General features: G+C 51.2%; 1 protein-coding gene across 1 annotated transcript; it reads left to right on the forward strand.

Annotated features, from left to right (window-relative positions):
* Positions 1–4,723: 4,723 nt before the first annotated feature.
* On the forward strand, positions 4,724–237,782 carry LMF1 (lipase maturation factor 1). Its single transcript, XM_038762772.1, has 11 exons — positions 4,724–4,910; positions 27,466–27,775; positions 45,146–45,156; positions 106,988–107,136; positions 128,310–128,375; positions 198,558–198,725; positions 223,991–224,168; positions 226,176–226,329; positions 229,572–229,755; positions 232,186–232,298; positions 237,037–237,782. Exons 1-11 carry the CDS (start codon positions 4,724–4,726, stop codon positions 237,209–237,211), a joined length of 1,695 nt encoding a protein of 564 aa, XP_038618700.1. The 3' UTR covers positions 237,212–237,782.
* The last annotated feature ends 31,049 nt before the right edge of the window (positions 237,783–268,831 follow it).

Below are 268,831 nucleotides of genomic sequence, written 5' to 3' on the forward strand. Positions count from 1 at the left end.
TCATTCATTCATTCCCTTCAAGGCCCTACTGAGAGCTCACCTCCTCCAGGAGGCCTTCCCAGACTGAGCCCCCTCCTTCCTCTCCCCCTCCCCCCATCCCTCCCACCTTACCTCCTTCCCTTCCCCACAGCACCTGTATATATGTATATATGTTTGTACGTATTTATTACTCTATTTATTTTACTTGTACATATCTATTCTATTTATTTTATTTTGTTAATATGTTTGGTTTTGTTCTCTGTCTTCCCCCTTCTAGACTGTGAGCCCACTGTTGGGTAGGGACGGTCTCTATATGTTGCCAACGTGTACTTCCCAAGCATTTAGTACTGTGCTCTCACACAGTAAGCACTCAATAAATACGATTGATTGATTGATTGATTGATTGATTGAAGCGTGGCTCAGTGGAAAGAGCACGGGCTTTGGAGTCAGAGGTCATGGGTTCGAATCCTGACTCCCTTCCTCCCTTCAAGGCCCTACTGAGAGCTCACCTCTTCCAGGAGGCCTTCCCAGACTGAGCCCCTTCCTTCCTCTCCCCCTCATCCCGCTCTCCATCCCCCCGTCTTACCTCCTTCCCTTCCCCACAGCACCTGTATATATGTATATATGTTTGCACATATTTATTACTCTATTTATTTATTTATTTATTTATTTATCTTGTACATATCTATTCTATTATTTTATTTTGTCAGTATGTTTGGTTTTGTTGTCTGTTTCCCCCTTCTAGACTGTGAGCCTGCTGTTGGGTAGGGACTGTCTCTATATGTTGCCGACTTGTACTTCCCAAGAGCTTAGTACAGTGCTCTGCACACAGTAATAGCTCAATAAATACGATTGATTGATCGATTGACTCCGCCACATGTCTGCTGTGTGATCTTGGGCAAGTCACTTAACTTCTCTGGGCCTCAGTTCCCTCATCTGTAAAATGGCCCTACTGAGAGCTCACCTCCTCCAGGAGGCCTTCCCAGACTGAGCCCCTCCCTTCCTCTCCCCCTCGTCCCCCTCTCCATCCCCCCATCTTACCTCCTTCCCTTCCCCACAGCACCTGTATATATGTATATATGCTTGTACATATTTATTACTCTATTTATTTATGTGAGACCACTGTTGGGTAGGGACCGTCTCTAGATGTTGCCAACTTGGACTTCCCAAGCGCTTAGTCCAGCGCTGTGCACGCGGTAAGCGCTCAATGAATATGATTGATGATGATGATGATATTAATGACGGGACCGTCATTTAGACTGTGAGCCCACTGTTGGGTAGGGACCGTCTCTAGATGTTGCCAACTTGGACTTCCCAAGCGCTTAGTCCAGTGCTCTGCACGTGGTAAGCGCTCAATAAATACGATCGATTGATTGATTGACCGTCTCTCTATGTTGCCAACTTGGACTTCCCAAGCGCTTAGTCCAGCGCTCTGCACGCGGTAAGCGCTCAATGAATACGATTGATGATGTTGATATTAATGACGGGACCGTCATTTAGACTGTGAGCCCACTGTTGGGTAGGGACCGTCTCTCTATGTTGCCAACTTGGACTTCCCAAGCGCTTAGTCCAGTGCTCTGCATGCGGTAAGCGCTCAATAAATACGATCGATTGATTGATTGATTGACCGTCTCTCTATGTTGCCAACTTGGACTTCCCCAGTGCTTAGCCCAGTGCTCTGCACACGGTAAGCGCTCAATGAATACGATTGATGATGATGATATTAATGACGGGACTGTCATTTAGACTGTGAGCCCACTGTTGGGTAGGGACCGTCTTTATATGTTGCCAACTTGGACTTCCCAAGCGCTTAGTCCAGTGCTCTGCACGCGGTAAGCGCTCAATAAATACGATTGATTGATTGATTGATTGACCATCTATGTTGCCAACTTGGACTTCCCAAGCGCTTAGTCCAGTGCTCTGCACGCGGTAAGCGCTCAATGAATATGGTTGATGATGTTGATATTAATGACAGGACCGTCATTTAGACTGTGAGCCCACTGTTGGGTAGGGACTGTCTCTATATGTTGCTAACTTGGACTTCCCAAGCGCTTAGTCCAGTGCTCTGCACGCAGTAAGCGCTCAATAAATACGATTGATTGATTGACCGTCTATGTTGCCAACTTGGACTTCCCAAGCGCTTAGTCCAGCGCTCTGCACACGGTAAGCGCTCAATGAATATGATTGATGATGTTGATATTAATGACGGGACCGTCATTTAGACTGTGAGCCCACTGTTGGGTAGGGACCGTCTTTATATGTTGCCAACTTGGACTTCCCAAGTGCTTAGTCCAGCGCTCTGCACGTGGTAAGCGCTCAATAAATACGATCGATTGATTGATTGACCGTCTATGTTACCAACTTGTACTTCCCAAGTGCTTAGTCCAGTGCTCTGCACGCGGTAAGCGCTCAATGAATACGACTGATGATGATGATATTAATGACGGGACCGTCATTTAGACTGTGAGCCCACTGTTGGGTAGGGACCGTCTCTCTATGTTGCCAACTTGGACTTCCCAAGTGCTTAGTCCAGTGCTCTGCACGTGGTAAGCGCTCAATAAATACGATTGATTGATTGATTGACCGTCTATGTTGCCAACTTGGACTTCCCAAGCGCTTAGTCCAGCGCTCTGCACGCGGTAAGCGCTCAATGAATACGATTGATGATGATGATATTAATGACGGGACCGTCACTTAGACTGTGAGCCCACTGTTGGGTAGGGACCGTCCCTAGATGTTGCCAACTTGGACTTCCCAAGCGCTTAGTCCAGTGCTCTGCACGCGGTAAGCGCTCAATAAATACGATTGATTGATTGATCGACCATCTATGTTGCCAACTTGGACTTCCCAAGCGCTTAGTCCAGCGCTCTGCACGCGGTAAGCGCTCAATGAATACGATTGATGATGATGATATTAATGACGGGACCGTCACTTAGACTGTGAGCCCACTGTTGGGTAGGGACCGTCCCTAGATGTTGCCAACTTGGACTTCCCAAGCGCTTAGTCCAGTGCTCTGCACGCGGTAAGCGCTCAATAAATACGATTGATTGATTGATCGACCATCTATGTTGCCAACTTGGACTTCCCAAGCGCTTAGTCCAGCGCTCTGCACGCGGTAAGCACTCAATGAATACGATTGATGATGATGATATTAATGACGGGACCGTCACTTAGACTGTGAGCCCACTGTTGGGTAGGGACCGTCTCTAGATGTTGCCAACTTGGACTTCCCAAGCGCTTAGTCCAGCGCTCTGCACGCGGTAAGCGCTCAATAAATACGATCGATTGATTGATCGTCTATGTTGCCAACTTATACTTCCCAAGCGCTTAGTCCAGTGCTCTGCACGCGGTGAGCTCTCAATAAATACAACCGATTGATTGATTGATCGTCTATGTTGCCAACTTATACTTCCCAAGCGCTTAGTCCAGTGCTCTGCACGCGGTGAGCTCTCAATAAATACGACCGATTGATTGATTGACCGTCTATGTTGCCAACTTGGACTTCCCAAGCGCTTAGTCCAGTGCTCTGCACGCGGTAAGCGCTCAATAAATATGACCGATTGATTGATTGATTGACCGTCTCTCTATGTTGCCAACTTGGACTTCCCCAGCGCTTAGCTGGGGAAGCGCTTGGTGTCATCCTCGACTCCGCTCTCTCATTCACCCCTCACATCCAAGCCGTCACCAAAACCTGCCGGTCTCAGCTCCGCAACATTGCCAAGATCCGCCCTTTCCTCTCCATCCCAACCGCTACCCTGCTAATTCAAGCTCTCATCCTATCCCGTCTGGACTACTGCACTAGCCTTCTCTCTGATCTCCCATCCTCGTGTCTCTCTCCACTTCAATCCATACTTCATGCTGCTGCCCGGATTATCTTTGTCCAGAAACGCTCTGGACATATTACTCCCCTCCTCAAAAACCTCCAATGGCTACCGATCAATCTGCGCATCAGGCAGAAACTCCTCACCCTGGGCTTCAAGGCTGTCCATCACCTGGCCCCCTCCTACCTCACCTCCCTTCTCTCCTTCTACTGCCCAGCCCGCACCCTCCGCTCCTCCACCACTAATCTCCTCACTGTACCTCGCTCTCGCCTGTCCCGCCATCGACCCCCGGCCCACGTCATCCCCCCGGGCCTGGAATGCCCCCAATCCCTCTGCCCATCCGCCAAGCTAGCTCTCTTCCTCCCTTCAAGGCCCTGCTGAGAGCTCACCTCCTCCAGGAGGCCTTCCCAGACTGAGCCCCTTCCTTCCTCTCCCCCTCGTCCCCCTCTCCATCCCCCCGTCTTACCTCCTTCCCTTCCCCACAGCACCTGTATATATGTATATATGGTTGTACATATTTATTACTCTATTTATTTATTCATTTATTTATTTTACTTGTACATTTCTATCCTACTTATTTTACTTTGTTGGTATGTTTGGTTCTGTTCTCTGTCTCCCCCTTTTAGACTGTGAGCCCACTGTTGGGTAGGGACTGTCTCTATGTGATGCCAATCTGTACTTCCCAAGCGCTTAGTACAGTGCTCTGCACATAGTAAGCGCTCAATAAATACGATTGATTGATTGATTAGTCCAATGCTCTGCACGCGGTACGTGCTCAATCCGTACTACTGATGACGACGACGGGGCCCGAAGGCCTCCCTGCGGGCGAGCGGGGGCGCAGGCGCAGTGCGGCGGGGGCGAGAGGGGGCCCCGCCCCGAGGCCAGGACCCGCGGCGCATGCGCGGTTCCGCTCGGGCCCGAGCATGGCGCTGGCGGAGCCGTTAAGGCAGCGGAGAGGGGGAGCGGCCGCGGCCTCGGCCTCCCAGCGGGTCGAGGCGCCTAAAGCGGCCGGCCGGGAGCGGCCCCGGCCCGGCCTCCCCCTCCGCCTCGGCCCGGCCACCTTCTGGCTCACCCGCATCCTGCTCCTCAGGGCCCTAGCTTTCGTCTACCGTGAGTTCCGGGGACGGGCACGGGACGGGACGGGACGGGAGGGACACCCCAACTGCCCCGGGGGAGGGACGGACCCCCCGCCCCGCCCCTCCCCTCCCCCGAGGCCCCGCCCCCCGACTTTTAGACTGTCTCCCCCCCCCCCCCCCTTTTAGACTGTGAGCCCACTGTTGGGTAGGGACCGTCTCTATGTGTTGCCAATTTGTACTTCCCAAGCGCTTAGTCCAGTGCTCTGCACATAGTAAGCGCTCAATAAATACGATTGATTGATTGATTGATTGGGAAGTCCAAGTTGGCAACATATAAAGGCAGTCCCCTACCCAACAGCGTGCTCACAGTCTAGAAGGGGGAGACAGAGAACAAAACCAAACATACTGACAAAATGAAATAAATAGAATAGATATGTACCAGTCAAATAAAGACATAAATAGAGTAATAATCGTATTTAGTGAGCGCTTACTGTGTGCAGAGCACTGGACTAAGCGCTTGGGAAGTCTAAGTTGGCAACATAGAGAGACGGTCCCCTACCCAGCAGCGGGGTCACAGTCTAGAAGGGGGAGACAGAAAACAAGACCAAACATACTAACAAAATAAAATAAATAGAATAGATGTGTACAAGTCAAATAAAGACATAAATAAGTAGAGAAATCAATCAATCAACCGTATATATTGAGCGCTTACTGTGTGCAGAGCACTGTAGTAAGCGCTTGGGAAGTACAAATTGGCATCACATAGAGACAGTCCCTACCCAACAGCGGGCTCACAGTCTAGAAGGGGGAGACAGAGAACAGAACCCAACGTACCAACAAAATAAAATAAATAGGATAGAAATGTACAAGTAAGATAAATAAATAAATAGAGTAATAAATATGTACAACCGTATATCCGTATATACAGGTGCTGTGGGGAAGGAAAGGAGGTAAGATGGGGGGATGGAGAGGGGGACGAGGGGGAGAGGAAGGAAGGGGCTCAGGCTGGGAAGGCCTCCTGGAGGAGGTGAAATGCTGGAGGAGGATGTTGCCAGTTTGTACTTCCCAAGCGCTTAGTCCAGCGCTCTGCACACAGTAAGCGCTCAATAAATACGATTGATGGTGATGATGATCGCTCGTCCTTGTAATGATGATGATGATGGCATTTGTTAAGCGCTCACTATCAATCAATCAGTCGTATTGATTGAGCGCTTCCTGTGTGCACAGCGCCGGACTAAGCGCTTGGGAAGTCCAAGTTGGCAACATCGAGAGACGGTCCCTACCCGACATCATCATCATCATCATCATCAATCGTATTTATTGAGCGCTTACTATGTGCAGAGCACTGTACTGAGCGCTTGGGAAGTACAAATTGGCAACATAGAGAGACAGTCCCTACCCAACAGCGGGCTCACAGTCTAGAAGGGGGAGACGGAGGACAAAACCAAACATACTAACTAAATAAAATAAATAGAAGAGATCTGTACAAGTAAAATGAATAAATAAATAGAGTAATGAATATGTACAAACATATATACATATATACAGGTGCTGTGGGGAAGGGAAGGAGGTGAGATGGGGGGATGGAGGGGGGGATGAGGGGGAGAGGAGGGAAGGGGCTCAGTCTGGGAAGGCCTCCTGGAGGAGGGGAGCTCTCAGTAGGGCCTTGAAGGGAGGAAGAGAGCCTGCTTGGCGGATGGGCAAAGCGAGGGCATTCCAGGCCCGGGGTCGATGGCGGGACAGGCGAGAACGAGGCACGGTGAGGAGATTAGCGGCGGAGGAGCGGAGGGTGTGAGCGCTCAATAAATACGATTGATGATGATGATGATGACCGCTTGTCCTTGTAATGATGATGATGGCATTTATTAAGTGCTTACTATCAATCAATCAATCGTATTGATTGAGCTCTTCCTGTGTGCACAGCACCAGACTAAGCGCTTGGGAAGGCCAAGTTGGAAACATAGAGAGACGGACCCTACCCAACAGCGGGCTCACAGTCTAGAAGGGGGAGACAGAGAACGAAACCAAACATATTAACAAAATAAATAGAATAGATATGTACAAGTAAAATAAATAAATAGTGTAATAAATATGTACAAACATATATATTTACAGGTGCTGTGGGGAAGGGAAGGAGGTAAGACGTGGGGGTGGAGGGGGGACGAGGGGGAATAATAATAATAATAATGGCATTTATTAAGCGCTTACCATGTGCAAAGCAGTGTTCTAAGCGCCGGGGAGGTTACAAGGTGATCAGGTTGTCCCCCAGGGGACCCCCAGTCTTCATCCCCATTTTCCAGATGAGGGAACTGAGACCCAGAGAAGTGAAGTGACTTACCCAAAGTCACCCAGCTGACAAGTGGCGGAACCGGAATTTGAACCCTTGACCTCTGACTCCAAAGCCTGGGCTCTGTACTTCCCAAGCGCTTAGTACAGTGCTCTGCACACAGTAATAATAATAATAATAATGATGATGGCATTTGTTAAGCGCTTACTATGTGCAGAGCACTGTGCAAAGCACTGTTCTAAGCGCTGGGGGGGGGATACAAGCTGATCAGGTTGTCCCACGGGGGGCTCCCAGTCTTCATCCCCATTTTACAGATGAGGGAACTGAGGCCCAGAGAAGTGAAGTGACTTGCCCAAAGTCACACAGGATAAGTGGCGGAGCCGGGATTCGAACCCATGACCTCTGACTCCCAAGCCCGTGCTCTTTCCACTGAGCCGTGCTGCTTCTCCACTTGTGCTTGTACATATAATAACAATAATAATAATAATGATGGCATTTATTAAGTGCTTACTATGTGCAAAGCACTGTTCTAAGCCACTGCACCAGCCTCCTCTCTGATCCCCCATCCTCGTGTCTGGGTTTGGTTTTGGAGGGAGGGACGGACCCCCCGCCCCGCCCCTCCCCCGAGGCTCCGCCCCCGACCGCTTGTCCTTGTCCTTGTACATATAATAATAATAATAATAATGGCATTTATTTAGCGCTTACTATGTGCAAAGCAGTGTTCTGAGCCACTGCACCAGCCTCCTCTCTGATCTCCCATCCTCATGTCTGGTTTTGGTTTTGTTCTCTGTCTCCCCCTTTTAGACTGTGAGCCCGCTGTTGGGTAGGGGCCGTCTCTCAATGTTGCCAACTTGGACTCCCAAGCGCTTAGTCCAGTGCTCTGCACACAGTAAGCGCTCAGTAAATACGATTGATTGATTGATCGATCTCCCCACTTCAGTCCATATTTCATGCTCCTGCCCGGATTGTCTTTGTCCAGAAACGCTCTGGGCATGTTACTCCCCTCCTCAAAAATCTCCAATCAATCAATCAATCGTATTTATTGAGGGCTTACTGTGTGCAGAGCACTGGACTAAGCGCTTGGGAAGTACAAGTCGGCAACACATAGAGACAGTCAATCAAGCAAGCATATTTACTGAGCGCTTACTGTGTGCAGAGCACTGTACTAAGCGCTTGGGAAGTACAAGTTGGCAACATATAGAGACAGTCCCTACCCAACAGTGGGCTCACAGTCTAGAAGGGGGAGACAGAGAACAAAACCAAACATACTAACAAAATAAAATAATTAGAATAGATGGGTACAAGTAAGATAAATAGAGTAATAAATATGCACAAACATATATACATATATACAGGTGCTGTGGGGAAGGGAAGGAGGTAAGATGGGGGGATGGAGAGGGGGATGGAGAGGGGGACGAGGGGGAGAGGAAGGAAGGGGCTCAGTCTGGGAAGGCCTCCTGGAGGAGGTGAGCTCTCAGTAGGGCCTTGAAGGGAGGAAGAGAGCTAGCTTGGCGGATGGGCAGAGGGAGGGCATTCCAGGCCTGGGGGACGACGTGGGCCGGGGGTCGATGGCGGGACAGGCAAGAACAATGATGGCATTTGAATGATGAGAATAAATGATGGCATTTATTAAGCGCTTACTATGTGCAAAGCACTGTTCTAAGCGCTGGGGAGGATACAGGGTGATCAGGTTGTCCCACGGGGGGCTCATAGTCTTAATCACAGTCCTGTCTTCGCAGCGGCGGAAAGGGGATGGCTGCACCTGTATTTATGCATGTATGTTTGTACATATTTGTTACTCTGTTTATTTTACTTGTACGTATCTATTCTATTTATTTTATTTTGTTAATATGTTTTGTCGTCTGTCTCCCCCTTCTAGACTGTGAGCCCACTGTTGGGTAGGGACTGTCTCCAGATGTTGCTGACTTGTACTTCCCAAGCACCTAGTCCAGTGCTCTGCACACAGTAAGCGCTCAATAAATACGACTGAATGAATGAATAATCCCCATTTTATAGATGAGGGAACTGAGGCACGGAGAAGTGAAGTGACTTACCCAAAGTCACACAGCTGACAATTAGCGGAGCTGGGATTTGAACCCGTGACCTCTGACTCCAAAGCCCAGGCTCTTTCCATTGAGGCACACTCTATTCTATTTATTTTATTTTGTTAATATGTTTGGTTTTGTTCTCTGTCTCCCCGTTCTAGACTGTGAGCCCACTGTTGGGTAGGGACCGTCTCTGTATGTTGCCAACTTGTACTTCCCAAGCGCTTAGTGCAGTGCTCTGCACACAGTAAGCGCTCAATAAATACGATTGATTGATTGATTGATTGCAGAGCACTGGACTAAGCGCTTGGGAAGTCCAAGTAGGCAACATAGAGAGACGGTCCCTACCCAACAGCGGGCTCACAGTCTAGAAGGGGGAGGCAGACAACAAAACAAAACATATTAACAAAAAAAATAAATAGAATAAATATGTACAGTAAAATAAATAGAGTAAAAAATATGTACAAACATATATGCAGGTGCTGTAAGGAGGGGGAGAGAAAAGAGGGGGCTCAGTCTGGGAAGGCCTCCACCCAGCCCTGCCCTCAACTCCCAGCCTGGACCCCCGACCCCCAGTCCGGCCCCCAGCGTGACTTAGGGGATAGAGTCTGGCCCTGGCAATTCATTCATTCAATCGTATTTATGGAGCATTTACTGTGTGCAGAGCACTGGACTAAGCGCTTGGGAAGTCCAAGTTGGCTACATAGATGGTCCCTACCCAACATTCATTCATTCATTCAATCGTATTTATTGAGCACTTACTGTGTGCAGAGCACTGGACTAAGTGCTTGGGAAGTCCAAGTTGGCAACATAGAGAGATGGTCCCTACCCAATATTCATTCACTCATTCATTCATTCATTCAATCAATCATTTAATCATATTTATTGAGCGCTTACTGTGTGCAGAGCACTGGACTAAGCCCTTGGGAAGTCCAAGTTGGGAACATATAGAGACGGTCCCTACCCAACATTCATTCATTCATTCATTCAATCGTATTTATTGAGCGCTTACTGTGTGCAGAGCATTGGACTAAGTGCTTGGGAAGTCCAGGTTGGCAACATAGAGAGATGGTCCCTACCCAACCTTCATTCATTCATTCATTCAATCGTATTTATTGAGCACTTACTGTGTGCAGAGCACTGGACTAGGCGCTTGGGAAGTCCAAGTTGGCAACACAGAGAGACAGTCCCTACCCTACATTCATTCATTCATTCATTCAATCATATTTATTGAGCGCTTACTGTGTGCAGAGCACTGGACTAAGCACTTGGGAAGTACAAGTTGGGAACATATAGAGACAGTCCCTACCCAACATTCATTCATTCATTCATTCATTCATTCAATCAATCGTATTTATTGAGCGCTTACTGTGTACAGAGCACTGGACTAAGTGCTTGGGAAGTCCAAGTTGGCAACATATAGAGAACGGTCCCTACCCAACAGTGGGCTCACAGTCTAGAAGGGGGAGACAGACAACAAAACAAAACATATTAACAAAATAAAATAAATAGGATAAATATGTACAAATAAAAGAAATAAATAGAGTAAAAAATACGTACAAACATATATACATATATACAGGTGCTGTGGGGAGGGGAAGGAGGTAAGGCGGGGGGATAGGGAGGGGGAGAGGGAGGAGGGGGCTCAGCTTCTCTGTGCCTTAGTTACCTCGTCTGTAAAGTGGGGATTAATAATAATAAAGATGGTAGTAATAATAATACTAATAATGATTCTAGTCTTCGAGACTGTGAGCCCACTGTTGGGTAGGGACCATCTCTATATGTTGCCAACTTGTACTTCCCAAGCACTTAGTACAGTGCTCTGCACACGGTCAGCGCTCAATAAATATGATAGAGTGAATGAATGAAATATGGTATTTGTTAAGCGCTTACTATGTGCAAAGCACTGTTCTAAGTGCTGGGAAGGTTACAAAGTGATCAGTTTGTCCCATGTGGGGCTCACAGTCTTCGTCCCCATTTTACAGATGAGGTAACTGGGGCACAGAGAAGTTAAGGGACTTTCCCAAAGTCACACAGCTGACAATTGGCGGAGCCGGGATTTGAACCCATGACCTCTGACTCCAAAGCCCGTGCTCCTTCTGCCGAGCCACGCTGCTTCTCCAAAAAAGTCCTTCAAGTCGGAAACGAACCAGCGACCTAAGGATGACCGCGAAACCACCACTACAGTCCTCTGCTCTACCAGCTGAGGTATCGGAGGCTTATTTGATATCTATCTGTCTTCGCTATCGAAGGCGATGGTATTTGTCTGCTAGACTGTGAGCCCGTTGTTGGGTAGGGACCATCTCTGTGGGTTGCTGACTTGTACTGCCCAAGAGCTTAGCACAGTGCCCTGCATACAGTAAGCGCTCAATAAATGCGATTGAATGAATGTTAAGCGTTTACTATGTACAGAGCACTGTTCTGAGCGCTGGGGTAGATACAAGGTGATCAGGTTGTCCCACGTGGGGCTCACAGTTTTAATCTTCATTTTACAGATGGGTAACTGGGGCCTAGAGAAGCGAAGTGACTTGCCCAAAGTCACACAGCTAAGTGGTGGAGTCAGGATTAGAACCCGTGACCTCTGACTCCCAAGCCCAGGCTCTTTCCTCTGAGCCACGCCGCTTCTCTAAGATCATGAGCCCCATGGTGGGGGGCAACCTCATTACCTTGTATCTACCCCAGTGCTTAGAACAGTGCTTGGCACATAGTAAGCGCTTAACAAATATCATTATTATTATTATTATTATTATAAGGACCTGGGTTCAAATGCAGGCTCTGCCACATGCATGCTGTGTGCCCTTGGACAAGTCACTTCACTTCTCTGGGTCTCAGTTACCTCACCTGTAAAATGGGGATGAAGAATGTGAGCCCTATGTGTTACAGGGACTGTGTCCAACCTGTTAACTCGTATCTACGAGTTGGGGAAGCAGCGTGGCTCAGCGGAAAGAGCCCGGGCTTTGGAGTCAGCGGTCATGGGTTCAAATTCCGCCTCTGCCACTTGTCAGCTGTGTGACTTCGGGCAAGTCACTTCACTTCTCTGGGCCCCAGTTACCTCATCTGTAAAATGGGGATGAAGACTGTGAGCCTCTCGTGGGACACCCTGATCACCTTGTAACCTCCCCAGTGCTTAGAACAGTGCTTTGCACATAGTAAGCGATTAATAAATGCAATTATTATTATTATTATTACCCCGGTGCTTAGAATACTGCCTGGCACATAAGTGCTTAACAAGTACCATTATTTATTTATTTATTTATTTATTTTTTAACCCTCAGCCCGGGTCCAGCCCCTAGTGCGTGAGACCTGCTCCTTATCCCGGCTTCCCGCACCGCTGTGCCCCCAGCCTGGGTCTCCCATCATCATCATCATCATCATCAATCATATTTATTGAGCGCTTACTATGTGCAGAGCACTGTACTAAGCACTTGGGAAGTACAAATTGGCAACATATAGAGACAGTCCCTACCCAACAGTGGGCTCACAGTCTAAACCCATAGTTAGGCCATATCCCTGAGGGCGGGAGACCTGCCCACCTCATCTCGGCCCCCCAAACCTCCCTGCCCTACCCTCAGCCTCCTCAGTGGTTTTTATTGAGTGTTTATTGTGTGCAGAGCACTGTACTAAGCACTCAGGAGAGGTCACTACACCAGAGTTAGTAGACACGTTCTCTGCCCACAGGGAGCTTGCGGTGTACGTGGAGAGAATTACAGATCTGGACTTGAGAGCTGTGGGGATGAAAAAAGTGTATAAATGCAAGTGTAATTCATTCAATCGCATTTATTGAGCGCTGCTGTGTGCAGAGCACTGTACTAAACGCCTGGGAAGTACAAATCGGCAACATATAGAGACGGTCCCTACCCAACAAAAGGCCCACGGTCTAGAAATGGTGACACTGGTGACACTGAAGGGAGAGCTCAGTCAGGGAAGGCCTCTTGGAGGAGATGTGCTCTTAATAGGCTTTGAAGATGAGGAGAGTGATGGGGTGTCACATATAAGAGGGGAGGGAGCTCCATGAGCGAGGGGTTGGTGACTAGACTGATCAGATGCAGGAACAGTGAGTGGGTTGGTGGTTGAATAATAATTACGGTATATGTTAAACACTTACTATTTGCCAAGCACTGTTCTTAGCCCTGGGGTAGTTCCAAGGTAATCAGGTTGAACACAGTCGCTGTCATTCATTCAATCGTATTTATTGAGCACTTACTGTATGCAAAGCACTGTACTAAGCGCTTGGGAGAATACAGTATAACAACAGACACATTCCTGCTCACAGAAAGCTCACAGTCTAAAGAGGGAGACAGACATTAATATAAATGCATAACTAGATTAAATATATAAATTACAGATTCATTCGTTCAATCGTATTCATTGAGCGCTTACTGTGTGCAGGGCACTGTACTAAGCGCTTGGGAAGTACAAGTGGGCAGCATATAGAGACGGTCCCTATCCAACAGTGAGCTCACAGTCTAGAAGTCGAATCCCGGCTCTGCCAATTGTCAGCTGTGTGACTTTGGGCAAGTCACTTAACTTCTCTGGGCCTCAGTTCCCTCATCTGTAAAATGGGGATTAAGACTGTGAGCCCCCTGTGGGACAACTTTATCACCTTGTAACCTCCCCAGTGCTTAGAACAGTGCTTGGCACATAGTAAGCGCTTAATAAATGCCATTATTAATTTAATTTAATTAATTTAGAAGGGGGAGATAGACAACAAAAAACATGTGGACAGGTGTCAGAATCATCAGAACAAATGGAATTATGTATGTGCTGTGGGGATGGGAGGGAGGATGATTGAAGGAGCAAGTAAAGAGCGGCCCAGAAAGGAGTAGGAGAAGAGGAGGGCTTAGTTAGGAAGGCTTCTTGGAGGAGATGTCCCACATCATCATCATCATCATCAATTGTATTTATTGAGCGCTTACTATGTGCAGAGCACTGTACTAAGCGCTTGGGAAGTACAAATTGGCAACATATAGAGACAGTCCCTACCCAACAGTGGGCTCACAGTCTAAAAGGGGGAGACAGAGAACAAAACCAAACATACTAACAAAATAAAATAAATAGAATAGATATGTACAAGTAAAATAAATAAATAAATAAATGGAGTAATAAATATGTACAAACATATATACATATATACAGGTGCTGTGGGGAAGGGAAGGAGGTAAGATGGGAGGGATGGAGAGGGGGACGGGGGGGGGGAGAGGAAGGAAGGGGCTCAGTCTGGGAAGGCCTCCTGTGAACCCACATGGGGTTCACAGTCTTAATCCCCATTTTACAGATGAGGTAACTGAGGTATAGAGAAGGGAAGTGATTTGTCCATGGTCATGTGGCAGACCAGTGGTGGAGCCAGGATTAGAACCTAGGTCTTTCTATCCACTAAGCCACTCTGCTTTTCAAGAGCAGCATTTCCCAGAGCCTCTCCTTCCTCATCCCCACCTCCCAGGAGTAGGGGCGAACCAACTCCGCTTTCTCTGGGCCAAATTCCCGGCTGGAGTTTGTAGATATCTTGGCATCATTCATTCATTCATTCAATCGTATTTATTGAGCGCTTACTGTGTGCAGAGCACTGTACTAAGCGCTTGGAAAGTACAGGTTGGCATTGAGATCATTCCTCTTAGAAGTTAGTGGGTGGACTCTTGACAACTGTTGTATATAGTTGGGTTGTACCAATGGAGATTCTTGAATTGGTAATTCCTCAATATTGTTTAATAATAAAAAGAAGAATTGTGATATTTGTTAAGGGCTTACTATGTTCCAAACACTGTGCTAAATACTGGTAGAAAGAAGGTAATCAGTTCCCAAATGGGGTCACAGTTTAAGTAGGGAGGACAACAGGTATTAAATCCCCATTTTGCAGATGAGGGAGCTGAGGCACAGAGAAGTTAAGTGACTTGCCCAGGGTCACACAGCAGACAAGTGACAGAGCTGGGATTAGAAACCAGATAATAATAATAATAATAATGTTGGTATTTGTTAAGCGCTTACTATGTGCCAAGCACTGTTCTAAGCGCTGGGGTAGATACAAGATAATCAGGTTGTCCCACGTGGGGCTCACAGTCTTCATCCCCATTTTCCAGATGAGGGAACTGAGGCCCAGAGAAGTTAAGTGACTTGCCCAAGGTCACACAGCTGACAAGTGGCAGAGCCGGGATTTGAACCCACGACCTCTGACTCCACTTCCACTGAGCCACGCTGCTTCCCTTGTAGATATCCTTGTAGATCCTCTGACTCCCGAGCCTTTGCTCTTTGCGTTAGGCTATGTTACTTTTGGCAAGGTATTTTGGGAGATAGGTTCTGAACTCAGGTTGTTTTGCCCTTTGGGAAATTCTTCTCTGAAAATGGTAATAGAAACTTCTTGGAGTTATGTTGCCAATACCAATATCAATTAAATACGTACTGCACTAGGTATTTAGGCAGTCCCTGCCCTCAGGGAGCTTCCATTTCCAGTCAGGAAGATGATAGCAAGAGTGGCAGAACATTTTGCACCTGGGATTGGCAGCAGTTCTGCAGGATAACTAGGAAAATAAGCGCAGGTTTAGGAAAGTCGATATGTAATAATAATTATTATCGTATTTGTTAAGCGCTTACTATGTGCCATGCGCCGTTCTAAGCGCTGGAGTAGATACAGGGTAATCAGTTGTCCCCCATGGGGCTCACTTTCTCAATCTCCACTTTACAGATGAGGTAACTGAAGCACAGAGAAGTTAAGCAACTTGCCCAAGGTCACGCAGCAGACAAGTGGCAGGCCTCCTGGAGGAGGTGGGTTTCAGGAGGAGTTTGAAGATGGGGCAAGCTACACTCAGGCAGTTGTGAAGTGGGAGGGAGCTCTGGGCAGCAGAGTGGCCTAGTGGAAAGAGTATAGGCCTGGGACTCAGAAGGACCTGGGTTCTAATTCCGGCCCCGCCAATTGCTTTCATTCATTCAATCGTATTTATTCAGCGCTTGCTGTGTGCAGAGGACCGTACTAAGCGCTTGGTAAGTGCAAGTCGGGAACATATAGAGACGGTCCGTACCCAACAACGGGGTCACAGTCTAGAAGGGGGAGAGTATAGGCCTTGCTGGGTGACCTTGAGCAAGTCGCTTAACTTCTCTGTGCCTCAGTTCCGTCAACCGTAAAATGGGGGTTCAATACCTGTTCTCCCTCGTCCTTAGACTCTGAGTCCCATGTGGGACAGGGACTGTGTCTGACCTAATTAACTTGTACTTACCCCAGCTCCTAGGACGGTGTCCGACATCTAGTCAGCGCTTAATAAGTATCATAAACAAAAACAAAAAAAAAGAAGGTTGGCTTGAGAGGAGCCAAGTGTGCCATCTCGATTGTAGTGGAAGAACAGAATGGGTCTGGGTGAGGAGGGGGAAGGGATGAAGAGAGAGAAAGAGATCGGGGTTGTGGGGGAGAGAGAGGAGAGATGAGAATTGTGTGCCGGTCCGCTGGGTTGGGAGCTAATGCCTGCTGTGGCATTTCGGATGCCGAGCCATTCTGGCGGTTGTCCCCCAGCGGCTGCCCCCCACCCCCCGTGCAAGGTCCCAGAGACCCTTGCTCCCCAGAGAGAAGCACTGTGGCTCGGTGGAAAGAGCACGGACTTTGGAGTCAGAGGTCATGGGTTCAAATCCCGGCTCCGCCACTTGTCACCTGGGTGACTTTGGGCAAGTCATTTCACTTCTCTGGGCCTCGGTTACCTCATCTGTAAAATGGGGATGAAGACTGCGAACCCCACCTGGGACATCCTGTTTACCTTGTATACCCCCAGAGCTTAGAACAGTGCTTTGCACATAATAAGTGCTTAATAAATGCCATTATTATTATTATTATTATTAGAGGCCGCTCCGCCCGGCCACTTGCCCTTCTCCCCGTCTCCCGCCCGGCCCTTTGAGGCGGGAGAGGGAACAGCTTGTGTGATTTCATCAGCAGATGAAGTTTGACTTTTCACCTCAGGGATTTGGTTGGAATCCAGATTTGACCCACTGACTGAGAACCCTTCAGAGCCAACAGCTGCACGGGGTCCTGCCTGGCTACGGGCCGGGGGCATAGGCACGGTGCCCAGAGGGGCCGGTTCCCAGCACAAAAGCCGCACATCTGGCATGGCCCGGTGCAGCTGTGGCCCCCTCCCCACTCCCTTGAGACACTCGTACAACGGGGGCGGGGGTGGGCAAGGCAGGGGATGAGGAGGCCCTTTATTGACCTCGAAGGACTTAGAATAGGCGGGCGGTGAATTCACCTAGGCTGCAGATTAAACCTGAAACCCGATTTGCCCGATATTGTCCTCTTTAAGCCAACCTCTGAAAGCGATGAAGCGTTTGGTCAAAAGTGACAACGGAGAGATGAGATGCAAGTCTCTTTTGGGAGAAGCCAACGGTCATCAGAACAACAATCCGCTCCTCTCGTGGCTGTAGAGCAACGATGGTTTTTCGGGCAGATCCACGAGCCTGCTCACCAAACGTACTTTCGCTTTATTGTAGTTAGATGAAAATAGAGAATTGATATGCTAATTCAAATGGTTTTGCCGGTGTGAGCTTTCCATCCTCTGGGTCTTACTCGGTCTCCTTGAGAGTTTCGCCGCTTCCGCCGAGGGTTCCGCTTCTTCTGCAGAAAACTTGTCGCTTCTTTCCCAAACCCCCAAATCCTGGCAGAAGGTAGTTTTTGTGATTTTTTTTTTTTAGCTGCACGAGCTTCTCTTAGGACTCTGTCCACTCCCGAAGTCCCTGGGATCTTCTCTGCCCACAGGAAGCACAGCATCCTGGGAGCGATGGAGCTGTGTCTTGATTCTGGCGGACTTCCTGTCCCAGTTGGGAGCATCCGTAAAATTCAACGGGAAACAGTTTCCAGCCCCTGGGGTTGAGCACACGATTGGGCCTGGCTCTTGAACAGGGACCACTTGGCTTTGCCATCCTCTTTCTCTGACTTTCCACTGATGGACATGTTTGGAGGTGACAGGGTTTTATCTGAGGAAGTCGCATGCAGCCAGTCTGCTGGAATGATCCGGAATCAAGCGCTTAGTACAGTGCTCTGCACACAGTAAGTGCTCAATAAATACGATTGAATGAATCCCTAAGAAAAAGCAGAATGGAGCGAGATGATCGCCCGTTACGGTAAGCTGGCCCCAGGCCTCAGAGCCCGATGAGCCTCCTCCCTCCTTCTAGACAGTGCGGAGCCTCAGTGGGAGGAAATCGTGGCCTGAGATTAGGGGACATCGGATTGACCGCGGGCCTCCTGAAATCTCACACCCCCTCCTTGCCCCCAGCTCCTGCTGGCACCACTCCGGTGGTAGCTCCCCACCCCTAGGAATGGGACCAGATGGAAGCCAAGCAGACATTATACTCTTTGCTAGGACTCATTCATTCATTCAGTTGTATTTATTGAGCGCTTACTGTGTGCAAACACCTGTACTAAGCTCTCGAGAGAGTAGAATGTAACAATAAACATACACATTCCTTACCCACAGCGAGCTTACAGTCTAGAGGGGGAGATGGACATTAATAGAAATAAATAAATGACAGTTATGGAGGTAAGTGCTGTGGGGCTGGGAAGGGGAATGAATGAAGGGAACAAGTCAGGGTGACACAGAAGGGAATGGGGAGTGAGGACTCGGCGCCTTGACTGTAGCTATTTGAGTTTGTGTACATTCCTTTGCCTTTTCTCCCTCCTGGCTTTTGTTCCTAGGTGTTGATGTCTTTTCCCTTCTCGTTCCCGAACCCCTTGCCACACACACGTCGGTTGTCGCTCTCGGCCCTGTGTCTTCCCCAGTTCCGGCTGCCGTGAATGGGAACCTGGGAGTTTGATGTAGGATTGAGGGGGGCCTTTGAGGGCTCGCAGTATTTAGACAAACCATGGTGGTTGTTTTCTGAGCGGCGATGGTGCCTTTTGTGTCTGTGGGGCATCTTAAGGGTTTGGAATGGTCCAGTGCCTAGACGCTCCATAATTTTCAGGATCTGCCTGGGGTATCCGTGGCGTCTCACTTTACACGGTGTCACCCTACGCGGTGCTGCTGGTGGTGAGATTCCTGGATCAAGTGATCTGACGGTGTGTGCGTCTGTGGAGCGGGGCCATTGCCGGTGTGCTCCTTCACCAGTGACCGCCTCACGGTCCAGGCCAGGGGGCTTAAATCCTCCCCGATCCTCCTAGAACTCTCAGCTGCCATCGACTCCCTTCTAGACTGTGAGCCCACTGTTGGGTAGGGACCATCTCTATATGTTGCCAACTTGTACTTCCCAAGCGATTAGTACAGTGCTCTGCACACAGTAAGCGCTCAATAAATACGATTGATTGATTGATTGATTGACTCTGTGGACCACCCCCTCCTCCTACCAGCTCTCCCTCCAGAAACGCCACCCCCTGCCCCCTTCATTCATCCTCCCTCCCATCCCCACAGCACATATGTATATATCTGTAACTTATTAATTAATGTAAGTATGTATATTAAAATCTGTTTCCCCCCTGTAGACTGTGAGCTTAATAATAATAATAATAATAATGATGGCATTTGTTAAGCGCTTACTATGTGCAGAGCACTGTTCTAAGCGCTGGGGGGGGATACAGGGCGATCAAGTTGTCCCACGTGGGGCTCACAGTCTTAATCCCCATTTTACAGATGAGGTAACTGAGGCTTAGAGAAGTTAAGTGATGTGCCCAAAGTCACACAGCAGACATGTGGTGGAGTCAGGATTCGAACCCATGACCTCTGACTCCAAAGCCCTTGCTCTTTCCACTGAGCCACGCTGCTTCTCATAAGCCTGTTGTGGGCAGGGAATGTGTCTGTTGTTATATTGTACTTCCCCAAGTGCTTACTACAGAGCTTTGCACACAGTAAGTGCCCAGTAAATATGATAGAATGAATGAATGAACGAATGCTGGATGCCCAGTCCTCCCCAAATTTTGTTTCTTGAGGGCTGAGCGTCTGCTGCCCTGATGACTAGTGGGAACATGGTGAGTGTTTGCCCGCACATGTGGGTAGAAAGACCTGGCCCGGGCACTCAGGGGACCCCGAATAGGAACAGGAGGACCTCTTGAAAACTCACCTTGGAACCATAGAGAAGCAGCATGGCTTAGTGGAAAGATCCCGGGTTTGGGAGTCAGAGGTCATGGGTTCTAATCCCAGCTATGCCACTTGTCAGCTGTGTAACTTTGGGCAAGTCTTTTAACTACTCTGTGCCTCAGTTACCTCATCTGTAAAATGGGGATTAAGACTGTGAGCCCCATGTGTGACAACCTGATTACCTTGTATCCCCCCCAGCACTCAGAACAGTGCTTGGCATGTAGTAAGCACTTAACAAATACCATTATTATCATTATTATTTTAACAATGGAATTTGGACTTGGAAGGAAAGAGGGCCACTGGGTTTCCTTAGCTCCTTGTGCCTGGCAGGGGGTGAGCAGTGGCACTCTCGCTGGAGGGGGTCACCGTGGACGGCCCCGCCTCCGAGATTGCTTGAGAACAAGGTTTGTCCAGTTGGGTGGATTAGGTATGAAGGCTGACACCCAGTGCGTCCCGATCTCACGGCTTGAGGACTTCGGGAGAATTCCGACGGGAGTTGAAGGCCTGTTTGGATTTATCCATTTCTTCATCGAGCGCTTTCTATGGGCAGAGCACTCTGTTAAGTGTTTGGCTGTGGGGAAGGGTGGTCCTGAGCCCCAGAGCAAAGGGTCCTCAGCCCGGCTCCTGTCCCAGCCCCAGCTGCCGGAGGCCGATGGGGCAGATTGAGCAGCCTGGCCTGCTCTGGGTTGGGAGCGGGACCCGTGGCCTCTCGGATCGAGCATTTTGACGGTAGAGTTTTTGAGGAGCCGTCCTTCCATTTCGTAGTCCGACTCTCCACTGTATGTGTAGTTGGCCGGGGGCCGCCCATCCCCGCCGCCCGTCTACTCCTTGGCCTTGCTCTGAGTCTCAGAGGGAACCCTCTGGGCGGGGATCAGAGAGCATGAGTGGTGTCGTGCTGGCCCCGGAGCCAGCATTAATTTCTCAATGCGGGGGCTCGGGGCTGAGGTCCTTTTCGACTGGATACCTCGGCGCCTCTGCCTGGCCCTGAGCTGGGGTAGGCTGCTGTTGGCCCACGGCACGTAGGCCAGGAGGCCCCCAGGCTCTGTTTTGACTGGAGCCGAGGTCCTGGGCAGGCTGTGGTGTATATATGTATACACTATATATATGTATGTATGTACGTACATGTATACACACACACACACACACACACATATATACACACACATATACATATATACACACATGCATGTATATATGTACATATGTATGCATGTATGTATATGTATTTGTATGTATGTATATATGTATATATACATATACACCTGTATATATGTATATATGTTTGTACATATTTATTACTCTATTTATTTATTTATTTTACCTGTACATATCTATTCTATTTATTTTGTTTTGTTAGTATGTTTGGTTTTGTTCTCTGTCTCCCCCTTTTAGACTGTGAGCCCACTGTTGGGTAGGGACCGTCTCTATATGTTGCCAATTTGTACTTCCCAAGCGCTTAGTACAGTGCTCTGCACATAGTAAGCGCTCAATAAATACGATTGATGATGATGATGATGATGGTGTGCCAGCCCCCTGCGATTCCCGGAGGAGTGCGGCGGCCACCTGCCCCAGATGGAGCCCATTTCTGCCCGAGCCAGCTTTCTCACTTACCTGGTGCCACGATGGTGTTCTGAGAGTCCCGGGGGGCATCGGTGTTTGACCGGAAGCCCATCGCGGGGAGTGCCCGGTTCTGGCGCAGACCTGGGACCGGGATCCCCGGCTGGGCTGCCGGTGGTCACGTCCCATCCGCAGCGAGGCGCATCCTGCGCCTGTTACGTTCTCTGAGCGATGGCCTGACCCCTCGTCCACCCCTCCTCTTCGCCACTGCCTCTGGCTGAGGGGCCGGGCTTGGACTTTTCAACTGATGAGCAGCTTTTGGTCCGGAAGCCCCGGCAGGTGAATCTGGTCGGCTCTCTCTGAAGAGTGGGTTATGGACCGCAGTGTCGAATGTGGTCTGTCAATTCTGGGCTGGAGCTTTCAGCAGGGGCTTTTCCAAATAGTGAGGTGCTCAATCAGTCAGTGGTATTTATTGAGCACTTACTATGTGCAGAGCAGACAGTCAGTCGTGTTTATTTAGCACTTACTGTCTGCAGAGCACTGTACTAAGCACTTGGGAGGGCCCAATATAACAATAAACGGATGTATTTCCTGCCCACAAACAGGTTTTAAGTGCTTGGGAGAGTACAGTACAACAGAATTAGCAGACATGTTCCTTGCCCATAATGAGCGTAGAGTCTAGCTCATTGTTGTTGTTGTTAGGGTATTTGTTATACGATTAGGTCCTTTTCCATGCAAACTTCTTTTTTGCTCTTTGGAGAGCTGCAGGAGAAAAATGGGACCCAAAGGCCTTACATATTGCCCCACTTGTTCTCGAGTGTCCATCGGTTCTCAAACTTTATGGGCAATTTGTTCTTTCCCTCTCCGCTTTCAGTCCTCCCTAACTCTAATGAAACGGTCTGCTGGCTTTCATGAGCTTTTCTGTAAAAGGCGTTAGTTTATTAAAAAAAGAAAAAAAAGGATGTTCGTCTCGCACTCGAACACCGCTCCACTGGTTCCTGTTCTCTTGGGGCTTCCGTCGGTGGAGGTTTCAGTGGATTCTGGGGCAGTGAGTGGGCGGGAACACAAGACCCTTGAGAGCAGGCAGCGGCTCTGGGCGAGGAGTCCTGAGAGAGAAGGGATTCCCCAAAATCCCCCCCGCAGAATGAACACGGGTCGTTGGGCTGTGTCAACTTGGAGTCCCGTCCGGCCGGAGGGCTCTTTGCTCCAGGGATAGTCTCCTCACAAGGCAGACTCCTCCTAAAGAGAAACCTTTCGCTTGTGTGGGCCGGGCTTTCTGGGTTATTCATTCTCTATGACATGCTCTCTGCCCACTGAGCAGCCAGGCGAGGAGATGGCACTGGGTCTTGCCCACCCCGCCCCACACTTTCCTGGCATGGAAACCGGAGGGCAGCTGTGTCCAGAACCTCCTGCACATGTGTGAGAATACAAAGTAATAATAGTTGTGGTGTATGTTAAGCGCTTACTGTACTAAGCGCTGGGGGTTAGATACAAGGTAATCAGGCTTGACACAATCCCCGTCCCACTTGGGACTCACTTAATCCCCATTTGACTGATGAGGGGACTGAGGCACCGAGAAGTGAAGTGATTTGCCCAAGCAGACAAGTGGCAGAGCTGGGATTAGAACCCAGGACCTTCTGACTCCCGGGCTCTATCCACTAAGCCATGCTGCTTCTCTTATCTGACCTTGGTTAATAAGACTGGAATTCACCAACCTGGATTTCATTCATTCATTTGTATTTATTGAGCGCTTACTGTGTGCAGAGCACTGTACTAAGCGCTTGGGATGTACAAGTTGGCAACATATAGGGATGGTCCCTACCCAACAACGGGCTCACAGTCTAGAAGGGAGAGACAGACAGCACAACAAGTGGACAGGTGTCAAGTCATCAGAATACATAGAAATTGTTAGATGCACACCATTAATTAAATAAATAGAATAGTAAATATGTACAAGTAAAATAAGTAGAATAATAAATCTGTACAAACAGGTGCTGTGAGGAGGGGAAGGAGGTAGGGCGGGGGGGATGGAGGAGGAGAGGGAAAAGGGGGCTCAGACCAGGAAGGCCTCCTGGAGGAGGTGAAGTCTCAGTAGGGCTTTGAAGGGAGGAAGAGAGCTAGCTTGGTGGAGCCCGCTGTTGGGTAGGAACCATCTCTATATGTTGCCAACTTGTACTTCCCAAGCGCTTAGTACAGTGCTCTGCACAAAGTAAGCACTCAATAAATACGATTGAATGAATGAATGTGCGGAGGGAGGGCATTCCAGGCCAGGGGGAGGACGTGGGCCGGGGGTCGACGGTGGGACAGGCGAGAACGAGATGCAGTGAGGAGGTTAGCGGCAGAGGAGCGGAGGGTGCGGGCTGGGCTGGAGAAGGAGAGAAGGGAGGTGAAGTAGGAGGGGGCGAGGTGATGGACAGCCTTGAAGCCGAGAGTGAGGAGTTTTTGCTTGATGCGTAGGTTGACAGGCAGCCACTGGGTATTTTTGAGGAGGGGAGTAACACGCCCAGAGCATTTCTGCACAAAGATGATCCGGGCAGCAGGGTGAAGTATAGACTGAAGTGGGGAGAGACAGGAGGATGGGAGATCAGAGAGGAGGCTGATGCAGTAATCCAGTCAGGATAGGATGAGAGATTGAACCAGCAAGGTGGCGGTTTGGAGGGAGAGGAAAGGGCGGATCTTGGCGATGATGCGGAGGTGAGACCGGCAGGTTTTGGTGACAGATTGGATGTGAGGGGTGAACGAGAGAGCGGGGTCGAGGATGACACCAAGGTTGCGGGCTTGTGAGACGGGAAGGATGGTAGTGCCCTCTACAGTGATGGGAAAGTCAGGGAGAGGGCAGGGTCTGGGAGGAAAGATAAGGAGTTCAGTCTTGGACATACAGAGTTTTAGATGGTGGGCAGACATCCTGATGGAGATGTCCTGAAGTCAGGAGGAGATCCAAGCCTGAAGGGAGGGAGAGAGAGCAGGGGCAAAGGTGTAGATTTGGGTGTCATCAGCGTAGAGATGATAGTTTGCAGCCGTGGGAGCGAATGAGTTCACCAAGGGAGTGAGTGTAGATAGAGAACAGAAGGGGACCAAGAACTGACCCTTGAGGAAGCCCTACAGTAAGGGGATGGGAGGGGGAGGAGGAGCCTGCAAAGGAGACTGAGAATGAACGGCCGGAGAGATAAGAGAATAACTGGAAGAGGACGTAGTTTGTGAAGCCTCTATATGTTGCCAACTTGTACTTCCCAAGTGCTTAATACAGTGCTCTGCACACAGTAAGCGCTCAATAAATACGATTGAATGAATGAATGAATGAAAAGCCAAGGTTGGATAGCATGTTGAAGAGAAGGGGGTGGTCCACAGTGTCGAAGGCAGCTGAGAGGTCGAGGAGGATTAGGATAGAGTAGGAGCCGTTGGATTTGTATCTACCCCGGAGCTTAATAGGGTACCCGGCACATAGTAAGCACTTCATAAATACCCCAATTATTAGGAAGCTCTCGATAAATGCCATTGATTGATTGATTCTTGGCAAATGGAGAGTTAATGTTGAAATAACTGAGAGACGGGTATTGCGGTCTGGGAAGGAAACCCCTCAATTTAAGTTTCACTGAATCCCTTGGTGTTGAAACCAAAGTTCTGATCGCATGGGGGGCCGAGTTCCTCCCCAGCTGCTGGACTTGAGACTGTTTGGGAGATGAATTAATTCTGTCGGACTCCGAGGTGCCATTTAGAAAATTATGGCTTTAGCGCTTGGCTCTGAGAATTGGCCGAGGTGCTGGGAACCAGGCCGCCATGGTCTACCCGCACGGAGGGCCTCTCCTCCTCCTCCTCGCCTTCCCCTTTAATCCCTTCCCCCCCCAGCCAGACCCTTCCCACTCTCATTCCTGGGAAGTTTGCGCTGAGCCTCCAGCCATGGTTGGAGATGGGAATTGGTGGTTCTTGGAGGGCACCAGGCCCTCACCGTAGGAGCTTGGCTGAGGGGAAGAGTCCGGGCCTGGGAGTCAGAGGACTTGGATTCTAATCCTGGCTCTGCCACTTGCTCATTGTGAGACCTGGGGAAAGTCACTTAACTTTTCTGTGCGTCTCTGACTTGCCACCCACTCATCTCTCCATCCACCCGCCTGCTCACCTCTCCATGCACCTGCCTGCTCACCTCTCCATGCACCTGCCTGCTCACCTCTCCATCCACCCGCCTGCTCACTTCTCCATCCATCCATCCACTTGCCTGCCCACCTGTCCATCCACCTGCCTGCCCACCTGTCCATCCACCCGCCTGCCCACCTGTCCATCCACCCGCCTACCCATCTGTCCATCCACCCACCGGACCACCTGTCCATCCACCCGCCTGCCCACCTGTCCATCCACCCGCCTACCCATCTGTCCATCCACCCACCTGACCACCTGTCCATCCATCCACCTGACAACCTGTCCATCCACCCACCTGCCCACCACTCCATCCACCCGCCTGCCCACCTCTCCATCCACCCGCCTGCCCACCTCTCCATCCACCCGTCTGCCCACCTCTCCGTCCACCCGCCTGCCCACCTCTCCGTCCACCCGCCTGCCTACCTCTCCATCCACCCGCCTGCCCACCTCTCCGTCCACCCGCCTGCCCACCTCTCCGTCCACCCGCCTGCCCACCTCTCCGTCCACCCGCCTGCTCACCTCTCCGTCCACCCGCCTGCTCACCTCTCCATCCATCCATCCACCCGCCTGCCCACCTCTCCATCCACCCGCCTGCCCACCTCTCCATCTGCCCACCTGCCCACCTCTCCATCTACCCGCCTGCCCACCTCTCCATCCACCAGCCTGCCCATCTCTCCATCCATCCATCCATCCATCCATCCATCCATCCGCCCTCCCACCTCTCCATCCACCCACGTGCCCATCTCTCCATTCATCTATGAGAAGCAGCGTAGCCTAGTGGAAAGAGCAGGGCATGGGAGTCAGAGGACATGGATTCTAATCCCGGTTCTGGCATGTGTCTGCTTTGTGACCTTGAGCAAGTCACTCAACTTCTCTGTGCCTTAGTTACCTCATCTGGAAAATGGGGATGAAGACTGTGAGCCCCCCGTGGGACAACCAGATCACCTTGTAACTTCCCCAGTGCTTAGAACAGTGCTTTGCATTTAGTAAGCGCTTAATAAATGCTATTATTATTATTATTATTAGCAAGTACCATCATTCATTCATTCATTCATTTGTATTTATTGAGCAGTTACTGTGTACAGAGCACTGTACTAAGTGCTTGGGGAAGTACAATTCAGCAACAGATAGAGACAGTCCCTACCCAACAATGGGCTCACAGTCTAGAAGCAGGGAGACAGACAACAAAACAAAACAAGGAGATAGGCATCGATTACATCAAAATAGATAATAGAATTATAGATATATACACATCAGTAATAAAATAAATAGAGTTATAGAGAAGCAGAGTGGCTTAGTGGAAAGAGCCCATCACCATTGTTATTACTGTTATCATGATTATTATTATTATTCATTCATTCATTAAATCATATTTGTTTTTATCTATCTACCCACCCATCTTTCCATCTACCCACCTGCACGGCTCTCCACTCACCAATCAATGCAGACCTACCCATTTGGGGAGGGTGGGGGCTCCCGAGATCCAGCAGACCCTGTTTTCCTGGTTTTACATTCTCCCTTTGTGTCTTTCCCTGGCAGTCGTGGCATTCTTGGTGGCCTTCCAGCAAAATAAGCAGTTAATCGGAGACAAGGGACTGTTACCAAGCGCGGTGTACCTGGCGAGTGTCAAACGTTACTTCAGAGGGAAAATTGACTGGGATTCCTTGAGCTACGCACCAACCTTGGTCTGGTTCCTGGACTGGGGCAACATGGACTCCATCCTGGATTGCCTGTCTGCACTGGGCCTGGTGGTTTCAGCGTTCGTCCTGGTGACCGGCTGTGCCAACATGATCCTCATGACCATTCTTTGGATTCTCTACCACTCCCTGGTCAATATCGGGCAGATCTGGTGAGTGGAACACGCCTTCCTCGCTGCTCAGTGACTCGGGCTCTCGGGCCACTGTGGCAACTGAATGCACTTTGCGGAAACCACCCTGTTATTTTTTTTTGATGGCATTTATTAAGCGCTTACTATGTGCAAAGCACTTTTCTAAGTGCTGGGGAGGTTACAAGGTTACAAGGTGATCAGGTTGTCCCATGGCGGGCTCACAGTCTTAATCCCCATTTTACAGATGAGGTAACTGAGGCACAGAAAAGTGAAAGTGACTTGCCCAAAGTCACACAGCTGACAATTGGTGGATCCAGGATTTGAACCCATGATCTCTGACTCCAAAGCCCGTGCACTTTCCACTGAGCCATGCTACTTCTCCCTGTTGTTACGGGGAGCCCAGGGGATCGCTGTTCTATAGTTGCTGAGGTCTCTGCTTCATTCATTCATTCATTCATTCATTCATTCATTCATTCAGTCGTATTTATTGAGTGCTTACTGTGTGCAGAGCATTGTATTAAGCTCTTGGGAAGTACAAGTCGGCAACATATAGAGACATTCCCTACCCAACAACGGGCTCACAGTCTAGAAGGGGGAGACAGACAACAAAACAAAACATGTGGACCGGTGACATGGAAAAGAGTGGGGCAGTGGGCATCACTGGCTTTTCAGTTCAACACCCACCCATAAGGGAATATCCCTGTCAGTGATATCATCTTTGAATTGGGACAACTGGCAGGGAATGTGACTGTTACATCACTATATTCTATTCTCCCAATAATAATGATATTATTCTATTCTCCTAATAATAATAATAATAATAATAATGATATTGGTCAAGTGCTTACTATGTGCTCTCAGCACTGTTCTTAGCACTGCAATATACAACGTAATCTTTACGTGTGGGTGGGGTGGGGTGGATGTCTCCCTTCTTTGAGGCCCGGGGATCACTGTTCTATAATTCCTGGGGTCTCTGTTCCTTTGTGTGTGAGTCAGGGGGTGGGGGGAGGCGATGGTCTCTTTTCTGGTGGCCAAGGGATCGCTGTTCTACAGTTCCTGGGGTCTCTGCTGCTTTTGGGAGAATTGGCTCCCTGCTGGAGGCCAAGAGATCGCTGTTCTACAGTTTCTGGAGCCTCTGCTCCTATGTGTGTTGTTGGGGTTGGGAGGGAGAGATTGTCTCCTTTCTGGAGGCTAGAGGATCGCTGTTGTACAGTCCCTGGGGTCTTTGTTCCTGCCCGGGGACTAGTCTTATTTCTGGAGACATGGGCCTTTCCCATGGAGAAAGGAGAGAGAGGGAGAGGGAGAGAGAGAGAGAGAGAGAGAGAGAGAGACTGACTCTCTTAACAATGGCATAGCTGCTCTCCTTCACTTTGGAATTGAAGGAAAGAACAGACTTTTGACCGGAATCCCCACTGGGGTCAGCAGGAAGGATGGTGCCTCCTGGCTGGAGCATCCCTTTGCAGCCAGGGGAAGTTCGGGGTCCACGACTGCCTCCTTAGCCCAAAGCACTATTGTGAGCACTGGGGAGAGTCAAGTGGAAGCAAGTACATTCTCCCTGCCCGTAAGGAACTTAACCTATAACTGGGGAGACCCACGCAATGTAATTTACAGCTAGGCGACAGCGAGTGTGAAGAGTGTAGGGCCAGCATGGAAATGAGTGTGAAGAGTAGAGCCAGCATGGAATCTTCACAGTTCTTTGTGCAGTCTGACCTGAGGCTACCTCATCTTCTACGGTCTCTCCTCGCCCAACCCCACCACCTCTCTCGAAGTTCGCAGGTGCTAGAGTTGGCTGATAATATGGCTAATGGATAATATGGCTCAGGGTGCTGGGAAGTTCATTGGGAAAAGTCTGGAAGGAGGTGAAATTTTAGGTGGGATTTGAAGGTGGAGAGAGCTGGGGTCTGACGTGAGGAAGGAGGGAGTTGCAAACCAGGAGAACAGCTTGAGTGAGGGGACGGAGAGTCGAGACATGTATATATGTTTGTACATATTTATTACTCTATTTTATCAATCAATCAATCAATCGTATTTATTGAGCGCTTACTATGTGCAGAGCACTGTACTAAGCGCTTGGGAAGTACAAATTGGCAACACATAGAGACAGTCCCTACCCAACAGTGGGCTCACAGTCTAAAAGGGGGAGACAGAGAACAGAACCAAACATACCAACAAAATAAAATAAATAGGATAGAAATGTACAAGTAAAATAAATAAATAAATAAATAAATAGAGTAATAAATATGTACAACCATATATACATATATACAGGTGCTGTGGGGAAGGGAAGGAGGTAAGGTGGGAGGGATGGGGGGAGGGGGATGAGGGGGAGAGGAAAGAAGGGGCTCAGTCTGGGAAGGCCTCCTGGAGGAGGTGAGCTCTCAGCAGGGCCTTGAAGGGAGGAAGAGAGCTAGCTTGGCGGAGGGGCAGAGGGAGGGCATTCCAGGCCCGGGGGATGACGTGGGCTGGGGGTCGATGGCGGGACAGGCGAGAACGAGGTACGGTGAGGAGATTAGTGGTGGAGGAGCGGAGGGTGCGGGCTGGGCAGTAGAAGGAGAGAAGGGAGGTGAGGTAGGAGGGGGCGAGGTGATGGAGATATTTTACTTGTACATATCTATTCTATTTTATTTTGTTAGTATGTTTGGTGTTGTTTTCTGTCTCCCCCTTTTAGACTGTGAGCCCACTGTTGGGTAGGGACTGTCTCTATATGTTGCCAACTTGTACTTCCCAAGCGCTTAGTACAGTGCTGTGCACACAGTAAGCGCTCAATAAATACGATTGATCGATTGATTGATTGATTGGGGAAGAGCGTTACTGCCTCGGAACACTAGGGGGCGGTCCGGCGCCCGTTCCCCCCCCCCCGACCCCGCCCCCCCCGCCCTAGCGACCGTGAGCGCGCACAGCTGCCCCCAAGTGGCGGGCAGCCGGCATTGCGCCTCCCGGTGGCTGGCGCCTGACCAAGGCCCCACCTTTCGGCCCTGGGCTCCCACCGTCCACGGACCACAGCTCCAGTAGGAGTATTTACAATCAATCAATCAATCAATCAATCAGTCGTATTTAGTGAGCTCTTACCGTGTGCAGTAGACTGTGAGCCCACTTTTAGACTGTGAGCCCACTGTTGGGTAGGGACTGTCTCTCTATGTTGCCAACTTGTACTTCCCAATCAATCATATTTATTGAGCGCTTACTGTGTGCAGAGCACTGTACTAAGCGCTTGGGAAGTCCAAGTTGGCAACATAGAGACAGTCCCTACCCAACAGTGGGCTCAATCAGTCAATCAATCGTATTTATTGAGCGCCTACTGTGTGCAGAGCACTGTACTAAGCACTTGGGAAGTCCAAGTTGGCAACATATAGAGACGGTCCCTACCCAACAGTGGGCTCACAGTCTAAAAGTGGGCTCACAGTGCTCTGCACACAGTAAGTGCTCAATAAATACAATTGATTGATTGATTGATTGCAGAGCACTGTACTAAATGCTTGGGAAGTCCAAGTTGGCAATATATAGAGACAGTCCCTACCCAACCAGTGGGCTCACAGTCTAGAAGGGGGAGACAGAGAACAAAACCAAACATATTAACAAAATAAAATAAATACGATAGATATGTACAAGTAAAATAGAGTAATAAATATGTACAAACATATGTAAATGAATAAATAAATAGAGTAATTAATATGTACAAACATAACTACTCCAGTAAACATTTACTACTCCAGTAGGAGGCCTTCCCAGACTGATCCCCCTCCTTCCCCTCCCCATCCCCCCCGCCTTACCTCCTTCCCCTCCCCACGGCACCTGTATATATGTTTATACATATTTATTACTGTATTTATTTTATTTGTACATATTTATTCTATTTATTTTATTTTGTTAATATGCTTGGTTTTGTTCTCTGTCTCCCCCTTCTAGCCTGTGAGCCCACTGTTGGGTAGGGACCGTCTCTATATGTTCCCAACTTGTACTTCCCAAGCGCTTAGTACAGTGCTCTGCACACAGTAAGCGCTCAATAAATACGATTGAATGAATGAATTTACTGCCACCACCTGGTTGCCCTCCACCAAACTCAGCATTTGGGAAGTGCAACACACGTAATCAATCAATCAATCGTATTTATTGAGCGCTTACTATGTGCAGAGCACTGTACTAAGCGCTTGGGAAGTACAAGCTGGCAACATATAGAGACAGTTCCTACCCAACAGTGGGCTTACAGTCTAGAAGGGGGAGACAGAGAACAAAACCAAACATACTAACAAAATAAAATAAATAGAATAGATAGGTACAAGTAAAATAAATAATGTCGTGTAAGTGACACATTCACTGCCCACAGGGAGCTTCCACTCTAATGGCAGAGACAGGCGTAGAAATATTTGCAAATGGACTAGTTGAGATAAAAAGTATAAAAGTGCTGACCAAGAGTACAAATAGTTCATTCATTCATTCAATCATATTTATTGAGTGCTTACTGTGTGCAGAGCACTGTACTAAGCACTTGAGTTGGCTGCTGGCTTCATGTGGCTTAGGCTCCTGGGGACTAAAGCAGAAAAGGCTTATCAATCGTTCAATCAAAGAATGGTATAATCGTGTGTGGCGCACTGTATTAAGCACCAGGGAGGGTACAGTACATCAGAGTGATAGACGTGTTCCCTGCCCACGAAGAACTTACATTCCAGAGAGGGAGACAGACGCTAATATACAAAAAATAACAGGTTTGTACATAAGTGCGGTGGGGCTGAGGTTTGGGTGAAGATCAAAAGTTTATTCAAAAGTTTGTCGTACTTATTGAGCATTTACTGTGTGCAGAGCACTGTACTAAGCACTTGGGAAGTACAAGTTGGCAACATATAGAGACGGTCCCTACCCAACAGTGGGCTCACAGTCTAGAAGGGGGAGACAGAGAACAAAACAAAACATATTAGCAAAATGAAATAAGTAGAATAAATATGTACAAGTAAAATAGAGTAATAAATACGTACAAACATATATACATATATACAGGTGTACATATTTATTCTATTTGTTTTATTTTGTTAATATGTTTTGTTTTGTTGTCTGTGTCCCCCTTCTAGACTGTAAGCCCACTGTTGGGTAGGGACTGTCTCTATATGTTGCCAGCTTGTACTTCCCAAGCGCTTAGTACAGTGCTCTGCACACAGGAAGCGCTCAATAAATACGATTGATGATGATGATGAGCTGGGGAGGGGCCGCAGAGGGACTGGCGGCCGGGCTGCATGCCGCCTGCCACAGCCCCGCACCAGTAAAGGTCCCCATGCAGGTCCGTGCACACTCCCACTCAGGTGTGCATACACGTGCACCCCCAAGAATGCACAATGACTGCCACATACGTGCTTTATTACTATAGGTTTGTTCATTTATTGAGCACTTACTGTGTGTCAAGCACTGTACTAGGTGCTTGGGTGAGAACGGTACAATAGAGTTGGTAGACGTGTTCCCAGCTCGTAGTCTGAAAGGGGAGACAGATGTTAAAATAAATTGCTGATGAGGTGAAGAGCGTGGCTCAGTGGAAAGAGCATGGGCTTTGGAGGCAGGGGTCATAGGTTCGAATCCCAGATCTGCCAATTAATAATAATAATGTTGGCATTTGTTAAGTGCTTACTATGTGCAAAGCACTGTTCTAAGTGCTGGGGGGGATACAAAGTGATCAGGCTGTCCCATGTGGGGTTCACAGTCTTAATCCCCATTTTACAGATGAGGTAACTGAGGCTCAGAGAAGTTAAGTGCCTTGCCCAAGGTCACACAGCAGACATGTGGCAGAGTTGGGATTAGAACCCATGACCTCTGACTCCAAAGCCCGTGCTCTTTCCACTGAGCCACGCTGCTTCTATTGTCAGCTGTGTGACTTCGGGCAAGTCACTTAACTTCTCTGTGCCTCAGTTCCCTCATCTGTAAAATGGGGATTAAGACTGTGAGCCCCCTGAGGGACAACCTGATCTCTTGTAACCTCCCCTAGCGCTTAGAACAGTGCTTTGCACATAGTAAGCGCTTAATAAATGCCATTATTATTATTATTATTATTATGAGGGAATGTGAGAGTATAGGGAGACGTACTTAAGGGCTGTGGGATGAATATCAAGTTCTCCAGTGGTATAGATCCAAGTCCCTAGGGACTTAAAAGGGAGGGCGGATGGGAGGGGTTAAGCACTTACTATGTACCAAGTGCTGGGATAGATACATAGAAGAGTCAGGTCGGACACAGCCTGTGACCCACCAGGGACTCACAGACTGAGGAGGAGGGAAAATAGGTATCGGATTCTCATTTCACTGATGAGGAAACCGAGGCACAGAAAAGAGAAGTGATTTGCCCAAGGTCACGCAGCAGGCAGTGGCAGAGCTGGAAGTAGAAATCCCGGTCCACCGACTCCGAGATCTGTGTTCATTCCACTGGGCCATACTGCTCCCCTCAGTGCTCACATCCACGTGCCCATACACACACCCCCAACTGCATTCCACACCTGTGTGCCTACACAAGTGTTTGCACGCAAGACTACACACATGTGCCCATGTGTGCATGCGTGCACACACGCACATACACACACACATGCTCAGACATGCCCAGCAGACTGTTCATGGCAATTAAAATGGAAGACAGCTGTTCTCCCAAGCTGCCTTTTGTCAGCCTGGTGTGATGCTGCTGACGAAACTGGCTCCCACCTTTTGGTCTGGCCTCCGCCCCCACCCCCTGCTCCCCCCACCATCACCCTTCGCCCCTCCGTCCCGCCACCGGGCTCCCTGGCCTGGCTGGGAACCCTCCCATCGTGGGGAGGGCAGTGGCTGCGGGGGTCCGCCGAGGGAACAGGGCTGGGCATGAGGAGGAATTGCGCTTCCCTCTTCGGGACCCTGGGAGGCAACGGAAGGGCGAAGGCGGGCGTATTGCACTTCTGCTTTCATGTGAGAAAAGACCATCTTGGTTTTGGGCAAAGGACTTGAGGCAGCGGATGCTGGCGACCCAGTGATCCTTTCCAATGCTCCTCAGCTGGCTTGGGCCCGGAGGGTAGAGGAATCATCGGTGACTCATTCATTCATTCATTCATTCAATCGTATTTATTGAGCGTTTACTGTGTGCAGAGCACTGGACTAAGCGCTTGGGAAGTACAAGTTGGCAACATGTAGAGACGGTCCCTACCCAACAGCGGGCTCACAGTCTAGAAGGGGGAGACAGACAACAAAACAGAACATATGAACCAAATAAAATAGAATAAATATGTACAAGTAAAGTAAATAAATAGAATAATAAATACGTACAAACATATATACATATATACAGGTGCTGTGGGGAGGGGAAGGAGGTAAGGCAGGGGGGATGAGGAGGGGGAGAAGAAGGAGGAGGCTCAGTCTGGGAAGGCCTCCTCCAGGAGGTGGTGAGGAGGTGAACTCTCAGTAGGGCTTTGAAGGGAGGAAGAGACTCGGCCAGGAGCCTCGAAAGATTGGAAGGGGGTGATGGTCAGCAGCGTGCTTGTTGGCTTTCCATCCCCGGCTTAGCATTCCCGGGGCAGGGGGCAGGGCACTAATGGCTCCGGGCTGTCTCGGTGACGGGGGGATCTGATGGGACTGAACGCCCAGCCACGCGCAGGCCGGTCTTTGGTTCTGAGCCGTCGGGCGATTGACTTCGGACCACGGTCACCCTCCCTCCAGCTACCCGTCTCCCTCTGTCTCTGTCTCCCTCTGCCCCTCAAATAGTCCTTCAGTGATGTGGACCGAGTGAGGGTTCATCACGGAGCTAAGTGCCCGAGAGAGTGCCCCAGGAGCAGACCCTCATGGATTTTTCATGATGCAAATGATGTGGGTTTTTTAAAGAATGCAAATTGTTAAGCACCTACAATGGTCTCAACACTGGAGTAGATACAAGGTAATCTGGTCATATTCAGTCCATGGCCCACATGGTGCTCACGATCTCCGTGCTGTTCTTGGCCCAGGTGGGCTTCTGGGTGGTGACTGAGCTCACTGTGGCAGGGATTTTCACTGTTTATTGGACCAGGTTCTGTGAGCACTACCCTCCACAAGACTGGCGTGGGCTACCCTCAGCTCAGCACTGTGATCGAGTGCGCCGACTCCGCCCATGGCCTCAAGGGCCACATCATTTCGCCCAGCTCACACCTTCCGTTCCTCTGCCGCTAATCTCCTCACCGGGCCTCGTTCTCGCCTGTCCCGCCATCGACCCCCAGCCCACGTCCTCCCCCGGGCCTGGAATGCCCCCAATCCCTCTGCCCATCCGCCAAGCTAGCTCTCTTCCTCCCTTCAAGGCCCTACTGAGAGCTCACCTCCTCCAGGAGGCCTTCCCAGACTGAGCCCCTTCCTTCCTCTCCCCCTCGTTCCCCTCTCCATCCCCCCATCTTACCTCCTTCCCTTCCCCACAGCACCTGTATATATGTATATATGTTTGTACATAGTTATTACTCTATTTTACTAGTACATATCTATTCTATTTATTGTATTTTATTAGTATGTTTGGTTTTGTTCTCTGTCTCCCCCTTCTAGACTGTGAGCCCACTGTTGGGTAGGGACTGTCTCTGTATGTTGCCATCTTGTACTTTCCAAGCACTTAGTACAGTGCTCTGCACACAGTAAGCGCTCAGTAAATATGCTTGATTGATTGATTGATATTGTATGTTCCCAAGTGCTTAGTACAGTGCTCTGCACACGGTGCTTAATAAATACGATCGAATGAGTGTGTGGGCCCCTCCCCTCCCCACCCACCTTCTGAACCCGTCCCGCCCTGCTCGGCTGCTGTGGCTGTGGCTGGGGCAGAGCATCGCGTGGTCCGGTGGGTCCCTGGTGGCCCTCTGGATTCCTGGGTGCCCCTTGGCCCCACCTGCCCACTCACCTCATTACCAGACAGGGACTGAACGGCCGAGACCCGCCAGCTGACTGTCTGGCCATCATGCTGGTGGAGCGGGTGGCTGGCTGGGGTGGTTGGGGAGGGGAAACCAGGCCCAGACCGGCCCTAGATGGGTCACGAGGCGTTTCGGGCTCCCAGTGTCATCCCTGGGCTTCCCTTTTATGCCTAGGGCCAGTGCAGTCTAAATCGGGCGGCTTTGTCTGGGCCAGTAGAAGAAGTGTGGCTGAGCTGCCCACTGCTTACTGGCCCCGTGGAGCCGCCAGCTCTCCCAGATTGCGCGGAGCAGCTCGGCCCCACCGGAACGCACACACTCCTGGTGTCTCCGCCACGTGTGGACGTCCGGGCCCTTGGCTGGCCCTGGGCAGTGGGTGGCAGGAAGACTGTTATTGTCTGCTTAAAAGATTTTCGCTGGGAACCCTGTCAGCACTCCCTGTGGCAGCTGTCCTGTCCCTCTCCCAGACCCTGGAAAGGTGGGGCTGGGAGGGGTCCGGGCCCGAAACAGGTGGTATCAGCGTGAGGCTCTCTGAAAGGTCTGGCGGTGGGCCGCCGCCACCGGGATTGGCCATCCAGCAGGTCGATGGGGAGCCCTCTGGATGCCTCGGCCCGGCGGAGGGGTCGGGGCCTCAATCTCATGAGTCCCTTGGGATCATCCTCGGAGAAGAGCTGGAGTCAGAACAGGGACCCGGGCAGCTGTGGCCCCGGAAGGCGGTGACGGTCGAACCCGAGCAGTGCCTGGGACTCGTGGTGGAAAACGGCCCAACCCCACCGGGGGTCCTGGGTCTCGGCTCCACAGCCCCTCGGCAGAAAAGTGGATGTTTGGATTTCCCGTCGAGTCCTTGGTCTTTCCTCTGCTGGCCATCGTCCAAAGGAATCTCTTTGTTGTTATAAAGGATCCCTGCTCCACTGTCCCTCCCCCCCCCCCCGCCCCCCCACCAGCCCCAGGGCCCAGCAAAGGAAAAAAAGAGGAGGAAAGATTATCTCTGGAAACTTGAACCCCGCACAGAGGGCTCTCGGGGGGGTCATCCTTCCGCTCGGAGAGGCTGCTTCCGGCACTTCCTCCTTGGGCCGAGCAACGGAGGGGATCGGGTTCAAAGAGCCCCGCCGCCGCCGCCACTGCCGCTGGCACACGTGAGCACCACAGCTGACGTGCTAATGAAGCCAGGATTACTCCCATGTGACAGCGTGCCCTGCCTCCGTTGCCGCTGATGATGGTGATGGTGAGGATGATGATAATGGGAAACATGTTTCATTGGAAAGATCAAATGCAGCGTTGACATGACGCAAACCGGCTCATGCACCTGGGCTCCTCTGAGGTCGCCGGTCAGTCGCTCAAGTGGACGTCAAGTTGGTGCTCGGGGAGGCAGCCTAGGGACGGATTTGGCGGGCCCCCCACCCCCCGCCTGCCCTTTGTGGCGTGGGGCAGTAGTGTCTGTCCTTTTTTGGGTGGTGCTTGCCCTGGTGTGGCCAGCGAATGGCCCTTTGTGGTCGGTATTTGCCCGGTGTGTCCCCCTGGCGTGGCTGGTATGTGCCCAGTGTGTCTCCTGTTATAGCTGGTATGTTCCTGGTGTGAGTCCAGTTGTAGCTGGTGGCCAGTCAGCCAGCTTTTTATCGGAATGGGAAGGTGGACTGTGGAGAGGGAGAGGGAGGGAGGAAGGAAGGGAGCATATAGAATCCTGCTGTTGGAAGTCTTGTGGAGCTGCCCCTGCCTGGACAGAGGGGTCAGAGAGCCCGGGCCTGAGGCCCCTGGAGATATTTGAGGGTGGCTCCAGACCCCCGGGGTCCCGCAGGTACTGTCTTCAACAGTCTGGCCAGAGGCCTGGCAGTGGGTAAGAGAAGAGTGAGGCCAGGCAGGTGCGCACCCCAGGGATGTCGAGCTGCCCTGCTGCCAGACCAAAGGGTACCATTTGTGGTGCACTGCCAATGTGCCCTCCTCCTCTGGCCTGGAACGTGGGGTTTGGGACCCCCAGTGTTGCCTTCTCCTGGCCACTTGGATCATCCCAGTCGGAGTCGGTGGGCTCATGTGCCCCTGGGCCTGGGGACTTTCCACTTGCCCACATACTCGGCTAACCAGTGTTGGAGGGGGTGGGGGGGAGGGGGAGAAGGCCTGGGGGCAGGAACGTGGGAGGAACACAGGGAAAGCGGAGGAGGAAGGAGCTGGGGGAGGGGGAGACCGACGTGGGGTGGGGGGAGGGGCAGAAACAAAGGAGAGGAGGGGATATCGATCTCAAGAATAAATGAGTGATGTCTATCTGAAGGAAACACACAAAAAAGGATTTGACTGCAGAAAAAGATTTGACTGGGGGCAGGTTTGTCTGTCTCTGAGCCGGAGGGGAAATGGAAGCACTTGTCGATTAGTTCCGGTCATTGAGCCGGGCTCCTTGGAACCTCTGGCTAACACACTCCCCCCTGCCTCCCCCCCCCCCCCCCGCCCCCCTGCAGCCCCCAGGCGTGCCCCCGGGACCCTCCCCATTGTTGGGTAGGGACTGTCTATCTGTTGCCGAATTGTACTTTATAAGGCTTAGTACAGTGCTCTGCACACAGCGCTCAATAAGTAAGATTGAATAAATCTCCAGGTAGAGCAGAGCAGCACTGAGACCGCGATGGGAGTGTCCCTTCCATCGCCGCCCGGCCCCTTCTGCAGACACCCCGGACTCCCAATCCCCTGCCAGCCCCCCCGCCCCACCACCATCACCCATGGGGGCAAGAGCTGGAGGGCGGCCATTCTCTGAGGGCCAGGCGAGCACCCAGCACCTTTAGGAAACCTGGGATGCCCAATTCTGACCCGCTGGAATGCAGCAACAGCTGGGAAAGGGAAGTTGGGAACACACAGAGGATGAAGAGGTCTTCGTCTTCCTGCCATCATCAGTGACCACCCTGGATGTGGCTCCTCTATCTGGGGGGCCCTGAGGAAGGTGACACATTTTCACAACTCTGGAGCGGTTTTCCAGGTGTAACTCGGGGGGAGTACAGTACAACCCTCTCTTGACCCCACTGCCCCTTCTAGTTATCGCCCTATCTCCCTCCTACCCTTCCTTTCCAAACTCCTAGAACAAGTCATCTATACTCCCTGCTTTGAATTCCTCAATTCCAACTCTCTCCTAGACCCCCTCCAGTCTGGCTTCTGTCACCTACACTCCACCGAAACTGCCCTCGTAAAGGTCACCAATGACCTCCTTCTTGCCAAATCCAATGGCTCCTACTCTATTCTAATCCTCCTCGATCTCTCAGCTGCCTTTGACACTGTGGACCACCCCCTTCTCCTCAACACGGTATCCAATCTTGGCTTCACAGCCTCAGTCCTCTCCCGGTTCTCCTCATCTCTCCGGCCGTTCATTCTCAGTCTCCTTTGCGGGCTCCTCCTCCTCCTCCCCCTCCCATCCCCTTACTGTAGGGCTGCCTCAAGGGTCAGTTCTTGGTCCCCTTCTGTTCTCTGTCTACACTCACTCCCTTAGTGAACTCATTCGCTCCCACGGCTTCAACTATGATCTCTACGTTGATGACACCCAAACCTACATCTCCGCCCCTGCTCTCTTTCCCTCCCTCCAGGCTCGAATCTCCTCCTTCCTTCAGGACATCTCCATCTGGATGTCTGCCCACCACCTAAAACTCAGTATGCCCAAGACTGAGCTCCTTATCTTCTCTCCCAAACCCTGTCCTCTCCCTGAGTTTCCTGTCACTGTAGATGGCACTACCATCCTTCCTGCTTCACAGGCCCGCAACCTTGGTGTCACCCTCGACTCTGCTCTCTCATTCACCCCTTACATCCAAGCTGTCACCAAAACCTGCCGGTCTCACCTCCGCAGCATCACCAAGATCCACCCTTTCTTCTCCATCCAAACCGCTACCTTGCTGGTTCAATCTCTCATCCTATCCCAACTGGATTACTACATCTGCCTCCTCTCTGATCTCCCATTCTCCTGTCTTTCCCTGCTTCAGTCTATACTTCACTCTGCTGCCTGGATTATCTTTGTACAGAAACGCTCTGGGCAGGTCACTCCCCTCCTCAAAAATCTCCAGTGGTTGCCTGTCAGTGTACGAATTCTCACTCTTGGCTTCAAGGCTGTCCATCGCCTCGCCCCTCCAACCTCGCCTCCCTTCTTTCCTTGTACAGCCCAGCCCGCACCCTCCGCTTTTCTGCCACTAACCTCTTCACTGTGCCTCGTTCTCGCCTGTCCCGCCATTGACCCCTGGCCCACGTCCTACCTCTGGCCTGGAATGCCCTCCCTCCTCACATCTGGCAAACTAGCTCACTTCCCCCTTTCAAAGCCCTACTGAAAGCTCACCTCCTCCAGGAGGCCTTCCCAGATTGAGTCCCCCCTTTCCCGTGCTCCTCCTCCCCTCCCCATTGCCCCATTCCCTCCCTCTGCTCTTCCGCCCGCCCCACAGCACTTGTGTATATATGTACATATGATTCTATTAATTTTATTAATGATGTATATATAGCTATAATTCTATTTATTTATTTTGATGCTATTGATGCCTGTCTACTTGTTTTGTTTTGTTGTCTGTCTCCCCTAACAGCGTGGCTCAGTGGAAAGAGCATGGGCTTGGGTGCCAGAGGTGGGTTCTAATCCTGGCTCCACCACTTGTCAGCTGTGTGACTTTGGGCAAGTCACTTCACTTCTCTGTGCCTCAGTTACCTCATCTGTAAAGTGAGGATTAAGACTGTGAGCCCCACGTGGGACAACTTGATCACCTTGTATCCCCTCTAGCGCTTAGAACAGTGCTTCGCACATAGTAAGTGCTTAACAAATGCCATCATTCATTTTTTTTTATTCTCTTCTAGACTGTAAGCCCATTGTTGGGTAGGGATTCTCTCTATCTGTTGCTGAATTGCACTTTCTAAGCGCTTAGTATAGTGCTCTGCACACAGTAAGTGCTCAATAAATATGATTGAATGAATGAATGAATGAGGAGCCTGCAAAGGAGACTGAGAATGAACGGCCAGAGAGATGAAGAGAACCAGTAGAGGATAATGTCAATGAAGCCAAGGTTGGGTAATGTTTCCAGGAGAAGGGGGTGGTCGACAGTGATGAAGGGAACTGAGAGGTTGAGGAGGATTAGGAATAATATCAAACATTGTTCTGTGTGCTAGGGTAAGTGCAGGTTAATTAGGTTGGACACAGTCCCAGTCCAGCATGGGGCTCACAGTCTAACTAGGAGGGAGAGCAGGTATTTAATACCCATTTTACAGCTGAGGAAATTGAGGCCCTGAGAAGTGAAGTGACTAGCCCAAGATCATACAGCAAGCAGTTGGCAGAGGCAGAATTAGAACCCAGGTCCTCTGAATCCTAGGCCTGGATTCTTTCCACTAGGTGGGGTTGGGGCGGAGGGCGGCGGGGGTGGCCAGTGGGGCTGGGCCACACCCCAGCTGCACCGCAGTGAAGGGTTTTGAAGTCAATGTGGGCCAGGTGCCCCGATGACTTTCTGCTTTGGAAATGGACAGAGACAGAACACATGGCTCTCACTCCCGCGCAATTGGATAATTCAATTTTCAAATGATTTTTCAGTAGTTATAAGCCAACCTCATCCAGGTGCTCAAAAGGCTCCCATTGCCCCGCACCAGGAGCCCAGGAAAATGCAACTCAGATGGTTCAGTTTCATGGTCAGATCCACCTCCGGGACAGTGTCCGGATCGCCCTGGCCTTGGGGCTTTTTCCCCACAGACCCGACCCACACCACCCCCTGCCTGCTCCGGGCCTGCCTTCACCCCCCAACTCCTGCCCTGGCTGCCCCCCTCTTCTTTCTTCCCGATCATGCCCTCCAGTTCTCTCCCTCATCACGTCTTTACCTGCCCCCAAAACATCCTTGTCCCGGTCCCCACCCCACCCCTCAGCGAGGGTCTGTGTGTGATCCAGTGAGAGGCCTGCCTCGGTTTGTATGGGGATGCTGTAATTAACAAGCCGGGCATCCCAGTGCGTAGATTTCCGTGGCCCCGACAAAGCGAATCCAGAAACGAGACAAGTGATTCACCTTCCCCCGGCCACTGCTGCCGCCACCGCCCCCATTTAGGGGGCTTCTGCCAGCAGGGCCGATGGGCCTGTTGGCCACCGGTGGCCAGTCAGCTTGGTCCACGCAGCAGGTGGCCCTGATTAAGGGGAGCGGTCTCTTGGGGGAAGAGCCCCAGCTGGGGAGTCGGGAGCCCAGAGCCCTGGGCCCTGATCCCGGCTTGGCCCCCGGCCTGCTGGGGGAACTCGTACAAGTCAGTTAGCTTCTCTGTGCCTTAGCTTCCTCATCTGTAAAATGGGGATTCAAAACTTGCCTTCCCCTCCCCATTAGACCGTGAGCCCCAAGAAGGACAGGGACTGTGCCTGATACTATGATGTTGTAGGTACCCCAGCTCTTAGAATGGGACTGAGCACATAGACGGTGCTTCACGGTCACCACAGTGATTGTTATCATATCTGTCATTGAAGGGTAGTTGGCTTCCTGTAACACAGTTTGGGTAATACTGAAGAATCTCTGGGTGTCTGTAAGGTCGAGAGCGAAGAAACGCTCCCCTATATGTATCTTTCTCGCTCTTCTCCCACCAGGCCCCAGCGCCCTTGCTTTGTTCCTCTCAAGCCAACCTCCCTGCTTTGTCTCATTCTAGTCTCTCCTGCTGTTGACCCCATGCTCAATCAATCAACCAGTGGTATTCATTGAGCGCTTACAGGGTGCAGAGCACTTTACTGAGTGATTGGGAGAGGACAATCCAACAGTGTTGGTGGACATATTGCCTGCCCACGTCAAGTTTACAGTCTCAGGGATTAATTCTGTGACCCATCATCTGAAGGAAGGCACAGGATCTTGGTTATCAAAGTGGCGCAAATCATTGAGAAGCAGCGTGGCTCAGTGGAAAGAGCATGGGCTTTGGAGTCAGAGGTCATGGGTTCAAACCCCAGCTCCGCCAACTGTCACCCGTGTGACTTTGGGCAAGTCACTTAACTTCTCTGTGCCTCAGTTACCTCATCTGCAAAATGTGGATGAAGACTGTGAGCCCCACATGGGACAATCTTATCACGTTGTATCCTCCCCAGCGCTTAGAACAGTGCTTTGCAAATAGTAAGTGCTTAACAAATGCCATCATCATTATTATTATCATTATTCAATCAAGCAACAGTGTTTGTGGAACACCTACTGTATGCAGAACACTCTACTAAGCCCTTGGGAGCCTGTAATAGTGCTCTCTGCCCTCAAGAGGCTCACAGTCAACTAGCTAATAGTGCACTCATCCAGTTTGAACTGGGAAGATCCAGTTAATCAACAGAAATTATGGCTTACTGTGTGCAGAGCACTTTACTAAGGACCTGGCACAGAGTAAGCACTTAACAAATTTCATAAGAAAAAAAAGTGATAGTTTGTAGTCAGCAGCTGTGTGACTTTGGGCAAGTCACTTGACTTCTCTGGGCCTCAGTTACCTCATCTTTAAAATGGGGATGAAGACTATGAGCCCTACGTGGGACAACCTGATGACCTTGCATCTACCGCAATGCTGAGAACAGTGCTCAGCATATAGTAAGCGCTTAACAAATGCCATCATTATTATTATTATTAGAAATGAATCTGCCTTCGAGCAGGATGCAGTCGAGTAGATTGGAGCCCAGCCAGGGTGTAGGAGAAACAGTGAACCTACAGTTTTGGGGAAGTCAGTCAGTCAATGGTTTTTATTGAGCACTTACTCTGTGCAGAGCACTGTACTAAGCGCTTGGGAGAGCACAATATAACAATCTAACAGAGGTGGAAAGGAGGGGAGAAACAAGAGAAAGGGAAGAGGACACTTCCTTCTGGACTGGGCTGGGCTTAGTGGACAGAGGAGCAGCCTGGCCTAGTAGCAACAGCACGGGCTTGGGAGTCAGAGGATGAGGTTTCTAATCCTGGCTCCGCATTTGTCTGCTGTGTGACATTCGGCAAGTCCCTTAACTTCTCTGTGTTTCAGTTACCTCATCTGTAAAATGGGGATTGAGACTGTGAGCCCCACAGTAAACATTTAACAATTATTATATATTATTACAGTGTGTTGAAGTGAAGCCCCTTGATGTTGATGGACAAACTGCTGTTTTGCTCTCCAACAGTCTCTCTCTCTCTCTCTCTCTCTCTCTCTCTCTCTTTCTCTCTCTCTCTCTCTGTCTCTCACATGCACATACACACTCTCTCTTTCTCCTCACGTTCACCCTCCACGGGGACAGAGCCTGTTCCCTCGGTAAGTCATCCTGACCCTCCTCTTCCTAGTCGGCTCGTGCCCGCCGGTAGCACTGCCCAACAAGATAATCTATTGTTTCCTCCTCAAAAGTCGTGGGCGGGGTGGGGGTGGGGGGGTGTCAAGGGCCTCACAGGGCAATTTTGCTAGTAAAAACAGTGGTCGGGTACATGAGTCAACCTGTACAAAGTGCTCCAGGTGGCTGCATGGGCATGTCATCGGTTTCAGTCAAGTTTGCACATGTTAATTCTGCGACAGGTTGAACGTGTTAAGGCAAACTTTAGAAACAAAAGCAATTTGAGGGAAAACTCCAAGGATTGCTAAGCGAAGATTTTAACACTGTTTTCTGTTTCTTTTTCAGGTATTCTTTTGGTAAGTGAATCTATTTTGAAAAAAATCCTCCTCGTGCTGTATATTTTGGGGTAGGTGACATTTAAATATTTTATATCGCTTTGTGTGGAGAACTCTACTCTCCCCTCTGTCCTTCCAATCAACCAGTCAATTGATCCTTGATATTTGAGTGCTTACTGTGCACAGGAAGCCCTTGGGAGAGTAAGGTAGAATTTGTAGACATGATTCTTGCCCTCGAAGAGCTGATGTTCTACTCCTTGCTAAGTCCTGTACCGAGTGTTTGGGAGAGGACCGTAGATGTAGTAGACATGACCACTGTTCTCAAAGACTTAAAAATCTACTGTGTGCAGAGCAAGCAATCCATCAGTGGCATTTATTGCATGCTTACCTTGTGCAGAGCACTGGACTATGGGCTTGGGAGAGTCCTGTGCAGTAGAGTTGGTAGACATGATTCCTGCCCATAAAGAGCTTCCAGGTTAGCATGAAATAGGCATTAAATTAAATTAAATTACGGGTAGGGGAAATGGCAGTGTAAGGATATGGGTGTAAGCACTGTGGGGCTGAAAGTGGGGCGGACATGAAGTGCTTAAAGCGTATAGAGAAGCAGCGTGGCTCAGTGGTAGGAGCCTGGGCTTTGGAGTCAGAGGTCAGGGGTTCAAATCCCAGCTCCACCAATTGTCAGCTGTGTGACTTTGGGCAAGTCGCTTAACTTCTCTGTGCCTCAGTTCCCTCATCTGTAAAATGGGGATTAAGACTCTGCGCCCCACGTGGGACAACCAGATCACCTTGTATCCCCGCAGCGCTTAGAACAGTGCTTTGCACATAGTAAGCGCTTAACAAATACCATCGTTATTATTATTATAGTTCAAGGGCACAGGTGATGCGGAAGGGAGAGCAAGTGGGGGAATGAGGGCTTGGTCGGGGAAGGCCTCTAGGAGGAGATGTGATTTTAGGAGGGCTTTCTTCTCCTGGTTCTCCTCCCACCTCTCTCCCCGCTCCTTCTCGGTATCTTCTGTGGGCTTCTCCTCTGCCTCCCATCCCCTAACTGTGGGAGTCCCTCAAGGCTCAGTTCTGGATCCCCTTCTAGTTTCCATCTACACCCACCCTCATTTGCTCCCATGGCTTCAACTACCATCTCTATGTGAATGATTCCCAAATCTACATCTCCACCCCTGAACTTGCAGCTTCTCTGCAGTCTCATATTTCCTCCTACCTTCAGGGCATCTGTACTTGGATGTCCCACTGACCCCTTCAAGTTAACATGTCCATAACAGAACTCCTCATCTTCCCTCCCAAACCCTCTCCTCCCTGTGACTTACCCATCACTGTAGACAGCACCACCATCCTTCGTGTTTCACAGATACCTCAATCTTGTGTAACTAACCTCTGATCTCTCTCTTACCTTCCTTCCACTGTCCTGGAACTCCCTCCCCCTTTATGTCTGACAGAGCACCATTCTCCCCACCTCCAAAGCCCTCCTGAAATCCTGAAGTCATATCTCCTCCAAGATGCCTTCTGTGATTAAGCCCTCATCTCCTCTACTCCCTCGCTCTCCTGTGCCGCCCTTGCACTTGGGTCTATACCCTCTATTCACCCCATCCTCAGCCTCACAGCACTCTGTACATATTTGTAATTGGTTTTAATGTCTGCCTTCCCCTCTAGACTGTAAGCTCCTTGTGAGCAGGGTACACATCTACCAACTCTCCCAAGGGCCTAGCACAGTACGCTGCACAGGGTTAACACTCAGTAAATGCGATTGACTGATCGATTGCTTTGAAGATGGGAAAGGTGGTGGCAGGAAGGCTTTCCCGCTCCATCCAGCAGCGTGGCTCAGTGGAAAGAGCCCGGGCTTTGGAGTCAGAGGTCAGGGGTTCAAATCCCACCTCTGCCAATTGTCAGCTGTGTGACTTTGGGCAAGTCACTTGACTTCCCTGGGCCTCAGTTCCCTCATCTGTAAAATGGGGATTAAGATTGTGAGCCCCCTAGGGGACAACCTGATCACCTTGTAACCTCCCCAGCGCTTAGAACAGTGCTTTGCACATAGTAAGCGCTTAATAAATGCCATCATTACTATTATTATTAACATCCCTGGCCCTGTGTCATATCGTGTCACCCCAGCAGCTTCCACTTAGCCCCCGTGTCTGTTTCTGTGGAGAATAGAAGGGGGTGTAGTCCTGCCCGTGGCTTTAAAGTCGATTGCTCCCTCTGGTCACTACCAGTCATTTAGTTTATATTTAGCGACTGTCTCCCCCACTAGATTCTAAGCTCCTTGAGGGCAGAGATTGTGTCTACTAAAATACTTTTTTATGATATTGGTTAAGTGCTGTCTGTGTGCCAGGCACTATTCTAAATGCTGGGGTCGACACCAGCTAATCAAGTTGGACACGGTCCATGTTCCACATGAGGCTCACAGTCTTACCCCTCTTTTTACAATGAGGTAACTGAGGCACAGGGGAGTTAAGTAACTTGGCCAAGATCACCCAGCAGACACGTAGCAGAGCCAGGATGAGATTAGAACCTAGGTCCTTCTGAGTCCCGGGCCTGTGCTCTATCCACTAGGCCACGCCACTTCTATTGCATTGTCCTCTTCAAAGCACTCAGTACAGTGTTCTGCCCACAGTAAGCGCTCAGTAAGCAGCATCGGTGGATGGGTGTGAGTCCGTGTGCCAGGCACTATTCTAAATGCTGGGGTCGACACCAGCTAATCAAGTTGGACACGGTCCGTGTTCCACATGAGGCTTACAGTCTTACCCTGAGCCCACTGTTGGGTAGGGACTGTCTCTATATGTTGCCAACTTGTACTTCCCAAGCGCCTAGTACAGTGCTCTGCACACAGTAAGCGCTCAATAAATATGATTGATTGATTGATGGGTGGCCCAGAAGGTGGCTTTGTTTGAAAAGTTCCTGGGCTGAGCTGGAAGTGTGTAAGGTTGCGTTGTGCCCCCTGGCCAGGATGTCAAAGCACATGTCCCTTCAAGGACCTACTTCCCTTCAAGGCTCTACTGAGAGCTCACCTCGTCCAGGATGCCTTCCCAGACTGAGCCCCTTCCTTCCTCTTCCCCTCGTCCCCCTCTCCATCCCCCCCATCTTACCTCCTTCCCTTCCCCACAGCACCTGTATATATGTATATATGTTTGTACATATTTATTACTCTATTTATTTATTTATTTTACTTGTACATATCTATTCCTTTTATTTTATTTTGTTAGTATGTTTGGTTTTGTTCTCTGTCTCCCCCTTTTAGACTGTGAGCCCACTGTTGGGTAGGGACTGTCTCTATATGTTGCCAACTTGGACTTCCCAAGCGCTTAGTACAGTGCTCTGCACACAGTAAGCACTCAATAAATGCGATTGATTGATTGATTGATGTCCTGCGCCCAGCTGAGTCGGTAGAGGAGCCTTTGAAGTCCGGCTATCAAAAGGTCCCCACTTCCCAGGCTCGGCAAGTTTCCCCGTGGCCGCCTAGGAGGTGGAGCGGGCAAAGGCCCTGCTGCCTCGGTTCTGCCCTCCCCGAACAGCAGGCCTGTTGGCTTCCCGCCAGTTGAAAAGGAGGTGTCCCCTCCCCTCGGCATTTCATCTGTCCCACCCGGCGGCCGTATCCGATCCCAGCAGAACCTGGGGGCCGGGAGCCGGAGAGGGGGGTCGAGGCCGGGAGTTGAGGGCCGGGGTCGAGGGTGGGGGCCAGGCTCAGCTGGCTCTGGAGGCGGATGGGGAACGGGCCCCATCCTCCCCAGACAGTTGGGCCGGTTAGGAACTCCGGGCTCTGGCTGGGGAGGACAGAGTGGGTGGGCTTTGTGTAGGAAGCAGCATGGTGTACTGGATAGAGCATAACCCTGGGAATCAGAAGGTCATGTGTTCTAATCTCAGCTCTGCCACTTGCCTGCTGAGTGACCTTTGGCAAGTCACTTCACTTCTTCGGGCCTCAGTCATCTCCCCTGTAAAATGGGGGCTGAGACTGTGAGCTCTACAACAGGACAGGAACTGTGTCCAACTCGATTTGCTTGTATCCACTCCAGCACTTAGTATAGTGCCTGGCACAGAGTAAGCGCTTAGTATCATTATTATTGTTACTATAGGTCAACTTGTGAGTCCAGAATGTCCAGCGAAGGACTCAACTCCCATCCCCAGCTGCTGGAGGAAGCTGGAGAGAGTCAGTCTCGGGCCTTGGGTGCCTGGGTTGTAAAATGGGGACCTGGGCCGATCCCTCCCTGGGCACGAGTTGGTCAGTGAGAGTGAACTGGGTGCATGGTACAGTGCTCTGCAGGTCCCTGGCATGGAGCTCTGCAGACTGTGGGCTCCCGGTACGGTGCTCTGGAGACCACAGCCCCCCATTACTGTGCTCTGCAGACTGTGGGCCCCTGGTTAGGCGCTCTGCTGACTGTGGGCCCCCCTGTATGATGCTCTGCAGACCACAGGCCTCCAAGTACGGTGCTCTGTGGACCATGGGACCCTGGTACAGTGCCCTGCAGACTGTGGGTGCCCGGTATGATGATCCGTAGACCGCGGGCCCCCAACATGATGCTCTGCAGACTGTGGGTGCCCAGTATGATGCTCTACAGACCACATAGGCCCTGGGTACGATGCTTTACAGACTCTGGGCCCATGGTACGGTGCTCTCAGACCACGGGCCTCCGGTCCGATGTTCTGTAGACCGTGGGTGACCGGTGTGCTTTGCAGACCAAGGACCCCCGGTCTGGTGCTCTGAGGACTGTAGACAGGCCCTGGATAAGTGGTGGCATCTTTGGTGAGCTGCAGACATAAATGAACAAGTCCTCCCTGTAGACCAGGGAAACAACTGCTCCATCTCTGTTTTGGAGAGCAAATGTTCATGATTACGGTGGTGTACACATTTCTGTTGTGAAAATGCTGAATTCCGTTCTCTAGTCCAACCCAAAGGCACAGTTTGCACCTTTTGTGAACACTGCAGCCAATGAGACTGATAGGCTTTAGTTGGTTCTCATGTTGGTTTTTGGTTTCTGGGTGAAGGCCTCTGAAGGTGGAAGGATGTAGACCTCCCTCCCCTAACCTGGGAGGGGAGCTCGGTTGGATGGACGGGCTGGCCCCGTTTCAGGGGATTTGGCCCAGCATGGCAGTTATCACCAAAGTGGAAGGTCAGGCTGGAAAAGGGCCCTGCTCTTCCCTTCCTCCCTCTGGGCAAACTGCTTCACCAAGAGCTGTCCATCTCCAAGCTTCCTGCTGTGGGGAATTGCCTTCTTTCCCAGTCTAAAATCTGGGGCTCCAGTTTTTTGCATCCCCGGTTTCTTGGTGCACATGTTCATGCGCTCTCTCCTCCTCTCTCTCATTCAGGCGTATTTATTGAGCACTTACTGTGTGCAGAACACTGTACTAAGCACTTGGGAAGTACAAATGGGCAACATATAGAGATGGTCCCTACCCAACAACGGGCTCACAGTCTAGAAGGGGAAGACAGAGAACAAAACAAAACATGTATACAGTTGTCAATACCATTAGAATAAATAGAATTATAGCTATATACCCATCAATAATAAAAGAGTAATAAATATGTACAAATATATGCAAGTGCTTAGGGAGGGGAAGGGGTAGGACAGCGGTGGGGGGGGGCGATGGAGAGGGGAGGAGGAGAGGAAAAAAGCGGGGGGGGGGGGGCGCAGTCTGGGAAGGCCTCCTGGAGGAGATGAGCTCTCAGTAGGGCTTTGAAGGGAGGAAGAGCTAGTTTGGCAGATGTGTGGATGGAGGGCATTCCATTCATTCATTCATTCATTCAGTCGTATTTATTGAGCCCTTACTGTGTGCAGAGCACTGTACTAAGCACTTGGGAAGTACAAATGAGCAACATATAGAGACGGTCCCTACCAAACAACGGGCTCACAGTCTAGAAGGGGGAGACAGACAACAAAACAAAACAAGTAGACAGTTGTCAGTACCATCAGAATAAATAGAATTATAGCTGTATGCAAATCAATAATAAAATAAATAGAGTAATAAATATGTACAAATATATACAAGTACTGTGGGGAGGGAAAGGGGTAGGACAGAGGTGAGGGGGTGATGGAGAGGGGAGGAGGAGGAGGAGAGGAAAAAAGGGGGGGGGGGGCGCAGTCTGGGAAGGCCTCCTGGAGGAGATGAGCTCTCAGTAGGGCTTTGAAGGGAGGAAGAGAGCTAGTTTGGCAGATGTGTGGAGGGAGGGCATTCCATTCATTCATTCATTCAATCGTATTTATTGAGCGCTTACAGTGTGCAGAGCACTGTACTAAGTGCTTGGGAAGTACAAGTTGGCAACATAGAGATGGTCCCTACCAAACAGCGGGCTCACAGTCTAGAAGGGCGAGACAGACAACAGGACAAAACATGTGGACAGGTGTCAAGTCATCAGAAGAAATAGAAATAAAGCTAGATGCATATCATTAACACAATAAATAGAATAGTAAATATGTACAAGTAAAATAGAGTAATAAATCTGTACAAATATATATACAGGTGCTGTGGGTAGGGGAAGGAGGTAGAACGGGGGGATGGGGAGGAGGAGAGGAAAAAGGGGGCTCAGTCTGGGAAAGCCTCCTGGAGGAGGTGAGCTCTCACTAGGGCTTTGAAGGAAGGAAGAGAGCTAGCTTGGCAGATGTGCGGAGGGAGGGTGTTCCAGGCCAGGGGGAGGACGTGGGCCGGGGGTTGACGGCGGGACAGGTGAGAACGAGGCACGGTTAGGAGGTTAGCGGCAGAGGAGCGGAGGGTGTGGGCTGGGCTGGAGAAGGAGAGAAGGGAGGTGAGGTAGGAGGGGGTGAGGTGATGGACAGCCTTGAAGCCTAGAGTGAGGAGTTTTTGCTTGATGCCTAGGTTGACTGGTACCCACTGGAAATTCCAGGCCAGAGGTAGGACGTGGGCCTGGGGTTCACAGCGGGACAGGTGAGAACGAGGCACAGTGAGGAGGTTAGCGGCAGAGGAGCAGAGGTTGCGGGCTGGGCTATTGAAAGAGAGAAAGGAGTTGAGGTAGGAGGGGGCGAGGTGATAGAGAGCTTTGAAGCCGAGAGTGAGGAGTGTTTGCTTGATTCGAAGGTTGACAGGCAATCACTGGAGATTTTTGAGGAGGGGAGTGACATGCCCAGAGCGTTTCTGTACAAAGATAATCCAGGCAGCAGAGTGAAGTATAGACTGAAGCAGGGAGAGACAGGAGAATGGGAGATCAGAGAGGAGGCTGATGGAGTCATCCAGTCGGGATAGGATGAGAGATTGAACTAGCAAGGTAGTGGTTTGGATGGAGAGGAAAGGGCGGATCTTGGCGATGTTACGGAGGTGAGACCGGCAGGTTTTGGTGATGGATTGGATGTGTGGGGTGAATGAGAGAGCGGAGTCAAGGGTGACACCAAGGTTGCAGGCTTGTGAAACGAGAAGGATGGTAGTGCCGTCTACAGTGACGGGAAAGTCAGGGAGAGGGCAGGGTTTGAGAGGAAAGATAAGGAGCTCAAACTTGGACATGCTGAGTTTTAGATGGTGGGCAGACATCCAAATGGAGGTCTCCCGAAGGCAGGAGATACGTGCCTGGAGGGAGGAAGAGAGAACAGGGTTGGAGATTTAGATTTGGGTGTCATCAGCGTTGAGATGATAGTTGAAGCCTTGGAAGTGAGTGAGTTCACCAAGGGAGTGAGTAGACATAGAGAACAGAAGGGGACCAAAACTGGCCCTTGAGGAACCCCTGCAGTAAGGGGATGGGAGGGGGAGGAGGAACCCGCAAAGAAGACTGAGAATGAATGGCCGGAGAGATGAGGAGAACCAGGAGAGGATGGAGACTGTGAAGCCAAGGTTGGATAACATGTTGAGGAGAAGGGGGTGGTCCATAGTGTCGAAGGCAGCTGAGGGATCGAGGGGTATTAGGATAGAGTAGGAGCCATTGGATTTGGCAAGAAGGAGGTCACTGGTGACCTTTGAGAGGGCAGTTTCAGTGGCGTGTAGAGGACGGAAGCCAGATTGGAAGGGGTCTAGGAGAGAGTTGGAGTTGAGGAATTCAAGGCAACAAGTGTAGATGACTCATTCTAGGAGTTTGGAAAGGAAGGGTAGGAGGGAGATAGGGTGATAACTAGAAGGGGCAGTGGGATAAAGAGGGTTTTTTTCAGATGGGGGAAATGTGGGCGCATGTTTGAAGGCAGAGGGGAAGGAACCAGTGGAGGGTGAGCGGTTGGAGATGAAAGTTAAGGAGGGCAGGAGGGAAGGGGCGAGAGATTTCATGAGATGAGAGGGAATGGGGTCCGAAGCACAGGTGGATGGGGTGGCACTTGAGAGGAGGGAGGAGATCTCATCTGAAGATACTGCTGGGAAGGATGGGAAAGTAGCAGAGAGGGTTGATAGTGAGGGGGGCTGGAGAAGGGGGAGAGGTGACTTTGGGGAGCTCAGACCTGATGGAGTTAATTTTACTAATGAAGTAAGAGGCCAGACAGTTGGTGGTGAGGGATGGAGGAGGGGAAGGAACGGGGGCCTGAGGAGGGAGTTAAATGTCTGGAACAGCTGACGGAGGTGATGGGCATGGGTGTCAATAAGGGAAGAAAAATAGTTTTGCCTGGCAGAGGAGAGGGCAGAGTTAAGGCAGGAAAGGATAAATTTAAAGTGAACAAGGTTGGCTTGGTGTTTAGACTCCTCCTACACTCATCCTTTCTCTCTCTGTGTCCCTCTCTCCCCCCTTCTCTCTGTCTCCCTGTCTCTTTATGAGTGTGAGCCCTTTCCCTGGGCTGCAGGTGTGGAGGCCAGACCAGGCCAGAGGGGTCAGGTGGGTGGGAGGGCAGCGGGACCAGGCAGGTAGCCATAGGGAGGGAGAGAGGGAGGACAGCAGTGCTGGGTGGGCAGACAGATTGGAGGGAGGGAGGGCAGGCAGCGGGGCCAGACGGGTGGGAGGACCATGGGCCCCAGCCCAGGTCCCCAATCCCCACACTTTGAGCTTGCTGCCACCCCGGGGGGCCGTCGGGACCAGGAAGATCCCACCGACTGGGCTAAGTGAGAGGACTCCCCTGGTTTTGTGCCTCCTTGCCCCTCCGTCCCCCAACAAGAGGCTCTTGGCGGGTGTCCCCCCGGGCGCTGCTGGGCCAGGCTGGGGAGGGGGGCTCCTGGCCGGTGGGCTCTGAGGCCTCCGCGCCATCTGGTGTTTCTATTTCTCTGGGACAGTGGGAACTTTCCCTTTCACCTTATTAAAGCCATTTTTCAAGCTGTCACGGAGCGCGACCGGTGCCGGAGTCGGATGTGATGCGGCCCTGGACTCTTGCCCTCCGGGGTTTTCGATCCCATCGCCACCTCCCGCCAGCAGTTGTGAATTAAATGCTCCTGGCGACCTTTTACCCTCCCCGCTCTTAAATTCATGCTTTAAAAACAGCTTAATGAGGGGTTTACTGGCCCAATTGGAAGTTTTTATTAAAACCTATTAGTGCCCGAGTGTCTCCTGCCCGAAGGAAGTGGTTAGCCTCCGGCAGCTAAGCTCTGAGCTGGCCCCTTGCCGGGCTGGGCTGGGCCTGGCTGGGCTGGGCCTTACCTAACTGCTTCCAGATCCACTGCGGCCTGCCAGACCCCCTAAGCCCCTCTCCCTCCCTCCCTTGCTCTCCCTCCTCGCTCTCCTTCCCTCCCTTGCCTTCCCTCCCTCCCTCACTCTCCCTCCTTCCCTTCCTCTCCCTCCTCCTCCCTCCCCCCACTCTCCCTTTCCTTCCCTTCCTCCCTTTCCCTCTCTCTCTCCTCCCTCACTCACCTTTCTTCCCTCTCCCTCCCTCTTTCCCTCTCTCTCTCTCCCCCCTCCCTCATTCACCCCGTCTTCCTCTCATGCACTCTTCCCTTTTTCCCCTTCCTCTCTCCCCTTTTCCCTTGTTCCCCATCCCACTCTCCATCCAAAGTGCTACCACTCTGATCTAAGCATGTAGCTTATCCAGGCATGATTACTGTATCACCTGCCTTCTGTCTCTCCTCACTCCAGATCATACATCACTCTGCTGCCCAGATCATTTTTCTGAAAAACTTTTCAGTCCACACCTCCCCAGTCCTCATGAACCTCCAGTGGTGCCCATCTACCTCTGCTTCAAAAATGAAGAGAAGCAGCCTGGCTTAGTGGAAAGAGCACCAGCTGGGGAGTCAGAGGATGTGGGTTCTAATCCCAGCTCTGCCACTTATCAACTGTGTGACTTTGGACAAATCATTTAACTTCTTGGTGCCTCAGTTACCTTATCTGTAAAATGGAGATTGACTATGCCCCATGTGGGACAACCTGATTGCCTTGTATCTACCCCAGTGCTTAGAACAGTGCTTGGCACAGCACTTAACAAATGTTATTATTATTATTATTATTAATAGTAATGATAATAAAAATAAAAGAAACTCCTTCCCATCACCTGCAAATCGGTAAATCACCTTGCCACCTCCTACTACACTACTCTGATTTCCTTCTACAATTCAGGTTGCACACGTCCTCCTCTAATGCCAACCTACTCACTGTACCTCAGTCTTGTCTATCTCTCTGCCCACCCTTCACCTACATCCATGTCCTGCCTCTGGCCTGCAACTCCCTCCCCGTCATATATGATAAATGATCTCCTCACCTTCAAAACCTTATTAAAATCACATCTCCTCCAAGATGCTTTCCCTAAGTCCTCATCTCCCCTACTCCCTCTCCCTTCTATGTTGCCCTTGCATTTGACTCTTTATCCTTTACCCTTTATTCACTCCACCCCCTCAGCCCCAAAGCACTTATGTACGCAGTCCCAATTTATATTAATCTGTCTCCCCTTATAGATTGTAAGCTCTCTGTGGGCAGGGAACTTATCTACCAACTCTGTCTTATTGTATTCTCCCATGTGCTTTAGTAGAGTGCTCTGCACACAGTATTGTTATTATTATTATTACGTGCTGTTGAGTCGTTTGTGATTCATAGCGACTCCGTGGATATACTTTCTGCAGAATGTCTTGTCCTCTCCCATAATCCGCAACCTTTCTAATGGTTCTTCCGTCACCGTTATGGTCTCTGTTCATCTAGCTGCTGGTCTGCCTCTTCCTCGTTTTCCCTGGACTTTTTCTAGCACTAGTGTCTTCTCCAGAGAATTAGTCCTCCTGATTATGTGTGCAAAATATGCTAATCTAAATAGAGTTATTTGGCCTTCCAAAGACCACTTTGGCTTAATTTGCCCTAAAATCCGTTTGTTTGTTTTTCGGGCAGTCCATGATATCTGCAAAAGCCTTCTCCAACACCACATTTCAAAAGAATCGATGTTCTTTCTGTCCAGTTTTTTCACTGCCCAGCTTTCATATCCATACAGTGTCACTGGAAGCACCATATAATTGACAGTTTGAATTTTTGTGGCAATTTTTACATCAGCACATTTCATGACTTTTTCCAGGCACATAACAAATACCACAATTGTTATTATCATTAATAAATACTGTTGATTGATTTTCATCAAGTTCTCCCCACATTTGGAGACAATCACACTCCTCAAGATCAGATTTGTTCAAGAACTTCCATATGTGTCCCAGGTCCAGCAGCCCCCAACTTCAGGTCTCCAGTGCCCTGACCCCACTAGATTTCAGCCCCCTGCGCCTCCACTCCACAACATCCCTGCTCCAACACCTCCTGGCCTCGGGACTCTGGCATGGTCCAGCTCCACTGCATCCACTGTCTCGGTGCTCCTCAGCATCCTGTCTCCAAGGGTCCCAGCCTCAGTGCTCCACTGCATCTTAGCTCTGGGCATCCCAGCCTCAATGCCCAGCTGCATCTACGCTCCACTGCATCCTAGCTCTGGTGTCCCAGTCGCAGTGCTTCACTGCATTCCAGCTTAGGTGCTTCTAAACTCCAGTCCCTTACATTCCCTAGCCCCAGTCAGTCAATTAATGTTATTTATTGAGCACATACTGTGTGCAGAGCACCATACTAAGCACTTGGGAAAATACAGTGCAGGAGAGTTGGATGATGCAATCCCTACCCTTAAGGAGCGTCCAGTGTGAAGGTCGGTATTAGAGGAGTGAAGTGTGAAAGCTCCTAAAAGCTCCTGGAGAAGCAACCTGGGCCTGGCAATCGGAGGACTTGGGTTCAAACTCCAGCTCCTCCATTTGTCTGCTGTGTGACCGTGGCCAAATCACTTCTGTGCCTCAGTTTCTGTAAAATGGGGATTCAATACCTGTTCTCCCTCCTACTTAGACTGTGAGCCACATATGGGACAGGGACTATGTCCAACTTGCTTATCTTGAATCTAGCCCAGAACTTAGTACAGTGATTGCCACATAGCACTTAATAAATACGTTTTAAAAAAAGAACAAAGCTGAATTATAGAGGGAGAGGAGCGAGGATAGATAGGGGCAAATGCCAGTGGAGGTCCATAATGCTGATAATAATAATAATAATAATGATGACATTTATTAAGCACTTACTATGTGCAAAGCACTGTTCTAAGCGCTGGGGAGGTTACAAGGTGATCAGGTTGTCCCACAGGGGGCTCACAGTCTTAATCCCCATTTTACAGATGAGGTAACTGAGGCACAGAGAAGTTAGGTGACTTGCCCAGAGTCACACAGCTGACAATTGGCAGAGCCGGGATTTGAACCCCTGACCTCTGACTCCAAAGCCTGTGCTCTTTCCACTGAGCCACGCTGATGGTCGAGGGTTTTTGCTTGTTACAGGGAGGAATGGGAAACCATTGGTGGATTTGCCAAGTAGGGAGATGTGTACAAAATGATGACTTAGAAAAATGATTTGGGCATCAGAATGAAGTGTGAACCAGAGATGGGGGAGAGCCGAGGCAGGGAGGGCAGCGAGGGAGCTGATGGGGTGGTTGGGTTGGGACATGACAAGCGGTCAGGCCAGCGAGGTGGCAGTTTCGGTAGAGAGTAAAGGGTGGACTCTGGAGGCGGTTGAAAAGAAAGAACTTGCAGGGTTTTGTGACTGGCTGAATCAGAGTGAGAGAGGAGTCAAGGATAATGCTAGGTTGGGAACTTAATAATAATAATTGTATCCGTTAAACACTTACTGTGTGCCAAGTACCGTGCTAAGCACTGGGGTAGCTACAAGATAATCAGATCCCACCTGGGGATTGTAGTTTAAGTAGGAGGGAGAACAGGTATTGAATCCCCATTTTGCAGATGAGGGAACTGAGGGACAGGGAAGTTAAGTGACTCGCTCCAGGTCACACAGTAGACAGGTGACAGAGCAGGGATTAGGAACCCAGATTCTCTGAGCTCCAGAGCCTGGGCTCTTTCTGCCAAAGAGATGGGAAGGGTGGTGGTGGTGGTGTCTACAGTGATGGAAAAGTTAGAGGAGGAGAGGATTTCAGAGGGGAGATAATGAATTGAATTTGTCATGTCAAAGCTTGAGGGGAAAGTGGAACATCCATGTAGAAATGTCCTGGAGGCTGGAAGGACTACAAGATGGCAGAGGAGAGGTGTAGGAGCTAGGGAGCTGGCAGTGGGAACCAGCCAAACTCCCCAAGGGAGTGGGTGTAGATGAGGCTTAGTACAGCGCTCTGCACACAGTAAACGCTCAATAAATATGATTGAATGAATGAGGGGGATGGGGGCACCCTGAACTGAGACTTGAGAGACGCCCCCCCACAGTCAAGGGTGGGAGGCACAGGGAGAGGAGGAGGAGGAGGAGGAGGAGGAGGAGGAGAAGACAGTGGTAGGGAAATCAAGCTTTGCTAGTGTTTCCAAGAGAAGGGGGTGGCCCGTAGCATTAAAGGTGGCAGAGGTGTAAAGGAGGATTAGGATGGAGTAGAGACCAGTAGTTTTGGGGAGGAGGAGGTCACTGGTGACTTTGGAGAATGCGATCTTGGAGCGGAGGAGGAGGGAGTCAGATCGTAGAGGATCTGGGAGAGAGTTGGAGGAGGGGAAGTGGAGGAAGCAAGTATAAACAAAACGTTCAAGGAGTTGAGATGGATTCCTGCTAATTACAGGGAGAACTAGCTGGAGGGGTCAGTGGGGTGGAGGGAGGGTGTTTTAGGATAGAAGTCCCGTGGGTGTGTTTACATGTGGAGGGGAAAGGAGCCATTGGACAGTGAGCGGTTGAAGGTGGCAGTCGGGGAGAGAACAAGCATGGCTTTAAGTCTTTTGAGGAAAGGTGAAGGTACGGAATCAGGGGCAGGCATAGGGTATAGGTTTCAAAAGGAAGTAGGAGACCTTTTTCATTCATTCATTCATTCAATCGTATTTATTGAGCGCTTACTGTGTGCAGAGCACTGTACTAAGCGCTTGGGAAGTACAAGTTGGCAACATATAGAGACAGTCCCTACCCAACAGTGGGCTCACAGTCTAGAGGGGAGACTGGCAACAAAACAAAACATGTGGACAGGTGTCAAGTCATCAGAACAAATAGAATTAAAGCTAAATGCACATCACTAACAAAATAAATAGAATAGTAAATATGTACAAGTTAAATAAATAGAGTGATAAATCTTTACAAACACATATACAGGTGCTGTGGGGAGGGGAAGGAGGTAGGGCGGGCAGGATGGGGAGGAGGAGAGGAAAAGGGGGCTCAGTCTGGGAAGGCCTCTTGGAGGAGGTGAGCTCTCAGTAGGTCTTTGAAGGGAGGAAGAGAGCTAGCTTGGCAGATGTGTGGAGGGAGGGCGTTCCAGGCCGGGGGAGGACGTGGGCTGGAGGTCGACGGTGGGACAGGCGAGAATGAGGTACAGTGAGGAGGTGAGTGGCAGAGGAGCGGAGGGTGCGGGCTGGGCTGGAGAAGGAGAGAAGGGAGGTGAGGTAGGAGAGGGCGAGGTGATGGACAGCCTTGTAACCGAGAGTGAGGAGTTTTTGCTTGATGCGTAGGTTGACAGGCACCCACTGGAGATTTTTGAGGATGTCTTTTGAGAGACGGCGGGAAAGGGGAGAGTGGATTGGCAGGTGGGAGGGAGCTGAAACTGCGGAGGAGAGAGAGAGATTCTGGGGAGTTCCCAGCTGATGAGTTCAATTTTGTCAGTGAAGTAGAAGGCAAGGGCACTGGGGCCAGAGTGGGGACAGCGGAGACGCTGGACACTTCAGGAGGGTGTCGAAAGTCAATGACAGGTGGTGCGGGCAGTCCAGCCATCATTCAGTTGTACCGTTTGAGTGCTTACTATGTGCACAGCCCTCTAGTAAGCACTTGGGAGAGTTCAGTAAAACAGAATTGGTAGACACGTTCCCTGCCCACAAATGAGCCTACAGTCTAGAGGGGGAGACGGACATTCATATAAATCACTAAATTCCAGATAAGCACCTGGATGCTGTAAGGCTGCGGGAGGGGTGAATAAAGGGGACAAACCCAAGTGCAAGGGCAACCCAGAAGGGAGGGGGAGAAGAGGAAATGGCCTAGTTGGGGAAGGCCTTTTGGAGGAGCTGTGCCTTCAGTAAGGCTGTGAAGGCGGGGAGAGCATTTATCTGTCAGATTTGAAGCCAGAGGGGCTGTAGGCATGAGGCAGGACGTGGCTGAGAAATCGCTGGTGAGAGGGACGGGATCGAGGTACAGTGAATAGGTTGGCATTAGAGGAGCGAAGTGTGCCGGCTGGGTTGGAGTAGGAGAGTAGCGAGGCGAGGTAGGAGAGGGCAAGGTGATTGAGTCAATCAATCAATCAATCAATCGTATTTATTGAGCGCTTACTATGTGCAGAGCACTGTACTAAGCGCTTGGGAAGTACAAATTGGCAACACATAGAGACAGTCCCTACCCAACAGTGGGCTCACAGTCTAAAAGGGGGAGACAGAGAACAGAACCAAACATACCAACAAAATTAAATAAATAGGATAGAAATGTACAAGTAAAATAAATAAATAAATAAATAAATAGAGTAATAAATATGTACAACCATATATACATATATACAGGTGCTGTGGGGAAGGGAAGGAGGTAAGATCGGGGGATGGAGAGGGGGGCGAGGGGGAGAGGAAGGAAGGGGCTCAGTCTGGGAAGGCCTCCTGGAGGAGGTGAGCTCTCAGCAGGGCCTTGAAGGGAGGAAGAGAGCCAACTTGGCGGAGGGGCAGAGGGAGGGCATTCCAGGCCCGGGGGATGACGTGGGCCCGGTGTCGATGGCGGGACAGGCGAGAACGAGGTACGGTGAGGAGATTAGCGTCAGAGGAGCGGAGGGTGCGGGCTGGGCTGGAGAAGGAGAGAAGGGAGGTGAGGTAGGAGGGGGCGAGGTGATGGAGAGCCTTGAAGCCCAGGGTGAGGGGTTTCTGCCTGATGCGCAGATTGATTGGTAGCCACTGGAGATTTTTGAGGAGGGGAGTAACATGCCCAGAGCGTTCTGGACAAAGACAATCCGGGCAGCAGCATGAAGTATGGATTGAAGTGGGGAGAGACACGAGGATGGGAGATCAGAGAGAAGGCTGGTGCAGTAGTCCAGACGGGATAGGATGAGAGCTTGAATGAGCAGGGTAGCAGTTTGGATGGAGAGGAAAGGGCAGATCTTGGCAATGTTGCGGAGCTGAGACCGGCAGGTTTTGGTGACGGCTTGGATGTGAGGGGTGAATGAGAGAGCGGAGTCGAGGATGACACCAAGGTTGCGGGCTTGTGAGACGGGAAGGATGGTAGTGCCGTCAACAGAGATGGGAAAGTCAGGGAGAGGACAAGGTTTGGGAGGGAAGACAAGGAGCTCAGTCTTCGACATGTTGAGCTTTAGGTGGCGGGCGGACATCCAGATGGAGATGTCCTGAAGGCAGGAGGAGATGCGAGCCTGGAGGGAGGGGGAGAGAGCAGGGGCAGAGATGTAGATCTGGGTGTCATCAGCGTAGAGATGATAGTTGAAGCCGTGGGAGCGAATGAGGTCACCAAGGGAGTGAGTGTAGATTGAGAACAGAAGGGGACCAAGCACTGAACCTTGGGGAACCCCCACAGTAAGAGGATGGGAGGGGGAGGAGGAGCCTGCAAAAGAGACTGAGAAAGAACGACCGGAGAGATAAGAGGAGAACCAGGAGAGGACGGAGTCTGTGAAGCCAAGGTCAGATAGCGTGTTGAGGAGAAGGGGGTGGTCCACAGTGTCAAAGGCAGCTGAGAGGTCGAGTGGGATTAGGACAGAATATGAGCCGTTGGATTTGGCGAGCAGGAGGTCATTGGTGACCTTTGAGAGGGCAGTTTCCGTGGAATGAAGGGGACGGAAGCCAGACTGGAGGGGGTCGAGGAGAGAGTTGTTGTTGAGGAATTCTAGGCAGCGCGTGTAGACAACTCGTTCAAGGAGTTTGGAAAGGGATGGTAGGAGGGATATGGGACGATAACTAGAAGGTGAGGTGGGGTCAAGAGAGGGTTTTTTTAGGATGGGAGAGACATGGGCATGTTTGAAGGCAGAGGGGAAGGAACCAGTGGAGAGTGAGTGGTTGAAGATGGAAGTTAAGGAGGGGAGAAGGGATGGAGCGAGAGATTTCATAAGATGAGAGGGAATGGGGTCAGAAGCACAGAAAGCACAGATTGAGTGCTTGAAAGCCAGTGGTGAAGCAATGGTGAAGCATAAACTAGAGAAATAGCGTGGCTTAATGGAAAGAGCACGGGCTTGGGAGTCAGGAGACATGGGTTCTAATCCCAGCTCTGCCACTTCTCTGCTGTGTGACCATAAGCAAGCCACTTAACTTGTCTGTGCCTCAGTTGCCTCATCTGTAAAATGGGGATTAAGACTCTGAGCCCCACGTGGGACGACCTGGTTACCATGAATCTACCCCAGTGCTTAGAACAGTGCTTGGCACATAGTATATTGTTACCAAATACCATAATTATTATTGTTAACAGTGAGGAGTTTCTGTTTGATGTGGAGATGGATGGGCAACCCTTGGAGGCTCTTAAGGAGTGGAAAAAACATGGACTGTACGTTGTACAAAAAGATGTGGGTGGCAGAGTGAAGTATGTACTGGAGTGGGGCAGTGGGCATGGTTGTCAATGAGGGTTGAAAATTAGAGTTGTTGTGTAGAGGAGAGGGCTGAGCTGGGGGCAGGCGGGGATGACTCTGAGATGGAGGAGCTCAGCCCTCTGCCTGGATTTCTGCCAACGGCGAGAGCACACAAGGGGAGGAAACGGACTGTGGAGGTGGCCCAAGGATCTGGGGTGGGGTGGGGGGAGGGGGAGGCTGGGACAGGCTGGGACAGTGTGGCAGGGATGGCATGTGTGAGAGAGAATAATAATGAAAAAGAGGAGGTTGTAGTCTGAGAGGGGAATTTCAGAGTTGGTGAAGCTAAGGTTGTACAGCCACTAGAGATTATGAGATGGAATGGGTGGCCAAGCTGGGGACGGGGTGAGGTTGGGGGGAGCCAGGTTGTTAGTGGGTCATCAGGCACATCCACGTGGATGTTGCAGTCTTCGGTGATCAGTTGGGGGAGGGAGAAGGGGAGAAAAGCATCAGAATGGTTCAGAAAGTTGGAGGTTGGCTCTGGGGGGGCTTGTGCCCATTCAGGTGCTTAGCAAAGTGCTTGGCGTGCAGCGCATGCTCAGAAAACTCCAGCGTTGTGTAATGGTTCGAAGCTGCCCCCAGGACTCGCTCTTTTTTCTGTACAAATTGCTTCCTGACTAGTCTGTCCACCGCTAGTGACCCTCTGGCCCCTTGAGGCTACATCTTTGCACTAAGCACCTCAGAGTTCTAAGGACACAGCACTGCTGTCCTGGGCCGGGCCGTGCCAGGCTGTGCTGTGCTGCAGGGCTGAGGCGGAAGCTGGGAAACAGAGCGGCATCACATCCCGAGTGACGTAACTGGCTTCCAGGTTCTCTACCAACTCACCTTTCCTGACCAATCTGTTCCTCTCTCCTCGCTATGCCCCCCCTGAGCCCGCTGCCCCCCACCCCTAGCCTGTTGCCTTCATTCCTCCCAAGGCAGACTTCCAGGTGAACCTCACTTTCTCCTTCCCCCAACTTCCCCCTAACTCCACCCCACCTCAGCCCCCAAGCCCAAATCAAGGTGTCCCTGTGCCCTTGCTGCTGGGCTGGTACTGGGGAGCTTGGCTATAGGAATCAGTGGTAGGTGAGAGGCGCATGACTTTTACCTGGGTGTGGCGGGGGGGCGGGGGGGAGAGAGAGAGAGAGAGAGAGAGTGTGTGTGTGTGTGCGTGCGTGCGAGAACATGTGCAGTGAGAGGGTGAGGGACTGCACACTGCTTGTGCCTGTTTGGGCAGGGTGGAAGACTCAAAGGGTTGTACAGGTGTTTGTGGATGGGAACGTACCTACCCACAAACTGTAACTGGAAGCTAGACCATAAGCCCGTTGTGGACAGGGAATGTGTCTGTTTATTGTTGTATTGTACTCTCCCGAGAGCTTAGTGCAGTGCTCTGCCCACAGTAAGAGCTCAGTAAATACAATTGAATGAATGAATAAATTAATAAGTGCTGCTGCTACTACTACTACTATTTCTACTGTTGCTGCTGCTACTACTGCTGTTCCTACTGCTACTGCTCCTGCCTGCTGGTATTACTGCGGCTGCTACTGCAACTGCCTGCTGGTGTTACAGCTGCTGCTATTGCAGTGGTCTGCTGTTATTACTGTTGCTGCTCCTGCAACTGCCTGCTGGTATTCCTGCTGCCGCTACTTCAACTGCCTGCTGGTATTACTGCTACTGCTGCTGCTACCGCTACTGCTGCTGCTACTGCTGACTGTAAGGTCATCCTCTAGACTGTAAGGTCGCTGTGGGCAGGGAATGCTGCATCTGTTTATTGTTGTATTGTACTCTTCCAAGCGCTTAGTACAGTGCCCCGCACATAGTAAGCACTCAGTAAATATGATTGAATGAATGAAATACTGCTGCTACTACTGCTAGTGCTTCTGCTGCTGCTATTGCTGTTACTACTGCTACTGCTGCTGCCGCTATTACAGTTACTGGAACTGAAGGCATTGGTGCCCTGGGAAGGATGTTGCCCGATTGTCTGGTCGCATCATGTTCCGGAAGGCCACGTTTGAGCATCCCTTTCCTTATCGGCCTTCTGCCGGTCCAGGCGGCTGCTCTCGACTCCCTCCTGAGTGGCCCAAGCCCAGCGCCTCTCGTTCAAGCAGCCCAAGGGAATCGGCTGGCAGTAGCTGCAGCGGAGACAGACGCTCGGAAGTCGTGAGAGGTTGAGGGACGGGGCGGAGGATGACGGTGCCCACCACCGACCCTGCTGTAGGGTGAGAGAGCTGTGGCCATGCAGGAGGCTTCGTAATTGCCTGCTGGGCCACCCGAAATGTTCCAGGTCCTGGCGGCCTATGTCACATCCAGTTGGGCTCTGGAGCGACATGGTGCAGTCGGAGCACAGCCAACCAGGGGACTGCAGCCTCACACCAGGGAAGACAGGAAGAGGCAACGGGAGGCTGCCCTGCCCTCCTCCCTTCACCCCCCAGCCCTCCGCTCCGGGAAGGGCCTCGGTGCCAGCTTCCTTCCGCTGGGCTTTGATACTTCCACCAGAAACTTCAAGCGGGAAGCCGCCGTCTACCACCGGTTGGGATCCGGACAATGAGGCCTCTTATCTGGGGGCGGTGGGGGTGGTGAGGGGGAAGGGCGGTCCCGCAGAGAGCACTGTCTTTTCTTTCCGGCCAAAATCCTCCATGTGGCCGGCTCTTCCCCCGGAAGGGTTCTTCCTCCTTCTTGGCCGACGGCATGTATTGCACACATTCTCGCCGCTGCTTCGGTTCCCATTTAGCGCTTAGAACACTGCTTGGCACATAGTAAGCGCTTAACAAATACCATCATTATTATTATTAGTCCCTCGGCCACTCGCAGGGCCTCTTTTCATCCCGGCTTTCTAACTCTTGGGCACTGGGGGATTGTTTTAACCACTGTGTACTGGAAGGTGTATATATATGTGTGTGCACACGTGAGTATGTGCATGTACGATAATTCCTGAAGTCTCTCAACCAAGCATGTGTAGTGGAGAGATTGTCGTTCTCTTCGAGAGCTAGTCATCATCTAAGCATGGACAGGTTGGCAGGCAGGGTCTGTGATCTGCAGACCTGCTCCGCTTTTTCTCTCTGCTCCCATCCCCTTCCTTTTCTCTCTCTCTGTCCCCGTCTTCCGGCCTGCACCCTGTCCTGTCATGCTAACTTGTCATTTTGAGTACAGAGGTGTGAGGGTGGCCGGGACTTTGGGGGGGTGGGTGGTGAGGACTGGGAAAGGGCAGGCTTTGGAGGGCCAATAGGTCAAAAAGCCACCACTTTGGGTCTCTGCATCCCCGCCCATGTCTCACGTCTTGTCCGAGTTCCTGGATGAGGAAATCCCGGATCTTGCCTGCCTTGGCCGATTGGGAAGAAGCAGCTGGGGACAGAATGTCCAATTACTTCAGTCCCTCACAAGACCACCTTTCTGTCCAGTGTCTTCTGGGTCGGCTTGGGCCAGCGGGCTTGTGGACAACCTCCTCACCGGGGAGTGGGGAGAATAAAACACTGGTTTTTCATTGGTCCTATCGGTCACTGTTCGCTCCAGTTTGGAGGAATTGCAATCCTCTCGATGAGGTTTCTGGCTAATTTGAATGAAATGTAATGTTCAGCGCGTGACAGCCATGCTCGAGGGGCACCTTTTTGAGAACAGGGGCATCCTTGCCTGCAGCCACAGGGACTTTTCTAGAACAGATGAGAACTCGTTTGAGGGTTGGGAGACTTTTCTAGAAAGGGCATGAGCCCGTCTGTGGGCTGGGAGACTTTTCTAAAATGTGCTCTGTATAGTGCTCTGCACACAGTAAGTGCTCAATAAATATGACTGACTGAATCAATCAATCGTATTTATTGAGTGCTTACTGTGTGCAGAGCACTGTACTAAGTGCTTGGGAAGTACAAGTTGGCAACATATAGAGACAGTCCCTACCCAACAGTGGGCTCACAGTCTAAAAGGGGGAGACAGAGAACAAAACCAAACATACTAACAAAATATAATAAATAGAATAGACATGTACAATTAAAATAAATAAATAGAGTAATAAATATGTACATACATATATACATATATACTGAATGGATGAATAAAACAGAAGCGAGCTCATTTATGGGCTGGGAGTCTCTTGTAGAATGGGTGCAGACTCGTCTGCGATCCAGAAGGCTTTTCTAGAACTTTTCTGGGCTTTACTAGAGAAACAGCATGGCTTAGTGGAAGAGCACGGGCTTGGGAATCAGAGGACGTGCGTTCTAATCCCGACTCTGCCACTTGTCTGCCGTGTGACCTTGGGCAAGTCACTTAACTTCTCTGTGCCTCAGTTACCTCATCTGTAAAATGGGGATTAAAAGTGAGAGCCCCAAGTGGGACAACCAGATTACCCTGTATCTACCCCAGTACCCAGATGAGTGCTTGGCTCATAGTAAGTGCTTAACAAATAACATTTTTTTTTTAAGAGCAGGCATGAACTCATCTGCGGGGTCTTATTTTTGTGCATATCACTGTGCTATGCGCTTGAAAGAGTAAAGTAGAATCAGTTGACATGATCCCGGTCCTCAAGGAACTTAGAGACTAGCAGGGGAGACTGATGCTAACATCAATTCCTGACAAGAGGAGGAGGGAAAACAGGACACGTATATGTTTTGTTGTCTGTCTCCCGCTTCTGGACTGTGAGCCCATTGTTGGGTAGGGACCATCTCTGTTTGTTGCCAACTTGTACTTCCCAAGCGCTTAGTACGGTGCTCTGCACACAGTAAGAGCTCAATAAATATGATTGAATGAATGAATGAATGAATGTGTTAGCACTCAACCGATTGGGAATGTAAGGTGTGAGCAAATGTGCAGTTGCCAAGCAGCCCCTCCTGGTTGGACTCGGTTCCCACCCCATGAAAATGTGCCGTGCCCCTTCTGGAGATCCCGGAGACCACTTGTGCAGCCATGCCTACTTTGGCCTGTTCCCTCAGCATCTTTTTCCTTTCTTCCTCTCCCCTGGAGCCACCCTCCTACCACATCTCCTCTCCCCCAAGACCTGCCTCCTTCTGCCACCTCCCTTTCCCTCAGGGCCCGATTCCTGCCTCCTCCTCCTCCCCCTCCTCCCTCTGTCCCCTGGGGCCCAGCTTCCCCAGCCCCGGGACCCATGTGCCGCCATCCTGATCGCGGACGTTTGCTTCTGGCTACCGTCATGGCTGCTGCTGTTTGCCATTTGCTGTTTTAATTGAAGATTCTGACAGTAATTGCTGATGCGGGCCCGTGATAAAGTCTGTTTGGCAAGCACTCAAGGGCTAGGCAGTTTTTTCCCATTTTTTTAAGTGCCAACCCCCTGACAACACTCTCGGGCCCAGGGAGCGGGGAGAGAGAAGCAAGAATTCCTCCCCGCAACTTGAGTGAGAGCCTGAACTTAGCTCATTGTCATCTGTAAAACCGATTTATTTTGCCTGCTCCAGTTGCCCCCGGGGTGACACCAGGTCACATCCGGACCGAGGGAAAAGCCAAACCTTCAGCGTCCCCCCGGCCTGCGGGACCTCTCCTTCTGACACTGCTGAACCCACAGCTGGCATCCCAGGTGGTGCCCCACTTGTAGAAGGCATCCAACACAGTGCACCGCAAGCTGGCAGCGCTCAGTACGTACTACCGATTGGTCGTAGGGGAATGCCCCGGCCAGCTCTATGACCACCGTTGCCATAACCAACCAGTGGTTGTTGTGTAGGGATTGTCTCTATTTGTTGCCAAATTGTACTTTCCAAGCGCTTAGTACAGTGCTCTGCACATAGTAAGCTCTCAATACGATGGAATAAATAACCACTGAGCGCAGTAGGAGGAAGCTGGGATTGGCTGATGCGAAGGAGAAGTAGAAGAAGTCCAGCATTGGTCTTTGTTAAGTAATAATAATAATGATGGCATTTATTAAGTGCTTATTATGTGCAAAGCACTGTTCTAAGCACTGGGGAGGTTATAAGGTGATCAGGTTGTCCCATGGGGGCTCACACTTTTAATCCCCATTTTTACAGATGAGGGAACTGAGGCACAGAGAAGTGAAGTGACTTGCCCAAAGTCACACAGCTGACAATTGGCGGAGCCGGGATTTGAACCCACGACCTCTGACTCCAAAGCCCGGGCTCTTTCCACTGAGCCACGCTGCTTCTATGTGTCAAACAATATTCTAATCGCTGGGGTAGAGGCAAGATAATCGGTGGAATGTGTAGTGGAACAAACGGCAACATAGAAATAATAATAACTGTAGTATCTGTTAAGCACTTACTACGTGCTTGTTAGTGTGGAGGGGGGTGGGTGGCTATTACCTCTCTGGGCCCCTCCACATTGGACTAAGCACTGGGGTAGAGATACAAGATAATCAGGTCCCCCGTGGGGCTCACAGTAAATAGGAGGGAGAACAGGTATCGAATCCCCATTTTGCAGCTGAGGGAACTGAGGCAAAGTGAAGTGACTTGCCCAAGGTCACACGCAGGTCTGTGGTGGAGCTGAGATTAGAACCCAGGGCCTGTGACTCCCAGTCCTGAGCTCTTTCCACTAGGCTTCGCTGCTTCCCTAGAAACTATTACCGTTGATGACTCGATGACTCCAGATTTCATCCTCGACATCACCGTCGTCCATTCCCCATCCTCCAGCCTCTGCGTCGTCCTCTCCACCATCCTTTCCTTCCACCCTCCCCTCCTTTCATCCATCATCATCATCAGACCCTTATGCTGTTCAGAGCGGCTCAGAAGCACAATAGAAGATGTGGTCTCTGTCCTCAAGGAGCTGGCGATCGATTGATTATATTTACCGAGCTCTTACTATGTGCAGAGCACTGTTCTAAGCACTTGGGAGAGAACAGTACAACAGAATTAGCAGACATGTTCCCTGCCTATAGCGACCTTACAGGGTAGAGGGGGAAACAGACATTAATATAAATAAATAAGTAATTTACAATATGTAATTTAAAGATAGGTACATAAGTGCTGTGGGGTTGGAGTGAAAACCGAGTGTCCAAAAGTTACTGACGGAAGTGCATAAAAGACACAAAAGGGAGAGTGAGCCTGGGAAAAGAGGGCTTAATCTAGGAAGGTCTCTTGGGGGAGATATGACCTTAGTAATGCTTTGAAGGTGGAGAGACTGGGGGTCTGGCATTTATGGAAGATGAAGGTAGTTCCAGGTTAGGGAGAGGACAGGGGAAAGGGGTTGGTGGCGAGGTAGACATGATTGGGGCAAAATGAGTAAGCTGGCACTATTCATTCATTCAATCATATTTATTGAGCGCTTACTGTGTGCAGAGCACTGTACTAAGCGCTTGGGAAGTACAAGTTGACAACACATGGAGACAATCCCTACGCAACAGCAGGCTCACCACCTAGAAGGGGGAGACAGACAACAAAACAAAACATATTAAGAAAATAAAATAAATAGAATAAATATGTACAAATAAAATAAATAAATGGAGTAATAAATATGTACAAACATATATACGTATATACAGGTGCTGTGGGAAGGGGAAGGAGGTGAGGCAGGGGAGATGGTGAGGGGAGGAGGGGGAGAGGAAGGAGAGAAGTGCAAGAGAAGTGCTAGAGAAGTGGATCGCATAGGCTGGGCTGTAGTAGGACAATCTACTGGGAGAAATGGAAGCTCATACTTTTAAGACTTGTGCTAATTTTCTGGAATCCTCCAAGTCTTATAAATTCCCGGACAGAACTTCTGAAATGAGAAATGAGAATTTAAAGTCCCACGTTTTGGGGTGGCTCCTGGGCCCAGATAGGTGATAGCCTCCCACCCCACTCCACCCTCCTGGAGTGAAATCCGGCAACACAAGTTGATGCAGCTGCAAAGGACCGCTGGCCCCGGGGAGCCGTCCTGGGCCTCACCCTCGGCCAATCCCCGCAGATCGAGAGTTGTCCTCCCCACCCACTCCTGCCCTCACTTCGCTCCTTTCCTGCTTTCCTCTGTTCCCAGGGGATTTCCCGCCAACCCCTGCTGCCGCCACCGCTCAATGTTTCTTTTCTTCTTCGAGATGAGCCCTAGCATGGTGGCGGCGCTGGCTGTCGGCACTATAGGCTGCACCCGGACCCCTTCCCCTTTGTGCCTGTAGCCCCCACCTCCTGCTGAAGCCCCAGTCATGGAAACAGGGTTCGGGCCCAGAGTGAGGGACCGGGGCGGCAGCCGTGAGCACTGCTCCACACCCCTGCCTCTTCTCATCCCCTATCCCTCCCAACTTGTGACTGGTGGCCGGAGCCTGGCTGGGGTTGTGTCTGTTGTTGTGTTGTACTCTCCCAAGTGCTTAGTACAATGCTCTGCATACAGCGCTCAATAAATGTAATTGACTGACTGACGAATGGGAAGGAAAAAGGGAGGTGTGATGAGTGAACTAGGCTCACCGGAGAAAGGGTGGTGGGTTTGAGATGGTGGGGAAAGCAGGGGTCGAGTTGAGGGGGCTGGAGAACTGCTCGAGGTGAATTTTACTGAGCCGTGGCACTCAGCTGAAGTCGCCCAGTCTAGAGGAAAGAGCACAGGACTGGAAGGGTGGAGACCCGTGTCTAATCCCGTGTCTAATCCTGCCTCTGCCACTTGACTGTTGGGTGACCATGGGCAAGTCACTTAACTTGTTGGCGCCTCAGTTTTTTCACTGGTAAAATGGGGATCAATTGCCCATTCCCCCTTCCTCCCTCATAGATCGTGGGATCCGGGTGGGACAGGGGACCGTGTCTGGACTGATGATCTTGTATTGACCTTGGCCCTTATGTGCCTTAACCCAGGGCTTGGCACACAGTGAGCAGGTAATAAATGCCATTGGGATGATTTTTTTGTTGGGGCCGGCGGATTGCAGGCAAGTCTGCCCAAGACCGTGCCCCACAATGCAGGCCTTGCTGCTGCAGCCACATTCTTGGGGGGAAACAAACGGGCTGGATCGCGGGGGTCCCCTCCTGCACAGATTCCCAGTGGGCGTGGGTGCCCAGCCATGGGGGCTTGCCTGCTTGTAATCTGCCGTGGGCAGGGGGGCCCTGTTTGGGGGATCGATGGGTCCATTTTCCAGGCTGGATGCTACCCTGGGAGAGGTGGAAACCTCCCGGAGGACATAGAGTAGAAAACCACCTTGTGCTGATAGGGGACTGGGGGTTATGTGGACGTCTCCTCTTCTATCAATCAATCAACCAATTGTATTTATTGAGCGCTTACTGTGTGCAGAGCACTGTACTAAGCACTTGGGAAGTACAAGTTGGCAACATATAGAGATGGTCCCTACCCAACAGTGGGCTCACAGTCTAGACTGTAAGGTCATTGTGGGCAGGGAACATGTCTACCAACTCTGTTGTATTGTACTCTCCCAAATACTTTGTACAGTGCTCTGCACCCTGTAAATGCTCAGTGAATATCATTGATTGATTATCGGTGTGAGACTGGGCCAAGTGGGAAGAATTCTGGCACGGGAATGGGCTGGGCGGGAAGCAAACTGGAGGGGGCTGGGCGGGAGGAAAACTGGAGCAACGTGGGTGGGAAGAAAACCTGAGTGGGCTAGGCCAGGAGGATTCTGGTGCAGAAGGTCTTGGTGTGGGTGTGGCAATCAGAGCTGCTGGGACTGTTCACTGTTTCTTCCACAGAAACCATGAACACGGTAGCCTGGGGGCCCGGCTGGGCCGGCCTGGAGATGGGCGCCAGCCCCATTTGCATAAGGAGCCCTTCTCCACCCTGCAGACAGACCCCCTGCAGGGAAAAGGGTGCAGGGGGTCAGGGAAGCTGAGGAACAAGGCCATGGGGAACCATTAATGGCAAAGGAGATCAAGGCCGTAGGGAGAAGAACCTTCTGAAGGTTGGTAGGAAGTGCCGCGCCCCCGCCTCCTGCCCAGGAAATGAATGCAGCAGAGCAGATAACTAGTCCCTGGGGCCGGGCCCATCCGGGAGAGTCAGAGGACAAGGAGCAGACCTTCCGGGGCTCTGTGAGGTGGGCAGCGGAGCATGCTGGGAGGCGACACGAGCCACCGTGGAGCGGTCCCATTCGGAGGGTGGCCGGAGGGGTCTCGGAGTGCGTTAGAGCTCTGCGATACTTGGCAGAGCCCGATTCCCCTCCGTGGTCGAAAGGTGAAGAGGTCAGTCGGACCTCGGTCCTTCCTCGAAGCAGCCGGACTCTTCACATTCGGCTGATTGGTCTCTAACCGGCCCGCTGTCCATTTTTAGCTGCCACTCCGGCCAGGCATCCGAGCCGTCTCTGTTGCAGTGTGCCCGGCTGTTGACCCGAACTCCCGACGTGGCAGTTCCCGTGACCAGCCTGGAATCAGAAGAGGCGTGGAGTCGGCCACTGGGGACGTGGTGGGAGAGACCTGGGGTGGTGGTCCCCTCCTACCCCTGCATTCCTCTGTTGAGGCGGTGGCAACTGCTGTGAGCCCGGCTTGTCCCCCATGGCCACCGCTGGGTCCTTCTCTCTCAGGAGTCCTTCTCCCTTGGGGTTACCGCATGGAGCAGCCCAGAGCTCCTCTCTTCCCTCTGCATCCCCCTCCCAACTCGAGCTCTGGAGGGCCGCTCAGAGCCAGCCGCGGCCCACGTGGTTCCGGGCCCTCTGGGTTTCCATGGTGCCTCCCGAGGGCCTTGGCTGGTGCCAGCAGTGGGCAGAGCTTGTCTTCACCCAAGCCTGGGCCCGGCAGGCTCCTCGCAGCTCCAGGTCCACAGTGACCAGTCTGGATATTTCCCCCTATGCCCTCCCACCGCCTCCCCGCATGGCCCAGGCTGGGTTCCCACAGTTGGTTCTGTGGCTCCGTGGCCCCTGTGGCCTTCTGCCCTTCCCCTTCAGTCTTTCCCCATCACCTTCCCGGACAGCCTTTCCCAGTCCCTGCCCTGATCCCGCAGGGCCCCACCGAAGCCCCGGAGGGAGAATGGTGGCCAGGGAATCTGGGCAGTAGAGGGGTGGGGCTGGGCCAGAGTGTGCCCACCCGAGCCACTTTAAGCTGCTGCTGCTGCTGTTGATGCTTTATCCGGGGCGGGGAGCGGGGGCAGAGCTTGCCCACCTCAGCTCCTCTGCTGCTGCTGCTGTGGAAAAGCAGCATGGCTTAGTGGATAGAATATGAGTCTAGGAGTCAGAAGGACCTGGGTTCTAATCCCAGCTCCACCATATGTCTGCTGGGTGATCTTGGGCACGTCACTTAACTTCTCTTTTGCCTCAGTTACCTCATTTGTAAAAAGCAGGGATTAAGAGTGTGAACTCAGTGTGGGACAGGGACTGTGTCCAACCTAACTTGAATCTACCGTAGTGTTTAGAACGGTGCTTGGCACATAATAAGTGCTTAACAAGTATTATAATTCATTAATTATTATTGCTGCTGTTACTGCTGCTGGTTTATCTGGTTGGCGGGGGGTGGTTCTGGGGCAAAGCATGCCCAGAAGAGCTGGTCTCTGCCGCTGTTGCTTTATCTGGGCAGCAGAGCGGTGGGTCCAGGGCAGAGAATGCCCACCAGAGCAACTCTCTGCTGCTGCTGGTTTGTCTAGGCAGCAGACGAGTGGTCCAGCCGGTCTCTGGAGCTGGTCTCTACTGCTGCTGCTGCTGCTGCTGCTGCTTTATTTCACTGGGGCACCTGAGGCCCCGCAGATGCCAGCAGCACAAGTGGCATTCAGGTAGGGAGGCAGGGCACCGCCCCGCAGCTCCAACCTGTGGACCAGTTCATGGCTGGGTGCACCTGGCTGGTGTGGCTGTGTGGTTTGTTCATTCATTCGTTCATTTATTCATTCAGTCGTATTTATTGAGTGCTTACTGCATGCAAAGCACCGTCCCAAGTGCTTGGGAGAGTACAGTACAACAAACAGAGACAGTCCCTGCCCACGATGAGCCAGTCCATCTCCAGTTGCGCCTGGTTGCTTTATGCACAAGGAGAAGTGCCAAGGCTGGCCACCCAGGCTGGGGGTGGGCCGGGCGGGGGGATGAACTGGGGAAGGCTTCCTGGAGGAGGGGGGATTTCGGGAAGGCTTTCTCATCAACCTGGAAGGCACAAGTCTTGGACCTCAATATTGGGCCCGACCTCCCCCTTCTTCCCTACTTCCATCCTCTCGTTTTTCCTCTCCCTCTTCCCTTTCTCTTTCTCCTTTCCCTTCCTTCCTCTTCCCCCTTCTCCTCCCCACTACATTCTCTTCCCCCCACCCAATCTTCTCCATCTTCCCATTTTTCCCCCTCCCCCTCTTCTCCCTCCGACTCCTGAGTTGTACGGAAGGTAATGAATGGATTTGAAAAAGTTTATTTTCCTTTCCCGGATCACCCCTCGAGGCACCCCTCGGTTCCCCGTTACAGTTCAGGAGTTGCATTTTTGCATATGTCTCTCTCTTCCTTTCTGCTCCACCTTGGCAGATAATGACTTTAGCGTGGGCACCCTTTGTTGGCCAGTTATTAGGCTTCCAGTTAGTAAAACATTAGAACTTTTATTGCCTTTCAAAGACCTGGGGCCAACTGTCCAAGTGAGTTTTCAGGCAGACAAAATACAGGCGAGGAACTTGCTTTTGCTGGGGGCTGAAGGGGTGATTTTCTCATATTTCTGTGTTCTGGGCATGGAATGCATTTTAAAACAGTAGGCCTTTTATAGAGCAATTATTTTTACAAATAACAAGTGTGCTTCCGGATGGCTTTTGGATCCTCGGCTTTCTTTCGAATGATTTCGTAGTGAAGTTTTTGTCCCTTCAGGGACTATTAGGGTAAGCGTTCTGAGACCTCAGGTGAAGGATCGGGCTCGGAGCCCACGGCTGGTGCGTTCCAACCGCCTCCACGTGTTTTCAGCTCCAGGTGTTGCCTTCACAGGCATCACGAATGACTTCTCTGTTTGAACCAGATGGAGATCCGGTGGAGAAGGCTTGGAGCCAGTTGAGGGGCTAGAGTGCGGAGATTGCGGTTGGCCGGTCCATGGGGCCCAAGGCGTGGAGTTGAGGGAACACCCTCCTGTCCTGGAGCGGTCAGCCTGAGGGGCCCGGGGCCTGGAGACCCTGGGCGGCCGGTCTATGGGACCCGAGGCGTGGAGTTGAGGGAGCACCTTCCTGTCCCCTTCCCTTCCCCACAGCACATGTATATATGTTTGTACATATTTATTACTCTATTTATTTATTTATTTATTTTACTTGTACATATCTATTCTATTTATTTTATTGTGTTAGTATGTTTGGTTTTGTTCTCTGTCTTCCCCTTTTAGACTGTGAGCCCACTGTTGGGTAGGGACTGTCTCTATATGTTGCCAATTTGTACTTCCCAAGCGCTTAGTACAGTGCTCTGCACATAGTAAGCGCTCAATAAATACGATTGATGATGATGATGATGATGTCATGAAGCGGCTGTTCTGTGGGGCCTGGGTTGAGGAGATCCAGGTCGGCCGGGCCACGGGGCCCGGGCCTCGTTTAGCCAGGATGGAGCATTAATAATAATAATAATAATAATAATAATAATAATGATAATAGTACTTGTTAAGTGCTTACTATATCCAAAGCACTTTTCTAAGCACTGGGGTGGATACAAGTTAATCAGTTTGGACATAGTCCCTGTCCACGTGGGGCTCACACTCTTAATCCCCATTTTACAGATGAGGTAACTGAGGCCCAGAGAAGTGAAGTGACTTGCCCAAGGTCACACTGCAGACATGTGGCAGGCCAAGGATTAGAACCCAGGTCCTTCTGACTCCCAGGTCCTTGCTTTATCCATTAATAATAATGATAATGGCATAGTGTGGCTCAGTGGAAAGAGCCCGGGCTTTGGAGTCAGAGGTCATGGGTTCAAATGCCGCCTCCTCCAATTGTCAGCTGTGTGACCTTGGGCAAGTCATTTCACTTCTCTGGGCCTGTTACCTCAACTGTAAAATAGGGATGAATACTGTGAGCCCCCTGTGGGACAACCTGATCACCTTGTAACCTCCCCAGCACTTAGAACAGTGCTTTGCACATAGTAAGCGCTTAATAAATGCCATCATTATTATTATTATTATTTATTAAACATTTACTACCTGCAAAGCACTGTTCTAAGCCCTGGGGAAGATTACAAGGTGATCAGGTTGTCCCACGGGGGGCTCACAGTCTTCATCCCCATTTTACAGATGAGGTAACTGAGGCTCAGAGAAGTTAAATGACTTGCCCAAGGTCACACAGCAGACATGTGCTTTATCCATTAGGCTACACCACTGTTTAGCATTTGAAGCTCAAGGGCACTGGGGAATTCGCTGGCTTAGAAGTGCTCACTGACAGACTGTCAAGTCTTGCTGAGTTTAAAACTGGCTCAAAACACACACCCACCATGCACTTTGTTCCAGAAGACCTCCCTGCTCTGGTGACATCCCTGTCCTTTCAGCTGACTGGCGAATACCTGAACTGATGCACAGCGTGTGATGTGTATTCATTCATTCATTCATTCAATCGTATTTATTGAACGCTTACTGTGTGCAGAGCACTGTACTAAGCGCTTGGGAAGTACAAGTTGGCAACATATAGAGACAGTCCCTACTCAACAGCAGGCTCACAGTCTAGAAGGAGGAGACAGACAACAAAACAAAACATATTAACAAAATAAAATAAATAGAATAGTAAATATGTACAAGTAAAGCGTGTGTGTGTGCATGCACTTACGTACTTTGCAGAAGTGGGTGGCACGGTGGGGTTGGGCTTCCCCTGACTTCAGAAAAACAATGGTTGTTTGTCATTTGGAAGCTGCGAGATTTCCAGGAACCAGTAACTGCTAATTAGTTGTGGTGTTTATTCACTGTTTTCTCTGTGCCCAGCATTGTGCTAAATACTGGGATTGAAGCAGGAGAATCAGATGGGACACTTCCCTGTTCCCCACTAGGCCTCCCAGTTCTTAGAAGGCCATGGCCTAGTGGAAAGGGCACATCTCTGGGAGTCCTCTGCACACAGTGAGTGCTCAATATATACGATTGAATGAATTCATTCATTCAATCAGTAGTATTTACTGAGCATTTACTGTGTACAAAGGGAAGGTAGCGGGTGAAGACCCAGGCTAACAGCTTTAATTTGATCTGCATGGACCCCCACAATCCTACAACACCCTCCCCCTCCAACACACACCCCTAAATCCCTGCCACTTCTTCCGGCCACAACCCCGCTACCCTTTCCCAAGGACCTGATCTCTCCTCTACGTGCCCCTAAATGGGCCACGAAGCGCTGTGGCTATAAGGCCCCAGAGGCTTCTGGGCTCCTCCTTGCCCCATATAGGGGTTCCGGGCCATTGAAGCCCCCCACCCAGCCTGGGTGGCGAGAGCCGGGGTGCCCACTTTCTTCCTGGCGCTTGGTGAGCAATGCCGGAGCTATGCTAGCTGGCTCCCCCGGGTTCTTTCTCTTCTGGGGGGTTGGCACAGCTGTTGGGGGTTTGGGGATGATGGTAATGACTGATAATGAGGAAAATAATTGATGGGTTTTGGATGCAGAGGTTGTTATTGAAGGGTCGGTTGTGAGACTCTGCTGCCGCTGGAGGATTCTGATGTTTATTGAGGCTGGTTTTCCGATGGGGTCGCGGGTTGTGGTCCCGGGGTGGGGGTGTTTATGTGGGGAGCGGGTCAGTGACCACGGGGATATCGATGTTGGTTTTATTGCTTCTGATTTGGTTGTTATATAAGGTTGTGGGGGAAGCCTAGTACCAAGGCGTGGCATAGAGGATAGAGCATGAGGCTTGGGAAGGTCATGGGTTCTAATTCTGGCTCTGCCTTTTGTTTGCTGTGTTAATAATAATGATGGTATTTGTTAATACCTTGTCTTCCCTCCCAAACCCTTCCCTCTCCCTGACTTTCCCATCACTGTTGACGGCACTACCATCCTTCCTGTTTCACAAGCCCTCAACTTTGGTGTCATCCTCGACTCCGCTCTCTCGATCACCCCTCATATCCAAGCCGTCACCAAAACCTGCCGGTCTCAGCTCCACAGCATTGCCAAGATCCGCCCTTTCCTCTCCATCCAAACCGCTACCCTGCTCGTTCAAGCTGTCATCCTATCCCATCTGGACTACTGTATCAGCCTCCTCTCCAATCTCCCATCCTCGTCTCTCCCCACTTGAATCCATACTTCACGGCGCTGCCCGGATTGTCTTTGTCCAGAAACGCTATGGGCATGTTACTCCCCCTCCTCAAAAATCTCCAGTGGCTACCAGTCAGCCTACGCATCAGGCAGAAACTGCTCACCCTTGGCTTCAAGGCTGTCCATCACCTCGCCCCCTCCTACCTCACCTCCCTTCTCTCCTTCTACAGCTCAGCCTGTACCCTCCGCTCCTCTGCTGCTAATCTCCTCACCGTGCCACGTTCTCGCCTGTCCCACTGTTGACCCCCAGCCCACGTCATCCCCGTGGCCTGGAATGCCCTCCCTCTGCCCATTGGCCAAGCTAGCTCTCTTCCTCCCTTCAAGGCCCTACTGAGAGCTCACCTCCTCCAGGAGGCCTTCCCAGACTGAGCCCCCTCCTTCCTCTCCCCCTCCTTCCCCTCTCCATCCCCTCCGCCTTACTTCCTTCTCTCCCCCACAGCACCTGTATATATGTATATATGTTTGTATGTATTTATTACTCTATTTATTTTACTTGTACATATCTATTCTATTTATTTTATTAGTTTTGTCTTGTTCTCTCCCCCTTCTAGACTGTAAGCCCACCGTTGGGTAGGGACCGCCTCTATATGTTGCCAACTTTTACTTCCCAAGCGCTTAGTACAGTGCTTTGCACACAGTAAGCACTCAATAAATACGATTGATTGATTGATTGATTGTTAAGTGCTTACTATGTGCCAAGCACCGTTCTAAGCACTGGGGTAAATACAAGGTAATCAGGTTGTCCCGCGTGGGGCTCACAGTGTCAGTCCCCATTTTACAGATGAGGTAACTGAGGCACAGAGAAGTGAAGTGGCTTACCTAAGGTCACACAGCAGACAAGTGGCAGAGCCAGGATTAGAATCCATGACCTCTGACTCCCAAGCCCGAGCTCTTGCCACTAGGCCATGCTGCTCCTCTATTACCTTAGGCAAGTCACTTCACTTCTCTGTGCTTCAGTTACCTCAGCTGTAAAGCAGGGACTGCATCCGACCAGTTGGATCCAACCAATCCAACCAAACTCCTCACTCGCGGCTTCAAGGCTGTCCATCCATCCCCTCGCCCCCTCCTACCTCACCTCCCTTCTCTCCTTCTCCAGCCCTGCCCGCCCCCTCCACTCCTCTGCCGCTAACCTCCTCACCGGGCCCCGCCGTCGATCCCCGGCCCACGTCCTCCCCCTGGCCTGGAATGCCCTCCCTCCCAACATCCGCCAAGCTAGCTCTCTTCTTCCTTCAAAGCCCTACTGACAGCTCACCTCCTCCAGGAGGCCTTCCCAGACTAAACCCCCTTTTTCTTCTCCACCTCTGCCCCCCCGCCCTACCTCCTTCCCCTCCCCACAGCAATTGTATATATTTGTACAGATTTATTACTCTATTTTATTTGTACATATTTGCTATTCTATTTATTTTGTTAGTGATGTGCATTTAGCTTTAGTTCTATTTGTTCTGACAATTTTGACACTTGTCTACATGTTTTGTTGTCTGTCTCCCCCTTCTAGACTGTGAGTCCGTTGTTGGATAGGGACCATCTCTATATGTTGCCGACTTGTACTTCCCAAGCGCTTAGTACAGTGCTCTGCACACAGTAAGCACTCAAAAAATACGATTGAATGAATGAATGAATGAATTTACTTGTATTCCCCCCGCCACCCGCCCAGCGCTTAGTACAGTGCCTGGCACCCAGTAAACACTTAACAAATACCACAATGATTATTTTCTCAATTGTCTTGTATTCTCGCAAATGCCTAGTATGGTGCTGTGCACACAGTAAGAGCTCAATAAATACAACTGACTGACTGACAGTGATTGAAGCTTAGGGAGGACCATGCTGGCCATCACAACTAGATAGTCTAGGAATCTGGCCTTCCTTCCCTCCCTCCCACCCTCCCTCCATGTTTGGGCCCATGTCCTCTCTCCTCCTCTTCCTCCTCCAGGTGTGCCTTGTCTCTGGGGGCGGGGGGAAGCGGGGCTGGCAGAGATCCCGCCCCCCACTACCTCCCATTCCCTTCAGCGTCACCCCAATGCACTCCCTCTGCCTCCCCACAGCACTTATGTATATAAGCATATATAATTCTATTTATTTCTATTGATGCCTGTTTACTTCTATTGATGTCTGTCTTCTCCCCCCAACCACTGACTGTGACCCGGATGTGGGCAGGGATTGTTTTTCATTATTTGCTGAATTGTACTTTCCAAGCACTTAGTACAGTGCTCTGCACACAGTAAGTGCTCAGTGGATATGATTGAATGAGCAAATGAATGAATGCTTGGGAGAGTCAGAGGACCTGGGTTCTAATCCCAGTGCTGTCACCCGTCTGCTGTGTGAGACTCTGGGCAAGCCACTTCACTTCTGTGGTTTCAGTTTCCTCAACTGCATAATGGGGACTAAAGAACTGGTCTCCCTCCTACTTAAATTATGAACCCCATGTGGTAGAGAGACTGTGTCCAACTTGATTAACTTGTATCTCTCCCAGTGCTTTGAACAGTGCCTGACACATAGTAAGCGCCTAACAAATACCAGGGTGACGAAGAAAGCAGCATGGCATAGTGGATAGAGCACAGGCTTGGGAGTCAGAAGGTCATGAGTTCTAATCCTGGCTCTGCCACTTGTCTGCCGTTTGACCTTGGGCAAGTCACTCCACTACTCTGGGCCTCAGTTACCTCATCTGTAAAATGGGGATTGAGACCGTGAGCCCCATGTGGGACAGGTACTGTGTCCAACCCGATTTGCTTGTATCCATCCCAGTGCTTAGTACAGTGCCTGGCACATAGTAAGCACTTAACAAAATCTTCTAGACTGTGAGACCATTGTTGGGTAGGGACCGTCTCTATATGGTGCTTACTTGTACTTCCCAAGCGCTTAGTACAGTGCTCTGCACACAGTAAGCACTCAATAAATATGATTGAATGAATGAAATAACATTCCAGTACTTAGAACAGTGCTTGGCACATAGTAAGCACTTAATAAATGCCATCATTATTATAAAAGACCAGACTGAGCCCCTTCCCTCCTCTCCCCCTCGTCCCCCTCTCCATCCCCCCATCTTACCTCCTTCCCTTCCCCACAGCACCTGTATATATGTATATATGGTTGTACATATTTATTACTCTATTTATTTATTTATTTATTTTACTTGTACATTTCTATCCTATTTATTTTATTTTGTTGGTATGTTTGGTTCTGTTCTCTGTCTCCCCCTTTTAGACTGTGAGCCCACTGTTGGGTAGGGACTGTCTCTATGTGTTGCCAATTTGTACTTCCCAAGCGCTTAGTACAGTGCTCTGCACATAGTAAGCGCTCAATAAATACAATTGATTGATTGATTGATTGATTGATTAAAAGGGAGGGAGAGGAGGGATCTTGTCTCACTTTGTCGGAAGAAGACACAGAGGTAGTGAGTGTTGAAGAGACCGGCCCAGGGTCACCCAACTGGGACTAAGACCCAGGTCTCTGGACTCCCAGCCCTAAGCTCCATTCCCCTCTGCTGTGCTGCCTCCAGTTGACATTGTTCCCCGGAAGCTTTAACCAGCGTGGACCAGCGAGGGAAGACTGACTGACTCGCCGTCCCGACCAAGTCCCAATGAGGGCCAGTTAAGCCCTACCCTGCTCTGTCGTGGCATTTGTTGCCCAGAGGATCCTTGTGGTCCCTCTGGCAGCAGTGTCTTCCCACCGAGCTTGCTGTGTGCCAGGCTGGATCCTTTCTCCTGCTGCTGTATCCCATTGGTCTGCGACTGGGCCTAGTCAAAGTCTGCCCAGTGGGTTTTTCAGTATCAGGCAGAAACTCCTCACCCTGGGCTTCAGGGCTGTCCATCACCTCGCCCCCTCCTACCTCACCTCCCTTCTCTCCTTCTCCAGCCCACCCCGCACCCTCCGCTCCTCTGCCGCTAATCTCCTCACCATACCTCGCTCTCGCCTGTCCTGCCATCGACCCCCGGTCCACGTCCTCCCCCTGGCCTGGAATGCCCTCCCTCTGCCCATCCGCCAAGCTAGCTCTCTTCCTCCCTTCAAGGCCCTACTGAGAGCTCACTTCCTCCAGGAGGCCTTCCCAGACTGAGCCCCTTCCTTCCTCTCCCCCTCGTCCCCCTCTCCATCCCCCCATCTTACCTCCTTCCCTTCCCCACAGCACCTGTACATATGCATATATGTTTGTACATATTTATTACTCTATTTATTTATTTATTTATTTATTTATTTATTCTACCTGCACATATCTATTCTATTTATTTAATTTTGTTAGTATGTTTGGTTTTGTTCTCTGTCTCCCCCTTTTAGACTGTGAGCCCATTGTTGGGTAGGGACTGTCTCTATATGTTGCCAACTTGTACTTCCCAAGCGCTTAGTACAGTGCTTTGCACACAGTAAGCGCTCAATAAATACGATTGATTGATTGATTGATTGATTCCAAGATTCCTTTTTCTTGTGGCTGTCCTTCCTTCATTCATTCAGTTGTATTTATTGAGCACTTCCCATGTGCAGAGAACTGTACCAAGCCCTTCAGAGAGTACAGTATAATAATAGATTTCCTGCCCACAATGAGCTTACAATCTAGAGGGGGAGACAGACATTAATATAAAGAAATAAGTGAATTACAGATATAGGCTTAAGTGCTGTGGGGCTGGGAGTGGGGTTGAACAAAAGGAGCAAGTCAGGGCAATGTGGAAGGGAGTGGGAGAAGAGGAAAGGAGGTCTTAGTCATGGAAGGCCTTTGGAGGAGAGGTGCCTTCAATAAGGCTTTGGAGCGGGGAGAGTCATTGTCTGTTGGAATTGAGGAGGGAGGACGTTCCAGGCCAGAGGCAGGAAGTGGGCGAGGTTTCGGTGCCAAGACAGACAAGATCGAGGTACAGTGAGTAGGTTGGCATTAGAGGAGTGAAGTGTGCGGGCTGGGTTGGAGTAGGAGAGTAGCGAGGTGAGGTAGGAGGGGGCAAGGGGATTGAGTGCTTCGAAGCCAGTGGTGAGGAATTTTTGTTTTATGTGGTGGTGGATGGGCAACCACTGGAGTTTTTCGAGAAGTGGGGAATCATGTCCTGAACGTTTTTGTCGAAAAATGATCCGGTCAGCAGAGTGAAATATGAACTGGAGAGGGGAGAGACAGGAGGCTGGGAGGTCGGCAAGGAGGCTGATACAGTAATCAGAGAAGCAGCATGGCTCAGTGGAAAGAGCCTGGGCTTTGGAGTCAGAGGTCAGGGATTCAAATCCCGGCTCCGCCAACTGTCAGCTGTGTGACTTTGGACAAGTCACTTAACTTATCTGTGCCTCAGTTACCTCATCTGTAAAACAGGGATTAAAACTGTGAGCCCCCAGTGGGACAACCTGATCACCTTGTAACCTCCCCAGCGCTTAGAACAGTGCTTTGCACATAGTAAGTACTTAACAAAATACCATTATTATTATTAATCAAGGCAGGACGAGATAAGTGATTGCATTTCAGACAGAGAGGCTAGGGCAGATTTTAGTGATGTTTCTGTTCCCTGAAAGAGCAGCCGATGGGGTGAGGTCTGTTCAGTGGACCGGCCTCTCTTAGATTCCTTTGGTTCATGCTGCATATGGCCTCCCCGGGCTCGCCCCCCAAAAGCAGCTGATCGGGGGTCTTCCTATTGCTCGGCCTCCTCATCCGACTTGAGGCAAATGTTGGCTCATTTGCCTTTTGGGAGGTGCAGTCTCCTCAGAAGACTTTTCCTATTTCTTTCATTCATTCATTTATTTGTATTTATTGATCCCTTAATGTGTGCAAAACACTGTACTAAGTGCTTGGAAGAGTACAATAGAACAATTACCAGACACTTTCCCTGCCTACAGTGAGCTTACAGTCTAGAGGGGGAGACAGACATAAATATAAATAAATAAATAAACAACTGATACGGTGGTGACTCCAGTCTCCCCCGCAGCCCCACGCCATCTCACCATCACCTTCTATCGAATTTTTTTCCTGCCTCCAGGACATCTTTACAGCACAGAATGTCCCAAACTGCCCTCCTCATCTTCCTTACAAAGTCCTCTTCTCATCCGCTTTAACCATCCCAGCAGACACCATCACCTTTCCTGTTTCTCAAGCCCGTGAACTGTGTGTTAGCCTCGACTCCTCTCTCTCTTTCGGCCTCTGTCTTCAGTCAGTCACCAAATCCTGTCAGTTCTTCCTCCCTGACATCTCCAGGTTTGTCCCCTTCCACATCATCCCAATGGCCTCTGCCCTGGTCTGGTCTCTTAGCATCCCCTGACTTGACTGTTGCATCCCTGCCTCCAGCCTCACCCCCCTCCAGTACTTACTTCATCCTGCCATCTAGATCATTTTGCGAAGATAGCATTCTCCTTGAAAACCTCCCGTTGTGGCTTTAAGGTACTCACTCAGCTCGCCGTACTCACCTCTTGCTCACACCCTTCCTTCTGCTTGGAACTCTGTCTCCCTTAGTATCTGGTCGGCCACTGCTCTCCTCACCTTCAAAACTCCACTGAAATCGCATCTCCAGGAAGCCTTCCCTGACTGATCTCTCTTTCCCCCTCCCCTCCCCCCTTTCCAACTGCCACTTCATAACTGGTCACCTAAGCTCTTAGGTTTGCACTCTACTCCCTCCCCTCCCCCGCACCAATTCTTGCTCCCCTCTGTATTATATTATTATTATATTATTACATTATAATATTATAATATATTATTATAATAATATTATATTATATTAATAATATTGATATAAATATAATATAATATTGTATTATATTATTATTATTAATAATAATGGTATTTGTTAAGCACTTAGTGTCTGTCTACTCCTCTAGACTGTAGGAGGGCTGGGATCCTATCTACCAATTCCATTGTACTCTCTCAAGAGCTCAGTACAGTAATGATGACGATGATGGCATTTATTAAGCGCTTACTATGTGCAAAGCACTGTTCTAAGCATTGAGGAATTTACAAGGTGATCAGGTTGTCCCACAGGGGGCTCACAGTCTTGATCCCCATTTTACAGATGGGGTAACAGGCACAGAGAAGTGAAGTGACTTGCCCAAAGTCACACAGCTGACAAGTGGCAGAGCTGGGATTTGAACCCATGACCTCTGACTCCAAAGCCCGAGCTCTTTTCACTGAGCCATGCTGCTTCTCATGCAGTGCTCTGCCCAGAATAAGTGCTCAATAAGTACCTTTGATTGATAGCTTGATTGATTGATTTGGGGGATCCACACACATTGAGCTTCGAATTTGAAGTTGTTGGGGGCATTTGGGCCACCTGCTTCCTGCCAAAGGCCTCTGGAGGTTGGACAGACACCGAGTGCACAGATGGGGAACTACTATGCGGCGCTGAGAGAGGGTGAGGGTGGGGTGGGTACATAGACCCTGAGCCTGTCCCAGCTGTGGTTGGAGGAGGAGTCCTGTCCATCATGGAATTTGTCTTTCTCCCAAGGGTGACCTCAAGGCCCTGGGTCCAGCACGTGGAGCCTCAAGGGGACCCTCCAGCCCTGGGTCCAGAGAACCAGAAGCACTCTGTTGGCAGCCACCTGTTGGCAGTGCCTGGTGGGATTGTGGACATGTGCTCCCCTCCCTCCCCCCCACCAACGGTGAGGAGGGCAGAAATGCCGTGGGTGTTCCTTGGGCAGTTTTCTGGCAGAACCCTGTCGGTGTTGCCGGGGGTGGTCCGGGCACTGGCCGCTCCTCTGGGTGCACCATGGGGTGATGAGATGAACGCGGAGGTACTCTCAGGGTCGTTTTGCTGTCGGTCAGCCCACAACCTGTAACCTATTTTCAAGTCCAGGAAATAAAAGACCAAGGAATGGTAATTTATCGTGCCCTTCAGCCCTGTATCTGTTAGATATTTGGAATACATTAATGCTAAATAGCCCACATTGCTGGCTGTAATTTCCGTTGAAGGAAAACATGTTCGTATTCATTTAAAACCCATAACGCCGACCGAGGTCATTACCGTGGACCCTTTTCAGGCCGCGCCGGGGACACCTGTGTGGGCTTAAGCAGCACAAAGCGTTCTGGAGGAGGGAGGCCGGTCGTCACGGCAACTCTGCGCTAACAAGTGCTACAACCAAAGCCGGACCGACGTCGGGGTCAGGGCGGTGGGCATGTGGGTCGCGGTGGCACTTCCTGCTCCCATATGGGCTCCGCGAGACCTTAGCCACCAAGCGGTTTTCTCAGGGCGTCCAAACTCAGAGCCTGCTGTCGCGAGCCGATCGACCGAGCCGGAAGTCCATGGATCTGTTTGCCACGAGCCTCTGCTGGCGGTCGCTCTGTCTGACTCGGGACTCAGCTGTCCGGCTCCGCCTAGTCAGAGTAATCAGGGTATTGGCTAAGCGCTTGCTGTGTGTCAAGCAGTGTGCTGAATGTGGGGAGTGATGCAGTACGGTCAGATTGTACACATTTCTGGTCCCACCTGGGGCTCCCAGTCATCTGGTTTGAGCACCTGCTGCCCTGGGCATTACTTTCCAAACTTCTTGAGAGAGTTGTCTACACCCACCGTCTCCACTTCTCCCTGTGACCCCCTCCAATCTGATTTCCATCCCCTTCACTCCACGGAGACAGCCCTCTCTAACATCACCAGTGATCTTTCATTCAATCATTCATTCAGTCGTATTTATTGAGCAGTTAGTGTGTTCAGAGTACGGTACTAAGTGTTTAGGAGAGTAATAATAATAATAATAATGATAGTATTTGTTAAGCGCTCAATAAATACGATTGATGATGTTGATGACTGTGTGCCAAGCACTGCTGTAAGCACTGGAGTAGATACAGGGTAATCAGGTTGTTCCACATGGGGCTCACAGTCTTAATCCCCATTTTACAGATGAGGCAACTGAGGTCTGGTAAGAAGTTAAGCGACTTACCCAAAGTCACACAGCTGATAAGTGGCAGAGCCAGGATTAGAATTCACTACCTCTGACTCCCAAGCCCGTGCTCTTTCCACTAAGCCATGCTGCCTCTCAATACAATAATACAATAAGCAGACACGTTCCCTTCCCACGACAAGCTTACAGTCTTGGGGTGGGGAGACAGACATTAATACAAATAAATAAAATTACAGGTAGGTACATAAGTGCTGTGGGGCTGGGAGGTGGGAAGAGCAAAGGGAGCAGGTCAGAGTGATGAAGAAGGGAGTGGGAGATGAGGAAAGGTCGGGGCTTAGTCTGGGAAGGCCTCTTGGGGATGTGTCTTCAAAAAGGCTTTGAAGGCGGGGAGAGTAATTGTCTGTCGAAATTGTAGGAGGGAGGGCGTTCCAGGCGGCGAGACAGGCAAGATCGAGGAACAGTGAGAAGGTTAGCACTAGAGGAGCAAAATGGGTGGGCTGGGTTGTAGAAGGAGAGAAACGAGGTGAAGAAGTGGGGGCAAGGTGGTGGACTGCTTTAAAGCCACTGGTGAAGAGTTTCTGTTCGATGTGGAGGTGGATGGGCAACCACTGGATTCTTTTGAGGAGCACGGTGACATGTCCCGGTGTAGTGCCTAGCACCCGGGCCAGAGAGTCGGAAGGTCATAGGTTCTAATCCCAGCTCTGCCACTTGTCTGCTGTGTGACCTTGGGTAAGTTATTTCACTTCTCTGTGCCCCAGTTACCTCATCTGTAAAATGGGGATTAAGACTGTGAGCCCCACGTGGGACAGGCACTGTGTCCAACCTGATGAGCTTGTATCTACCCCTGCACTTAGTAAAGTGCCTGACACATAGTGAGCACTTAACAAATGTCACAATTATTATTATTATTGTTATGTCCTGAAAATTTTTGTAGAAAAATGATCTGGGCAGCAGAGTGAAGTATGGATTGGAGTGAGGAGCGACCAAAGGCTGGGAGGTCAGCAAGGAGGCTGATGCAGTAATCCAGGCAGGATAGGATAAATGATTGTAGTAACGTGGAAGTGGTTTGGATGGAGAGGAAAGCACAGATTTTAGCGGTCTTGTGAAGGTGAGGCTGATAGGATTTCGTGATGGATTGACAATGTGGGTTGAATGAGAGAGAGGAGTCAAAGATAGCGCCAAGGTTATGGGCTTGTGAGACAGGAAGGATGGTGGGAAAACTAGTGGGAGGACAGGGTTTGAGTGGGAAGATAAGGAGCTCTGTTTTGGACATGTTAAGTTTGAGGTGAAGGGAAGAAACCCAAGTAGAGATGTCTTGAAGGCAGGCGGAGATCTGAGACTGGAGAGAGGGAGAGAGAGATCAGGGCCTAAGATGTAGATTTGGGAATCATCGACATAGAGATGATATTTGAAGCTGTGGGAGCGACTAAGTTCTCAAAGGAAGTGGGTGTAGATGGAGAATAGACGGGGACCCGGAACTGAACGGTAAGAGGTGGGAGACAGACGAGGAGCCCTCAAAGGAGGCCGAGAATGAATGGCCAGAGAGATGAGGACAACCAGGAGAGCACAGAGTCGGTGAAGCCAAGGTTGGATAATGCTTCCAGGAGATGGGGGTTTTCCGCAGTGTCGAAGGCAGCTGAGAGGTTGAGGAGGTTTAGGATGGAGTAGAGGCTGTTGAACTTGGCAAGAAGAAGATCATTGGTGACCTTTGAGAGGGTGGTTGAAGGGGATGGAAGCCAGATTGGAGGGGGTCAACGAGAGAATTGGAGGAGAGGAATTTGAGGCAGCGGGTGTCGATAACTCGCTCAAGGAGTTTGGAGAGGAACGGTAGGAGGGAAATGGGGCGATAACTGGAGGGAGCCGTGGGGTCAGTTGAGGGTTTTTTTAGGATCGGGGAGACATGGGACTGTTTGAAAGCTGCAGGGAAGAAGCCTGTGGTTGGAGAAGGCTGTTAAGGAGGGAAGAAGGGAGGAGGTGAGAGTTTTGATAAGGTGCAAAGGAATGGGGTCGGATGCACAGGTGGAGGGGGAGGTTTTGAGAGGATGCTGGAAATCTCATGGGAGAGTGAAAGAGGGGTCCAGAAAGGGAGGGACTGAGGAGGGTCAGGGGTGATTTTAGGGAGCTCAGACCCGATGGTGTCACCCTGTACTTCATCCTAATTCTCCCCAGTCTCTCAGCTGCCTTGGACACTATAAATCTCCCTTCTCCTGGAAACATTATCCAACCGTTGCTTCACTGACATTGTTCTCTCCTGGTTCTCCTCCTATGTCTCTGACTGTTCCTTCTCAATCACTGTTGTAGACTCCTCCTCTGCCTCGCACCCTCTGATGGGGGGCTCCCTCAGGGCACAGTTCTGGATCCCCTTCTCTTCTCCATCTACACCTACTTCCTTGGAGAACTTTTTTGCTGCCATGACTTCAACTTCTGTCTCTAATCTACATCTTCAGCCCTGATCTCTCTCTTTCTCTGCAATCTCACATTGCCTCTTGCCTTTAGAACATCTCTAGAGAAAATAACCACCCAGGGCATTCCACAAGGTGGACAGACCCAGAAGGAATCCCAAAAATATCTGGCTGCCCTGGGCAACAAAGAGTGCGGCGGCTACTGAGGCCGCTGCCTGCTGGGTCACAGTGCAGTCACCTGGCGGTCACTGTGGCCATTGGTGGGTCCAGCATGGAAAGCGTCTTCATGGTCAGTTCCTAGTGTGCTGCCCCCCACCCTCTGCCCCTTCCTTGCTTGGCACACTTGGTGACCAGTGGAACCCACCAGGGGGATGGGAGAACGCGAGGGGCATAGCGCTGTAATCTATTGCTCCGCACAAGCCCTCCATCAGAGTCTGCCCAATTGGAATGAGGTAGCGTGGCTCAGTGGAAAGAGCCCGGGCTTTGGAGTCAGAGGTCATGGGTTCAAATCCTGGCACCACCAACTGTCAGCTGTGTGACTTTGGGCAAGTCACTTAACTTCTCTGTGCCTCAGTTCCCTCATCTGTAAAATGGGGATTAAGACTGTGAGCCCCCCATGGGACAACCTGATTACTTTGTAACCTCCCCAGTGCTGAGAACAGTGCTTTGCACATAGTAAGCATTTAATAAATGCTATTATTATTATTATTATTATTATTATTATTATTATTCCCATTGGGCGCACCCAGGTTCCGTCCCTCGGGCTTCACTGGTGCCTGCCTGGTGAGAGCAGGCGAAGACTCCTCAAAGTTTGGCATCTGGGGGCCAGGAGATACAAAGAATATGGGAAAAAGAGAACCAGTTTTAGAAGGTTAGGGTCTGTGAAAAAACAGGTTAGGGTTGTTTAGCATTAGGGTTAGGGTCATTCATTCATTCATTCATTCATTTCATTCAATCATCATCATCATCATCAATCGTATTTATTGAGCGCTTACTACGTGCAGAGCACTGTACTAAGCGCTTGGGAAGTACAAATTGGCAACATATAGAGACAGTCCCTACCCAATAGTGGGCTCACAGTCTAAAAGGGGGAGACAGAGAACAAAACCAAACATACTAACAAAATAAATTAAATAGAATAGATATGTACACGAAAAATAAATAAATAAATGAGTAGAGTAATAAATATGTACAAACATATATACATATATGCAGGTGCTGTGGGGAAGGGAAGGAGGTAAGATGGGGGGGATGGAGAGGGGGGCGAGGGGGAGAGGAAGGAAGGGGCTCAGTTTGGGAAGGCCTCCTGGAGGAGGTGAGCTCTCAGTAGGGCTTTGAAGGGAGGAAGAGAGCGAGCTTGGCGGATGGGCAGAGGGAGGGCATTCCAGGCCCGGGGGATGACGTGGGCTGGGGGTCGATGGTGGGATAGGCGAGAACGAGGTACGGTGAAGAGATTAGTGGCGGAGGAGTGGAGGGTGTGGGGTGGGCTGTTGAAGGAAAGAAGGGAGGTGAGGTAGGAGGGGGCGAGGGGATGGATGGACAGCCTTGTAGCCCAGGGTGAGGAGTTTCTGCCTGATGCGCAGATTGATTGGTAGCCACTGCAGATTTTTGAGGAGGGGAGTAATATGCCCAGAGCGTTTCTGGACAAAGATAATCCGGGCAGCAGCATGAAGTATGGATTGAAGTGGAGAGAGACACGAGGATGGGAGATCAGAGAGAAGGCTGATGCAGTAGTCCAGACGGGATAGGATGAGAGCTTGAATGAGCAGGGTAGCAGTATGGATGTAGAGGAAAGGGTGGATCTTGGCAATGTTGCGGAGCTGAGACTGGCAGGTTTTGTTGACGGCTTGGATGTGAGGGGTGAATGAGAGAGCGGAGTTGAGGATGACACCAAGGTTGCGGGCTTCAATCATTCATTCAATCATATTTATTGAGCGCTTACTGTGTGCAGAGCACTGTACTAAGCTCTTGGAAAGTACAAGTTGGCAACAAATAAAGACAATCACGGCCCACAGTGGGCTCACAGTTTAGAAGGGCAAAGACAGGCATCAAAAGAAGTAAACAGGCATCAATAGCATCAATATAAATAAATAGAATTATAGAAGTATACATATAAATATAAACAAATAGAATTATAAATATGTACAGAAATGGACATTGTGCAAAAGCAGGGAGCCTGGTTCAGTGCCCAGAAGAAGTACATCATCATCATCATCATCATCATCATCATCAATCGTATTTATTGAGCGCTTACTATGTGCAGAGCACTATACTAAGCGCTTGGGAAGTACAAATTGGCAACATATAGAGTTGATTAAGTTGATTAGGGATTTCCTTAGCCGAGTGCCCTGCACAGAACAGGCACTCAGTACGTATCACTGATTGTTCGATCAGAGGTGTCATTAGGTGAGGGTGGCAGCGCATTGGCGTTGGTCCCCGGGGATTGGCATCCCCCATGGGAGGGGCCGGTCAGCTCCCGGCAACTGTATGGGTAGCTGAAGGATACCGGGGGTAACCGGGCCCCAATCTCTCCCCCAGCCCGTGGGCCTGGGATGGTGTAGCTTCTGCCGGCCTCGACAAGTCTCCTGGCAGCTCGAGGTGCCACTGGGTGCCACTGGGATTGGGTTACCCCTCCGGCACCGGAGCCAGGGGACTCAGGGCACCCTGAGCCCTCCGAGTGACAGGAGCCCGATGGGTTGGAACCGGAAAAAGGCATTAAGTTGACTGTCAGTGAGGCGGCAGCCCACCCCTCCTCCCCACTCCCCACCCCCACTGCATGCTCCCCTGCCATCTGGAGCTCTGTGATCTCAGAGCTCATTTACCGCCACATTAGCTGGGGGGCTCCCACCCTCCTGTTACCTAAGTGCTCACTAATGCTCACCCTGGAGAGCACTTGGAAGCTTTTATAAGTTTTCTGGCTCGGTTTTTGGAGGGGTTAATATTGTAGGAGGAAAAGTTATTCTTCATATTCCAGAATCATTTCCAAAGCATGAAGAGACATGGCAGTTGGCCCCAGAGCCAAACTGTTACCGGTTCATTCTTCTGTTCAGAGCGAACGGGAACTCTGACCCATGACCCACCGTGACCCCAGAGGCAAAAACCCAGAGGCTGCTCGGAGAGGGAGTTTTCAAAGCTGGGTGACTGCAGCTTCAGCCGCTTTCCTTCCTGGCCTTACCTGTGCGCTGGATTTCAAACAAGACTTTCCCTGTTGTTCAACAAACTTGGTGGTTCTGGTTCAGTCCCGGAGTTGGGCCGGACAGTATGTCCTGTGGCACAGAGCCCCTCAGACACAGCGGTGGCATGCGGAAGAAGGGCAGGGCCCTCGGAAATGAGGTGACAAGCGGAGGAAGGGAAAGGTCCTCGGAAACAGTGGTGAGATGTGAAAGAAGGGCAAGGCCCTCGGAAACAGAGTGAACTGCGGAGGAAGGACAGAACCTAGGCTCCACGCAGGTTGGGCCATACAAAGGGAATTGTTTTAGGGGACTTGATCAGGTTGCGCATCAGCTGACGGATCCGTAGGACGGGTCGCTGTAACGGTGGACTCTACTTGCATGGCCCTCTCCCAAGCGTGCAGTGCAGCGTGCACAGTAAGTGCGCAGTAAACACCACTAATTTGTTGATCGACTCGACCAACTACCTCGGCCACCGAATGGAGAGATCAGCGGGCCTTGGGCAGTGAGGACTCCTGTGCCCTGGGCCGCCTCGAGTGATGCAGGGAGAAAGAGGGAAGCCGCAGCTTGAGTTACGGACTGTACCCCGGCCAACTCCATGGCTTCCCCTCCCGGCATCCCCGTTCCCCCGGGCTCCCCACTAGTTCCGCGTTGGGAAGGGGCTTGAAAGATTCCCAATGTGCGGCCACCTCATTCACTGTTGTTTTTTGCTGTTAATGATATTTGTTGAGCGCTTACTATGTGCCAGACACTGTACTAAGCGCTGGGGTAGCTACAAGATAATCAGGTTGGACACAGTCCATGCTCCACATGGGGCTTATGGTATTAATCCTCCATTTGACAGATGAGGGAACTGACGCAGAGACGTGAAGTGACTTGCCCAAGGTCACACAGAAGACACGTAGTCCGCCACCTTGAAGCCCTCCGGGGCCAACAGGAAGTCGTCGATATTCTTCTTGCTGTACGTGGTCTCCTCGTACAAGTCAGCCCGGCTGTCCGGGTGGCTCTGGCTCATGAGCCGATTCTATTTATTTATATTGTTACCACTGATGCCTGTTTACTTGTTGTGATGTCTGTTTCCCCCTTCTAGACTGTGAGCCCACTGTGGGCAGGGATTGTCTCTGTTACTGAATTGTACTTTCCAAACGCTTAGTACAGTGTTCTGCACACAGTAAGTGCTCAATAAATAAGATTGAATGAATGAATGAACCAGGATTAGAACCCAAGTCCTTCTGACTTCCAGGCCTGTGCTCTATCTACTAGGCCATGCTGCTTCTCTACGTGTTGCGGCATTAGGGCCAGTGCTATTTGTCCTCTCAACCGACGGGAAAGCGAGAAAAGCAAAGCAATTGGTTGTCCGTCCTGGCACGTGGCATGCCATGGGGGTGCCTTGAACAGGGGTCACTCGACTGGAGAGGAGGGTGCCCCATGGCACTCCCTGCCCACTCCCCAGCTGCAGTCAGAGTCAGTTTGGCATCAGTGGGTAACCCCCTGCAGAGACTCAGCCCATCCTCCATGGCGATGTCTACCCAGCGCCCGATTCCCAACTGGATGGGCCCTCATCTCCGTCAGGACCGGGACCAAGCGGTGGATTGGAGAGTAGCCACGGACTTAGTCGGAGGCATCTGTGTTGGCCCAAAGACGGCCAGGGCACTGGGGCGGAGTCACGGGGTCGGTGGGCGAAGCTCTCCCTCACCCCTCCGTCACCTGCACCTCTGATGGGACGACGTCGGGGTAAGCCTCAGATTCCAACACCAGCAGCCTCTTGACTGAGTTCCTGGGCTTTCTCTTCCTTCTACAGCTGCAGCTGAGGAGAATTCAGCCATCTACAGAACCATTTGGGGAATTTCTTTGTATGGCTGCTTCTTGGTTTGGAGACGATGCTGCTCATAATGAGATTGTATCCGTGGGTGTGGGGTTGCACCGTGATTCCCTGGCCCACTCTCACCTTGTGTCAGTGAAAAGGCAGACGAGTTCCTTCTCAGGCCCCAGCATTCAGGGAGTGCCACTCAGAGGCAGATGCTGGAGAAGGGAAAGGGGTGTCTCACCTGGCTGGAGTTGTGTCTGCCTCAGTGGTGATGGTTTGCATTGAGATCATCCACCCCGTCATCCAGTTCCCTTGTGCCCAGTACCATGTTGAGGTTTTCTTCTCTGTTGTTCAAATAGCGTGGCACAGTTCTGCTACCCAGGCAGCCCATCAACTAGTAGTTCAGTGATAGGGAAATAGAAAACAGATTAGCAGACAGAGAGTGGTGGCAGCTACAGAGCCTTCTGTACAGCTGCAGGACCTTGACCCTGCACAGGTGCCAGGTACGGGTCTTCGAGCCATCCCACCAGAGTGACTCATGGGCCAAACTCAACTAAAACTCAACCCAGCCCCATCCCCCCACCTTACCTCCTTCCCCTCCCCACAGCACCTGTATATATGTATATATGTTTGTACATATTTATTACTCTATTTTATTTGTACATATTTATTCTATTTATTTTATTTTGTTAATATGTTTTGTTTTGTTCTCTGTCTCCCCATTCTAGACTGAGCCCACTGTTGGGTAGGGACCGTCTCTATATGTTGCCAACTTGTACTTCCCAAGTGCTTAGTACAGTGCTCTGCACATAGTAAGCGCTCAATAAATACGATTGAATGAATGAATGAACAACAACAACAATAATGATAATAATGGTATTTGTTAAGCGCTTACTAGTTGCCAAGCACTGTTCTAAGCAGTGGGGTAGATACGAGGTAATCAGGTTGTCCCGTATGGGGCTCACAGCCTTAATCCGCATTTTACAGATGAAGTAACTGAGGTGCAGAGAAGTTAAGTGGTTTTTAATAATGACATTTATTAAGCCCTTACTATGTGCAAAGCACTGTTCTAAGCGCTGGGGAGGTTACAAGGTGATCAGGTTGTCCCACTGGGGGCTCACAGTCTTAATCCCCATTTTACAGATGAGGTAATTGAGGCTCAGAGAAGTGAAGTGACTTGCCCAAAGTCACACAGCTGATAATTGGTGGAGCTGGGATTTGAACCCCTGACATCTGACTCCAAAGCCCGTGCTCTCTCCACTGAGCCACGCTGCTTCTCAAGTGGTTTGCCGAAGGTCGCACAGCAGACAAGCAATTGGCAAGGCAAGAGCGCGGGACATTGAAATTCTGGAACCAAGTCAGTCTCCAATACTCACCTTAACACAGCTACGCTGAGCGCGACAATGTGATGAGAATGAGCATCAGCAGGACACCTGAAAGCTGAAACTGGGAAACCAAAAACCAGAAGTGCAGAGGCAGAGTTTTTAAGGGTTTGGGGTGTAATGTGGCGTCCCAGCTGGGAGTCCCCTGCCATAGACAGACTTATAGAGCGCACAGCCAGTAAGGGAGGAACAGCTCTCTTTCACCAAAATCTTCTTATAGAAACAGGGACCAGGAGGCGGAAGGGAAAACAGCACCAGGCGGGACAAAGATTAAGTAGAACACCGCAATAGGCGACAACTTTTCTGTGTGCCCCATGTGATCTGCAGTGGCCTTTTTCAGCCACACAGGCATTTTGAGGTGAACTTCACCGTCTGTGGTGTCTTCTTTGACGTTGAAGGGCAACTATATATAGTTCACGTATTCTGGTGGTCTTTGGGGAATAGGTTTTTGAAATCTCAGCATTCTGGAAGGTTTATTTAATAGCAGAGCTATTAAAAAGTACTTAATTGTGCGGGCTGGCAGCAAGGCGGGAGGGAGTTTGGATGAGGAGGGAGATGGCATGTACGCGCAGTTAGTGAAGAGAAATGAAGTCAGGTTTTGGCTCCGAGCTCAGCCGCGTGCATTTTCTTTTGGTTGGATTCCCCCGCTCCCGGTGACTGTATCTGGTTTCTCTCGGCCTTTCTTTCTCTCGGTTTCACAGTCCGAGAACATTCAGTCCGTAACTCTCGGACTCAGCCCCAGCGCGACTTTCCAGATTCGGAGTTTCCAACTGGAGCGTTACTTCTGCCCTCCCCTGTTCTTTTCAACACTGAAAGTTCAGAAGCAACCCCTTCCACGAGTCGGGGAGGAAGCGTGAAGACAGGACTGGTCCCCTCCAACCGTTCTGGAGAAGCAGCGTGGCTTAGCGGAAAGAGCTCGGGCTTGGGAATCAGAGGTCTTGGGTTCTAATCCCGGCTCTGCCACTCGTCAGCTGTGTGACTTTGGGCAAGTCACTTAACTTCTCTGTGCCTCAGTTACCTCATCTGTAAAATGGGGATTAAGACTGTGAGCCCCACGTGGGACAACCTGATCACCTTGTATATATCCCAGCGCTTAGAACAATGCTTGGCACATAGTAAGCGCTTAACAAATACCAACGTTCTTATTATTATTACTATTTGTGGAAATGGATCAAGGGATTGAGCAGAGGCTCTGTGGCTGCCTGGAGGGAGGAGGGGCTCAGGAGCAGTGGGAAGACTGGGGCCAGTGGCTCTCCGGTCGCTCTTGGGGCCTTCTGCAACCTGGGCTGGGTGAGGCCATCGACTTTGGGTTCCATGGTTCCTAGTGAGCCCTGCTTCCCCAAGCCCCACACTCCACAAAGGCCTCACAGGAGGTCAGATACTGGCTTCCCCAGAGGCCCGAGACCCATGGTGGGGGCCGTCAGGGGAATTGAGGCAAGTTGGAGGCCGTCGGTCCCACGAGCCTCCTCTGAACCCAGTCCTGATGAGACGGGGCAGCCAGTGGTGGGAGGAAAAAGAATGTCATCTTTTTTCCAGCCACTGGCCGATTTTCCAAGTTTTGCATGTAAAATGTGGGCAGCTGTCTCCTGGACACCGTTGATAGCTGAAACCGTCCCTGTGTCGGCTGATTGTGAAGGATGCTGGGAGTCCCGTGGGGGTTGGTGGAGGGGGAGCCTGACTGGGTTGAACTGGACCCATTGGCAGGGCTGGGCCCAGGGCCTGGAGAAGGGACCCCGGGGTTGGGAGTTCAGGGGCCCAGGCTCTAGTCCCAGCTCGGCCCCTGTTCTGCTGGGAGCCCTTGGGCAGGGTACTGTCCCTCTGTGGCATCAGTTTACTCATCTTTAAAATGGGGATAAGACCCTTGACCTTCCACTTCCCTCAGAGGGCAGTCTTGAGGACAAGGGTGAGCCAAGTACCGGGATGGCTCTCTGGAAATGGGCATCAGGGCACATTCCCGCTGTCCTAAGGGGGTGCAGCCGGACCGGGCGGGGGCTGCAAGAGAGGATTTTGGCGGTGGGCGTTAGACAGAGACACAGCTGGACGGTCCCAGGGGAGGCAGCGCCTCTCTCTCCAGCCAAGCCGTATCACCCTCCGGTGGCGAACAGACATCCCTTTGAGTATTTAAACGAGCCACTCTGAGAGCGGCCAGTGGCGGGGAGAGTTTCCCATCCCCAGTTCAGTCAGGGCCGTTAGGAGGGCGGCCCCGCATCCGGTCTCACCCCGAGGTGACTCTCCGGGGCCAGCCGGCCTGACCCTGCCCGGGGCACCCTTTATGGTCTGGTATCTCTCTTTCCGGCTTCAGCCTCTCTCAGATGAGGCACCCGGGTTCATGGGCCCAGGGAGGGGCCCCAACGGCTCGGAGCTGAGGGGAATCGGGAGTCCTTTGGACACACTTGAAAGTTCCTGTGTGACGTCACCATGCTAGGCTGGGTAACTGGTGGCGTGCCCACCGCATCCCAGATGCCTGTCCCCTGATGGGGTTGGGGAGGGAAGGGAGGCTGTGCATTCCATGACAGTCCCCAGCTCCGGATGGGGTGGGGGTGAAGGGAGGCTCTGTATCTCATGGTGAAGGGTTGCCTAATGGATAGAGCCGGAGCCTGGGATTCAGAAGGACCTGGGATCTAATTGCAGCTCTGCCACTTGTGTGCTGTGTGACCTTGGGCAAGTCACTTCACTTCTCTGAGCCTCAATTTCCTCAACTGTAAAATGGGGATTCAGTCCTCCCTCTAGATTGTGCTTGTTGTGGGCAGGAAACATGTCACCCAACTCTATTATAGTGTACTCTCCCAAGCACTTAGTACAGTGCTGTGCACCCAGTAAGCTCTCAATAAATACGATTGATTGATTGGAGGGAGGTTGTGTATCTCATGATGTCTCCACCTCTGAATGGGTTCAGGGTGAAGTGGGGAGGTGGGCTGGGTATCTCATGGGATTCCCATCCCCGAATGGGTTCAGGATGAAGCGGGGAGGAGGACTGTTTATCCCATGGCATTCCCCTCCCCAGATGGGGTTGGGGTGCCGGGAGGCTGTGTATCCCATCTTCTGCGATGCCATGCCCCACTGTTTTTCCACTCCAGCCCCCAAAGGGAAGATCCTGTCACTGTCGCGCGCATTCCCGCCCCGGCCGCGCCATTCCGGGCCGGAGGCGGTGAGTGCGACCAGCGGGAGCCCGGGGTTGGCAGGGCTGAGCCCTCCTTATTTATTCTTTTCCCGCTTGGCCGGTCCTTGGCCGCCCCCGCGAGGGGACAATGGGCCCATTGTGCGACCCGCGCAGCTGCCCACAGTAGACTGGCTGCTCCCGAAGCAAACAGGAGCAGGTGGGTCCGTGGCCCGGCCCGGCCCTGCGCTTCCCAGCCGTGCCAGCGTGCGCGGCCCACGGCCCCGGGCGGAGTGGTGGCCCCACCTCTCAGCTCCCCGCCCTCGGCCTCTCCCCTTCCCCCAGCCTCTTTTCCTCCCCCTCCCCACCACACCAGGCCTGGCCTCCAACAAGCCCTGGCCGAACCTCAGAGGGGTCTGTGGCCTGCGGTCCCAACAGCGAGCCACTCAGGCCTCTCCGGATTCTCGGGGCGGCCCTCTACCTCATCCGCCGGGCACGGGGGTAGGGCGCCGTCTCTGTCGTCCTGGCCAATGTGCCCCGGTGTTTTTCTGAGGTGGGTCTTTCCCAGGGTCCCAGTGCCATCGGTCCCCTGGATCCGGGTCCGGGGGTGCTGGCGGAACACTGACTCGGACTGCAGCCCTGGCACACCGGTGCTGTTGGTAGTAGTGATGTTTTCAGGCCCTCCTGCCCCGGGCTCCTGGGTCTGCTGCCATCCTTGGCGGGATAGGACCAGGGAAGCTGATTGGCCCCGGACTGACTCTCTTGGGCCAACTTTGGCAGGATCGATCAATCCGTCAATCAGTGGTATTTATTGAGTACTTATTGTGTACAGTGCAGAGCACTGTACTGAGCAATTGGGTGGTTGGAAAGGACCAGGGGAGGTGGGTGTGAGCAGGCCCTGGGGGTCGCCGCCTATGTCGCCCAGGGAGACTGGATCCCACTGGGCGTTTGGCACCACAGAGCAGCACAGAGGTGGCGCGTGCCGTTTGATGTCATGGATCACAGTGGGATTGGGCCAGTGTGGAAGCCCCCCTCGCCCCTCTCCTCTCAGCCCTCCCCCCGCTCCACTCTTGGCCACCCTGGGGCCCAGTTGCCAGCCGGGCCAATGACAGCAGCTTTTTGTCCAGTTCAGACCCAGTCGCCCTCTCCCGTTGATGATGATGATGGTATTTGTTAAGCGCTTACTATGTGCAAAGCACAGTTCTAAGCGCTGGGGAGGTTACAAGGTGATCAGGTTGTCCCATGGAGGGCTCACAGTTTTAATCTCCATTTTACAGATGAGGTAACTGAGGCACAGAGAAGTTAAGTGACTTGCCCAAAGTCATACAGCTGAGAATTGGCGGAGCCGGGATTTGAACCCATGACCTCTGACTCCAAAGCCCGTGCTCTTTCCACTGAGCCATGCTGCTTCTCTTCTCCCGTTGGCTCTGGTTTGGGCCTTGTGCTCCCCTGGCAGCTGCCCCGGTGCCACCGGGCTGTCCTTCACTCCGGAGACAGCCTCGTTTTGGGCCTAAAAGTTCAGAACCCCCCAGGATAAGTGGCGGAGGCCAAAACTGTTTGAATTGAGCCCGTCAGATCCACTGCTGAGAGGGGCTGTTGTTGATCAAAGAGATGAGAGAAGCAGCGTGGCCGAGTGGAAAGGGCCAAGGCTTGGGAGGTGGAGGACAGGGTACTATCTCAGCTCTGCCACTTGTCTGCTTTGTAACCTTGGGCCAGTTTCTTCACTTCTCTGGGCCTCAGTTTCCTCATCTCCAGAATGGGGATTCAGAACCGGTTTTCCCTCCTAATTAGACTTTGAGTCCCATGAGGGACAGAGACTGTGCCCAACCTGATTTCTTCTGTCTACCCCAGCTCTCAGTACAGTGCTTAGCACAACATAAGCACACAACAAATACCACAGTATTATTATCATTATTATTAATAGCAATAATAATAATAATCATAATGATCATAATAATGATTTTGATGAAGCAAGTGACTCCAAAGTCCAAACACAAGTTTCGGGCTCATGAGGGCCAAGCCATTTCCCTGTATGCCGAAGCCCCATGGAGACCAATGGCAGCCAGAGCATACGCTGTTTCTTCATCCTGCTATCTGTGAATTCACAGGCAAACAGAAAGTGCATTTCAGCAGAAAAGCCGCAAGCAGTCCATTTTACAGAAAAGAAGGAATCTAACCCCCTGATACCCTGCTCTGGGTACGTGCGCCCTCGTTCCCAAGCTGGCACCGCAGGTGGCTGCTACTGCTGCTGATGCCACCGCCAGCAAGGTCGTCTTTGGGGTGTGAGGCCCATTGGAAGAGGTGGGCCCTGCCATTTCAACTCTGCACAGTTGAAATGGTACAGTGCTCTGCACATAGTAAGCGCTCAATAAATACGATTGATTGATTCAATTGGGAGAGGTTTCCCAGATGCCCGCTCCCTCTGCCTGCCCTCTCTGGCCTCTGCCTTCTCTCCCTGTTCTCTGCCCACCCGCTGCTGCTCTCTGCCCACTCTCCGCCTACACTATGCTGACTTTTATGGCTGTGAGAACTGTTGTCTGGGTGGAGATGGGGTGGTTTGGCGGGACTCCAGTGTGGGGGTGAAGGCCTACAGTGAAGGTTAGTGAGAAAGAGACCCCTGGGTTTGGAATACAGGGGAGCCCAACCTAAATCAGGGAAAAGTGAATTTTAGAATTGGCTTCAAGTGCAGTTTTATCACAGTACCTGAGGGTTATTTTGTGTCTATGTGCATTACTACGTTTATGTGTCTCTGTGTGTGCCAGCATGTGTGTCTGTGTTTGTGTCACTTTGTGTGTCTGCTTGTGGAGCCTGCCCTGAGCTGTTTCCTTTTCGGACTGTTTCTTTAAAATCACACTTACATACTCTGTTCCTTTCCTCACCACTTACGCCCCTTTGTAGAATTTTATTTGTATATTCACTGTTTATTCCGCGATTTCATCTCGATTCATTCATGCTACTGGCAGTTCTAGCCTTGTTATTTCTTCTGCTTCAACTCTGTACATGATGTCGGTTCGTCTGTCTCTGCCTTTAGATTCTAATACAGAGGTAAGGTAGCCATGTAGGAAGAGGGAGAGGAGAGAGAGAGAAAGAGTGTGTGTGTGTGTGTGTGTGTGTGTGTGTGTGTGAGAGAGAGAGACAGAGACAGAGACAGAGACACCATGACCACACACAGGGACTTGAGCTTGTACAGTTTCTGGTCTGGTTGTCAGATTGCTTTTAGGCTCTGGGTACATAATCCATGACATTCTCTCTCCTGCCGCGACTCTGTAAACAATTTACGTCTGCCTGTCTGCCCTGTTAGACCGGAAGCTTCTTGAGGACAAGGACTGGATCTTCGTCATCTACGGGGCCCTCCCTAGCCCCTGGTGCAGGGGTGTGCTTAAAGGTGGTGTTCAGTAAATACCACTTATGGTGATAGTGGTGGTGATGGTGACAGTGGTGCCTGATGGTGGAGGTGGTGGGGGCGGTGAGGATGGCGGCAGTGGTGGTGGTGGAAATGATGGCAGTGGTGGCATTGATGGTGTTGGTTCTCTTAAGACTGTGAGCCCACTGTTGGGCAGTGTGGCTCAGTGGAAGGAGCACGGGCTTGGGAGTAAGAGGTCATGGGTTCGAATTCCGGCTCCGCCACTTGTCAGGTTTGTGACTTTGGGCAAGTCACTTAATTTCTCCGGGCCTCAGTTCCCTCATCTGTAAAATGGGGACGAAGACTGTGAGCCCCACGTGGGACAACCTTGATCACCTTGTATCCCCCCCAGCGCTTAGAACAGTGCTTGACACATAGTCAGCGCTTAACAAATACCACTATTCTTTTAGACTGTGAGCCCACTGTTGGGTAGGGACTGTCTCTATGTGTTGCCAATTTGTACTTCCCAAGCGCTTAGTACAGTGCTCTGCACATAGTAAGCGCTCAATAAATACGATTGATTGATTGATTGCTCCGCACACAGTAAGCGCTCAATAAAGACGATTGATTGATTTATTGATTGATTGATTAAGAGCTCGGCACACAGCGTGGCCCACCGGAGCAGGACTCCCCGGCTCGCTGTCAGCTCTCCCTCCCGGAGTCTGGCCCCACACGGTGGGCAGAAGCGGGAAGCGGGGCCGGTGGCTTGACTCCCTTAGGCGACGGTCACCGAAGCGGGCCCCCAGCCCTCGTGCTCCCTAGGCTTGCCTTGTTGGCTTTCCTTCTCGGAATCGAAGCCGATTCTAGCCTCCACGTGGGACTTGGAATGCTCTCAGCAAAAGGAAACGTGCCAGGTCTGGGGCCAATCATCAGCGTTGTCGTTTGGCATCGAATACAGAGAGACCTCCATGGCAGAGGTTGGACTTTGCCTTCTAAACATAACGGCTTTGGTCAGGCCGTCTTCCCGGGGGGAGAATTTCGATATTTATGTGGCTATTTTAGAGGAGAAAGGATGTGGAAATTTGTAGTGTGCATGGGAACGGAGGCAAGTGTCTTGTCCTGCACATGACTTTGAAGATGTCGTCCTGATTTGGTCATATACTCAGTCTCAGTAACGTGTGTGACGTGTGTGTGTGTGTGAATCCAAGGAGATTGAGTTGGTGCTGGCAGGCCGGCCCGGGACCAATCAATCAATCAATCAATCAATCAATCGTATTTATTGAGTGCTTACTGTGTGCAGAGCACTGTACTAAGCGCTTGGGAAGTACAAGTTGGCAACATATAGAGACAGTCCCTACCCAACAGTGGGCTCACAGTCTAGAAGGGGGAGACAGAGAACAAAACCAAACATACCAACAAAATAAAATAAATAGAATAGATATGTACAAGGAAAATAAATAAATAAATAACTAGAGTAATAAATATGTACAAACATATATACATGTAAACAGGTGCTGTGGGGAAGGGAAGGCGGTAAGATGGGATGGAGAGGGGGGATGAGGGGGAGAGGAAAGAAGGGGCTCAATCTGGGAAGGCCTCCTGGAGGAGGTGAGCTCTCAGTAGGACCAGACAATCCAGCCACCCATGGGGGCAGCTGTGTGCCCCCTGGCCTCCAGGTGCCATATTGAACAACATCTTGAGACGTCCACTCCCTGCCCACAGGGAGCTTGCGGTCAGATGGGGATCCAGTGATGCGGTTCAGAGCGGGGCGATGAGGCTAGAAGACCACTTCTCGTGGGAGTCAGTTTGTGGGATCCAGGCCCACTCCCAAAGCCGAGTCTGATCAATCATTCAGTTCAGCGATCAATGTGGGATCTTTATGGAGCTCTCCCTGTGGGTTGACCAGGGTGCTGAGGACGGGGGAAGAACCTGAGTGCCATTGGATCGGTGGAGCTAGGGCAGTGGTGAGTTAATAACTGGGAGCCCCTCGACTGATCGGGACTGAGGCTAATGCCCGCCTGTATATTCTCTCCCAGTGCTTAGCACAGAGTAAGTGCTCAGTAAATATCATTGATTGATTGATCTCCCAAAAGTACTGGACTTTCAGGAGACTTTGGAGATGGGGATGATAGGAATAATAGCCACGGAGTAATAGTAGTGATGGTAGTGGTGATGGTGATTGTAATGGTGGGAATAATAATACGGTAGTAGTAGCAGCAGCAGCAGGAGCACTTACTGGGAATAAGCATGGTCTAGTGGAAAGAGCACAGGCCCAGGGGGCAAAGGATCTGGGTTCTAATTCTGGCTCCACTACCTGTCTGCTTCGGGACCTTGGGCAAGTCACTTTACTTCTCTGAGCCTCAGTTTTTTCATCTGATAAATGGGGGTTAAGTCCCTATCTTCCCTCCCCTTAGACTGTGAGCTCATAATAATAATTATTATGGTATCTGTTAAGTGCTTACTATGTGCCAAGCACTGTTCTAAGCACCGGGGTAGATACAAGGTAATCAGGTTGTCCCAAGTGGGCCTCTCAGTCTTCTAGACAAGCAGCGTGGCTCAGTGGAAGGGGCCTGGGCTTGGGAGTCAGAGGTCATGTGTTCGAATCCTGGCTCTGCCACTTGTCAGCTGTGTGACCTTGGGCAAGTCACTTCACTTCTCTGGGAGTCAGAGGTCATAGGTTTGAGTCCCAGCTCTGCCACTTGTCAGCTGTGTGACCTTGGGCAAGTCACTTCACTTCTCTGGGCCTCAGTGACCTCATCTGGAAAATGGGGATGAAGACTGTGAGCCCCACGTGGGACAACCTGATCACCTTGTACCCCCCACCCAGTGCTTAGAACAGTGCTTTGCACATAGTAAGTGCTTAATAAATGCCATTATTATTATTATTATTCTAGACTGTGAGCTTGTTGTCTTCTAGACTGTGAGCCTGTTGTGGGCAGGGAATGTTTCTCTTTGTGGCTGAATTGTAATTTCCAAGCACTTAGTACAGTGCTCTGCACACAGTAAGTGCGTGGCTCAGTGGAAAAAGCACGGGCTTTGGAGTCAGAGGTAATGGGTTCAAATCCTGGCTCAGTCAATTGTCAGCTGTGTGACTTTGGGCAAGTCACTTAACTTCTCTGGGCCTCAGTTCCCTCATCTGTAAAATGGGGATTAAGACTGTGAGCCCCATGTGGGGCAACCTGATCACCTTGTATCTCCCCAGCGCTTAGAACAGTGCTTTGCACATAGTAAGCGCTTAACAAATACCGTCGTTATTATTATTTTTATTAATGAATACGATTAAATGAATGAATCCCAATTTTACAGATGAGGTAACTGAGGCACAGAGAAGTGAAGTGGCTTGCCCAGGGTCACAAAACAGATAAGTGGCAGAGCCGGGATTAGAACCCACGTCCTCTGACTCCTAAGCCGTGCTCTTGCCAGTAAGCCACACTGCGTCTCTGGGACTTCTGGGACATCTCTTCTCATCTGGGACAGTAACTCTGTTCTACCTGATTAATCTCTACCTACCTAAATAGTTAGTACAGTTTTTGGTACATAGTAAGTGTTTAACAAATATTATTATTACTATTTATCATTATTATTATTATTATTATTATTATTACTGCTATTGGCAGAAAGATGGAGTGAGAGGGGGAGAGCACTTATGTATCACTTCTTCACTTGGATACTCACACGATCCTGTTCTTGCCGCACTTATGTGTGTAGCTAGTTATGTGACCCCTGAATTAATGTCTGTGTCCCACTGTAGAATGTAAGCTTGTCGTGGGCAAGGAATGAGTCTACCCACTCTTTTTTATTGTACTCTGCCAAGTGCTTACTACAGTGCTCTGCACACGATAAGTGCTCAATAAATTCCAGTGATTGATGGATTTATCGCTCGATCTAAAGATTCTGTCGCTCACCACTACCTGGTATTTACTGTTGATATTACTGCTAGACCATAAGCTTGCCGAGGGCTGGGATCGTGGCTGAGGACTCAGTTATACTCACCCGAGTGCTTAGCTTAGTGCTCGGTAAATACTACTGATTGTTGGACTGAGAGATTGAAGGGAATTGTGGGAGCTTACACTCACTTCTCCTCTTTCTGTTCCTCATTTCAGGGTGGGAATCGCAGCTTCTGGAAACGGGATTTCTGGGCATTTTCCTGTGCCCTCTCTGGAGCCTCTCCAGGACGCCCCCACGCTCCCCACCATCTCTCATCGTCATCTGGGGGTTTCGGTGGCTCATTTTCAGGATCATGCTTGGCGCGGTGAGTGCAGTCCTGACAGTGGTTGGGTGCCACGCTCTCTGGCTGGGGAAGCAGTGCTCTGAGCTGGCAGGGGGGACGGTTGTGGGGCGGGGATGGCAAGTGATGCCCAGGATGGCCAGGTTGGCCGGGATGGAAGTGGTGACCGAGATGGCAGGGCTGGCTGGGATGACGGTGATGGCTTGAATGGAGGGAAGGGTTGGGGTGACTGGGTGGACAGGTTGACTGATGGCCCGGATGATTGGGATGGCCGGGATGGCCGGGGTGACGGCGATTTCCAGGATGACCAGGTTGGCCAGGATGAAAATGATGGTTGACATGGCGGGATTGGCCGGGATGACGATGTTGGTTTGAATGGTGGGGATGGCCTGGATGACCGCGATGGCCCAGATGACTGTGATGGCCAGGATGACGGGGTTGATGATGATGTCTGGGATGATGGTGATGATGGGGATGGTGAGAATGGCAGAGATGGTGGGGATGACAAGGAAGACTGTCCCCCTCTAGACTTTAAGCTCGTCGTGGTAAGGATTGTGTCTGTTTTTTTGTTGTATTGTAGTCTCTCAAGCACTTAGTACAGTGCTCTGAACACAGTAAGTGTTCAGTAAATATGATTGAATGAATGGCGGGGATGGCAGAGATGGGGCAAGTCCCATAACCTCTCTGGGCCTCCGTTTCCCCATCTGTTTATGGCCTGGAGCACCCTCCCACTTCATACCCCCTGCCTTAGATCACGAGCCCCACATGGGACACGAGCTGGGCCAGATCTGACCATCCGGCATCGATCCCGGCACCCGGCCCATGGAGAGCTCTCGCTTTACATGACACTATTGTTCTCCTTATTGTTCCGACATCTGCCAACGACCTGACTGATGATGAAGTCTTCCCTAGGGCGGGGTTCCAGTGGAAGTCTGCAGCTTCCACCTCTTGTTCTCAGCCACGCTGGCGAGGTTTCCCGTCCCTCCGTCCCCTCACCATCCTCTGATGAGGATATGCTCAATTGATTGGCAGTGAGTGCAGAGCATTGTAGTGAGCATTTGGGAGTACATATTGGAATTAGTAGGCCTGGTTCCCGTTCTCAAGTAGCTTACAATCTAACAGGAGTGAATGGATGCCTAATGATTACACAAGAGGCCAGACTGTGCCCATTCTGTGGTGCATGTTTTCTCTGTGACCACTCACTGGAATCCTATTCAGGAACTCAGGGGAGCTCTTCCCACTGCATGCATCTGTCCGAATGCAATGTGATGCGTGGACGGAAGAATGGCTTTGTGCACGGGTGCGTGAGTACCTAAGAGCGAGTTTTTGAGAATGTGAGATTCTTCGGGAACACAACCCCACATTTTGCGGGGATTGGCTCAGGGGCTTGGTGGAGGCAAAGCTCAGGGGACCGGTGGGGACCATTGGATGGACCATTGGGTAGACAGCTGACTGAAGCATGGAGTGACCAGAGGGGGGACAATTGGATGAAATGGTGGATGAAGGTGGTCTGACCCAGTATGCCATTGCTCACGTTCTTCTGAAAAGTAGCAGAAACTCCTGGAAATGGGCAACTGGGAAGCAAAACTGCGGCCGTTCTCTAGGGTTTTCTAGCTTTGTATCAGGGAATTCTTTTTCATGTAGTCTGAAGTGGGTATCCATGGGAGGCAGGGAGGACAGCGTGGGGTTCTGCTCCAGGTGGGAAAGTGGTTTTCTTTGGTCCGTGCTCTGGGAGAAATGACCTGGTGTGGTGCTTCCAGCCTGTCATCACCTGTTGGTCCTTTGCCTGCCAGGGATCATGGCTCCCAATACGGTACCATGTCAGCTTTTCCACCACTCCTTCGTATAGGAGAGTCTAGATCCAGATGGGAGAGTCATCTAGATACGGACAGGAGAGTGGTCCAATCCGGACAGGAGAGTGGTCTAGATCTGAATGGGAGAGTCTAGATCCGGACGGGAGAGTCACTTAGATCTGGGCTGGACAGCATGGATTTATTCCCAGATCTCGCCTGAGGCAAATCCAGCTGTATAAAGAACAAAGCCTGTTCAAGCGGATGAGGCAGGAGTCAAGCAGGAGTCAACTTTGCAAGCCAAGAGAACTCTCTAATTTGGTAAATGCGTTTTAGTTTGGGAGGGAATACGGGTTCTGTGAGTAATTTCCCTCAGTCCGAGTGTGGGCAGGGAAGCATTCCTCTCTCCCAAAAATGCGGAGTGTGCCAAAGCAGTTATTTCCTGTCGCCGGGGGCCGAGACCGTGAGGAGGAGCCCCCGGCGGGCCCAGAATCAGTTAAAGATGTGGAGGAGAGCCGCTGGGTCCCTCCAATGACTGCCGAGATCCCCGAGGTTGGTGCCAGAAGGGAGGCCGGGGCAGCGAGAAGGCTTGTTCTCACTGCCGAATACTCGCTACTCATGACCCCACTGCCCCCGACCAGAGCCCCCCCGACCCCCTGACCGGCGCCTCTCACCCAGGGGTCCTGGGGTTGGTGAACAATCATCGTCACCTCTGCCACAAGGTCCCCACCTGTCCTGATTTAATAGGCTTCGTTCTTTTCTCCTCTGAGCCCTGGCCCTCCAGTTGGACGGGGTCGGATGCTCTTAGGCCTTCCTAGTTTGGGGGCTACTGCCCTGCCTTTCTCCCACCCCCCAGCCCACTCCCATCCTGTGGATTGCCCGCTCCACCGCCTCCAGGTTCATCAGGTCTTTTCCGACTGACGACTGGCGGTGTCCAGGGAGACACCCCTCCTCAGCCTCCCTATCCCCTCAGCCTTTCTCTCCTCAGGGGCCTGCCCTGATCCATCTCTCCTTTCCCCATCCTATTCCCACTCCCTGCTACTTCACCTCATCCCCATGCCCTAAGCACCTGGGGACCCCACCTCCTCCTTCCTGCCCTTCTCTGGGCAGATCTTTATTCTCTGCCACTTTTCCTACCTGTAACTTGTTTTGGTGTCTCCCTCCCCTGCTAGACTGTAGTTTTCTTGAGGGAGGGGATGGTGTCTACCTACCCTATTGTGTTGTCCTCTCCCAACTGCGTAAAACAGTGCTCCTCACAGAGAAAGTGCTCTGTAAATATTTGTTTTCTTGCTTGATATTTTTTTGATGATATTTGTTAAGCGCTTACTATGTGCCAAGCACTGTTCTATGCACTGGGGTAATAATAATAATAATGACAATTATGGTATTTCTTAAGCACTTACTATGTGCCAAGCACTGTTCTAAGCACGGGGTAGATGCAAGGTAATCAGATTGTCCCACATGGGACTCACAGTCTTAATCCCCATTTTACAGATGAGGTAACTGAGGCATAGAGAAGCTTAGTGACGTGCCCAAGGTCACATAGAAGATAAGCGGCAGAGCCAGGATTAGAACCCATGACCTCTGACTCCCAAGTCCGGGCCCTTTCCACTAAGCCACGCTGCTTCTCATTCTCCTCTGGACCGTCTCCACCCCGTCCACTTCCAGTTGGAGCCACAGTGACCAAGGATGGGCTTGGGTCTGTGGCATGGCCCCTGGTGGGCCCAGAATCAGTTAAAGATGTGGAGGCGAGCCACCGGGTCCCTCCATTGACTGCTGAGATCCCCGAGGTTGGTGCCAGAGCCTGTCCCTCTATCCATGGCTCTGAAGTGCAGAAAAAGACTTGTGTGTGGGGAGACCACTGTACGGAGACACGGATGTGCCAGAGCCATTCTGGACCCCAACCCCATCCCCACTGGGGATGGTGATGATCATCAAGAACTCATGGGGACCACTTACTCTTCGACTCTCCCACTCTCCAGTAAATAGTGTCTGTCTGTCTGCCCGCCCCATCAGACTCAGGGCTCCCGGAGGGCAGGCGGGGCCTCTCTCCCAAATGCTCAGTGCAGTGCAGGACCCTCAGATTGTGCTCAATCAGTTCTGTCCAAGGGTGGAAGGAGGAAGGGAGGGAAGGATGGAAGGGTAGGGTGTGTAGATGGATGGATGGAGGAGTTGGCAGGCGGAGGGGTGAAGGAGTGGATCAGTAGATGGAGTGGTGGGTGGATGGATGGAAGGGGGGAAGGTGGATGGGTGGGTGGATGGACAGAACGATGGAGGGCTGGATAGGTGGAAGCATGATGGATGGATGGATGGATGGATATAGCTGGGTGGAGGAATGGTTGGATGGGTGGGAGATGGAGAAGATGGCTCTTGTCTGTCAGGTTCCCATGGTGTGTGCTAATGCGGCCTTTGCCAGACGTGCTACCCCATGTGGCTGACTGCTTATTCCGCTCCTTCTCTCTTCTAGACTCTCAGCTGGTTGTAGGCAGGGAGTGTGTCTGATCTGTTGTTCTAGTGTACTGTGCTCTGCACACAGTAAGTGCTCAATAAGCATGATTGATTCTGGGCTGCTCTGAGGCCCTCTGGCTGGCCCCGGGGCCTGGGAGGTCGGCCGATCGGCCCTCTCCACGCTCCCGGGGCTTGGGGGATCGACTGATGGAGCCTCCCCATACCCCGTGGGTCAGTGGCACTAAGGTCCGAGGGCTGTGGCAAATGCAGGTGGAGTCATTTGAGTGGCAGATCGGAGAGCAGTTTCCCACGGCCCTGCCCGATGAAACTTGATTTGCTATGTTCCCTGTCTCCCTGCCCACGATCTTGCCCTATGACCCTCAACTTGTCGTGTCTCCCATCTCTCTGCCCATGGCTATGTTCAGTAAACCTTGACTTGCCATTTCCGCTGTCCCTCTATCCACGGCTCTGGAGGGCAGAAAAAGATGCATGTGGGGGGACCACTGTACGGAGACTTGGATGTGCCGGAGCCATTCTGGAACCCAACCCGGCGGCCCATGCCCAGTCAGAGCTGCTAAAACTGTCAGCAGGCTGTCCCCGGTTACCCGATGCGGCCATCCTGCCGGTTCCAGAGGCCAGCAGGTGGAGGCCCGCTTGCACCACTCACTCCTCTGCTGCTGCTGGGAATGAGCACCAAACGCCGGAAATGCTGGCCGAGGGGGAGACGTGGAGCCACTCTGGAGGCTGCTGCCCGCACAACCCCAGACCCACGGCCGCCCGGCTGCCCACCTCAGACGGCTGCCTGCCCACCTTTGAAACCTCCCTCCCCCAACCCTCCTCTCCTTTCCCCCTCTCCCCCTTTCTTTTCCCCTCCCCCTCCCCCCTTCCCCCGCCCCACTCTTCCCCACCTGCCACAGTTCATTGAGTAGTATTATCACACATTTGAGACACTTCTTTGCATTTTGATTGACAGTCAGCCCCAGTCATCTGAAACATCCGTGGCACTAAAAGGCTCAATTACCACATTTCCCGAGCGGGGCTGGGATTGCCGATCTTCCATTAGCACAAGGCATGGAGGCAGCTTTGGCTCCCTCGCACGTGCACAGAGGCTTGGGCCTCCCGACTCGGGGGAGGGGTCAGCCAAGATAAATAGGAACCTAGCGTTTTGGAGCTGGAAGGTCATCGCATCCAATCCCCTGCCTCCAGGCAGTGGAAAGATCAAACCACCGGGCCGGCGAGTGGCTGATTTCCTTTGCCTTAAGATCTCCGGGGATGGAGGTCCAGTAGCTTCCCCGGGCACCTGATCTGGGGCCTGATGGTTCTGGTCCCAGTGACACGTGCCAGATTCCAGTCTGAAATCCACCGGCCCAGCTGACTGCGTCAAGGGGGAGAGAGGCAGACCGGTGGGATGGTTCTCCCTGGGCTCAGCCCTCCTTGGGCATAGAAGGGTAGGAGCGGGGTGCCTGAGCTGGGTCTGCTCGGCTCCCCACCCTCCTCCCGGCCCACGTCCACCTCCGCAGATCGCCATCCTGTGTCAATGTGGTCGTCAAGTCTAGTGGTAGCCGAAAGAGTAGCATTTATTGAGCTCCCACTTGGTGCAGGGTCCTGGATTAACTCCTAGGAAGCTTCTCCTCTGACAGGGGAAGCAGTCCAAAATATATTTATGACTAGAGTGGTCAAAATAAAGAAACCAAGCCGTCATCTAGACGCAAGAGTTGAGGCAGGTGGGAATACGTCCCCCCTACTTGGCTGGCTGAGGGCAGGATCTGGCTCAGGGTTCTGGGACACGAATAGAGGAAGGTTTGTTGAAGTAGGTGGCATTTTTGGAGGGCTCTGAATGTGGGGAGAACCGGGGGTCTCTCCAGCTCGGTCTGACAAAACAATTCTCTATTGCCTCTCCTCCTAGCTGGTCTCCAAGATGTATCCCCAATTTAGCAGATGCTTGAACACACCTCTGCTTAGATTCACATGTTGGGAAGAACAGAGGAAACCCCATTCAGTCCATCACTCAATCAAGCTATGGTATTTACTGAGCTCCTATTCTATGCGGAGCACTGTACTAAGCACTTGAGACTCTGCTGGTATTGGTGGACTAGATCTCTGCCTTCAAGGAACTTTCAAACCAGCAGGGTGGACAGACACTTAAGTTTCAGTAGGGGAAGCCTCAGGGTGTAAAAATAGATCCCTAAGTGGTCTGGAGCAGGGAGAGGTTAAGTCTTGTCTTGTGCTGTCAAGTCGTCTCCCACCCATAGCAAAGTCTCTCCCAGAATGCCCCACCTCCATCTGCAATCGTTCCAGTAGTGTATCCATAGAGTTTTCTTGGTGAAAATAGGGCAGTGGTTTACCATTGCCCCCTTCCGCGCAGTAATCTTGAGTCTGCACCCTCGACTCTCTCCCATGCCGCTGCTGCCCAGCACAGGTGAGTTTTGAATTATAGCAGATTGCCTGCCACTCACTAGCCACTGCCCAAGCTAGGAATGGAACGGGTAGGCCTCGGCTTGACTCTCCCTCCCGTAGCTGAGCTCGGTAGAGTACTGGAAACTCTCCAGGTGCGACCCTGAGAGGGGAGAGGGCAAGTACCACTTGGGAATCCAACCCCCCGGGATATTGCCCCGACCATAGCAGGACACTGGGGGAGCCCTGTTTTGGTGGCCCTCCTGGAAATTCATCATCTAAGTTGGATATGGACCATGCAACTCCCCCGACTCTCCCTCTCCATCCCCATCTCTCCCTCCAGTGACCCAGCACAGACCAGGTAAATCTCTGTCGTAACTCCTCCTCCTCCTTCCCCACTGACCATCATGGGCTATCTAGCTCCATTGACTCTTCTCTCTATCCCTGCGTCTCCCCTCCAGTGACCCAGCCCAGGCCATGGGAAGCAGCATGACCTAGTGGCAAGACCACGGGCTTTGGAGTCAGAAGTCACGGGTTCTGATCCTCGCTCTGCCACTTATCTGCCGTGTGACCTTGGGCAAGTCACTTCACTTCTCTGGGCCTCAGTTACCCAATCTATCAAATGGGGATTGAGTCTGTGAGCCCCGTGTGGCACAGGGACTGTGTCCAACCTGATTGCCTTGTATCTACCCCAGTGCTTAGGACAGTGCTTGGCACATAGTAAGTGCTTAGCAGATACCATCATCATCATCATTATTATTGTTATTGTTATGTAACTCCTCCATCCCTGGTGACCATCATGGACTATCCAGCACCCCATGACTCTTCTCTCTTTCCCTGCCTCTTCTTCCTGCAAACCTGTACAGACCATCCAACACTCCCGACTCTCCCTCTCCATCCCTGATGCTCCCCAGGTGGCCCAACATGAACCATCCAACCCCCGATTCTCCCCCAGTGACCCAGCATGGACCATCCAACCACCCTGTCTCTCCCCTCTCCATCTCCGACTCTCAGTCGGTCAGTCGGTCAGTTAATCATATTTATTGAACACCTATGTGCAGAGCGCTGAACAAAGAGCTTGGGAGAGTATAATATAACAATAAACAGACACATTCCCAACCCACAATGAGCTTACATTCTGGGGGGTGGGGCAGACATTAATGTAAATAAATAAATTTTAGATATGTACATGAGTACTTTGGGGCTGAGAGGGGAGTGATGAATGAATAGAGCAAGTCAGGGCGATGCAGAAGGGTGTGGGGGAAGAGTGATCCTTCATGGCTTATCCAACCCCCGTGACTCTCCCCTCTCCAGCCCTGACTGTCCCCCAAGTGACCCAGCACAGACCACCCGACACCCCCAACTCTCCTGTCTGCACCCAGACTCTCCCCCCAGTGGCCCATTTTGGACCGCTTTGACCACGAATCTTTCTCAATCTTTCTTGCAAATGCAATTTGACTTGTTTTCAAGTTTCCCATCAAACAGCTTTGAGCCCCCATAGTTTTGCTGCTGACGGCTCTGACAGATTTTAATTCCGTGCTGATTTTTTTAGGTCGTTTAAAAGCTGCTCCCTGGGGGTCAAACCTCCTACTTAGAGTTCTGTTTTTTTCTCTGAGAATGCTCCTCCCCGCCTCCTGGAGAGGAGCAACAGAACGCAAGGGAGACAATCCGCAAGGATCACGGGATGCGGGTGCCTTCCCTGTCCCTGGCACAAAGCACTCTGTCCCCTTCCCCGCCGGCACCCTAACCTCTGGGGTGAGGAAGGAGCCCCAGACCCTGTCCTCGAGGAGATGGCCATTCTCTTGGGGGAAACAGACAGTCTGACAACCCCAAGGTGAAGAAGGAGCTCCAGACCCTGCCCTGAGGGAGGCAGCCTTTCTCCAGGGGGAGACAGACAGGTGGGCAGGCTGACGGCCCCAGGATGAGGAAGGAGCCGGAGCCGTAGACTGCCAATTTGTACTTCCCAAGCGCTTAGTACAGTGCTCTGCACACAGTAAGCGCTCAATAAATATGATTGATGATGATGATGAAGAGGTGGCCTTTCTCAGGGGGGAGGCAGCCGGGCAGGCTGATGTCCCCAAGGTGATTTGCTTAGGGAATTTTCCCCGGTGATTAGGATGGTGGTCGGGCCAGTGCGGGGGCCTGGTGAATCCTGCTGGGGGCCGTGAAACTCACCGTGGCCAAAATGGAGAGACAGCCCTGATGGGAGATGGGCGAAGGGCCACTGACACCTGCACTTGCAAAACAAGCCCGCCTACTGGGTGCCAGGCACTTTCCTGGGTACCTGGTGAGTGCTGAGGGCCATCCTGAATACTTGCAGCGTGCAGAATGCTATACTGGACTCCTGCTGAGTGCCAAATGCCATCCATGTCTACTGTGTGACCTTGGGCAAGTCACTTAACTTCTCTGAGCCTTAGTTACCTCATCTGTAAAATGGGGATTAAGACTGTGAGCCCCCTGTGGGACAACTTGATCACCTTGTATCCCCCCAGCGCTTAGAACAGTGCTTTGCACATAGTAAGCGCTTAACAAATGCAATCATTATTATTATTATTATCCTGAGCACCTGCTATATGCAGTGTGCTGTTCTGGGCACTTACTGAGTGCTGAGCGCCTGCCATGTACAGAGCACTGTACTGGGCACTTGCTGAGTGCTCAACACCATATCGGGTGCCTACTGAGTGTTGCGTGCCTGTTGTCTGCAGAGTGCCACCCTGAGTACTTGCAGTCTTCCGAGGGCTCTACCGGGCACCTACTATGTGTAGAACATTGAACTGGGGACTTACTAAGTGCAGAACATGGTCCCAGGTGCCCACTAAGTGTAGAGCACTTTGCTGAGCGCCTACTAAGTATAGAATGCTGTACCAGGCAGCTACCATGTATGGTAATAATAAAATTTTATTTTATTTTATTTTATTTTATTTTATTTTATTTTATTTTATTTTGTTAGTATGTTTGGTTTTGTTCTCTGTCTCCCCCTTTTAGACTGTGAGCCCACTGCTGGGTAGGGACTGTCTCTATATGTTACCAACTTGTACTTCCCAAGCGCTTAGTACAGTGCTCTGCACACAGTAAGCGCTCAATAAATACGATTGATGATGATGATGATGGGCCATGGTAATAATAAATAATAATAATAATGATGGCATTTATTAAGTGCTTACTATTGCAAAGCACTGTTCTAAGCACTGGGGAGGTTACAGGGTGATCAGGTTGTCCCACGGGGGGCTCACAGTCTTAATCCTCATTTTACAGATGAGGTACTGAGGCCCAGAGAAGTTAAGTGACTTGCCCAAAGTCACACAGCTGACAATTGGCGGAGCCGGGGTTTGAACGCATGACCTCTGACTCCAAAGCCCGTGCTCTTTCCACTGAGCCACGCTGCCCTGGATGCCTGGTAGATATAGACTGCTGCATCGGGCACCCACTACGTGCCGAGGGCAGCAATGGGTCCTAGGGAAGAAGACAAGGGTGCCCAGGTGGGCCAGCAGACTAGCAGCAGTGGATGGGGGAAAGGGGCTGGACACGCAAGGAAAGACTGAAGTGAAAAAAGAGCAAAATTCCCTTAGGAGGATCACAGAGTCTCCCTCGGTTCCCCACTCATTCAAAGCCGGGGTGGCTACTCGTGCGGAGTGGACCTGCTCTTGCCTGGCCAGCTCTCCCTCGGGGCTGGTGTCTCTGACCAGTCCGCTGTCCCCTGGGGACAGCGTCTGACCGGTTGGGAGAATACAGTGTAACAAATAACAGAGTTGGTAGACACATTCGCTGCCCATGGGGAGCTCATGGTCTAGATTTTGATTCTAGGATGTCTGTGGTCAGGGTATTTCCTCTTATTTGTAAGAACCGCCATTGTTGCCTCACTCAAGGAATCCCTGGTGGGGTTTGGGTCTTGCAGTTGTCCCTGCGTTGGTCCTGGGGGTTGGAGCTACCCTGCCTTGCTCTACCAACCCGGCCAGATGACGTTAAGGCCGCTATCTGAAGAGCAGTGCTCTATCTCTACAGCAGTGCTCTGTCCAAGATGCCGAGGCTTTTGGAAAGTCCATGAGCGGTCCTGGGCAAACCGTTCTGGCATGATAGGATGCACACAGGGCTCCAGTCCACAGGGGTGAAGGCCGAGGACCCCACCACTGTCCATGCTGGCCGCTGGGCCTCGCTCAGCCCTGGGCTCACGTCAGATCCCAGAGTTTCCAGTCGACGGCGGAGAAACTTTAAATGGCAGCCTCTTGGCCTGTTGGCTCTAGATTACCCTGCCCCATCCCTAAGCCCCCCGCCCTCTAACTGCCATCACAGTGGAGCGTGGGTACCTGATGGAGGAAGTAATCTCCATCCCAGCCTCCGCTCCCAGATGGTGGCAGCGTGTGTTCCACATGTGCTCATTGCGTGTCACCGTGTGCTTGGGCCATGCTTCATTTGTGCTCTGGTCTTGCTTGGATTGTGCTTCGTGCATGCTAGGTGTGTGCTCTCTGTTGTCTTCTTTTTTTTTAATGGTATCCGTTAAGTACTTAACCTTATGACGACCATTCTTCTACACGTTGGGGGAGATGCAAGACAGTCAGGTTGGATGCAGTCCCTCTCCCACTTGAGGCTCACAGTCTAAGTGGGAGGGAGAATGGGCAATGAATCCCCAATTTACAGATGAGGAAACTGAGGCCCAGACGTGAAGTGACTTGCCCAAGGCCACACATCAGGCAGTTGGCCAAGGTGGGATTAGAACCTCAGTCCTCTGATTCCTAGGCCCGTGCTTTCTCCACTGATAATAATAATGATGGTATTTGTTAAGTGCTTACTATGTGCAAAGCACTGTTCTAAGCACTGGGAAGGTTACAAGGTGATCAGGTTGTCCCACCGGGGGCTCACAGTTTTAATCCCCATTTTACGGATGAGGTAACTGAGGCCCAGAGAAGTTAAGTGACTTGCCCAAAGTCACACAGCTGACAGTTGGCAGAGCTGGGATTTGAACCCATGACCTCTGACTCCAAACCCCATACTCTTTCCACTGAGCCACGCTGCTTCTCCACTAGGCCACACTACTTTAAAAGAAACCTCAGACTTTCCCTACTGTCAGTGAATTCCGATCCTTCCAGTTCCTTGTGTTTGTGTGAAAGCCCCACCATAACTTCCGCCACATTGTGAGACCCCGAAGCGGAGGCCCAGCCCTCAGTCGGACCTGCTCACGCACTGCCGTTCAATGCGGCGGCTGGCTCCTCGGCAAATCCATTCCAGAGGGGACCGCTGTCACACGTTCTGCTGCTGCCGCTTCTTGGTGTCAGTGGTGTCCAGGTTGGGCTGGCGTTTGGCCCAGAACTTCAGGGGTTCACTTCGACCCCCTGCTCCATCCTGGGGTCGAGGGCAGACAGCCTTTTCTGGAGTTCATTCATTCATTCATTCATTCATTCAATCGTATTTATTGAGCGCTTACTGTGTGCAGAGCACTGTACTAAGCGCTTGGGAAGTACAAGTTGGCAACATATATAGGCGGTCCCTACCCAACAACAAGCTCACAGTCTAGAAGGGGGAGACAAACAACAAGACAAAACAGAGTTGCTCCAAGAAGTTCATAGTAGCCATACCGGGGTACATGCCAATCAGAAGTATTCTGATTCATGCTTTCCAAAACTGTTGAAACGATTATCTTTTCCTTTTTGTTCAAAGTATTCAAAAAAAAATCTTTTTTATGGTATTCGTTAACTGCTCTCTATATGTCAAGCACTGTACTAAGTGCTGGGGTGTCTACAACTTAATCAGGCCAAATGCAGTTACTGTCCCACATGGAACTCACAGTCAAGTAGGAGGGAGAACGGGTATTGAATGCCCATTTTACAGCTGAGGAAACTGAGGCACAGGGAAGTGAAGTGACTTGCCCAAGGTCACACAGTAAGCAAGTGGCAGAGCTGGGATTAGAACCCAGGTCCTCTGGCTTTCAAAACCGTGCTTCCTCCATTACGCCATGCTGCTTCCCAGGTGTCATTCCTTCTTTTCCTAGTTGCTTCTTCCTCTTGTTCCTCAGAGGTAATCACCATCGTCCCCTTCTGGGCTGGCAACGTGTCACCATACACTATCATAGTGTTGGCTGTGGCACTCTTCATGCTGGCAGCTCCAAATGTGCCCCCTCACCTCCGGCTGCTTGGACCCTCGTACCTGAGTAGGCATCGCCACCCTCCTGCCTTGGCACCAGACCCAGGACTGATTTACTTCCATCTCTTCCAACGGGCCTCTCTCCTCCGAGGGGTAGGATGGCCGTTGGCCCGGACAAGAGCAGTGGGGTGTGGTGGCGAGAGGAGGAGGTTGCCGGGCTCCTCATGACTCCATGCAGTGGTCCTGTAAGTTGCTTCCCAGCGTTCTGGATCTTCCCGGAGTTCTGGGCCTTCCCGGCACCCTAGGCTTTCTGGGTCTTCCCAGAGTTCTAGGTATTCCTAATATCCTGGGCCTTCTTGGAGTTCTGGGTGTTGCAGGTCTCTCGCACTACCACAGCTTCCTCACCCTCTGGGCAGGAGCGTGGCCCAACAGGAGCCCCGATGGCATGGGAGGAAAGGGCTGGGGAGGGGGTTGACCCCCTTGTGCGTGGTGGTTTCCGGACCTCCGGCTGGGGGTTCTCGCCATTGCCCACCATGTGCTCCTTGCCCCCTCCACGTGCGACCTCTGAGTTGCTGAGGGAGGATAAACGATACCTTGAACTTTTGTTAGTATGTTTGGTTTTGTTCTCTGTCTCCCCCTTTTAGACTGTGAGCCCACTGTTGGGTAGAGACTGTCTCTATATGTTGCCAACTTGTACTTCCCAAGCGCTTAGTACAGTGCTCTGCACACAGTAAGCGCTCAATAAATACGATTGATTGATTGATTGATTGATTGAACTCCATAACACCCAAGGCTGGCCCGACAGCCGGCACGTCAACCTCCCAACCGCGTCAGGTTTCAGCTCGACTCCTGGATTCCGTGGGCGGTGTCATTCCGTGGGCGGTGCCAAAAGGTTACTGCGAGGGTGAAGCGGTAATGAGATAATGAAGAAGATGAGCTACGAGAGGCTGGGAGGGAGAGGGAGCGAGAGATGGAGGAAGAAATCAAACTGATAGTGTTTATCAAGTGTTTACTAAGGTCTGACCACTGGACCAAGAGCTCGGAGAGAATACACTGTGGGAGTTAGTCATGACCCCTGGCTCTTCCCCCGCAACCCTCCCCTGCCCCCGGGGAGCTCACAATAGGAAAGGATGGGGAGACAGAGAGAGATGGTGAGAGAAGTGTGGTCTAGTGGAAGGAGCCCAGACCCAGGAGTCAGAGGACCTGGGTTCTAATCCCATTCTGCCATTTCCTGGCAGGTGACCTTGGACTAATCACTTCACTACTTTGTGCCTCAGTTTCCTCATCTGTCAAATGGGGATTAAGTACCTGTTCTCCTTCCCCCTTAGACTGTGACCCCCAAGTGGGACAAGGACTGTATCCAACCTGATGGTCTTGTATCTACCCTCGTGCTTAATGCAGTTCCTGGCAAATAGTAAGTGCTGAACAAATACCACAGTCACCATCATCTTTATTATCATCATTATGATGATGATTATTATTATCAGGATGGGGAGAAGGAGAGATGGAACAGGAGGGAGGCGGGAGGATATGGAAGGAATCAGGCATAGAGGGGGTGAGTTCTTGAAGTGGGTGGAATCCTGTTTGGAGTCTGAGTGACGGAAGGAAAGTATCATAGATGAAGTGGAATCAGTGTTGGAATGTAAGATGTCCTGGCAAAAGCCCCAGACCAGTGGACCTAGTTGTCATGTGACTGACAAGCGGGGCCCTTGCGCTGAAATTGCTCTCCAGCCATTATTCTAATTGGTTTTATTACATTAGCGTGGGCTGAACCAAAGAAAGGGAGCTTTCTTTTATGGCTTTGTCATTAGTCATCCAAGAGAAGTCAGAAGGGACGGAGTGAGGCTCACATACTCGGGCTTCCTGGGAGTTTAGGGGAAACGAGGCCTGCAGTGGTCTGACCTTTGACATCCCAGCTGCAGCCTCCTCCTCCCCATCCTCCGCTCTGCTTGACTTGAGTCTTGACTTCTGAGCAACCTTCTTTGTGCCTCCCCCGTCAGTCCAGGAGCAGGCCGGGCCAGGATCTCGGCTGTCCTTGGGTGCTGAAGGGCCAGGGGTCAGGCCAGCCCATGCCAAATCCCTCCCCTCTTCCGGCCTCTTCCTTCAGCCACCCGGTTGGCCCATCAGAGGTCGTGGGTCGGGGTGATTTTCAGAGGAGATGCCTTGAGAAACACCCATCCAGTCAAAGCTCCGTGAGGAAGCCTTGTCAGTCACTTCCCTCTTCCTTTCGCAGATGGCATGGATGGTACCGTGTCTGGTGAAAATTTCTAATAAGAAGAATTATAACTGTGGCATCTGTTAAGCACTCACTATGTGATAAGCACTAGGGTAGGTGCCAAGAGTCCGATGGTACCCGGGTACGCCAATGCCTTGTCTCCTGGGAAATGAGACGTCCCAGTAAACAGAAGAACCGGGACGCCCAAGGGGCAGTCGCTGATTCTCCTAGGGAAATTGCGGTGGAATGGGTAATGATCAGGCCAGGGGGCTGCCCCTCCCAGCTCCAAGTTTAAACCAGAAGTCACCAAAGACTGGCCGGCGCCGGGGGCGTGTGTAAATGGGATGGGCTGTCTAGTCTCCATCAGTCTGTTCGTGGTTGGTCTATCCGTCCGTCCCTCCGTCTTCTGTTTGCCTGCAGTTGCTCTGTCTGTCCCTCCACCTCTGGTCTGTCTGCAGTCCGTCTGTCCGTCCCGCCATCATCGGTCTGCCCGTGGTCCATCCATCCGTCCCACCGTCCTCAGCCTGCCTGTGGTTAGGCTGTCGGTCCTGCCGCCGTCAGCCCATCCGTCCCCCTGTCGTCAGTCTGCCCGCCCTGCCGCTTTCGGTCTGTCTGACCTGAAGTTTTTAGAATTAATTTTGGGCCGAGAAAGGCTCAAAGACGGCTTTGTTCCTTTGACACTCACACTGGAGGGAAAAAAAAAATCCGTGGAAAATCTGACATGTGCATTGTAGAGACAAATCAATAGGCACGCAGGAATATAATTATCCCCCGCTTCTGAAAGGATTTTTTAGATTTTTAAGTGTCTCATATCAGCCTGGAACTTGAATGACATTTTAATTACTGAGGATTTTTTCCCTTCCCTCTTTGAATCACTGAAGATTCAATCTAATTCTTGAGTTCTGAAAGGGTACAGAGAGGTTGAGCCCCGGAGACCCAGGATTTTGGGATCGGGCAGTGCAGCTCCGCCCCACCTCCCCTGCCCCACGGGCTGCTCCTGGTCTGACCCAGAGGAGCTCTGGCCTCCTGGCCTCCGGGGCCTCGTGGCCTCCGTCTCTGGAGAAACAGTCGCTCTCTGGGGCTCCTGCTTCCCAGCGAGCACCAAGGGCAGGCCATGGCAGTGGCACTGATTCTGCTGGGCCTGGACCGCCACTCACTGACCCAGCTTGGGGGGGCCGTTGACGATGAGGAGGGGTGCGGGCGGATGGGCGAGCTCATTCTGTTCCATCTAAAGCCCCCTGTGAGCATTGGCTTCCGTGTCGTTTCGGCTCAGCCATCCCTCCCCGCCCCACCCCGCCTTGCCCCGCACCGCTGCCGCTGCAGACGTAGCTGTGGCATAGGGAGTCCGGAGCTCTGCAGGCAGCAGGAGGCATCCTCACCCACCCAGCGAGCCAGCCGTTGATTGCAGCCAACTCCGCCGTTGGTGTCTCAATTTATAGGAAGTCTTTGGAAGTTTTCCTGTGGAACGCTCTTCCAATCCCTGGCACGTTCTCCCCGCCCCCACCATGGTGTCTGAGTGCTGGTTTTCCCGGGAAGCCCGGTAACGCGGAAATACGATTCCCACTGGAACCGCATTTCGGCACGTTGAATCTGACAGCACGCGGCTCGCGATCCGGGGATAGCAAATCCCGGTCGTGCCCTGTAGGGAGGAAAAAAATCTGTGTTTTCTGGACCTGGGTCAGAAGAAAGGTCTCCCTGCCACGTCTGCCCTTTAGCAGAAACTTTGGGGAATTCAACACCTCTTAATTGGCAGGCCCAGGGCCCTGGAGGGCACAGGTTCAGAGACTGAGGGGGTTGAGGGGAGGGGGCGTTGGGGGCGCAGGTCCCCTCGCTCCCCTCCACTGGGCCCCCGAGGGTTGCGGCGGGAACGGGCAGTGGATGGCAGTCAGTCTCCATGCTAATGAAGTCCTGGTGGTAGTGCTTTTGTGTTCTCATACAGCTGGCAGGGCTGTGGTCTGCTCTCGGTACCCCGAGGCCTGGGGAGGCGGTCAGCTGCAGGTGCCCATGGCCGGAAATCATGTCCATCGCTCATTTGAACTATGATCAGATTGCTGATTGGCAGCTCCCGGATTTGGAAGATTTAATGGTCCCAGTTTGATGTGGTCAGTGAGGTGGAAGGGCAAGGTGAAGTTCACTTCACCACCTGATTCTTTTCCTATACATTTGATTGAATTTAGATTCCTCAGTACTTTTCTGAATCTGCACGGCACTGAGAGTTTCTTTGTCTCAGGCACAGATAGCACCTTTCTTTTTCTTTCACAGAGAGGGGTAAGAAAGCGATTGGGTCAGAGATTGGAGGGCGCAGAATCAATCAATCGTATTTATTGAGCGCTTACTATGTGCAGAGCACTGTACTAAGCGCTTGGGAAGTACAAATTGGCAACACATAGAGACAGTCCCTACCCAACAGTGGGCTCACAGTCTAAAAAGTGGGCTCACAGTCTAAAAGGAACGGAAGGCATGGACAGAGCAGAGGAAATGGAAGGAATGGAGGAGCGGCGGGAGTGGAAAGATGGGGGGGCAATGGAGGAAGTAGCTGTAATGAAGGGTGAAGGGGGGTAATGGAGGGAACGGGGAGTGGAGCTGTGAAAGAAGCAGAGGGTAGAAGAGAGTGGAGAGAGAGCAGATAATAGCTAGATATATCATATTTACTCTCATAATTGCCCCCACTTTTTGTATATTTTTTTTCCAAAACAAAAACTGGAGCACAGGGGCTGTTTGGGGGCCATATAAGAATTTTAAATGTAGCAATGAGAGGAGTGGGAGAAGAAAGAGAAAGAAAGAGAAGAGAGTGGGTTCTTGAGCCCATGAGTCTGCCACCGTCCTATCGCATTCTCCCAAGTGCACTCCATGCATTAGCCTCTCCACCCTTCCCTTGTTCTTACCAGCATGGCACAGTGGATGGAGCACGGATCTGGAAATCAGGAGGTCATGGGTTTTAATCCCGTCTCTGCCACTTGTCTGCCGTGTGACCTTCGTCAAGTCACCTCACTTCTCTGGGCCTCAGTTCCCTCATCTGTAAAATGGGGATTAGAGCCTGCGAGTCCCACATGGGAAAGGGACTGTGTCCAGCCCCATTTACTTGTATCCACCCCAGTATTTAGTACAGAGCCTGGCACACGGTTAAGCACTTAACAAATACTTCTAGACTGTGAGCCCGTTGTTGGGTAGGGACTGCTTCTATATGTTGCCGACTTGTACTTCCCAAGCACTTAGTACAGTGCTGTGCACACAGGATGCGCTCAATAAATACGATTGAATGAATGAATGAAATACCACAGTTATTATTATTAATACCTCAGAGAGCAGCCCTTCCTCGACTCTCCCAGAGGGGATGTGCCCCACCCCGCATGGGAGCTTGTGCTGTGCTGTTACTGCATTCCAGCCCTTCTCTTCTTCTAACACCCGTGCTTACAAGCACACGTTTTCCAAAGAAGGCCTGTATTACCTCCTCAGAAATCAAGGTGGGGAAATTACGCAGTGGAGACAATTAGATGATGGACTACAGCATGTGGATTCAGCCTGATACTTATCACGCAGATGACTTCTGGATGCTGGCTGATTTTATTAGTAGCAATGGTATTTACTGGTCCCCCATTGGGTGCTGAAACCTGCAGCAGGTGCCAGTGAAAATCCAATCAATTGGACGCTTACTCTGCGCCAAGTACTGTACTGGGTGCTTGGGAGAAAACAGTATAGTTGAGTTGATAGGCATATTCCCTTCCCACAAGGAGCTAACAGTCAATAGCCGCAGGAGACGTGTTCCCCAACTTCAAAGACTTTCCTCTGTAATGGGGTGAGGAGGAGGGAAGAGGGGGCGGTGGGGTGGGGGAAGGTTAAAGATCCAGTTGGTCTTTTGCCACCCATTAAGGTCCCAAGGAGTCACCCCTTCCTGGTTGGGGTTCATGGGAAGTCGGATTTTCACATTCCGAGCCTGTGGCTGAGCTATTTGACTAAGCCATTTAGACAGCTTCATTGTCCCGGAGCCGGCCAAGGGCCTGTTCTTGGCACAGTCTGACAGCGCCCTGGGAGTTGTGGGTGGGAGGGTGGTCCTCTGCCTAGCCCCCGCTGCCCCAACCCCCTCCTTCTGGTTCCCCTGCTTCTGGTTTTAGGCCAGGGCGGTGGAGTGCAGGGCCATCCGGCCCAGGCAGTCATTCAGCCTGAGCACGTTGGTTGGATTTTGGGGTGGCTGAGGGTGTCACAGGGAGCTGAATAGACCAACTCAGGCCCCCTAGCCTAAGCCCTATAGCCTTGACCCCCTAGCCCGACCTTCCCGTCCCACCACCACCCCCCAGGCCAGACCCCCTAGCCTGACCTACCCAGACCAAGCCAGACACCACAGCTTTTACCCAGCCCAAGTGGTTCCTGCTGCAGGCCCAGCTGTATCGTGGGCAGGGTTTGACTCGGAGACTCAACATCAAGATAGCGGTGTCCGTCCTCGGACACCATGGGTGCAAACGGTGCTTTCTGTGGGACGGCCTGCAATTCCTCCACTTCTGGCTCATCGCCACTGGTTAATCTTCTACATCCAGGCTTTACCTGGGAGGTCAAATGTGTCTGCTGAGGTGGTGTGGTACCGTAGAGCTAGGAGGAGTCACAGGAAGTCATTTTGGCCAGTTGTCCGCCTCTATGTTATGCAGGACTTTAGGAGCTTTTGGAGGTCAACTCGTCTAGTCCCCTGTAGAGACCCATCTTTTCCAGAACAGTAGAATTTCAGGCTTCTCTTCCTCCTCCTCCTTCCTCTCCCCTTGTTCTTCCTCCCCCTCCTCTTATTCCTGTTCCTGAAGGTTCTGAGATCCTTTGGTCTCAGAGAAGGTGGAGAATTGACAGCTCAGGCCCAACTCATTAAACTGTAAGCTCCTGGTAGGCAGGTCTACCAATTCTGTTGGATCCTACTCTCCCAAGCACTTAGTACACTGCCCTGCACACAGTAAGCGCTGAATATATACCATCGATTGAGTGACTCTGGGCTTCTCCTGAGCCATACGTCTGTTGCTCAATTTTGCTTTTGTGTGTACAATCACATCTTCGTTTCCCAGCCAAGGTCCCAGCCCTCCTGGATTTCCCGTGGGCTGTCAGACCCTGGGGCTGGAGGCGTCCATTGGCGGAATTGGGCATTGTTCCCCTCGTTCAGGGAGCTGGACTGCATGTGGGAGAGCTCAGTAGGCCTTCTGCAGCTTCTCCCTCAGCTTCTTCTATACGCCAGCAGCAAAGAGCAACCATTCCTTAGAAGTCATGAGTCATTGGGAGAGTGCAGTAAAGGTAGTAGACCTGATCCCCACCAACAAGGAGTTAACAGTCTACTGTGTGCAGCGCACTATACTGAGCACTTGGGAGAATGCAGTAGAATTTGTTAACATAATCCTTGCCTTCAAGGAGCTTACAGTGGAGCTGAGGGGACAGACACTAAACGAAGTAAAATCCTACGAAGACATTTATCCGGCAAAAGTGGTTTAGCTCCTGGCCTGACTTTCCAATGCCCCCAGCTCTCTGGGTCTGGGAGTTGGGGAGGACTGTGTTCTGGTGAGTCCCGCACTGCAGAAAACTGGAGCTCTGGGGCTGAGAGAGAGAGAGAGAGAGAGAGAGAGAGAGAGAGAGAGAGAGAGAGAGAGAGAGAGAGAGAGAGAGAGAGCGCCAGGCCTTCCCAGACTGAGCCCCCTCCTTCCTCTCCCCCTCCACCCTCTCTCCATCCCCCCGCCTTACCTCCTTCCCTTCCCCACAGCACCTATATATATGTCTATATGTTTGTACGTATTTATTACTCTATTTATTTATTTATTTTACTTGTACCTATTTACTTGTACCTATTCTATTTATTTATTTTATTTTGTTAATATGTTTTGTTTTGTTCTCTGTCTCCCCCTTCTAGACTGTGAGCCCACTGTTGGGTAGGGATCGTCCCTATATGTTGCCAACTTGTACTTCCCAAGCGCTTAGTACAGTGCTCTGCACGCAGTAAGCGCTTAATAAATACAATTGAATGAATGAATGAATGAGAGAGAGAGAGAGAGAGAGAGAGAGAGAGAGAGAGAGTGTGTGTGTGCCCAGCTTAGTTTGACGAGTCCAGACAGACAGACAGACCTTCCCCAGTTCCCCGATGGCATCTGGAGCCCATGGTGGCAGAGAGGTGCCCAATGGGGTAAGCTGGGAGGGCAGTAGGGCCTGGGGGGAAACTGCTGTCGAGACTCTTAAGTTCTCCCGTGGGGAGGAGTGCAAGCTGAGCGTCCCGTACATACTCTTGATGGATTGGTTGATTGGCTGCTCTGTGTCTGCAGGGCCTGATTAAGATTCGAGGTGATAGCTGCTGGCGACAGCTGACATGCATGAACTACCACTACGAGGTAGGTGCCCGCGGACTTGTTTCAGTTCCGTTTGCCGGGTTGCTAACGTCCAGGACTGGACCCCATTTCGGGGACCGATCCCCCATTGTGGCCGTGTGATTTCCCACAGGAGATCCCAGCAGGCCTCACGGCTCTACAGGCCGGACCCACCTTCCCCCTCCCCCGGTGCCGGTTCGGCAGGCCGGGTCTGCCCTCTGCCTCTTGCTGGCTCTCCAGGCCGGGTCTGCCCTCTGCCCCCTCCCCCCTTCCAGCTCTGCAGCTCGGGCCCACCCCCGCCCCCAACCAGCTCTGCAGATGATCATGCAGATGATTCCCAAATTTACATCTTCAGTCCTGACCTCTCGCCTTCGCTGCAGTCTAGCATTTCCTCCTGTCTTCAGGACATCTCTATTTGGATGTCCCGCTGACACCTCAAATTTAACATGTCCGAAACAGAAGTCTTTGTTTTCCCTTCCAAGCCCTGTCTTCCCCCTAACGTTCCCATCATTCTAAACAGCACCAATTGGATCAGTCAATCAGTCGATCAGTGGTATTTATTGAGCACTTACTGTGTGCAGAGCACTGTACTAAGCACTTGGGAGAGTACAATACAAAAGAGTTGGTAGACTCATTCCCTACCCACAACAAGATTATCCTCCCTGTCTCCCAAGCCCATAAACTTGGCATTATCCTTGACTCATCTCTTTCATTCAACCCACATATTCAGTCTGTCATCAAATCCTGTCGGTTCTACTTTCACAGCATTGCTAAAATGCACTCTTTTCTCTCCATCCAAACTGCTACCATGCTGATCTAAGCACTTATCCTATCCCACCTTAATTACTACATCACCCTCCTTGCTGACCTTCCTGTCTCATGTCTTTCCCCACTCCATTACAAACTGCACCCTGCAACCCGTATCATTTCTCTACAAATACGATTCAGTCCATTTCTCCACACTCCTTAAGAACCTCCAGTGGTTTCCCACCTACCTCCACGTCAAACAAAACCTCTTTACCATTGGCTTTAAAGCACTCAATCGCTTTGCCTCCTCCTACAACCCTGTACTCTCACTTTGTTCCTCTAACGCCAACCTACTGACTGTACCATGCTCTTATCTTCTTCGCCGCCGACCCCTCGCCCACATCCTTCCTCAGGCCTGGAGCTTCCTCTCCCTTCATAGCTGACAGACCATCAGTCTGCCCACCTTCAAAGCCATAGTAAAAACGCATCTCCCCCAAGAGGCCCTCCCCAACTAAGCCCTCATTTTCTCTACTCCTCACTTCTGCCTTGCCCTTGTACTTGGATATGTACCCTGTAAGCAACTGATAGTCATCCCACCCTCGGTTCCACAGCACTTACGTACAGATCCGTAATTTATTTTAATGTCCGTCCCCCCTAGGCTGGAAGCTCCTTGTGAGCAGGAACACGTCTACCAACTGTGTTATGCTGTACTCTCCCAAGTGCTTAGTACAGTGCTCTGCACCCAGTAAACACTTAATAAATACCATTGATTAATTGATATGATTGATTGAGGAGGTGAAGTGGTAGGAGGAGCAGTTGTGGGGGTGTGGTGGGAGGGGGTGAGCGGTAGAAGGACAGGGGCTTTCAGGTGAGCTGTGGTCTGTGTGGTGCCAGGAAGAGGGAGTTTCAGGTCGGGGCACAGAGTGAGAGCAAGGATAGAGGTGGGAGAGGTGAAAGCAAGGCACCGTTGTGTGCCAGAGTAGCTAAATGTAAGACTGCTCATCCGGACCTGGCCGGAGCCCCAGGGAGCTCAAGGTTGCCCTGTGGGAACTCCCTTGAGCAAGTCCAGCTGTGGTGGCAGTGGTGGTCCTGCCGGGACCCCGAGAGCTCTGGGCATCGATACCTTTGTCCGGACTGTTGGAGAACGGGCTAGGTGTGAGGTGCCCCACTCAGGTAGAATGGTCAGCGGATGGGGGACGGATCTCTCCACAGGCTACATCAGGTTGGGCTGAGCTGTGTGGGGCCGTCATCCCCATCCCGAACCCTCTTGGCTCCCCCTGCCCGGTCCCAGCCCCAGCCCCAGTCCCAAGTTCCGGTGAGGACTTGCTTGAGTGGGTCGTTGGGGATTAATGCAGGATCCCTGGGCTTCCCGGCACTAGGATCGCTTCTGGACCCAGATGTTGACGGTGCTGGGATAGCCCCAGGCTCTGGTGTGTCCCACGCTGGGATCGTTCCCGGGCTCTGGGGTTCCTGGCTCTGGGATTGTCCTGACGCCCTGGAGTTTCTGACTTTGGGATCATCCCTGGGCCCTGGGGCTTCTGGCGCTAGGATCGTGCTAGAGTCCTGGGGTTCCCGGGTCTGGGTTTGGGCCCAAGCCCTTTGTTTCCTGGCACTGGAGTCATTCTGGGGCCCTGGAGTCCCAGACTCTGTAATGGTTCATGGGCCCTGGTGTTGCTGGTGTCAGAATCACCCCTGGGCCTTCTCCACTGAGGTGGGGCTGGGATCATCCCTGGCCGGTGGTGTTGTCAGCACTGGGGCACAGCTCGGGGCAAACAATAGGCCCGAGGCTACCAGCGGGCCCCGGTCAGAAGCAACTGGCAATGGTTAATTGACTAGACCTTCTCTGACTAAGCCCTCATTTCTCCCTATCCACCCTCCCCTCGCCATCAGCTGTGCACCCCTGAAGCACTCTGACCCTCACACTCACCCCAGCCCCAGAGCACCCAGGTACAGATCCACATACTCCACGGTTTCCCCTATCTGTAACATATTTTAACCTGTGTCTCCCTCTGCAGACTGTAAGCTCCGTATGGGCAGGGATTGTGCCTTCCAAATCTACTGTACTGGACTTCCCTAAGCACTTAATACACCACCACAAGTCTGCTGTGTGACCTTGGGCAAGTCACTTAACTTCTCTGAGCCTCAGTTACCTCATCTGTAAAAATGGGGATGAAGATTGTGAGCCCCACGTGGGACAACTTGATATCACTGTATCCCCCCCAGCACTTAGAACAGTGCTTTGCACATAGTAAGTGTTTAACAAATGCCATTATTATTATTATTATACTATAACTGATTGATTGATTGGTTGGTTGTTTGAGTCTGACCTGACCCAAAGAATGTGACTTTTTTCCTTTGTGGGAGTCAAACAAGCCTCTAAAGCACTCATAAGAAAGAATCTCAAAAAGTTTGTTGGGCACCAAGCAGATCTTAAAATGGCCCATTTGGATGGGTTAAGTATGGAGGAATCAGAAACAGATGGTTCTCTTGAAATGCAGTGACTTTTCCAAATTACGTGAGGTGGGGTGGGGTGGAGTGAGGGCTGCTGCAGCCAATGAGCTGGGGTTTCCTGGAACGCGAGTGGTTGAGATGGAATGTGATGCCTCTCCAGATCTCCATTGCTACCGGCGTTGCCCAACCCCGGCCCCTGCCCGCTGTGGGCATTGGTCTGAAGTGTGAGTCCATCGCTGCCATCCCAGTCTACCCTTTGCAGAGCTGGGTGTGGCCACCAGACGCTCCCCTCCGAGTGCCTGGCACCAGTGGGAGGGGCTGGATAAGGGAGGGCAGGGACGGTGGGGCAGGTTGGGCCAGAAGGCCTGGGGTGTGTGGTCCACGACGTCAGATGCTACCAAGAGATGGAGGAAGATTAGGGCAGAGTAGATGTGGTTGGGGGGTACATGGCTAGGGCTTGTGTTCTGGTGGGGACCAGGGCCTGGGGATGCAGTCGGGTGGGGCCAGAGCTGGAGGATGTGGTTCGGGGCTGGAGTCTTGGGAGGTGGTTGGGTGGGGCCCCGGACGGAGGATGGGGCTGGGGGATGAAGGTCGGGTGGGGCCCGGTCAGGGGGATGTGGCTGAGAGACGTGGTCAGGGGACTGCTTGTGGACATGGTCAGGGAACCTAGTCGGAGAGACGTAGCTGGGAGACGTGGTCAGGGGACATAGTTGCGGGGACGTGTCTGGGAGGATGTGGTCTGGAGATGTGGCTCAGGGGACGTGGTCGAGGACGTGGCAGGGGATAATAATAATAATAATAATGATGGCATTTATTAAGCACTTACTATGTGCAAAGCACTGTTCTAAGCACTGGGGAGGTTACAAGGTGATCAGGTTGTCCCCCGGGGGGCTCACAGTCTTACTCCCCATTTTAAAGATGAGGTAACTGAGGCCCAGAGAAGTTAAGTGACTTGCCCAAGTCACCCAGCTGACAATTGGCAGAGCTGGGATTTGAACCCATGACCTCTGACTCCAAAGCCCGGGCTCTTTCCACTGAGCCACGCTGCTTCTCTAAGGATGTGGCTGGGAGACATGGCTGGGGAAATGTGGCTGGGAGACGTGGTAGGGAGGCACAGTCAGGAGGCGTGGCTAGGGAACGAGACTGGGAGGCTGGGGTTCGGGAGATTTGGCTGGAAGCCACTGTTGGGGAACACAGCTTGGGGGGATGTGGCTCGGGGGGACAAAGCTGGGGGGACAGAATCAGGGAGGCGTGACTGGGAGAAGCAAACTGGGACAGACTTAGGGACATAGCTGGGGGGATGTGGTCGGGGAGATGTGATCGGGAGTCACGGACTGGGACAGGGTCAGGGGGACATGACTGAGGGACGTGGTTGGGGAGATGTGGCTGGGAGACATGGACAGGGACATGAACAGGGGGACCTGACTTGGGGGACGTGGTTGGGGAGATGTGGCAGGGAGATGATGCTTCTTTGTGTTATTCATTCATAAAAATATCCACTGCTTATAAAAACACCATTTCCACATCTGTAGGAGGTTGTGTGAAGACAGTGAAGTAAATTAGGGTTGGGGTAATGAAAATGTATATTTTCTCTCTTTCCTTCTATTATTATTATTACTATAATAGCATTTTTAGAGTGCTTCCTATATGCCAGGCACTGTTCTAAGCTCTGGGGTGGATACAAGCAAGTCAGGTTGAACACAGTCCCTCTCCCGTGTGGTGCTCCCAGTCTCAATCCCCATTTTACAGGTGAGGTAACTGAGGCCCAGAGAAGTGAAGTGACTTGCCCAAGGCCACACAGAAGACAAGTGGTGGAACTGGGATTAGAACCCATGACCTTCCGACTCCCAGGACCGTGCTGTATCCACTATGCCCTGCTGCTTCTCTTCTAGTGTATGGGATTCCAAAAACCAGGCACTATGAGGAACTAGTCTCCTGGGTTTCAGGCAGAAAAAATTGATTTTAGCCAATTTAAAGGGGAAATGGCAGGATTGAACATTTTTGCTTACTTTCCATTTTCTGCCTGTCTTCCCCTGGGGGGAGGGGAAAAACCCTCTCCTGGCACTGCTTCAGGCGAGCAGGGAGCAATCAGGCAATCATATCATTGAGTGCTTTCTTTGTGCAGAGCACTGTATTAAGTGCTTGGGAGAGTACAGTATAACAATATAACACACATTCCCTGCACACAGTGCACTTAGATTCTAGAGGAGCAGTAGTCGTAGTGTGGTGCACTGGGTGAGGACCTTCAGACCAAGAAAATAATGGAGTGACATGGGTCCTGCTCACAGGAAGCTTCCACTCTTGGGGGAGTCAAAATTCAGAGTATTTACCACACTGTCAAACCAAGTCCACCAGGCTCGATTTATTTCTTTTGATGGCTTGTAAGAATGCGATGGAGGATGAAAATATGTTCTGATGTGCTAGAGCTGGTTGAAGGGATGGCACTGCACGTGGGACTGGGAGATCACTGGGAACAGCTTTTTGGAGGAGCTGGGATTTTAGGAGCAGTGATTTGAATGTGAGGCGAGCTGTGGGCTGTCTGGGGTGGGGTTGGAGGCAGTTCCAAGCTGAGCTGGCGGAGCAGTGGGAGTAAGAGGACAGAGGCAAGAGAGTCGAGAGCGAGAAGGTTGTGTTGGGGAGAAATGAAGACACTGCTTTGGGGAACAGTGGGAAAAAAGAGAGTATAGGAAAGGTGGGACAGGATGGTGGAGAAAGGCTTGAAGCCGATTGTGAGGAATTTTTGTTTCAAGTGGAGAGAAGCAGGAAGCTCTGGAGGGTTTGGAAGAGAGCAGAACCCTCCTAAAATCCCATCTCCCCTTCAGCAGGCCTTTTCAGATTAAGCCCTTGATTTCCCCTATTGGCTCTCCCCACTGTGTCGACTGTGACCTTGACTGGGTGCCCCTAGGCACTCTGCTACTCACCCCAATCTCACCATATGATGCCATTTCCCCTTTATCCCTTATCCCTAATCTACTTCAGCGTCTCTCTCCCCCTGTAGACTGTCAGCTCCTTGTGGACAGGAATAATAACATCTACCGACTCTGTTGTATTGTACTTTCCCCATTGCTTATTACAGTATTTTGTTAGCAAGAGCTCATCAGCCACTGACTGATTAATTGAGAAAGATGAACTGTGTGGAAGCTGTGTGGCATGTACATTGGATAGGGAAGGCTGTACGCTCATTATTGGCAGGGAACATGTCTACCAACTCTGTTGTATTGTACTCTCCCAAGCACTTAGTACAGTACTCTGCATATGGTAAGTGCTCAAATACCATTGATGATGATGATGATGCTGGGAGAGACTGGAGGTTGGGAAGCCAGTGAGTAGATGGATGCAATAATCTAGCTATGGCGTGATCAGTCCGAACCAGGGTGGGAGCAGTTTGGGTGCAGGGAAGCAGTATGGCCTAGTGGATAGAGCACGGGCCTGGGAATCAGAAGGACCTAGATTCTAATCCCGGCTCCGTCATGTGTTTGCTGTGTGACCTTGAGCAAGTCACTTAATTTCTCTGTGCCTCAGTTAAGACTACCCTAGCACTTAGAACAGTGGTTGGCAAAGTGCTTAACAAATTCCATCATCATTAAATTGCATCAGCATCAGAAAGGGGTGAATCCGCGAGGTGCCGTGCAGGAAAAAACTGACAGCGTTTGGCCACAGACCGAAGGTACGAGTTGAACAGCAGTGAAGAAGCCCAAGGTGACACCAGTGTTGTGGCGCTGCTGGGCCAGAGAGGATCGGTGGGCTCGTCATCTGACGTGGGCAAGTCAGGGCAGGGAATTTAGGGGAAGAGGAGGAGTTGCATTTAAGATAGGTTGAGTTTGAGGAGCCAGTGGGGCTTCTGAGTGTGAATGTCCTGGACGGAGAGGAAGCAGAGCTGCAGGGTCACAGGTGAAATGAGAGGCCTGGAGATGGAGGGATGGGGTTTGGCTGTGCAGTGGTGGTTTGGAGCTGAAGCTTTGGGAGCTGATCAACTCCCTGTGAGAGCGAATGTAGAACCAGAAGAACAGATGACCCTGGTCAGTCTGTTCTCTTTATCCGCTGTTCCCGAGCCTCCTGGATTTGCTCCTCCCTCCTGCTGGTCATCCCTCGCTCTCATTCATTCATTCATTCATTCATTCATTCATTCGTATTTATTGAGTGCTTACTCTGTGCGAAGTACTGTACTAAGAGCTCTCAGCTCTGCCACATCCATCCCCTTGTTTACGCTGTTCCCCCAGCCTGGAGCTTCCTCCCATCCCTCCTCCCTCCATTCCCAGTTCTCCGCACTTTCCCAGGCCTCCTGAAATCCCACGTCCCCCAGCAGACCTTTCTTGATTCATTCCCAAGTCCTATACACCCATAAGCCATCTCTAGTAATTGTGTACCTATATTTATCCTCAACATTTCTGTGTCTATCAGTCAATAGTATGTATTGAGTGCTTACTGCATGAAGAGCACTGGACAAAGTACTCGGGAGAGTACCACACAACAGATTTGTTGGTCGTGTTCCCTGGGCACATTGAGTTTACAGTCCAGAGGGGGAGACAGGCATTCATATAAATAAATGAGTTACGGATATGGACTTCAGTGCTGTGGGATTGAGTGTGGGGTGAACACCATTCTCCCAAAGGTACAGATCCAAGTGCATGGACAATGCAGAGGGAGAGAGAGTCAGGGAAAAGAGGGCTTAATCAGGGAAAGTCTTGTGGAACAGGTTAATCATGCTTTGAAGGTGGGGAGAGTGGTCGTCTGGTGTATCTGGAGGGGAAAGGAGTTCCAGGGTAGGGGGAGGCCATGGGAAAGGGGTCGGTGGTGAGATAGATGAGATTGGAGCTGGTGCTAGAGGATGAAGTGTGCAGGCTGGGCTCTAGTACATCACTGACGTGAGGTGGGTATATGTTCAAATGTGCTTGGCACATAGTAAGCGCTTAACAAATACCATCATCAACTGTGTATTCACTTATTCATTGTCATCATTCAGGAAATTATTGTCTGTCTGTCTGTCTATCTATCCCAATAGTCTAAGCTCCTTGGGAGCAGGGTTAACTCTGTGAATTTTGCCTCCCATGTGCTTAGTCCAGGGTATTGCAGTAGTACTGCTACTACTATTACTACTGCTACTACTACTATTACTACTACTACTACTAATGATAGTAAAATTGTGGAGTTTGTTCAGCACTTGACGAAGTGCTGGGTTAGACAGGAGATAATCAGGTCTGGCTAGTCCTTGTCCCTAATGGGTTTACAATCTATTTGGAAAAAGAGGTACTGAATCCCTAGTATGCAGCGCCTGGCACTCAGTCGCTGCTCAGTACACAGCGCATGGCACTCAGTCGGTGCTCAGTACACTTTAATTCAGCCATATTTATTGAGCACTTACTGAGTGCAGAGCACTTGGAAAGTACAGTTTAGCAATAAAGAGAGACAATCCCTGCCCGATGTGGGCACTCATCGGGCTTACAGTGCCTGGCACTCAGTCAGTACTCAATATACAACACCACACGCTCAGCCGGTGCTCAGTATACAGCCCCTTGCACTCAGTCGGTGCTCAGCTGGCACTATTCCATCAACTCCTTGTGAATCATTTTCCCGGCATCGCTGGGTTGGTCAGTGATCCTGGGATCCCAGGTCTTCCTGCAGGGAAGTGCAGAGCATTCACAAACACACAGGCTGTGCTCCCGTAGTAGCTGGCCTGTTGCCAGAGGACCCCTTATGCAGGGTAGGGACCGGAAGCGAGCGGGGACCCCGGGATGGTCTGGGATGGGGGTGGAGCGGGAACCTAGAAGTGGGCAGGGATCCCCAGGCAGGACTTGGGGCTGAACTGGGCTGCGCCCAAGCTGGGACTGGGGCCGGGTTGGGACCCAGAGCCGAGCGGGGCCGGGGACTTATGGGTTGCTGGGTGTTGGAAGGGTCAGGGCCGGGTCAGGCTCAAGATGTAAAAAGAAGCAGAGTTTCTGCTCCTGTCAGAGTTGAGGGAGAAAGCAGGACAATTTGATGGTCTGATGCTCACCGGGGCTTTGAGCCAAATCAGAGCCGCTGCCGGAGACCTGGGCTGCCTGCGGCCGCTCCTGAACCCAGGAGGCAGAGCCAGAAGGCGTCCAGAGGAATTAGGCCATCGCCACGGATCATGGCTTGCCAGAGGGGAAGCGGGAGCTGTTGGGGGACGTCAGGGGCCGCCTTTCGGACCCTATTAGCGTCATGTGCTCCTTCCCGTGAGGGGCGGAGGCTCCTGCCTGTGACTGGAAAAGGCCAAGCTAGGAGGCCACCTGGGGTGTGGGGGCTAGGGGGGCGGGGGAGGGGCGCCGGGAGGGCAGAGATGCCCTCACCCTGGAATGTGCAATCAGTAGCCTCACACACATCCTGTATCCCTAAGAGCTGCCGGTCTCAGAGTGGAGGCAGGCGGCTAGAAAGGTTTGGCAGGCAGAGGGACCAGGAGGAAGGCTGAGGATAGAGCAGGAAGTAGTGGGTTCCAATCAGGATGAGGTAACTGAATCTGTAATCGGATATGCAAAAGATGCTGGGAGGAGGAGGAAGAGTAATGGGGAGCAGCGTGGCCTAATGAAGAGAGCCTGGGCCTGGGAGTTCGAGGACCTGGGCTCTATTCTCGGTTCTGCCAGTTACCTGCCGGGTGACCCTGTGCACGTCATTTCACTTCTCTGTGCCTCAGCTCCTTCATCTGCAAAATGGGGATTCAATAGCTGTTCTCCCTCCTACTTAGACTGTGAGTAAGCCTTCCCAGACTGAGCCCCCTCCTTCCTCTCCCCCTCCCCCCCCTTACCTCCTTCCCCTCCCCACAGCACCTGTATATATGTATATAAGTTTGTACGTATTTATTACTCTATTTTATTTGTACATATTTATTCTGTTTATTTTATTTTGCTAATATGTTTTGTTTTCTTCTCTGTCTCCCCCTTCTAGACTGTGAGCCCGCTGTTGGGTAGGGACCGTCTCCATATGTTGCCAACTTGTACTTCCCAAGCGCTTAGTACAGTGCTCTGCACACAGTAAGCACTCAATAAATACGATTGAATGAATGAATGAATGAGCCCCATGTGGGATCTGATCATCTTGTAGCTCCCCCAGTGCTTAGCACCATGCTTGGCAAATAGTAAGTACTTGATATGTACCACAATTATTATTATGTTATTATTACTATTACTACTGTTGCTATCATTATTATTTACTGAGTGTCCCCTACCTGCAGTGCAATGCACCATACCGAGCTCTTGAGGAAGTTCAAGCACAAAGAGGAGCCATGTTACCTGCCCCCGAAGAGCTTCCACTCTAAACCCCCCTACCCCCCGCCCCCCCCGCTACAGGGCAAGGCGTTGCTCATTTCCCCGTTGGTTGTCTGGAAGGACAATTAGAGTGAGCAACTGTCAGCAGCTCAGGACTGCGAAGGCCCAGGCTGCTCTCGGGGCTGCTGGACGACAGTGAATCCTTGGGTGCTGAGGGCGTTGGTATTGGCAGCTTCACCTCATTCACCAGACACGTCCTTGTACCCCCCACCTTGGGGCCAGACCAACTTCTCAGATCAGCCCTTTCCGGTGGCTGCCATTCTGGCCCATACGGTGAACCAGGGCTGGGTCGAGGGGAGCCAAATTGGGGGCGTGAGGGAAAGAGCCATTGGGCCGGGACGGGAACTGACATTTTCGTAAAGAGTGGCAGTGGGCAGAGTTGGCCACCCCCGTCGAGCCTCGTGTGCTTCAAGTCCGTTTAGGAGGTAGGAGGGCAGGTTGCCCGTGGGGTCGTCGAAGCTTCCCCTGTTCTCATGGCAGCTCGCCACATCAGGCTGCTGTGTGCCAGGAACTGAGCCGACCTAGGGTTCTCACGTTTTAACCAGCCCCAGGGACCCCTGGGACTTGGGTTTGGGATACGTTGCGATGGAGGCTCACCCTCTGAGCCCTGAATTGGTTGATTCAGTCCGGACCCTGAAATCATGTACACAGAGGAGGAGGAGAAGGAGGCGTGCACGGGAAGTAGGGCTCAAGCCCCAGGGTGTGGAGGGCACAAAGGAAATGCAATGGGGGGTTGGAAATAGATGAGGGCATTGTTGGTGTAGCACTGACCCTAGGCCCGGCACTGTGTTGAGAGCTGAGATGGGGACAACCCAAGTGGACACAGCCCCTGTCTCCCATTGGGCTCCCAGTCTAAGGGAGAGAGAGAGAGCGGTCAACTTCTCCCCATTTTATAGTTGGGGAAACTGAGGCCCAGAGAAATTAATTAACTTGGCCAATGTCACACAGAAAACCACAGGCTGTTGGGACTAGAACCTGGGTTTTAGACTGTGAGCCCACTGTTGGGTAGGGACTGTCTCTATATGTTGCCAACTTGTATTTCTCAAGTACTTAGTACAGTGCTCTGCACACAGTACGTGCGCAATAAATACAATTGATTGATTGATTTGGTCCCCTGACTTGTCACCCCAGGCCCTCTGGGTCCTAGGCCATGAAAAGCAGGAGGAAGAAGACCACAAAGAAGGAAGAGGATTTGAAGTGAGGGTCGAGATTTGGGGCATTTATCCACTTTCTAAGCTTTATTGAAAACACATCTCCTCCAAGAGGCCTTCCCTGATTAAGCCTTCATTTACCCTCCTCCCCCTCTCTTCCGTGTCACCCTTGCACTTGGATCTGGACCCTTTAAGCACATGATATTCACCCCACCCTCAGTCCCACAGCACTTATGTCCATATCCATAATTTACTTATACTGATTTATTTCTCCCTGTCTAGACTTGTAAGCGCACTGTGGGCAGGGAACATATCTACCAACTCTGTGGTACTGTATTCTGCCAAGCATTTAGTACACAGTAAGGACTCAAGAAACACCACTGTTGAGTAATTATCCCAGATTCATTCATTCATTCATTCAGTCGTATTTATTGAGCGCTTACTGTGTGCAGAGCACTGTACTAAGCACTTGGGAAGTACAAGTCGGCAACATACAGAGACAGTCCCTACCCAACCACGGGCTCACACTCTAGAAGGGGGAGACAGACAACAAAACATGTAGACAGGTGTCAAAGCCATCAGAATAAATACAATTATAGCTAGATGCACATCATTAATAAAATAGAGTAGTAAATATCTGCAAGTAAAATAAATAGAGTAATAAATATGTACAAATATATACGAGTGCTGCAGGGTGGGGGGCGATGGAGAGGGGAGGAGGAGAGGGAAAAGGGGGCTCAGTCTGGGAAGGCCTCCTGGACTAGGTGAGCTCTCAGTAGGGCTTTAAAGGGAGGAAGAGAGCTAGTTTGGCAGATGTGTGGAGAGAGGGCATTCCAGGCCAGGGGAAGGACATGGGCTGGGGGTCGACAACGGAACAGGTGAGAACGAGGCACAGTGAGGAGGTTAGTGGCAGAGGAGCGGAGGGTGTGTGCTGGGCTGGAGAAGGAGAGAAGGGAGGTGAGGTAGGAGGGGGCGAGGTGATGAACAGCCTTGAAGCTGAGAGTGAGGAGTTTTTGCTTGATTCATAGGTTCAGGCAACCACTGGAGATTTTTGAGGAGGGGAGTGACATGCCCAGAGCCTTTCTGTACAAAGATAATCCGGGTAGCAGAGTGAAGTATAGACTGAAGCGGGGAGAGACAGGAGGATGGGAGATCAGGGAGAAGGCTGATGCAGTAATCCAGTCGGGATAGGATGAGAGATTGAACCAGCAAGGTAGCGGTTTGGATGGAGAGGAAAGGGCAGATCTTGGCGATGGTGTGGAGGTGAGACGGGCAGGTTTTGGTGACGGATTGGATGTGTGGGGTGAGTGAGAGAGCAGAGTCAAGGGTGACACCAAAATCTATCCCTCCAGAGATCCCAGGGCTGCCCCGCTGTTCCCCGAGAACGGCCTCCTCATTCTTTCTTGGCTAAAGTCTCCCTGCTGGCCTCTCTTCAGCCTCCCAGAAACTGCACTCTCTCCCCTCCCTTGGCGATGAACATTTCCTTCAATGTAAATTTCCTCTGCAGACGGGGTTCGGACAGCTAAACAAACAAGAAGGGGAAGTAGGACAAACCTGTCCTGGAACCGTATCTCGGAGATGACTCTTCTGCACAAGTCCTGAGGGGACGGCAGGGGCTGCGGGCTGCTTTGGTCCCTACTTCCTGCCCCCGGCCCTGCCCACCAGTGCTGAGTTGTGCCACATTGGGCACGTGCCAGGAGAGCCTTTCTGCGTGACTTGGCTTCGGCTCCGGGACGCGGCCTCGTTTGCTTCGCTTTTCTCCAAAGCAGGGGAAGCTTCTTGATTTCATCTTTTCATTAGACACTTTTTGTGTCTCTGACATCCTCCAGGCTTCCTGGGCTCCTTGCCACCTTCCCTACCCCACTTATTAATGATTGCAGTATTTGTTGCATGCTTATTATGTGCCAAGCATTGTGCTGGGTTAGATACAGTACAATCAGATCAGATACCATCCCCGTCCCACATGGGCTTACAGTCTATGGGGGCGAGAGAAGAAGTCTTTAATGCCCATTTTACAGCTGAGGAAACTGAGACACCGAGAAGGGATTTGTCCAAGGTCCCACAGCAGACAAGTGGCAGAGCCGGGATTAGAACCCAGCTCTCCCGGCTCCCAGGCCAGCTCTCTTATGACTAGGCCATGCTGCTTCAGTATCGCCTCTCCTTTTTGATCAACCTGTCACTCAATTAAATGTGTTTATTGAGAACCTACTGTGTGCAGAGCACTGTACTCAGAGACTAGGAGAGTTAAGGGACTTGATCCCTAATACTAATGATAATAATAATTGTGGTATTTGTTATTATCTAGTATTTATGGTATTTGTTAAACGCTTACTATGTGCCAGGAACTGTACTAGGCACTGGGCTAGACACAGCTGAGAGTCTAGTCAGGGAGTCGCACAACAGCGTAATTTATGGACAAGAAGAAGAAGGGGCGGTGCCCAGGGGGATGAAGCAGCAGCGTGGTTTAGTGGATAGAGCATGGGCCTGGGATTCCATAGATATAATTCTATTTATTCTGATGGTTTTGACACCTGTCTACATGTTTCGTTTTGTCTTCTGTCTCCTTCTAGACTATGAGCCCATTGTTGGGTAGGGACTGTCTCTATATCTTGCCGACTTGTACTTCCCAAGCGCTTACTACAGTGCTGTTCACACAGTAAGCGCTCAATAAATACGATTGAATGAATGAATGAGTCAGAAGGACTTGGGTCTGATCCTGGCTCTGTCACTTGTCTGTTGTATGACCTTGGGTAAGTCACTTCACTTCTTTTCTGGGCCTCAGTTACCTCACCTGTAAAATGGGGATTAAAGGTGTGAGCCCCATGAGAGGCAGGGACTGTGTCCGACTTGATTAACTTGTATCTACCCCAGTGCTTAGAACAGTGCTTGGCACATAGTAAGTGCTTAACAAGTACCATAATTATTATTGTTATTATTATTATTTTTATTATCATCATCATGTGACCAGGACTGAGTACTGAAGTTCCAGGGTGCGTGCTGGGCCGGTGGGAGGTGTTTGTGTGTGTTTGGCGGGGGCGGGCGGGGAGGGTTAGGCATGTGCAGTGAGGTGGCATGGTGGTGCTGGATAGGCCACGTGGGCCACAGGCATTGCCCTTGGCCATGGATGGTGTATCCGCACGGCTGATGGGCCCACAACCGGTGAGGCTAACAGTAGGTCCGGGAACCAGTAGCAGCTGGTGAAACAACCGGATCACTTTGTAACCTCCCCAGTGCTTAGAACAGTGCTTTGCACATAGTAAGCGCTTAATAAATGCCATTATTATTATTATTATTTGAGAACTTTCTATGTGCAGAGCACTGTACTAACATTTGGGAGTGTACAATACAACAGAATTAGCAGACATGTTGCCTGCAAACAAGGTGCTTACAGTCTCAAGGGAGTGGCCTCCCCACTGCCTTCCCTCCTGCCCACTCTGATGGCATCCCCCTTCATTCATTCATTCAGTCGTATTTATTGAGTACTTACTGTGTGCAGAACACTGTACTAAGCGCTTGGGAAGTACAGGTTGGCAACATACAGAGACGGTCCCTACCCATCAGCAGGCTCACAGTCTAGAAGGGGAAGACAGACAACAAAACAAAACATATTAACAAAATTAAGTAAATAGAATAGCAAATATGTACAAATAAAATAAGTAAAGTAATAAATCTGTACAAACATATATACAGGTGCTGTGGTGAGGGGAAGGAGGTAGGGCGGGGGGGGATGGGGGAGAGGAATGAGGGAGCTCAGTCTGGGAAGGCCTCCTGGAGGAGGTGAGCTCTCTATAGGGCTTTGAGGGGAGGAAGAGAGCTAGCTTGGCAGATGTGCGGAGGGAGGATGTTCCAGGCCAGGGGGAGGACGTGGGCCAGGGGTCGACGGCGGGACAGGCGAGAGCTAGGCACAGTGAGGAAGGAGATTAGCAGCAGAGGAGCGGAGGGTGCGGGCTGGGCTGGAGAAGGAAAGAAGGGAGGTGAGGTAGGAGGGGGCGAGGGAATGGACAGCCTTGAAGCTGAGAGTGAGGAATTTTTGCCTGATGCATAGGTTGATTGGTAGCCACTGGAGATTTTTGAGGGGAGTAACATGCCCAGAGCATTTCTACACAAAGATGATCTGGGCAGCAGTGTGAAGTATAGATTGAAGTCGGGAGAGACAGGAAGATGGGAGATCAGAGATGAGGCTGATGCAGTAATCCAGTCGGGATAGGATGAGAGATTGAACGAGCAGGGTAGCGGTTTGGATGGAGAGGAAAGGGCGGATCTTGGCAATGTTGCGGAGCTGAGACTGGCAGGTTTTGGTGACGGCTTGGATGTGAGGTGTGAACGAGAGAGTGGAGTAGAGGATGACACCACGGTTGCAGGCTTGTGAGATGGGAAGGATGGTAGTGCCATCTACAGTGGTGGGAAAGTCAGGGAGCGGGCAGGGTTTGGGAGGGAAGATAAGGAGTTCAGTCTTGGACCTATTGAGTTTTATATGGCGGGCAGACATCCACATGGAGATGTCCTGAAGGCAGGAGGAGACATGAGCCTGAAGCGGGGGAGAGAGAGCAGGGGCAGAGATGTAGATTTGGGTTTCATCAGCATAGAGATGATAGTTGAAGCCATGGGAGCGAATGAGTTCACGAAGGGAGTGAGTGTCGATAAAGAACAGAAGGGGACCAAGAACTGACCCTTGAGGAACCCCTACAGTAAGGGGATGGGAGGGGGAGGAGGAGCCCGCAAAAGAGACTGAGAATGAATGGCCAGAGAGATAAGAGCAGAACCAGGAGAGGACTGAGTTTGTGAAGCCAAGGTCGGATAGTGTGCTGAGGAGAAGGGGGTGGTCCACAGTGTCGAAGGCAGCTGAGAGGTCGAGGAGGGATTAGTATAGAGTAGGAGCCGTTGGATTTGGCAAGCAGGAGGTCACTGGTGACCTTTGAGCGGGTAGTTTCGGTGGAATGTGGGGATGGAAGCCAGATTGGAGGGGGTCGAGGAAAGAGTTGGCATTGAGGAATTCGAGGCAGCCGGTGTAGACAACTCATTCAAGGAGTTGGAAAGGAATGGTAGGAGGGAGATAGGGTGATAACTACAAGGGGATGTGGGGTCAAGAGAGGGTTTTTTTAGGATGGAGGAGACATGGGCATGTTTAAAGCCAGAGGGGAAGGAACCAGTGGAGAGTGAGCGGTTGAAGATGGAAGTTAAGGAGGGGAGGAGGGATGGGGCGAAAGATTTCATAAGATGAGAGGGAATGGGGTCAGAAGCACAGGTGGCCGGAGTAGCACTTGAGAGAAGGGAGGAGATCTCATCTGAGGATACTGCTGGGAAGGATGGGAGAGTAGCAGAGAAGGTTGAGAGCCGGGGGGTTGGAGAAGGGGGAGGAGTGACTTTGGGGAGCTCAGACCTGATGGAGTTAATTTTACTAATGAAGTAGGAGACCAGATCGTTGGGGACCCCTTCTGTCCTCTTGGCCTTCCTTGCTGCCCCCTCGCCCACCTGATGCCCCCAACCTCCCTTCTGCCCTCCCTGCCGCCCCCAAGCACCTCATACATTCGGACCCTCGTGGGCTGATTACAGTCAGTCAGGTCAGAATGAGCTGAAGGACCAATGCCCAGTAGCGGCCCCGGCTCTAATGGTGGTGGGCTTCTTCCGCCCCGCCAGACGTATGAGATGTTTTCTAGCTATAACTGTGAAGGACATAAAACCAACACAGCAACAGCCCAGCCAAGGTCTCCCCAGCCATTCCCTGTTGCTCCCCATTTTTTCCCCAGTGGAGAGCTTAGGGACCATGTTGAATTCTCACCTGGGTATCTTTTTCAGTGCTTTGCACACAGTAGGCGTTTAATAGATTTTATTAATACTGCTATTTCCATCACGGCTGGTCTTAGTCCTCCTTCTCCTCCTCATCTTCCTCTTCTTCTTCCCCCTGCTCCTCCTCTTCTGTGCCCCAGCTCCCAGCCGTGTAGACCGCAGCTACCTCGGATGGCTGCCTTGGACCCTGCCCGGCCAAGCGGCGGCTTACCCCGGCCCTGCCACGTGTCTCCATACGGTTTCCATCTGATGGGATGATTGACTGACATACCCAAAACGGCTTCCTCCAGTGAGCCAATGGAGTCATTGTCAGTGAGTGTATAGGATTGCCATCCGCTCACTGACACACTCATGGAGAAGTGCCATACCTTTCCTGCTGCCTTTACATGGTAAATGAGAGGGAGACAGATCAGTGCCATTTCCCCTCAGGTCGGTTTCATGTCCTTTGCAGTTATAGCTAGAAAACATTCCAGACGTCTGTTAGTGCAGAAGAAATCTACCACCATTATAGCCAGGGCCCCTACCAGGGACCGCTTCTTGTTGGACGGATGGCTGGTCGAAGACAAGGAGGGACAGTCAACAATGACTGCTGCCACCACTGATGCTTTGTTTTACCAGGCTCCCGGTCAGCCCATAGTACAGATTACTTAGAAAAAGATCCACTGACCTCTGAGTTCATGGCTTACGCTACAGCCATTGTACCCAGAAATGACCTCAGCTGCCCTCCGGAACTCATCCGCTCCCTGGGCCTTTCTACTTCGGTTCCAGTTGGACCTGGCTGTCCAACTGACCATTGCCCGAGGCTCCGGGAGCTCCATGTTTCCCCGGTAAGCATGTGAACAACTCGGTGGGGTAGCCCCTGGTTTGTAGTGCACAACAACCTGTAATGTGGGGAGATAAATCACTGTCCAGTCTGGAGTTGGTAGAATCCTGCAGACAGAAGGGACCCGCACAAAAGAGGCCTCTGGTCATTTAGTAAGTGGGCCCAAATTAGAAAGTGGTGGCATGCAAAAGCAGATTTACTGTTGGCTGCCAAAGAAGCCATTCCCGGCCCTCTCCCCAGCCGTCCCATCGCTATCTGATGGGCACACCATGGGCCTGGTGGGGGGAGGGGAGGAGAGCCAGTGGGCACACCCCGGGTCCGGGGCAGGAAGGGGAGGGGAGGCGGTGGGCACACCGTGGGAGTTTCAAAGTGGCTTTTGGCTGGGCAAAGGGTAGGGTTGGCTTCCTGCTGTCTGTTGCACGTCTTTCTTTGAGGTAAATGCAAGGAAGTGGAACTCCTTGCAAGTCAGAAAAACCCCCAACTATTACATTTCCACTGTTCAGTGCCTTTCAAAGTCAGAGAATTCTGACCTCAACAAGGGATTTCATCCTGGTTGTAGCATTGGCCGTCCCGGGGGGAGCAGGGAAAACAGCGTGGGCCCCCCTGGAAGCGGGGACGGCCTGTGGTGCTGTCAACCCACCAGTGATGTTTATTGAGCACTTACAGTGAGTGGAGAATTGTACTAAGCTCTTGGGAGAGTACAGTACAACAGAGTTGGTAGACATGACCCCGGTCCACAAGGGACTTACAGTCTAGAGTGGGAGACATTCAAATAAATTACAGACAGAAAAAATGACAAGAGCTTAAGGATATGGACCTAAGTGTTGTGGGGCCTAGGGTGGGATGAATATTGAGTGCTTAAGAGGTACAGACGCAGAAGGGAGAGTGAATAGGGACAGTAGGGGTTTAGCCAGGGAAGGCCTCTTAGAGGAGATAATGATTTTAATAAGGCTTTGCAGGTAGGGAAAGTGATGGCATGTCAGTTATGAAGGGGGAAGGAGTTCCAGGACAGAGGGAGGACAAGGGCAAGGCGTAGGCTGTCAACCAGATTCAGTCAATCGTATTTGTTGAGCGCTTACTGTGTGCAAAAGCACTGTGCTAAGGAGCTAAGTGATGAGATCAAGGTACAGTGAGCAAGTTGGCATTAGAGTGGAGTGTGCAGGCTGAGCTGTAGAATATCATTTATTCATTCAATCAATCATATTTTTGAGCACTGACTGTGTGCAGAGCACTGTTCTAAGCACTTGGAAAGTACAATTCAAGTACGATTGAATGAATGAAGATCAGTGAGTAAGGCAGGAGAGGGAAGGGTCATTGAGTGCTTTAAGGCCCATGTGAGGAGTTTCTCTTTGATGTGGAAGTAGATGGACAACCACTGGAGGTTTGTGGGGAGATGTGGCCTAAACGTTTTTGTAGAAAAATGATCCAGGCGGCAGAGTGAATTATGGACTGGAGTGGTGAGAGACAGGGTGCTGGGTGGTCAGCAAGGAGGCTGATACAGTAGTCGAGGTGGGAAGTAAGTGCGCTTGGATCAGCCTGGTAGCAGTTTCTATGGAGAGGGAGTGGTGGATTCTAGAGATTCGAGAACTCCATTCTACTTCTGTCTCCCCGACTTGCCTGTTGTGTGACCTTGGGCTAGTCACTTAACTTCTCTGGGCCTCAGTTTCCTATTCTGAAAAATGGAAATTCAGTACCTGTTCTTTCTCCTACTTAGACTGTGAGCCCCATGTGGGACAGGGACTGTATCTAACCTGATTAACTTGTATCTGCCCCAGTGCTTAGAACAGGATGTGATGCATAGTAAGCACTTAACAAATATAATTGTTGTTACTATGTTCTGAGGGTAAAACTGATAAGATTTGATGAAAGACTGACTATACAAATTGACCGTGAAATGAGTCAAGGATAGTGCTAAGGTTGTGGGTTTGTGAGACAGGGAGGATAGGGGTGTCGTCTACAGTGATGGGGAAGACAGAGTTTGTGTGGGAAGATGACGAATCTTGTATTGAAAACATTAAGTCTGAGGTGCCGTCAGGACATCTGAGTAGAGATGTCCTGAAGGGGAGGAGAGATGTGGTGTAGCTTATCCTGGAAGGAGGAGGGGGACGTGGCTTGGGCCATCCTGGAAGGGGGGAGAGGGACACGTTGTAGGCTATCCTGGAAAGGGGAGGGGGATGCAATGTGGGCTATTCTAGAAGGGGAGGGGGAACATGGCGAGGATATTCTGGAAGCAGGAGGGAGACGCAGTGTGGGCTATCCTGGAAGGAGGAGGGGATGCAGTCTGGACTATCCTGGATGGAGAGGGGGGCATGGCATGGGCTATGCTGAAAGGGGGACGGGGACACCGCGTGGGCTATCCTGGAAGAGGGAGGGCGATGCATTGTGATTGATCTCATTTTGTGTTTGCAGTTACCATGTGTGGGTGTGGGTGTGGGTGCCACCTCAGGGTGACTGGTCCATGGCTTTGGCTTCAGGCCTTTGGTTTTGGAGGGCAGATAGTTCCCGACTCATCCCTTAAACAAGTTTGATGTTGTTTCTCTTTGTGGCCTGTAGCACGGGCATCCCTTCATTGGAAGAACGGCGCTTGCTCTCTGTAGCGGAAGCTGTTTGATGGCTGAGGGAGTTTATGTTACAGTCTTCTTCGATAAAAAGTTGGTCAAATTGAAGCAGATCGCTACAGTTGGACTATGACAGGGTTATATTTCTGTCTGTCATGTTGGATCTATTTGAATTTAATCTGAAACAATAGCCTGAGAGAGCCATGTTTACCATTACTGAATCCAGTTAAAATGTGCCTTGGCCACTGGAACGAGCAGTGGAGAAACCACGCCTGCTGGCTTGGCTCCGGTGCCGTTTGAACGTCTCAGAGCCTGGGGGCTCTGGACGACTTGGGAGGGGCAGACGCCTGCGTCTGGTTTCCCGCGCTGGCCGTATGTGTTACGCGAACTCGCCAAGGGGGATGGAGACCCGGAAAGTGAGACCCCTCTCGAGGGGTGGATCCTTGAGAAATGCCCTTCTGAGGGGTGACAGGGCCGGAGGGGTGGGAGCCCAGTGAGGGCTGGGAGTTGGGGACATGCAGGAGGTTGGGGACGTGTGGGGCAGGAGAACCAGGGAGCTGGGGGGATAAGGGAGCCAGGAGGAGTCAGGGAGTCGGGGGCTGGAAGTGGAGGAGGGTTCAGGGAACCGGGACCCGGAGGAACAGAGAGCCAGCTGACAGAGAGCTAAGGGAGATGAGGTACAGAGGAGCAGAAAGGATAGGGGTCAAGAGCCAGAGGAGCAGGGTACCAGAGAGCTGGGGGGACATGGGACCAGGGAGCTGGAAGAGGCTGGGGGCCGGAAACTGGAGGGGCAGGGGGCTGGGGTGAGGGCACTGCAGAGTGAATGTTGGAAGTGACTTTCCCACAGCAGAGCCTTCTCTCTGGAAGTTGGGCCTCAGTCTTCTGTTGGTTTTTTCCCTCTTATTTATCCTTTTCCTAACGGCGGCATCATGTCTCCTCTTTCTTGCCACCCGGACGGGTTTCCAGGGCTATGGGGACGGGAAGGAGGTAGGGCATGGGGGATGGGGAGGGGGAGAAGGGGGAGAGGAAGGAAGGGGCTCAGTCTGGGAGGAGGGGGCTCAGTGGAAAGAGCACGGGCTTGGGGGTCAGAGGTCATGGGTTCCAATCCCAGCTCCGCCACTTGTCAGCTGTGTGACTTTGGGCAAGTCACAAGTTCTCTGGGCCTCAGTTACCTCATCTATAAAATAGTATTAAGCCCCAACAAGGCAGTTTGAGGCTACTCAACACTGTTTCCACTCCACTACTTCTCCCTTCCTCTCTGTCCCGTTTATGGGAGAGTGAATCCCCTTTTCCCCCTCCTCCCCCTCCCCATCCCTCCCGCCTTACCTCCTTCCCCTCCCCACAGCACCTGTATATATGTTTGTACATATTTATTACTCTATTTATTTATTTATTTTATTTGTACATATTCATTCTAATTATTTTATTTTGTTAATATGTTTTGTTTTGTTCTCTGTCTCCCCCTTCTAGACTGTGAGCCCACTGTTGGGTAGGGACCGTCGCTATATCTTGCCAACTTGTACTTCCCAAGCACTTAGTACAGTGCTCTGCACACAGTAAGCGCTCAATAAATACGATTGAATGAATGAATAAAAGAGAGACTACCACATTAACCCAAGCACTTATGCTATACCCCCTTGACTATTAGCCTCCTTGCTGACCTCCCAGCCTCCCGTCTCTCCCTACTCCAGTTCATACTTCACTCGGCTTCCTGGATCATTTTTCTACAAAAACATTCAGTCCATGTTTTCCCCGCTCCTCCAGAACCTCCAGTAATAATAATAATAATAATGGCATTTATTAAGCGCTTACTATTTGCAAAGCACTGTTCTAAGTGCTGGGGAGGTTACAAGGAGATCAGGTTGTCCCACGGGGGGGCTCACAGTCTTAACCCCCATTTTACAGATGAAGAAACTGAGGCACAGAGAAGTGAAGTGACTTGCCCAAGGTCACACAGCAGGCAATTGGTGGAGCGGGATTTGAACCCGTGACCTCTGACTCCAAAGCCCGGGCTCTTTCCACTGAGCCACGCTGCTTCTCTAAGTAGTTCTCCAGTAGTTCTCCAGTAGTTGCCCATCCACTTCCGCATCAAACAGAAACTCCTTACCATCTGCTTTCAAGCACTGTCACCTTACCCCCTCCTACTTCACCTCACTACTCTCTTACTACACCCCAGCCCACACACTTCGCTCGTCTGTACCTCCATCTCGTCTCTCTTGCTGCCGACCTTTCGCCCTCATCATCATCAATCGTATTTATTGAGCGCTTACTGTGTGCAGAGCACTGTACTCATCCTGCCTCTGGCCTGGTATGCCCTCCCTCTGTATATCTGACAGACAATTACTGTCCCCCACTTGAAAGCCTTATTGAAGGCACATCTCTTCCAGGAAGCCTTCCCTGACTAAGTCCTCCTTTCCTCTTTTCCCACTCCCTCTGCGCCGCCCTAACTTGCTCCCTTTATTCACCACCTACCCACCCCCAGCCCCACAGCACTTATGTACATATCCATAATTTCTTTATTTATATTAATGTCTGTCTCCCCCGTAGACGATAAGCTTGTTGTGGGCAACGAATGTGTCTGTTGTTGTACTCTCCCAAGAGCACAATATGTGCTCAATAAATACAATTGCGTGATTGAGGCAAGCAAGGTTGGCAGGCTTTTCCTCCTTCCCCACCGATTGCGGCTCTCGTCGTTCAGTCAGTCTATCAATCCCAAAGCTGTATCGATTGAGGGCCTCCCAGCTGAATGCTCCTTGTCCTCCCACCCCATGAGCCTTGAGCTACCAGGACTCTGGTTTAGGCGCTGATGCGATGACGTTGACGGGGACGGCGACAGCTACGACTTTAGAGGGTCCAGTCGAGAATGACGGGAGGGTCACGGGGTCCTCGAACACGGTTGCCACATCTGAGCTACAGGTCCGGGCAGCCGGGCCCGGGGCGGCAGCAGTTGAGGGAGGAGGCACCAGAGATAGGAACAGCAGACGCATGGGCATCTGGGGCCAGGTCTGTGCCAGATGGATGGAGTTGGCGGTGGGGTGGGGCACAGGGTGCTGGACAGCGGCCTGTCCCCTAGGGAAGGAAGGGTCTGTAGACAGCACGTCCTGAGTGGGAGCAGGAGCGGTCCGAGAGCCCCCGCCTTCGCCATCCACATCCTCGGCTGGACAAAACCCACCACTCTCTGGCTCCTATGCGAGTGTCTCATCACTGTCACGAAAGGAGGATTTTCCTGGCCCACTGCTTGATCTGTCCACACTTTCCCCCCATCTCTCAGCAGTCCCCCCTACCCCTACCCCTGGGCTCCCCGCCCCCCACCCCTTGACAGTAAACAGTCCCCACCAGGCATGTGGGTGCCTAATGAAAGCTGTTGGAAGACTAGGACTGTTTTTCCCATAGAAAACAATCTTCCAGCTCTGCTGAAGCCCATTTTTCTCTATGAACGTTACTTAATTTTTCTGTTTTATTTGATTAAGTTCTCCCTTTGGGTTGGTTTGCTGTTTCTCCTCTGCATTTGAGATGGTCTCTGCCTTGCCTGTTTCCAATTTCATTCCTAATGTTGCCTGCCCAGCTCTTCGTTATCAACCCCGTGACCCGAGGGAGGCGCACACACACACACACACACACACACACACACACACACACACACACACACACACACACACACACACACACATGCACCAGCACACACCTGCTAATATGCATACATGCTCATAAACACACGAGCACTTGCATCTGCATTCAAACACCCACACCCGCACACACACCCACACCCACACACACCCCCACACACAAATGCACTCACCCAGGAACACAAACACTCATGCTGATACACACCGACAGATACACTGCATACATTCACTCTCACACCTATTCACTTGCGTGTGCACACACACAGAGATGCCCAATCTCATTCACACAAATGCTCAAACATGCACATGCGTATGTGTACATGTTTTCACACACATGTTCATACACACACCTACCATAGGGCACACACATTCATTTGAGGACACATGTACGCACACACACACACAGGCACGCACACACACTCACACATACGTGCCCAGGCCAAGATTGGGGACCCTGGGAGAAAGAACCAAGATCAAAGTTTCCTTTTTCCACACTATGGGCCCATCCTGGATGTACCCATCACTGCACTTTGGGGAAGGCCGTGCCAAATGGGAGAGGGGTGCCAGGGTAGGGGAATGGCTGGATGTCATTGTGAGGCAGGTTTGAGTATAGGCGTACTCACGTGTGTGTGTATATGTGTTGGCAGGGGGAGGGGTGGGGGGCGGGGTAGCAGGCATGTGACCGCATGGCAGGCATGAGTGCGGTTCCATTTCAGTGGCCAGAACAGAGGAACATTAGTAGTGATGATATTTACTATGGCAGCATTGTGGCTTAGTGGAAAGAGCATGGACTTGGGAGTCGGAGGATGTGGGTTCTAATCCCGGCTCCCCCACTTTTCTGCTCTGTGCCCTTGGGCAAGCCGCTTAACTTCTCTGGGCCTCAGTTACCTCATCTGGAAAATGGGAATTAAGGCTGTGAGCCCCATATGGGACAACTTGATTACCTTGTATCTACCCTAGCACTTAGAACAGTGCTTGGCACCTAGTAAGCGCTTAACAAATACCACCATTATTATCATTATTATTATTATTTACAGAGTACCGCCTGTGGGCAAAGCACTGTACTAAGCACTTGGGAAGGGCAAAACAAGCAAGTGACCCATCCCCTCCTCACAAGGATCTTCCATTCTAATAGGGAGACAGAGAGAAACATATTTGCACAAGGTAACTGAAAGAAATAATTGAGTAAATTTATCTACCTAAGTGCCGAGGATGAGGATAAGTGAATGGATAACGTGCTGGAGGTGGCTGATGGGTTTATATGACTTGAGATGCTGGGAATTAGTCAAGGAAGTTATATTATCATCATCATCATCATCAATCATAGTTATTGAGCGCTTACTGTGTGCAGAGCACTGTACTAAGTGCTTGGGAAGTACAAGTTGGCAACATATAGAGACAGTCCCTACCCAACAGTGGGCTCACAGTCTAGAATCATTCTTAAAATTCACAAGCGCTAGAGTCTGGAGAAGGGATGAGTTGGGAAGGGAACCCGGGAAGGTTTGTTGCTGGTGGGATTTTAGGTGAGCTCCGATGTGGGCAGAGGCGGGGAGAGTCCCAGGCTGGGGAGAAGACCGGGGAGCATGGAGAGTGAGGAACGGCTGGAAGGTTGTCTCTGGATGAGCGAAGACAGTGAGTTGGGGAACGGCGGGAGAAGAGTGCAGACGAGTCCCAGGAGGCCAGGCGGTGGAGACCCTCCAAGCCGACGGCGAGGAGTTTGGGCTTGAGGCTGAAAGCCACAGGAGAGCGGCTGGTGGTTTTGAAGAGAAAGGAAGTGTGGGCCGAGCAAAGCTTATGGGTGGTGGTCCGTGTAGCAGCAGCAGGAGGATCCTGACGGGACTCCCCGGGGAGCAGGAAGGAGGCCGATCCCCGCGGCCCGCCACGCTCTGAGCAGAGCTCGGCTCAGCCCCCTGGCTGTCGGCTCAGAGGGGAGGACGTGAACCTGCTCGATGCCGCCGTGTAGGGCCGGAAGAAGATGATCGGGAGTGTTAAGGCGGTGCGGGAATCCAGGGGTGATGCCGAGGTGGCTGCCTTCTTGGACTGGAAGGGTGGCAATGCTATTTACATTGCCAACTTGTACTTCCCAAGCGCTTAGTACAGTGCTCTGCACACAGTAAGCGCTCAATAAATACGATTGATTGATTGATTGATTTACCAGGAAGGTTAGCAAGAAGCAGCGTAGTTACTGGATAAACCCCTGGCCTGAGAGACAGAAGAGCCTGTGTTCTAATCCCAGCTCCACCACTTGTCTGCTGTGTGACCTTGGGCAAGTCACTTCAGTTCTCTGTGCCTCAGTTACCTCATCTGTAAAATGGGGATTAAGACTGTGAGCCCCACATGGGATAGGGACTGTGTCCAACCTGATGAGCCTGTATGTAACCCAGAGCTTAGAACGGTGAATGACACAAAGTGTTTAACCTCCAATGGCTACCGATCAATCTGCGCATCAGGCAGAAACTCCTCACCCTGGGCTTCAAGGCTGTCCATCACCTCGCCCCCTCCTACCTCACCTCCCTTCTCTCCTTCTACTGCCCAGCCCGCACCCTCCGCTCCTCCACCACTAATCTCCTCACTGTACCTCGCTCTCGCCTGTCCCGCCATCGACCCCCGGCCCACGTCATCCCCCGGGCCTGGAATGCCCTCCCTCTGCCCATCTGCCAAGCTAGCTCTCTTCCTCCCTTCAAGGCCATGCTGAGAGCTCACCTCCTCCAGGAGGCCTTCCCAGACTGAGCCCCTTCTTTCCTCTCCCCCTCGTCCCCCTCTCCATCCCCCCGTCTTACCTCCTTCCCTTCCCCACAGCACCTGTATATATGTATATATGGTTGTACATATTTATTACTCTATTTATTTATTAATTAATTTATTTATTTTACTTGTACATTTCTATCCTACTTATTTTATTTTGTTGGTATGTTTGGTTCTGTTCTCTGTCTCCCCCTTTTAGACTGTGAGCCCACTGTTGGGTAGGGACTGTCTCTATGTGATGCCAATTTGTACTTCCCAAGCGCTTAGTACAGTGCTCTGCACATAGTAAGCGCTCAATAAATACGATTGATTGATTGATTGATTTAACAAGTACTATTATTATTATTATTACTATTAATAATTATAAGAGGAGATTTAGGAGGGAAGATGCGTTGTTGGGTTTCCGGCATATTGAGGAGGACATCCCCTGGGAGAGATCCAAGAGGTCAGAACCTCTGACTTCTCCCCATCCTGCTCTTGGCCTCACGCTGCTGCTGCCACTGCCGCTGCCACAAAAACCGGCTTCCAGAAGTGTCGCTCGGCCCCCTTCTTTCCCCACCTCCAAACCCTCTGCTGGCTCCCCATGTCTCTTGGCTTCAAACTAGCGCTCATCGCCGTTGGCTATCAGTCTTTCCACCCCTTGGGCCCTCGAGTCCTCCCCGCTGTCTTCTCCCACTCCTACCCAACCATCTGTCTGGGCTCCTCCCAAGCCAGCCTTCCAGCCAGTCATTCCTACGGCAAGATCATCTGTGGGCAAGATCGTCCGTTACCAAGACCCTCCTCCTTCGGGGCCATTGGACTGCACCTGCTGCAGCCTCCACAAATTCTGAAGTCGGTGGATTTTCCATCCCTTCCTCAGGGCCTTTAAGGAAGGGAGGGAGGGAAGAGCAAGAGCATCTTGTTTCCAGGCAGGGGCAGAGGCAGCAAGAGGCGCGTTCTTATGACAGAGCATGCGGCTTGGGAGCCGGGTGCTCAGGGGTCCCCAAGCGTGCCAGCAGCAGTGCATCACCACCCAGCTCAGGAATCGGGGCGGGGGACAGGGGAGGGGGAGGCTTCTGTCCCAGCAGGACTGGAGGTTCTGGAGAGCCTGGACCAGCTTCCAGGACTCCACTGATTTCTCCACTAGATTTGGATCTGGACAGACTCTACAGGAGGATGAGGATATTGAAAAGTCACTAAGACTCAGAGAGAGAGAGAGAGAGAGAGAGAGAGAGATAAAGATGGAGAGGGAGAGAGACTCAGTTTTTATTAGAAATCTAGTCCCGTTGACAGATGCCTCAAAAATAGTCCTCGGCCCCACTGGGCCAAACAGGCGGTCTGCGAGAGTTCTAGCCATGTCCCCGGATGAGGTTGGTTTTTGTCGAAAAAAGGGTTCTGGCTGGAAGAGTTGGGGATTTAGTCTTCTCATTTCATTTGCAGTCTGGGCCCGGAGATTGTGGCTGTACACAGCGCTCAGGCAGGAGGCAGCAGATGGTTTTGATAGAAGATGAAATGCCCTAGACTCAAGTAATTCAAACACAAATTTTGCAAAACAGTAATACTTCTTTTTCTGTTTGAATTGCATTTTCTTTCTGGAGATTTGGGGGAAACTGCACACCGGGATTCTCCTAGGAAGGCGGAACTGATTGCCAATTCTGGGCCGTGAGCAGCAGCCTAACGCCGCCGAACTGCCCGCCCGCCTGGGGAGGTGACTCGGTATCCTCCCTCCTGGGGAGGTGACCGGGCATTCCACCCCACCCCAGGGATGCTGACTTAGGATCCCTCCTCTCCTGGGGAGGTGACTCGAGATCCTTCTGCCCAGGGCAGGGACTCAGCATTCTGCCACTTGGGGAGGTGACTCGGAACCTCTCCACCCAGGAAGGTGAGTCGGGATCCTGCTGCCCTCAGTTTTCATCCATTCATTCAGTTCATTCATTCAATCGTTTTTATTGAGTGTTTACAGTGTGCGGAGCACTGTACCTAGCACTTGGGGGAGTACAATACAACAATAAACAGACACATTCCCTGCTCACAACGAGCTTACTGTCCAGAGGGGGAGACAGATATTAATATAAATAAAGAAATTTCAGTTATGTACAGATTTGTACCAGCTGATCCTTCCCGCTGGAGTCCCAGCTTGTCAAGACCTTGTTGGCGTACTTAAGGTGAGGCAGAGAAAGGGCCCAGGCCCCTCCTTCCTCTTCCATTCCCAGAAGTCCCTGATCAGAACCCCGGCCACGGCAGAAACGTCCCGAGTCACTAGAGTATCCAAGATTTTTGGTTTAGGGCTGCAGAGGTTTTTTCGCTTTCTCAGTGAATCTGTTTGCTGTGCTTTGCCCTTGTCTCTCTTGCCTGTCGACCTGTTGTTCACAGCCTAGCCCTTCCACCTCAAACTCCTCCCCCGCTTCACCTGCAGCAAGCCATCGCTCTCACCATCTCCAAGATCTTTCTGAAGGTCACGTCTCCAGGTGGCCTTCCCCGATTAATCTTTCATCTCCCCACCCTATCTCCTTCCCTACTGCTCTGCCAGTACTTCTGCATCACCTAAGCGTTTCAATACTGAGCACGTGCGCTCCTTCCCCTGGCTCCCCACCACCACTGAAATGCCTCTGTTCACATCTCTATATTCTGTGGCTTCCTCCTTTCTGTAACGTATCTAAGCATCAGTCAGGCCTGTTACGTTATAAGAAACTCCAGGGCAGGGATCACATCTACTAACTCTATTGTGCTCTTACCAGAGCTTAGTACATTGTCAAATGCAGCCGATTCATGTCGAGACTAATAACCAAGAATATCACCACTCTCCTATGAAATGGGGAATAAATACCACTTCTCCCTCTCCACTAGACTGAGAGTCCCGGGTGGGACAGGAACTGTATCCAACGTGATTATTTCGTATCTACCTCGGCACTTAGTGAAATAATAATAATAATAATGGCATTTATTAAGCGCTTACTATGTGCAAAGCACTGTTCTAAGCTCTGGGGAAGTTACAAAGTAAATGCTTAGTGTTTAGTAAGTGATTAACAAATACCACAGTTATTATGATTATCATTATCAAAGGGGAATCAGTCAATCAACTAAGCACCTACCGTGTGCTGAGCGCTTTAACAAATACTTGTGGGAGCACAGAAGAAGCTGCGGTCACTTCAGATGTCCATGGGTCCTTTTTATGTTATTGGTTAAGGGCTTATTATATGCTAGGCACTATAATAATAATGATGGTATTTGTTAAGCGCTTACGATGTGCGAAGCACTGTACTAAGTGTAAAGTGCTATACTAAGCACTGGGGTAGATACAAGTCCATGTCTCACATGGGGCCACAAGTCTTAATCCCCATTTTACAGATAAGGTATCTCAGGCACAGAGAAGGGAAGTGGCTTGCCCCAGGTCACACAGCAGACAAGTGGTGGAGCCAGGTCCTTCCGACTCCCAGCCCCGTGCTCTATCCACTAGGCCACGCTGCTTCAGCACTTGGCCTTAAAGCCAGTGGTGAGAAGTTTCTGTTGGATGTGGACAGAGATGGGCAACCACTAGAGTTCCTGTTGGTTCAGCCTTCACAACATCTCTATAGTCCTCCCTTTTCTCTCCATACAAACTGCTACCACGCTGATCCAAGCACTTATCCTATCCCGCCTTGATTACATCATCTGCCTCCTCTCTGACCCCCCTGCCTCCTGTCTCTCCCCGCTCCAGGCCAAACTTCACTCTGCTGTCCGGATCATTTTTCTGAAAAAGCATTCCGTCCACATCTCCGCACTCCTCAGGAACCTCCAGTGGTTGCCCATCCATCTCCGTGTCAAGCAGAAACGCCTTTCCATAGGCTTTAAAGTTACTTCTTTTGAATTGTACTCTCCCAAGAGCTTAGTATAGTCCTCTGCACATAGTAATCACTCAGTACTGATTGATTGATTGATTTAAAGAACTCAACCAGCTTGCGCCCTCCTACCTTACCTCCCTAATTTTCTACTACAATCCAGTCCACACACTTCACTCCTCTAACCCCAATCTACTCACTACACCTCAGTCTCATCTGTCTGTCTCATCCTACTCTAAGCCCCTCAGCATTTATGTCCCTATCCTTCCATTTTACCATTTCCCCTATCTATAATGTATTTTATTGCCCGTCTCCCTATCTAGACTGTAAATTCCTTCTGGACAGGGTTCTTGTCTACCAACCCTATTGTATTGTACTCTCTCAGGTGCTTAGTTCAGTGCTGTGCACACACAGTAATTTGTCAATCAGTACTATTGATCGATCATTGGAGATTTTTGAGGAGTGAGAAGATGTACATAGAACAGTGTTTTAGAAAATGATCTGGACAGCAGAGCCAGTATGGACTGGAGAGGGGAGAAACTGGAAGCAGGGAGGTCAGCGAGGAGTCTGATGCAGAAGGACAGGGTGGGACAGGATAAGTGCTTAGATCACCGTGGTGGCAGTTCGAATGGAGAAGAAGGGGCAAATTCTAGAGATGTTGTGAAAGTAGAACTGATGGGATATGGTGACTGACTATGCAGATTGAATAATAACAATAATAATGACATTTATTAAGTGCTTACTATGTGCAAAGCACTGTTCTAAGCCCTGGGGAGGATGCAAGGTGATCAGGTTGTCCCACGGGGGGCTCACAGGCTTCATCCCCATTTTACAGATGAGGTCACTGAGGCCCAGAGAAGTGAAGTGACTTGCCCAACGTCACACAGCTGACAAGTGGCAGAGCCGGGATTTGAACCCATGGCCCCTGACTCCCATGCCCGGGCTCTTTCCACTGAGCCACGCTGCTTCTCTATGAACTTGATGTGTCAAGGATAATGCAAGGTTACCGGCTCGTGAGACAGGGAGGATGATGGTGTTGTCTATAGTGATGGGAAAGTTGAGGGAGGAAGAGATTGGAACTCCCTTGCTCTTAATATCCAACAAACCACCTCTGTCCCCTTACTCAAAGCTCTCCTAAAAATCACACCTCCTCCAAGAGGCCTTCCCTGATTAACCTCTCTTAACCGCGCCCTATTTGCCATCCCTGTGGCGCTGCCTGTGCTCTTGGCTAGGGACCCTTAAGCACTTTGGTACCCCAACCCACCCCAAGTCTCTCGGCACTCATGTACAGATCCTTATACTCCACTGCATTATCCATAATTTATTTTAATGTCTATCTCTCTCACTAGACTCTAAGCTCCCTAAGGGCAGGGATCATGTCTACCAACTATTATAGTGTGCTCTCCCAAGTGCTTAGTACCAAGAGAAAGGGCTCGAATTCCACTGATTGACTGAACCCATGGCTGTCAGTCGAGGCGGGCAGAGTCATGGGTTCCCGTGGTGGCCAGTGGCCGGTGGAACTCCGGGTCTAACTCTCCCCCTCTGACTCAAAGCCATGTTTGTTCTCCCAGCCCCCAGCCAGAGGCCAAATGCTTGCCAGCAGAATGAACTCATGTCTTGGGCAACTTGGGGGAAGAAATTGCGAATGATCTCACCGGGTCATTAGAAATGCTGTCGGTTGTTCACGTTTACTCTCATTCCATAGAATGCCTTGAAAGGGGGTCAGTTGAGATAAGAAGTGCCGGCCCTGGGGTCCTGTCCCATAACCAGGGGCCGTGTTCACACCCCCTCGGGAAGCATGGATAATAATAATGATAATGATGATAATAATAATAATAATTGTGGTATTTGTTGAGCACTTACTATGTGCCAGTTTTCTGGGCATATTACTCCCCTCCTCAAAAATCTCCAGTGGCTACCAATCAATCTGCGCATCAGGCAGAAACTCCTCACCCTGGGCTTCAAGGCTCTCCATCACCTCGCCCCCTCCTACCTCACCTCCCTTCTCTCCTTCTACTGCCCAGCCCGCACCCTCCGCTCCTCCACCGCTAATCTCCTCACTGTACCTCGTTCTCGCCTGTTCCGCCATCGACCCCCGGCCCACGTCATCCCCCGGGCCTGGAATGCCCTCCGTCTGCCCCTCCGCCAAGCTAGCTCTCTTCCTCCCTTCAAGGCCCTGCTGAGAGCTCACCTCCTCCAGGAGGCCTTCCCAGACTGAGCCCCTTCCTTCCTCTTCCCCTCGTCCCCCTCTCCATCCCCCCATCTTACCTCCTTCCCTTCCCCACAGCACCTGTATATGTGTATATATGGCTGTACATATTTATTACTCTATTTATTTATTTATTTATTTATTTTACTTGTACATTTCTATCCTATTTATTTTATTTTGTTGGTATGTTTGGTTCTGTTCTCTGTCTCCCCCTTTTAGACTGTGAGCCCACTGTTGGGTAGGGACTGTCTCTATGTGTTGCCAATTTGTACTTCCCAAGCGCTTAGTAAAGTGCTCTGCACATAGTAAGTGCTCAATAAATACGATTGATTGATTGATTGATTGCCAGGCACTGTACTAATCGCTAGGGTAGATACAAGGTAATCAGGTTGAACCCAGTCCCTGTCCCAGATGGGGCTCACAGTCCTAATCCCCGTTTTCTAGATGAGGTAACTGAGGCCTGGAGAAGTGAAGTGACTTACCCAAGGTCACAAAGCAGACAAGTGGCAAAACCAGGATTAGAATCCAGGTCCTTTTGACTCCCGGCCCATGCTCTACCCACTAGGCCATGCTGCTGCTCTGATCATAGCTAGCATGGACATGTGAATGACAGGTCACTAAAGTCACGTCCCCCCAGAGGTAGTGTGGACTGGTTGAGAGAGCATGGGGCTTTATTGCCAACTTGTACTTCCCAAGTGCTTAGTACAGTGCTCTGCACACAGTAAGTGCTCAATAAATATGATTGATTGATTGATTGTTGGAAAAATGACTCAGGCAACAGAGTGAGGAATAGTCTGGAGAGGAGAGAGGCCGGAGGCAGAGAGGTCAGTGAGAAGGCTGCTGTGGGACTCAAGGAGCGATATGATGAGTGTTTGGTATCACTGTCGGGGTAGTTTGGGTGGAGAGAAACAGGTGGATTTTAGCAATAGATGCAGGTAAATCCGTTAGGATTTATTGACAGATGGAATACGAGAAGGATGAGTGGAGGATAGGATCAAGGTTGCAGGCTTGTGAGGAAGGGAGGATGGTGGTGTTGTCTACAGTGATGGAAAAGTCGGGAGAGGACAGGGTTTGGATGGGAAGATGAGGAGTTCAGGGTAAGGGCCAAGTCAGACTGACCTCTGTCCCTCCCCCAGCAGGCTCTCAGGGGAATTCTGCGCCCCCCCGCCCCCCCCAAGCAGTTTTCTGGCCGTGCCAAGCAGCTTGGTACAAGGTAGGCCTTTGTGGTCAGTGGCCCAAGGCCTAGAGTCCCTGCAGTGGATCTGTGGGGCAGGTGTCCACCCAGCAGGTCTGACCTGCCCGGGAGGGACACAGCCCCAGGTGCCCTCTTGGTCGCTGTTTCTCTGTCCAGGGCTGGGCTCCCCACCATCGCCACTCCAACCCGCACCTGTGTTCAAGGGGCCGGGGGAGGGGGGCCGGTCATGGTGGGAGCTTGGGAGTAAGGGGTTGGGATGGCCACCCCCTACAGGGCTCCGCTCCAGGGAGATTTTTCATGATGTCCTCATGCAGTCAATCCATCAATCAATCCGCTACAACTTTGGCTTTGATCGAGTGCCGCCTGGGTGCTCTTGGGGGACGATGATACAATAGAGTTGGTCGACACGAGGGGCTCCCAATCTAGAGCGGGAAACAGACAGTAACATAAATAAATAAATTACAGATATGGATATAGGTGCTGTGGGGCTGAAGGTGAGGTGAATATCAAGGGCTTAAAGGGAACAGATCCAAGTACCGGGGTGACGCAGGAGAGAAAGGGATTTGGGGAGATGAGGGCTTAGTCGGGGAAGGCCTCATGGAAGAGAAGAATAATAATAATTATTATGGTATTTGTTAAGCACTTATTATGTGCCAAGCGCTGGAGTACACACAAGGTAATCAGGGTATCCCACGTGGGGCTCACAGGCTTCATCCCCATTTTACAGATAAGGGACTGAGGCACAGAGAATTTAAGTGACTTGCCCAGAGTCACACAGCTGACAAGCGGCAGAGGCGGGCTTAGAATCCACAACCTCTGACACCTGAGCCTGGGCTCTTTCCATTAAGCCACACTGCTTCTCCAAAGAGGTGCCTGGTCTCTGTGAACACTTGAGTGACTGCCCTAATTAATAATAATAATAATAATGGCATTTATTATGTGCTTACTATGTGCAAAGCACTGTTCTAAGCACTGGGGAGGTTACAAGGTAATTAGGTTGTCCCATGGGGGGGCTCACAGTCTTAATACCCATTTTGCAGATGAGGTAACTGAGGCCCAGAGAAGTTAAGTGACTTACCCAAAGTCACACAGCTGACAGTTGGCGGAGCCGGGATTTGAACCCACGACCTCTGACTCCAAAGCCCGTGCTCTTTCCACTGAGCCATGCTGCTTCTCCCTACAGGGTGAAGGGTGAGCTGTACCCCGAGGGGTTCATCCTGAGCCCCCTGTCCTGGTCGACATTTAGAGAGAGTCAATCCTAGAAGGGGCAGGCAGAGAGGACAGACCGGCTCATGTGTCTGGACCCCGGTATTTATTATGTAGTTTCCCCCAGCATCCCAGCTTCACCACTTGACAGCTGTGTGACCTTGGGCAAGTCACTTAACTTCTCTGTGCCTCAGTTCCCACATCTGTAAAAATGGGGATTAAGAATGTGAGCCCTGTATGGGACCATCTGATTACCTTGTATCTACCCCAGCACTTAGAACAGTGCTTGGCACATAGTAAGCGCTTAAACAAATACCAACATTATCATTATTATTATTATCCACTCACATCCCACTACATCCCTGCTTCTCTCCTCACAACCTGCTGCAACCCCAACATTCCCGCCGCCATCCCTCCACATCCCTTCACGTCTCCCTGATCCTCCTCCCCACCATATTCCCCAGCCCCCTCTGGGTCTCCCCCAGTGTCCACTCACATTCCCCAGTGTCCCCCACCACATCGTCTACACCCCCACCCTGCCTCTGTCCCACATTGCCCCCTCATGCCTCCGTGTTCCTCCTCCTTGCCGTATCCCCAGGACCCCTCCGCCCCCCCGTCTCCTCACGTCCCCAGAGAACGGTCCCATCCTGGCTTGGGATGTCACAGGGTGAACTTGTCAGAGGTGGAACCAGAGCTACTGTAGGCATGTGACTCGATTGAAAATCCCTGTAAATCCCTTTCACTTTCCATCAGCGTCTGGGGGTCGGAAATGTTGACTTCTGGCCGTGGTAATTCAATAAAGCAAACAGCGCAGCCTGGATCCAATTACTTTTCGCTGTTAACAACGTTAATGAACCTCGGACCGTCCCGCCACCTTTTCTTTTTCAGTGTGACTGCCCAGCTAGCCTGCACACCCCAGCCTTGGGCCCCATCGGCTCTGTCGCCGCGACGGCTGCTTCCGGGTGGGGTGGATCCCAGGAGCGTTTGGTATGGGAGCGGGAGAGCAGCAGAGCGGGACAGTTGGGCATTGGCAGAGCAGGGACGTGGTCGAGTGGGAGAGCGGGGGAGTGGGTGAATGGAAGAGCTGGGCAGGGGCAGGCAGGGAAGCGGCAGACCGGGACAGTGGCAAAGCTGGGGAGTGGCAGAGCAAGAAAACTGCAAGGCAGCCCAGCTGGGAAGTGGTGGAGTGGGAAAACTGGGGAGGGCAGGGAAGCTGGAGGGGCAGCAAAGATGGAGAGGGTGGAGCGGGAGAGCTGGGGAGTAGCAGAGTGAGGAAGCGGTGGAGCTGGGGAGCAAGGTAAGGGTCTGCCCGTAGCTCCAGGCCCCTCTTCTGGCCCATCGTCGCCTCTGACGGGGTGAGCCAGGCAGCATGGAGGCATGGTCGGTGGTGGCCTGTTTTCTCTTTTTCAGTCATTTTACCATGAAAATCCACCCCAGAGAGTGGGCTTCGCCTGGGGCGCTTCATATGGCGGGAGCCGTTTAGAGGAGAAAACGCTACTTTTATTGTGCGTTAGAGTTGGTGTGGGTTTTTTGCAGATGTTTTAGATTAGAAGAACAAAATTCCAAATCTTATAGGACAAAAGTGAAATATAAAAATCCTCACTTCTTAGCATTTCCAATTTTTAAGGCATGATGCTTTGGCCCGGGCTTCTACAGTTCATGGCCGCTCTGTCTGTTGCTGTCGCTGTTTCAACGCCAAAGTGTGACACGAGAAAAAACATCATACCCAGAAGGTGAATTTTAGCTGAAGTTAAGCATTTACTTTATAATCCTGTATCGTCGCGTGGAGAAGAGTTCAGTCTGGAAGAGGGGATTTGGAGTTTGGAGCAAACAGGACATTGCCGATTCTCTAGCGTCCTGGGCGTAGACGGAGGCAGGTCGGTCTGCCCAGGCCCCAAGGAGTCAACCACCCTCTCGGGGCACTGGTAGGGCTGGGCTTGATGAGACAGATCTTTGCTCCCCGGAGGAGGTCTGTCAATAATAATAATAATAATAGCATTTATTAAGCGCTTACTATGTGCAAAGCACTGTTCTAAGTGCTGGGGAGGCTAACAAGCTGATCACGTTGTCCCACAGGGGGCTCACAGTCTTCATCCCCATTTTACAGATGAGGTAACTAAGGCCCAGAGAAGTTAAGTGACTTGCCCAAAGTCACACTGCTGCTAAGTGGTGGAGTCGGGATTTGAACCATGACCTCTGACTCCAAAGCCCGGGCTCTTTCCACTGAGCCACGCTGCTTCTCAATCAGTCAACCATCCCATCAATTAATCAAGTGAGCAAGGGTGCACCCACACAGTGAGTGCACATTATGTGCCAAGCATTGTACTAGGAGAGACCAATACAGTAGAGTTGGCAGAAATGTTCCTGGTCCACAAAGAGCTTGTGGTGTACAGGGGGAGACAGTTAATTCCAGAGAGAGGAAATGGAGCTGGGTAGGGACATGTACTAAGTGCTGTGGAACTGGGAGTGGGGTGAGGAGTAAGTACTCAAGGGGCACAGATCCAAGCGCATGGGCAGTGTAGAAGGGAGGGTGAATGGGAGAAGCGAGGGCCTAGTCAGGGGAGGCCTCTTGGAGGAGATGGGATTTTAGGAAGGCTTTGGAGAGGGGAGCATGGTTCTCTGTCAGATATGGAGGGGAAGAGAGTTCTGAGCCAGAGGGAGGCCGTGGGCAAAGGATCCGCAGCGAGACAGATAAGATCGAGGTCCAGTGGCCCACAGTGAGGTTGTTACTCCACTTTAAAAGCAAATTAGTGGATAATTTTGTTTCAGATTTTGGCCTGACTTTGGAAGTAATCTAGAATGGTGCTTGACACAAAGTAAGCGCTAAACAAGTACCATTAACATTATTATTATTAATAATAATGAGAGGAGATTTAGGAAGGAATATGCATTGTTGGGTTTCTGGCATATTGAGGTGGACATCCAGCAGGAGAGGTCCAAGAGGTCAGAGCCTCCGGCTTTTCCCCCTCCCGCTCCGGGCTGTGCGCTGCTGCTGCTGCTGCTGCCACTGCCACACAGACCGGCTTCCGATAGTGTTGCTTGGCCCCCTTCCCTCCCCGCCTCCAAACCCTCCGTTAGCTGCCCGTGTCTCTCGGCTTCAAACTAGCACTCGTCGCCGTCGGCTCTCAGTCCTTCCACCCCCTGGGCTCTCAGAACTTCCCTTTTCTCTTCTCCTGTGCTTACCCGCTCTGGAGAAGCAGCGTGGCTTAGTGGATAGTCAGAGGTCATGGGTTCTAATCCCGCTCTCCCACTTGTCAGTTTTGTGACTTGAGCAAGTCACTTAACTTCTCTGTGCCTCAGTTACCTCATCTGTAAAATGGGGATTACGACTGTGAACCCCACGTGGGACAACCTGATTACCTTGTATCTACCCCAGCGCTTAGAACAGTGCTTGGCACATAGTAAGTGCTTAACAAATATCATCATCATCGTCATCATCCATGCAAGAGAGTTCCAGAAAAGGTGAACATTATAGCTGGGAAATAAGCATTGCCTTCCGTAGTTGAAGACAATGCCTCCGGCGGCAAAGTTCGCCTGTCAGTGCCTGCGAGAACAAAAAGGCCAGTGTGAGATCTACAATCCCGGCCACACTGTGCACAGACACACACCCAGAGAGTCCCTGGTTGTGTCTGCAGCTCCTGGCGCTGTCTTCTCTTTTGCCTCCTTGTCCCTAATTGCTGAAGAGGCTGTTGCTCAAGGAGCGACTCCTTTGTTAGCACAGCGCCATTGGGTCAGTCCTCAGTCCTTATCTCCCAGCTTTCATCGGGGACGCCGCACAGTCCGAGGCTTGGTTTTACCGTGTCCTTAAAACGCTTCCTCTGCCCTCCCGGCTTTCAGTTGCCCAATTTCAGCTGTCCAGATGGCAGCTGCCTAGGTTTCCTGCTGTTGCTTCTCCTCCTCATGTTTCCAACCCAGCGAAGCTGTGTTGAGGTGAGTACAGCTTCAGGGCTAGCGTTGCCCCAGGTCTACCGGCAAGAAGCAGTGTGGCCTGCTGAGAAGAGCAGGGACCTGGAGTCTGAGGACCTGGGTTCATTCATTAATTCATTCACTCACTCATTCAGATGTATTTACTGAGCACTTACTCTGTGCCAAGCACTGTACTAAGCACTTGGAAAGTACAATATAGCAATAAAGAGAGACAATCCCTGCCCACAACAGGCTTACAGTCTCTTCCAGTTGTCTGCTGTGTGACCTTGGACAAGTCACTTAATAATAATAATGGTGTTTGTTAAGCGCTTATTACATGCCAAACACTGTTCTAAGCCCTGGGGTAGATGCAAGATAATCAATCTGAATATGTTGCCAACTTGTACTTCCCAAGTGCTTAGTACAGTGCTCTGCACACAGTAAGTGCTCAATAAATACAATTGATTGATTGATTGATTGATAATCAGATTGTCCCATGTGGGGCTCACAGTCTTCATCCCCCTTTTACAGATGTGGTAACTGAAGCACAGAGAACTTAACTTTTCTATGCCTCAGTTACCTCATCTGTAAAATGGGGATTAGGACTGTGAGTCCTATGTGGGACAGGGACTTTCCTGACAGGGACTCTGGCCAACCTGATTATGTTGTATCTACCCCAGTGCTCAGTACAGTGCCTGGCACATGGTAAGCACTTAACAATATTATTGTTGTTATTATTTTTAACCAATACTTGGAAGGGCCCCAGGCTCACCTCACACCCAGGCTCTCCCTACCACCCAATCTACCCTTCCCACTGGGCTTCCCCTCCCACCCTGACTCCAGGCTCCCTTCATCACCCAACCATTCCCCTCCTGTTCCATCCCCAGGCTCTCCCCACCCCCCAGCCTCCCCTTCCTGCGGGGCTTCCCTTGCCACCCCAGCTCCAGGCTTCCTCCTACCCGGCTTCCCCTCCTCCCAACCTCCCCTATCCTGTCCAAGCTCCAGGCTTCCCCCTACCACCCGGCCGCCTTCTGTCCACCGAGCCCCCCGACCCTCCCCAGCACCCGCTCCCTAGTTTATTTTTCCATCCCATGAGCGAGTGACCTCAGGAAGCAACAAGGACGAGTTTTCTTATTTTTGTTTGTGGGGCCCGTCACGGCAGATGATAAATTTGGTCGGGAAGGTAAACCGACTTGGCCGCTGCTGAAATGTAGACCAAGCAGTGGTGTGAGACTATGCAGTCACCCCTCTGGCCTGCCACTGGGGAGACTTCCTTTGACAGGTTGTGATGGGGGTCTCCGAAGTTTCACTCTACTTCAGGCCCCGTGTGTTTATTTCTGTTGGAAAACACTTAAAGATTTCAGATGTGTCCTTTCTAAACAGGGTTTTCAGCCAGTGCCCCCACCCCCACCCGCCTGAATTGAGGCCGGGGTTTCTGGCTGCAGACCCCAGGCCGCTGGTCCACCTCTCTGTTTCTTTCCTTTTCCCACCCATCTCTTAGCCAAGAAGTGGGCGCCACCCCCTGCGGAGAGGATGTGTTTGGTTCATTTCCCGGCCGATCTGTTTGACTTGTGGAGACGGCCAAGCACCACCCATCGATCTGCTCCGCATCGGGGGAAGGCAACCTCCGTAGTGCCAGGGGCGTGCCTGCTGGGCCCCAGTACCAGACCAGGAGAAATCTCTCTCCACGTCCCATTCACACAGCTCCAAGGAACGGGAGGGAATCCCTTCAGAAGATGAACCAAAGGGGCTGACGTGCAGATGCTTCCCTCTGCCCCTACCCCGGGAGAGAGTGTTGGGCCTCTTTGGAGGCAGAAATCACCATCTTCCTCTCTGCTGCAGAAGTCCCATCCCCCAGGAGCTCACTCCCTCTCTTCTCTTCCTTGCTTTTTTAGACTGATGAGTCCCGCGGACACGCTTGCTTGCTTGCTTGCTTGCTTGCTTGCTTGCTGTCTGGCTGGCTTTTCTTTATGGCTGAACAACAACCAGGGCTTGCCAAGATCAACATAGCACTGCCCTGTCACAGTCTGCAAGTGCTGCTAGCAAATCTCCCCATCTGTGGGCGTCTCTCTGCCCCCCAGTCTCCCCTCATCCTCTCCCATTTCCCTCTCTCCCCCAATCTCCATCTCTCTTGCTCTCCCTCTCTCCCCCATATTGCTTTCTCTCACTTGCTCTCTCTCCTTCTCCCTCTCCCTTGCTCTCCCTTCTTTCCTCCCTTCCAAAATCATTTTTTCTCCCCAGCCTTACGTCACTTTGAAAACTCACCTGGCAGAGAACGGAGAGAAAACAGGGTTTTTTTCTGTTTGAAATTTGCCTTGTGCTCCCCAGCCTCAGTCCCAGAGAGTGACTGTCTGTTTTCCCGGGCCACTGCCCGCCTCCATGTTTGCGACATTGCCTGACATCAACTGGGTCTTTATACTTTCAGAGCAAAGCCTGCTGGACTTAACCACAACAGTTTTTGTTTTAAAAGGCTCAGTGAAATTGATAGATAAGAGATTTCATTTTTATTAAAGTTTTCATTAAAGGCTGTATTTGGACATCCTCACTGGCAGCAAACTGATTATTTTAAATTTCAACTCAGACTTCAGATGGCAACTCTGAGGCGTTGGAGGGGGGAACAGTTGGAGGAGTTTTGAAGGAGGGCCCTTCTGCCGACACAAAAGAGGATGTGGGGACGTGGGGCCACCGGCATCACCAGGGGTACTGAGCGGCTGGACTGGAAGACCTATTTGCAGAATGGGAAAGGGCATGGCTGAGTCCATTCCTTCTGGGAGGTATGCTCCAGGACCCTTCCCATCTTTCTCCCCTTCCTCTCTCCACCCCCCTCCCCACCCACCTCTTTTTTTATTTCCTCTTAATTTCTTTCTTCCTTTCTCTTTCTTTCCTCTCTTTCTCCCTTTCTGTCTCTCTCTCTCTTTCTTTCTTTCCTGTTATATTGTACTCTCCCAAGTGGTTAGTACAGTGCTCTGTACACAGTAGGAGCACAATAAATATAATTGAATGAATGAATGAATGAATGGAGTCGTTTTGGACATGTTCAGTTTGAGGTGATGGTGGGGTACGGTGGAGGCAGGAGACAACACAGAAATGGCCATTGGTGGGGCCAGACCCTACATGCCCACTTGCCCACTGTTTCTCTCTCCATGGGCAGCCTCCCTCTGCCACAGCTCAGGTGTGGGGCCCATGTCCCCGAGAATGACGAGGGAGACGTGATGGATCTGGGGTCCCTGGACCCACGTGAAAGGTTCCACGGGACAACCCGTCCGCCGCTTCCTGGGCACCCATCCTTCGCAGGCCGACCGGGGACGTCCGCCTTCTTTGCCCCACTGGCCTGACTGGGGTCGGAGCGAGACGTGTGTTGACCGTGTCCCAGTGGCACGGTTGCAAGCCCTGAACCCAGTGACTGAGGAGAGAGTGACGTGCTCACCGTCCCGGTTCCCGGGCTGGCGGCAGCTGCCTATGCTAGAGGGAGTCCAACATTTCCCACAGGCCGGTACGGTCAACTGGGGCCCGGAGCCATCGTGATTTAGATGAGGTTTTCATCGGCTCTTTGGGGTCCAGCCAGAGGAACCAGCAAATAGCCGTGTGTTGCATTCTGGAGGGAGGTTCAGGGAATGTAGGTCACCTTTAACCCCCGACTTCCTGAGCCCTGCCGCCTGGTGAGCGGGGGTGGGTGGGGGGAATCCGCGTCCAGTTCATAAATGATCACAGCATCGGCATCGGGCCATAGCGGTGATTCCACGTCAGCTGATCCTGCCCTGCCCACCCGCCACCACTGGCCTATCAACCCTCTCCCATCCCCCCTGCCCCAGGCCTGCCCACTGAGGAGGAGGAGGAGTCGCACTCTGTTAACCCTCTTTCCATTGCAGCCCTGCCAGCTGGGCGGTCAGGTCTGTTACCCTCTCTTCAATCATATTTATTGAGCGCTTACTGTGTGCAGAGCACTGTACTAAGTGCTTGGGAAGTACAAGTTGGCAACATATAGAGACGGTCCCTACCCAACAGGGGGCTCACAGTCTAGAAGGGGGAGACAGAGAAGAAAACAAAACATATTAACAAAATAAAATAAATAGAATATGTACAAATAAAATAAATAAATAAATACAGTAATAGGAGAGTACAATATAAAAGATTTGGTATTTAATACAACTCGTCATTCTCACAGCAGCAAATTTTCTAGAATACCAAGATTTTTTTTATTATGCAAATTATCAACTGTTAAGGATGTGTCTTGCATAATACTACACAGGGAACATATTTGGATTTTTTTTTATCAGAGACATGCACACAGGAATATTATTCCTTAATTTGCACAGGGCAACATTCCACTCTAGGTACAATCAGCAGCTAACTAAAACCAGCATGGTTATTGGGGTTTTTTCATGCTCTCCCCATCGTAGGCCTGCAGGTAGGGCAGTCAGGACTGATATCAATCAAGTAATCAGTCGATCAATCAACAGTATTTATTGAGTGCTTACTGTGTGCAGAACACTGTACTAAGCACTTGGGAGAGTACACTACATCAGAGTGTGTAGACATGTTTACTCCCCACAAGGATCTTACAGTCTAGAGGGGGAAATGGACATTAATATAAATAAATAAATTAAGGATCTGTACACAAGTGCTGTGGGGCTGAGTGTGAGATGAATACCAAGTGCTAAAAGGCTATGGATCCAAGTGCCAGGGCTCAGGTGAACAATAACAATTGCGATATTTGTTACGTGCTTGGTATGTGGTATCTGATTTGTTAAGTGCTTACTATGTGCCGGGCACTGTATTAAGCTCTGGGGTAGATAGCAGGTAATTAGGTTGGACTCAGTCCCTGTCCCACATGGGGCTCGCATCATTTATTTTACTTGTACATATTTACTATCCTATTTATTTTGTTAATGATGTGCATATAGCTTTAATTCTACTTGTTCTGACGATCTTGACACCTGTCGACGTGTTTTGTTTTGTTGTCTGTCTCCCCCGTCTAGACTGTGAGCCCGTTGTTGGGTAGGAATCGTCTCTATATGTTGCTGACTTGTACTTCCCAAGCACTTAGTACAGTGCTCTGCACACAGTAAGTGCTCAATAAATACGATTGATTGATTGATTGCCGACTGTACTTCCCAAGCACTTAGTACAGTGCTCTGCACACAGTAAGCGCTCAAGAAATACGATTGAATGAATGAATGAGTAATTCCCATTTCACAGATGAGGTAACTGAGGCCCAGAAAGGTGAAGAGACTTGCCCAAGGTCACAGAACAGGAAGTGGTGGAGCCAGGATTAGAACCCAGGTCCTTCAGACTTCCAGGCTTCACCTGCTTCTCTTTGTATGTATGTATGTACTATAAAGCACTTTACTAAGCACCAAAGTAGATCCATGGTAATCAGGTCAGATTCAGTCCCTGTCCCACCTGGGCCTCTCAGCCTAACTAGGAGGGAGGACAAGCTCTTAGGACAGTGCTCTGCACACAGTAAGCACTCAATAAATACAATTGATTGATTGACAAGTTTTGAATCCCCATCTTCCAGCCTTGCCCAAGGTCCCAGAACCTGCAAGTAACAGAGCCGGCATTAGAAGCCAGGTCCTCAGTCTCCCGGGCCCACGTTCTTCCCATTAAGCCTCGCTGCTGCTCCTAACACTGGGGCATCAGACACCCTGCTGTTAGTGGAGATTTCGTTCATTTGTGCTTGCGGGCATGTGCGACTGTGTGCAGGCCATGTGCAAGTATGTAGAGGTGTGGATGAGTGTGTCCAGGCATGTGCAAGCGTTTGCGAGCTTGGACAAGTGTGTACGGACATGGGCGAGTGTGTGCGGGAAGGTGCGAGGGTTTGTGGGTATGGATGAGTGTGCCGCGGGCATGGATGAGTGTATGTGGGCATGTATGATTGTGTGTGGGCGTGGATGATTGTGCAGGCATATGCGAGTGTGTGTGAGCATGAACAAGTGTGTGCGGTCATGTGCAACTTCCTGGCAAAATCCTAGAGACCGAGAAGATTTTCACCGCAAGTTCTAGACTAGGCAGGTTTTTTTTTCTTGTGACCGTTTTCATTCAGCGTGGCTCAGTGGAAAGAGCACGGGCTTTGGAGTCAGAGGTCATGGGTTCTAATCCTGGCTCCGCCAATTGTCAGCTGTGTGACTCTGGGCAAGTCACTTAACTTCTCGGGGCCCCAGTTACCTCATCTGTAAAATGGGGATTAAGACTGTGAGCCCCCGTGGGACAACCTGATCACCTTGTAAACTCCCCAGCGCTTAGAACAGTGCGTTGCACATAGTAAGTGCTTAATAAATGCTATTATTATTATTATTATTATTATTATTATTATTCTGGATGGTAAAGTCAGTGTTTCCAGACCAGATCGAGCCCTGATTTCACAGGGGGTTTTTTCATGCCTCATTCACAAAAGCACAGCGTGCCTCTTTCCGTTTGCTTTGGAGACTTGGGAGAAGCAGCGTAGCCTAGTGGAAAGAAAACTAATCCTGGCTGTAACACTTGCCTTCTGTGTGACCTTGGTCAAGTCACTAACCCTCTCTAAGCCTGTTCCCTCCTCCCTAAAGTGCACGTCAGATCCCAGCTCTCCAACAGGGAGAGGGACCGTGTCTGAACTGATTTGTCAGGATGGGTCACAGGGCTCAGCACAGTGCTTGGCACAGAGAAAATCCTGGATTCTCACTCCGATGATAATGAAAGGAGCAGGGCACTCTGGATAATGATGCAAGCATTATGACAGCAGTACCGAGAGCGCTGTGTCCTCAGCCCCCGCTGCCAGGTCGGGCTGGCCCCGGCCTGAGCTCTCTTCTTCTCCCTCTGCCATCTGGTGAGAACCAGTTAACCCATCTCCTGGATGTAATGTAATAATGACATTTGTTAAGCGCTTACTATGTGCAAAGCACTGTTCTAAGCGCTGGGGGGGATACAAGGTGATCAGGTTGTCCCACGTGGGGCTGACAGTCTTAATCCCCGTTTTACAGATCAGGGAACTGAGGCTCAGAGAAGTTAAGTGACTTGCCCAAGGTCACACAGCAGACATGTGGCAGAACCGGATTCGAATCCATGACCTCTGACTCCCAAGACCGGACTCTTTCCACTGAGCCACGCTGCTTCCCTAGCCACGCTGCTTCTCCTAGCCATGCTGCTTCTCTGGATGATTAGGAGGTTGGCGTTCCAAAAGAAGGGCCCAGTGGTGGAGATAACTCAAGATTTCAAGGTTTTGGTCTGGACGGTCCCAGTGATAGGAGAGGGTAGCCGAGTCCCGGAGTGGCTTGTGGTAACCCAGGCAACGCTGCCCTCTTCAGGTCGTTGGACCGCTGAGCCGGGAACACCACCGCCCTGGGAACTCCGTCTGTCTAGAAGGGAGTTCAGGCCTTCGCTGCCCTGGGCATCACGTTCCCAGGCGCGGCGCGTCCTTCTTCGGCCTGCGCCTGCCCTCCAAGCTGGGGTTTCTGACTGGGAGCATCCATCTGGACGGGCACAGCCATGGTGTCGGACTGCTGGGCTCGCATGCCCGGTATCGGTCCAGGCGTGCAGCGGCAGTGGAGTCTTTCCCTAGCACAGAGTTGGTCAAGAACATTTCCCTGGCATTGGGGAGCTGAATGTTGATGGGCGACAGAGCAACGCTTCTGTCTCCTGGAGGGACCGCACAAACCGGATGAATTTTTTCTGCCAAAGGAAAGTGTTCAGTAAAGCCTCCAGCAGCAGTGGGACTGTGTTATGGGCCAGGTTTCCCCGTCCCAAAAGACATCAAGTCAGGGGGACAGGGAAGGGACCGGACGGGCTCAGATTTCCTAAATATCTCCACAACTGAAAACACGTGCCGGGTTAAGACGGAGGAGCGGAAGCCGTCACTGAAGTATTTGCCACACGCCCTCTGGGTGCCACGTCCCGGGACCCATCTGTGGCATCTCATTTCTGCCCTTCCCCCTTCTGCAGTTCCCCCTCCTCCACTCACCTGCCCTGCCCTGCCCTGCCTCCTGGGCCCCCTCGCTGGGAATGGCACCAGATGTCCGGGGACCACCAGTGAGCTGCAGAGCTCGCGGCCAGCAGAACCGGCCCCTCAGTGGCCCTCCGCCCCGCCCTGACTTGGCAGCATCCGCTCCCTGAGGCTTCGCTCCCCCGGGGCCAGTGCGGGCGGGCCCGGCTGACCCCCGTCGCCCCAAGCTGGCCAGCTTGCGCTGAAGAGGAGACTTTTCTCCAGTGAGCTTCCAGCTGACTCACTCAAAATCTGTCTTCTCAGACCGCATCTTGGTGGGACAAGCCACACCCGCTCTCAGGGCTTGGGCGGCCCAGGATTCGCAAACCTCATCAAGGTCTGTCCAGGTGTCCTGGCCTCACTTTCTGGCCTGTGTTGCCCCGAATGGGCAGACATTGGCCCCGGGCAGGCAAGCTTTGTCCCTGGTGAGCAGACGTTGCCTTGGGTGGGTTGGTTTCACCCTGGGCAGGCGGGTGTTGCTTCGGGCTAGCGTCACCCTTTGGGCGGGCCTTGGTTCAGTTTGTCGTTTCCTGCAACTCACTTTCCAATCTCACTTAAGAAATGAGATTTTTGATTTTTGTCTGATGTTAATCAAAACCACTTAGAAACACCAGAACTTAGCCTTCTCTGGAGGCCATGGATCATTTTTGCCATGTGTCAATCAAGACAATTCCCTGGTGTTTTTTGTAGTCGGGGGTGCAGACTCCGGTTGTCATTTACCTCTCATGCCTTGAAACTGTCACAAAAATGCTCTTCTGTCACCAGAGAGAGTGCAGCTTGCTTCTCTAAGGCGGTTGATTGGAGGTGTAGCAGTCCCCCAAATACGAGGTTCAGATTTGAATTTCCAAAAATTCTCCTTGTTTCTGGGAGGAGAGTGTTCTCTCCAACTTTCACTTTTCTACTTAAATGGAAAGTGGGTGAAGTGGACGTGGAGTGGGGAGCAGAGGCTGGAGGGAAGGGCCAATTTAGAGGGATAGGTGGAGATGGGGAGGAGGTGGGGGTATGGAGCGGGCAGAGACGGGTTCTCGTCAGGGTTTGGAGCCCCGGGAGAAGCTCCAGGCACCTGGTTGTGGGCTACAAGGCTTGTGTCCTGGCATGTGGGCAGCCAGTTTCCTGGTCATCGGGACTAAGTTCCTCTACTGGCCTTGCAGCCTCACACACTGAGCTCAGCCCCCGTGGGGATTTGGCTGTTTCATCCTGACACATCAATAATCTTTATAACCTTTGTTCCGCTCCTTGCTCTATCCAAGTTCTTTCTTTTGAGTTCTGTTTGCTTTTCTGTTGGAGATTACCACCACTGTTCTGACTTGATGCAGGAACTGGGGGGGGAGGAGGAGGAGGAGGAGGAGGAAGAGGAGGAGAGGGGATGGTTTGTCTGAGGAAGGGGAGCTGCCTCTGGTCCGAGCAGATTGAGCCACATGAGGGAGGGTGGGTGGTCTGTAGGCCGACCCCGGTCTCTGGCCCGAGTTTCCCCCGGGTGGGAGCAGCAATAAGGTGAGGAACCTCACTTGAAGCCACTTAGCCAGGGTCCCGGGACCCAGCTCCAGATGGCATCCGTGTGTCCCAGAGGGTCGGGGCCGTAGAAGCTCTGAACTGGAAGGAAGGTTAGCTGGCCCGGCTCCCTGCCTCTCCTGCCCGTCGGAGGATGGTAAAATGTGGAAGCTAAGGGCACCTGTGGAGGTGTCCCTGGGGGGAGATGGCAGAGAAGAGACAGGTGCAGCCCAAGCCTCTGGTGTTGTGCCCAGAGAAACTCATGGGTGCAAACCTCATCAAAGCACCAGATGGTTTCAGCAGGGTCTGGCAGCGGCCCGGCCCATGTGACCCACCCAGGGCACCAGGGTTCGAGCAACGGGCCGTATGATCCGTCCATCATCATCATCATCAATCGTATTTATTGAGCGCTTACTATGTGCAGAGCACTGTACTAAGCACTTGGGAAGTACAAATTGGCAACATATAGAGACAGTCCCTACCCAACAGTGGGCTCACAGTCTAAAAGGGGGAGACAGAGAACAAAACCAAACATACTAACAAAATAAAATAAATAGAATAGATACGTACAAATAAAATAAATAAATAAATAAATAAATAGGGTAATAAATATGTACAAACATATATACATATATACAGGTGCTGTGGGGAAGGGAAGGAGGTAAGATGGGGGGGATCGTGAGGGGGACGAGGGGGAGAATTGGGGCCCGGGCAGCGGCTGGAGAGGGCCTGCCCAGGACTATTGAACTCCAAAAAGGATGCCTCCGTGTGTTTTCCTCAATTTGTCTGCTGAGCCACTCGGTGAAGCCACTTTCATAAAGACATGTGGAGAAAGCCTGGAGGCACGGTTTTCCTTGGGTGGCTCTGAAGATTCTCCGTGCAGTCAGTGAAACATTCCAGGCAGGGATTTGTTGTGGGGTAGAGGGGAGAGTTTCGGGTCCCCGAGGGTGCTAACAGTCCGATCCAGGGTCCCAGGCCCCAGCGCAGCCTCAGTGCTGCCGCCGCAGGGCCACCCATAAAGGGTTAAGGCGGGAGCCTGGCCCTGTCTCCCTCCAGGCCCCTCAGTTGTTTTGGTCGGTCCGTCGGTCAGCCGGTTGGTCAGGCCCGGCCTCTCACGTGCTCTGGGACCACGGGCCGTCCCCAGTGCTAAGTCTGCGGAACCGAGGCCGTACCAACTGGCACCAGCCCCCGCCACAAGTGGCCATGAAAATAAACATCCCAGGGCTTAACTGACAGGCCGACTCACGGAGAAACAGGCCTGCCTGACGGCCAACCCTAAATCCTCCGCGGGAGCCGAACTCCAAAAGACAAACAACTCTAACCCTCCCGGAGAGGATCGGCCTCAATGCCCACACTGTGAGGGCACGCGGGCGTCCTCCCGGAGGAGGGCTCTGGTGTCTGCACAGAGGCGGCGGGGCTGGAGCCCAGAGTCAACAAGGGCACGTGCCCTGCAGTCCCCAAGGGCAGGGAGGGGAGGGGTTCCTGGTTCTGCGGTGGCGCCTGGCAGGAGGAGAGGGGTGAGCCGGGGGTGTGGCTCTCTTAGGCGCCTGCAGAATCCAGAGCATCTTTAGGAAGGATGCCGGGGTCGAGCGGGCACAGGGTGGAGGGGTGGTCCCCAGGGGGGCTCCCAGATCCGATTCCCCAGTCGGGCCCCCTTAGCTCTAGGGCCCCTGGAACCCAACGGTCCCATGACTCTTAGGCTGGGAGCCCCATGACCGATCTACTTATCCTATATGTTAATAATAATAATAATTATTATTATGGTCTCGGTTAAGTGCCGCCTGTGTGTCAGGCACTGTACTAAGCTCTATACTCAGCCCCACAGCTCTTATGTATGTAGCTCTGATTCATTCTGTAAGCCCTTTGTGGGCAGGGAAAGTGTCTGCCAACTCTGTTGAAGTATATTCTCTGAAGTGCTCTGCACACGATAAGCACTTGATAAATACCACTGATTGAAATACCACTGATTGAAGCAAATCGGGTTGGACCCAGTCCCTTCTCCCATGTGGAACCCCATTTTACGGATGAGGTAACGGAGGCACCGAGAAGTTAAGCGACTTGCCCAAGGGCACTCAGCAGAGCCGGGATTAGAACCCATGAGCTTCTGACTCCCAGTTGTGTGCTCTATCCACTATGCCATGCTGCTTTTCTACCGCAGTGCTTAGTACAGTGCCTGAAACATAACAAGTGCTTAACTTGTTATCAATCAATCAATCAATCAATTGTATTTATTGAGCGCTTACTGTGTGCAGAGCACTGTACTAAGCGCTTGGGAAGTACAAGTTGGCAACATATAGAGACAGTCCCTACCCAACAGTGGGCTCACAGTCTAGAAGGGGGAGACAGAGAACAAAACCAAACATACTAACGAAATAAAATAAATAGAATAGATATGTACAAGTAAGATAAATAAATAAATAGAGTAATAAATATGTACAAACATATATACATATATACAGGTGCTGTGGGGAAGGGAAGGAGGTAAGATGGGGGGATGGAGAGGGGGATTGTTATTCACTTAGAGAAGCAGCGTGGCTCAGTGGAAAGAGCCCGGGCTTTGGAGTCAGAGGTCATGGGTTCAAATCCCGGCTCCGCCACTTGTCAGCTGTGTGAGTTTGGGCAAGTCATTTCACTTCTCTGGGCCTCAGTTTCCTCATCTGGAAAATGGGGATAAAGATTGTGAGCCCACGTGAGACAACCTGATCACCTTGTATCCCCCCAGCGCTTAGAACAGTGTTTTGCACATAGTAAGCGCTTAACAAGTACCATCATTATTATTAACAGACATCACAGTTATCATTCCTATGAGCCCTAGCTGAAGTGGGGCAGCACAGTTAGGGGTTGAGGACATTGCTCCAAATAATGATAATGGTAGTTCTGGCTTTATCCAGGGCTTCAGTAGGTGCTGAGCCTGGTAGGAAAACAAAACAATCAGATCAGGACCAGTCCCTGTCCTCCACAGAGCTCACCATTTAATAAATAAATAATGATGATATTTGTTAAGTGCTTACTATGTGCCAAGCACTGTTCTAAGCACTGGGGTAGATACAAGGTAATCAGGTTGTCCCACGGGGGGGTCACAGTCTTAATCCCCATTTTACAGATGAGGTAACTGAGGCACAGAGAAGTTAAGTGACTTCCCCAAACTCCCACAACTGACAAGTGGCGGAGCTGGGATTAGAACCCTTGACTTCTGACTCCCAAGCCCGTGCTGTTTCCACTAAGCTTATGTTTTGTTTTGTTCTCTGTCTCCCCCTTCTAGACTGTGAGCCCATTGTTGGGTAGGGACCATCTCTATATGTTGCCAACTTGTACTTCCCAAGCGCTTAGTACAGTGCTCTGCACACAGTAAGCACTTAATAAATACGATTGATTGAGGGAGAGAAGGAGTCTTTTCCCTGTTTGGCAGATGGGGAAATGGAGACCCAGAAAGCTTAAGTGATTTATCCAAGGTCACACTGCAGGTCAGTAGCAGAACATTGCTAAAATCCACCCTTTCCTCTCCATCCAAACTGCTACCATGCTGATCCAAGCTCTTATAATAAAAATAATAATAATAATAATAGCATTTATTAAATGCTTACTATGTGCAAAGCACAGTTCTAAGCGCTGGGGAGGTTACAAGGTGATCAGGTTGTCCCACGGGGGGCTCAAAGTCTTAATCTCCATTTTACAGATGAGGGAAGTGAGGCACAGAGAAGTTAAGTGACTTGCCCAAAGTCACACGGCTGAAACTTGGCGGAGCTGGGGTTTGAACCCATGACCTCTGACTCCAAAGCCCGTGCTCTTTCCACTGAGCCACACTGCTCTTCTTACCCAGTCCTGCCTAGACTACTGCATCAACCTCCTCGCTGACCTCCCTGCCTCCTGTCTCTTCTCACTGCAGTCCATATTTCATGCTGCTGCCCACATCGTTTTCCTACAAAAACGTTCAGTCCAAATCTCCCCCCTCCTCTTAAGCCTCCAGGGGTTGCCCATCCACCTCCACATCAAGCAGAAGCTTCTTACCATTAGCTTCAAAGCAGTCAATAAGCTCATTCATTCATTCAGTCGATCGTATTTATTGCATGCTTACTGTGTGCAGAGCACTGTACTAAGCACTTGGAAAGTACAATTCGGCAACAGAGACAATCCCTACCCAACAACAGACTCTCAGTCAAGAAGGGGCAGTCAGACAATAAAACAGAACAAGTAGACAGGCATCACCCCCTCTTACCTTACCTTGCTAGTGTCCAGCCTGCTCGCTTCACTCCTCTACTGCCAACCTACTCACTGTACCTTGAGGAGCTGGGCGACCTATTGGAAAAAGCTCAGGCCTGGGAGACAGAGAACCTGGGTTCTCCTCCTGGCTCTGCCCCTTGCCTGCTGGGTGACCTTGGGTAAATCATTTGACTTCTCTGAGCCTCAGTTTTCTCATCTGTAAAGTGGGAATTCAGTACTCGTACACACTCCTACTCAGATTGTGAGGCTCATGTGGGACAGGGACTAGGGCCCACCTGATTAACTTATGCCTATCCCAGCGCAAGAACAGAACATCCTGCCTTTGGCTTGAAACTCGCTCTTTCTTTCTATATGACAGACCACCATTCTCCCCAGCTGCAAAGCCTTATTAAAATCCCTTCTTCTCCAGGAAGCCTTCCCCAACAAAGCCCTCATTTTCCGTATTCACTTTCCCTTCTGCATTGCCTATGCACTTGGATCTGTACCCTTTAAACACTTGATAGTCACTCCACCCTCAGCCCCACAGTTCCTAAGTACGTAGCTCTAATTAATTTTAATGTCTGTCTCTCCTGCCTGACTGTAAGCCCCTTGTGGGCAGGGAAAGTGTCTGCCAACTCTGTTGTAATGCCCTCTCTGAAGTGCTTAGTTCAGTGCTCTGCACATGGTAAGCACTTGATAAACACCACTGATTGATTGATTGATTGATTGAAATGGGACTAGAACACAGCCCCACACCTTCTCCAATAGGACTAGCAGAATTTAAAAGTCTTTACATTTGTATGCGTGCAGCCACCCTGAGCACTTTTGTAAATATCGATTTCCTCCTCTGCCTTGGTCACCTGCCTTTTTATTCCCTTTTCTATCTTTGCTTATTTTTCCCATTCCAGCTTTATCGGCATCCTTCCTCCTCCAACCCTGAAGAGAAATAAACTTGTGTCAGCCTCCCTCCCTGGATTGTAACCTCCCTGAGAGGAGGTGTCTGTGTCTTTTACCTCTGGGTACTTGTTCATGCTGTGTTCAGTGCTCCACTGGGCCCTCTGTTGACTTTCAGTGATTGGTAGATTGAAAGACTGTTGAATCAGGGAATGGCTCAGTCGGGAGATGGTTAGATCAGTTGAATAAAAGGATGGATCAACTGATGGATGAATCAGAGAAGCAGCATGGTTTAGTGGAAAGAGCACAGGCTTGGGAGTCAGAGGTCGTGGTTTCTAATCCCGGCTCTGCCCCTTAGTTGTGTTACTTTGGGCAAATCATTTAACTTCTCTGTGCCTCAGTTACCTCATCTGTAAAATGGGGATTAAGACTGTGAGCCCCACGTGGGATAACCCGATTACCTTGTAGCTACCCCAGCGCTTAGAACAGGGCTTGGCACATAGTAAGCGTTTAACAAATACCATCATTATTATTATTAGTTAATCGGTGGATGGATGGGTGTGTGGTTGGATCAATGGATCGATAGGTGAGAAGCGGCAAGGCTTAGTGGAAAGAACACAGGTTTGGTAGACAGGACCTGGGTTCTAATCCTGGCTCCACCACTACCAAAGTGTCCCACTACCACCACTCTAGCACTCAGAGCAGCTCAAACGTGCTTTCCCAACTGGTGGCAGGGACGGTACCCAGTCGTCTGTCGGCAGAACTCGGCCCCCGTGGCGGCGGTGACGGGGAGGAATAGCGGTACGGGCACGGGCCCTCTGGCATCCTGGGGGCCACCCAGGGAGCAGCCGTCCGACCCTGCTGCAGCTCTGGTGCGAGGGAGGAGGAGAAAGAGGAGGAGGAGGGAAACAGTGCCCCGAGGCCCGCTCATTCCGTGGTGTGCCGAGCTCTTTGCTGAGCACTGGGGAGAGGACCGTACGGTCAGTAGAAACGATCGGTGCCCTCAAGGAACGTTCAATCTACTGTTTGAAGAGCACTACCCTGAGCTCTTGGGATACAGTAGTAGAGTTTTTTTTTTCTTTTTCCTTTTTTTTTCTTTTCATGGTATTTGTTACATGCTTACTATGTGTCAAGTGCTGTTTAAAGCGCTGGGCTAGATAGAAGCTAATCAGATTGGACAAACTCCCTGTCTCACATGGGGCTTACAGTCTTAACCCCCATTTTACAGATGTGGCACAAGAAGTGAAGTGACTTGCCAAAGGTCACACAGCAGACAAGTGATGGGGCTGGGATTAGAAACCAGGTCCTTCGGACTCTCGGGCCTGTGCTGTTAGACGTGACCCCTGCGCTCAAGGAACTTTCAGTCTTCTGTGTGCAGTGCGCTGGACTAAGTGGTTTGGAGGACACCGTAGCATTAATAGATCTAATCCCTGCCATCAAGGAGCTTACAGTCCAGCAAGGGAGACTGACGCTAAAGTAAATTACAGACCAAAACAGCCCGCCACCCGGGGGGCACCCTCAGCTAGCCTCCTCACACATGGACCTAAGGTCCAGCCCCACCCAGGCTGAACCTTAGGATGTCCTGCCTCCTCCGGGTGGACTTGCAGGGTGCCCTGCCTCCAGGTGGACCCCCAAGATCCTCCGCTTGCTCTGCACCCAGGCGGCCTCAGCCCCAAGCACTCGAGGTGGCCAGAGCTGGAGCAAGCTAACTCCTTTCACCTTTTACAGCCTCGTAAAAACAGGTCAGCTTCTGGGTTTCCAGGGCTGGGCGGGCCCAGGGCCCCGGGGAAGAGCTGTCTGCAGTTTCTCTGAAACCCCTTGTGAGCCACCGCGGCTGTTTTCGCCAGCAAAGTTACAACTTGTTGGTTTTTCCCTGGCCCGGCCTGGCCCGCCGGCGATGGCGGCAGCAAGGGCGACGGCGGTGAGGGCGGCGGCGGTGGTAGCAGCCACTGCCTTCCCACGTCTTCTGCTACCGTGGGGTCCAGAGCCGCATCGCTGCCAGAGGAGGTGGGCCATGGCTCCGCCGGGCTGCTTCTCTGGCCCCGTGGGGCGAGAGAGAAGCCCCCAACCGGGGCCGGGGGCAGGGGGCGGGGGGGCCGGCGGTGGCGTACTGGGGCAGCCGCTCTTCTGTCGGCTTCATTCATTGCAAGGGCCGAGACCGGGCGGGCAGCGGCTCCGGGGGGATTGCAAGTTTGACTTGGCCGAGGATGAGGAAGGCCCCGGCGGGAGCAGCCGAGCATCGTCGTCAGTGGGTTGTGGGGCTCCTGCCCAGGGCACAATTCCCTCTTTATGCAGACGTTTCATGAAAGGCTCAGTGTCAGGCGCGATTTGGGAACGAGGCCTGCCAGAGGCCCGGTGCAGAGTCCTTGCAGGAAATTAGACTGCCCCGTCTCCCGGCCCGGGTCTCTGGCCCTGCGTGGAGGACCGTGTTCGTGAGCACATGAGAGGGCTCCGTGGAGCAGAGCCGGCCCAGCTCCGGGCCCACAGCCGCTCCCCCAGACCTGGGCAGTGGGAGTGAGGAGAATGTGGCAGGGACCATGTCTACTGAGACTGTTGTCCTCTCCTGAGCACTTAGTACAGTGCTCTGCACACCATAGGCACACTCAGGCACTACCATCAGTCAATTGACTGGTTGGAGGGCAGCAGAGAGGCTAGCAGGGCTTGGGGAGGGAAGGTGATCAAAAGATGGGGAGTAGGGGGAGCGGGTAGGAGGTGGAAGTGGGTTCAAGAGAGCTGCCTGTCCTCCCGGGGTGATGCACTATCTGAGGAAACAATTATGCACACACATGGGGTGTTCAACGAACTCATCCAGTGAGTACTACTTGTTGCTGAATTGTACTTTCCAAGTGCTTAGTACAGTGCTCCGCACACCGTAAGAGCTCAATAAATACGATTGAATGAATGAATACTACAGCACAGGTTTTCTTGCCCAGGGGCTTGTGGGAGAGTGTGCCCTCAGACTCCAGGAGTGCCAATGATAGTCATGCCTAGTCTCTGTGGACTCGAGGTCGACCTCTTGCTTGTCACGTCAGTCACGCTTGCCTACCCGGAGTCTGTTTGCCTTCAGACTGAGTCTGCGACCTGCATGGTCGAGTGGGTGGTGGGCAGACAGACAGATGGCTGACTGGCTGGATGGGAGGGTGGATGGGTGGGTGGATGGATGGATGAGCGGACAGACAGACCAATGACTGGCTAGATGGATAGACGGACCAACAGGTGGCTGGCTGGAAGGACATGTGTACAACATGTGGATGAGGTGGGCAGATGGACGGACAGATGGATGAGGTGGACACACAAATTCATTAAGTGTCCCATATTTTTAAGTGTTATTAAAATGACATCTCCTCCAAGAGGCCTTCTCTGACTAAGCCCTCATTTCCCCTATTCCTTCTCCCTTCTGCATCACCCTTGCACTTGGATTTGCACCCTTTATTCACCTCACCTTCAGCTCCACAGCCCCAGTGTTCTGCCAATCCATCTCAATCAATCAGTCAATCAGTCGTATTTGTTGAGCGCTTCCTGTGTGCAGAACACTGTATTAAGTGCTTGGGAGAGTACCACGTGACAATGTAACAGAGTTGGTAAACGTGTACCCTGCCCACAATGAGCTTACAGTCTAGAGGGGGAGACAGACGTTAATATAAATAAGTTACAGATACGTATGTAAGTGCTATGGGGCTGAGGGAGAGGTGAATAAAATGAGAGCAAGTCCAATTGCAAGGGCGATGCAGAAGGAAGTGGGAGAAGAGGAAATGAGGGCTTAGTCAGGGAAGGCCTCATGGAGATGTACCTTCAGTAAAGCTTTGAAGATAGGGAGAGATACCGTGGTGACAGGCCGGGGTCCTATAATAATAGTAGTAATAATAGTAATAGTAGAATTTGTTAAGCACTTATTTTGTGCCAGGCACTGTAGTAAGCACTGGGGTGGATACAAGCAAATAGGGTTGAACACAGTCCCTGTCCCATTCACAGTCTCAATTCCCACTTTATAGATGAAGTAACTGAGGCCCAGGGAAGTGAAGTGACTTCCCCAAGATCACACAGTAGACATGTGGTGGAGTCAGGATTAGAACCCAGGCCTTTCTTAGTCCCAGGCCCAGGTTCTTTCCACTAGGCCATGCTGCTTCTCCTGCCAATCCATCCCCTGTCTGGCGTGGGCTCAGACTCATCACCGCATTCACGGGGACCCGATGTAGCGGGGTGATGGCCCTAGAGCCAGGTGGAGATTGGTCCGCCTCTGACAAATCTCATGTAAGGCTCCACGAGACGTTGTCACGTGACGTTGTGGACCAGCAAAGAGGTGTCCACTATCTGCAAGCACATCAGGGGCTGGCTCCGCAGTGTCCTGTCCCCTTTGTGCAGGGAGATGGGGCGGTCCAGTGGACAGTGCACAGGTCAGAGAGGCAGGGGGAGTCCCAGATTTGAGTCCCGGCTGTACCCCTGGCCTACCGTGTGACCCTGGTTAACCTCTGTGGACCTCCGTTTCCTCCTCCGTCTAATGGAGATGAGATCCCTGTTCACCCACTCTCTCTGCTTGAGCCCCAGGTGGACCAGGGACTGCTATTAGACCACTATTCTAATCCCGACCCTACCACTTGCCCGCCGGGTATCCTTGAACCAGTCACTTCACTTCTCTGGGCCTCAGTTATCTCTTCTGTAAATTGGGAGATCCAGTACCTGTCCTCCCACCTATGTAGCCTGGGAGCCCCATGTGGGACGGGGGCTCTGTCCAATCTGATTAACCTGTGTCTACCCCATCACTCAGAACAGTGCTCAACACATAGTAAGCGCTTAACAAATACCATGATTATTAATTATATTATTATAACGCAGTCCACAGACTTTGCTATTGTAACGCTAACCTCCTCACTGCACCTCTGTCTCATCTGTCTCGTTGCCAGCCCCTTGCCCGTGTCCACTCTCTGGCCTGGGACTCCCTCCCCCTTCATATCCAACAGCCCACCGCTCTCCCCACCTTCGAAGCCTTAATAAAATCACATCTCCAAGAGGCCTTCCCTGGCTAAACCCTCATTTCCCCTATTCACTGTCCTTTTGGTGTTGCTTCTGCACTTGGATGTGGCCCTCTTTAGCCCTTGCTATTCACCCCAGCCCACAGCAGTTGTGTGATACCCGATTATCTTGTATCTACTCCAGTGTGAGAAGCAGCATGGCTTAGTGGAAAGAGCCCAGCCTAGGAGTCAGAGGACCTGGGTTCTAATCCCGGCTCCCCAACTTGTCTGCTGTGTGACCTTGGGCAAGCCACTTATATTGTACTCTGTGCCTCAGTGACTTCATCTGTAAAATGGGAATTAAGACTGTGAATGCCACGTGGGGTAATCCGATTACCCTGTATCCATCCCAGTGCTTAGAACAATGCTTGGCACAAAATAAGAGCAAGTAGCTTAGTGGAAAGGGCATGGGTTTGGGAGTCAGAGTACGTGGGTTCCAATCCCGTCTCCACCACTTGTCTGCTGTGTGAACTTGGGCAAGCCTCTTAACTTCTCTTTGCTTCAGTTACCTCACCTGTAAAATGGGGGTTAAGACTGTGAGCCCCACGTGGGATAATCCAATTATCTTATAACTACCCCAGCGCTTAGAACAGTGCTTGGCATATAGCAAGTGCTTTACAAATACCATAATTATAATTGTAATGTTTCACTCTGTCATTTCCCCTAGCTGTAGTTTATTTTATCATCTGTCTCCCCCTCTAGTCTGTAAATTCCTTGTGGTTTCTCCCCATTGCCAGTGAGATCATGGTGGGCAGGGAATGTGTCTGTTTATTGTTATATTGTCTTCTGTATTTTTACCAAGAAAACTCTATTGATCCACTACCAGAACGATTGCAGATGGAGGTGGGGCGTTCTGGGAGAAATGTGTCCATGGAGTCGCTATGGGCCGGAAATGACTCGATAGCATAAGACAAGACTAGATTGTTATATTGTACTCTCCCAAGCATTTAGTACAGTGCTTTGCACACAGTAAATGCTCAATAAATATGATTGAATGAATGGATGAATGAATGGAAAGAAATCAGGTGGTCCAACTCTATCATAGTGTGCTCAGCACCCAGTAGGTGCCCAATAAATACCATGGATTCATGTATCCCAAAGTACAATGTGGCCTTTGGCAAAAGGATAGTTTGAAGTCTGTATATAAGGGTGAAATTTCACTATCTGAGTTTTCTTCACCGATTCCAAGACTGTTCTGGTTTGGGGGGTTTCTCCCAGGGCACCGCAGTGGAAGGAGAGGAGAGGGACCGGTAAGGGGTTGTTGGAGGGATGGCGGTTGCTCTGCGAAGAGCTGATGGAGCGAACGTGGGGGTTTTCAGAGGATCTGCGGACTTCTAAGAATGGCTGAATGAGAGATGGTGGACGCTCTGGGAGGAGCCAGAAGGGTGGCCAAGGACACTATGCTCTGAGAAGGTGGCTGCAGGGACCGCAGGGTCTCTGGAAGGGGCTGGAGGAGTGATTTTGGCCACTGTGCTCTGGGAGGGGCCGGAGGAGTGACCGCCTCCTCCCTCCCTCCTTTGCTTCCCTGAATCAGCCATTCCCTATGTCAGCCATTCCTCCCTCTTCCCCTTTCCCTCCCTTCCCTGCGTCGGCTGCTCTCCCCTCCCCTTTGCCAACAATTATCTGTGTCAGCAGTTTCCCTCTCCTGTGTCGACTGTGTTCTCCCTCTCTCCCGCCTTTCCCGACCGTCCCCTCCTTTCCTCCCCTGAGCCAGTGACCAAAGGTCTTCACACACCCTTCCCCCTCATTGCTCTGTAGTGCACCTTTAGTTTTGCTCTGGGCTAATCCCTTGGGGAGGGAGGTCAAGGAAGACAATGATGACGGCGAAGATGAAGGAGAGGATGACGATGAAGGCCGCCAATGGCAGTGCAGTGACCATGAGGACAGTTGATGATACTGTTGAAGACGGGGGCTGTTCTGCTCTCGAGATTGATGGCAGAAGTGACTGAGATGGTTGAGGGTGACGCCAACCATCACAGAAACAGTGACAGGGACAGCAGCGATGGGTATGTTGGCACCGCCGTCGGTAGAGGGTGACGCCAGTGGTGCCAAGGAAAGTGACAGTAATGCTGGCAGTGACACAGACATCGATGATGATGAAGATGACCAGGGATGTTGGTGATGATAACAACGACGCTGAGGCCGGAAATGACGGTGACATGGGCTGGTGATGATCATGGTGACACAGACGGTTGATGACGGTAGTGATGAAGATCGTGATGATGGGAAAGATGACAACGGCAGTGAGGACGGATGAGCCAGAGATGCAATTAGCGTGAAGTTCTGTCAGCGACCTAGGGCTGCTTCCCAAGGCTCCACGCCGGGCCCCGGCCTTGGCTAACTGTTCAGGTGGACAGGGAACCCTCCTGTTCCTGGGCTGACTGAGCATGGGAAACATCAAGAAACGAGTCCCGAGGATAATCCCCAGATAGCTGGGCTTATTTAAAAAGAAATCAGTTTTGTGGGAATGAAGCGAAAGTATTTCCTCGCTGTCCAGTCTAGTGTTGGGTATCGTTTTTCTCTGGAATGACCTGGCCTTTCACCTCATAAATTTGGGCCTGCTTTAAGTCATCAGTCTTCTTCCATATGTGGCGCTGTGCTTTCAGTCAAGTCCCTATCTGCACGCTTGTTCAAAATGTAGGTGCCACTCAGGACATGCCTTTTTATGAAACACGCATAACCGTACATGTATGCACGTGCGTGCGCGCATGCACACACACACACACACACACACACACACACACACAGTCGAGATCATTCTTGGCCAGTTTCCTATCTTTGCCAGGCAGCCCCAATGACTCGCTTGGGGTGGAATCGCTCATCCTTCCCCATCAAATGTCAGAGCGAGGTCCGGGACAGGCCGGAGCTCAAGTGCCCATTGGCAGAGTCCTCTGCCTGGTGGGCAGTTTGACCATAGGGTATATTTGGGGTTTGGGTTATGCAGGAGGAATGTGAATTTTATTCCAAGTTGTCTGGTGTCTCTGAGAGCCCCAGGACCTCCAAAAACCAGACGAGATCAAGACAGCCAAGTAGTGATCCTTAGCCAGAGCTCCAGGTGGGTCAGTGGAGCGACTGACTCTAGCAAGAGTCACTATGGCCCAGACCCAGATGCAGATGAAGAAACTCCTGCAGGGAGCAGGATGCCCCTTTGCACCTTTGCCACCTCCCAGTGCAGGCTTCAGCCAGCTCCAGGGTCCGCCCCTCACCAGAGAGGGGGGTTTCCCTGGATGAGCAGGCCACACTGGGGGAGGGGGCATGCCGCCAGCTATCTGAGCGAGCAGAGGGCTGAGGAAGTGGAGCGAGGAGGAGGAGGAGGAGGTGGACATCTGGGAGGTGTGCATCATCATCGCTGTCTGGGCTGGATGGAGAGGGAAGAGACACGTTAGGAGAAACTCACCCGGTGCCTTCTGTTGGCCAGTGTGGAAGGGGCACGTTGGGAGAATGAAGGCGGGAAAGCAGTCAGAAGGTAGGGGTGGTTAGGGCCCCAAGGCCATGCTTGCAGAAAGGAGGTCAAAGTGTGAGACTTGGACAAGTCACTCAATTTCTCTGTGCCTCACTTCCTTCATCTGTAAAATGGAGCTTAAGACGGTGAGCCCCATGTTGCATAGGGACTGTGTCCAACCTGATTAGCTTGTATCCACCCTAGCACTTAGTACAGTGCCTGGCACATAGCAAGCACTTAACAAATACCATAAAAAAAAGAGAGGCCTTCATTGGTTGGTGGTCGGCCACAGACCTGGGCCAGGGCGCAGCCAAATCGCCCCAGAAAAAGGCCTTGGTCCCCAGTCCTGATCTCCAGGGACCCTTGAGAATACTGAGCCTCTTTTGCCCACCTGGGAGTGACAGACAGATGTGGTGTTTGTCACATAGTAGAGGTGGCAGAGTGTTATGGTGGCAAGAGGACACAGGAGGGGCAAAGAACCTGAGACCCCTGAGCTTCTCCAAGACCTCAGCCTCTTGGGATGGAAGGGGTCAACCCGAGGCAGGAGAGTTGGCAGGAATTCTAAGGAAATGAGTGAAGCAGCAGTGAAGAGAAGCAGCATGGTGGAGTGGATAGAGCACAGGCCTAGGAGTCAGGAGGTCATGGCTTCTAATTCTGGCTCCACCACTTATCTGCTATGTAACCTTGAGCAAGTCATTTCACTTCTCTGTGCCTCAATTACCTCATCTGTAAAATGGGGATTGAGACTGTGAGCCCCACGTGAGACAGGGACTGTGTCCCACTTGGTTTGCTTGTATCCACCCCAGCAGTTCAAACAGTGTGTGGCACATAGCAAGCTCTTAATTAATACCTTAATTATAATCTGAAGCAAATTCTTCCATGACCCCCTAGTGGAATAATGGTAATAATTGAGGTATTTGGTAAGCATTTACTATGTGCCAAGCAATATGCTAAGTGCTAGGGTAAATCTAGGTTAATCAGATCGGACACAGTCCCTATCCCACACCAGACTCACAGTTTAACGGGGAGGGAGAACAGGTTTCGAATTCCCATTTGACAGATGAGGAAATTGAGGCCCAGAGAAGTGAAGTGAGTTGCCTAAGGTCACACACAGAGCCGGGAGTAAAACTCAGGTCTCCTGGCTCCCAGCCCCATGCTCTTTCCACTAATCGAAGGGCTGGTAATCATGAAGAACTTTGTGTTGTGGAAAAGTTGCACTGTAGCAATCGTCAATCAATGGGGAAGACTGGGGGATGGGAAACCACCCCTTGCCCTCCCCCTTCCTCTACCCCTGCACCATTCCCTATGGGCGGATGCCGTTCAGTGCAGTCTGACTGCGGCGAACACCGAGCAGGTGCGGAACCCAGAGAGACATCCCATCTGTCCCAGGTGGGATGGTCAGGTGGACAGATGCTGGGAGAAAAAGCAGCTTTGAGCCCCGACCCACTTTGAACTATTGCATTTGCTGCCCTGGGGAGGATGTGTGAGCTGTGGCTCCTTGGCTGTCTCTGTCTCTCTTTCTCTCGATCCATTCATGGTATTTCCTGAGTGCCTCCTGGGTGCAGAGCACTGCACTGAGCCCTCAGGAGAGGACAGTATTTTTTTCTAATTAGTGATGTGTATATAGCTGTAATTCTATTTATTCTGATGGTATTGACACCTGTCTACTTGTTTTGTTTTGTTGTTTGTCTCCCCCTTCTAGACTGTGAGCCTGTTGTTGGGTAGGGACCATCTCTATATGTTGCCAACTTGTACTTCCCAAGCGCTTAGTACTGTGCTCTGCACACAATAAGCGCTCAATTAATACGATTGAATGAATGAATGAATGATTGACTCTGTATGCCAGAGTTGGTAGACATGAGGAGCTCACAGTCTAGATGGGGAGACGTTAATTAATATAAATAAATAAGTGACAGATATGTACATATGTGCTGTGAGGTTGAGAGTAGGGTTTACATTGAATGCTTAGACTCAACACAGAAGGGAGGAGGAGGAGTCTCTCTGTGTCTCTGTCTCTCCATATCTCTCCCCCAGTGCCTCCCACTCCGTGTTTCAGTCCTGGGGGAAAGTTGAGGTGGCCCGGAGTCTCCAGGTCACTGCCTACCTTTTACAGTTGTGCTGGCATCGAGTCAGTCCCATGGCTCCCTGGCTGCCAGAGGCAGAGCTGGAACCGACTCCAGGCCAGGGGTTTGCCCCAAGTTGGTGCCGCCAGCCTGGGCCGGGGGAGGGGCTCTCAATCAGTCAATCAATCAATCGTATTTATTGAGCGCTTACTGTGTGCAGAGCACTGTACTAAGCGCTTGGGAAGTACAAGTTGGGAACATATAGAGACAGTCCCTACCCAGCAGTGGGCTCACAGTCTAAAAGGGGGAGACAGAGAACAAAACCAAACATACTAACAAAATAAAATAAATAGAATAGATATGTACAAGTAAGATAAATAAATAAATAAATAGAGTAATAAATACGTACAAACATATATACATATATACAGGTGCTGTGGGGAAGGGAAGGAGGTAAGATGGGGGATGGAGAGGGGGACAAGGGGGAGAGGAAGGAAGGGGCTCCTTCCAGCCAGGGTTGGAGACCTTCCTCTCCCTTTTAGAGTCCTGTGGGACACTTGATTATTCAGCGATGACCCCAGAGCCATCAGCCTCCCAGCACCCCAAGCCCACTAGCCCTTGCCTTTCCAAATCTTCCCACCCTCTCCTCAGTCGCCGTGGTCTCACAGCCCACCAGTCCCCACAGCACTCCCAGACCTCCGACTACCCCCCAGGCCCTCTCAGCCCCCAAGCTTTTCTAGCCCCTCTTGCCATCAAATTCCCCAGTCCCCACATCCCCCTAGATTTCCCAACGCCCCCAGCTCCAGAAGTTAGAATGGTCAAGTGGGCCCCCAGTGGCCCCATACTCCCCCTGCCAGCCCTACACGTGACGGCCAACTGTGGAACAGCGCGCCAGTGGGCCTACTGAGTGGCACGCTCTGAGCCCACTCTCCATGCTCTCGAAGCAGCGTGGCTCAGTGGAAAGAGCCCGGGCTTTGGAGTCAGAGGTCTTGGGTTCGAATCCCGGCTCCACCACGTCTGCTGTGTGACCTTGGGCAAGTCACTTAACTTCTCTGAGCCTCAGTTACCTCATCTGTAAAATGGGGATTGACTGTGAGCCCCACGTGGGACAACCTGATCACGTTCCATCCCCCCCCAGCGATTAGAACAGGGCTTTGCACATAGTAAGCGCTTAACGAATGCCATCATTTTTATTATCATTATGCTGCCCATCATGAGCTCAGCCCCGAAAGTCCCACCCACCCTGCCAGCCGGGCAGCCCACGGACCCCGTTGTATGTGGTGGGGTGGGGGTGATGTCACTTGTCATTCCTGCTGCCCTCCGGAGATGGCAGTTGTCGGGGTCTTGCTGAACTGAGCTCTGCCCCACGAGCTGCCGCCGGAAGTCCCCTTGGCAGTCTGCTCTGTTTCCTGAAGCCCAGTGGCCTCAGCCAGGGATTGCCCTTCCCATAACAAATTAGAGTGGTATGGTCTGTCACCCACAGCCCCCTACCCCCAGACCACACCTGCCCCATCTCCGAAGCCTCCTGAACAGGCACCCACTTCCTCCAGGAGGCCTTCCCTGAGTAACTCCCACTCCAACACCAACTGCCATACCACCCCCTCCCCATATCCAAAGCCTCCTGAATCCCCACCTCCTCCAGGAGACCTTCCTTGATTAACTCACACCCCCATGCCTACCCCCAGACCTCGCCCACCCCATCCCTGAAGTCTCCTGAGCCCAGTTCCTCCAGGAGGATGTCCCTGATTAACTCCCACCCCCACTCACTGTCCACACCCTCTCCAAGACTTCCTGAACACCCACCTCCTCCAGTAGGCCTTGCCTGATTAACTGATTTGGAGCCTGAGAATAATAATAATAATGATGGCATTTATTAAGCACTTACTATGTGCAAAGCACGGTTCTAAGCGCTGGGGAGGTTACAAGGTGATCAGGTTGTCCCATGGGGGGCTCACACTCTTCATCCCCATTTTACAGATGAGGGAGCTGAGGCCCAGAGAAGTTAAGTGCTTTGCCCAAAGTCACACAGCTGACAAGTGGCGGAGCCAGGATTTGAACCCAAGACCTCTGACTCCAAAGCCCATGCTCTTTTCCACTGAGCCATGCTGCTTCTCTAGTAGCAGAAACATGGATTGTGTTCACGGCTCCGAAGTGAATGCTTCCTTCCCTGACGGCCTCTGGTTTGGCCGGTGGAGGACTTAGCAGTGTTGAGCTCTAATGGTTCTGGTAATGAACAGAACTGACCCCAAGGTACCTGTGGAGCAGCAGGCGTGGGTGGGATGGGATGGGGCGGGGCAGGGTTCTTGCATTAGTCCTCAGGCTCCTTGGAGGACAGAGGCTGCAGGCCAAGGGATCCTCACGCCTCCCCCACAAGTTCTCCCAGGATATGGAGACACTGCCCAGTTCAGGGCTGGAGGGGCAGGACGGGACAGCCTGGGGAGGCACCACCCAGCCCGGCTGCCCAGCTGGACTGGGACTTGCTTGTCAATTTGCATCCAGGAACTGGGGGCAGAGAGCTGCACACCAGCCAAGATCAACTGGAAAATCAGCTTACGTTCCCTAAATCTTTCGGCCAAGGTTTTCCGTCCTGTCGTAGCACAGAACGGGACTGAGCAGATTCAAGTGCGGGGAGCTGGGGTGGGGGTGGGGGCCCAGCCAGAGACAGGGCAAAAGCAGAAACAGAGATGGGGAGGACAAGAAGCCCCGGGGAGATGGAAGCATTATTTTCCCTTTGTCAGCCTCCTTTCAGATGGGTGTGACATGTATGCGTGTCTGCGTGCAAGCGTGATGGCCCCTTGCTCTATGGGAACCATCTCCAAGCTTTGCTGTGTGTTTGCTCTGTGTATGCTGTGTGCTGGTGTGTTTGCTGTGTGTTTACTCTGTGCTTGTTGCCTGTTTGCTGCATGTTTGCTATGTTTTCTGTTTTCCCCCTACCCAAGGAGAGGCAGGACTCACAGCAGAAGAGGGAGCAAAGGGGGTGAATTTTGGGGAAGCCAGGCAGGACTGAGTAAGGCCCAGGGGCCTGGCCACCTCTTCTCTGGGCTAACCCGGAGGTGGGGGGCCATGACTTCTGACCCCAAGTCCCACCTGCCCTGGACGCGGACCGGCAGCAGGTCCTGTCTCGTCGGAGGACTTCTTCCAGCGCGGTGTCAGATGAAAGAAGGAAGGACGGAAGAGAGGGAGTGAGGAAGGAAGGAAGGAAGGGAGGAAGGGAGGGAGGAAGGGAGGGAGGGAGGGAGGGAGGGAGGAAGGAAGGAAGGATGAATGGGATCTCGTCCCCAGGGGCAGTGGCCGCCTCAGACCCTGAGCAAGAAAGGACTTTATTAACTCCAGCTCTGCTACTAAAGCATTACAATCATTGTGGGCTTTGGTTCTGCCAGGCCCAGCCGGCTCCCCTGAATTGTTTGTATTTTTGATTTAGCCGCAAATAATTTAAAGATGTGTTGTGTCTCCTTCAATTACAATTGGCATTTTCAGCCTTGGAATAAAGATGGTGGATGTGGATTTGTTATAAAGGCAAAGGACACACATAACCTCATGTGTGCATATTTACTGGCAAACTCATCCTGCCGGAATACATATGTGTCCTTACGGCCACATTAATTTGTCTATTTCTGGTTTTCCCATCCATGTTCCTGGGTTGGGCACGAAGCAGCTCAGATTTCTGAATTGCCCAGAGAGGTTCCAGATGTTGCCCTGTGCCCTGTGCCCTGTGCCCCACTGGGAGGATGGGTAAATGTGCTCCCCTCTCACCCCTGTGGCGTGTTGTGAACTGCCTCATTTCTACATGTGGGTTGGAGGGGAGTGTGGACTGGTGGAAAGACCATGGGGCCGGAGTCCCGTGATCCAGGTTCTAGACCCACCTCTGTGCCTGGTTGGCTGTGGAGCCTTGGATGTGCCTCTTAATCTCTGAGCCTCAGTTTTCTTATCTGTAAAATGGGGATAAGAGGGACAGGGATGGCTCAGTGGAAAGAGCCTGGGCTTTGGAGTCAGAGGTCATGGGTTTGAGTCCCAGCTCCGCCAATTGTCAGCTGTGTGACTTTGGGCAAGTCACGTAACTTCTCTGGGCCTCAAGTTATCTCATCTGTAAAATGGGGATTAAGGCTGTGAGCCCCCCGTGGGACAACCTGATCACCTTGTAACCTCCCCAGCACTTAGAACAGTGCTTTGCACCTAGTAAGTGCTTAATAAATGCCATCATTATTATTATCTTTTAGACTGTGAGCCCACTGTTGAGTAGGGACTGTCTCTATATGTTGCCAACTTGTACTTCCCAAGCGCTTAGTACAGTGCTCTGCACACAGTAAGTGCTCAATAAATATGATTGACGATGATGACGAGGGATGCTGTATCCATCCTCTGCCAATCAATCCGTCACTGGTGGATTTTTGAGCACCCACTGAGTACAGGCACTGTTCTAGCGTTTGGAAGAGTACACCAGAAGCAAGATGCATATTTCCTGTCCTCAGGGAATTTACAGTCTGATGAAGATGACAAACAAAAATAATTGGCAAATGATGGGAGCAGGAGCAGGAACAAAACAACAGTATGGCAGACAGTAACTTAAGGATCTCAGAATGAAATACATAATAATAATAATTTAAAAAACTGGTATTTGCTAAGCACTTACTATGTGTCAAGCACTGTTCAAAGCACCGGTGTAGATTCAGGACCATCAGGTCAGACATACTCCTTGTCCCACATGAGGCTCACTGTCTAAGTAGGAGGGAGAAGAGGTGTTGAAACCCCATTTTATAGAGGAGGGACCTGAGGCCCAGAGAATCAATCTATCAGTGGTATTTATTGAGCACTTACTGTGCACAGAGCTCTGAACTAAAAGAGAGTTGGTAAATGCCTTCCCCTCCCACAAGGAGCTCATAGTCTAGAGAGGAAGGCAGACGTTAAAATAAATGTTACAGATCTGAACATAAGAGCTATGGGGCTGAGGCAGGGGTGAGTATCAAGTGTTTGAAGGGTCCGTTTCCAAGTGCATAGGCCAAATGCCCTATGGCTTACCTAAGTCATTGCAAGATGTGCCTCACCCAAGGTCCCACAGCAGGCAAGTGGTGAAGCCAGGACTAGAACCCGGGTCCTTTGAGTCCCAGACCCGGGCTCTCTTCACGTGGCCACACTGCTCCTCTGAGTGAACAATTCACTATACAAATAGCTGTGTTTGTTGCTGAGGGCTCAGTACAGGCCCCAGGGAAGGATGAAGGCTGACTGTTGGATTGACTGGACAGGTATCTGGTGATGAAGACTGGAAAGACTTCCTGGAGGAGGTAGACTCTTTTTAGGGCAACATTGAAGAAGGGGTAAGCTGTGTTCTGGTGGATTTGATAGGGGAGTGAAGGGAAGTGGCCCCAGGTCAGGGGACCGGGGTGAGCAGGTGGGTGGAAGCGGGAGGTTCTTGAGAAGAGTCCAGTTGGAGAGTTTAGGGGGCACGAAGTGTGCGATCTGGGGCCGAGTGGGTGAAGCAAACCAATATGTTCAGGGAGAGAGTCGGTGGGCGGTGAAGGAGCGTCTCTGCCTGGTGCATGTGGGGAGAAGGCAACCACAGGGAGTGTTTGAGGCATGGAGGGAAGCGTGCCCCGCCACTTGCAGGCCTCCCGTCCCCACCACTCCCGGTGCCCACTAACCCGGACCCCACGTGACTGTTTTCTTTGTAGACGCAGCCGGTGCCCAACCCCCTGGCCTACTACCTGCACCGCTCCCCATGGTGGTTCCATCAGCTGGAGACATTGGGCAATCATTTCATTGAGCTGGTCGTGCCCTTCTTCCTGTTCCTGGGCCGCCGCATGGGCATCATTCACGGCGTGCTGCAGATCCTCTTTCAAGTGAGTGCAGGTTCCTTCCCTCTTTCCTTCCCTCCTCTCCTTTCTCCCTCCCTCCCCATTAGCCAACAGCGGCTGACAGCCCAGGTGTCGGAGGGCATTCCAAGCACCCTTGGCGCCTCTCTTGGGGATGGCGGTGGCAGCTCTCATGGATGTTGCCCACACTGGCAGGGGTGGAGGTTGAGGTATCTCTGATAAAGTGAAGCAGGAGGCGGGGGTGCAGAGAGAGGAATCTCGTTACCCCAGAAGACCCTTTCCTGGGCTAGGCCGGGGGAAGATGTGGAGATTGGAGAACATAAAAACCTGAGAAGGGAGGTAGTCTTCCCTGTTTGCTGCCCTCCTACCACCTGATCCTGGGTACCAGCCTGCATGGGGAAACCCTACATACAGCCAAAGGCCTCTCTAGGGCACAAATAGATAGGAGCCATCGCAGAATTTAGTGGCCCAGGCAGCCCACTGAGACCAGTGGCTCACTGTAACTGGCTAGGGAGGGTCAGTCCTGAGTCCCCTGTGAGACAGCCCTCCTCCCCTGCCACTCAGGAGAACACGGGCCCCTCATTGCTTCATCTGGGTCCTGAACATCTCTGGGCTTCCCTTCCTAGAATGGGAAATATTGGGGGTCCCTGTCTCATGAACTCTTTCCTGCACCCTTTTGGCTGTGACCATGATGACCCCTTGCTCTGTGTGGGCAGGGAATGTGTGTATTTATCATTATATTGTGCCCTCTCCCAAGGGCTTAGAACAGTAAGTGCTCCATAAATGCAATTGACTGACTTCCTGACTGACAAGCACCCCTCCGATCAGCAGAGGTATTGTTTGGAGTCGAGCCCACCATCTCCCTCCCATGGCAAAGAAAGGGCTGCCTCAGTCAACCAATCAGTAGGATTTGTTGAGCACTTACTGTGTGCAGAGTTTGGGCTGAGTACAATAAAGCAGAGTTGGTAGACATGTTCCCTGCCCACAATGAGCTTACAGTCTAGAGGGAGAGATGGACATTAAAATAAATTATGGATCTGTACATTAGTGCTGTGGGGCTGAGAATGGAGTGAATAAAGGGTGCAGATCCAAGTGCAAGAGGGATGCAGAATGGAGAGGGAATCAAGGAAGGCTTCTTGGAGATGTGCTTTTAATAAGACTTTGAAGGTGGGGAGCGTTGTGGTCTGTCGTATATTAAAGGGAGAGAGGTCCAGGCCAGAGGCAGGACGTGGGCAAAGGGTCGGCGATGAAATAGGCGAGATTGAGGTGCAGTGATTACATTGGCATTAGAGGAGTGAAGTGAATGTGCTGGGTTATAGAGAAGCATCATGGCTCAGTGGAAAGAGCCTGGGCTTTGGAGTCAAGAGGTCATGGGTTCAAATATCGGCTCTGCCACTTGTCAGCTGTGTGACTTTGGGAAGTCACTTAACTTCTCTGGGCCTCAGTTCCCTCATCTGTAAAATGGGGATGAAGACTGTGAGCCTCACGTGGGACAACCTGATTACCTTGTGTCTACCCCAGTGCTTAGAACATTGCTTTGCACATAGTAAGCGCTTAACAAATACCAACATTATTAACATTATTATTATTATTATTAGTGACTCCTCTCCTCCAGGAGGCCTTCCCAGACTGAGCCCCCTCCTTCCTCTCCCCCTCCTCCCCCTCCCCATCCCCTATGTATATATGTTTGTACATATTTATCACTCTATTTTATTTGTACATATTTATTCTATTTATTTTATTTTGTTAATATGTTTTGTTCTGTTGTCTGCCTCCCCCTTCTAGACTGTGAGCCCGCTGTTGGGTAGGGACCGTCTCCATATGTTGCCAACTTGTACTTCCCAAGCGCTTAGTGCAGTGCTCTGCACACAGTAAGCGCTCAATAAATACGATTGAATAAAAAGTGGCAAGAGCACAGGCTTGGGAGTCAGAGGCTGTGGGTTCTAATCCTGGCTCTGCCACTTGGCTGCCGTGTGACCTTGGGCAAGCCACTTACTATGTACCAGGCACTGTATTAAGTGCTGAACGAATACCATTATTAATATTGTTATTATTATTATTTTGTTAAGGTGTGAAAAAATGAGTGGATTAGCATAGTAGCAGTTTGGATAGAGAGAAATAGGTGAATTGTAGTGATGTTGCAAATGTAGAACTGACAGGATTTAATGACAGATTGAATATGGGAGTTGAGTGAGAGAGATAAGTCAAGGATAATTCCAAGGTTATGGGCCTGAGGGACAAGGAGGATGGTGATGCTGTCTACAGTGATGGGAAAGACAAGTGGAGGGCAGGGCTTGGGTGGAAAGATAAGGAGTTCTGTTTTGAACATGTTAAGTTGGAGGTGGCAGCGGAACACTGAAGTAGAGTTTTCCTGAAGGCAGGAGGAAATCTGAGACTGCAGAGAAGGAGTGATCAGGACTGGAGATATGGATTTAGAAATCATCCTCATAGAAATGGTACCTGAGGTCATGGGCGTAAATGGGTTCTCCAAGGGTGTTGGTGTAGTTAGAGTATAGAAGGGGACCCAGAACTGAGCCTTGAGGGACGCCCACAATTAGAGGGTGGGAGGTTGAGGAGGAGCCCGTGGCTGCCTCCCCTCCTTCCATTTCCCAGGTCCACCCATCTCTTGGCCCTCAGAGCCCCCGCAGCCCCGACTGCAGGCAGGCACTTGTCTTATCCATACAGTCATTAACCTCCCCTCAGGGAGGAGTCCTCCCAAGTCAGAGTCCCTACTTCCAGCAACTTTCAGTTTCTCATCCCACCGTCCCCTGAGTGTGGGTTAGCTTCTGTGACCCCCACACTAGCACAGCACCAGTAGACAAGGAAGTAGGAAATGGAATCAAGAAGGCCAGGAATGCCCCTGGTGCATTGTCAGACAGAACGTGGCGGCAGCGTGGAACCGGGCTCCGGACCAAACAGGTCACGTATAGAGCTCTGGTGTCCTGCTGCAGTTGACGGGCCAGCCTGGCCCACTGCCGGAAATCCAGAGGCGAGCGTTCTTTTCAGAGAGGCGAGGCACCGGGAGCCAGAAGCAAAAATAGCACCAGGTGTGACCCAGACCACAAACCCGCCGACCCAACAAAGATATGTGTGTGTGTGTGTGTGTGTGTGTGTGCGCGCGCGCACATGCACGCACATGCTCGCGGGCGCCTGCACAGTGTGGTTGGGGTTGTGGGCCCCACACTGGCCTCTTTTGTCCAACATGCAGCCTAGGGTAAATTTCCCCGTCAGTGGATCTTTTCTTAATATAAACAACAACTTCTAAATGTCCCCAAGCTTGCCTGGGGAGAATCAGGGGAATAAGCCTTCACCTTCTTGCCCGCTACAGAGCAGATTGGGGTGAGAGTGGGGGGCATCATATGGGAATAGAGGAACTCTTCTGTGAGTAAGAAAATCTCTCAGCAATCGATCATTAGAGGAGGTGACTGGTTGTCACAGTTACATGTTTTGTTTTATTTCTGTCTCCCCCTTCTAGACTGTGAGCTCGTTGTTGGGTAGGGACCGCCTCTATATGTTGCCGGCTTGTACTTCCCAAGCGCTTAGTACAGTGCTCTGTACACAGTAAGCGCTCAATAAATACGATTGAATGAATGAATGAACCTGCTCTCAGCAGAGGGGCTCGGTTCTTCTGTGTCTTGCAGTAAACGAAAGGGGAGCCCAGTGCTGTTTGCAAAACTCCGCATCCAGTATAATAACCGAGTCCTGAGGTTCCACCCGGTGGAGACACTGGGGAGTTCCCTCCATGCCGATGTTCAGGCGTGGGACCCCATGGCCAGATCGAGGACTGACAAAAATCCTCAAAAATCTCCAGTGGCTACCAATCAATCTGCGCATCAGGCAGAAACTCCTCACCCTGGGCTTCAAGGCTGTCCATCACCTCGCCCCCTCCTACCTCACCTCCCTTCTCTCCTTCTCCAGCCCACCCTGCACCCTCCGCTCCTCTGCCGCTAATCTCCTCACTGTACCTCGTTCTCGCCTGTCCCGCCATCGACCCCCGGCCCACATCATCCCCCGGGCCTGGAATGCCCTCCCTCTGCCCATCCGCCAAGCTAGCTCTCTTCCTCCCTTCAAGGCCCTACTGAGAGCTCACCTCCTCCAGGAGGCCTTCCCAGACTGAGCCCCTTCCTTCCTCTCCCCCTCGTCCCCCTCTCCATCCCCCCCATCTTACCTCCTTCCCTTCCCCACAGCACCTGTATATATGTATATATGTTTGTACATATTTATTACTCTATTTATTTATTTATTTTACTTGTACATATCTATTCTATTTATTTTATTTTGTTAGTATGTTTGGTTTTGTTCTCTGTCTCCCCCTTTTAGACTGTGAGCCCACTGTTGGGTAGGGACTGTCTCTATATGTTGCCAACTTGTACTTCCCAAGCGCTTAGTACAGTGCTCTGCACACAGTAAGTGCTCAATAAATACGATTGATTGATTGATTGATTGATTGACAGGGTCCTATACCTGCATCCATCTGGACCGGGCAGCCACGCAGTCCCAGATGCGGAGACTGTCGCAGTGCGCTGTCTCGGCCCTGGGGGTTCCGGGAGTACATGTCCCGGGCTGGCTACACAATCTGGGCTGATGCCGAAATCCCACCAGTTCCCCCTGCCAGGATCTTGGGTGCCATTAGAGGTTCGCGGCCTGGGAGCCTTCCTTCCCCCTCAGCAGAAGCCCAGGTCAGGCACTGGTGCCCAGACCCTCTCCCTGCCCACCCAGAACCCAGAGCCAGCCCCACTTGGGCTTGCCCGCATCCCTCCAATGTCCCACTGGGGCCTTCTCTGCCGACTGTCTGACTGTAACCAGACAGGCCCCCAAAAGATTGAGCACTGGGTTTGGGGGTCAGAAAGAAGGAACAAGGGAAAGGGTCTGCCTGCAATAAAGTGTCTGCCCCCTTCCTCCCCCTAGCCCCCGAGAAGCAGGCATTGACCCGCCTGCTAATTGGTTTTTATTGGTCAAGTGCAATTACTGACTCGTTCCCCTCACAAGGGGAGTCTGCCAGGCAGAAAGGGTCCAGTGTGGGGCACAGCTCTGGCCTTTTGGTAGGGTTTCAACAAAAACCTGTTTATTTAATATTTATTGCGGTTTTCTTCATTCGGAATGACTTTTATGGACACTCGCTCTGCTCTGCAAAGGAAGCAGTAAACTTTCATGTTGATATTCCACTTAATTCTGCTTTTCAAGATTAGACTCAATGTTGCATGTGAGTTTCATGAGACATTTTATCATTGTTATTGGAGTCTTGGTGGCTAGCGTCGTGCGCATGTATTTTTACAGCTTCGGGCTCCTGTACACAGGGCCACCAAAGCCCCAGAAACAACCCAGAATGGAAACTCTCTCCACGGACCGTGGCTTATCTGTCCCCCAAGCATATGGCGAAATCGCTCCCCATTGCCGGCAAGCCATCAGGTGGAGGGCTTGAGGCGGTGGAGGGAGGCTGTGCCTAGTAAGCTGAGGCCAGAGGGAGCACGAGGGATCCCCGTGGGTCGGGCTCGGAGTCGAGGGCAGCCTGTGGGCCTGGGCACCGGGGATCCAGGTACCAGGTCAGCACACGCTCCCACCCAGCCACCCAAACATCACCCAACCGTGTGGTTCCCCGGCGCTCCACGTCCTGAGCAGGTAATCTTCATCCATGTCCTGACTTCCCACACCCATCTTCCTCTGCTTTATAAGTGATCCTCTGCTGCCACTCCTGCTCTGCTGGAAGTCCCTAGAAGGCAGGAAACGGGTCTTCTACTTCCCTTGGGTTCTCCCAAGAGTGTAAGGCAGTGGACTGCACCTAGTAGGCATTCAATAAATACCACAAGTGGATGGATAAATGGATAGATTGGTTGATTGCAAAAAGGCAGCCAAAGAGGGCTGGCTGGCGAGCTTGGGGGAGAAGAGGGGTAAGAGGGCCAGACAGAAACTGACAAAGGGAGCCCAGGGCTCCCAGTCCCTACCTGGGCTGAGTCTCTCCTCTAGGTCCCCAGGCTGACCCATCTCCTCCAGGTTTCTGGGTGCCCCCAATTTCCCCACCAGGTTCCTGAGCTCCTCCACCTCCCCTGGACTTCTGGGGGTCCTCGACTCTCCCTCAGGTTCCCAGTAGGCCTCCCTCTCTGGCCTTGCTACCGCTCCCAGCCGAGAGCGGCGGGACCATAACCTGCCCAGGAGGTTTGGATGATGGAGTAGCCTGTGGACTCCTTTAGTAGAGCAGAGACCTGGGCTTCATACTGTGGCCAAAGAGGAGTTAGCGGCATTCCCCGATCCATCCCCAACAGCTCCAATCCATCCCGCTAGGCACAGACAGCCCCACCACTTCCAACACTTGGCTGCTTTTCCCCTGGTGGCCACCCTCTGCCCTGGGTGGCCTCTCCTACCCCTGGAGGGTCACCCCCCGCCCCTGGGTGGCCATTCCTGCCCCTTCCCCAGTGCATCTGACCCTGTGTGAAAGGACAGGGTCCTGTATATATGTATATATGTTTGTACATATTTATTACTTTATTTATTTATTTTAATTGTAAATATCTATTCTATTTATTTTATTTTGTTAGTATGTTTGGTTTTGTTCTCTGTCTCCCCCTTTTAGACTGTGAGCCCACTGTTGGGTAGGGACTGTCTCTATATGTTGCCAACTTGTACTTCCCAAGCGCTTAGTACAGTGCTCTGCACACAGTAAGCGCTCAATAAATATGATTGATTGATTGACAATGACCTGTGGAGGAAGCATTAGTCGAGTGCACCCCAGCCGGTCAGCGCCCACATCGAGTGTAATCTCAGCAAAAACAGTGGCTACCAACTTCCCAGGTTGGGTGTGCCAGGGGTGTGCATTGTCTTTGTGTGTGTGAACATGGTTGTTCTCTGCTCCCCCACCCTGATGGTTCCCCTCATGGATCCAAACGCAGCCGACCCAGACATTTGTCCCAGGATGTGCCCGGACAAGCAGTCTGGAGATCCGAACGGAATCCAAAAATCCAGTCGGTCTCTAAATCCCATCTTTTCTGCCTCCACAACATCTCCGGATCCCCGGACACGGCATCACACGCGTGCGCGCGCACACACAAACACACACACACATGTGCGCGCACTCCCCACCCCACCCCGGCCAGTGACTTTGGAGCCTGGCCATGGATTCTGGTCACTGAACTCAGCCTCAGACCAGGCCACCGACCTCAGCCTCGGAGTCCGAGCTTAGAACTCTGCCTCAGAGCCCAGCCACAGTCCGGTCCGATTCCCGATTCCCGTCCTCGCATCCTCTTTCACATGGTAGCAGCTGGAGCGGCTGGGAAGCCCCTACTGGGAACAACCCCGGGAGCGCATTTAATTAGCGTCTGGTGCAGTGGCTGTCGGTTTCTTTACCTCATTAAAAAGGGTGTCAGACCGACCCCGAGCTCTAAACTGTATTTTGACTGGGGCGAATAATCCCTGTGGGCATCGTTCAGCTCGCACTAAACAGTTTCTGGGAGCGCTGCTTTCTCTCCAAATAAACCCTAGCTCGGCTCCAACAAGCTCTAATGAAAAACAAATCCTTCTATTACTTAGAAAAATAATTTGAAGGAAGTTTGAATTAGCTGGAAAGGTGGAAAAGGTTCAGCTACTTGAAAACAGTTTGGGACGGGCTTCCCAATTTTGGCCATTATGCCTGGTGCCTTGAAATCCAGCCCTGCTTGTCTCAGAACGAGGCTACCCAGAGAGCCGACCCCACATTTCACCGGTGCAAGAGCTCAGTTGGTTGGGACCGAAGCGCAGGCAGTGAACGCCGCCCTGTAGCCTCTGTGGGCCAGGCGAGCCCCCGGGGGAAACATGATTCCTGATTTCAGCAGTCAGAGTTTGCCACGGAGAGGTCCATACACCCTGCCATTGGTGCGGTGGTGGAAGAGCCTGGAAGAGTTGGGATACCTGGGTTTGAGACCTGTCCAGCATGTGGGCGGTGCCTCTGAGGCCAGGCCATCGGTGGTGGAGGTTTCTGGCTAAAAAAACCCTGCCGTCAGTCCTGGGGCTGAACTGCGAAGCCAAGACCACGGTGGCTGTATATTTATTTGTACAGATTTATTACTCTATTTATTTTACTTGTACGTATTTACTATTCTATTTATTTTGTTAATGATGTGCATTTAGCTTTAATTCTGTTTGTTCTGACGACTTGACACCTGTCCACATGTTTTGTTTTGTTGTCTGTCTCCCCCTTCTCGACTGTGAGCCCGTTGTTGGGTAGGGAGCATCTCTATATGTTGCCAACTTGTATTTCCCAAGCGCTTAGTACAGTGCTCTGCACACAGTAAGCGCTCAATAAATACGATTGAATGAATGAATGAATGAATGAATGAAATGCCACCGTCCACAGGTCAGGCAGTGCCAACCCACACTAGGATAACCGGGCAGTGGGCTGACCCCACCCATCAATCAATCAATTGTATTTATTGAGCGCTTACTGTGTGCAGAGCACTGTACTAAGCGCTTAACTCACTCAACTCAACCATCAACTCACTCACTGCTGTCTTTGCCCCCGGGGGAACACGACCGATGGGGCGGGAGAGTATGAGTGGCGTTGCGCCAGCCACCGGCACCAGAATCAACTCCTCCGCACAGGGTCTCCATCTTGCAGTATTGGTACCGAGATTTGCCTGCCTTTCCCAGTGGGAGATGCCATTGAAAAATGACACTTGGACTTTTGGCAGGTTGGAGAGCACTCTCCCCCACCCCACCCTGGCCATTTTCCTGAACGTGTAATTATTTTCCCTGTAATAATGATAATAACAATAAAAATAATTGCGATATAAGTGCTTAACTATGTTTCAAACACTGTTCTTAGTGCCGGGGTAGCTACACGTGAATCAAGTCAGACACAGTCCCTGTCCTATATGGGGCTCGCAGTCTAAGTAGGGGGGAGAATGGCTTATTGAATCACCATTTTCCAAAGGAGAAAACTGAGGCCAGAGCAGTAAGGTGATGTGCCTAAGGTCACACAGCAGGCAAGTGGTGGAGCTAGGATTAGAAGCCAGGCCCTCAGACTTCCAGGTCCGGGCTCTTTCCATTAGGCATGGCTTAGTAGAAAGAACCCAGAGGTCATGGGTTCAAATCCCGGCTCTGCCAATTGTCAGCTGTGTGACTTTGGGCAAGTCACTTCACTTCTCTGGGCCTCAGTTCCCTTATCTGCAAAATGGGGATTAAAAACCGTGAGCCCCCCGTGGGACAGCCTGATCACCTTGTAACCTCCCCAGCGCTTAGAACAGTGCTTTGCACATAGTAAGCGCTTAAGAAATACCATTATTATGATTATTATTAGGCCGCACTGCTTCTGTAACTGCCATAAAGAGAGATCTCAGTGACAGCAGGCTATAGGGCTCCTTGGGGCTCTTCCGACCGACTCCTGGGGCTTCTTGGGCTCTATAGGGAAAGAGGAAAGGTGGGTGGAGTTTGGAGTTCCAGGCAGCAGGGAGGCCATGAGCAAGAGGTCAACATTGAGGGAGCAGAGAGCAAAGCACAGTAAGTAGATTGGCTTGAGAGATGTGAGGATAAGAACTGGGTGGGGAGAGGAAGGAAGGAAGGAGGAATTAGTTACGTGACCCCCCGAGCCCAGGAGGCCTTCCCAGACTGAGCCCCTTCCTTCCTCGCCCCCTCGTCCCCCTCTCCATCCCCCCATCTTACCTCCTTCCCTTCCCCACAGCACCTGTATATATGTTTGTACATATTTATTACTCTATTTATTTATTTATTTTACTTGTACATGTCTATTCTATTTATTTTATTTTGTTAGTATGTTTGGTTTTGTTCTCTGCCTCCCCCTTCTAGACTGTGAGCCCATTGTTGAGTAGGGACTGTCTCTATATGTTGCCAACTTGTACTTCCCAAGTGCTTAATACAGTGCTCTGCACACAGTAAGTGCTCAATAAATACGATTGATTGATTGATTGATTGAAGAGAGCTGATTCAGTGTTTTAAAGCCTATGGTAAGGAGTTTCTTCATGGTGCCAATATGGATGGGTAATCACTGGTGGTTTTTGAGCCAAGGGGAGGTGTGTACTGAACGATGATCCAAAAAAACGATCTGAGCAGCAGAAAGAAGTATGGACTGGAGAGGAGAGAGACAGGAGGCAGGGAGATTGCTCTCTCCTAAACGCCTAGTACAGTGTTCAGCAAACAGGAAGAGCTCATTGATCTCCCCCCTACCCTCCAAGTCTGTGAGTTCACTGTGGACAGGACTTGTCACTCTTTATTGCCTTATTGTACTTTCCCAAGCACTTGGTACAGTGCTCTGCACGCAGTAAGTGCTCAATAAATATGATTGAATGAATGATGTATTGATTGATTGAAGTCAGTGAGGAGTCAGATGCAGCAGTCAAGATGGAATATTGCCAAGTGCTTGGACCAGCGTGGTGGCAGTTTGGACAAAGAGGAAGGGGCGGATTCTGGAGATTGTTAGGAAGAAAGAACTAGGAGGATTTTGCGATTGACTGGATAAGGGGGTTGAAAGAGTAAGGAATCAAGAATAATGCCGAGGGTGTGAGCTCGAGATATGGAGGGAGGATGGTGGGGTTGTCAACTGTGATGGGAAAGTTAGGCAGAGGAGATGAATTGGGAGGGAAGATGAGGAGTTCAGTTTTGAACATGTTGAACTTGAAATACCAGAGGGACATCCAAGTAGAGATGGAGGCAGGTGTGAGTGAGAGATTGCAGAGTGGAGGTGGAGGTGGAGAATAGAAGGTGGCTCAGAAACGAGCCTTGAGGGACCCCCACCACAGTTAGGGGGTGGAATGCATAGGAGAAGCCATTGATAAAGACTTGAGATAGCAAGGTTTGATAGTGTTTCCAAGACAAGGGGTGGCCCACCGTGTCGAAGGATATGGAGAGGAGGAGAAGAATTAGGATGGAGTACAGACTGTTAGATTTGGTAAGGTGGAGGTCATAGGTGACCTCGAGAGAGGTGTTTCAGTGGAATAAAGTGGAAACCCAGAATCTGTTCCTGTGGTTAAGGAACAGAATGTGCATGAGAGCTTGACAGCAACAAACACCTCTAGGCCCTCCACCAGCATCTCTGAAACTAAATTGGAAACTACCGTCTATCATTCCATTGGTCAGCAGTATACTGTACTGAGTGTCTGTTGTGTATAGAACACTGTACCGAACATTTGGGAGAACTCACTGGTGTTGATGGATACAATCTCTGCCCTCAAGGAGTTTACAGTTGGGCAGGAGAGGTAGAGATTAAAATCATTTACAGAAAGGAAGAAGCCAGAAAGTGACTATTCTAGGTGAGGGCTTAAAGTCCCAAAGTATGTTACAAAATATTACAGGTTTCAAGTCCAAAAGGGTGTGCTTGGTACAAAGTTCAGGGGTGGCAGTTAGGGAGAGAAAATTCAGGGAGAGGAGAAATGAGTCAGGGAAGACCTCCTGATTTCAGAAGGCTCTTGAAGATGAGGAGAGCAGTGAACTGCCAGATATGAAGGGGGAGGGAGATCCAGGTAGAAGGGAGGGTGAGAGCGAGAGGTCGGAGGCAGAAGAGCCGAGTACCAAGCCCAGGGAGTGGGCTGGCTGGAGAGGAGCAAAGAGTGTGAGCTGGGGGGAGGGGGAGAAGAGAGTGGATAAACAAGCAGGAGGAAGAGAGCTGAGTGAGTGCCTTAAAGCCCATGGGGAGGAGTTCCGGTTTGCTGCAGAGAGGAGTGGGTTTGGAGGTTGGAAGTTTTGGAGGCATGAGGAGATGAATGCAGAAGGACATATTTGTGCCTTTCTGCAGGAGGGACCTCCAGAAGGCTGCGTGGCAGGTGGCAATGCCGGAGAAGTGACGGGCATTCCAGAGCCTCCCCGTATCCAGGCTGGGTCCGGCTGCACTGTCAAAATCTCCCCCCTGCCCCGGCTCTTTCTCCAGCTTTTGCACTCATTCCTCTTGGCGGAACATGGGGCTGGGAGCACACTGTCTTAGCTGTCTCCTCCCACGCTAAGTTTACACAGCTGGGATCCTCTCCTTCCCCTGGGGTTCCGAGATACATTATCGGTTGGAGAAGGCAGAGCTAGGCGTTACAGGAAACCTGGACCATTTGTTACTTTCATCTTCTCGGCCCAAGCCAGAGAATGAGCAGGCTGGTGAGGAGCGGGCCCCGGGTCTTCCCCGGAGCCTGACGGGCCCTGAAATCATCAGTGGCCGCTCCTCCCGGCGTCCAGAGAGAGGGAGAGAGGGAGGGAGGAAGCACAGGTAGAGCTGACTCCCAAGCAGATTCAGCCGCTGCCCGAACTGTGACCGCCAGTCCACTGGCTCGACCTGACCATCCCCCAACTCTCTGTCATCCATCGTCTGTCCCTGTTACTGGTGAAGGGAGACAGCGTGGCCTTGTGGACGAAGCCTTAAACTGGGAGGCCGGAGGCACGGCCTCTAGTCCCATCTCTGCTCCTGAGCTGCAGGACGGCCTCACTTCACCTCACTGAGGCTCAGTTTCTTCATCTGCAGAATGGGGATAAGTTACACAGCCTTCCTTCCTCTTTGACTGGGAGGCCATGTTTACTTGTTTTGTTTTGTTGCCTGTCTCCCCCTTCTAGACTGTGAGCCCATTGTTGGGTAGGGGCTGTCTCTATATGTTGCCGATTTGTACTTCCCAAGCGCTTAGTACTAACCCTAAGCGCTCAATAAATACGTTTGAATGAATGAATGAATCCGCGGTGTCCCCAGACGTCAGCACGGTGCACGACACCTAGTAGGCCCTGAGAAAACACCACATAATAATAATAATAATGGCATTTATTAAGCGCTTACTATGTGCAAAGCACTGTTCTAAGTGCTGGGAGGTTACAAGATGATCAGGTTGTCCCATGGGGGGCTCACAGTCTTCATCCCCATTTTACAGATGAGGTAACTGAGGCCCAGAGAAGTTAAGTGACTTGCCCAAAGTCACACAGTCGACAATTGGCGGAGCCGGAATTTGAACCCATGACCTCTGACTCCAAAGCCCGTGTTCTTTCCACATGTTTGTTATGAGTTGCAAAGGAGAAGGAAAAGCAGCAAAGGACCTGGATCATTCCCAACCCAGATCAGAGGCCCGAGGAAGACTCTGGGGGCATTTGTTGCTGGAGGGTGGGGAGGCGCAGAGCTCAGTGGAACACTGGGAGATATTTTTAGGAGGGCCATTTGGGGAAGGGTTGCTGTCCCGTGGGGACCCAGCGGGATAAGCAGCACAGAGACCTGAAATGAGCAAGATCCCTTCCAAAGAGTTCCTGGGGAAACCCTTGGGTGCTGAGATACTCCTCCTCATTCATTCAGTCATATTTATTGAGCGCTTACTGTGTGCAGAGCACTGTACCAAGTGCTTGGGAAGTACAAGTCGGCAACATACAGAGGTGGTCCCTACCCAACAATGGGCTCACAGTCTAGAAGGGGGAGACAGACAACAAAACAAAACATGTAGACAGGTGTCAAAATCATCAGAACAAATAGAATTATAGCTATATGTACATTATTAACAAAATAAATAGAATAGTAAATATGTACAAGTAAAATAAATAAACAAATCTGTGCAAATGTATACAAGTGCTGTGGGGAGGTGGAGGAGGTAGGGCAGAGGCGAGGATGGGGAGGAGGAGAGAAAAAAGGGGGCTCAGTCTGGGAAGATCCTGAAGGAGGTGAGCTCTCAGTAGGGCTTTGAAGGGAGGAAGAGAGCTAGCTTGGCGGATGTGTGGAGGGAGGGCATTTCAGGCCAGGAGGGGAAGGACGTGGGCTGGGGGTCGATTATGGGACAGGTGAGAACGAGGCACAGTGAGAGGGTTAGCGGCAGAGGAGCAGGGGGTGTGGGCTGGGCTGTAGAAGGAGAGAAGGGAGGTGAGGTAGGAGGGGGCGAGGTGATGGACAGCCTTAAAGCCGAGAGTGAGGAGTTTTTGCTTGATTCGTAGGTTGACAGGCAGCCATGGAGATTTTTGAGGAGGGGAGTAACATGCCCAGAGCATTTCTGTACAGAGGTAATCCGGGCAGCAGAGTGAAGTATAGACTTCTTCCTCTTCCTCCCCAGAATGTGTGTTTTCCCAGCACGTTTCTCGGGGATTTGACTTTCCCACGTTCCAGATGCCCACCTTCCTTCATCTCTGGGGCAACTTCGGGTGCATCAGTAGAGGGCAACGGGGTCATCTGATTTCACCCCATGGTGACAACCCAGCATCTGGCTAATCTGTCCTTCAGTCACTCTGGTCATGGCCCCCAGACCCCTGTGTGTCTGCTGTTTCTGTCTCCAGTTCCAGCCTCCCTCTGCTCCCGAGTTCTGTGGCCTGGACACAATGCCCATGGAGCTGGAGGGAGGTGTAGGGGAAGGGAGGTGTCTGCCTCCCCCAGGTCATGGTTCCAGGTGCTGTGTGTTTCCATAAAAGTTTCGGGTGATGTCGTCGGGTGACATTGCAAGTCCGGTGTATGACAGGGGACACCCTGTGTACTCTTCACCTGGTGCTGCGGGGGCGAGGGTGGCGGCTGTTCTGGTCAGCGCACAAATTCTGGAAGCAGAGCAGTGGATCAGGATGGAGCAGGCGAGCTGAAGGCCAAGGTTTTACACAAGAATATGAGATGCCCGCCAGGTGACATTGGCTCGTATTATTTGCTGCCAGGTTGAATTCCAGAAAGGCAGCGCCCCCAGGCCCAGAGCTGAGGTTTCTGTCGCTACAGCGAGAGTGGCCTTGATCAGTGCTTAGAACAGTGCTTTGCACATAGTAAGCGCTTAATAACTGCCATTATTATTATTGTTATTATCCAGAAGCTGTTGCCAAAGGCCACTGTTCCCACTCTGATTTTAAGGCAAAACTCCAGTGGAGGCTGGACCCATGTTATCCCATGGTTCTCACACTGTCCGCAGATCTGCTGCCACTGGGTGCCACGAGAGCCCTCCAGAGTGGGGTAGCATGGACCCTGCAGCCCCAGTGGGAACTCAGGAAGCAGTTTCTGGGGTTTGCCAGGTGGCTAAACTCTCAGGGAAGCCTGTTCCAGCCAAAATCATACTCCGTGAAGCCCCCATCTGCCTTGTTCATTTTGATCATTCCCCAACACACTGTTCTGGTAGATGACACCCACACCCCTGCCCTTCATCTTCCCTGGGCCTCGGGTTCAGAGTGCTGAGCATTTCAGCATTGTTGGATCCAGGGTAGACCTGAGCCCAACCCCTGGAGCACTGGTCCGTCTTCCTGAAATGGACTGTTAGCATCTGGTGAGGCCTTGGGTTCAGAGTGATGAGCATCTCAGAATTGTTGGATCCAGGGTAGACCTGAGCCCAACCTCTGGAGCACTGGTCCGTCTTCCTGAAATGGACTGTTAGCATCTGGTGAGGCCTGACAGACCCTGATCCCACTGGTGGCACAAGAAAGGCAGCGGGCTGGTTCCCCAGGAAGGGTATTTCCCATCAAGGAGTCTGGTGAGACTGACATAGCACCTGAGCCCCAATTTCTGGCTCGGCCTCACCCCCTCGCCATCCCTCAGGTTGAGTTTCTGTCCATCTGAGTACTGAGTTGGAATTTGGGCTCCAGCACCTCGAGTTCACCTCCCCTGCCGACTGCATCTCCCAGGCCAGGGGCAGGAACACTCCAGTGCGGCTGCTGCGGCCTGGGTCAGGGTCAGCCTGGAAGTCCACCTATGACCCCCACGTGGGCCCTGCTGGGCTGTGGTTAGATGAGAATGTCCAGAGGCTTGTGGGAAACCCATTCTCTTCCTTCTAGGGGTCCTGTTCCAGCTGATCTCAGAACATCTGGCCGCAACACTGGCTGACCCCTGGGCTCCCCAGGCTCAGTCGAACTCTTTCAGATTCATCTTCTACCCTACCTCCTCCCCTTCTCACCCTCCCTCCCTTCCTCGTCTCTCTCTCTCTCTCTCTCTCTCTCTCTCTCTCTCTCTCTCTCTCTCGCTCTCGCTCTCTCTTGCTCCTTCCCTCTTTCTATTCCCTCTCTCCTCTCCCTCCCACCATCCCTCTGTTGGTCCCTCCCCAGCCTCTACAAACCTGGGCAGGGTCCAATCAGCACCCCACCTTTGGGGGATTCTCAGCCTGTAAACCACGTGGTGGGTGGGCTCACGTCCGTCCGGTCTCCAGCTGAGTCAGGCCGAACTCAGAGGAGCAATCCACTGGGCGGAGGAGGAGGAGGAGGAAGAGACTGAGTGGGTGCTCCCCACGGAGAAAGCAAAGGTCACCCTCCCCTCCCTTGCCCTCCCCCCCAGCTGTCGGGGGCAGGCACTTATTGCTCCGGGACATTTTTGGCAAACAGAAGGGAAATTGGATACAAGTGGATTTCCGTCCTTGGGGCATTTGCTAAGCCTTGGCTCAGCCTGGCCAGATCTGAGCAGGATTTAACATGGCACATGCTGGCAGTAAGACTGACAGGCACTAGTTAATCTGTGCAGTGCTGGACAGCAAATCTGGGTGCAAATCTTGGCCAAGTTGGACAATAAGTCTGAACCGTGCTTGTGCAGTGAATCTGGACCGTGCTGGTGCAGTGAATCTGGATGGTGCTGGTGCAGAGACTCTGAACAGCAGTGGTGCAGTGAATCTGGACCGAGCTGGTGCAGTGAACCTGGATGGTGCTAGTGCAAAGAATCTGAATAGTGCTGGTACAGTGAATCTGGACCATGCTGGTGCAGTGAATCTGGATGGTGCTGGTGCAGAGTATCTGAACAGTGCTGGTACAGTGAATCTGGGTCTTCCTGGTGCAGTGAATCTGGGTGGTGCTGGTACTGTGAAACTGGGTCATCCTGGTGCAGTGAATCTGAGTGGCACTGGTGCAATAACAACATTGCACCGCACAGCCTGACGGCTAAGCCAAACATGGAATCAGGGAGTCCCTTAAGGTCCCTGCCCTTCTTTAAAGGAGCAGAAAAGAAGCAAGTTTTCTGGTGCCAGGCCAGTCTATTAATCATCCGTTGATCAATCGGCATGTACTGAGCACCTACTGAGCCTTCGGTCCTGTGCCAGTCACTTGGGGAAGCACAACAGGAGCAAGACGTTCCCTGACCTTAAAGAGCTGACGGCCTAATGGGGAGACAGTCTATCGATAGTATTTACTGAGTGTCTAGTGGGTGCAGAGCACTATACTGAGCACTTGAGAGAGTGCAATTGAGTTAGGAGATACAATCCCTGCCCTCAAGGAGCATATGGTCTAGCTGGGTTGGGTGGAAATTGTTAGCCAGTTGTACACTCAGAGGCAGTTTGTGATGCACTTTCTATGAAATAATAATAATGGTATCTGTTAAGCACTTACTGTGTGCCAGGCGCTGTACTAAGCTCTGGGGTGGATACAAGCAAATTGGGTTGGACACAGTACCTGTCCCACATAGGGCTCACAGTCTCGATCCCCATTTTACAGATGAGCTAACTGAGGCACAGAGAAGTTAAGTCATTTGCCCAAGGTAACACAGCAGAAAAGTGGCAGAGCCCGAATTAGAACCCATGATCTTCTGCCTCCCAGGCAACATGCTGTATCCACTGTGCCGTACTGCTTCTCTAACTCCACGGACCCTCAGAATACCTTTCCCATTACAGGCATGTGACCATCTGTGTGCTCTAGGGAAATGAGCACGGGGCTGGAAATCAGAATACCGAGGATCTAGTCATGGCCCTGCTCCCAGCCTGCAATGTGACCGTGGGCAAGGCATTTAATAACAATGATAATAATAATAATAATAAACTATGGTACTTGTTAAGCACTTATTATGTGCCAAGCACCGTTCTAAGCACTGGAGTAGATACAAGTTAATCAGGTTGGACACAGTCCCTATCCCACATAGGGCTTACACTCTTAATCCCCATTTTACAGATAAGGTAACTGAGGCCCAGAGAAGAAGTGAAGTGACTTGCCCAAAGTCACACAGAAGACATGTGGTGAAGTCAGAATTAGAACCCAGGTCCTTCTGATGCTCAAGCCCATGCTGTATGCACTAAGCCATACTGTTTCTCTCTCTGTGCCTCAGTTTCCTCTTTCCTTTCCTGTCAGGCTGGGGGCATCATGTGGACCAGGAACTGTGTCTAAGGTGATCGGTCCATGTAAACGCCAACAGGCAATGCCAGGACTTCACAGAATAAGCACTCACTGAATACACTAATTATTACAATGCTGCTGCTTTTGCCAGGGCTCCACTGAAGCGCTCTATTTGTCAATGCAAATGCTATTGAAGCCTGTCTCCATGTCCCCACTTCAGTGGTCAAAGATGCTTTTGGTACTGGGGGAAACCTGAAACAGACAAATTCTCTCCCCTACCCTCCCAGAAAAACTCTCCCTAGCCTTGATCCCAACATCATATGACAACCAGTAAATAGAAACTTGATTTATAAGATGAGGGAAAACATTGAAACTTGGTTCAGAAAGAGAAAATCGTCCTCCAGGGTCAATGTGATAATAGAAAAACAGAAATTAGGCAAAGCTAGAGAAGGCAGCCTGGGTCAGATCCTCGTTTCATATTCATCGGAAAGGGGTGATGAGGAAAGGCCACTGATTGTGCCTGAGAGGACACTGTGTACATCCTCGGGGTTGGGATGAGACGCTGGGTCTCTCCCAGGCTCACTTGTGGTGTCCGGGTGGCAGATGGAGTTCGATCTGGTGGAGGTGACTGGACGGCCTTGGACCCTTGACATACTGTCGGGGTGAGGTTGATCTAAGTTAGCTCTTGCAGTGAGGAGGGGCTCTCCCCCTTCTAGACTGTGAGCCCGTTGTTGGATAGGGACCGTCTGTATATGTTGCCAACTTGTACTTCCCAAGCACTTAGTACAGTGCCCTGCACACAGTAAGTGCTCAATAAATACGATTGAATGAATGAATGAACCTGGGCACAGTGTAGGAACAGGGTGGGAACAGTATGGGAGGAGTGTAGACACAGGGCAAGCCCTGGGTAAGAATGGTGTGGGGTGGGTGTAGGCCCAGGGTGAGAATGGAATGGTTACTGTGTGGTCAGGGGCTGGCTCAGCAGGCTGCCCACCATTCATTCATTCATTCAATCATATTTATTGAGCACTTATTGTGTGCAGAGCACTGTACTAAGCACTTGGAAAGTACAATTCAGCAACAGATAGAGACAATCCCTACACAACAGTGGGCTCACAGTCTAGAAGGGGGAGACAGACAACAAAACCAAACAAGTAGACAGGCATCAATAGCATCAAAATAGATAAATAGAATTTTAGATATATACACATCATTAATAAAATAAATAGAATAATAAATATGTACAAATATACACAAGTGCTGTGGGGTGGGGAGGGGGGTTGAGCAGAGGGAGGGAGTAGGGGCGATTGGGGAGGGGAGGAGGAGCAGAGGAAAAGGGGGGCTCAGTCTGGGAAGGCTTCCTGGAGGAGGTGAGCTCTCAGTATGGTTTTGAAGGGGGGAAGAGAGCTAGTTTGGCAGATGTGAGGAGGGAGGGCATTCCAGGCCAGAGGTAGGACGTGGGCCAGGGATCGATGGCGGGACAGGTGAGAATGAGGCACAGCAAGGAGGCTAGCGGCAGAGGAGCGGAGTGTGTCGGCTGAGCTCTAGCTGACCCACCAGAGCTCTAGCTGACCCAGACGTGTTTGAGCTCCAGACACCTGTGACACTGTATATTAAACCAGCTACATAGCATGATTATAATAATTAATAATAAAGTGCTTACTATATTCCAAGCACTGTACTAAGCGCTGGGATGGACACAAGCAAATCAGATTGGACACAGTCCCTTGTCCCACATGGGGCTCAGAATCTCAATCCTCATTTTACAGTTGAGGTAACTGAGGCAAAGAGAAGTTAAGTGGTCAGGGGCACACAGTAGACAAGTGGCAGAGCCGGAATTAGAACCCGTGATCTTCTGCTTCCCAGGCCCTTGCTCTATCCACTACGCCATACCACTTCCCTGTATGTCACATGGACCCTGTTGCGGAAATTTGCCGACTGTAAGAGTGTGTCCCCGGGGGGGATCTTGGCTCCCATCTCACCCCAGAACTGCAGTGTTCTCCTCCCTGGGCCCAGTAAATACAGGTGCCATGGCAAAACTGCCATACTCAGCCGCAGGATGCTGGCATAGAAACACCGGAATGGAAGGGTCATCTGGGGCCATGTCCAAGGCAGATGGGAGACCAAATGACCATAAGTGGACAGTCACCATTGTACCAGACCTACATGGTCATCCCACCAGTCCTTCCTGGTCATTCCAATCCCTCCTTCCTGATGGCTTCATTCCTTCCTGATCACCCCAGTCCTTTAGATCACTCCAGTCCTCCCTAATCCCACCAGTCCTTTCTGATCATAATAATAATAATAATGATGATGGTATTTGTTAAGCGCTTACTATGTGCCAAACACTATTCTAAGCACTGAGGTAGATACAAGGTAAACAGTTTATCCCATGAGGGGCTCACAGTCTTAATCCCCACTTTACAGATGAGGTAACTGAGTCACAGAGAAGTCAAGTGACTTGCCCTAAGTCACATAGCTGACAAGTGGTGGAGCCGGGATTAGAACCCATGACCTCTGACTTCCAAGCTTGTCCTCTTTCTACTAAACTACGCTGCCAGTGTTAGCTGATGCCCCAGTCTTTCCTGATCCCACCTGTCCTTCCTGAGTCCGCAAACCTTCCTAGAAGAAACCACAGCAATGGACGCCATTCAGTTCCCAACCCCACGATCCATAGTTCAGAGATCCAGACCCCCATGAGCCCTTTGGAGCATCCACACACTGGACACGGTCCCACCCCAAGGACCGAGAGGACCAAGAAGATGAGGCAGCTCTGCAGCCCTTCCATTTGCCGGGCCTCAGTCCAGCTCCATGTCAAACTTCCCAAAGGCTGGAGGTGACCCCTCCATGGGTGATCATCCCATGGGGAGAGGCCTTGCCTACCAGGGCACCAACACGGGACAGTCTTTCAGGACAGGGGTAGGGCCCCTGGCCCGGGCTGCAGTCTCAGGCTCTTGGGTAGGATGGTGCTCCCCTGCCCCTACCAACATCCTCCAGGACCCTGAACGGCCAGGAGGAGTAGACTGCTGCCCTGATTGCCATCCGAGGACAGTCGGGCTCCCTCCTCTACAGCCTGCAGTTCCTGGAGGAGAAGGGACCCGCCAGCCCGAAGAAGCCAACAGAGAAATGTCTGCCAGGGCAGGAGAGACCCAGGAGAGGCCAGATTCTGGCAACTGTCTACTCACAATGCAGAGTGGAGGATTTTAAGAAATAATTGTGTTTGGGCTCAGAACCAGGAAAACTCCTTTTCCAAATTAATCCAGTGAGAGCCATGAATCCACAGCCCTCTGTATCACACTTCATAAAGCTGCAGTCATAATCCATAAAACTGACATTGCCCGAGTAAAGTTCACTGGCTCCTCTGCTTCTGCTCATTCCCCAGCCTCAGAGCCCTGCCCCAGTTGCCGTGATCCATTCTGGGCTTTAATGAAGCCCCCATGGCCACTGGGCCCTGGGCACCTGGTACTCTAGGGGTCTCTTGGTCTCCTGGCCAAGTGCCGGCACATGGGACCCTGGAGCAGGCACGGGCTGAGCAGGAATGGAAGGCATCTCCAGGGGGGACAGGAGCCACTGTTGTCATCCTGGCCCTGGAGCCGAGGAAGCTGAGCCGTTCTGCTGGATGGGTTCCGGAATCATCTCTGGGCCAGGGGTGGAGAGGAGCAGGAACCAGGGACGAGTTTGGCATCTCCTCTCCCTATTAATGTCCCCACACCGACACCGATGCTCAGCACAGGCTCTTGTCATAGCTCAAATTTGGCACTGAATCTGTCCCGCAATGATTGGAGGGATGATTCAGCAGGCTTGACTTTCTTGGGGCTCATGCTAATTGATATTGGATGCTGAACTGCTGACCATCCAGAGTTTGGGCACACCGTCACCATGACACCCCAGGCACCACCAGTCACACGGCCATCATGACGGTCCAAGAGCCATGGAAGTCAGGACTGCTGAGTTGTCCCTCCAACGAACCTGAACACCAAGGGACCTCAAGCATCAAAGGCCAAAGGGGTATTGTGAGAGTCTGAGTGACTCCAGCCACGTGAGCACCATGCGAGCCTGAATGACTCCTGCCACATGGGCACTACAGTAGGCCAAGAGACTCCAGCCACAATGGGGAATGGAAGCACAGGCCATCTGTGCCATAGATGATGCAGAGAGCATCACATTGGATGAGATTGCTTCTTCTCTAGGACAGCCACCGTTGGCCAGGCAACGTGGCTTCCGACGAGGGTGTGGTTGACACCAGCCCTCTGGCCCTTGTACAGCTACTACCTGGTTCATGCTCTGCTCGCGGTGCTCCTTTACAACGGTGCAGCTGGCATTCAACCTGTGTTTCTGTCAGGGTTCTCTGCCACCTTGGCTGCAGTGCCTCCCTCTCCGAAGACTTCAGCCTCTTGTGCCTCTGGACTGATTTGAATAGAGAGATTAAAGCCCTTTTTTCGCGCATGCCACCATCAATGATAGTATTTATTGAGGATGTACAGAGCCCTGTACTGAGCACTTGAGATAGTACAATACGATAGAGTTGGTAGACAAGTTCCCTACCTACAATAAGATTACACTCTAGAAAGGGTGACAGACATTAATATAAATACATAATTAATAATATACAATGTAATGACAATCGTGTAGTCTGGGAATACAGGTTGGCTTTTTGCTGTAAGGGATGTGAAAAATGAAACACTTCAAAAATGAAATATTAGCATATCAATCGTATTTATTGAGCGCTTACTCTGTGCAGAGCACTGTACTAAGCACTTGGGAAGTACAAGTTGGCAACATATAGAGACAGTCCCTACCCAACAGTGGGCTCACAGTCTAAAAGGGTATGTAAAAGCATATGTAAAAAAAGTCTAATAAAAGACCTTTTCATTAGCCATACAAATTTGCACTGCTCTTGGGTTTGTAACAATGTTTACCAGGAGTATGGTTTGAGTTGTAGTCTGTATCTTGGGGCTTAGTGCCTGCATCAGTGGGAATTCTGATGGGAATCGAGACTTTGATTAGCAACTTTTTCTGGTTTTTTTAAGCACTTACTACGTGCCAGGCAATGTACTAAGTGCTGGGGTAGATACAAGATAATCAAGTTGGACACAGTCCAAGCCCCACATGGGAGTCACAGTCTTAATCCCCATTTTACAGAGGGAGAGAATTGAAATGACTTGCTTTAGGTTACACAGCAGTCAAGTTGCAGAGCGGGAATTAGTTTCCAGATCCTCTGACTCCTAGGCCTTTGTTCTTTCCAGTAGATCACCATTCTGCCCAGCACTCTGTTTCCAGAACTGCTGTAGCACCAGCCAGAGGGAGCGGGCCAGGGTTGCAGGGTTACTGATTTGCCAGGCTGCCCCAACAAGTCATCTAGACTGTAAGCTCCCTCTAGACCTTAAACTCGTCGTGGACTGGGAATGTGTCTTTTTATTGTTATATTTTACTCCCCCAAGTGCTCAGAACAATGCTCTGCACACAGTGCACGCTCAATAAATACAATTGAATGAATGAATGAAGTCCCTGGTAGTGCACCCCGAGGCATGATCTCTCCCATTCGATCAATTGTTGTCCATGGAACCAAGGCCACCCTCCATTTCCCCCGGGAGGAGTGTTTGTGGGTTTTCCTTTTCCTTCCTGCAGTTGTCCCCCTCCGGTCCACGCAAGGTTTCGGGGCATCCCCTGCGGGAAAGTCCAGCCAGTTTTCAGGAACTTGGAGCCCTGTGATCAATGTGGATGAGGCACCCCACTACACAGCCTGGGTCCGGGCAGGAGAAAACATGGCTTCGTAATCAGTTTGTCACCTGGGGCAGTCACGGGGAAGGGAAGCCCCTCACTCTGCTCTTCCCCAAGAGGTCTGGTCCAGTCTGGTCCAGGTTGACTGGGGAGGAGGGACATCCCTCTGTCTTCTCCTTTGTGAAGGGTCCAGTCTGAATCCCACCCTGGTCAACTGGGGAGGAGGGAGACCTCTCTCTTCCCCTCTCAGAAGGGTCCAATCCTGGTCATTGGGCTTCAGCCGCTGGTCTCTCTGGGGTCACCAGCCAGGGACTGACTACCAAGTAAAGCGTTTAACTTGATTGCTAGTCCTCAGCCTATGTCCTTCCCACCCACTCAGATCTGCTAGACCACAGCCCTCTCACCTTCAGATTCTTCCTGAAACCCTGCTCTTGTCAGAACTCTTCCCCAGTTAATTCATAACAACCAATCGGTGGTATTTATTGAGTGCTTACTGCCTGCACAATATTGTACTAACTGTTTAGGACAGCACGATAGAGGTGGTAGGCCCAATCCCTGCCCCTAAAGAGTTTACAATCTAGTGGAGAGACAGATATTAAAATAAGTGACAAAGAGGGGAAGCAACAGAGTTTAAGGATGTGGACAAAGTGCTGTGGGGAGGGGGCATATCAAGGTACCTAGGGGGTATGGGCGCAAACACATGGGCGATGCAGAATGGAGGCAGAATAAGGCAGGGAGATGAGGGACTAATCCGGGAAGGCATCTTGGAGGAGCTGTAGCAAGGCTTTGAAGATGGGGAGAGCAGTGGTTTGTCAGATATGAAGTGGGGAGGTGTTCCAGGCGAGAGGGAAGGCCTGAACAAGGAGTCGATGCTAGGTAGGAGGAGGAGGGCTGATTGAGGGCCTTAAAGCTGATGGTGAAGAATTTTTGCTCGTTGCAGAGATTGATAGGCAATGATTGGAGGTTTCCGAAGAGTGGGAAGGTGTGGACTAATTTTGTTTTTAGAGAAATGATCTGGGCAGCAGGGCGAAATATGGACTGGAGAGAGGAGAGACAGGAGGTAGGGAAGTCAGCAAGGAGGCTGATGCAGTAGTCGAGGCAGGATAGGATAAGTACTTGGTCTTGTGTGGCAGCCGTTTGGCTGGAGCAGAAGGGTCAGATTCTAGAGATATTGTGAAAGTAAATTTGTTGTGCGAGCAGAATGTGTCTGTTATATTGTTATACTCTCCCAAGTGCTTAGTACAGTGCTCTACACACAGTAAGCGCTCAGTAAATACAGTAAATTGATTGACTGATTGGAGGTAGAGCCAACATGATTTGGAGATAGATTAAATATACAGGTTAATGGAGAGAGATGAGTTGAGGAAAATGTCCAAGTGACAACACCCCAACAGCTCCTTTGTATGGATTTTAGTTTTCTTTTGTGTGTGTGTGTGTGTGTGTGTGTGTGTTTGTGCGAGCGCACGCATGCAAACTTTCATCCATTTCCCTTGTCCTGCTACACTGAACTCACTCCCTGCTCTAGTTGTGGCAGTGCTGGTATTTAGCAAGAGCCTTTTCGGGACAGAAACCTGACCCAAGTGCTAGCCTGGCCTCCAGGGCTCGCCACCGGGACCAAATTGCGGGGTTGCCCTTCCTGCTGACTATGCTGCTTCCTTCTTCTCCCCATGTAGGTTCTTCTCATTGCCAGCGGGAACCTGAGTTTCTTGAACTGGCTCACCATCGTGCCCAGCCTCGCCTGCTTCGATGATGCCACCCTGGGCTTTGCTTTCAGTTCCAGGCCGGGAGGAGTCAAAGCACAGGTAGCCGAGCTGCAGGCCAGAGGGAATGAGGAGTCTCGCCCGCACCTTGGTAAGATGCACTCAGAGGCGTTGCACTCTGGACCGTATCTCTGTGGGGCTCCAGACCCGTAGTCTCTGTAGGATTCCAGACCGGGTTTTCCTGGATCTCCAGGCCAGACCTCAACCATGCTCCAGAATGGGTCTTTCTGGGGCTCTGGAAACATGGGGCTCTGGATCAGATTCCTGTTGGGCTCCAGGTTGAGTCTCTTACTGAGTGCTTACTGCCTGCATAATATTGTCCTAAATGTTTAGGACAGTGTGATAGAATTGAGAGGCCCAATCCCTGCACCCAAAGAGTTTACAATCTAGTGGAGATACAGACATTAAAATAAATGACAGAGAGGGGAAGCAACAGAGTGTCAGGATCATCATCAATCGTATTTATTGAGCGCTTACTGTGTGCAGAGCACTGTACTAAGCGCTTGGGAAGTACAAATTGGCAACATATAGAGACAGTCCCTACCCAACAGTGGGCTCACAGTCTAAAAGGGGGAGACAGAGAACAAAACCAAACATACTAACAAAATAAAATAAATAGAATAGATATGTACAAGTAAAATAAATAAATAGAGTAATAAATATGTACAAACATATATACATATATACAGGTACTGTGAGGAAGGGAAGGAGGTAAGATGAGGGGGATGGAGAGGGGGGCGAGGGGGAGAGGAAGGAAGGGGATGTGGATGGGGACTCCAGACTGGGCATCCGCTGCACTCCAGACCGCTTTCTGCGGGGCTCTGGATCCTTGGACTCTGCCACTCTCCAGAGGAACCAGGATAAGGTAACAGGGATTTTCTGCTCAGTGAGCGAGGGGCTGGACATCCCTGCTAAGCCTCCGACTCTCGTGTCCCAGCAAGGGCTGGCCAGGATTTGGAGCTGACTTGTGTTCCCGGGCAAAGAGCAGAGTGGGTGGGCCACTTGCCCGATCAGAATTACTTTTGAGCAGACTCTATCTGGGAATAAGCCCGGTTGCTGCAGCTCCTAATAAGAACAGGATCAGCCAGGGCCAGACATTTCTCTTCTGGATGGCCCTGCTCCTTCGGGGTAACAGGTCCGGTTCTCTAGGGCTCAGCCTCACTCCGTCCTGAGTCTGGGATTGCTGCCGACATTTTAAAGCTTCTTGGAAGGGGGAACCCTAGGTGCCGGCCTTTGGGTATCTCTTGCAGGGGCCAGCCGGGTAGGAGTCCTGAAAATAGCAGGCTACTGTGGATAGTTTGGGGTGCAGCAGCCTCAGAGGTGACCCCTTGCCGGGTCACAGCGTGAGAGTCAAGCATTGGCCCCACACTGCACTGTGCTCACTCGGGCCGCCTGGGGGTCCTGCCCCGTCTGAACCTTCAGGAACCTTCTTCCTCCAGGCCCTGGGCACGATTGAGTAAAGACGTGGCTGTCTCTTGGGTGCCTGGTCTGAAGGGCTGGCAGTGCCCAGTTCCAAGGATGTGGATGTTGATCAAGGCAAAGATGCCGGTGCCCCTCAGCCTCCCCTCCTGAGCATGCAGCTGCTGGGCAGCCGGGTCCATGCCACTTTGGCCAATGGGGTCGGGGTTGGCGTTTCCCACGTCTTTCCTCATAGCTGCTCTGTGGGTGACTAAGAGACTCATTCATTTATTCATTCAGTCATATTTATTGAGTGCTTACTGTGTGCAGAGCACTGTACTAAGCTCTTGGAAAGTACAGTTCGGCAACAGATAGAGACAATCCTTACCCAACAACAGGCTCACAGTCTAAGCGGGGAAACAGACAACAAAACAACAAAACCAAACAAGTAGACAGGCATCAACAGCATCAAAATAAATAGAATTGTAGATATATATTCAAGACTTCCGGGCTTGGGGGGGAGGGAGGTGGCCCCCAAGAAGTCTATCAGCCGATCGCCCTCCGGCCAGTCCAAGAATTGGTCTGTGACAGGGCTCAGGATGAGGAATGCCTTCTCGCCAGGGGCTTAGGCAGACACTGGCTCAGCCCAGAGTCGGGTGGGACAGGTCTTGCCTCTCCCTGTGAACTTTCTGTTCTGCAGGTGCCCTGGTCCGACGTGTCGTGGACATCTCCTTTGGGGTCCTGATTGCCTGCCTCAGTATCCCCGTGGTGATGAATCTGCTCAATTCCAAACAAGTCATGAACACCTCATTCAACCCCCTCCGGATCGTCAACACCTACGGGGCTTTTGGAAGGTACCGCCCACCCCTCTTGCATCACCGCACTCTCTGTGGCCTCTCTCTCAACGCACCTTTCTCTGCCCTACTCCCCTCCCCAGGTGTGGCCCCTCTGGTATCAGTCTTCCTTGAAGGGGAATTGGGTTTGAATGTCACCGTCAACATCCGGTATGGTCAGAGTGCCTTCTGGCCTGACCATTGTCCACAGGGGCTTGGCGGAGAGGACTGGTGGATCGATTGGGTGGACAGGACTGATTGAGTGATTGATTGAATGGAGAGTACAGATTGTTTGATTGATTGGACAGAGAGGACGGGCATTATTCCAGGAGGTGCCCCCGTGCCCACTAGCTCCCACAGGGTTTCAAAGGATCTGCTGTGCCTGCTGTGGCCAGTAGTGGTGGTGACCACAGGGGTATCTGGATATTGCCCTCTGACTGGCCCAGGTGGTCAGAGCTTGGCCCATCCCATCGGAGATCTGCCTGCCAGGTTTTTCTTCACAGCATGCAGACCCTTGGCCCCAGTCTGTGGTCCCCCTCCATGTTCTCCTTCTCTCCTGGCTCTTTGGGGACCCCAGCTCTCCACACACAGGACAACCTTTGGGCCAGTCCTGTGTGTTGCCTTTGGGTTCAATTCTGAGCTCCCTGCTCTTCCCACCTTATGGTCTCTTATGGGGAGTCATCCACACCCACGGTTTCACCTCCTCGCCCCTTGGTAATCTCCCAAGGCTGTGCATCTGGCTCCTACCTCTCACCTGCTCCTTCTGCTTCCAGGCCTTCTCCTGCTGGCAGCTCTGCTCCCATCATGAGCTAAACATAGCCAAAATAGAGCTCCTCCTCTTCCTCCTCTTCCTCCCCAACCATTCCTTTGTCTCTACCTCTCTCACCAGGGAGGGCCCCATCTCCCTCCCATCCTTCCCCCGAGGAGTGTCATTCTGTGCCAGGCTCACCGCTCCCCAAACTCCATTGGCTCCCCATTTCCCTCAGCACCGAGCAGAAACTCCTGACCATCAGCTCCAGGGCTCTCTCCCTTTCACTAATCGATTCGGTTCATCTGCTGCTTCCCAGCCCGTTCTCGAATCCAGGCCTCCTGACTCCCGGTTCCTAGCTCTCTACACTTGGCCTTGCTGCCTCCCCTTATTCAGCTTTTCCTGCTCTTGCTACTGTCAATGAGAGCTGGATTTTTCCTCTTGCTCCCACTGCATGTATACCATTTGTGCTCACTGGCCTCCCTCCCTGGGATGTAAGCTCCCCAGGGACAGGGGCCCTGTCTTCTACTTTTACTGGACTACTCTATGCACTTAGTTCAGTGGTGTACACATAGGTAGTCAGTATGGCCCTCTATACCCAGTAGGCATCAGTATTCATTCACTCATTCATTCAGTCGTATTCATTGAGCACTTACTGTGTGCAGAGCACTGTACAAAGTGCTTGGGAAGTACAGGTTGGCAACACATAGAGACAGTCCCTACCCAGCAGCGGGCTTACAGTCTAGAAGGGGGAGACAGACAACAAAACAAAACATATTAACAAAATAAAATAGAATAAATATGTACAAGTAAAATAAATAAAGAAATAGAATAATAAATATGTACAAACATATATACATACAAACAGTATACAGTAATACCAAGCTCTGCACACTGTAGTTGTTCAGTATAGTCTTTTCCCAAAATGGAAACTCAGTAAATATGGGTAGATGGATAGAAGGATGAATGGCTGGCTGGCTGGATGAATGGATGGATGGATGGATCCCTGCGTGGACAATGGATGGATAGTGGACAGGTTGAGTGGACATATGGATGGAAGGAAGGATGGGTAAATGGCTGGAAGGGCAGACAGATAGAAAGATAGGAGGATGGATGGATGGAAGGACGGATGGATGGGTGGAAGGGCGGGTGGACTGGTGGAAGGGAGGGTGGACTGATGGGTGGATGAGTTATTATTATTATTATTATGGTATTTATTTATTTATTTATTACATGTTACTATGTGTTAAGCACTATTCTAAATACTAGGGTAGATACAAGTTAATCAGGTTGGACACAGTCCCTGTTTCACTTGGGGCTCGCACAGTTTAGGAGAGAGCATGGGTACTGAATCCCCATTTTTCAGTTGAGAAAATTGTTGCACAGAGAAGAAGGAGAAAGAAAAGGAGAAGGAGAAGAAGAAGGAGAAAAAAAAATTAAGTGCTTACTATCTTCCAAGCACTGTACCAAGCACTGGGGTAGACACAAAGATGATCAGGTCCCACATGTGGGGCTCACAGACTAAGTAGGAGGGAGAGCAGGTATTGAGCCCTCATTTTGTGGATGAGGAAACTGAGGCACAGAGAACTTAGGTGATTTACCCAAGGTTATACAGCAGGTCTGTGACAGAGCTGGGATTAGAACCCAGGTCTTCTGACTCCCAGGCCTGTCCTCTTTCCACTAGGCTGTACTGCTTCCTTGTCCACGGTCACACTTCAAGCAATTAGCACAGCTGATATTTTCTTTTTGTCTTTTAGTGGTATTTATTAAGTGCTTACTATGAGTTAGGCACTGCATTAAGCACTGGGGTAGTTATATGCTGATCAGATTGGATACACTCCATGTCTCACCTTGGGCTCACAGTCTTAATCCCCATTTTATAGATGAGGGAACTGAGGTACAGTGAATGGTTCAAGGTCTCAACAGCAGACATGCGGCAGAGCCAGGATTAGAACCCAGGTCCTCTGACTCCTAGGCTCGTGTTATTTCCACTAGGCCATACTACTTGAAGAACAGAGGATTGAAGGCAGAAAGGGTGGATAAATGGATAGATGGATGAGGCTTGCAGGTGGATGGATGGTGGACAGATTGGGTGGCCAAGTGATTAGTTAGGTGGACAATGAACAGATCAGATGGTCAGGCAGATGGGTGAATAGATGGATGAGGTGGCAGGTAATTGAATGGATGAACGGGAGGGTGGATGGGAGGTGCATGGATGGATGGGTGAATACATGGATGGATGGTGGACAAATTGATTTGTGGGCAGGTGGGTGGGTTGAGGGATGGGTGATGAACAGGCAGATGGATGGACGAGTGGATAGACAGACATATGAGAAGATGGGTTGTTGAAAGCAGGAAATCTGACGCCTGGGCCACTGCTTCTGTGCACTCCTGTGGCTTGGAGAGAGAAAGGTTCTGGGACTTGTGGTATCTAACCCATCACTCCGTGCTTTTCCCGGCCAAGACATTGACAGAGTTTGGTTCATCCCCTCTCTGTCTCCTTCCACCTCCCCAGCATCACCAGAGAGAGGACGGAAGTGATCCTCCAGGGCACGGCCAGCCTCGATGCCCATGACCCGGCTGCGGTGTGGGAGGAATACGAGTTCAAGTGCAAGCCCGGGGGGTTGAAGAGGAGACCCTGCCTCATCTCTCCCTACCACTACCGCCTGGACTGGCTCATGTGGTTTGCCGCTTTCCAGGTAAAGGAAGACCCTGTGGAATGGCACCAAGGGGCTTCTCTGCCCTGGGCTCTGCCTGCATCCACTAGAGCCTGGCTGCCTCCTGCTCCCTGGGCTGGCGGCGAGACCACCGAGAGCCTGGACACTGTCCCAGCAGAGCACAGGGCTGGCCTAAGACCCTCGTGGAGGGGTGAGGGGTGGGGGAGATATCTCCAAACCACCCTCCCACAAGCCCCAGGGTGACATGGCCCGGACCCGCTGTGGGTAGGGTGACCACCCAGTGTCCTGGAGCCCAGAATGGCCAGAAGATCAGGGAAGAAGACTGCCCCCTCCTGCACATTGGAGTGGACCATGTTATCCTTTGTCCTTTGCACTTGGGGAAGTTCACCTCTGAGTGGGGGTCTCGCTGGAAAGGCCAATAGAGAACCCAAAGTCCCGGACATATTGTGTGCACATGCATGCGCACACATGCACAAATACACACACACACACACACACACACACACACACACACACACACAGAATCCCTTGTGATGTTGACATTGGAATATAGATCACAAACGGTTACCTCCTGGACCGTGAGAGGAGGAGGGTGAGAAGCACTGGGAGTGGGGGAAGAGAGAGGGAGAAGGAGGAGGGAGGAGGAGGAGAAAGGGGAGGGGTAGTAGTAATAGCATTTATTAAGTGCTTACTATGTGCAGAGCACTGTATTAAGCCCTGGAAGAGAATCCACAGGAGGGAATTAGACCTGGTCCCTCGTACCTTGGGGGACTCGTCATCAAAGAATATCAGTGGGGAAGAGGAGACAGACACATCAAGGAACGATGAAGCATTAAAATACTACACAGACAAATACACGAAATATAAACAAAATCATCAGGGAGTGGTGGAGAGGTTGTGATCACCCCATTTCCCCCTTCCTATTCCTCTCCAAATTCTTTGAGTAAGTTGTCTCCACTCACAGCCTCCACTTGTCCGATTCTCTCTTCGACCCCTGCTAATCTGGCTTCCCTTCATTCCACAGAAACTGCTCTCTCAAAGGTCACCAATGATCTCCTTCTTGCCAGATCCAATCCCTTCTACTCCATCCTAATCTTCCTTGACTTCTCAACTGCCTTTAACACTGTGGACAAGCTCTTCCTCACCCTTCCTCCTGGAAACATTATCCCATTTTGGCTTCACTGACACTGTCCTCACGTGGTTCTCTTCCCATCTCTCTGGCTGCTCATTCTCAGTCTCTTTCACAGGATCCCCCTCTACCTCCCACCCTCCAACTGTTGGAGTCCCTCAAAGCTCTGTTCTGGTCCCCTTCTATTTTCCATCTGCCCCTACTCCTTTGAAGAACTCATTTGCTCCCATGGCTTCAACTATCATTTTTTGAGGGTTATTTCTAAATCTACATCCCTAGCCATGATCTCACCTTCTTTGCAGTCTCACATCTCCTCCTGCCTTCAGAACATGTCTACCTAGATGGCCCACTGATACCTCAAACTTAACATGTCCAAAACAGAAATGCTCATCTTCCCACCCAAACCTGTTGTCTTCCTGTTTTTTTCCATTTCTGAAAACAGCACCACCATCCTCCCGCACGTAACCTGGGCGTTATCCTCAAATTGTCTGTGTCATTCAACCCACACATTCAGTCTGTCACGGAATCCTGACAGTACAACCTTCTCCACAAGGCTACAATTCACCCTTTCCTCTCCATCTAAACAGTTCCCATGTTGATCCAAGTGCTTATCCTATTTCACCTTTACTATTGCATCAGCTCTTTGTTGACCTCCCTGCCTCCTGTTTCTCCCCACTCCAGTGCTTACTTCACTCTGCTTCCCAGATCATTTTTTTATTGTATTTGTTAAGCACTTATTATATGCCAAACACTGTACTAAGTGATAGGGTAGATTCAAGCTAATCAGGTTGGACATAGTCCCTGTCCCATATGGAGCTCACAGTCTTAATCCCCATTTTACAGCTGAGGTACCTGAGGCACAGAGAAGTGAAGTGACTTGTTCAGTATGGCAGAGATGGGATTAGAATCCAGGTCCTTCTGACCCCCAGGCCTGTGTTCTATCCACTAGTCCACATTGCTTCTCAATAAAAAGTTAGGTCCACATTAACCCACTCCTCAAGAACGTCCAGTGGCAAAGCAGTGAGATAGCAGGATCCCTGGAGCAGGGGCTCTGAGGCAGGGGCTCAGCCCAGTGGGACCATCTCCATGCTGAATCCTGGAGCTTTGGTGGTTTGACAGATCCGGGGGCTGTAGAGCTCCAGCTGTCGACTGGGTCATCTCTGGGTCGCGACTCACTGGCGTGGTGACTGGGGCATCCAAACCCCCGCTCAGCTGCAGGCGGCTGCCACCCGAATGCCTGGCTGTCGGCAGGAATACGGGGGCAGCACCAGGATGAAGCTCCAGTGCCGAGACTGACCACTTTCCTCTTTTTTCCCATGCAGACCTATGAGCAAAATGATTGGATAATCCACCTTGCCGGCAAGCTCCTAGCCAATGAAAAGGAAGCCCTGTCCCTGATGGTGTTCAACCCATTCGAGGGAAAAGACCCCCCAAGGTGAGGTCAGTGGCCAAGGCCGTGCTCAGGCAGCTCCAACTGGCCAGGGATTACTTTCAGGAGAGCCTGCGGCGTCTCTGTGGATTTGTGTGACTTTCTGTGTGTGGGGCCATCAGTAATGGGATTTACCATCTCCATGCTGCTAATGCTGTACTGGGCATCTAATGGGGACAGAGCACTGTGCACTCTATGCAAAACTCTGCACTGGACACTTACTGGGTACAGAGCAGTGTACTAGGCATCTACTGTAGAGCCGTGCTAGATGTTGGGGAGAGTATACCAGAAGCAGTAGGCACAATCTTTGCCTTCCGGGAGCTGTCAATCTCCTGGAGCACAACAAATAAAATGATTTAGAAATAGTGGGAGTAGGACAAGGAAGAAGTATGGAGTAGGAATAGGGAAGCCCAGTAGTTTCATATGATACGTGAAGTCAATGCTTGGGTGCAAAATTGACTTTCCATCAGAAAGGTTTCCCGGTAGAGGTGGGGTTTGAAGTGTTACATTCTGGGTCAATGTGCCGGCTGGACAACAGGTAGGACACCGTGTCCCTAACCTGCAGGGCTCACACTGCTCTGGGCTAGGAGACAAGTCGGTGTTCACACCACTCAAGGCCAGGGCCCCAGAGGAACCCAGTGGGTGCTCACACTGCTCCGGGCCAGCCCGCAGGGAGGCTTTCCCTGGACCTGGGGCAGGCCGGTTGCCCGAGCTGAGACAAGGGCTCTGGGCTCCTTGGTCGGGCCCCCCTTACTGCCAGCTTAGTGTGGGGTCCCATCCTTGCCCAGTCCCCATGCTGGGTGATCACGGGCAGCCCCGCGATGGCGTCTTAAAGTCTGCGGGTTGTGGTGCAGGGAGACCTGGGAGTGTTGCCAGTGAACAGTGGTGAAGGAGCAGTCAAACGGAGCGTGGGCCAGATCTGGGTGTCTGTGGCAACTCTTCCCGGTAATCTTACTGTGGTCAGGAAAGCAGGGTCCACCGCGATTCAGTTGGGGTCTGCACCCTCCGGGAGCTCCCGGGTCCCCAGAGCAAACTCATGGTCCGACATCATGTGACTGACGCAGTGTCCCGAGCTTCCGCCGTCCACGAGGCCCATCTCCGACCACCCTATCCATCCAGGTGCACTGCTAGCCATCAGCTCGGCCTGTGAGGGAATAGATTCTGAAGCCAAGTGGGGCTGCCTGATGACCAGTAAAGCCAGAGTGGCACCAGTCCCCGCCGCCTACAAGCCTGCCTGGGGAAACCTAGCCGTGGACACCTAAGGGCCCGGAACTGCAAAAGACATGGTAGCAGAGGTTGGCCAAGTCTCAGGGAGTGGTTTCTAGAGGGTCTCTGGGGAGTCTCTGGGAAGCCTCTGTGGGCTGGGAAGGTCTCTGAAGGATCTCTGGAGTCTCTGGGGCTTCCGGGCCCTGTTGTGCCCAAAAAGGAAATCAGTCCCTTAGCTGGTGTCTCATGAAAAGATCCAACTCAAAATTCTCTAGTCGTGAGAAAGCCAGAGTGGGCTACTGGTGAGAGCGTGGGGGCTGGAAACCAGGTGACCTGGGTTCCAGTTCCAGCTCTTCCCTTAGCCTGCTGTGACCTTAGCCTCTATGTCACTCAGTTTCCCCATCTGTAAAAGGAAGATGAAATCCCTGCACTTCCTCTCAGGTGTGAGCTCCAGGTGAGTTGGGGTCTGGGTCCATTCTGATTCTCTTACATCTGCTCCGGCACTTATCACAGGGCTTGGCACACCATAAGCATCGTAACTAACTAAAGCTGCACCATTTCCAGGAGGGAAAATTGTCCTCTGGGGGTTAAGCAGTCAGTTACAGTCTCTAGACTGTCCTCGGAAATTCACAGATGATTTCAGATTGGATAGAAGCAAAGGTCATCTCCAAGGTCAGACACATGGACCTGAAGGTCAGACACATGGACCTGAATTAACTAATGAAGTCTCAGCTCTTGCCGTTTCATCCCCTCGAGAGGAAGGCGAGGGAGAAAAACGTTTTCCCAGGCTGTAAAACTCCTGTTGTCTGTCCAGCCGGGTGAGAGCTGAGTCCTTGAATTTCTCACCACCAGATGAGTTCAGAGCCGAACAGAAAGCCCAGCAACTTCAGTCTTTTCCTGGCTGTGCTGTCTCCAGTTGGCAATTCCGTAGGAAGCCTGAGATAAGAAAAAGGAGGCAAAGAAGAACTGGGCATCCCCATCCGCTGCCACCGGGTCTCCCCACTACCCACCGGGTCCCCCCCCACCCAAGTGACAGCAAACACGCTTCTGCCGTTCCCCCTCCCCCCGCCCCCACCACCCCCACCGCCAGGAAGCCCAGCTGCTCGCCTGAGACAGCTGCACCCTCCGGAGCTAATCGCTGCCGCCTTGGAGGCATGAGCGCGGACCGGACGAGGCGAAGATCCACGGCTCACTCCCGACAGGTCCAGGTGGAAGTTGTCAGGACGGGCCGACCCGTGGGAGAGTCCGGTTTGCCTGGTCAGCCGCGCCTGGTGCCCACCATGGGCCATGTTGGTTGCTACGGCAGAACTGCCCAAGGCCAGGAGGGAGAAGCTGGGAGCAACAAGGCTGAGGCTGCTAGATAGCAACACTCACTAGTGCACTGATGATCTAGAGGGCCCAGACCAAGAAATCAGGCTGAGGGGCATCTGGCCCTGCCCCTGGTCAACTGTGCAGCCCAGTTGGGAGTCCGGCGGGGCAATTCCGGACGCAACGGGGTAGCCAGGGTACCGGCAGCATTACCCATGGCCATCCTGCTCTGCGCTTTGCTGGTGCTTGCTGTTCCTCACGGGAGCCCAGGACTGGGGAGCCGGTGGGATGTCTGTGCCTCCTCCAGATGGGGAACGGTCAGAGCCGCAGACCCTGCTGCTGCCCTCCGGCTAGGATGCTCATTACTTCTCTGAGCCCCACTTTTGTATATATGAGAATTCATTCAGTCAGTCAGTCAGTCAGTCAGTCGTACTTATAGAGCAGCTACTGTGTGCAGAGCACTGTACTAAGCTCTTGGGAAAGTACAGTACAACAATAAACAGTGACATTTCCTGCCTACAACGAGCTCACAGTCTAGAGGGGAGGCAGACATCAATACAAGTAAATAAAATTACAGAGACAAACATAAGAGCTTTGGGGCTGGGGGATGGAGAGCTTGTTCATTGAATGATTTATTGGTCAATGAGAAGCGGAGTGGCTTAGTGGAAAGAGCACAGGCTTGAGAGTCAGGGGACCTGGCTTCTAATTCCAGCTCTGCCTTTTCCCTGCTGTGTGTGACCTGAGGCAATTATTTAACTTCCCTGTACCTCAGTTTCCTCATCTGTGAAATGGGATTCAATACCTGTTCTCTCTCCTCCATAGGCCATGAACCTCATGTGGGATAGGGACAGTGTCTGACCAATCAATCAATCAATTGTATTTATTGAGGACTTACTGAGTGCAGAGCACTGTAGTAGGCTCTTACAAGAGTCCAAAAAACAGAGTTGACATCACGTTCTGATTATCTTGTATCTACCCACACATAATACCTTATTTGTCACATAGTAAGTGCTTAGCTAATACCACAAAGGTAATTATTATAAATATTTTTATGTCTCTCTCCCCCATTAGAGTGCCAGCTCCTTATGGGCAGAGAACATGTCCATTCTCTGTTTTGTACTACCCAAGCTCCCAGTACAGTGCTCTGCTTGTAGTGGTTGATCCATAAATACTACTGCTAATACTCCGTGGCCACCCTAGCTGGGGCAGGCCAGGGGCAGGCCAGACGGCAGCTCCGTTTTCATAATAAGATTCACTGTGGTGTTTAAGCGCTTACTATGGGCCAAACACTAGTAAGCACTGTGGTAGACAGTCAGATCGGACACAGTTCCAGTCCCACATGGGGCTCATGGTCTGAGGCAGGGAGAACAGGTATGGAATCCCCATTTTAGAGAGAAGGAAACTGAAGTCCAGAGAAGTTAGGTGACTTGCCCAACATCCATAGCTGGCAAGTGGTGGAGCAGGAGGTAGAAGCCTAAGTCTCCTGATTCCCAGCCCAGCGCTCTTTTTCACACTGGAAAAGACCCATTCCTGTTACAACCTCAGCTCTCCAAGATGGGGCTGCTGGCTCCGAGCTCTGGGCTTTGAGCTCCAGCCGCAAGCCAAGGCAGACGACATTATTAATGCCCTAATTACGAACAGGAAACATCCCGCTTCTGTGAGGAGAGCACGGTGGGAGTCACACTTCAGCGCCCAGCAGACTTTCCCCAGCATAAAACTCCCGAATGTCATTAGAACAGCTGCAGCTGCTGTGGGGCCCCCTTTCAGGCAACGTCCAGGCCAGTCCTGGCCTGCTCAGCCCAGCCTGCTCTGGGGGGGTTCTGGGGTGGCACTGATATGGGAGGAGGTGATTTATCTAGGTCTTGCTTACTCTCAGGGCCTTGCCGTGACCACTGGTAGCAATCAGAATAATCAGGACAGCTAGAGGAAGAATTCTGGTTTCTTGAGACCCTGGAACACATCCACGGAGGGACCCCTGGCCAAGGAGCTGAAAGCTTGTTCTGCTGGCTGGCTCATCTCCCGGGCCATCTCTCTGTCTCTGTCTCTGTCTCCCTTTACCTCTCCCAGGGAGTTAGAGAACACTACTGCACCAAGCAGGGTCATGTTGGCCCTATCTGATCTCTCTGTCTCTGTCCCTCCCACGGAGCTCAGAGAAGAATGCTACTGGACAAAACAGGGTCACATTGGCTCTATCTGATCTCTCTGTCTCTGTCTTCTTCCTCCCCGTTAGGTGGGTCAGAGGAGAACACTATCGATACAAGTTCAGCCGTCCCGGGGGCCAGCACGCAGCTGAAGGGAAATGGTGGATTCGAAAGCGGATTGGCCCTTACTTTCCCGCGCTGAACCTCACGGGGCTGAGGGACTTTTTCCAGGCTCGACAGTGGCCTCTCCCTAGGCCCAGCTAGAGTGAAGCCGGATGAAAGCCGGATGCCGGAGCCCGGCGCTTTGGCCCAGGAAGTCAGAGGCGGCACCACCTCCAAGAACCACCCCGCCTTCTAGCTCAAAATGTAACCCTGGAATGCCCGAGTCTGCCCAGGACACTCTGGTCTGCCACCCACTGCCCAGAACTCACTGCCCTGCCACCCACTGAACCCACCCACACGAACTTTGACCCACTCTGGCCCAACACACCTGATCCCAGCACACACCAGCTCTGACTCACAACAGCTAACCCTCACTGACCTCATGGTTTCCCTGTTTCATCTGCTCACCCTCCCCATCCCCTTGTTACCTTTGCCTCCCCTACTGTTCCCTGTGTCCACAGGGAAGAGAACTCACTATCTGTCCAGGGCCAACACCACAAATACCCACAAATTTCCACTGACACAAGTGCCATAAACATATGCAAAAACACAACGCCCCCTCATACCTAGAGAAGTGGACATAAATATACACAAATACCCACAAGTGCTCTAAAGCACCACAAATTCACACAAATGGACATTCCCAGGAGCAATAAAGGTGGAGACGAAAGGAGAGGATGTGTGTGTTTCTGTTTCTTTCTGGTTATTCTGGAAATAACTTTTGGATAGATATGATGTCCCTCTGGCCTCTCTTGGATGGACCCTCATGTTCAGAATAGGGTAGAGTCTACATTCATTCATTCATTCAATCGTATTTATTGAGCGCTTACTGTGTGCAGAGCACTGTACTAAGCACTTGGGAAGTACAAGTTGGCAACATAGGGGGGTCTAATCTGTACACAGAATATATGTGTGTGTGTTTGTGAGAGAGAGAGAGAGAGAAAGAGAATCATGGAGAGAGGGAACTTGGCTAGTTGGTTGGGGGTAGGTTATCCTGCATCGTCTGCACCCTGAGGCCTCTACTTGACAAATAAAGCTCACCCATCAATCACTGGTATTTCCTGAGCACTTACCATGTGTAGAGCCCTGTCCTAAGCACTTGAACCTCTCTATGAGCTCTGCCTGTGGAATCTGAGTTTTGGGGATTGACCATCCTGGTCGGGGGAGTCCATCAGACCCCAGAACCCTAGACTCCAGACACCGGCGGGTACCATCCCTCAGCAGCTGGAGCCCAAGGAGAGGACATGCCACCTCTAAGAATAACCAGGAACTGCTAGGGCTGGTGAGATCTGAGCCAGAATCCAGCCTGGGGAAGGCTGTGAGGTGCGGTAACTAGCTCCACCGTGGGTGGTCGGGGGCTTTGAGCCAGAGCCCAGCCCCACAGAGACGGTTTTGGCAGCCCGGCAGATTTGGGAAAGGGGCTGAAGCAGCATCAAAGCCTCCACCCTGAACCAAACCAGCAGGCACCACCTCCACATGAGACTTGGGAACATGCCAGACTGACCCGACCACTCTGGAAGCTTCTCCCAGGTTCCCAGGCTTCTCCGGCACGGGCCAGTTGGCCGAGTCAGAGTAGAAGATCCTGTCAGCCCATTCCCTGCCCTCGCCATGGGGAAGTGTGGCCGGGGGGCCGGTGGGGACGGGGACGGCGAGGGCTGGGGCCGGTTCTGTCTGCCCATTTTGTGCTGCTGTTCTGTGCCGGAGGATGCGACCAGATCCTTGGAAACTGGACTCAGGAGAGCTTGCTGCCGATCAACTGATCAATCGATCAGTAGTCCTAACTGAGGGCCTACTGCACTGAAAAGGCCAATGCAGGCCCCACCGACCCAGCCTCATTGCTCTGGGCTATGCTGTGCTGTAATTACGTCCAAGGTTGGCATTTTTTTTTAAATGATATATGTTAAGTGCTTACTATATGCCAGACACTATACTAAGCACTGGGGTTGTACAAGATCTTTCTTTCCCTGCTCTGTCACTCATTGCCTGTCCTTCTCAAGAAAACTTTTGCCTTAAATGGACCACTTCCTTATCAATGGCCTTATCAATTGGCATGGCAATGTGCCATGCCAATCTATCCTAATGAATCGACTCCTAATTTTCTGCTGGGATGTAGCATTTCCTGAGGCTTTGTTTCACTGTGTTCTCAAAAACGTTTCCTCTGCCATCCTGGCTTAGTGGATAGAATATGAACCTGGGAATCAGAAGGACCTGGATTCTAATCCCAGCTCCACCACTTGTCTTCCCTGTGACCTTGGGCAAATGACTTCAATTCTTTGGGCCTCAGTTACCACACCTATAAAACAGGGGTTTAAGGCTGTGAGCTCCTTGAGGAACAGGGACTGTGTCCAACCTGGCAACCTTGAATCTACCCCAGCACCTAGTACAGCATCTGGCACATAGTAAGCATGTAACAAATATCAGGGGGAGAAACAAGTACCATAGAGTTGCTAGACATGATCCTTGCCCTCAAGGAGCTTACAATTTAGTAGGGGAACTAGACACAAAAATAAATTACAAGTAGGGGGAAGCAGCAGCAGTAATAGATACATAGAGTTCCTTAGGTGAGCAGAAGTACTAAAGTGAGATGTGATTTCAGGAGAGCTTTGAAGATGGAGAGAGCAGCAGACTGCCACATGTGAAGGAGGAGGGAGGAAATGAGCAAAAGGTCTGCAGTGGGAGGAATGAGAAAAAGGCTCAGTGATTAGGCTGGCCTGAGAGGAGTGAACTCTGAGCTGGAGTATCCTAAGCGGTGAGAGAGAACAAGCCAGATGGATAGAGCCGAGTGAGTGCCTTAAAGCTGATAGTCAGAAGGTCCTGGTTGATGTGGAGAGGAACGGGCAACCTTTGGAGGTTCTGGAGGAGTGAGAAGTTGGGCGCAGATCCATGTTTTAGAAAAATGATCCAGGCAGCACAGCGAAGTGTTGACTGGAGGCAGGGGAGAGACTGCAGGCAGGGAGGGGGCTGATGTAGTACTCAAGCCACGATACAAGTGCCCAGAACAGCCAGCTGGCTATTGGTCTGAAGAGGCAGAGGCGGATTCTGGAGATGTTGGAGAGGAAATCCCAGTGGGATTTGGTGAAAGACAGAATCTGGAAGAGACAGGGGAGTCAAAGCTATTGCCAGGGTTGTGGACAGGAGAGAATGGAAGAAATGGAACCGTTGATTGATTGATGGACAGATGGTGTTGGAGGAGAGGGCTTAGGAGGGAAGATGGGGAGCTTAGTTCTGGACTTGCTGAGCTTGAAATTGAATATCCTACAAACCATCACTCTCCCCACCTTCAAAGCCTCATGTAAAATCACACCTTCTCTATGGGTTCTTCCCCAGCGAAACCCTCATTTCCCCTACTCTCTCTCTCCCTTCTATATAACCACCTCATCTCACTACTCTCCCACTACAACCCAGTCTGCACACTTCGCTCCTCTAATTCTAACCTACTCACTTCACCTCGATCTCTTCTACCTTGCTGCCAACCCCTCGCCCAGATTCTGCCTCTGGCCTGGAACACCCTCCCTTCTCAAATCTGGCAGACAATGACTCTCCCCCTTACTGATGGCACATTTCCTCCAAGAGGCCTTCCCTGACTAAGCTTTCCTGTCATCTTCTCCCACTCCCTACTGTATTGCCTTGACTTGTTCTCTTTATTGTTCCCCCCTCCCAGCCCCATAGCACTTATGTACCTATCTGTAATTTAGTTATATATATTCATATCTGTCCCCCCTTCTAGACTGTAAACTCGTTGTGGGCAGGGAAGGTGTCTGTTTTTTGTTATATTGTACTCTCCCAAGTGCTTAGTAAAGTGCTCCACAGTAAGCACTCAATAAATATGATTGAATGAATGAATGAATGAATGAATGAAATGAACTTGGATTTGTACCCTTTATTCACCTCCATCCTCAGCCCCACAGAACTTACATCCCATATCCAAAATGAATATAATGACTGTCTCCCATTCTAGGTTGTAAGCTCTTTGTAGGCTGGGAACATGTCTACTAACTCATATTGTACTCTCCCAAGTGCTTAATACAGTGCTCTCTGCACTCAAATAAATATGATTGATTGATTGCTATCCATATCTCCAGTGGGTGCCTGTCAACCTATGAATCAAGCAAAAACTCCTCACTCTCGGCTTCAAGGCTCTCCATCAACTCGCCCCCTCCTACCTCGCTTCCCTTCTCTCCTTCTCCAGCCCAGCCCGCATCTTCCGCTCCTCTGCCGCTAACCTCCTCAATGTGCCTCGTTCTCGCCTGTCCTGCCGTCGACCCCCGGCCCACGTCCTCCCCCGGGCCTGGAATGCCCTCCCTCTGCCCATCCGCCAAGCTAGCTCTCTTCCTCCCTTCAAAGCCCTACTGAGAGCTCACCTCCTCCAGGAGGCCTTCCCAGACTGAACCCCCTTTTTCCTCTCCTCCTCCCCATCCCCCGCTCTGCCCTACCTCCTCCCCCTCCCCACAGCACTTGTATATATTTGTACAGATTTATTACTCTGTTTATTTTAGTTGTACATATTTACTATTCTATTTATTTTGTCAATGATGTGCATATAGCTTTAATTCTATTTTGACAATTTTGACAGCTGTCTACATGTTTCGTTTTGTTGTCTGTCTCCCCCTTCTAGACTGTAAGCCCATTGTTGGGTAGGAACCACTCTCTATATGTTGCTGACTTGTACTTCCCAAGCGCTTAGTACAGCGCTGTGCACACAGTAAGCACTCAATAAATACGATTGAATGAATGAATGAAGATTGTCCCACGGGGGGCTCACAGTCTTCATCCCCATTTTACAGATGAGGTCACTGAGGCCCAGAGAAGTGAGTTGTCCTGGAGTCAGGAGGAGATGTGAGATTGCAGAGGTTTGGGGTGGCTGGCGCTGAGGTTGAGGATGGATGAGCCGGGGAGAAGGGCGGGGTGTGTGTGCAGCAGATAGAAGTTTGGGGTACTCAAACTTTGTGTGGATGAATATTGGAAGGAGCAGGAGAAAGAGGTGGGGGGTTTTCGTACTGGTGGTAGCACAGCAAGGAATAAAACAGAAAATGAGGATTTACTACCTGGTCTTCCTCCTACTTAGACTGTCCTGATTAACTGGTCTCTACCCGAGTGCTTACAACAGTGTTCCACACATAGTAAGCGCTTAACAAATACAATTAAAAAAGGGACTCTGACCCTGTTGTGGACCTTGATCCTGACTCTGCCACTGACCCTAACTCTGATTGATCCATAGACCTCAACTCTGATCCTCCTGCAGACACTCAACTCCCCTCCCCAACCCCATGCGGAAAGTCTCTCCAGAGACAGGTAATCAGCCGGGACTCACCTCAAAGTCTGTAATTTACAGTTCAGATGTTGCAGTCCCTCCCAGAGCAGCCCAGTTCCTAAATCTTGGAGGACACTGTAATTCGGGTCCGGCTCTGAAGGGCTCCAGTTGATGCTCAAGTTGGAAGAGAGAGACTGGCAGCACTTCAGGGCGAGAGCACAGTGTTGCAACCTGTCGGGGAGAGAGAAACAGACAACAAGCCATCGAGTCCATCTCGTTTTTCTCATTTCTGGACCTGGGCTAGGAATAAAGAAGCAGAGTGGCCTAGTGGAAAGAGAACCGGCCTGGGAATCAGAGGACCTGGTTGCTTTGCCATTTGTCAACTCTGTGACCTTGGACAAGTCACTTCACTTCTTTGTGCCTCAGTTACCTCATCTGTAAAATGGTGATTGAGACTATGAGCCTTGTGTAGGACAGGGACCATTTCCAACCCAATTTGCTTGTATCCACACCAGTACTTAGTACAGTGGCTGACATATAGTAAGCACCTAACAAATACCATTATTAATAATAATAATAATAATAATAATAATAATGGCAAGATTTGTTGCCCTGCAATGGCCCTGATAACTGCCTTCAGCATCCCCTCTCCCTGTCTCCTATCTGCCCACACCCCTTCCTCCTCCTGGTTCAGTTGTTTGATCTCGACCTACCTCGGTCCTCCTGTAGATCCTGTAGATCCTTCCTGTAGAAGGGGAGGGAATTTTCCTGCCTGCTCTGGAATTGGGATTATCTGTTCTTGTTGCCATCTCATTGTCCTCTTTGTGTTGGTAAATGTCCTAATCTCATTCTTATTTTTCTTATTGGTGTTTATTAACCATTTACTATGTGCCAGGCACTGTATAAGCACTGGGGTAGATACAAGATAATCATGTTAGACTCAGTTCCTGACCACAAGGGCTCACAGTCTAAGAAGAGGAAAAATGGGTATTTAATCCCCATTTTACAGATGAATGAACAGAGGCACAGAGAAGTTAAGTGATTTGCCCAAGGTCACACAGCTGACAAGTGGCAGAGCTGGATTAGAATCCAAGACCTTCTGATCCCCAGGCCTGTGTTCTGTCCACTGAACCATGCTGCATCTCTGCCACTGCAGGGCAAGCCAGAAAACAGGCGGGCTTGGGACTTCTTGCTCTGTCATCTTGTTCTCACATTGGGAATTATCCTGGGGAGGTAGGCAGATTTTTGTCCTTTTTTGGGGTGGCTCTCTCATAGGAGCTCAAGTACATTGTTATCGGAAGGAGATTATCAGCAACACAGAAGAGAAGCAGCGTGGCTCACTGGAAAGAGCACGGGCTTTGGAGTCAGAGTTCATGGGTTCAAATCCCGGCTCTGCCAGTTGTCAGCTGTGTGACTTTGGGCAAGTCACTTAACTTCTCTATGCCTCAGTTACCTCATCTGTAAAATGGGGATGAAGACTGTGAGGCCCCCGTGGGACAACCTGATCACCTTGTAATCTCCCCAGAGCTTAGAACAGTGCTTTGCACATAGTAAGCGCTTAATAATGCCATTATTATTATTATTATTATTATTATTATTATTATTAAGAGGAGAGAGATTGGGGCTGGAGAGGTAGATTTGGGAATCATCCCTGTTGAAGTTATCACTGAAGAAATAATAATACTAATAATATTTGTTGAGCGCTTACTATGTGTCAAGCACTGCTCTAAACACTGGGGTAGATATAAGACAAACAGGTTGGTCACAGTGCTGGTCCTGCATGGGGTTCACAATATTAATCCCCATTTTACAGATGAGGGAATGGAGGTCACAGAGAAGTTAAGTGACTCGCTCAGGGTCACGCAGCAGCATGGCCTAGTGGATAGAGTACGGGCCTGGGAGTCAGAAGGACCTGCGTTCTAATAATAATAATAATAATAGTGGCATTTATTAAGCGCTTACTATGTGCAAAGCACTGTTCTAAGCGCTGGGGAGGTTACAAGGTGATCAGGTTGTCCCATGGGGGGCTCACAGTCTTAATCCCTATTTTACAGATAAGGTAACTGAGGCACAGAGAAGTTAAGTGACTTGCCCAAAGTCACACAGCTGACAATTGGCAGAGCCGGAATTCGAACCCATGACCTCTGACTCCAAAGCCCGTGCTCTTTCCACTGAGCCATGCTGCTTCTCTAATGCCAGCTCCATCACTTGTCTGCTGTGTGACCTTGGGCAAATCATTTTACTTGGGCCTCAGATACCTCATCTGTAAAATAGAGATTGAGATGGGAGCCTCATGTGGGACAGGGACTGTGTCCAACATGATTATCTTGATCTACCCCAGCACTTAGTATAGTGCCTGGCATAATAGGAAGCGCTTAACCAATACCACAATCATTATTATTAATATTATTTATTACAGCAAACAAGTGGCGGAAGAGGGATTAGAACACAGGTCCCTCTGACTTTCAGACTGGTGCTCTCTCCACTAGATCATGCTACTTCTCGATTGCCGTGGGGGCAAGTGAGTTCTCCAAGAGTGTAGATGGAGACTAGAAGGGGACCAGAGAGACACTGACACTCCCACAGTTAGAGGGTGGGAAGCAGAGCAGGCGCCCGCGAAAGAGACTAAGGAGTGGCCAGAGGGGTAGGAGGGTAACCAGGAAGATTGAGTCAGTGGAACTTGATCATTTTGTATCTACCCCATCGCTTTGGTAAGGGGCTCAGCACATAGAAAGTGCTTAAGACCACCCTTATTATTGTTAGATGGTGTTCCCAGGACAAGGGCATGGTCCCCAGGGTCAAAGGCAGTGCAGAAGCGGAGGAGGATTCGGGTGGAATACAGACCGATGGGATTAGAGCACTGGTCTTGTAAACCAGGGGTCGTGAGTTTGAATCTCATCCCGGCTCTGCCACATGTCTGCTGTGTGACCTTGGGCAAGTCACTTCACTTCTCTGAGCCTCAGTTACCTCATCTGTAAAATGGGGATTAAGACTGTGAACCCCACGTGGGACAACCTGATCACTTTGTATCCCCCCAGCGCTTAGAACAGTGCTTTGCACATTGTAAGCGCTTAACAAATGCCAACATTATTATTATTATTGGGCCAAGATTTTTGAGAGCAGGGTGGCATACTGGAAAGGGTAAGGGCTTGGGAGTCATAAGTTGTGGGTTCTAACCCCGACTCCGCCACTGACCAGCTGTGTGACTTTGGACAAATCACTTGACTTTTCTGCGCCTCAGTTCCCTCATCTGTATAGTGGGGATTAATACTCTGAGCCCCACGTGGGACAATCTGATTACCTTGTATCTACCCTAGCGCTTAGAACAGTGCTTGGCACATAGTAAGTGCTTAACAAATACCATTATTATTATTAGGCAAGAAGGAGGACCCTGGAACTTGGGAGGGAGCCGTTTCTGTGGAATGGAAGACTGTGAGCCCACTGTTAGGTAGGGACTGTCTCTATGTGTTGCCAATTTGTACTTCCCAAGCGCTTAGTACAGTGCTCTGCACATAGTAAGCGCTCAATAAATACGATTGATGATGATGATGAGATACCAATTGCTGAGGGTCCAGGAGGAAGGTGGAGACAGCAGGAGTGGTTACTAGAATTGATGGTATCTGTTGTCCACTTCCCGAGGACAATGCACTCACCCAAGCGATTAGTACAGTGTTCTGCACATAGTAAGCACTTAATAAATACCATCGCTTGATCGACTGATTAATTGATTGATACAACCTAAGTACAGGCTACTTAGAGAACTCTCCCAGCCCCACAGGCTACGAACATCTTCAACAGCCTGAGGCAGGGGGCTCAGCAACTGCTCCCTGCAGGGCCCCGCGCTGCGGGCATGTGCATATACACAAACGCAAATGTGCGCACACACACATCCACACACGCATGACATGCAAACAAGAGGGAACTGTTTTGCAGGTAGAGGGGCTGAGCAGTTGGGAGTGCACAGGACTGCACGCTCCATGGACTCTAAGTCCGAAGAAACAGAAGTCAGGTTCCAGACCCCGACTCCCACCTCCTGGCCAGAGTCCCAACCCAGCCCATAATCACCGCACATCTCTTCCTCCCTGATCTCTCCCCATTTTCTCCTTCTCCTTCCCCTTTTTCTCCCCTTCCATGTTCTCCTCTCTATCCTCCCTTCTTCTTCCCCTCGCCCTCTTTCCTCTCCTCCTCTCTTTTCTCATTATCCTTATTCTTCTCCACCTTTTCCTCCTTGCCCTCCTCTCCCTCCTCTCCTCCTCCCCTCCCCGACCCTCCTTTTCTTCCTGTGCACTCTGTTCCCCCCCGCCTCAAGTCCATCGTTGCTGCCCTTCGCGGGCCATGCCTTTCCCGGGAAACGTAGAACAGGTCCCATCGGTGGCCAAGAAAGTGTGTTTGGGGCTTGTTGTGACCCCTCCTTCCCCCCGGGCAGGGCTGACGGATGATCCCGAAGGAGGGGCCTGCTTCCCTAAACTCCTGGCCCGGACCTGTGCTCGATCAGGGCCGCCGTCGAGGGGTGCTGGGGGGTGGGGCAGGGGGCGGGGGAAGCTGTCTGTCCGCTGTCCGTCCTGCGGCTCACGGGCTGGCATCCGGCCAAGTTTCTGACTGCCCGTTTCCACCCCCCTCTGCCAGTTGCCGGGACTCTTAGGATGCTCCTTTTTCTCTTTGCTACCTCGTTTTCCCCTTTCTCTTTTCCTCCCTTCCCCTTTCCCCTTCTATCTTCTGGCTCTTCTCTCTTTCTTCTCAGCCAGTCAATCAATCAGTCAGTCAATCAATCAATCAATCGTATTTATTGAGCGCCTACTGTGTGCAGAACACTGTACTAAGCGCTTGGGAAGTACAATCAATGGTATTTAACTTAACGTGTGCAAAGCACTGTACTGAGCGCTTGGGAGAGGACCCTACACATTCCCTGCCCTGCAGAGCTCTCTCTGCCTCTCTGTCCATGCAGCACTCCGACTCTCTCTCTCTCGGCCCGTGTGTCTCTTCAAGTCTGTCCCTGTCGCAGTCTCTCTGACTCCGTGTTTGAGTCTGTGTTTGGGTCTGGGTCTCTGTCTCCCTCTCTTTCCTCTCCGAGACCTTCTCCACTCTGGAAAACCCATTAGGATGAGGAGACGTGGAACGGACGTCCAGCCGGCAGGGCTAGCCCACCGACCCAGCCGGGGGTGGGGAAAGGAATGGGGGCGGCAGCTGGGACTGCTGAGTTTGTCCGGCCCGCGCAGCTGGGGGGTTGGGGGTTGGGGGCTGAGGGGCGGGGAGGGCTAGGAGAGGAGCGAGGGGAGGGGAGGGGAGGGGAGCATCTCGGCTAGCTGGGGCCCCAAGAGGACGGAAGTGTTTCAGACAAATTGGGTGTGCTTTCTCTGCTGCCCGGCAAAGGTCAGAAAGCCCAACTAGCCCGCTGCTCCTCCTCCCTCCTCTCCCTGCTCTCCCTGTTCCTTTTCCTCATCTGCTCCACCTCCTCCTCCGCCTCCTCCCTTCTCCTGTTCTTCCTCCCCTCCACTTCTTCCTCTTTCTCCACTTCCCCCTCTTTCTTCTCTTCCTCTTCTTCCTTCTGTTCCTTCTCCCTCCTTCTGTTCCTTCTCCCCTCCACTTCTTTATCTTCCTCCATTGATTCATTCAATTGCATTTATTGAGCACTTACTGTGTGCAGAGCACTGTACTAAGCACTTAGCACTCCACTTCTGCCTCTTCCTTCTCTTCCTCTTCACTCTCCTCTTCCTCTTCTTCCTTCTTCAGTTCCTCCTCTCCTCCACTTCTTCATTCTTTTCCACTTCCCCCTCTTCCTTCTCACCCTCCTCTTCCTGTTTTTCTTCCTGCTTCTCCTTCCCTGCTCCTTTTCTTCTTCACCTGCTCCTCCTCCTCCTCATCCTGCTCCCTTTGGCCTCCTCATCCTGCTCCCTTTGGCCTCAACATCCTGCTCCCTTTAGCCTCTTCCTCCCCTCTTCCCCTCCTCCCCTCCTCCCCTCCTCCCCTTCTCCCACTCCACCTGCTGTGGTTTGGTCATGCTGAGTGTCTTCAGTGGCCGGACGTTTTCTCTTCTGCCTCCTTTTGTCTGGTTCAGCGTGAAGCTGTGGCTGGAGGGCAGCCATTCCTTTCTTGGAGGGCAGTGCCCCATGTAGGTCTGTCCTCAGCAACTGACTTCCAGTTTTCAGCTGGGACCCACACAGCGTGATCTGAGGCTTTGTTCTCCTGTGTCCAAAAAACATTTCCTCTATCTTTCTGGCTTTCGGTTTCAGCTCCCCATACAGGGGTTGTCTGGATCTCCTGCTGTCACTCATTTTCTTCACGTGCCCTATCCAGCACAGGTGGAATGAGGTGAGCCTAACCTTGATGCTAAGAGACCACTTACCTTCCAGAAGTTGCAGAACTTGATGTAAGCCCAGTAGTGGTGAGAGTGTCTATTCAGTACCCACTGGATATGATGTCCTGTTCTAAGCACTTGGGAAGTACAAAACAAAGAAGTGAGATGTTCCCATTAGGATAATCAGATTGGGGCTCACAGTCTTGGGGAGGAAGAGTGGGGATTTTATCCTCATTTTACAGATGGGGAAACAAAGGCCCAGAAAGTTTCAAGACTTACCCAAGTTTTGGGGTTTTTTTTCCCGTGGTATTTGTTAAGTTCATACTGTGTGTCAGGCACTGTACTAAGCGCTGGGGGAGATACAAGCTAATCAGGTTGGACACAGTCCATGTCTCACAAGGGCTTCTCAGTCTTAATCTCCATTTTACAAATGAAGTAACAGGCTCAGAGAAATGGTGACTTGCCCAAGGTCACACAACAGAAAAGTAGCAGAGCCAGGATTAGAACACAGGTCTGCTCATTCCACTAGGCTACAGGCTTCCTGCCTGAACTCTTCTCCAACAGGCCACATTTGCCTTCTAATAGTCTAATAGCAAATCAATCAATCAATCAATCAATCATATTTATTGAACACTTACTATGAGCATGGTGCTTTACTAAGCACTTGGGAGAGTACAATAAAACAGAGTTGGTAGACACATTCCCTGCCCACAACATCATAAATATTCATGCCCATAAGTGCTGTGGGACTGAGAGAGGGATGAATAAAGAGGGCAAATCAGGGTGATGCAGAACCTAGTGGAAAAAGAGGAATTGAGGGCTTAGTCAGGGAAGCCCTCTTGGAGGAGCTATGCCTTCAATAAGGTTTTGAAGGTGGAGAAAATAATTGTCCATCAGATCGTCTGTCATGGGAAGTAGCATGGCCTAGTGGCAAGAGCACGGGCTTGGGAGTCAGAAGATGTGGGTTCTAATTCCAGCTTGACCACTTGCCCACTGTGTGACCTTGGGCAAGTCACTTAACTTCTCTGTGCCTCAGTTACCTCATCTGTAAAATGGGGATAAAGACTGTGAGTCCCATGTGGACAGGGACTGTGTTCAACCTGATTACCTTGTATCTACCTCAGTGCTTGGCACAGTGCTTGGCACATACTAAGTGCTTAACAAATACCATTATTATTATTATTACCATTATATGAAGAGGGAGGGCATTCCAGGCTAGAGGAAAGAGGTAGTAGAGAGCAAAGCACAAACTGCGTGCCCCTGCCTCCCTACCAGGCCCTGCCTTCGTGCCTGACTGGCCCCCCACCCTGACTCAGGCTCCACCTTCTCACCAGGCCCGGCCACTCCCCTCCCCACCATCCCGGTCCCTGAAAGTAAACTTGTTGCAGGCAGGGAATGTGACTGTTACATTGTTCCATTGTCCTCCCCCAAGCTCTTTGTACTGTGTTGTGCACACAGTAAGCACTCAATAAATGGGATTAACTGACTGATGTCTCCTCTTGTGGGCAGCCCCCAGGGCTTCAGAACCCCAACGTACTCAATAGGTCAGGGCAGACAGCTGAGGTTGGCCCCTGCCAGCACTGGCCTACCCGCAGTGACTGCCCCCTCCCCTGGAAGCAGCTGTCCCTCACCACTAGCTGAGGGAGTCCCTGGATGGGGCGGTAGGCACCAGGACCCATTAGAGGTGAAGGCCCCAGAGGCAGGGCACTAGTTTCTGCCTCCTGCGGAGGCCTCCCCAGCCCCAAACCCCTAGGGCAGCACTGCTCCTACTGCTCATGGACAGATTGGTCCCAATGGGGGCTGGCAGGGAGGGGGCTGGCTACCCACTCACCCCATCCCCCCACCCTCACCACTTCAGAGCCAGGTTCCCCCCCCCCCCCCCCAGGCCCTTGGTGCCAGCTGGTTCCAGACAGCTGGGTGCCCAGGCCCAGGGCCTGTTGGCAGCCCCCTCAGCCTTCAGGGAGGGAGACCCCAGCAGCAGGGGGCCCAGCAGCGTGGCTTGAGGCCCTCCATCATCGAAGCCCCTGATCTCTCCCTTCCTGCAGCTTCCCGCAGCTTCCTGCTGCCAAGAACGTTTCTTCGGGGTCGGGTGGTGGCTCCGTTTCCCAGACTAATCGGGGACAGGAGAAGCGTGGACAATCTGACCGTGGATAATCTGCCCAGCACATTCGGCCGATAATTTCCCTCTCCTTCCAACCACTGAACTTGGGCCACAGCTGCTGATGGGGTTTGAGTTTCATCTCACTTTACTTCTGCTACGGGAATCAGACAGGAGGAGAGAGGTAGAGGGAGGCAGCGCAGCCTGGTGGAGCCATGGGAGGACTAGGACTAGGAGCCAGGAGCCCAAGCCTCGACCCACAGTTCTACCTCTGCCTTCCTGTGTATACTTGGGCAAATCACTGAACCTCTCTGGACTTTATCTGTAACTTGGGGATAATAGGCAGCGTGGCCTAATGTATAGAGCCTGGGAATGCGAGTCAGGCTGGTAGTCACAGCTTTTCTGCTGAGTGACCTCGGGCAAGTCACCGAAACTCTACTGGGCTTTACTCCTCCTCTGTAGAATGGAGATTATATCGCTGCTCTCCCTCCCTCTCAGACTGCAAACCCTTGAGGTTTGCACCTCAAGACATCTCTACTTGGATGTCCTTCCATCACCTCAAACTTAACATGTCTCAAACAGAACTCCTTATCTTCCCACCCAAACCTGTCCCCCCCCCCCGACTTTCCTATCACTTTAGCGGCACAACCATCAGTCCTGTCTCACAAGCCCATTACCTTGGTGTTACCCTTGACTCCTCTCTCTCATTCAACCACATATTCAATCCATCACTAAATCCTGTTGGTCCCACCTTCACAACATTGCTAAATCCAACCATCTATCTCCATCCAACCAGCTACTATGTTAATACAGCACTTAGAACATTGCTTAGCACATATAATAAGTGGTTAACAAATACCATAATAGTTATTACAATCTCATCCTATCCCACCTGGATTACTGCATCAGCCTCCTTGTTAACCTCCTTGCCTCTTGTCTCTCCCCACTCCAGTCCGTACTTCACTCTGTTGTCCGGATAATTTTTCTACAAAAACATTCAGGATATATCTCCCCACTCCTCCAAAAACTCCAGTGGTTTCCCCTCCAACCTCCTCATCAAACAAAAACTCCTCACCATTGGCTTTAAAGCACTACATCACCGTGCCCCCTCCTACCTCCCCTTGCTATGCTCCTATTAAAACCTAGCCCGCACACTTCGTTCCTCTTATGCCAACTTTCTCACTGTGCCTTGGTCTCTGTCTCACCACCAAACCCTTGCCCACATCCTGCCTCTGGCTTGGAACACCTTCCCTCCTCAAATCCGACAATTACTCTCTCCTCCTTTGAAGCCTTATTGAAGGCAAATTTCCTCCAAGAGGCCTTCCCAGGCTAAACTCCACTTTTCCTCATCTCCCACTCCCTTCTGCATCGCCCTGACTTGCTCCCTTTGCTTTCCCCCCCACAGCCCCACAGCACTTATGTATATATCTTGTAATTTTCTTTATTTGGATTGATGTCTGTCTCCCTGTCACCCGTCGTCCGGGGACGGGTTCGTTCAGTGATCGGCGAGGCGAGAGAGAGAGAGAGGCCGGGGACGGAAAGCCTAAATTTTATATAAAATTTATTCCGCGAAGTGCGCAATAGATTGAGCTTCCCTTTCGGGAGGAATATAATCAATTAGCAATATTAGAGCTTCCCTACACGGGAGGAATCCACCTGATTTCCCATGCACGTGGCGGGCGGGCGGCCGGCCTCCGCCACGTGGTCACCCATGCCGGGAGAATTCACTTGTAATTGAGCTTCCCTGTCGGGAGGAATATAATCAATGAGCAATATTAGAGCTTCCCTACATGGGAGGAACACAATCATCGGTTAATCGCACGTGGGTGAGTTGGTTAACTCTCACCCATATGCACTTCCCACTCGGGAAGAATCCACTTACTTTCCCACATGGGAAGAATTCATTACATTACCCGCGCACGTGGTGGGTGGCTAGCTCTCACAATGTGCTCTCCCTACATGGGAGGAATCCACTCATAATTCCCATCAGCAGCGGGATACCTGGGTTCCACCCACGAGACACTCACCCATCCCGCGGCCCTTGCCTCAGTGTGTTGGTTCTGGTTGTAGAGCGGCCGTCTGGCGTTCTGGGCAGAGGGAGAGAGACACATGGGCCGCCGCTGCTACTGCTGCTGCTGCGGCTGCTCCTGCTGCTGGTGCCCGTCTCGATGTTCTGCCCAGAAGGTCAGAGGCCACAGGTATTTATATCACCTGTGGCGTGGGCCCTTCCTGTTTCCATCCTCTGCTTGCTCCATCTCCGCCCCTTCCTGCCTCCATACCTTATTTGGTCAGCACGGAGGTGAGGGACACCTATCCTTCCGCCCCGCTCCCCTCTGGCCAGAGGAATTGCGTCAGAGGTGGCATTTGACCTCAAGATGGCCGGTGCCTAGGGTCACCTTGGCACACTCCCCCACTCTAGACTGTAAGTTCATTGCTGGCAGGGAATGTCACTGTTGATTGTTGTGTTGCACTTTCTCAAGCACTTAGAATAGTGCTCTGCACATAGTAAGCACTCAATAAATATGAATGAATGAATGAATGAATGAATGAATGAACGAACTACTACTTAACCTGGAAAGGAAAGAAGTGAACCTCTGGCTTTTCACCAGGAAGCTGTGGCCAGAAGATGAGCTGCAAGAGATGTAGAGGCAGGGGAAATGCTGAGGGAAGCAGAGTCGTGGGTTGAGGGAAACCTCAGGTTTGGGTCGGGAAGGGAGAAGGGAGCTGGGAGAGATGAGTATTGCGGGCCTGGTTTGGTATTGTGTTGAATGACTCTGGACCCAAAATCCAGCTGGACCAGCCAGCTGAGCCCCCAAGAGATCTCCCCTGCCATTGTTCAGAGGGAAGGGTGAGTGCTATGGGCCACAGGGTGGGGTGGTGGTAGCCACCTACTTAGGCACCCTGCTGGGGAAGCCAAGGGCCTCGGCCTCTGCGGCGGAAACAGGCTCTGCTTTCCGTGGTGACTGATATTTCTAGACTGTGAGCCCGTTGTTGGGTAGGAGCCATCTCTATATGTTGCCGATTTGTACTTCCCAAGCACTTAGTACAGTGCTCTGCACACAGTAAGCACTCAATAAATACGATTGAATGAATGAAGGAATGATATCACAGAACCCAACTTCCATTCACTCATACAATCGTATTTATTGAGCGCTTACTGTGTGCAGAGCACTGTACTAAGTGCTTGGGAAGTACAAGTCGGCAACACATAGAGACGGTCCCTACCCAACAGCGGGCTCAACTTCCAGTGTGGTGTTGCATCAGAGTCACCCTCCAGAGTGACCGGTGGGGACATCAAAGAGTCTGCCTTCCACAGTGACCAATATGACATCATAGAGTCGACCTCCTAGAGTGACCAGTGGTTCATCATGGAGCCCACCTTCCAGAGTGACCAGTGGTTCATCACAGAGTCTGCCTTCCAAAGTGACTGGTGGAGACATCACAGAGTTTTCCTTCCACAATGATCAATATGACATTTAGAGTGATGTGACATCAGTCACCTTCCAGAGTGACCAGCGCTTCATCACAGAATCTGCTTTGGAGAGCGACTGATATTCCATCAGGAAGTCTGCCTGCCAGCATGACCAGTGTTCTTCTAGTAGCAATAGTATTAATTCAGGGCCTCCTGGGTGCGGGATGCTGTACTAGCACTGGGGAAAAGCCACAGGTGAGAGTTTGACCACATCCCTGGTCCTCCAGGGGGTCACAATCCAAGGAGAGGTGAGGAAGGGTCTGGTGACATGCACAGCACGAAAGGTCCCCAAAGCGCTGTCGGGTGAGGACTGGAGAAGCCTCCGGTGCGGCCATCCAGGTGGTCCGGAGTCCAGGCCTACCCAAAGCCTCTCTAGTGCCTACCATCTACAAAACTGTGGGACTCGCTGCCGATGCTTAAATCCCCATGGTGCTGAATGCCCTGGGCACCCCGCTACAGGAGGAAGGAGGAGGGACAGACAGGCCCTCAGGGTGGGCAGGTAGCAGGGTAGGAAGGAAGGCGGGAGGACTCCCCGGCAGTGTCGCTCAACAGTCTGGTAGACGGAGAAATGTACAGTCCGTGTTCTCTGTTGGGAAGTTGGATCGGTCCCCTCAACACAAGCCATCTCTCTGCCTCTTCTCGGATTAGAACCCAGGCCCTCTCACTCCCAGGTCTGTGCCCTTTCCATCAGGGCACACTGCCTCTGCTGTGCCTCCATAGCCAGACACAACGGACATCTCTGGGGGCTCGGGGAAGGGAGATGTCTCTGGGGGCTCGAGAATGGAAGACATTTCCTCCCTGCCATCCAGCCCCTACTGCCCCACCTACACCCCAGACCCATCCAGCCTTTCCCCTGCGTCGCTCGCTTTTCACTCAGTGTTAGGGGCATCTGGCACTTTATGGTGGCACGTAGAGGTGGGAGTGAGCGCCCCATACCTTGGGCCTGAAGCCTGCAGCTGCCGCCCCGTGCCAGGAAAGCCTCGATAGAATGAGAGGATTCTCTGCCAGAATTCAGGCCCTGACAGGTGCCCGAGCCAAGCGGAGCGGGAAGCAGGCGGTGGGGACGGCCCTGCAGTGGAGGAGGCTGCAGCTGGGAGCACACAGCTGAGGAGGCCGGTATGTATCGGGGGCCTCCAGCAGGGCCGCTGGGCTCAGCTCATATCCCTGGGGTCCAGAAAGCAGCCTGTGCTGGCCCTAGTTGGCGACCCAGCTGCAGTGGCTCCGGGGGTTGGGAAGCAGGGAGCCGCCACTGCAGGAGAACACTTGCCCTGCCTCCAAAACCTTCCTAAAATCTCATCTCCTCCAAGAGGCCTTCCCTGGCTAGGCCTTCATTTCCCCTCTCTCTCCCTTCTGCATCACTTATGCACTTGTACCCTTAAGCACTTGTACCACACCCTCAGTCCCACCACATTTATGTGTCCTCCTTGTACTTCTTTTTAAATAGCATTTGTTAAGCGCTAACTACATGCCAGGTACTACATGCTAAGCACTCCCTAAGCCCCGCAGCACTTATGTCCATATCCATAATGTATTTATTTATACTAATGTCTGTCTTTCCCTCTAGACCTTAGGCTTGTTGTGAGCAGGATAGGTATCTACCAACTCTGTTACGCTGTACTCTCCTAAGCATTTAGTACAGTGCTCTGCACCCACTAAGACCTCAATAAACACAATTGATTGATTCACTCAGATTGATCCTTACACTCTACCATTCCCCTACCCATAATTTATTTTTCTGTCTGTCTCCCCTTGTAGGCTGAAACCTCCTTAGGGACAAGGAACGTGTCTACCAACTCCATTGTATGGTACTCTCTCACATGCTGAGTATAGTACTCTGCGCCCGGTAAGTGTTCAATAAATACTATTGCTTGATCGATTGACTGGAATGACCCTTGAACAAGATGGCCACCTCCGCTAGGCTTTGACCCCTAGGAAGCAGCATGGCACAGTGAAAAGAGCAGGGGCTTTGGAGTCAGAGGTCATGGATTCAAATCCCGGCTCCGCCAATTGTCAGCTGTGTGACTTTGGGTAAGTCACTTAATTTCTCTGGGCCTCAGTTACCTCATCTGTAAAATGAGGATTAAGGCTGTGAGCCCCACGTGGGACAACCTGATCACCTTGTAACCTCCCCGGGGCTTAGAACAGTGCTTTGCACATAGTAAGTGCTTAGTAAATGCCATTATTATTATTATTATAGGAAGCAGAGTTTTGGTCAAGATATGAATGTGTGGAACAACAACCAAACTCAAATGAGCGAGTGAGCAAGTGAGCGAGTGAGCCCTCGCTGCCTGCTCCAGCTCTTGCTTTATGGGAATGCTGTCGATGCCTGGTTCTCCTTCTAGGTGACTCCCTCACCTTTCTGATTGGCTGCCACCAAACTGACGTGGGTCACAGACCTGGTTTGATACGGATTGGGTCAGAGGAAGCACCAAACCCACCTTGGCAGGGAAGAGGAAAAGAGCAGCTATGAAGATTCATCCTTTATCATCATCATCATCAATCGTATTTATTGAGCGCTTACTGTGTGCAGAGCACTGTACTAAGCGCTTGGGAAGTACAAATTGGCAACATATAGAGACAGTCCCTACCCAACAGTGGGCTCACAGTCTAAAAGGGGGAGACAGAGAACAAAACCAAACATACTAACAAAATAAAATAAATAGAATAGATATGTACAAGTAAAATAAATAAATAGAGTAATAAATATGTACAAACATATATACATATATACAGGTGCTGTGGGGAAGGGAAGGAGGTAAGATGGGGGGGATGGAGAGGGGGATGAGGGGGAGAGGAAGGAAGGGGCTCAGTCTGGGAAGGCCTCCTGGAGGAGGTGAGCTCTCAGTAGGGTCTTGAAGGAAGGAAGAGAGCTAGCTTGGGGGATGGGCAGAGGGAGGGCATTCCAGGCCCGGGGGATGACGTGGGCCCTTTGCCCCTTCCTAGACATTCCAGGAGTCCAGATGGGAAGAGGAGGTGATCTCCCAGCAGCCTGGGGAGAACCGCCTGTTGGGACCGTGACATACCCTCCCCTTCCCCTCTGAAGACCCTGCACCTGTCCCTTGGAGTAGGGGAGAGAGCATGGGCCTGGGAATCAGAAGGTCATGGGTTCTAATCCTGCTCTGCTATTTGTCTGCTATGTGACCTTGAGCAAGTCACTTCACTTCTCTATGCCTCAGTTACCTCATCTGTAAAATGGGAATTGAGACTGTGAACCCCAGTTGGGACAGAGAATTGTCCAACCTGATTTGCTTCTATCCACCCCAGTGCTTAGTACAGTGTCTGGCACATAATAAGCACGTAACAAATAACAAAATTATTATTACTATTATTATTAAAGTCCCATCACCTTGCCCCTCCAGTCCCTTTGGCCCCTCCTCCCCCAGCTCTTTCTCCTTTGCTGTCCCCGTTCTTCCACCACCCCCTCCTCTTCTCCATCTTCCCCGCCCCCTACTCCCTGTACTCCCCGTCCCCTGCCACCCCCTCCCTGTCGTCGGTGCACAGACTGTGCAGCTGGGCCTGAAACCTGGCTCCGCTTCTTGGAGAGACCCTCATGCTCTGCCTGGGTGGGTTTCAGGGCCGGCAGCTGCGGGAGCATTATTTCGGGGGAACGTATTTGCATATCAATGAGCCCCCGATTAATATTTCAGGAGCCAGCTGTCCAAGCCTCGGAGAAGACCAAGGGTAAAGAGCCTTGCCTTGTGGAGGGAAACACTTAGTGCTCTTCATTGAGAAGCCTCCGCCTCCCCTGCCCCTCTTCTCTCCTCAGCCCACCCCGCTCCTTTTCAGCAAAAAAAAATAAATATATGAAATGCTATTAATGCTTTCTCAGTGCCCGGCTGTGTCCCTCCTCAATGGCCTTCGCAGCTGCAGAGGCGAGGACGGGTGAGCGGGCGGGGTGACCAGGCCCCGGGCTGAGATAGGCGGAGAAGGCGTGAGGGGGCATGAGTGGGCAGGGCGGGGGCAACTCAGGTGTTGATCCGTGTGGTCGTTTCATCCCTTCGTCCCGGCTCCCGGTCCCCTCCCCGCATCAGGACTGTTTTTTCTGGGCACGGGGCCAGGAAAGCCCAGCCCCTCCCGCATCTGCTCCCATGTGTCCCGATTCAGCACGCATCCTTGTCTGTTCCGGATAGTGGCTAGCAGAGGGCGTGCGCAAGTGCGTGTGCGGATGTGCTCATGTCAGTTGTGAGGCCTTGCGTAGCAATATGCACATTCCCTCACTTCTCCGGACCAGAAGCCACCCAGAGTGAGGGGTGCAAGAGCCAAAGAGGCCAAGATGGGGCCTGGAGGGGAGCGTCAAGGGCCTCCCACCAGTGACCATGTGCAGAGTTCCCTGTAGCCCTCGCTCCCCCGCTGGGTGCCCTCCCTCTTTCTGGCACAAACCGTGCCCAGGGCCCAGGGCCAACTCGGATGGAGCATCTACTTTCTTCAACACTTCAGCTCCCAAAGTCCCACCTCCGCTGGGAAGCCCTTCCTGACTGCTTCCACCCAACCTGCTCACACCCCTTGCCCAGCTCCCCCTTCACCCCTTTCCAGAGGTGGTGGCTCCTCCTATTCTGTCCACAAAAGTATGTTTGCTGGGACCCCGGGTCCCGCTGACTGCAGGTGGGTGGACCCCGATTCGCTGGCCCATCTGTCCTCTCTGGGTTGTTGGCCAGTTGGTCCTAGGTTGAGCTCCCCGTTGCTGGTTGGCACAGCCACTGCCCACCCACGGGACAGCTGGTTTGCTGGGTATGAGGGGGGTGGGGTGAGAGCTGGAGGGAGTAGTGGGGTCCAGGGAAGGCTTTTTTAGGATATGAGGGGGGCGGGTGTGTCGGAAAGTCAGTCAATCAATTATGTTTATTGGAGGAGGGAGAATAGGTATCAAGGCCCCATTTTACAGATGTGGAAACTGAAGCATAGAGAAGTTAAATGACTTGCCCCAGGTCACACAGATGGCAAATGGAGGAGCCAGAATTAGAACCCAGATCTTCTGACTCCCAGGCCCAGACTCTTTCCACTAGGCAAATTCTCACGTACAATTTGACACAGTCCTCCCAGTTTTTCCGCCACAAATGTTTAGCAGCTCGGCCCCTTTCTCTCCATCCAGATGGTCACCACGCTGATAGAGGCACTCATCATATTCCAGCTAGACGACCGTGTGAGTGTCCAGCTTTCACCTCTCCAGGCTCTCCAGTCTAGGTCACTTTTCTAAAACATTCTACACCCACCTCCACCTCTCAGAAACCCATCCCTCTGTACCATAAGCAGTAACTCATGACCATTGTGTTTAAGGCTCTTTCCCTCTTACAGATCAGCTCTCCTCTCCCACAGCACTAAAGCTAACCTCTCATCTTTCCTCTTTAGCCAGCTTTCTTGCTGCTATTTTGTTCTCGACTTTCCCACCTCCTACCCCTTGCTCAGGACCTTTCTCCTCAATCAGTCAATCAATCAGTCATATTTATTGAGCACTTACTGTGTGCAGAGCACTGGACTACACATCTGGGAGGACAGTATAGCTCAACAGAGTTGGTACGAGCTTACAGTTCTAGAGAGGGAGACAGACATTAATATGAATGAATGTGCTATGGATAGGTACATAAGTGCTGCGGGGCTGAGAGAGGGGTGTATAAAGGGAGCAAATCCAAGGGCAGGGGGGATGCAGAAGCGAGTGGGAGAAGAGGAAATGAGGGCTTCGTCAGGAGAGATCCCTCATGCCTGGGGCTCTCCCCATTTAAGTCTCTTCCCCACCTCACTGGCCACATCTCCATATTTTCAAATCCCTTCTGAAGTCTCAGTCCCTACAGGAGGCTTTCCTGGAATCATTTTTCTTCTCCCCACCTCAGCATTTATGCACTGACAGTCACCCACAGCCCTTTTCTATATATTTGCCTTGGTTTTAAATCACTCAGTCACCTTGCCCCCACCCACCTCACTTCGCTTCTCTCCTACTACAACCCAGCCCACATGCTTCACTCCTCTAATGCTAACCTTCTTACTGTACCTCGATCTCATCTATCTCGCTGCCGACCTCTCGCCAACATCCTGCCTCTGGCCTGAAACACCCTCATTGTTCATGTCTGGCAGACAGTTACTCTCCCCACCTCCTAAGCCTTACTGAAGGCACATCTCCTTCAAAAGGCCTTCCCTGACTAAACCCACTTTTCCTTTTCTTTCACTCCCTTCTGCATCACTGTGACTTGTTCCCTTGATTCATCCCCTCTCCCAGCCTCACAGCACATCTTGACACATGGTATATCTGTAATTTTATTCACCTATATTAATATGTCTTCCCCTCTAGACCGTAAGCCCATTGTGGGGAGGGAATGTGTTTCTTATGTTGTTATATTGGACCCTTATATACTCTACTCTTTAGGCATTTTGCTTCTTGCCCATGTAGGAACTCATAGAGTGGAGACAGTGTAAATGGCACCATGTAAACCATTGACATAATTAATTTCTTTGCCCAGGTTCTCAGTCCTGAAGTCTTGGGTCTGCAGTTCATCCGTCATTTCCCCAGGAGGTTCCATTACTCTCCAAGCGCTTAGACCTGCCCTGCTCCCAGGAGGTGCTCAACAAAGACTACTGGGGGTGGACTCGGATGGTTCATCCTTGTCATTGCTTTCTCCATCCCTTCTTATCACTAGGGAAGAAGCTCGATCATTTCTCTTGTGCCTCTGGACTCTGCTACTCGCTCCCTTTTCTCTTCCCCCGCCTCTTCCCATAGCACTTATAAATATATGTATATATCTATAATTCTATTTATTTATATTGATGCACATTTACTTGTTTTGATGTCTGTCTCCCCCATCTAGACTGCAAGCCCGTTGTGAATGGAGATCGTCTCTCTTTATTGCTGAATTGTACTTTCTAAGCGCTTAGTACAGTGCTCTGCACACAGTAAGTGCTCAATAAATACGAATTAATGAATGAATGAGGACTTAACATGAGCAGTGCACTTTGCTAAACACTTGGGAGAGTATGATATAACAATTAACAGGCACATTCTCCACCTAAAATGAGCTTACAGTCTAGTTGAGGAGAGAGACACTAATATTAATACATAAATCACAGATATGTGCATAAGTGCTGTGGACCTGGGAGCAGGAGTGAATAAAGGGAGCAAGTCAGGGGCATGCTCTCTAGAGGGGGAGACAGACATTAATATAAATAAATAAATTATGGATATGTTACATAGACCTGTGGGGCTGAAGGAAAGGTGAATAAAGGGAGCAAATCAGGGCGACACAGAAGGGAGTGGGGAAAAGAGGAAAAGAAGACTTAGGGAATGTCACTTGGAGGAGATGTACCTTCAATAAGGTTATGAAGGTCAGGAGAGTAATTTTCTGAGAGATATGAAGAGGTAGGGCTTTCCAGGCCAGAGGCAGGTCATGGGCAAAAAGTTGGCAGCGAGATAGACAGGATCGAGGTACAGTGAGTAGGTTGACCTTAGATGAGTGAAATGTGAATGTTGGGTCAAAGTAGGAGAATAGCGAGATGAGGTAGGAGGGGGCACGCTGAGTGAGAGTTTTGAAGTCAATGGTGAGGGGTTTCTGTATGGTGTGGAGGTGGATGGACAACTACTGGACATTCTTGAGGAGTGGGGAAGCAAGAACTGAGCATTTTTATAGAAAAATGATCCCGACAGCAGAATGAAGAATGGACAAATATGGACAAGTGGACAGATATGGACAATTGGACAAGTATGGACAAGTATTGAAGGCACATTTCCTCCAAGAAAGCTTCCCTGACTAAGATCTCATTTCCTCTTTTCCCAATTCCTTCAGTGTTGCCTTGACTTCCTGCCTCTTTTCACCCTTCCCTCAGCTCCATAGCACTTATGTAACATATCTGTAATAGATTTATATTAATGTCAGTCTACCAGTCTAGACTGTGAGTTCGATGTGGGCAGGGAATGTGTCTACCAACTCTGTTGTATTGTAGTCTCCCAAGTGCTTACCCCTGCACACATTAAGCACTCAATAAATACGATTGATTGAAGTGGAGGGAAAGAAGCCATCAGAGGGTGAGTGGTTAAAGATGATGGTTAGGGAGAGAAGAAGAGTGGGCAGAAGTGTCGAGAAGAGGTGAGGTTGGAGGCTCAGGTGAAAAGCAGGTGGACTATCTGAAAGATGGTTGAAACAATAAATGAAGGGTAGAAAAGAGCTGTGGTGCTGAGTGGAAGATTTAGGGCTGTTTTTTTTAATGGTACTTGTTAAGCATTTACTATGTGCCAAACACTGTTCTAAGCAATGGGGTAGTTAATCAGGTTGGACACAGTCCCCGCCCCATATGGGGGTCACACTCTTAATCCCCAATTTACAGATAAGGGAACTGAGGCCCAGAGAAGTGAAGTGACTTACCCAAGATCACACAGCAGACATGTGGTGGGTCAGAATTGGCACCCAGGTCCTTCTGACTTCCAGGCCCACTCTATCCACTAAGCCATGCTGCTTCTCCAAGACGTGAACAGGCTATTCACATCTGTTGGTTTCGATTTTGTCAGCACATCAGTTGGCAAGTTAACAGGGCTCAGAGGTAGGGAAGGCTGAGGCACCAGGGGGGTGCCTCAGGGAGGATGTTAGAAGTCAGAAATCGTTAGTGCGGGCAGTGGACAAGAGAGTCATTAATGGAGGAATAGTAGCTTTGCTGGGCAGAAGAGACGGCCCAGGTAGAGCAGAAGAGGATGAGTGTGAGATGGATGAGGCCCACCTGGTGTCTGAATATCCTCCAGCAGCTCTCCGAGGTGCGAGCACGTGAGCAGAAGGAGTGGGCTGAGGACGTAACCCAGAGTTGCAGGTCCAGGGGACAAGTTCATTAGAGGGACGGGGTGCAAGGGAGTTGAGATCAATGGAGAGGGTGGGGTGGAAGGAGTGGATTTCGGCAGGGCATAGTGGATAAAGCCGTGGGAGTCTGGGCCTGGCCTGGGAGTCAGAAGGTCATGGGTTCTAATCCCAGCTCCGCCAATTGCCCGCTGTGTGACCTTGGGCAAGTCACTTCGCTTCTTTGTGCCTCAGTTACCTCATCTGTAAAATGGGGATTGAGACTGTGAGTCCCACCTGGGACATTTTCCAACCCGATTTACTTGTGTCCACCCCAGCACTTAGTACAGTGCCTGGCCCATAGTAAACACTTAACAAATACCACAATTATTATTACTTCATTCATTCATTCATTCCATCATATTTGTTGAGTGCTTACTGTGTGCCGAGCACTGAACTAAATGCTTGGGAAGGTACAATACAGCAAGACAGAAATCCCTGCCCACAACGAGCCCACAGTCTAGAGACTGCACCAAATCTGCCCCAAGAGGCAGAAGGTTGGCTAAGGAGACCAAATGGGCAACAGAGGCCTGGGATCATTCATTCATTCAATCATATTTATTGAGTGCTTACTGTGTGCAGAGCACTGTATTAAGTGCTTGGGAGAGTACAATAGAACAATAAGCAGAAACATTCCCTGCCCACAACCAGCTTTCAGTCCTGGGTGGCAGGGTGAGTGGAGTAAAGAGATCAGAAGTCTCTGGGTATAGAGGATAGTTTTTCAGGGGACTAAGATAGAAGGCAGATGGGTTATTTGTGCATACATGCACACACACACACACACACACACACACACACACACACGACCCTCTAGACTATAAGCTAGCAGTCTGGCTATAAGTGAGCAGGGAATGTGCCTGTTTATTGTACTATTGTACTCTACCAAGCGCTTAGTACAGTTCTCTGCACAAGGTAACCACTCAATAAATATGATTGAATGAATGAATCAATGTACAGGCCTAGGCTTCCAAACTAGCTGGGATTTGGTGAACACCGTAGGTTGTGAGTGATTGATTGATTGAATGGAAGTATGGAGTCAGTCAATTGTATTTATTGAGTGCTTTCTGCATGCAGAGCACTGTACTAAGCGCTTGGGAGAGTACTTTATAACAATAAACAGATACATTCCCTGCCCACAACAAGAGTGCCCTGCCCTGGTCCTTGCTCCAGGAGAGGACTGGCTTGGGTCTGGGTCCACGGGTCGCCAGATGTGTGTGCCGGCTGCACGGGGCCTGGGCCAGGGGCTGGGTGGTATTGGAAAAGGAGGGCAGGGACCCTGGGGTTCCTGCCCGGCACCAGGCTGACCCCTGGCATCCGGGTCTGGGATGCAGGCTCCCGGGGAGTCCAGGCCCGCGGCCTGGGCTTGGATCGGTCCCATCGGAGCTGGGATGCAGAGAAGCAGTGTGGCTCACTGGAAAGAGCACGGGCTTTGGAGTCAGAGGTAATGGTTTCAAATCCCGGCTCGACCAATTGCGAGCTGTGTGACTTTGGGCAAGTCACTTCACTCTGTTACCTCATCTGTAAAATGGGGATGAAGACTGTGAGCCCCCCGTGGGACAACCTGATCACCTTGTAACCTCCCCAGCGCTTAGAACAGTGCTTTGCACATAATAAGCGCTTAATAAATGCTATCATTATTATTATTATTATCGGAGGGGCAGCTGCGGGGCCAGCTGGCAGTGGGCGGGAAGGCCTCGCCCCGATGAACGGGCCCCAGAGTTCGTGCTTGGAATCCAGGCTGCAGCCGGGGAGGGGGCGCAGGGAGGGCAGGGCTGCAAGGGCTGGGGGGGCGGGGTACATCCGGTCAGGGTCAGGGGGTCCCGGGCCAGGTGGATGGACGGACGGACGCTGGGCTAGTGGGGGAGAGACGGGGCTCCGGGTTTGGGGGGGCTGTGGGGGGGGAAGGGGGGCTGCTGACCTTTCATTCATTCATTCAATTCAATCGTACTTATTAAGCGCTTAGAAAGTACAATTACAGCAATAAAGAGAGACGATCCCTGCCCACAACGGGCTCACAGTCTAGAGGTGGGGAGAGAAAGACATCAAAACAAGAAAACAGGCATTAAATAACTTATAGACTGTGAGCTCACTGTTGGGCAGGAACCGTCTCTATATGTTGCCAACTTGTACTTCCCAAGAGCTTAGTACAGTGCTCTGCACACAGTAAGCGCTCAATAAATACGAGTGAATGAATGAATAAATAGAATTATAGATCTATATATAGGTGTTTACCTAGGTGTATACATAGGTGTTGTGGGGTGTGGGGGGTGAGAGCAAAGGGAGGTGAGGTGGAAGGGAGGGGGTTAGGGTTGTGGGCGGAGGGCTGGAGAAGGGGGGGAGGAGGGGGGACCGAGTCCCTCGCAGCCCCCAAGAGTGGGGCGGGGGGTGGGCCACCTGCTCCCAGGTCGGTGGTCAAGGCGGCAGTGACCCTGGCGCTCTCCTGCCGGGTCGGGCAGGGCTGGGCCAGGAACGGCTGCCTGGCCAACGTGGGCCCAGGCGGGACTGGCTCCGGCTGCGAGGGTGGGGGGTCCAGGGGTGGGGGACGGTCGGTCCTTAGTCGGGGGTCGGGGCCTGGGAGAAGCGTGGTTCTTCTCTCTGGGGATCTGACAGCCAGCAGCACCTGGAACGAGGATGATTGGGTCAGTCGGCGGGCAGCGAGACCAGGGATGGGGTGGCAGGAGACAGGCAGGGCACTATCCACCCTTGTGGCACCGCTGGGACCTGACAGAGCTCCGTCCACCCTTGCAGCACCGTAGGGGTCAGACAGGACACTGTCCACCCTTGCAGCACTGCGGAGGTGGGGCAGGGTGCTGGCAGAGCACTGCCCATCAGTGGTATTTAGGGAACACTTACTGTGCTTGGGAGAGTGCACTATAACAGAGTTGGTAGATTCGTTCCCTGCCCATAAGGAGCTTACAGTCTAGAGGGCGAGAAACATTAAAATAAATAACGGATGTGGATTTAAGTGCTGTAAGGTGGAGAGTGGGGTGAATAAAGGGCGGAGATCCCAGTGCAAGGGTGATTCAATCAATCAATCAATCAATCAATCATATTTATTGAGTGCTTACTGTGTGCAGAGCACTGTACTAAGCACTTGGGAAGCACAAGTTTCAAAAGGCAGAGGGAAAAGAGGAAATGAGGGTTTGGCTAGGGAAGGCTTCTTGGAGGAGATATGATGTTAATGAGGCTTTGAAGGTGAGGAAACTCGTGTTTCCTCTCAGCCCTATGCTGTATCCAAGGGGCTACATAAAGGGGTAAAAGTCGGATTTTTTTTTCTAGCTGGAGCACCGAGGGATTGAAATCAGCCATAGCCACTACCACCACTTTAAAAATTAGTCAACAAAATGCTGTACTAGGCACCTACTGTGCAGAGTACAGTACTTTTCAAGCACTTAGTACGGTGCTCTGCACACAGTAAGCGCTCAATAAATATGACTGAATGAATGAATGAATGCAGAGAACGGCGTATGTATATTTGCTCTATATGTTTGACGAAGACACCACTGGCGGAAATTTACCTATGACTGTGTGTGTGGCTGAAAATGCCAATACAGCTACATTTGGCAGAAAAAATGGCCCCCTTTGGGTGTGTTAGTCGTAATTGATTTTATTTTATGGTATTGGTTAAGGACTTACCAAGTACCAGGCAGTGTACTAAGTGCTAGAGTAGAAACAAGCTAATCGGGTTGGACGCAGCCCACGTTTTCAGTGCCTGGTTGTTTTCTCTTTAATCAATCAGTCAATCAATCAGTGATATTTACTCAGCACTTAGGGTGTGCAGAACACCATACTAAGTCCTTGGAAGAGTCCAATACAACAGAATTGGTGGACATGTTCCCTGCCCATCAGGAACTTACAGTCTAGAGGTAGGCAGACATTAAAATAAATTAAAATAAATTAATTAATGTAATTAAGTGAAGTACATAAGTGCTCCGGGACTGAAGATGGGGTGAATACTGACTGCCTAAAAGGTATAGATCCAAGTACATAGGCAACATAGAAGGGAGAGGGAGTCGGGGAAACTAGGACTTAGAAAGGCCTTTTGGAGGAAATTTCCTTTCAGTGAGGCTTTGAAGATGGGGCGAGCAGTGGACTGTTGCATATGAAAGGAGAGGGAGTTCCAGGCCTGAGGGAGGATGTGGGCATGGGGTAGGTATCAAGATGGGTGAGATCGAAGTCTATCTTTGTGTCTATCAGCCAATGGTATTGACTGGATGCTGTGCTAAGGTAAGTACTTGGGAAAGGACAACACAGTCGAGTTGGTAGACATGATCCCAGCCATCAAGGAGCTTACAGTCTAGCCAGGGAGGTAGACATTGAAATAAATTACAGGTAGTCAGTAGAACAAAAGTATTAAGAACTGCACATAAGGACTTCTGAGGGTTGTGAGTTCTTAAATGCTGAAGTGGTGAGGAAGTGCTGAAGTGACAGGAAAAAGGGAAAATGGGGTGGGGAGATGAGAGCTGAATCAGGGAAGGCTTCCTGGAAGAGATGGGCTGTCAGAAGGGCTTTGAAGATGCAGAGGGCAGTGGTCTGCCCAAGGTGAAGAGGAAGGAAGTTCCAGGTAGGGGGGGTGGTGTGAGCAAGAGGAGGGCAGCAAGAGAAACAAGAATGAAGCCTAGTGAATAGTTTGGGTTTTTTTTTTTACCTCTGAACTTAAATGCACTGCACGAGTAACCACATTCCCTGCCCTCAAGGAGTTTCTGATCTAATGGAGGCAGAGCACAGATGACTCACAAACAGGGAAACATTGAGGGAAGAACATTCATTCATTCAATCATATTTATTGAGCACTTACTGTGTGCAGAGCACTGTACTAAGCGCTTGGGAAGTAGAAGGTGGCAACACATAGAGACAGTCCCTACCCAACAGTGGGCTCACAGTCTAGAAGGGGGAGACAGAGAGCAAAACAAAACATATTAACAAAATAAAATAAATAGAATAGATATGTACAAGTAAAATAAATAAATAAATAGAATAATAAATGCGTACAAACATATATACATATATACAGGTGCTGTGGGGAAGGGAAGGAGGTAAGGCGGACATGGATCAGACAGGCGACAGACCAAACATGCCAGGGTGAAATTTCAGAATTAATCGGCATGAAGCACTGAATGTACAATTGCAATAGCATGGGAACATAATAATAATAATAATTGTGGGATTTGTTATTATGTACCAGGCACTGTATTAAGCACTGGGGTAGATACAAGGTAATTGGGTTGGACACAGTCCCTGTCCCACATAGAGCTCACAGTCTTAATCCCCATTTTACAGATGAGGTCACTGAGGCACAGATTTGCTCAAGGTCACACAGCAGGCAAGCAACACAGCAGACGCAGCAGCAAAGGTCTGCTGGAGACCTTGCCCTGCTTTGCCTCTGTGCTCTACTTTGGGAAAAGAGAGCCTACAAAGGCCCAGAAAAGAGCAACAAAAATCAGGGAAGGGATGAAAGAGGAGTTCTAAGCAGAAAGCACTTAGTAAAATGCCTGGCACATAGTAAGTGCTTAATGAATACCATAAAAAAAGAAAGAAAGGCAGAAGTGCAGAACTGACTCCTTACTGAGGACAGGGTCCTGGTCAGCTGCAGCTTCTCTCCCTCCCCCCAGCTTGAGTGTGGGCCTGCTCACCCCTCCCCCTGGCAAAGACCGGCCCTCTCCATCCCACCAAGGGGAAAAAAGACGGTTCAGCCATTTCAACCTTGGAAATGGGGCACCGAGAAACCATTTGTGATAAATCGTGACACGAATTGTGCTTTCCAGTTACTGTTTGCATTTCATTTCCAGTTGCATTACCAGTTGTAAC

The sequence above is a fragment of the Tachyglossus aculeatus genome, chromosome 21 (genome assembly GCF_015852505.1).
Source record: "Tachyglossus aculeatus isolate mTacAcu1 chromosome 21, mTacAcu1.pri, whole genome shotgun sequence".
NCBI classification, from domain to species: Eukaryota; Metazoa; Chordata; class Mammalia; order Monotremata; family Tachyglossidae; genus Tachyglossus; species Tachyglossus aculeatus.

Excerpts from the sequence above, each read along its gene's own strand:
- LMF1 (XM_038762772.1), top strand. The coding sequence starts at position 4,724 with ATGGCGCTGGCGGAGCCGTTAAGGCAGCGGAGAGGGGGAGCGGCCGCG. Across the intron at positions 107,137-128,309 it reads TCAGGATCATGCTTGGCGCG|GGCCTGATTAAGATTCGAGG; the intron begins GTGAGTGCAGTC and ends CTGTGTCTGCAG. Across the intron at positions 226,330-229,571 it reads ACCTACGGGGCTTTTGGAAG|CATCACCAGAGAGAGGACGG; the intron begins GTACCGCCCACC and ends CCACCTCCCCAG.